The following is a 288,358-nucleotide window of genomic DNA, read 5'->3' on the forward strand; positions in this document are numbered from 1 at the left end:
TCTTAAAAAATATTTACTTGGAAACCTGTTTGCCAAGAAATTGTTTATAATCAAGCAAGAAAGATATTGTAATTTCTTACAGCATATGGCTATGATTATTATTTTTAATATAGGAAATAACCTTTTTAGAGATAATACTGATTATTTCTCACTAAAGTTGGTACATTAAATTTTCTTCGATGTTTCAATAAAGGCATTATTTTCAAAACATGGAAAAGACAATTAAATATGCAATAATTTGAGTTTATTTTGTTTTATTATGCTTAAATAATGCGTGCAGTAATACTATAAAGCTATTCAGGGAATGTTTTAAAAAATAACTATAACTATTTTAGCTACTGGGACAACACAAAGCATAAATGCCTGGGTAAGTATCCGGACCCAATATTACTGCAAACACAGTTTTGTTGTGATAGTTGTTTTAACGTAAATGTACAAATTTACAAATATCTGTAATTTGCAATAAATATTTCTGTTCCATTTATATAAAAAATAGATTGGCCTAGGTCACGAATGCTTGGTTTGAACCGAGATTGTTTCAAATTAAAAATAATATCCTCGAGGAATTGTATCCAGGTGTAAACTACTGGAAAACCTATTGCGCAACTACCTTGCCAAACACCAAGGTCTGATGAGATGTGAGTTACTCCATCGTAGCTTTGTCTAGAGTCTCCTTACACAAGCTAAGGACACGTCATTACTATACAAACATGTAAAGAGAAACGTAAATTTTGTATGTTCCACCTGTAAACATTACTGATTTTTTTTGTAAAAGTAACTGAAATCACCATATTTACTTACAGATATTTGTACGTTTGAACATTTACGTATAAGCAACCGTATAACTTAAAAAAATCACCGTAAATTTGGGTTAGGATTTTGCCCGAATTTACGGTTTGTGTTTTCCCTGTACCACCAGCATTAGTTAAAGTTATTTATGAAGCGTTCTCTCAGTATATTTCCATAATTAACTGGCCACATTAATAAGCATAATAAAATGAATAATAGTCCACCTGTAAAATATTCCATCTACTTTTCAATGATTTAAAAAATTTATATTTATGTGACATAAATCCATATTTAAACCAAGCGCAAATTTTCGTAAGTCTGAAAACAAATATTTTGTACTGTTTATATAATGACATTATTTATACAAATATAAACACAGAAATACGTTATAAAAATTATTATAAATTTTAAATTAATATACAAACTATGTCTTGGGAACGTTTTTCCAAATATATTCTTTAAAAAACAAAAACAAATTGTTGTGCATGAATTGTTTTGTCACAAATACTTATCCTAGAGTGTTAAGAATGATAAACTTTAATCTACAAATAAGACAGCTTAAAAATAACCTATGATTATTAATAAATTAACGAATATATATGTTAATTTTAGGTAATATTATTAATTTATTTTTACCGTTACCCACAAGTTTATTATTTGAGTATTAACCAATCTTAAAAAAAAATTAGTTCTACGGTTAATAAATGTGAGAAAGTCTTTCAGTACTGGCCAGTGATATTTTAACATATAACCTCGCTATTCAGCAAAATCATGTTGGTAATAAACTTACAATACGGAACAAAGACACTAAATTTAAAGCATAAGCAGTTTTTTCGGGGGCTCCGGGCACAGGCTTCAGACTGTGGTGCTGTGGTGCCGACCGCCATATTGGATTGTAACGTCACGGTGGCGATATTGGACTCAACAATTCCTCAAATTTCTCAAAAACGACTCAAAATGACTCAAAAATTACCGTTTTGAGGAAAAATTTCTCGATTTCTTCCTCAAAAATTCAAAAATTAGAATTTCGAAAAACTTCAAAAGTCATTTTGCCTTAGAAAGAACACAATGTTCATATAGAGGCTTAAGCATCCATGTCTACAGCCTCCGATAAGCCTCTGACGTCATCTAGGATTATGACGTCATCGTTACAATTTCCGTTACGACCGCCATCTTGAAATTGTTTATTTATTATCCGATTTTAATGAATTTTTTTTTAAATTTATAAAAAAATTCAATTAATAAAATTTAATTAAAATATTTGAAAAAAACATACTTTTAAGACATGGAGCTTGGAGTCCTCGGTTCGAACCCGGTGAGGGCAAAATAAAATAAAAATGTCGACCGAACCTTCCTCCAACGAAGCCGCTGGCAGACTGACTCACCCCACCACTTATGTCAAAATATTTGAATGTACACGTATTTCATAATAGTTATTGCTACCATTTTCATAACTGTACACAGAAAAAAGATCTTTACTTTTACAAAGAATTCCTTTAGATACCAGTTGCCAAGAAATATGATTATGTTTCATTATGGTTATTATTGTGAGCAGGTAATAATGGAACGCTTTACAAGTAACTTTAACTATTGGAGGCACTGGAACAACACAAAGCATAAAATGCCTGGGTAAGAATCCGAACCCAGTATTACTAGAAACGCTATTTTGCAGAGATAAATTTGTTTCTATGCAAATTTACGAATAAAAAAATTGATTGTCTGTAAAGTCGGTTTACGAACGATAGTTTAACGTGACAACGTCATAACAAAACATTGATGAAATGATTGCATAGTTTTATGAATAAAATTGAATTATTTTTATTTTAATCATACAAGAATAAATACTTGAAATTATACTAGTAATCTGATTTTTAAAATGCAAGAATAATTAACCTTTATTGCCGAAATAGTTCTTGCAATAAGCAATGAGAACCACATTAACTTTTCACTTCACTTTATAAACAGTCGACGAAACAGTTCACGTGTAGATGACTTGTAATTAATTTTAAAAACTGGCGTTTAGCTATAAAGTTTAATATAATTATGAACATGTTTTCATACAAATTAACTAAAATCAAATAGCTATCATCAATTATATGAATCACCATAATTTTTTAGTCAATTGAAACATAACCTATTATGACTGCACTCGCCGACAGCGTAACGGAACACAGCGTAACGTAACAATTATCGTAACGGGACACAGTGTAACAGAACATTGTGCGTAACGGGACACTTTTTCGTGCGTGGAGCAGGCGTTCATCGATTTATTAGACGTTGTCACGTCAAAAATTTATGTTATTTTAACATGAATAAATCTCAACCGTTTACAAAATATATTTGCAGTGTAAGCATTGCGTGGGTCTCTTCCGATCGCGCTGCTGTGTTTTGGCGCTCGGCAGTCGATGCGGAGATTTGGGCGGACATGCCGCGAGAATCAGAGGTCGTCCGCAACTTTATTAATTAAAGTTGCGGGTAAACTCCTCTTCAGCGGCAAACGCCTCCAAGGCAAAGGCCTTCCGCAGTAATTTACGAGCGACATTGATTAACTCGCGCGGGCGTGGGAACGTTCAAAAGATTAAAATGTTTCGTGCGAAAACGGGCGGAGCTTAACGTTTCAGTGACGACACGTCTTCGCGATTAAAATATTTCCATACAATTATTCACCAGGCTCTGTCTCATTCACCGCACAGAAGCCACTGTGGTCATTGAAGTCATGAGCCATCTTATCACAAAAAAAAATTTTTACATGCGTTGTTTACAACAAAGCAATATCACCGAAAGTATCGCTGCAAACCACATTGCTATGGTTATACAAAAGTTACATAGCGGCCTCTGATTTAAGCAAATACAAGATTAACTTTAATTTAAATTGAAATAGTAGTGTATAATAGCAGCTCCGGGGACAGGTGCAGGGAGCGGAGCAAGAGCCGAACCGCCATCTTGGATTATGACGTCACGGCGGCCATCTTGGATGACCTTAACATTGAAATTTTACATTGACCTTGACCTTTAACATTTACCTTGACCCGCAGTGGCCATATTAGATCCGCCATCTTGGATATGCAATCTTAGATCCGCCGTTTCGTTTTCTCGAACTTCCGACATTTTGTTTTCTACAACTTTCTTCCAATTCGAATTATGATGTCACCATTGAAATTTTCGTTACGGGCGCCATCTTGAATTCTAATAACATGTACGCAATCTTGGATTTGATTTAACAGTCTTTTTTTTTAAATTGACATGTCCGCCATATTGTTTTCGTCTGCTGGAGGCCACCATCTTGGATGGAGACACATCCACAATCTTGGTATTTTCTGTTCTGCTGGAGGCTGCCATCTTGGATACCGACGTCTTTGTTTCTGCTGTTTACTCCTAGAGAGCGCCAGCGTCGCTCTGTCTCATCATAGAATGTCGTTCCTTTACCTACCAGAGTTATTATGGCCCTTATCGACATATTAAATTTAATTTTTTATGTAAAATACGTTGAAAGCACCTTGATTCGAACCATAGCAGCTCTTACCTCTAGGTTAAAAAACATACACCTTTAACCGCACGGCCATCGAGACATTTACCAGAATGAGAATATTAAATAAGGTACATAAAAAATAACACACATATTCGGACTTAATTTTTTTTAATTTGGATGAATAATAGCATCGTCTGTTCAAGACAGGACCACCATCTTGTTTTCAGTACGTAAATATTTATGCAAATGGTAATAATGTCTATGTTTTGTGTTACTTTTATTTGTCATGTTTTGTCAGTGCTTTGTCTGTTTGCTATTGAAGATAGATTAAAGAAAATACTTCACCGAGTACTGCCTAACAAAGATAATTGGTATCTGTAGTATTATCTTCTCTGTAGTGCATTGTTCTTAACTGATAATTTTTTCAGAAGTGGCACAACGAGTGGCCAAGAAACTTAGAGATTGGCACTACAATTATTATTTTAAAATTATTATGAAAATAAGAGTAATTAATCAACAACCAAGAGGAACACACAAGTCAACGGAAAGGAGAGGAGGGTACGCAGCAGGGATGATTACAGAGATGCTGTGCGAGATGAAAGTAACATGAATGCCCAGCACGCAAGTTCAGAAGACACATGTAGTTATGCAGAGTCAGCTATGATGACCCAGCTGTGCCTAACCACTAGCACCGAGTGTATTGAAGAGGTTAAAGCGGCAGGAAGCAGAGAGTGTACACGACATGTTAACGCAAGATATGGAGCAAACGCTGCTAGCTTGTGAAGGAATGCAGCAACTGGAGCAGCCGGAGAGGTATCTACAATATAGCACAGCAGTCATCAAGCAAATACATCTTACAACAGCATACAAGTAGCAAATTTGTCGGTAAACTTGAAAAGCTGTTTCAAGTGATGCAAGAAATGAAGAATGATATGAAAAAAGATAGAGAAAAGACAGATAAAAATTGGCAAGAAATTTAAAAAAAAATTGGTTGTCTGTAAAGTCGGTTTACGGACGATAGTTAACGTGACGTCATAACAAAACATTGATGAAATGATTGCATACTTTTGTGAATAAAATTGAATCATTTTTATTGAATAATCACTATTTTGTATGGACACAAAGAAGAAGTGAAATGAAATCTACAATTTAATTGATACATTAACTTTTATTTGCACTCATCAATTCAAATATGTTTATTACTTTAACGAAGAGATTATTTTAACTATAACTTGTGTACATGTTTGCTATTTAACTTCTTCCAATCAGTGTTATTTATTATGTTAAGGATAGGACGATAATAGGAAAAGTAGGAAACGAATAGGAGTGTTTCTAGTTTAATGTGCCTCGAAAAAGTGAAATCGATGGTTGTTCCAATCGAGTGGAAGAGAGATAGATGCGGAGCAAGCGTACAATGAGCGAAACGGGACACATCGCAACGGGACAATGTGCGTTACGGGACACTTTTTCGTGCGTGCAGCCGGCGTTCATCGATTTATTAGACGTTGTCACGTCAAAAAAAAAAAAAATTATCTGAAGCAAGATAGAGAAAATACAGAAAACAACTGCGAGAAATAAGGAATAATCTGTAGCAGGACAGTGAAAATACAAAGAAAAATTGCCAAGGTATGATGGACGAACAAAAATCAAGGGATATAATTTGGAAGAAACTGTCGCTAAAATGATGCAAGCGTCGAGAAGCTAATCTGAAACGATAAATGGAAAATTGACAATGTACATTCTATGTAAACAATCAGCTCGTAAACCGGGTAAAGCATTGATGTCACTATAAGTAGAAGTTCAGGATGTCAAAACCAGACTGGACAATCTAAACTTTAAAACAGCGACACCGTTAGCTGATGTTCGCAAAGAATGCCAAAAATTACGAGAACAAGCCACCACCAGCACCATTTATTTTACAGCACAGACAAAAGAAGTAGCACAAAAGGAACATTGCAATACCAACCAGCTAAACTCAGAATTTACCACGAATACAAACATAGCATGAGCAGTTGCATAAATCTTTACCACAGTTCTAAACCATAATGCGGAAAGTATGATAGAAAAGCACGTTAGAGATGTCTGAAAGCTGCAAGAACGAGCACAACAAAAAGAATCACGGATTGACAGTTTTTTTTTTTTTTAATTCAGATCTTCAACTTAGTGAAAACACATACCTCCAGAAGTTTCAGTACCAATAGTATATAATAGGGCATCTGGAAACAGGCTTCAGGCTGTGGTGGTGGTGTCGGTGTCCGCCATCTTGGATTTGTGACGTCACGGCGGCAAAAATTCCTCAAAATTCCTCAAAAATGCCTCAAAATGACACAAAATTTCCCGTTTTAAGAAAAAATTTCCCGTTTTCGAAAGAAAAATTCCCGTTTCGAGGGGAAATTTTCCCGTTTTATTCCTTAAAAATCCCAGCGGCTGAAAATTCCTAAAACTGGCTTAAGCATCCTTAACTCAAGCCAACGTTAAGCCATTTATAGGATTATGACGTCACCGCTGCAGTTTCCGTTACGCCCGCCATCTTTAAATTTACTATCCGATTTTAATGAAATAGAAAATTTTTTAAAATTTATAAAAAAATTAAATTAATAAAATTTTAATAAAATATATTTAAAAAACATACGTTAACGACACGGAGCTCGGAGTCCTCGGTTCGAACCCGGTGAGGGCGAAAAAAAAATAAAAATGGCGACCGATCCTTCCACCACGGAAGTCACCTACAGACTAACCTACCACCACCAATAACAAGGTCAACTAGTATGATGTCATGTCCGCCATCTTGTCTTCGTCTGCTGGTAGCCATCATCATCTTGTTATCGTCGGCGAGAGTGCGCTGACGCCATGTTAGTTTAATTCTTATCCGCTAGAGTGCAGTAATCATTTATTATTGCTGTGTCACCCGCCATCTTGTCATTTGGCCGCCATCTTGGAATCGTGTAAATATTTAGCTAGAAATTCGGGAAAAATTCCAAAATTCATTAAATAAATCACTCATTAATTTACAGATTGATTCGATCAGTTCCAGTCCTTGGTTCGATTCCCGGCGAGAGTAAACAGTCGATCCTTCCTCCATGAAAGCTACCTAGACTGATCTATCACCACTAATACCAAGGTATATATCGTCAACTGGTATGACATCATGTCCGCCATCTTGTCTTCATCCACTGGAGACCACCATCTTGTTTTCATCTGCTAGTGTGCCGATATCATGTAGTATAATTATCTGGTCACCACACCTTTGACCTTGACCTTGAACTTTGACCTTGACCTTTGACCTTGACCTTGAAATTTGACCTTGACCTTGAAATTTGACCTTGACCTTGAAATTTGACCTTAACCTTGAAATTTTGCCTTGACCTTGAACTTTGACCTTGACCTTGAAATTTGACCTTGACCTTGAAATTTGACTTTGACCTTGAAATTTTACTTTGTCCTTGAAATTTGACTTTGTCCTAGTCGACCATCATGGATCCGACATTTTATGTTCAGTACATGCTACCAGGAGCGACCACCTGCTGGAGTACACCATCTTGTGCGTGTACTCGTATTATAGAGTACATTTCCATCTGGTTAGTTTTATTCTAACCCGCTACATTGCAGTAATCATTTATTACCGAGGTGCCCCCGCCATTCTGAAATTTGGGCATCTTGGAATAGTGTAATTATTTAGCTAGAAATGCGGGAAAAATTCCAATAGTCTCCGAAAAAAAAATCAATTAATTCACAAATTGAATCGATGGATCCCTGTCCACGGTTCGATTCTTGACCAGAGACAGTTGTAACTAATTATTAAATAAATGTTAGGTTCTGTTTTCCATTACCTTTCGCAGAGTTTATTAATCATTCACTCTACGAAAATCAACTCAAGTCATTATACCGGACCAACGAATTAAATCAGTACCGATTAGCCTATTATGAAAGTCTAATTTTTCAATAATCTGAATAACATATAAGCCGTTCATGTACAAAGCCACACATATAGATCAATTGCCTTCAGTCCATGAGACCGAGTCATGTCATTATCAGACGTATAGGCTAGTCATTTCAGGACCACATGACCTTCGTAATCCATCGTGACATTTTTATACATTCTAAAGGACCAAGTAACCTTGTAAAATATTTTAGTAACACCAAGAGGTAATAAACTAGTAAATATTCAATCACTACATTTTGTACTACGCGCAATCAACAAAAAAGGAAGCACCAACAACGAAAAGACAGCACCACCAACGAAAAGACAGCTCATTTGGAAGCACCGACAACGAAAAGGCAGCACCGCCAACGTAAATACATCACATTTGGAAGCACCGACAACGAAAAGACAGCAGTGACAACAAAAAGGCACCACATTTGGAAGCACCAACATCTAAAAGACAACACCGCCATCGAAAAGGCAGCACATTTTGGAAGCACCGACAACGAAAAGGCAGCACCGTCATCGTAAAGGCACGGACCGCAAGACCGGGTCATGTCAATATCAGACATATAGACCATGAACTCAGTACACATAGGAAAAAGGAATGTACATGTAGGAAAACGGAACGTACACGCTGGAAAACGGAATATACACACAGGAAAACGGAATTTACACTCAGGAAAACGGAACGTACACGCAGGAAAAACGGAATGTACGCGCAGGAAAACGGAAGGTACACGCAGGAAAACAGAAGGTACACGCAGGAAAAATGGAACGTACACGCAGGAAAAACGGAACGTACACGCAGGAAAAACGGAACGTACACGCAGGAAAACGGAAGGTACACGCAGGAAAACGGAAGGTACACGCAGGAATACGGAACGTACACGCAGGAAAAACGGAAGGTACATGCAGTAAAACGGAACGTACACGCAGGAAAACGGAAGGTACACGCAGGAAAACGGAAGGTACACGCAGGAAAATGGAAGGTACATGCAGTAAAACGGAACGTACACGCAGGAAAAACGGAATGTACACGCAGGAAAACGGAATTTACACGCAGGAAAACTGAAGGTACACGCAGGAAAATTGGAACTTACACGCAGGAAAAACGGAACGTACACGCAGGAAAACGGAATGTACACGCAGGAAAACGGAATTTACACGCAAGAAAACGGAACGTACACGCAGGAAAATTGGAACGGACACGCAGGAAAAACGGAACGTTCACGCAGGAAAATGGAAGGTACACACAGGAAAACGGAAGGTACACGCAGTAAAACGGAACGTACACGCAGGAAAAAACGGAAGGTACCCGCAGGAAAACGGAACGTACACGCAGGAAAACGGAAGGTACACGCAGGAAAACGGAACGTACACGCAGGAAAATGGAAGGTACACGCAGGAAAACGGAACGTACACGAAGGAAAAGGGAAGGTACACGCAGGAAAATGGAACGTACACGCAGGAAAACGGAAGGTACATGCAGGAAAACGGAAAGTACACGCAGGAAAACGGAAGGTACACGCAGGAAAAACGAACGTACACGCAGGAAAACGGAAGGTACACGCAGGAAAAAAGAACGTACACGCAGGAAAACGGAAGGTACACGCAGGAAAATGGAAGGTACACACAGGAAAACGGAACGTACACACAGGAAAAACGGAAGTTACACGCAGGAAAACGGAACGTACACGCAGGAAAACGGAATTTACAGGCAGGAAAACGGAATGTACACGCAGGAAAACGGAATTTACACGCAGTAAAACGGAACGTACACGCAGGAAAAACGGAACGTACAAGCAGGAAAACGGAACGTACACGCAGGAAAACGGAAGGTACACGCAGGAAAACGGAAGGTTTACGCAGTAAAACAGAACGTACACGCAGGAAAAACGGAAGGTACACGCAGGAAAATCGGAAGGTACACGCAGTTAAACGGAACGTACACGCAGGAAAAACGGAACGTACACGCAGGAAAACGGAACGTACACGCAGGAAAAACGGAAGGTACACGCAGGAAAACGGAACGTACACGCAGGAAAACGGAATTTACACGCAGGAAAACAGAACGTACACGCAGGAAAACGGAACGTACACGCAGGAAAACGGAACGTACACGCAGGAAAACGGAATGTACACGCAGGAAAACGGAACGTACACGCAGGAAAACAGATCGTACACGCAGGAAAACGGAACGTACACGCAGGAAAACGGAATTAACACACAGGAAAACAGAAAGTACACGCAGGAAAACGAAACGTACACGCAGGAAAACGGAACGTACACGCAGGAAAAACGGAACGTACACACAGGAAACGGAACGTACACGCAGGAAACGGAACATACACAGGCTCCAATATTCATTGGCTTCAATATTCATTGGCTCCATCAGTCATTGTCACCAACAGTCTTTTGGTTCCAAAAGTCTTTTGGCTCTAAATATATTTGGCTAGAATTCTTCGAGTCTAAGAGACTATGAGGCCACATGGCTACGAGTCTAAAATGATCTAGATATTTTACGAGTTATACACGGCTTGCGAGGCTAGAGTTACGAAGCTTCTAGTTCACAATTTTACGTGACTGCGAGGATACAGAACTACTAGTATACATGAGTACTTGACTACGAAGCTACTCGTCTACAAGGCTCCAATTGCAGCATCTGTCTTCGTCAGAATGTTCTCTCTTGCTCCAACTGCACCGCCACCATTATGTTATAAGATTACATGAATACTTGCTTACGTAGCTTCAAGTCTACGAGACTCCATTACATCATGTCTACGCGACTACGAGCCATGAGGTTACGAGACTACGTGACTACGAATCTTCAAGTTGACGAGACTGGGAGGCTACAGATCTACGAAACCTCTAGAAAACGAGTTTACGTGTCTGCATGGATACAGGAATACAAGTCTGCATGAGTTCTTGACTACGAAGCTACTCGTCTACAAGGCTACAATTACTACATTTGTCTTCGACGGAATTTTCTCTTTTACTACATCTGCTCCATCACCATTATGTTATAAGATTACAAGGCTACTTGCTTACGTAGCTTCAAGTCTACGAGGCTCCAATGCATCATGACTACGAGACTACGTGCCATGAGGTTACGAGACTATGCGATTGCAAGTCTTCAAGGTTACGTGATCCTGAGGCTATAGGACTACCAAGCTTCCAGAACGTATGGTTACGGGACTGCATGACTAATTGGCGGCGCGGCTACGAAACTTCATGTCTCTAACTGACTACAATAGCACTATTCAGTGGTGAGAGTTAATTTATCTCATGCAAAGGTACTTGCTGCAAGTAGTTCCGCTTTTCAACAATAGATGACGTCACGTGTTGCTTGCAGGTAAATAATATTTATTTCTTATATGCGGGATGCTCACTATCGATCGCATAAGAAGGATGGCTTCGTTAGTCTCCAAGGAGAAGGAAGTTCGTCCTTCCTGCTAGTGCTTCTCAGATTTCTCACGGTCCACCATCTTGGATTGCGACGTTACGGCGACCATCTTTGAGGGGTGTGACCTTGACCTTTGACCGAAACCGCAGGAATGATCGCAAGCACTCGGATTAATCATCAAAATATTGATAAGAATAATCAGGAGCACACGGAGAAAACCATCACAATATTGATAAGAATAATCAGAAGCACACGGAGAAAAACGACACATGTTTTCTTTGATATTATAAAATTACAGGAAAAAAATTTAAAAATAAAAATAAATTAATAAAAAATTTAAAAAAATTAAAAAATACATAAAATTCTGGCTTGTACTAAAACTCTATCTTTGCTCAACAATGATAAGTTTACAAGCTAGCAGAATCAGTTTATGTATTTTTTAATTCTTTTAAATTTTTTATTAATTTATTTTTATTTTTAAATTTTTGTCCTGTAATTTAATGATATCAAAGAAAACATGTGTCGTTTTTCTCCGTGTGCTTCTGATTATTCTTATCAATATTGTGATGGTTTTCTCCGTGTGCTCCTGATTATTCTTATCAATAATTTGATGATTAATCCGAGTGCTTGCGATCATTCCTGCGGTTTCGGTCAAAGGTCAAGGTCACACCCCTCAAAGATGGTCGCCGTAACGTCGCAATCCAAGATGGTGGACCGTGAGAAAACTGAGAAGCACTAGCAGGAAGGACGAACTTCCTTCTCCTTGGAGACTAACGAAGCCATCCTTCTTATGCGATCGATAGTGAGCATCCCGCATATAAGAAATAAATATTATTTACCTGCAAGCAACACGTGACGTCATCTGATGTTGAAAAGCGGAACTACTTGCAGCAAGTACCTTTGCATGAGATAAATTAACTCTCACCACTGAATAGTGCTATTGTAGTCAGTTAGAGACATGAAGTTTCGTAGCCGCGCCGCCAATTAGTCATGCAGTCTCGTAACCATACGTTCTGGAAGCTTGGTAGTCCTATAGCCTCAGGATCACGTAACCTTGAAGACTTGCAATCGCATAGTCTCGTAACCTCATGGCACGTAGTCTCGTAGTCATGATGCATTGGAGCCTCGTAGACTTGAAGCTACGTAAGCAAGTAGCCTTGTAATCTTATAACATAATGGTGATGGAGCAGATGTAGTAAAAGAGAAAATTCCGTCGAAGACAAATGTAGTAATTGTAGCCTTGTAGACGAGTAGCTTCGTAGTCAAGAACTCATGCAGACTTGTATTCCTGTATCCATGCAGACACGTAAACTCGTTTTCTAGAGGCTTCGTAGATCTGTAGCCTCGCAGTCTCGTCAACTTGAAGATTCGTAGTCACGTAGTCTCGTAACCTCATGGCTCGTAGTCGCGTAGACATGATGTAATGGAGTCTCGTAGACTTGAAGCTACGTAGGCAAGTATCCATGTAATCTTATAACATAATGGTGGCGGTGCAGTTGGAGCAAGAGAGAAAATTCTGACGAAGACAGATGCTGCAATTGGAGCCTTGTAGACGAGTAGATTCGTAGTCAAGTACTCATGTAGACTAGTAGTTCTGTATCCTCGCAGTCACGTAAAATTGTGAACTAGAAGCTTCGTAACTCTAGCCTCGCAAGCCGTGTATAACTCGTAAAATATCTAGATCATTTTAGACTCGTAGCCATGTGGCCTCATAGTCTCTTAGACTCGAAGAATTCTAGCCAAATATATTTAGAGCCAAAAGACTTTTGGAACCAAAAGACTGTTGGTGACAATGACTGATGGAGCCAATGAATATTGAAGCCAATGAATATTGGAGCCTGTGTACGTTCCGTTTCCTGCGTGTACGTTCCGTTTCCTGTGTGTACGTTCCGTTTTTCCTGCGTGTACATTCCGTTTTCCTGCGTGTACGTTTCGTTTTCCTACGTGTACTTTCTGTTTTCCTGTGTGTAAATTCCGTTTTCCTGCGTGTACGTTACGTTTTCCTGCGTGTACGATCTGTTTTCCTGCGTGTACGTTCCGTTTTCCTGCGTGTACGTTCCGTTTTCCTGCGTGTACGTTCCGTTTTACTGCGTGTACCTTCCGTTTTCCTGCGTGTACCTTCCGTTTTCCTGCGTGTACGTTCCGTTTTTCCTGCGTGTACGTTCCAATTTTCCTGCGTGTACCTTCCGTTTTCCTGCGTGTAAATTCCGTTTTCCTGCGTGTACATTCCGTTTTTCCTGCGAGTACGTTCCGTTTTACTGCGTGTACCTTCCGTTTTCCTGCGTGTACCTTCCGTTTTCCTGGTGTACCTTCCGTTTTCCTGCGTGTACGTCCCGTTTTTCCTGCGTGTACCTTCCGTTTTACTGCGTGTAAATTCCGTTTTCCTGTGTGTACATTCCGTTTTCCTGCCTGTAAATTCCGTTTTCCTGCGTGTACGTTCCGTTTTCCTGCGTGTACTTTCCGTTTTTCCTGTGTGTACGTTCCGTTTTCCTGCGTGTAACTTCCATTTTCCTGCGTGTACCTTCCGTTTTCCTGCGTGTACGTTCCGTTTTCCTGCGTGTACATTCCGTTTTCCTGCGTGTACGTTCCGTTTTCCTGCGTGTACCTTCCGTTTTTCCTGCGTGTACCTTCCATTTTCCTGCGTGTACCTTCCGTTTTTCCTGCGTGTATGTTCCATTTTACTGCGTGTACCTTCTGTTTTTCTGTGTGTACCTTCCGTTTTCCTGCGTGTACGTTCCGTTTTTCCTGCGTGTACGTTCCAATTTTCCTGCGTGTACGTTCCGTTTTCCTGCGTGTAAATTCCGTTCTCCTGCGTGTACATTCCGTTTTCCTGCGTGTACTTTCCGTTTTTCCTGCGTGTACGTTCCAATTTTCCTGCGTGTACCTTCCGTTTTCCTGCGTGTACATTCCGTTTTTCCTGCGTGTACGTTCCGTTTTACTGCGTGTACCTTCCGTTTTCCTGCGTGTACCTTCCGTTTTCCTGCGTGTACGTTTCGTTTTCCTGCGTGTACCTTCCGTTTTCCTGCGTGTACGTTAAGTTTTCCTGCGTGTACCTTCCGTTTTCCTGCGTGTACGTTCCGTTTTCCTGCGTGTTTCTTCCGTTTTTCCCTGCGTGTACATTCCGTTTTTCCTGCGTGTATGTTCCGTTTTACTGCGTGTACCTTCCGTTTTCCTGCGTGTACCTTCCGTTTTCCTGCGTGTACCTTCCGTTTTCCTGCGTGTACCTTCCGTTTTCCTGCGTGTACGTTCCGTTTTCCAGCGTGTACGTTCCGTTTTTCTACATGTACATTCCTTTTTCCTGTGTGTACTGAGTTCATGGTCTATATGTCTGATATTGACATGACCCGGTCTTGCGGTCCGTGCCTTTACGATGACGGTGCTGCCTTTTCGTTGTTGGTGCTTCCAAAATGTGCTGTATTTACGTTGGCGGTGCTGCCTTTTCGTTGTCGGTGCTTCCAAAATGGGCTGCCTTTTCGATGGCGGTGTTGTCTTTTAGATGTTGGTGCTTTCAAATGTGGTGCCTTTTCGTTGTCACTGCTGTCTTTTCGTTGTCGGTGCTTCCAAATGTGATGTATTTACGTTGGCGGTGCTGCCTTTTCGTTGTCGGTGCTTCCAAATGAGCTGTCTTTTCGTTGGTGGTGCTGTCTTTTCGTTGTTGGTGCTTCCTTTTTTGTTGATTGCGCGTAGTACAAAATGTAGTGATTGAATATTTACTAGTTTATCACCTCTTGGTGTTACTAAAATATTTTACAAGGTAACTTGGTCCTTTAGAATGTATAAAAATGTCACGATGGATTACGAAGGTCATGTGGTCCTGAAATGACTAGCCTATACGTCTGATAATGACATGACTCGGTCTCACGGACTGAAGGCAATTGATCTATATGTGTGGCTTTGTACATGAACGGCTTATATGTTATTCAGATTATTGAAAAATTAGACTTTCATAATAGGCTAATCGGCACTGATTTAATTCGTTGGTCCGGTATAATGACTTGAGTTGATTTTCGTAGAGTGAATGATTAATAAACTCTGCGAAAGGTAATGGAAAACAGAACCTAACATTTATTTAATAATTAGTTACAACTGTCTCTGGTCAAGAATCGAACCATGGACAGGGATCCATCGATTCAATTTGTGAATTAATTGATTTTTTTTTCGGAGACTATTGGAATTTTTCCCGCATTTCTAGCTAAATAATTACACTATTCCAAGATGCCCAAATTTCAGGATGGCGGGGGCACCTCGGTAATAAATGATTACTGCAATGTAGCGGGTTAGAATAAAATTAACCAGATGGAAATGTACTCTATAATACGAGTACACGCACAAGATGGTGTACTCCAGCAGGTGGTCGCTCCTGGTAGCATGTACTGAACATAAAATGTCGGATCCATGATGGTCGACTAGGACAAAGTCAAATTTCAAGGACAAAGTAAAATTTCAAGGTCAAAGTCAAATTTCAAGGTCAAGGTCAAATTTCAAGGTCAAGGTCAAAGTTCAAGGTCAAGGCAAAATTTCAAGGTTAAGGTCAAATTTCAAGGTCAAGGTCAAAGTTCAAGATCAAGGTCAAATTTCAAGGTCAAGGTCAAATTTCAAGGTCAAGGTCAAATTCCAAGGTCAAGGTCAAATTTCAAGGTCAAGGTCAAAGTTCAAGGTCAAGGCAAAATTTCAAGGTTAAGGTCAAATTTCAAGGTCAAGGTCAAATTTCAAGGTCAAGGTCAAATTTCAAGGTCAAGGTCAAAGGTAAAGGTCAAAGTTCAAGGTCAAGGTCAAAGGTGTGGTGACCAGATAATTATACTACATGATATCGGCACACTAGCAGATGAAAACAAGATGGTGGTCTCCAGTGGATGAAGACAAGATGGCGGACATGATGTCATACTAGTTGACGATATATACCTTGGTATTGGTGGTGATAGATCAGTCTAGGTAGCTTTCATGGAGGAAGGATCGACTGTTTACTCTCGCCGGGAATCGAACCAAGGACTGGAACTGATCGAATCAATCTGTAAATTAATGAGTGATTTATTTAATGAATTTTGGAATTTTTCCCGAATTTCTAGCTAAATAATTACACGATTCCAAGATGGCGGCCAAATGACAAGATGGCGGGTGACACACCAATAATAAATGATTACTGCACTCTAGTGGATAAGAATTAAACTAACATGGCGTCAGCGCACTCTCGCCGACGATAAAAAGATGATGATGGCTACCAGCAGACGAAGACAAGATGGCGGACATGACATCATACTAGTTGACCTTGTTATTGGTGGTGGTAGGTTAGTCTGTAGGTGACTTCCGTGGTGGAAGGATCGGTCGCCATTTTTATTTTTTTTTCGCCCTCACCGGGTTCGAACCGAGGACTCCGAGCTCCGTGTCGTTAACGTATGTTTTTTAAATATATTTTATTAAAATTTTATTAATTTAATTTTTTTATAAATTTTAAAAAATTTTCTATTTCATTAAAATCGGATAGTAAATTTAAAGATGGCGGGCGTAACGGAAACTGCAGCGGTGACGTCATAATCCTATAAATGGCTTAACGTTGGCTTGAGTTAAGGATGCTTAAGCCAGTTTTAGGAATTTTCAGCCGCTGGGATTTTTAAGGAATAAAACGGGAAAATTTCCCCTCGAAACGGGAATTTTTCTTTCGAAAACGGGAAATTTTTTCTTAAAACGGGAAATTTTGTGTCATTTTGAGGCTTTTTTGAGGAATTTTGAGGAATTTTTGCCGCCGTGACGTCACAAATCCAAGATGGCGGACACCGACACCACCACCACAGCCTGAAGCCTGTTTCCGGATGCCCTATTATATACTACTAGTACCATTAAGCGTTGTATCAATGTCTACTACTGAAAACATTCCTCATTTGCTCATGCGCTGGATGAAATCAGTTATGCATCACGCAGTAAGACGATGGGCCGAGGAAATGCCCAGTTTTTCCTGTATCTCAATTAACAACCCGAATATATTTTCAAATCATTTAGAAGAGTACGCAACCATGTTTCACTTGATGAACGAAGATAAACTGAGGATATAAGAAGCGCATTACAGGACAACGCATACTATTGGTAGAAGATTCATCAATCCACAACTATTTCCTTCGAACAATTCAAAAATTTGGTTAAAAAACCAATTTAGAGCGTAAAGGTTTAAGGACCCCTTAGAGCGCAGTTACACTCAAAACTTTACGATTCTAAATGACATCCTTCTCTGGAGGCGCATTTAAGCCAATTGTTCGACCATATATACCCAAAAAATGTCTGTAATTTTATAAAAGATTCCTTTGGGAACCATTTGACAAATATAATTTTGTCATAGTCCAAAAAAGTTATATATATAACTTTGTAAAACCCATGGCTGTGGTAATTTTGACATAGACTTATATGATATACTTTTTTCGATGTAGTACTGAGTATTTCTTACAGAAGTTAGCGCATCATTTTATATTTTTATTCAATGGTTTTATTTAAAAATTGTATTTTTAACAGGAAAAGATACTCGAATATTCAGTTATTGGACTTCATTTTGTTTAATTGGCCATTAATTTGTGCATTCAAGGATGTAAAGCTATTTAAGGAACGGGTTACAAATAACTTTAACTATTAGACGTAGTGGGAAAACACAAATAATAAATGCCCGAGTAAGAATCCGAACCCAGTATAACTGCGAACACTTTTTTGAAGTGATACATTTTTTCCTTGTATATGTACAAATTTACAAATATATCTATTTTTACATGGATATTTAGTAGTATAAAACAGTTACTTCTGGGACTGGCTTCTGGCTGAGGTGCCGAGGTGCCAGCCTCCATCTTGGAATGTGACGTAAAGGTGGCCATATTGAATGACCTTGACCTTGACCTTGACCTTAGACCTGAACCTTAAATTGACCGTCAAATATTTTGCCCAAAAAAGTCTCTAAATTTTCCTAAATTTGAATAAAAGTCTCCAAAATTCTTCTAAATTTCCAGCTTTTTTTTGAAAAAAAAAAACCCGCCAAAAAATCACAAAAAAAATGAAAAATAAAAAATTTATCTATTTCGAGGGAAAATTTTCCGCTTTATTCCTCAAAAGTTTAAAAATTCAATATTTTAAAATATTTACAACTTTCGTTTGAAAAAAAATTATACGACCAATCATTACTGCAAAACGTGGAATAAACAGGGGATAAATGACAAAAATAAATGAAATTCCCATAGTAGGCACACTATCAATTCCTTTCAGATTATGTTAAACTTTTGACTGAAACAATTTTTTATCCAACTAACCATTGATTTAAGCGTGGATAAAAATATTTTTACATAATAAAAATAAATTAAAAAATACCTCAGTAAGCTCACCATCAAATCCGTTCAAATGTTTTGTAAATATTATAATTTTTATATAAATATTTTTTTTTCTGAAACGAGTTTGGATAATACAAACAATTACTGCAAGGTTTAGAAAAAACCTAAGTTAAAATAAGAATATAAATAAAACTTTCGTACCATGTAATACATCGAATAAATGTGTTTTTGATTAACTTTTGAAATTATGTTAAAAACTTTTGTCTAAATTAAATTTATTTAACAAACCATTCCTTAAATAGTCGTAATAACAAGAGTGTAAAGAGAACAAAAGTAATTTTTTTTAATAAATACATTATCAAAACCGTTATAACTTTATGTAAAACTCTTAAACTTTATCTAAAACCTTTTTTTCAAAAAAGTTTCCATACAACGAACTATTACCGTAATAATAGGGTTTGTAACTAAAAAAATAATAATAATTTGTTCGGATTTATTTAATTACCGTCTTAAAATTTGAAATCTTGTGTTTGAAGGAAGATTCGGCCTTGTGTATCTCCCCCTGACAACGGATACGATTTCCTAATTTTATTTTAATTTTATTTTTTTCTATTTTCCACTCTCTGGCGACACGTCTTTGAAGAAACTGGCACGAACATTCCTTCCCTGCTAAGCCACGCCTTCGTCAGTCAACGGAGCTCTGAGTCGAGATTAAACAGTGCGAGCACTTTGAATAATTCTCTCGTAAAGGTTTTCTTCCCCTTTTCCCTCCTTTTCGAAAACCAGCTCAGCTCAGCTCCTCTATATATCCACGCACACAAACACACACCTCCTTTTTCCCCTTTCCCTAGACACTCAGCAAGGGCGTCTTCAATTTATTCATTTCGGAATCCTTCCCGGTGTAAGACGTCCCTGCGATGCTTATTAGAATACGCTTCGAATTTCGTCCGCCTCGGAAAACCCTGTGTCGCGTGCGTGCAAGAGGTCAGGCCAGGCTACCCGTGATGAATTCCACTTCCTGCAGAAACTTGCTTTGTTGTGCTGTCTCAATGGGAAATGATTTAATTTGGCGTGAATTTTATTCCTCGCGTACACCAGTCTGTCTTCCCAATCTATAAATAAAAAAAAAACAATAAAATTAAAAATGAGTGTACGGATGCCAAGCACGCTAGAAGTGAAATTTCACTGTAAAACAAACCAATCGAGACAATTAAAACTAAACAATAAACTACACAACAACTAGAGAACAAGAAATTTCACGACTTCGTTTGGCGCCAGGACAAAAATGAAAGACTCATTTTTTTCCTTTACCAACGTTTGATTTTCTGCCAGTTGATTTCTAATTGAGGAAATTTTTTTTCTCATTAGTCGGCACTACCTGATTCGCTCGCATCTTCCCTAGCTAAGCATCGTCGAATCACGGTGTCAGAAGGGCGTATCGAGATAACTACGTAGGGCTCAATCATGAACACAGTGCCAAATGATTAGAGACCTGAAAAATTCGCGGGTTCATTTCGTGTTGTGCTAAAAATTCAACTAATTATACCTTAGTGCTGCTTCTGTCATTGATTCACTGTTAATCTGGAGGACTGAGGACCAATTAGAGACCATGACTCATAGAAGAGTCGAATCACAGGCCACCCAGTCGAGACGACTCACAAGGCAGCAGCCAATGAACAGTTGGCATTTGCCCGAGTGTGTAGAGGATATTGGAGTCTATCCTGGAGGTCATTGAACCAGCGAATTTTTCGGGTCCCTACAAATGATTCCACGGAATTTCCGCAGCTCTACCACTAACGTACCGAATACCGTCATTTCCAGGAGATGTGCAGCTGGGATACAGTCAGGGTGGGTTTTCCAGGCCGTTTCTCCAGGCCGTGTTTCCAGGGGGTTTTCTCCAGGAGGAGGTGCTGTCGGCAGGTCGAGTGTGTTGGTAGCGTAACGAAAAATGCAGCACCATAGCGTCGCTTTAATATCGGCTTACCCCTAAACTGAATTGGAGGGCGCTAAATATTTCTCCCCCCACCTCGCCAACATCGATTTCCCTACTTCTGACCATTATATTTTTTGTTACGCTCTACACAGAAAAAAACTATTTTGTTGTATTACAAAGATTCCTTTGAAAACCAGTTGCCAAGTAATATTTTGTAATATTACAATAAATATACTGTAACTGTTCACAACACACGGTTACAATTATTTTTGTATTTATTAAATATGTTTGTCGAAATAAAATGAAGGTTTTTTTTTACGAAAATTGGCGCATAATTTTGTATTTTACGTGATGTTTCATTCAAGCAATAATTTTTGAACTTAGGTAAAGGTAATTGAATATTAAAATTTTTACTTTTTTTCCTGTATCTTGCCTTTTATGAGCGCAGTTAATACTGAAAAACTATTCAGGTAACGGTTTGCAAATGTCTTCAAATATTGTAGGTACTGGGACAAAACAAAGCATAAATACCCGGGTAAGAATCCGAACCCAGTATAACTGCAAACACTTTTTTGTAGTAATACAATTGTTTTTTTTACATAAATATACATAAAAAAATATCTGCAATTTAACATGAAAATTTCAGTTCTATTTACAAAAACAAATTGCATAACCTTTTCTCACCATTCTGGCTGTAGAGAAATTTCAGCAGGTTCATAATTGGATAACCACTTTTCCTTTTGACGTGATAACGTCTTATAAATTGATGAACGCCGGCTGCACGCACGAAAAAACATGACTCATTGTCACGTTCCACCTGAGCCGAGCGTGCAAGAACCGGCCAACCACCGTGCGAGAAAATCTTCTATAATATCAAACAGGTTAAGGCGGGCTTATTAAAAGCAGCAATTTAAAAATTTTGGTTTATTTGTCCAATTTCGTCATTTCAAATTAACAATTTACTAACATTGATTTTATTTCAGTTTATTTCTATAATTAATTGTCCGTGTTAAAATTTTAAATTTTTATTTAAATTAAATTTTGCAAAAACTGTAAATAATATTTGAAAATTAAAAAGTATGCCATTTTCCATCAATGTTTTCTTATGTTGTTATCACGTAAAATTATCGTCCGTAAACCGACTTTACAGACAACCCCCCCTTTTTTTATCATTGGCTCTTAGTCGTCAAGAGATGTGTCAAGAACACTGTGCTCCAATCACTAGCAAGAAGCAGGCATATATGTGCTTCAAGTCTAATTTGATACGTAGTGACCTGAAAATACCGCGTTATTTTCTGGTACCAAGTTGAACTCCACACTATTGCACACAAACAAATATTTTTTTTTATTGTCTACTGGCTTTTGTCACATTTTAACCTTCTCGTCAGATTGTATAATATTGAGTCATTTGAATTTGATCATGTTGTTATAAGTCTCTTTATCTTGGGTGGCGGGTAAAAACTACCTACGGTCCAATGAGGGCGCAGTTTAAGTGTGTAATGGTATGAAGACCAGTCTCTCTCCCAATAATAGCGCGAATTTCTCCCATCTCTATTTATATCAAAACATTTCACGTAATATTAGTGGCTCTATTTACGACAATGTGGCAGATGGGTTCGATGTTTGTTTATTTAGCTGAAACTTTGGATGAAATTAATACGTACGGAAATAAGAGTGTTAGATAGATGTAATAATTAATGTGGAGTGGATTGCCGTTTAAAGCCTATCTTATAAGGTGTGAGTCAAATTTTGTCAGCATTGGTTTGTTGCCAAAGTAGTTCTCAAGGTACACCTAAGAGTTGGTGGTCCCATATTTTTTATCCCCTGCCCAAAACAGTATCCTTATTTGAGTGAGGTTTTTTTTGAAGTGAAACTTCTTAACAGCCGGCAGGATAATTAAGTTGTCATCAGAGCATAACAAAATAAAAATCCCTGTTGACACAGCCTACAGGCGTAGGTAGATTTAGAAATAACTATTGCTTCTGGGAATGTTTTATACACTCCTGGAAAGTTTTAATAATTTAATGTAGCCTAAATTAAATCCTATATTCGCCAATGTTGAAAAAAGGTCGATTTATTATTGTTAACATATTCCATGCCCGAAAATATTTTGAAAGTTTTTAACTCAGTCCACCCAGCATTGAATGTCTTAACGAATTTCATATAATGGCTATTAAGGTAGAAATGCAATAATTTTTGACCTTCAGACACTACTATTCATCTCTTTGCACTAATACGTATGCGAATGATTTTTTTGGCAAAGTTTAAAGGTAATATTTAGATGGTTAAAAATGAATTGTGATGAATATGATTCTAAGGAGTTTTAATTATTTATTTATTTCAGCCCCTCTTTTAACTGTATTAGTTGTTTCATCACAAATTGTTTCAGCCAAATGTTTTACATAAAGTTTAGGAGTTTTACAAAAAAACTATAACGGATTTGATATAATATCTTTTTAAATATGTAATGAAATTTTTGTTTTTATAATTTTATTTCCAACCCTTGCAGTAATGGTTTGTTACATAAAATTTACTTTAGACAAAAATTTTCAACAAATATTTAAATGTTAAACAAAACTAAGCAATAATTCGATGGATTTTATGTAGAGACCGTAAAAATTCGCGGTTTCGATAGCCTTCAGGATAGACTGCACATTCCCCTGTACACTTGGGCAAATAACGCAAGTTCATTGGCTGCCGACTTGTGAGTCGTCTCGGCTGGTTCGTCTGTGATTCGATCCTTCTTTGGTTGAGGGTTTGTAATTGGTTGAGATGCGTCCAGATGAACAGTAAGCCAATAGCAAAATCATCTAAGAGGTATATGTATTTGAATTATAGCCTATCGCCAAATGAATCCGCGAATTTTTCCGGTCTCTAAGTATATGGTAGGGAAGTTTTACTTATTTTATTATTCCCACCGCAGCGACCCGCCTATCCTTGCAGCATGACAGGGTTAAACCTGAGCCACACGCCACCACGCCATTAGCAAAATATGTTCCACTATAACTCGGATGATGAGTAGAGACCTGAAAAATTCGCGGATTCAGTTCATGTTATGCTAAAATTCAAATAATTATACCTTATTGCTGCTTCTGCCATTGGTCCACTGTTTAATCTAGAGGAATGAGGGCCAATTAGAGACCCTCACTCATAGAAGTGTCGAATCACAGGCCACCCAGTCGAGACGACTCACAAGTCAGTAGCCAATGTACAGGTGGGATTTGCCCGAGTGTGTAGAGTATATTGGAGTATATTCTGGAGATCATTGAACCAGTGAATTATCCGGCCTCTAATGATGAGTAGAGACCTGCAAAATTCGTGGTTTCGATGGCCTTCAGGATAGACTGCACATAGGATAGACTGCACATACCCCTGTACACTCGGGCAAACAACGCAAGTTCATTGGCTGCCGACTGGTAAGTCGTCTCAGCTGGTTTCTTTGTGATTCATTCCTTCTTTTGTTGACGGTTTATAACTAGAGACCCAGAAATTTCGCGGATTCTTCTGGCCTCAGGATAGAATTCAAAGTTATAGCTGTGCTCGACCCATGTTTACTTTCCCATTGGTTGATTTCTTAGCGAGAACAATTTTATCCTTGTTGTTTGGCACTAGCTGATTCGCTTACTTCTCTCCTAGCTGGGCATCATTGGCTCACGGTCGTAGACGGGCGTGTCCAAACAACTGCTGTCCAATCATGAACACAGTGCGTGAGTGTGAAGGTTTGCATTCTAGCTTGCGACTAAACGAATCCGCGAAATTTCCGGGTCTCTATTTATAACTGGTTGAGATTCGTCCAGATGAACAGTAAGCCAATAGCAAAATTATCTAAGAGGTATATATGTTTGAATTCTAGCCTATCACCGAATGAATCCGCGAATTTTGCAGGTCTCTAATGATGAGGTGATATTTGCATACCAACAAAATCAGGCTATAAATATGCTCGATCACATCTAATTTATTCATAACATAAAATTTAATTAGGAACTAATATATTGTAATCAATCCTAGCTTTGATATTTACTAAAAATATTTTCTTGTGGTTTGAGTATTTCAACAGTGAGTAATACATATTGTTTATTTAATCAATAATTGTTAATATCATGAGCAGTATATAGTAAATTAATTCAGTAATAATTGTGTTAATTCATGTTTATTTAGAAAAATGGTCTTCTGTCTCCCTTTTTCTCTCGCTTCCGTTATACCCGTCGTACTTACGTGTCGAGGTTTCAATTGAGTTTGGTTGATTGAGTCGATGTTTCACTCCTTTCACATGTATTGAGTTACATGCGCTCTTTTTTAATTATCACGGTGTTAATTTCAGTGATTCCTATAGGGCAAAATGTGTTAGTGGTGACAGTATCTCACATTACTTTACCAAATAAGTAGGTGTGTGATACATAGAGACCTGTAAAATTCGCGAATTCATTTCGCGATAGGATAGAGTCCAAATACTTTAGACATTATTTTGCTTCAGTGATTGGGCCACAGTTTATCTGAAGGACTCTGGGCCAATGAAAAAATTTTAACAGAAGAATTAGCGAATCACGATCATTCCAGTCAACAGGTGTTACGAGTCGGTAACCAATCAGCAGATGTAATTTGCACGAGTGCATAGAGGATCATGGAGTCTATCCTTTAGGGATATGAAATCGCGAATTTTACAGGTCTCTAGTGATACAGAAAATGTTGTAGCCAAGCAGAACATTAAAAGCTTTATTTGAGTTATTTATTTTTATCGGGATTGCGATAATCACAACTTAATGCGGTTATGCGACGAGCAAACTAAAAATAACCTTATATAAACATACAAAAAGACCCCAATTTTTCCATGCTTTATCTGAAATTCGAAAGCAGACACCCCACACAGAATATGACTCTTAAATGAAATGCCCTTCATAGGTCAGACGTTAAAAGTTTTCATATAGCAAAACATTAATAATGCGCGAACACAACAGGATAAATATAATACAATCTACAATGAATATCAAGACAAGTTTATAGACTCCACAAGAAAAGAAAGCCGCCAGAACACCAAAACGCAAAAATCTAAATTAATTTTTAGTATTTATTAAAACACGAAAGTCTATGGACATTTCCAACCCTAAAACTTGAAGCTGTAAAACATTAAAAAAAAATTTCTTCATCCAGCTTCTTTTCCAAGTTAATGTTATTTTTTACGAAATCTCTTGAAGAATCATAATAATGTTATTTGATAGCGCCATTTTATTTGGCTGTTTGATAGGTAATTGAGCGAAAAATTAATTTCAGTGGTAGATAATAAATCTTAACTTCATACACAACGTCATTATATTAAAAAAATATTAGATATAGACTACTTCAACTTCAAATTAAGAAGAACCGTAATGCGAGAAGTTAAAAATTTGGAACATTTGTGTTTATAAACGAGTACTTGAAAAGATCTTTATTTACCTTTTTTGCGTCTCATGTTTTATGCGTTCTTAGCTTTCTTGTGTAGTTTATACACCCAGCCTAACACCTGATTCTTGTCAAAAATAGTTTAAAAAAAAATACATTTTCGTCGACCAAGAACACTCAAACAAACTACTTAAAACTACGATGTTAAGCTAGCAGGATTAAATGGTCATGCGAATACAGATTTCAGGTAACATTAAAGAAAATTTAATGCTTCCTTTTGCTAGGACTAGGAACCTCGTGGGATTTTATTCTATCTGAGACGAGGTAGTGAATGTTTTTAGGTTGGAATGAGATGTATAAAAACTCCCATTATTTGTCATAATGAAACACGGTCCACATTCTTGGCAAAATTTATTATTTCCTTTAGCTTGCAGTAATAGGCTCCGAAAGTGGTACTGAATATATGTCAGCTATGACCATAAAACCAGTTAAAAAAATTGTGTACCTAACGGCTTTCATTTTTTTTCTTTTCTAAAGAGTAAAGATGGTTTCATTCCTATGAGTTTGCTTTTCCTTAAAAAAAAAAAAAAGTATTTCACTTTTTATTTGTGTGGCAGCGACTTTCCGAAAAGGTTTTTTTTCTTCTTATGATCGTGCGTATAGAATGAGGAAACGTTTGTCAATACGTTTACTGAAAAATGTTTGTAACACGAAAAAAAATAATTTCTTGCAGAGAAATATCTTTTGGAAAAAAAATTTTTTTTTAATTGTTAAATAATTACATAGCGATGGTAGTAACTACAAAACAAATATAAGTAAAATCGAATGCAATCAATTTTTGTCCATAAAATATTCGATTAAACTTTTTTGTTACTCTCTGTTATAATTAACACTACATGACTTTTAAATATGTTCCATTTATTTTATAATTAGTATTTTTTATGTGTAACATCTTTTCTTTTGGTATACGGCATTTAGTGGTAGTAATTTCATGACTGTGTCAGAAGTTAAGGATCGAAAAAATGCAACACCCACGGTGTTGTCATCTGTGGCGGATGGCGCGAAGCAGAGTTCACAAAAACCAAAGGAAACTTTATAGTATTAACTGTCTGATCAATTTTATAAAGTTGGCAGTCTTTTAATAAAATTAAATGTCGAATGTAAGGTCCAGATCCGGAGTTCGGTATTTTATCAAGCATTTTTAACTTTTATCGAAGCCGTTAAAATATATAGTTTAAAATTTTGCTCTGCAAAAAGAATGATTTTAAAGTAGACGTAGTTGCTCCGACAACGAATTTTAGCGGCTGGTGCGGAAATTATTTTTGATTCGCGTCCAGACATGTAGTTGAAATTATATTTTGAGTATAAATTTATCGACTCGACATTAAATTAAAAAAATTCTACATAAAAATTAAGTGCAAATTTTAGCGTTAGAGTTTCGTATTATAATTGTATTTTCAACAAGTGAACAAATAAATTTGCTCGTTACTGAGTTTAAATGTTACATATTTCTGACCAGTACAGAAAATCCTTTTTTTTTATTTTTTTTTTTTTTAATGATTTAAACTGAATATGAATCTGCATAACAATGAGGCAAAATTAAAGAAAACCAATATGAAATACCCATATCTGAAAAAAAAATATTTTAATATTGCCCGCTGGGTTAAAAAAATACTCAATTTAGTGGGCTAATAATAAGATTGGCGTTTGTTAGAATGTATTATTAAACAAAAAAAAATTAATATCTTAGCAAAGCTATTTGGGAGAGAGAATTAAAGAGAGACCTATAAATTAGATAATACAATTTGCATAGTTAGTTATAACCATAAAGTAATTTTTTTCGTTAAGATTATCCTTTCTTAAAAAATTCTTAAAAAACGATTTAAATCCTTTGAATACATAACTAAAATAGCAACCACGAGAATGGGAACATGAGTATGCAGAAAGTTCTGATTATTTAATGAGCATGCGTTAGTGATCAAAGCCAATTAAGAATGACCATAAGATTCCTTGAAAATATCTGTTATCGCTAATTTTTGGGGATTTTAAACGTAAATAAAATAATAGAAGAGAATAGAGATTTTCACTTAAATTATTAATGCAACTTAAAAACTATATCTATGAATATACTGGTAAAATAAATTAATTACCTATAAATCTCAATATTGATGGTTTGGGGGATTCAAAAAGCATAAAGTAAATAAAATTAAAAATGACCAAGTTTGGTAATAGATGTATGTGATGTTTTAAAATTAGAATTTAAAATAAAAATTTGTTATTAATTACAATTTTTTTTTCATTGATACTTTAATTAATCAGTTTATATTTTTATATAATAAATGTAATTATACATTTGAAATTTATGATTGCATTGATCCGTTCTTAAATTAAGAAAAACGATTGATTTTACCGTCATCTCCAATACATGAATCCAAGTATATCATAAAATCACATACAGTCAAAATATTTACAAAATTGCAATGGAATTATAATAAATAACATTCCCGCATAACTGAGTTTTTTTAAATGACTATAATAATGATAAATAAAATAAATTTTGCATGTGTAGTAGCATATAAATCTAAGTTCTCGCAGGATATTTTTTAGATTGTATATTTCAGTTTTTTATGATGCTCTTTTTTTTAGATGATCGGAATTGATTTGATGAAATTTTCATGGACTTTCTGGTGTGAGGCTCTTTATTCATCATGATCAACTAGGTTTTCCTCAAATGCACAATGACTTTGATCCATCGAAAAGGTTTCTAATAGAATTCTAAAAGTCTATAATTTGTTAGTTACTGCATATAACCTGCATACATGTTATTAATAAACATAAATTATATTTGTATTTATATGAAAGTATTTTAAATATATTATATGCATAAAAAACTTAGAGCTATTTAATACTGTGCTTCTAAATATAGTTTTCTTATATTACTATTTTCTCCCCTCTTAGGTGAGTGTTATATTCATGAAAGAATTTTTCGAAGAAATATTTTTGTTTATCTTGAAAAGTATAATCACTTAAATTGGATGCAATATTTCTCACATTTGAAGATTTAAGTAATTATATAAGTATAGGTATATAACTTCATTTCTACCCCCTTTTCACACCTTATTAAAACACTTGAAAGTGATTTTCCATTTCTTTATTTTATTTATCCGTCATAAAGAAATTTGTGAAAAAATACCAGCGTTATTAAGTATGTTAAAATATAATTCTAAATCAAAAATAATCCAATACAAAATAATCCCTTTCGGCATAGCCTACAAGCGAATGTACATTTCGAAGTATCTATTTATTCTGGAAATGTTTTTAAAACTCCTTAAAAACCTAGAACATTTTAAGCACTTAATGTTGCATCCTTTATGTTCAACAACATTCTAAAAACATAAATTAAAATTTTTCTCATATTTCATGCAGCTATAATATTTCGAATGTTTTTAACTGTAAGAATCCAGCATTAAATGTTTAGTGAATTTTATATTATGCCTACTAAAAAAGCTAAGCAATTATTTTTGACCTTCAAACATTATTTTTCATCCTTTGCAATAAAATTTTTCGTATAAAATATATATTTTGGACTAATGTTTAAGGTAATATTAAGAAAATTAAATATAAATTCCGACAAATTTTATACTAAAAAAGTTTTAACTTTTTTAAATTCAACCCCTCTTTTAACGGTAAAAATTAGTTTTTCCAAACGTTTGTTTGTGCCAAAGGTTTTAGATAAAGTTTAGGAGTTTTACATTAAATTATAACGGATTTTATAGTATAAATATTTAAAAATTTCATGAATTTTGTCTTTCCACCTTGTTATTTACACACATTTAAGTAATGGTTATTTACATAAAATTTACTTAAGACAAAATTATCAACAATATATAATAAATTAAACAAAAAAATAATCATTAATTTGATAGACTACATGTTAGGGAAGTTGTATTATTTTAACCCCAGGGTTTTTCAACCCCTTGCGCTAAAGGTTTTTATAATCAAAACTTGTTTCGGACAAATATTAGATAAACATGATAAGATATACAAACAATGTTAACGGATCTGATGGTACACCTACTGTCGGAATTATTAATTTATTTTATTTCCAATCACAAACGTTTTGATAATAATTATTAGGTTTACAAAAAATTAGAACGGATTGGATAGTGTGCCTATTAAGGTTGTTATGAATTTGATTGTCATTCAACCCGTGTTTATTCCAACCCTTGAAGTAATGGGTGGTCGTACAAATAATTATTTCAGACTATTGTTGTAGTATATCATTTAAGGTTTTTACAATAAACCAGCACGGATTAAATATTGTACATGGTGAGAATATTATGATTTTTTTAATCCTACCATTTAATTATTTCACCCCCCCCCCCCTTCAACAATGATTCGTCTTAGCCAAAATTGTTTCAGACAAAAGTTTTAGATATAAATTATAAGATAAAAAATAGTATATAATATTTGGCCCTACTACTGGAGCAGGAGTGTGGTGTCAGTGTACGCTTTCTTGTACTTTGACGTTACGGCGGCCATTTTTGATGACATTTGATGTTGAACTGCAACGTTTGCCAAAAACTACCCAAAATACGCAACATTTTACAGTTTTTAAGGGAAAACTTGCCGTAAAAATCAAAAATATTTGAGCATTCATATTTTCAATTTTCGAACTTATATCCGGTAATAATTTTAATATTAAGAATTCGAAAATCCTCAAAAAACGTTTTTCCTAAAAAAAAAAAATTCCCCAAAGCGACTTAAATTCCCCATCATCTAGCCACCCTGAGTCACCATTAGGATGACTTTACCACCATTTTGAAAGTAAAAGCGTCACCTTTGCACTTTTGGTAACAGCCGCCATATTGAAGTTCCATAATCATCATAAAAACATTTTGTGAAAAATTAAAAACTTATATAAAATATTATTTTTAAAAATTTTAATTAAAAAGTTTAATTATTTAATGTGATTCACCCAACTTGATTTAGGGAAACGTGTGATAGTTTTTTCTGAGTGCTCCTGAGTATTCCTGCCAATATTTTGTTGTTTTCTCCAAGTTTTTCTGATCATTAACGGTGAAGATTCTGCTGATGTTCTCCGAGTGCTTCTGGTTATTTCTGAGCAATCAATATCTGCATAAAAAAATATTTATTTAATTAATGAGAGATGCAATTTTATTCAAATTTTCGTAACAATTTGCTGATTTCCTGTAACTAAATAAGCACTTACAATATTCTAATCAGTTGGAATTGCAACAAACAATATTAATTACTCAAACGAATACTACGTCTTTAAAAAGCTGAGAATTACTATCATGCGAGATTAACTTCCTTCTGCTTAATGTCTAGCGAAACCTTCTTTCTCTTCCGACCGAAAGAGAGCAACTCGCATTCCGCATAACAAAATAAATAATATTTATCGCAACACAACATGTGGTGCCCTCTGTTGGCAGGAATAGGTACTACTTGCAAAAAGGTTTCTTGTATGAGATAAATTAACTCCCACTGACCAAATATTGAATGCATACATAGAAGAGCGAAAATATTGGCGAAAATCTTTCGAACGTTTGTCAACCCTTGTTGGATCATTTACTGTTTGGAATATGGAAGACGATTTTGATGACATATCAAGAGCAGTCAGCGTGGTTTCAATAGCAGGAGTATCATCGTCGCCGTATATGTGTCGGTACTGTGGAATTTCGTTCACTTAAACCAGCAATGCCAGACGTCATATGAAAGGCAATTGTTGAAAGAATCTTTTGCGGAAAATGTTACTACGCTGTTACAACTGTGGCTTTCAGTTCGGACTAAGTGATAAATTAAAAAAAAAAAACACAACAAAACCAGTGGAGGAACTCTTTTTTCATCTACTGAGAACAAGTCAGTGTTAGACCAAATGTGTGTGTAGTTGTAAATCATCACACTTGCGCAGCTGCGTCGTCTGCGTTGAAATGTAATGAGATTCCAGCATCGAAGAAACGGAATGATGCTATCGTACTGCAGGAATAAAATGATGACAAGTTTCCTAAGATGACACATGAAGGATTTGATCTTCCTACAGAATTCTCACATCGATTTTTCTATAACTCACTCTGAAGGAATAAATAATATTTCTTGAAACAATGCAAACAACAACAACTACTACTACTACTAATGTTCATAAAATTAGAATATCATACAGGAATTTGAAGATACAGAGACAGAACATTGTGATGATGCACTGAGGCCAAAATAATGGAAACGATGCGTTAAATTAAATTATTGTTATCAAGCTTATGATAGTCACTGGGACGATGATGATGGGAACATTGAGGCTGGTCTAAAACGAAATATTTCAGAGATCTTAAAAATAATAAAATTGCATGGAAGATTGAAGCAGCGGCAGCAGATGAGATTGATTTCAAGTCATGGGAAGATCCAAACTTATTGTTTGAGACTGTTGGTGGAATCGGTTCTTGGAGGAAACTATTCGTACATTGATTAATTAGCCTCCATAATTAAAGAACTGAAGGAAGCTGGCTACATACAATAATCACTTGTTTTAGTTGCGTGAATAATATTGAAATATAAATCCATTGTATAGATTTTAACATTTATTGTTTTATGTAGTGTAATCTTATTTCTAACTAAGACTGAGTTCTCATAGTATCCTATCGTATGCAATCAGTCATATCCCCCCGATCGTATTGTACCATATCCCAAAGATATTATCCTAATGTATCTTGCGACTGATCGTATCCGTCTGGTAAGATCGTATTTATCTGATGAGATCGTATCCGTGTGACGAGATCATATTCTTTCGAAATTATCGCATTTCTGCGATCCAGAAATTTGGGAAAAAAATTTACTCATAAAATAATGATTGACTCGAACGATCGTATCCCTGCGATAAGATCGTATCCCTGCGATACGATCGTATCCCTCTAATGATATCGTATTCCTGTGATGAGATGGTATCCCTGCGTGAGATAGTTTTTTACCAAGTTGAATTTTTGTACAAATGTGTGTCTTTTCGTTAAATGCGTTTAGGGCGGCTTGCCCATGGGAAATTTAAGCCATTTTAGGGAATTTTCAACTCGTTAACATATTTCAGGATTAAAATGGGAAATTTTCTCTCAAAACGGGAATTTTTCCCAATGAAATGGGGACTGTTTGCAAATTTTGAAGAATTTTTAGTACTTTTGGCAATTTTTTGGCCACTTTTGAAGGTTAATGTCAAAGTCAAGGTCATCAAATATGGCCACCGTGGAAAAATGGTGGCGACAATCCTCCTAAACCTCTCTTTAAATCTTCCCGCCGAGGAACTATCTTATACCACTTATGAATTTTCGCTGCGATAAGTCTTATGTTCGGTTAACCATATGGACAGTTTGAGACGAGATGCAAAAAAACTGTAAAGGGGAAGTCCGTTTGTCTACTGCGGAACTACCTGCAGACATTTCGACTACTCCCTTTAGGTTGGAGACTCGTTTGCGTACAAGCTCGAAAACAGTTGTTCAGCAATGGATTGAGATAATTCTAATTCTAATTATAAGACTGTGCTTGGTGCATTACAGGTAAATGATAACGGATTACACTTGGTGAAATCTGAATTAGGGGGAACGTTGAAAGACTACTTTTGTTTTTTTAAACACATTTTATGAGTCAAAATACATTTGTGCTTTACTTGATGATATCAAGCAGAACTTATCTGCTTACAGACGAAGTAGCAAGGCACAGATCTTAAAAATATTATTGTTGTTGGACTGTGTACATAGCAAATCATATCAATTGGAGGAAAAAGTGAAGAAATGCGCATTCAAGATAGTGAATACTCCCATTCATAATTCTGACGATCTGAAGCAGTCTGTTAAACACAGTTACGAGAAATGCTGTCAGGAAGACAAGACTATGTAGGAAAAGGAGCTGGCTGGTCTCTGTCTTCGGTAAAACGTTTTGAATTCAGAATAAGTCAGGTCAAGCCCATTCAGAACTAAATGTTTATAGGATAGTTGACTTAAGCAAGTTTCCCTGTAGTAGTGTAGAAATTAAGTAATTTTTTCTCTGTAGAAATATAACTTATGGTAAATTAAAGTGAAATTTAATTTATTTAATTGATAGAAAAATTAATTATTTTAACAATGATTTTTTAATTTTTCCTAATTTCTAGGTCACAAATACGAATTTCCAAAATGGCGGGAATTATGTCATCATAGCCTCTCTGTAATCTGGTAGATGTGGAACTTACATTTAGGATTTTGAACAAGATTGAATAAATAACTGTTTTTAACATTAAATTAATATTTTGCTTTGATAAAGGATCTAACCAAGCATTGCCTAATCGAATAATTCATTTTTTTAATGAGTAGATTATTAGATGAATTTAGGTTTTTTGTCAAATTTCTAGCTTAAAAATTAATAATTTTCAAAATGGTGGCCAAGACAGCCAAAAATATGGCGGGTGCCCTGGCTATAAATGATTCTTGCACTCGAGTGGGTAAAAATTAAACTAATATGGTATCAGCGCTCTCTGGCATATGTGTGTACTACATGATACTAGCACTCATGGTATCGAGTACTGAAAACCAAATGCCAGCAGCATCCTCTAGCAGACGACATATGTACTACGTGACGCTAGTGCTCCTGGTACCAAATACTGAAAATAATGATAGATGCTTCCAGCAGATGAAAACTAAATTGCGGCTATTATGCTGTAATCTTAGATGGCAGTCTCCAGCAGACTAAAACAAGATAGCTTTGTGATGTCATAATCCAATATGGCAGCCTCCGGCAGATGGAAACAAAAATGATGGAATTCTAGATGGCGGCCTCCAGCAGACGAAAACAATATAGCGGATGTGACATCATACTAGCTGGCGATATTTTTACCTTGGCGTTAGTGGTGGGAGGTCAGTCTTTTGGTGGTCTCCGTGTAGGAAGGATCCTATGTATTTTTTTTTTCTCGCCGAGTTTGAATTTTAGGACTCCATGATGTAAGGGCGTTTTTTAAATTAAAATCTTATCAAACTTTTATTTAAATACCTTTTTATATTTTACAATTTTTTTACAATTTTTTCCAATAATAATTAAGTATTTTCAAGATGGCGGACTTCAAGTTTTAATTTCAAAATGTGAACTTTTTATTCAAATTTTATTAAGTTTTTATAATTTAAAAAAATTTCCCACATTTTCTGATAATAATTACGGATTATCAAGATGGCGGCCGTAATATAAAGTGCAAAGATGAATCCTTTACATTTAAAATAGTGGTCATGGCATCCTAATTGTCAAGGTCATGAACTCGGCGGCTTATGGTGGCTAGACGATGGGTAATTTAGGCCAATATGGGGATTTTATGTTTTTCTAAGGAAAAAGTAATTTGAGGTTTTTCGAATTCCAAATATTTGAATTTTTGAAATTTTTTTTTTCCTTTTGCAAATTGAATTTTTGTATGTTCAATTTTTATGGCTTTTTTGGTGGAATTTGTTTTCCTAAAAACTGTAAATTTGGAAGAATATTGGCCAATTTTGGGCATTTTGGCAAATTGTGAAGGTCAAGGTGAATGAAAAAGGTCATCCAAGATGGCTGCCATGACGTCACAATCCAAGATGGTGGACACCGATACCACACCGAGACTACAGTAGCAGGACCAACTATCATATTCTACTAACAAACTATCTGAACGAATTTGATCGTGTACCTACCTACAAAGGGAGTTATGATTTTTTAAATTGCACATCTCTTTTTTCAAGTCCTTGCAGCAATAGTTTGTCTAATCAAAAATGGTTTCAGAAAAAAGTTTTGAATAAAAATTATAATATTAACAAACAATTTGAACTGATTTGATATTGTACCTAAAAAGAGAGTTATGATATTTTATTATTCTAACCCTCATTTTTTCAACCCTTTGTCTAATCAAAAATTGTTTCAGACAAATGTTGTAAATAAGAAATTATAAAGTTTACAAACAATATGAACGAATTTGATGGTGTGCCTTTGAATGGACTTACGTTTTTATTTTCTCCAATCATTTTTGTCCACTCCTTGCAGTAATGGTTGGTTGAATAAAAAATTATTTGAGACGGAAGATGTAATTAATAATTTAAGGTTTTACAATAAAACAGAACTGATTTAAGAGTGTACATGATACAGAACATTTGAAATTTTTTCAACTATACACTTTATTTTTCCAACCCTCTTTAACATGTCTAGTTTTATCAAAAATTGTTTCAGAAAAAAGTTTAAGATAAAAATTATAAAATTTACGAACTATTTGAACGGATTGGATAGTGTTTCCACTTAGGGAGTTTTTTATTTTATTTTACCCTTATTTTTATAACCCCTTGCAGCAGTGTTTTATATAATAAAAAATTCTTTCAGACAAAAGTTTTGAATAAAAATTATAAGATTAACAAACAATGTGTACGAATTTGATGTTGTGCCTACGAAGGTAGTTACGATAATTTTTTTGTCCTCCAGCCATTGTTTTTGAAACCCTTAGCAGGTACGGTTGATCGTATCTAAAATTTATTCAGTCAAAAGGTTTTGGTATTACTCCTACGAAATATAATACGTTCAAACGGATGTGATTTTTTTTCCAAATTATGAGAGATAGTGCAATTTTTTTTTTGTTTTTCAATAAAACCGTCGCCATTTCTACGCTTTTGGTCAAAAATTGCTCATTAACGAACTTGACCAATATTTCCACTATTTAATTTTACATATTAGTATTGTGTCCTCAAAAGTGTAATATATATATATATATATATATATATATATACAGGGTGTCCCAAAAATCCCGCATCATAGGAAGAACACTAACTTGTTACAGTAGTGTGAAACAATTCATAAAATGTGCTCCACGTGAGTGCCTGAAAGCTCACAACACAGCTGCAGGCGATATTTTATGTTTCGCAGAATGTTTTGTACCACAATTGGCGTCATAGCACGGCATTCGGAAGCAATTCGCTCACACAAATGGTGTATGTCCCTGATCTTCACACTGTACACTTTGGATTTGAGATATCCCCATACAGCAAAGTCCATTGGGTTTAAATCCGGAGATCGAGGAGCCCATTCCACAGTTCCCCTTTGGCCAATCCACTGTGGAATGTTGTCGTCTAACCAATGACGAACCTGCGCGCCATAATGGGGAGAAGCACCATCCTGCATAAACAATTGTGGTTTAGCACCAATTATGTGCAAATCAGGCATCAATGAATTTCCCAACATGTCCAGGTACTTTTCACTTGTGACAGTTCCCTCAAAAACGTAAGGGCCGACGATTTGGTCATTCCATAAAGCACACCACACCATAATCCGGGCAGCTCCTTGTTGTTTGGCATCGGTATTCCAATGTGAATTTGCGTCGGACCAGTAGCGCACATTTTGGCGGTTCACCTCACCATTCACGTAAAAGTTTGCCTCATCGGAGAACATCACTGTGGACAAGAAGTCTTCGTCCTGCTCCAGTTTTTCCAGAAACCAATTGCACATTTCCACAAGTCGGTCCGGATCATCTTCCGAAATGTGGTGCAACAATTGCAACTTGTAAGGGTGGAAGTTGTGCTTTTTCAGGATTCTCTGAACGGTTGACCGAGGAACACCCAATTCCAAGCTGGTTCGTCGAATGGATTTCTTGGGACTTGCTACAACCCTCACCAAAACAGTTTCCTGCACCTCTCTTGAAGTGCTTGGTCGTCCAGATCTGGTTGCATCAGCCACACTTCCTATTTCCTTGAATTTTTCAAGCAGGCGGCTAACAGTGCTTTGCGACACTGGCTGTCGTTCAGGGTACATCTCATTGAAATGTGTTGCCACGTCTCTCTGGGAGTATCCCTCTTTTCCACAGAGCAGGATAATCGCAACACGCTCTTCCTTAGTCAGCATGGTTCACCTGCAACATGAAAAAAACACTTGCAGTTTAATTGCCTATGATGCGGGACTTTTGGGACATCCTGTATATATATATATATATATATATATATATATATATATATACAAGATAATGCTGGCATGCGTTGCAATGCCTCAATTATTTTTTTAATTTTTTAAACATATACTAAGCATCTCTCTTTATCTCTCTAATTCTCTATCTCTCTATGTATAACTCTATAACTCTCTCTTTCTATTTATATGTCTATCTCTCTATATATCTTTCTACATATATATCTCTATATATCTTTCTACATATATATCTCTATGTATCTTTCTAGCGGACCCGATAGTCATTGTCCTGCCCAAATGTACTTTTTGTGAGATATGGATATGGCGGTAAGTATTTCTACGCTGGACATTTTGTATCTTCTCATTATACATACCCCTCCTCTTGTGCACGCCACTGCCGTTACCAAAAACCTTTCCCATGGTTACGCAGAAGGCAACAACAATGCAAAAGCCCGTTGCCATGGTGGCTAATTATCAACAATGCTTAGTTTTTTTGCTTTTAAAGCGTGTTTTTTTTTTTTTTCTTAACTCAGAATCGAGATAAAATATCCAATTGTGAATCTAAACCATCCTCGAATCCCCATGAACTCACACAAAAAATTTCATAAAAATCGCTCCAGCCGTCTAGGAGGAGTTCAGTGACATACACACGCACACAAGATATATATATATATATATATATATATATATATATATATATATATATATATATATACTAGATAATGCCCGGCATGCGTTGCAATGCCTCAATCAATTTTTTTTTGTAATTTTTTAAACGTATACTAAGCATCTCTCTTTATCTCTCTAATTCTCTATCTCTCTAATTCTCTATCTCTCTATGTATATCTCTATAACTCGCTATATCTTTCTATTTATATCTCTATCTCTCTATATATCTTTCTAGCGGACCCGACAGACATTATCCTGCCCAAAGGTACTTTTTGTGAGATATGGATATGGCGGTAAGTATTTCTACGCTGGACATTTTGTATCTTCTCATTATACATACCCCTCCTCTTGGGCACGCCACTGCCGTTACCAAAAACCTTTCCCATGGTTACGCAGAAGGCAACAACAATGAAAAAGCCCGTTGCCATGGAGGCTAATTATCAACAATGCTTAGTTTTTTTGCTTTTAAAGCGTGTATTTTTAGTTTTTCTTAACTCAGAATCGAGATAAAATATCCAATTGTGAATCTAAACATCCTCGAATCCCCGTGAACTCACACACAAAATTTCATAAAAATCGCGTACAAACAGACAGACAGAAAAAGTACTGTTTTATTATAGTAAGATAGATAGATTATTCTTACATGTTCGCATCCATGCAGTATATGAAAAATCAGCATGCATAGCCCCACACCTATAACTATACGTATCTGCTGCCCACGACTTTTTCCGCATGGAATTTTGTATTATCTTGCACCATTTAGAAATTTAAACATCATAACATAACAGTTGATACAGTTGTAGTAGTTTTCTTATGTTCACAAATGATAATTTTTCTCACCTCTATTTCAGTCTTTGCAATAAAAATATGTTACTACCTAAATTTTGAGTAAATATGTTTCTACTTTCAAATGTAATGACGGGAAGACACTTCATAAAATGTCTTTGTAAACCACATTTACTGTTTTTTCCGTCTCGAGCTAGAATGTAAAGATTGTCTGCATTACTGACCCGCGAGCAAGCTACATACATTTCAGAGAGAGAGAGAGAGAGTGAGATAAAGACACCTAATTTTTTTATGAGAGCATATTTTCATTAAATAAATCATGAAATCATTCAACGATAAAAGCTGTTTATTTAATTAAGCGGACGGGTTCGCTCCAAGGAGAAAATTGACGCGGCGAGACCTCGTGGACATAGAGAAATGACACACACTCACTATTTGTGTGGCTATGAAACATGATTTTTTTCTGCAATTTAAATTGTAATATACAAAAAGGGTATTGAAAATTGAAACAAATATGGCGACACTATAAACTGTCAGGATCTTTATTTTTTTCTTACTCTCTACTTAGTTCCTTACAATAGCAAAACTTAATGGCTTCTAATAATGCGTTGCAATTTTTGCTTTTAAAGCGTGTTTTTTTTAGTTTTTCTTAACTCAGAATCGAGATAAAATATCCAATTGTGAATCTAAAACATCCTCGAATCCCCGTGAACTCACACACAAAATTTCATCAAAATCGGTCCAGCCGTCTAGGAGGAGTTCAGTGACATACACACGCACACAAGAAATATATATATAAAGATATATATATATATATATAAAGATTTATAATTTTTTTTATTTTTTTTTTGGTATTGTTGTCTATGGAACATGAAACGAAAACTATATACAATTTTTTGGAAGTCTCACCGTGGTAACGGCTTCAATGGGTATTATTTCATTGAAATCTACCTAAATAATTAAGTCGACAATAATTTGAGGTGTAGGGAGCATTAAAAGTAAAGCTAGTTAGATTTTCTGGTTTTGCTCAATGATAATGACTGCAATTGGTAATATTTCTTCGAACCGTAGATACCTTAAAAATGAGTTACCTTACTTTTAAAAGAAAACTTATTTTTTTAACTTCAAATCATGAATCTTTGTCTTTTTTTTTATTTGTAACTAGATTAACAGTATATACTTCTTGCAGTTTCAAGCATTCAATTTCTTTTTTTAATTTTGCTTATATTAAAGTTAGGATGATCGCAGATGAAACATGCGTAATATCATTATTCTACTTCTCAGAGAGAAAAAATTTCGAGAATTTCTTTGGGTTACGAGACTTTGGATTCGAACATATCTTTCTTTGACAACTCCGATGTTGCGTTCACTTGAATTATGCATCGTTCTCGGTTCGCAAGGAAAAAATAAAAAAAGGGGGGGGGGGATAACGTTCGGAAACTTTCTGTCGAGACTGTTCGGAATAAGGGAACAAGTTCGAGAAACACGCGCGCCGTGGGAAGGCACTGCGTGATGAGTGATTGTTTCCGGAACTCTTGAAGACATATGCGTCTCTTTTGCCCATTTATACTTCAGGCGGCCCATGTGCGAATTCCAGTCACGAAATGGAACAGGTAGGCCCAGGTGGTTGTCATTAGATAAGGTCTTTAATTCTCCTGTCGTCAACAATTCCTTTTATACTATTTTCAAAGTGTCATTCGCATTCAAAAATTAAATTATACATGAATTTTAGCGAAAGAGAACAATATTTTCCGTACTTAAAACGAAAGATTCATTTAGGAACCAGATTTAAAAAAAAAAGTTTCGTATATCTTACTTGATGTTTCATTCAAGCATAATTTTTCAAACCACGGAATAAATAAAGTCGTATATTGAATAATTTAACTACATTTTGTTTTATTATGCTTAATAATGTGTAGAGTTAATACTGGAAATATTCAGGTACTCGGACAACACAAATCATAAATGATTGGGGAAGAATCCGAACACTATTTTTGTAGTGATACAGTTTTACGTAGAACTACCTGTCGTAGCCGTTACCATGCTGTGACTTCAGGAAAATGTTTATATAGTTTTTCGTTTCATGGTCCATAGACCCCAAAATTAATAGCCAACTCAAAATTTTACATATATATTAATTACATAATAATCATAATTTTGTGGAAACGATAACTGCCGCAATGTTTTTTTTTTCTGCAAATCACTTATAAATTGATACATAATTTCTTGTAGTGGAAAATCTCGGGCAATTTCGTTAATGGGCAATATCCGACCAAAGGGGTAGAAAGGGAAAGGTTTTTTTGAAGAAAAAAAACGATTAATCGTTATAACATCCATTATATAGAAAATATCACATCCGTTTGAACATATTATAACTCGTAGAAAAAAATACCAAAATATTTATTCTGAGTATATTTTCTATTCAACCAACCGTAACTGCAAGGGGTTGAAAAAACAGGGGTTGAAGGACAACAAAATTACCATCTCCCTTCATAGGCCCAACATATAATTCGTACAAACTGTTTAATAATATTATTATTTTTATATTAAAATTTTGTATGAAACTTTTTTTTATTAAATACCCCATTGCTTAAAGAATAAAAAGAGATGGGCAATATTAAAAAACTCTTCAAGTAGTAAAACTATTAAATCCGTTTAACTTGTTTTTAAAGCTAATAATTTTTATTTAAAACAATTTTTGATAAGACTAGCCAATGTTGCAGGGGAAAGAAAAATTAGAGTTTATAATTTGAAAAAAATATATTTCCGTACAATGTACACTATTTATCCGTTCTGCTTTATTTTAAACCTTATATTATTATCTACAACTTTCGTCTAAATAAATGTTATTACGGCCAACCATTACTCCATGGGTTGGCATAAACCATTATTATAGGGAATAAATAGTCGAAGACAAATTAAAAAAATAATAATTAAAGCAATTACACTCACTCACGTGCACTAAACCTTGTTAGAATCGACGGTAGACCATGAAACTCTCTACAACCACAGTAGCGTGTGGAAGGTGGTGAGTGGTTTTGGAGGAATTTGAGAATTTACAAAAAAAATATCTCTTCACTTATATGCATATACAGGTATGATTAAGTCTCTGGGACACAAAGGAAGTAAAATCCCCGCGCTTTTTTTTACAGCAACGGTTGGTGTAATGAGAGGCTTAGAAGTTAACACGCTCTATTCTTAGACTCCAGGGCAATTAGTATAGACCGGAAAAATTCGCGGATTCATTTCGCGATATGCTAGAATGCAAATAATTGTATTTTTATGCAACTTCTGCCATTGGTTCGCTGTTTTAACCTGGAGGACTGTGGGCCAATCATAGACCCTCAGTCAAAGCAGTGTCGAATCACGAGTCTCCTAATTGAGACGCCTGACAAGTCAGCAGCCAATGAACAGGCGACGTTTGCCCGAGTGTGCACAGGATCGTGGAGTCTAGCCTGGAGTTCATTGAACCCGCGAATTTTTCCAGTCCCTAGCAATTAGAGAAATGGACAGCAGACGGAAAATCACGATAAAGAGTTTAGGTTTTTTGAGGTCCGCCAACTGAGTAATTTTTGTAAAAATAAGTCGTTCTTTCAAACACCACTTAAAAATAAATACACTATTTCATGGCTGTCACGCGCGGAAGAAGTGAAACTTTTATTTATTTATTTATTTATTTTCATATCCTTTGACCCCATTTCTGGGGTATGATACATGTCAAGTACATATAGGAAAAAAAATAATAATATATATATACATATAAAGTTTCACAAAAAAAAAAAAAATATATATATATATATATATACAATTTCACAAAAAACAAAAGCACAAAATATATAATTTCACAAAAAACAAAAACATACAATTTCATATAAAAAAAATATAATAATAATATACAATTACATTTTACTTATTAGTTAACATACATTACAAGTGGGATTGAATTTACCCTATAAAATCTTTGCTATTATTTTTTATTTTTATATAGTCTTCTACATCTTTGAAAGAATAAAAAAACTGTTTTTCAGCTATTTTTTTTAACTCTATTGCAAACAATTTTTTATTATTAATATTTTTAACATGCCGAGGTAGACTATTATATAAGCAGATTCCCACATAATTACAGTTTTTGGCATATTGGCTGGTGGAGTGAGATGGTATTCTGAGGTTGAGTGTAGTTCTTGTTTGATACGGGTGTATGTCACTATTTGTTTTGTGTAGATGTATGTTATCTTTCATTAAAATCATTAGCTGGATAAAATATTGACAGTAAAAAGGTATAATTTTGAGATCTTGAAATAGGTGTCTACAGGATGATGATGGTTTCGAAAAGGAAATTAGTCGAATTGCTTTTTTCTGAAGCTTAAATATTCTGTTTCCTTCTGCTGTGTGTCCCCAAAGTTCCATGCCGTAACTCATAATGGAATGAAAATTTGCAAAATATGCAGATCTTACATAGTCTTTAGACAATAACATTCGAATCACCCTAAGACCATAACAAGCACGGGTTAGTCTTTTAACAGTGTTGTGTATATGCGAGTGCCAGTTTAGGTGGGTGTCTATTTCAAAACCTAAAAATTTTGTTGAATTTTTTTCCTCTATTAGTTGACCGTTATAAGTGTAAGAAGTGTGTGTGGGATTGAACACTGTGTTTCTCTTGAAGTGTAGGAAGTTTGTTTTATTCAGATTTAGTTTTAGTCTGTTTTCTTTAAACCAAGATTCCATGTTATCTAGAGTGTTTACGGCTAACGCATTTAATTCGGTGTTATTCGGGGCTGTTATAACAATATTTGTATCATCAGCAAAGAGTATCATCTTTCCATTTATTTTTTGAGAAGGAAGGTCATTTATGTACAGAAGAAAGAGTAGCGGCCCAAGTATACTTCCTTGTGGAACTCCAGTTTTAATTGTATCCCAATATGATGTTACTTCCATAGTATCTTCTTTTAGGTAAACCCTTTGCTTTCGATTTTTTAAGTATGATGAGAGTAGTTTAATGGCAATACCTCTTATACCATAATTTTCCATTTTTCTTATTAAATTTCCATGATGTACAGAATCAAATGCTTTTGATAAATCACAAAAAATGCCAAATACTTCACTACCTTTATCCAGATACTCTAGGATGTGTTTAAGAAGGTGGTAAGTCGCTGTAGTAGTGGATTTTTTTTTTTGGAATCCAAATTGTTCTTCACATAATAAATTATGTTTGTTTAAAAACTGTATAATTCTATTTGAAATAATTTTTTCTATTATTTTTGAAAATGAGGGTAATATGCTTATTGGCCTATAATTTTCTATTTTTGTTTTGTCACCTTTTTTATGTAGGGGGATTACTTTAGTTGTTTTCATGTTGTCTGGAAATATTCCAGATGCTATTACTGTATTTATTAAGTAAAGAAAATGTTGTGCTATAGGGTCAAAACATTTTTTCATTATAAAACTTGATATACCATATATGTCCTGTGTATGCTTGTTTTTTATGCTCTTGAGTACTTTTATGAGTTCCATTTTTGTAACCGGTGCTAAAAATAGTGAACTGGAGGTATGAGGAAGTTCGCACGTTTGCAAAGTAGAAGTTTTATTTAGCTTTGTATCTAATGGTGTCTCATTATTACAGATGTTTATGAAGTAATTATTTATGAAATTCGCAGCTTGGTAGTCATGTACATTTTTTCCTTCTATGTTTAAAGATATTTTGTCTGTTCGTTGTTTTATTATTTTCCCATTTGCATTTCCGATAATTTTCCACATTGTTTTACATTTATTGTTACTAGTTTCTATTTTATGATTGTTGTAGTTTTCTTTGGCACATTTCAATACTTTTTTGTATATAATTTTGTAATTTTTATAAAAAATTTCAAAATCTTTAGTAGTGTTCCCTTTTTTATAAATTCGGTGTAGTTCTTTAATTTTTGCACAAGATATTTTAATACCTTTAGTTATCCAATTTTTATCTTTTTTTAAATTATACGGGTTTTTTAGTGTTTTATGGTTCAAAGGGAAAGCTGCTTCAAAGTTTCTACAATAGATGTTTAAGAAAGAATTAAATATTTTATTTGTGTCATTTGTGAGATATATATCTTCCCAATTTTCCTTCAATAAGAGACTGTTCATTTGAGAAATATTTTCATCACTAAAGAGTCTATAGCTAATGTTTGTTTTACGAATTTCCATTTTAAAATGTAATGTGATAGTTTGTGCCATATGGTCAGACAATCCTAGATTTATATTTTTGGCATCATACATCTCTAGATTTGTCAGCATGTAGTCAATTTGTGATACAGTATTTTCTGTTATTCTAGTTGGGCCATTTATACAATTTTGTATATTAAATGTTTCCATCATATCAATGAACTCATGTTTAATTTTAGAGTTAGTTAAATAGTCAACATTTAAGTCCCCACACAGCAAAACTTTGTCATTAGATGTTTTAAGTGTCAATGTCAAAATTAGTTCGAGCTGCTGTAAGAAGAGTTTTATTTGACCATTTGGTGGCCTATATATTGATACTATTGTAATATGGTATAAATTTGTATTTATTTTTACTGCACTGCATTCAATTTCATTTTCAACACTTAAATTCTTTATGTTTGTGCACTCCTGAAAGTTACTGCTTTTTGAACTATCAACTAGAATACAACTTCCTCCATAGCCATTTTTTCTACAAAAAATTGAGACTGTTTGGTAGCCATCTATAATATTTAATGACTGCTCTTGATCATTTAACCAATGTTCTGTAAGGCAAATTACACTGTAGTGATTTAAGTCAGTATGTAGAACAGTTTCCAAGTCCAATGTTTTATTTCTTACTGACTGGATGTTTACGTGTAATATATTATACAAATTACTGTTTGAGGTAAGTTTTGAATTTTTTGAGTTATTTTCTACTGGGGACTCTGCTCTAAGGCACTGTTTTGTTTGACACACACCATTTGGTTTCAAATTACATCTGGGGTCACTTATGTTTTGTTCTAACTCAAGGTGTTTACTTTTTATACATTGGATATAATTAGGAACAATATTTAATTGACTCAATCTACTACTGATGTTATATTTCAACATGTTTAATGGTTCACAGCTTACGTAGTCTTTTGAACTTAAGTTAGGTTGCACAGCTGGCTGACTTTTTTTAATCTGGGTTTCAAACCAACATTTTTGAGAAGAAACTGAAATAGAACTTGAAAATGATTGAGGTGGCTGAGTTACTTTGGTAAACTCAGCCTCTGTATTTAGTTTCCCTGATATGAATGAAATTTTAATGGGATTGATACTTGCTTAATTATTATGCTTTCAATTATTTTGCAAATTTTTCTGCTTAACAAATCTTTACCAGCACTGTTTAGGTGAAGACCATGCCTTGTGAAAAGTTCTCTCTCAAAGTCACTGATATCTACCATGTGAACATTTTTGAAGTGCCTGCATAGTTGGCCAATTTGAGCATTAGTTTTTTTTACTTCCATGTTTACACAAGACCACTGTGGTAAATCATGCCTAAGAGGAAGACTCACCACGACAACATTTGTTGAGGTTAGTTCAGACAGATTATTTTTTAAATTTCCTATCACTTTGGCTCCCTCATTTTTGTTTACATCATTACTGCCCCCCATGATTATCACAGTATCTTTAGAGTTAAAGTCCTTACAGTTAGATTTGCAGTCTTTTGTTACAGAGTTTATTTTAGCACCAGGTTTTACATTTCCTATGACTGACATGTTTTTCAGGGAGTCGTTCATTGTACATGCTAGTCCGCGTCCATGGCTGTCAGAATACAGTGTTACTTTACCTGATATTTTTTTTCTCCTTTCTGCCTTTGGTTTTGCTGGGGGTTTGAACTCAGCCACACCACATTCCCGCACTTCACTGGTAAAAACATCAAACCTGTTCCTGACCGGGACAACTTCAGGTGGATGCAGTTGTTTTGGAATTCTTCGGATGTTTTTTCTTGCTACGTCGGACCATGTATTTGTGTTTTGAGCACTAGCACTGTCTGTCCGTGGAGCACGCCTACCCGCCAGTTCTTCTGTAAGAATCTTTATTATTTCTTTTAACGACGCAATTCACTGTTTACTTCGCCGCATAGCAAGAATACCACGCGCATGTGCTTGGGATCTACCGACTCACTCTCTTTCTCTCTCCTACTTTCTACCTTTGTGTATCTTTCTTTCTCTCTCCCTCTTGCGTTGGAATATTGGACGCTACTCGTTGCTAACGCTCGCGCTGGCCTGTAACAGGTATACTACGCGCATGCGTTGGAGTGCCACGCATTCACTCTCGCTCTGTCTCTTTCTATTCCCCCTCCCCAGGAGCGTTGGACGTTTAACGCAACAGTGCTTTCTCCATGGTAGAGTTAAACGTTTAACGCAACCTTGTTGGAAGTCGCATTAGAAGTTTCACTTCAAAAATGAATAATACTTGGGTTTATAATGACTTAAAGATGATAAATATCCATATGGGAAATGTCCATACAAATTGTCACAATTATAATGCTAACACCAGATGCAACCTCAGAGTTGATAGTTTAGAGTTGAGGATTACGAATTGCGAAAGTTTTCAAACTTTTGAAAAAGTATGCGAATATATGTAAACATTTAAAAAAAAATTATTGGAAAGTAAACAAAATCATGCGCTGCTCCTTCTATGTGTAATCGGCAGTAAATATTTTTCAATTCAAAAAAATTATTTTTCTAAACCTGGGCTATCGAGCAATATCCTTAACTTACGTTACATACGTTAACTTTGTTACCTCATCACTTACGCTACTTTGTGGTTATGATATTACTCTACCTGAAGTAAAACGTTTCACTTCAAAAACACTTTAAATGATGCAGTATCGTTATTTGTGTTCCATGTAGTTTTTATCAAGTTACTACTGCCGGTTGAAACGAATTTGTTGTGGCTTGAGGCTAGTTTACTGTCGATTGTTTGTTTTTTTTTTTTTTTTTTTTCGTTTACTCCGCCACTATATTTCGGAAAGTTGAATTTGAAAAACGTTTTTATTTGCAACTAGCGGCGCCCCGTGGTTTAACTGATAATTTTATTTAACAAACCGATCAAGTGCAGGTCTGACTCGCACACCAAGGGTTCCGTAACTCCACACTATGCAGACTATGCAACGCTTAGCTCCAATCCGACCAGCACTTGAAATTGTTTTATTATTTGTTTTTGTTTGGATTATAATCACACTAAGATAGAATGTTGCATAAGTATATTACCCTTTTTTACGATAGACTGTTGCATATTATACTCTTTTTTACGATAGAACTTAATGGAAAAAGTGGAAAAAAAATTGTGTTATCAAAACCTCGTTTATTAAAAGACATGTCTCACTCATTGTCAAGAGATGCTAATGTTACTGTATGAGACAGTGGGAATAATGGGAATACGTGATATCAATACCATCTACCATTTGGCCCCAGTGGAGATAATTTTGGCCTAAACAATATGCCTTTTCAGCTCTGTGATGCGTAGAGACATGCAAAATTCGCGGATTCATTTCGCGATAGGCTAGCATAAAAAAAACTGTACCTTCGTACCGCTTCTGCGATTGGCCCACATTTTATCCGGGGAACTGTGAACGGATGGGAAATACTAAACCAAGAAAGTGCCCAATTACGGACAGCCTAGTTGAGACGTCTCACGCGTCAGTAGCCAATGAACAGGTGTCATTTCCGGGAGTATTTAAAGGACCTTGGAGTCTATCCTAGAGGTCAATGAATCTGCGAATTTTGCAGGTCTCTAGACTGATGCGTAACCTAGTGCCATTGCACAACCTTGGTGCATCCAGGTTACGCATCACTGCATCAGTATGGCAGGCACGCCGACCTTCAACTCCAACTTATGGTGATAACTATAATGTGTTTAAAAACTCAACAGGATATGTAGTTGCGTCAACAATAATTATTGTAATCACTGTGTCAATAAATGTGTGGATGGTCTCCTAACCAAGTACTTGATGAATACCATTTTATTTATAAATCCTGTTTAATAAATACTATTTCCTTATATATATACTTATTTATTTAAAAAACTTCCTGGTCAATGTTTTTGCAGAGTTTATTGATAATACTATCCTGCAAAAACTTCCTTTTTTTCATGGATGAAGGTATTTAGTTTGTATAAAAGGGGTTAGAACGAACCTCTACATCAAATGTTAGGCAGTCACGTTTTAATGACGTTCTTAGTGACGTTGATCATCCCACAGGAACAGCCAATATTGTTCGGGATGAAAAGTGGCCTATGTGTTAATACAGTGTGAAGAAGTAACAAACATACACACTCATTCAAAAAGTTTCGCATACCATAGACAAAAAGTGACGGTCGCACCAAACGATAGCGCGTTTAAAATTCAAAGCAATGCCATCTATTGACGAAGTTCAGAACTGAAATGTGATTAGCGCCGTTAGTTCTCTAGCAACCGCGAGCTCCACCAAGCGGACGGGTCTCGCCAAGGAGAAGGATAGGAAGTTGCCAGACCTTACTATATGGCCGTGTGGCGGACATAGAGAAATGACACACACTCACTGTTTGTATGTCTATGATTTATGATTTTGTGTTATAAAAATGAATTAAACCCCTTTTCACTCTAATAGGGATTATTTAAATAGTAATCTGTGGCATATGTCTTAATCCAGGTTATAAGCTAGCTGTATGCCAAATCACATCTAAATCCGTTCAGCGGCTCGGGCGTCAAGGAGTAACATTTATACACACAAACATTCGGGTTTATAATATTAGTAGGATTACGATATAGTTTTATCAGTGTTGCTAATCATTCTTTATCTCTTTTCTTTAGCGTTTAAAAAACAGTCATTTATTCGGGTTTAGCAGCAATCATTCCAGTAGCTATTGATAACACTGCCGGCTGTATAATAAATAATTTAAGACGATAATTTTTTTAGATCACTACAAACTATTTTTTGGCAATGAAATAATTATTATCATGCAAATAGTTTTAAATTTCTTCGTTGAGTTTTTCTCAAACTCAAGCTATATTTTTGTTTGAATTATTTTAGGTTACTGTGTAATCCGTTGAAATACTATTAGTGATGGGCCGGATCCCAATTTTCTTGAATCCCAATCTCTAATCAGAATCCCAGAAAGTACTTATAATATACCTATCGAATCCTAATTTATGTTCATGGGTAAAAAATTAAATGATATACATTAAATACAAAATTAGAACTATGGTGCTGAGACATTCTATCCTTAAAATTGTTGTTTTACAGACAATTTATTTTTATAATCAATACAAATTGTAATTTTATTTGTATGATTACCTATTAAAAGTACATTTTCCTGGGAACGGTAACAGGATAGGAATGGCGAAAATAGTTGACCTAGTAAACTTTCTATAAACTAGGAAATTTTCTATATTTCCTTTATAACTTTTTCATCAAATCTTTTTTTCTATTCTATAGAATATTTCAAATACTAAGGAATTTATGGTATTTGAGAATTTAAGAATTTAATTAGCCCATCCCTAAACACTATCAATTGAAAAATGTTTCCTATTACCTAATCTTTTAACTGCGCAGGAGAGACATTATCGAATTTCATGTCTTGTAACTATTAAAGTGAGTTTACGTAGAACCGTTTACCAGTAACTCTTAAGGAATGACTAACTTGGGAAACGACAAGCACGTAATGTAATCGCTTTTATAAAATATTGGCATTCTAAACAGTGATTGCGTTAGGGCGAACTTCGAAATTTGTCGGAAGTGGCCTGACAGTTAATTCTATTATGCGTCCCAGGAAAGTTCGATAGATTGGTTTCCGATGGCCGATAAATCAATCTGTTTACGAAACAAGTTACACACATGTCAATATTCTTATTCAATTTACTTTGAATTAAAATTCCTTGATGTTTTACAACATAATAAATAAATATTCAATGTGTTATTAACAAAATTTAATGTAAAATAAAAATAATAACATTTTTCTTTGCTGTTGAAACTGTATCAAAATTGAAAAATGTTCAGAATATCTCTAGGCTTAATGTTTCTAGTCTGTGCATTATTGTGATATTAACATTTGTCACATAATATAAACCAGGAAAAATTTACTATTTTGAAAACAATTATGCCAACCAGCATTGCACACCGTTTGGATTTGCATTTTGTTGAAAAGCAACGTAGTGCAACCTTGCACGCAAAAATATGTATGCAAATTCCGAATCTTTATTTGTCAAAAATTGAGGGAATAAAAAATGGACTTTTAACACTTACACACACGTACATTAACAAAAATATATAACCACGTTTTTTTCTCCTAAAGTTTTGTTATCTTGTCCACGGTTGATTATAAATTTCGGATGATTATGTTAAATAAAATATTATATCCACACGTAGAATATACCATCAAAAGTAAATCGAATCAGACTATCACATAACGTTGCAATGTTTTCGAACAATAATTATGGTGTTGAATTTAAAGACTCTCACTAATCGACAACACAACATTCTGTCTTGAAACATTAGAAATTTTTTTATTGACTACTGTTACTATAGGTTAGGAATTTTTTTAATTACAAATTTGTTTATATTTTTAATGAATGACGAATTTAAATTTGAATTTAAGCAAGATATATTGTAATATATTATATATATATATATATATATATATATATATATATAAATTGACCAGAAAATTGTATGCGCTTTAACCATGTTTCTCATTATTTTATTTTTGGAAAGGTTTATATTTATTTTAATTTCTTTTGTTTATTTTTGTATGCAAATACATATATTTGATGTAGCACGATTGCATCACTGTATGTCACTATGGACAGTCAATAATAAATAAAATAAAATTCCTTTAGCTAGATATTTACTAACGAAATACTCGTTATATGGGAAAATGTGAAAAACTTGGTCATTGCATATTTAAAAAAATCATTAAAAAAAGATTTTTATTGAACACTTCATCACCTCGATAGATGAGTACATTTTTGTTTTTTAACAAGCAAGAACTTTGTTCTGAAAATGTTTTTGGCAACGTTCCAGACGATTTAATGGATTATAATAACCTATTCACATTTTTATGGAAAGTTACAATTGGTTTATGCTATCTGTCCTATATTTGCTTAGGAAATCGTCAAATATATATTATTAGAGACCGGAAAAATTCGCGGGTTCAATGACCTCCAGGATAGACTCCAATATCCTTTACACACTCGGGCAAATGCCAACTGTTCATTGGCTGTTGACTTGTGAGTCGTCTCGACTGGGTGGCCTGTGATTCGACACTTCTATGAGTGAGGGTCTCTTATTGGCCCTCAGTCCTCCAGATTAACAGTGAACCAATGGCATAAGCAGCACTAAGGTATAATTATTTGAATTTTAGCATAACACGAAATGAACCCGCGAATTTTTCAGGTCTCTATATATTATATACATTATTCCCGTAATGTTTTATAAATTTTAAAGCTGTAGTGTCTTACCTCACTCGGATAGTTAGAAATTCTTATTATGGCAATATAGGATGTCAATAAGAGAATGTACCAGTTTCAATGGTATATAATAAAATTTTAATCTAGACTATACTATACAACAAATCATTCATCAAATTGAAGGTAAGCCAACCTAGTTTTTCTTACAAATGTTTAATGTGTGCACCTTCGGTTATACGGCGCACATCCAACCTAAGGTATAATATTTTTCCCACACTTTGCTTAGGCCCTAACAAGTCCAGAGTAATGGAAGCAATAGTCTCTTCAATTCTGTGCCTCAACTCTGGAAGATCATTAGGTAGCGGCGGAACGTAGACACGATTTTTTTAAAAAAGCCCAAAAGGAAAAAAAAATGTTTGGATTTATTTCAGGTGAACGTAGAGACCAGAGAAAAGAGCTCTGTCGTCTCGGCTATTACTACCAATCCAACGGTCATGGATTTCGACGTTCAACGTTCACAATCGAAACGCACTTTGAAATGAAATTACATATTCACTCTTAACTAGAGACCTGAAAAATTCGCGGGTTCATTTCGTGTTTTGCTCAAATTCAAATAATTATACCTTAGCGCTGCTTCTGTCATTGGGTCACTGTTAATCTGGAGGACTGAGGGCCAATTAGAGACCCTCACTCATAGAAGTGTCGAATCACAGGCCACCCAGTCGAGACGACTCACAAGTCAGCAGCCAATGAACAGTTGGCATTTGCCCGAGTGTGTAGAGGATATTGGAGTCTATCCTGGAGGTCATTGAACCCGCGAATTTTTCCGGTCTCTACTCTTAACAAACTGCAGACATCAAAACGCTTTTACGTTCTGTAGTCGCCATCTTGCGTAGGTGGCGCTGCAAGCGAGAAAAAAACTATGTATTACTCACGCGTGCACTTGTCTAAAACTATTTGAGTTACTCTTTGATTGTGACCTTGAACTAACACTCTACAACGCTAACTGTTGACTCTATTATTTTTCATAACCGAAACATTATTTTATGGACACATTGCGTTTGAAAGGTTCGCCAAAAAAAAACACAGATATGTATATAAATTTAAGTCAAATGTCCAAACACAGAAACTCCGTCGTATGGCTCGCATATTCTATTTACATTTGCTAGAGACAGGAAAAATTCGCGGTTTCGATGGCCTTCAGGATAGACTGCACATTCCCCTGTACACTATGGCAAATAACGCAAGTTCACTGGCTGCCGACTTGTAAGTCGTCTCGGCTGGTTCGTCTGCGATTCGATCCTTCTTTGGTTGAGGGTTTATAATTGGTTGAGATGCGTCCAAATGAACAGTAAGCCAATATAAAAATCATATAAGAGGTATATTTATTTGAATTCTAGCCTATCGCCTAATGAATCCACGAATTTTTCCGGTCTCTACATATCACTGTTCTTCGCGATGTATTCTTGGCATTTTATCGTTGAACAGACCGAACAGAGAACGGAATTTCACACAAAAGGATGGGGAAACATAGCAGATGTTATAAAGAAGGACACGGTTTATGTAACAAATATGTCAATATTACCTTACAGTCAACTTATAATGTCACTGGTTGAACTGCAGTGTCAAAAACGTTTCATTGAATATGGTTTGATTTGTTTAAATGATTATTAGAGAATGTTTTTTAAGGACAATTATTATTTTTGTCACTTTTAATGAATTTGATATAAAATAATGTGGTGTATTTAAGTAATGATTATAGTTTTAAAAAAAATTCAATATTTTCAACGTAAATTATGTAATGGTATGCATAAATATATAATTTATCCATCCATTTTTATTCATTAACCTCTTATTAATAAACAAATCATGTTTATTAATTAATATATGGTATATACATGTTGATTTTTTTTATTTACTAGCTATGTGTTTATTGAGTTAATATTTTAGTATAGATTTTTTGAAATTACGTGTTTTTGGTTATAGTTGGATTTATTTTAATTATTTTTTATAAAAAAATGTTTTATTCTTCTTTTCTTTGAATTATTAGATGGGGTTAAAAGGTAGACGAAGGGGCTTTAAGTTTTTCAAATAATAATATAAATCAATAAAATAAAATAAAGTATTTAAAAAACACCAGTTTATTTCTTTGCACGCAAAGGGCAATAATGCGTAGAATGTTTGTGCTATTGTATTCCTAAACGTTTGTTGAATGCACAAAATAAGCCTATGCTAGGTAATGTTTCACTTGAATTCGGTTTTTTTTCGAGCTTTCTACAAGGGAAAGACTCAATTAGAAAAAAAAATTAAAAGCATCCAAATTTTAAAAAATAAATTATTGTTAAAATTGTAATGTATAGTTCAGTTATGGATTTCTTCTGCTGCCAAATTAAAAATTTAGTGACCCTAAATTAACTACTTTTGACGTAGGCACATGAAAATATTATTTTCGCGTAATGTTTAATGCAGTATAATTGGACCCAAAAAACAAAATGAAATCTTTAAAGCTGGGCGTAGTTACAAGAAATAATTCAACTTTAAGTGGGTTTTGAAAAGAGATTTATGTTAGATTAAATAATTTGTTTGAGCTTAATGAATTTATATTACCTGGGGGAAAAAATGGATGGGTGTACTTAGGTACGCGCGTGAGAAGTTATACTTTTTTGGCACCATTAAAAAATAGTTTTTAATTGCCTGCAAAAATAGTGCGTGGAGTCCCTCCGCGTGGATGAAGTGAAACTTCGTAATGTGGAAATGAAAATAGGAAGGGGTAGAAATTGATTTTTAGTAAAATAATATTGTATCAAATCAAACTAAAAAAAATAAAGGAAATAAATTTGTAACGATTCATAGATTGTGTATCAGAGAGAGAGAGAGAGAGAGAGAGAGCGAGACACCTATTGAATGTCTATAAAACTAACTTTTTTATGAGAGCAGATTTTCATGAAATAAATCATCACATCATTCAACGATAACAGCTTTTTATTTAATTAAGCGGACGGGTTCGCCCCAAGGAGAAAATTGACGTGGCGAGACCTCGTGGACATAGAGAAATGACACCCACTCACTATTTATGTGTCCATGAAACATGATTTTTTTCCTGCAATTTAAATTGTAATATACAAAAATGGTATTTAAAATTGAAAAAAATATGGCTACACTACAAACTGTCAGGATCTTAATTTTTTTCTTACTCTCTACTTAGTTCCTTACTCTCGCTCTGTCTCTTTCTATTCCCTCTCCACAGGAGCGTTAAACGTTTAACGCAACCTTTGTTGGAAGTCGCATTAGAAGTATAACTTCAATAATCTTTGTTTAACGCTAACGACGGACCCGTAATGACCGTGTAGGCGGTGTTCACAAAGACGCGTGCAGGTTGCACAGCGTTGGGATGATACGTGCTACCTTTGTTCTCAGAAGGGATTAAGGGCAGTGAGAATTTAACAGAATAAGGCCTGGTGATCATTCATCACGAAACTTTCCGGGGGTTGGAATAGGATCTTAAACTTTTAATTCTGCCCGTCACAATACGTCTCACCCATACGTAGAATTTAATTTTTTTGTGTTTTATTACACTAAATTTGTTTCATAACACAAAAATTCATTAATTGAATTATGTAATTGGTTACCGACTGTGGCTTTACTCAAAAAAATTTTTTTTTTACATTTTAACAAAAACAAATATGACAAAATTCTTCCCTCCGTTTCCAAAAAAAAATCAGCCAATTACACTAACATAGCTTCGAATTTTCATATGGTATGTCATTCCCTGACATTTTTAAAGTGATACTTTTGTGACCACGACATTAAATAATTCAAAACTGGGAAAACAGTCTTTTTTTAAATCATCTTTGATTTTCTTTACATCATAGATCTTTTAAATTACATCCGTGCATATATTTTCTTTTTTAATTTATTACTTAAATTTATTCTTGAAGTGAAAATTGTTACACGTAATATTATATTGCACTGCCTACCTGAAGTTTTCGATTAGGCCCAATGATTTATTATTTGTATTTAATATAAATTATGGATTTTTTTTGTGTGTTTAATAAACCTTCATTCGTTTAAATTTTTTCTGTATTATATTTTGGGTATTACGTTCAGAGACATGCCCAACCAACTAAATGGCATACCAAACTAAATTCAAAATATGCTGTGGATATCTAGACTTTCAGCTGTTTACTTGCCAGTTGACGATTACGCTGAACAACCTGAAACTAATTTCGAAAACTATTTAAATTTTCACAGTTTCTCAACTTTTCGCATTGGATTTATTCCTCAAAAAAAATTATTAAAATTTGTCAAGTATTCTAATGTACATATTATTTAAATCTTGCTAAAAATAACCAAATAATAATTTCATTGGTTTTGCTTTTTTGTTTAGCATACTAATTGTTGTTTTATAAATGTTTTGTGACTTACGGACAAAAGGAAATAATGGTTTCTGTTCCTGCTGTATAGACATTTCTTTAATGTGTAACATTTTAGCTGTAAATCCTACTAATATTATAAATATGAAAGTTTGTAAGTATGGATGTTTGTTACTCTTTCACGCAAAAACTACTGAATGGATTTTAATGAAACTTTACAATAATATAGCTTATACATCAGAATAACACATAGGCTACTAATTAATTAATATGAAATTCCATCCTTAAGGGAGTGAAAAAGTGATAATATCATTTTATAACAGTAAAAAATCATAGTTCATAAACATACAAATAGTGAGAGAGTGTCATTTCTCTATGTCTGCCTCACGATCAAACACATAGTAAGGTCTTGCAAATTCATATTTTTCTCCTTGGTGAGACCAGCCCACTTAGTGGAGCTCTCAGCGGCTAGCAAAATAAAGGTGCTAATAACAGTTTGGTTCTCAACTTCGTCAATAGATAGAGTTGCCTTGAATTTTAAACGCACCTTCGTTCGATGGGTCTGTCATGTCTTTAATTTTCGTTTGTTTGTACCGTATGCGTTCCTATACCATTTATCCGATTGCGATTAAATTTTGGTGAGTTGTTATGCGGATGCCCGTGAAGGTTTCTGAGACGGTTTAACTATTTTGCAATAGTTGGAGCACAAATCGTTTCAAAAAATGTGCCTATTTCATATTATATAGCGGCACTTCGTCTGTTTTTGTTGTATAGGTGCGCACGCATCAGACAATTTATTTAAATATAAAAGAGAGACAGATATAGAGTGATATATATATAAAGAGTGAGATTGAGAGAGACAGAGAGAAGTTGCGTTAGAGCGAGGTATAGAGAATGAAATGGGTTAGATAAAGAGATAGCGCTATATAGAGATTTATATATAGAAGAGATAGAGATAGTGGGAGGTATATATTGAATATATGTAGAAATAAAGAGATAAATAGATATAGAGAGATACATATATAGATGTAAATAGAGATAAATATATATTTAGAGATATGGATGGATGATTTCAATATGTGTTACTACTTTAAACATATTACAAAACAAAACTAAATGAGGCATTTAAATGCATGATGAGCATTAGCTAGATAATGGAATAATTTCTGTATTAGTAATCTCTTATTTTTCATCTTTTTACTATAGTGTTTTATAAAGTGTAGATTTCATACAGACCACCAATTTTTCGATATATACTGGTAAATAACTATACACTGGCAGAATAACGTCTATTGGGATCTGAAAGTGATATAAATTATTTTGCACACTTGACATTCAAATTAAGAATACAATTACTAACTACATCTGATTTCGAAAAAGGTCTCCTTCACCCTGTTTTCAGCCCGGGCAACGCCGGGTACTGCAGCTAGTATAAGGCATATATAGTAGGAGTAATTTCGTGAATGGAACGGAAGTTGGATGGAACGGAATTGTGTAGCCACGGTGCTGCCATCTATGGCGGTTTGGCGCAAATCAAAGTTCACAATACAAAAAAAAACTTGTAGTGTTTACTGATCAGTAAATTTTAATAAGCTGGGCAGTATTTTAATAGAATTTCTTGTCGAAAATCATGTCAAAAACCCGGAGCTTAATATTTGTTCAAGTCTTCTTCGGAGCTATTTTATTATATTGTTTAAAATATTGTTCTGCTAATCAAATGATTTAATAGTCAACGTTGTTGCTCCAGATGCATGTTTTTTTTTTTTTTTGGGGGGGGGGGGGGGGGGTTGGAAACCACATGTGATTTTCGTCCAGAAATATAGTGGAACACAATTTTGATATACATTTATTGCGCTCTGTATTATTTTAGTTAATTCTACGGGATAAATTTCGTGTCAGAGTTTCGTATTATAAGTGTATTAGCGATATCAGAACTCATGAATAGAGACCGGAAAAATTCGCGGGTTCAATGACCTCCAGGATAGACTCCAATATCCTCTACACACTCTGGTGAATGCCAACTGTTCATTGGCTGCTGACTTGTGAGTCGTCTCGACTGGGTGGCCTGTGATTCGTCACTTCTATTAGTGAGGGTCTCTAATTGGCCCTCAGTCCTCCAGATTAACAGTGACCCAATGGCAGAAGCAGCACTAAGGTATAATTATTTGAATTTTAGCATAACACGAAATGAACCCGCGAATTTTTCAGGTCTCTACTCATGAATTTACTCGTTACCAAGGTTACGTGTTACACAACTCTCGCGAATACTGAAAGACTCACTCAGTTGTGTTTTATTTTTCTTATCCTCACGAGCATTTTTTTGCACGGATGCTGACAGTGAGTAGTGCTAGAACTTCCGACTGCTCACACATAACAGTTTTTTTTTTCGTGCAGTGACGTCATTTGTCGGATGTCGTGCGAGTTTTATTTCACGAGACTGTCACGGAAATGGACGAGGCAACGGCAGCGACCGGGAGAGTCAAGTCGCTTTGTCCGTCTGAATCTAGGTGTTTTTTTTTTTTGCTCGACTGGGCGGGGTGGCAGAAGTTCCGTCAGTACCTAACGACGACGTCAAAACGCGCGAATAGAGGAACCCATCGTTCACGCTAACGTACGTATGTCATCATTACTCCAACAAGCCGGTACACTACATTTTTTGTCGTGTAAAAGTTCATAGCTCTGGGTAAAATATTCCGAGACCAGCTGAAAGTTAAAACACTGTAGCATCGTCTGTGTTTCGTGATTGGGCGAGTTTCTTTCATGTACTGTGCCGTAAATTAGAGATTTAGGCACGTTTATTTAAAATTTTGTAATCTGAAATATTTTGGAAATATTATTTTTTTTTCTCTCATCTTATTTTCTTTACGGCCAGGCCCTCAGCCTCTGTTCTCAGAGGCGAGCTGATTTTCTTTCCCAGCCTCATGCTAGGCGAGCATTCTGGCTAATATTTCTCCCGCCTCCAGGCACGTCGGAGCCGGTAACGTTATTTCTTCGCGGGTCTCCTTTTGCTAAGAGCAGCTTGTGAAGCAGTGCTGAGCCCTGCTAACTCTGTCACGAATCGGTATAAGGTTCACTAGCAGCAAGACACGACAGGAGGATCCCGTGGGCCTTGTGTCCCACAGACCATGCGTTTTTTGAATCCACCCCCCGCCTGCTCACCCGCCCTCTCTTCTCAGAAGTGGCTAGGAGCGACGACCGCTCGGGTGCGTTAACCGAAGTCAAGGCCATCTCAGGCTTGACAGCCGCAGTTACGATTCTGCACCTTAACGAAACCTAGCGACGGCTGTGGTAACTAATGCCACTTGTGAGGCGTCGGCAGCGCCGACACTACCGCGCTCGCGCGGAGGTAACGACAACCTTTCCCCTCCTTATGTCTCAGGCCGCTAGGTGGCACCACTGGTTACTCCATTACCCCCTAGCTTGACACTCTCGTCGGTCACTAGTCGATTTATTAGTACTTCCTCTCGCCACCAAATATAGCGCCTCAGTCGCGCAGTCACTCCAGTAAGATCTAATTTTTTTATGCCGGACACCTTCGGGTGGACTCGGTAATTTTCGGCTTAGAGCCTAACCCCCCTCCCATTCTCGAGAGACCCCGCGCTTATGATATTCAGGTGATATCCCGCTCTGAACTTACTTCGGTGCGCGCCTCCTGACTGACTGGTACCGTTTGTATCTGCGATCTTCTGCGAATCATCGACATCGTATATTATGTAGTCTTCTCAGACTAAAGGGATAGAGTCCCTAGCTAAAATTATTAACCAGTCAGTAGTTTAGTTGAATGTAGAGAAACTTAGTATTTTTATATAATTTATTTTTTTTAATTAATCATGATGACTTCCGTGGCTACCGCGAATCGTGGTTCGAGTTTGCGGAGACGAGACGCCCTCTCCTGAGCGCCAGGACCAACACCCTGTTTTGGTAAGTCTTGATGTCATCCCCCCCCTTTAATTTCCCTCTATTGGCCTTTTGCGCCATTTAAGTATACTGTCTGGAAACAGGTCTAATTCTTTGGAATTTGGACTTTTGTTTCAGACAGGGTTCCAAGTTTGGGGCAACCAAAATCCTCTGCCAGAACCTCTGGAGTCGGTTCCTGCGCAGAATCCAACATCATTAGGCCTACTACCTTGATCACCGTCTACCTACAGCCCCGGGTGATACCCGCATAATTCTATCTTTTTATTCACGAACCCAAGATTAGTGTACCACAGTTAAGACAGCGGACAGTAAAAAGCAGTTCGAGGAGAAGAAATTTATATTATGTTTTGGAAGGGCTATATGTACAATCGTTAAAGTTACCAATGTTAATTTCATTCTTGTTTTTAAATATTTTAATTTTTGTTATACATTCAGGGCCGGCCCTATCGTAAATAACGTTAAGGAATATCATATAATAAGTGTAATTGTGAGTTATGTAAATAAGATCACTTATCAATGAAAAACAGACTTTACTAAGGAAAATTTAATCTATAAAAAAAAAAAGAACAGTGCTTAATAAAATAAGGAAGTCTATAGACGTAACGGTTGTTTTTATTTATTTAATATATAATAACGATCCTTTTACTCCCAAGTATTCGTAGGGAGTCTCTAAATTTTCTTTGTTTACTCCTAGTGTCGCCTCTGTTGTTGACTTTTATGGTTATTAATAGAGGGCCCCAGTTATCAAAGCCTCCAAATCTTTTAACCTTATTATTCAATTATTCTTTAAGACACTTGGGGTATTACAAAATGGTAGCAGAGCATGGTTACGTCTATAGGCATACCTAATTTGAAAGGTCATACCTAAAATTAAAATTAAAAAAAAAAAGAAAATTGAATAAAATTTTTTTTTATATTTTTTTGTCACTTAGAATCTTTTTGTAGTAAGTAATTTGTGAACTGTCCGCTGATACACGTAGTAGCTAAATTGACCCTTGAATCTTAAAATTATCATAAGTTTTGTGTGTTTACATTTGAGCGCGCACTGTGAGCAGCTGGCTGGCTGCCCGCCCATGCAACTCGGGCCGCGCGCGTGGCTTATCAACAGAGATGTGTCCGCTGGACAAGATACTCCCTCCCCCCCCACACCCCTAGTTAAAGGCGCTGCGCGCCAAGGTCAGTCCTGCGGGCTGACGTGACGTTCCTTGTAGGTACCCTGTTGTGCAAGCTAACCTGACAGCTTGTTACACCCGAGTACATTGTTCATTTCCCGACGCGCGTAATAATAATAATAATAATAATAAATTATGAAGGCACATACTTCCCACGCAATAAAGCAATTGTTTTAATCATAAGCTAGATTTAAGTGTATACCTAAGTTTAGAGTTTAAGCGATAATTTTAAGAGGGTATTGTTTTGTTTTGTGTCATACTATGAATCCGGACAGGATGATTACTCCGGAGCTATTACTAGTAGATGAACTAAGTTACGAGTTGCAGTTGCGTAATTTACCAACTACTGGAAATGCGCAAGAGCTGCGAAAAAGGCTTCGAGCCGCAGTACGTGATAAGTTACCTACCTCAGTACATAATCTAAATTTAGAAATACTCGAGGAATTCAACATAGCTTGCTCCAAATTTTACGACATAGCTGCTTTCGTAAGTTATTCAGATGTGGAAGAGAATTTGCCCAATGTAAAGCGACACATTATGCGATTAGAGCATGTCACCAGACGACTGGAAAATCTTGTGGTACTTTCCGCAGATGTGCTCAATGGTGTTTATCGAACAGAGCTAGATCGTTGTCTGCAACAGACAAACGCCTTCCAAATTAAATTGAAAGCTAGGGCAGCCCAATTAGAAACTCAACAGGACCTCCGGGCCAACAATGCCCAGGCAGAAAACCTAGGAATGGAAACACTAGGAAATGTAGAGAGTGAAAGTCTGGAATTTCCTCAGGAAATAAGGCAACCCGACACACAAGTATCTTTGTGTCAAACAAGGCAGGTTCCGCCCATTTCATCAACATCTCAATCATTCTTCGCAGTTTCAACCCCTCCCATCCCAGCAGCCACCACTCAAATTCCCTCAGGCGTGCATGTTTCTACAGCTCCCATCACCAGTGTCACATTTTCCGGTAACTTGCCTGCAAATCCGCATCCTTCAACACAGCAAAATTTATTTTTCCCATTCACCACAAACCAATCATATTTTAATCCATATTCACAGTTTCATTCTTTATTGATATCCGGGCAAGGAACTCCAATCCCTACCATCCCCACCGCGCAAATTGCACATACTTCACCCCCACCTCCGCCATCAACGCAGAATCAACCAGAAACAACATTACCAGTTACGCCAAGGGCGGCTGAGTATAGCTGTTATGGGAAAATTGCCCATCCAGTCGAGAGATTACTTGTTGGTTTTCCAGAAACAAGTGGTCTTGACCCAGATAAATTAATCGAATTCATAAGGCACTTACTTAAAATCAGACAGAAAGGGGGCATTCCTGACAAACAGTTGTTGGAGATAGTTTTTCCCTACACCCAACCACCACTGAGTGAAAGAACGAGTCAAGCAATAGAAAATAGTTACTCTTTTGACAAATACCACGAAGAAATTTTGAATTTTTTTATACCTGGCAGACTTTTGACAAATTACCGTTTGGAATGGTACAACAGGCTACAGCGAAGTAATGAAGCATTGCCGCACTATGTAGCATCAATCAGAGAAGCCGCGGCGGTTCTCAGATTGGGCGTATCAGAGAGCGAAATAGTTAGTTGCATAGTAGACGGACTAAATCAGGCAGAGCGCTCACGCGCTGTTTTCCAGGCTAGGCCACGGAGTTTTGTAGAACTAGATCAACTCTGTATACAGGCCATGAGTTACGAATATGCAGACACTCAGAAACAGGTCAGCGAAGTCCGTGGATAAGCATGATTCTCAGGCAGAAACTGCAAAAAGTTTTCCATACACGAAACAACAAAATAGCCACCCACAACAGAAAACAAACTACTACAGAAATAATAAGTATAATTCAAACAAGAACATACAACAACAAACACCTTTCTGTAATTATTGCAAGCAAACAGGACATTACATTGAGCAATGTAACCACAAAAATTTCAAACCAAATTTCAACAAGGCAAAAAACGCGTAAGGCGGTGGCCAGGCAAATTTCTATCTGGTCCACCTAAAACTTCATCCGAGAGGAATTTTTCAGTGCATAATGTGCATACTAACGAATCACAACAACAAAACAAAAATCAACAAAGACATAACACAGGAAAACAAAAACACAAGAAAAATAAACGAAAGAAATACACAGAAAAAGACAGAAAACACAAACAGAAGATTATAACACAGCAAATTAATCATAAAGAAAATTCTGAGAAATTCACAAGAATTTGCAAAACATGTGTTAGCCTGACTAACAAGGGAAAACGTAAGTGTCACAACATTTTCGGTCACGTCCGAACTGTATTACCATACACTAAAGCAATGTTTGGCAAAAATCAAATTATTGGTCTGATTGATACAGGAGCTACTCGTAGTTTTATTTCAGGCGATTTGTTTAGGGAATTACAGAAGAACAAGCAGGTTCTGAAAACATAAGTCACGGATGTGCGCTGTTTTACTGCAGCGGACGAACCAATTAGTATATCCAAAGTGGCTATAGTGAAAATCAGGATAGAATTATTCACTTGGAATTTCCCTTTTCTTGTGGCAGAAAACTTAGCGACGCAGCTTATTCTAGGCTCCGACTTCATCGCAAAAACAGGTATTTTGATTGATCTACAAGCAGGAAGTTTTGTATTTAAATTTAATAAAAATCTTGTCATATCATTCGTGGAACCTGAAAATAAAAGGTCAGGACAAGTTACTAATATTTCTACCAACACTGACGAGAGAAATTCTTTGTCCCTGGATCATCTCGAGCCCAGTAAACAAGTTGCTATTCGAGATTTGTGTAATGAATTTTCAGATGTGCTAACTAAGAAATTACGTCGAACTAACCTAATTGAATATCAAATTGAATTGACTGATACCACGCCAGTCAAAAGTCACCCTTATCAACTTTTAGGTCCTAAAATGGAAATTATGAGAAAACACGTACAGAAAATGTTAGATAATAAGGTAATAGAACCTTCTAATTCTCCTTTCAGTTCACCTGCATTTCTAGTACCCAAGGGCACGGAACAACGTTTCGTCACTGATTATCGAAAACTGAACAAACAGATTAAAATACCGCAAACACCCCTCCCAGATTTGAACTCGGCCTTTCATTGGTTTAGTAAGGCCAGGTATTTCAGTGTGTTCGATCTCAATTCGGCGTACCATCAGATCCCACTCACGCAAGACTCAAAACCTATTACCGCATTTTGCGTACCTTGGAATCTTTACCAGTTTAATGTGGTACCTTTTGGCTTGGCCACAGGTGCTCAAGTACTCACACGACTTCTTGAACAAGTAGTAGGGGATTTTAAATTTAAATTTGTTTACAATTATTTAGATGATCTTGTAATTTATTCAGAAAGTTTTGAGGAACACATCCAGCATCTGACTCTTGTCCTTGAAAGACTGCGCAAGGCAGGCCTCACTGTAAATACAAAAAAGGTAAAATTTGCTGCTTCCGAAATATCTTTTCTTGGACATTTGGTATCACACAAAGGTGTTACAATTGATCCAGAACGAACACAGGCGATCAGGGAATTCAAACCACCTAAAGACACAAAGGGCATAGCTCGTTTTATTGGCATGACTAATTTTTATGCCAAATACATACCAAATTTCGCCGAGCATGCGGCACCTTTGAATGCATTACGTAAGAAAAATACACAATATATTTGGGGTCCTGAACAAGACAAGGCATTTAATTTCTTGAAAGAAGCTATAGCGAATCCACCTGTTCTGCGCATGGCAGATTTTAGTAAACCCTTTATTTTACAAACAGACGCCTCAAGTGTTGCTATAGGGGCGGTATTGTCTCAGGAAATAGATGGCGCCAGGCAACCCATTGCCTTCGCCTCACGTACATTATTTTTTCAGGAAAGGAAAGCATCTTCAGTGTATGAATTGGAATGTTTAGCAGTAGTTTTTGGTATTGATAAATTCCGACAGTTTCTGGAACATAGGGAATTTCTATTGGAAACTGATAATCAGGCGCTCGCTTGGCTGTTAGCTCACCCTAAACAATTATGAAAACTTAGAATGTGGATCACCAAAATTTCTTCTCTCAAATTTAATATTCAACATATTCGCGGTACTCAAAACAATGTGGCTGACACACTTTCTCGAATGTTCGAGAACCCCTCCGAAACAATATCTCAGGAGGAACCTCAGATTTCGTGTCAGGCACTCCTAACCGATTTCCCCTTAGCTTTTCAGGACATACAAACACATCAACAAGCCGACCCATATTTGGCAAAAATAATTGAACAAGTTAAAGCGGGTACAGCTCCGAAATTTTATAAGTTAGCTAAAGGTCTCCTACAAAAACGTACACAACAGTCAAGGCACTTTAAAATTGTTCTTCCACAAAATCTGCGTGATATGATTTTCACATATTACCATAGTTCACCTCTCGGTGCCCATTTAGGTATTTATAAAACCATTCAAGGTATCCGACGCCATTTTATTTGGGAAGGAATGCACCGGGACATTACACAGCGAGTTAAGTTATGTAAGCTATGTGCACTAAGTAAACCTGCACAAAATACACAGTACGGTTTTCTTGCCTCAGAAGTAGCCGAAAGACCTATGCAAAAACTTTTTATTGATTTTGTAGGGCCATTTCCTCGATCCAAATCCGGACACTCTATGCTTCTTGTGGCCATAGATGCCTTTTCGAAATTTGTTTGGCTTATTCCACTCCGTAAGGCTACAGCTGACACCAGTGTGCGTGCATTACAAAATCACATTTTTAAAACTTCAGGATTACCGAACATAATTGTATCCGACAACGGAACACAGTTTACATCCAGAACTTTCATGAACATGTGTTTCTCGCATGGTATACAGCATGTGACAACATCGCCATACTACCCTAAACCCTCGCACGCGGAGAGATTTAATAGAAATCTTCGTTCGGCGCTCATAGCGTTCCACGCGAATGCGCAGGAAAAATGGGACAGTAATTTGGTGTGGTTACAGATGGCATTTAATTATGCCCGACATGAAGGACACAAATCCACCCCATTTGAGATTATGTTTACTTATAAGCCCAACACACCCCTTTCCAATCTTTGGTCTCTCGAAGACCTACTGCCGGATGATCCCAAGGACATCGCGGAGATTTGGAGAAAGGCGCGTAGGAATTTAAATTTGGCTCACCAAACAAGTCAGAGAAGGTACAATAAGTACCGCTCCCCTAACCCATACAGGGTAGGTGACACGGTAATGTGCAAAGCACATCCGCAGAGTAAGGCCATCGATAAGCGATCGGCCAGGTTATCGTATCGCTGGACTGGACCATTACAGATCCAACGGTTTCTAACCCCAGTGACTGTGAGTCTAGCAGACCCCAGTTACGGAGAGTATGTGACACGAGCGCACATCTCCCACCTTAAGAAAGCGCATCCGAATTTAAAATAGGAGCGATTACTTTCTCTAAGCCTTGGCATGCCAGATATAAATATATATATTTAAGACTCAATAAGGAGTTTAACTGAAGAATACAAAACCTAGGTAGTAACATTAAGTAACAATAAAAATCCATGGTACTAGTTTGTAAGAAAACTTAATATAAGGTGTTAGTTTAAGTGGCCACTTAAGTTAATAATTTTATTTAAGATAATGAATTTAATCATGTTAGTCGTTAAGAATGTGCACATTAGTTCATAAGAGTGTTTAATATTTTTTTTTGTGTTTTAGCATGTAAGTAGTAGGATACAGGCGAACCTGGTAACTCGTCCTACTGAAGTTTTTGGTTTCTTGTTTTTGCTTTCCCCTAAGCTCCGCTTTAACGCGGGGGAGTATGTGCCGTAAATTAGAGATTTAGGCACGTTTATTTAAAATTTTGTAATCTGAAATATTTTGGAAATATTATTTTTTTTTCTCTCATCTTATTTTCTTTACGGCCAGGCCCTCAGCCTCTGTTCTCAGAGGCGAGCTGATTTTCTTTCCCAGCCTCATGCTAGGCGAGCATTCTGGCTAATATTTCTCCCGCCTCCAGGCACGTCGGAGCCGGTAACGTTATTTCTTCGCGGGTCACCTTTTGCTAAGAGCAGCTTGTGAAGCAGTGCTGAGCCCTGCTAACTCTGTCACGAATCGGTATAAGGTTCACTAGCAGCAAGACACGACAGGAGGATCCCGTGGGCCTTGTGTCCCACAGACCATGCGTTTTTTGAATCCACCCCCCGCCTGCTCACCCACCCTCTCTTCTCAGAAGTGGCTAGGAGCGACGACCGCTCGGGTGCGTTAACCGAAGTCAAGGCCATCTCAGGCTTGACAGCCGCAGTTACGATTCTGCACCTTAACGACACCTAGCGACGGCTGTGGTAACTAATGCCACTTGTGAGGCGTCGGCAGCGCCGACACTACCGCGCTCGCGCGGAGGTAACGACAACCTTTCCCCTCCTTATGTCTCAGGCCGCTAGGTGGCACCACTGGTTACTCCATTACCCCCTAGCTTGACACTCTCGTCGGTCACTAGTCGATTTATTAGTACTTCCTCTCGCCACCAAAAGATAGCGCCTCAGTCGCGCAGTCACTCCAGTAAGATCTAATTTTTTTATGCCGGACACCTTCGGGTGGACTCGGTAATTTTCGGCTCAGAGCCTAACCCCCCTCCCATTCTCGAGAGACCCCGCGCTTATGATATTCAGGTGATATCCCGCTCTGAACTTACTTCGGTGCGCGCCTCCTGACTGACTGGTACCGTTTGTATCTGCGATCTTCTGCGAATCATCGACATCGTATATTATGTAGTCTTCTCAGACTAAAGGGATGGAGTCCCTAGCTAAAATTATTAACCAGTCAGTAGTTTAGTTAAATGTAGAGAAACTTAGTATTTTTATATAATTTTTTTTTTTTAATTAATCATGATGACTTCCGTGGCTACCGCGAATCGTGGTTCGAGTTTGCGGAGACGAGACGCCCTCTCCTGAGCGCCAGGACCAACACCCTGTTTTGGTAAGTCTTGACGTCATCCCCCCCCCCCCCCTTTAATTTCCCTCTATTGGCCTTTTGCGCCATTTAAGTATACTGTCTGGAAACAGGTCTAATTCTTTGGAATTTGGACTTTTGTTTCAGACAGGGTTCCAAGTTTGGGGCAACCAAAATCCTCTGCCAGAACCTCTGGAGTCGGTTCCTGCGCAGAATCCAACATCATTAGGCCTACTACCTTGATCACCGTCTACCTACAGCCCCGGGTGATACCCGCATAATTCTATCTTTTTATTCACGAACCCAAGATTAGTGTACCCCAGTTAAGACAGCAGACAGTAAAAAGCAGTTCGAGGAGAAGAAATTTATATTATGTTTTGGAAGGACTATATGTACAATCGTTAAAGTTACCAATGTTAATTTCATTCTTGTTTTTAAATATTTTAATTTTTGTTATACATTCAGGGCCGGCCCTATCGTAAATAACGTTAAGGAATATCATATAATAAGTGTAATTGTGAGTTATGTAAATAAGATCACTTATCAATGAAAAACAGACTTTACTAAGGAAAATTTAATCTATAAAAAAAAAAGAACAGTGCTTAATAAAATAAGGAAGTCTATAGACGTAACGGTTGTTTTTATTTATTTAATATATAATAACGATCCTTTTACTCCCAAGTATTCGTAGGGAGTCTCTAAATTTTCTTTGTTTACTCCTAGTGTCGCCTCTGTTGTTGACTTTTATGGTTATTAATAGAGGGCCCCAGTTATCAAAGCTTCCAAATCTTTTAACCTTATTATTCAATTATTCTTTAAGACACTTGGGGTATTACAGTACATGACGATTGCTAAAACACCAATCACAGTAATTCAGTGCGGAAGCAAAAAGCGTCCTGAGTGGCTCGGTCAAATAAGGCAACGACTTCTCTCGCAGACGGCCGCCAATCACACGGAATAGACCGCTGGTTAGGGTATACTTCGTTGCAGTCTAATAGGTGGTCAGATTTTTTCGCGATACATTCCTGCCCTTAGGTATACGGCATTTGGTAGGATTATTTACAGAATGATTTCAGTCGTTTAGGTAAAAACTTTTAGCATATACATAGTGTTACAAAATGTGTTTTTAAATGTTTCAGGTTATTATTTTAGTATTGGCTTAAAAATATAATTTCTAACGTGTGCAAAAACGGTATACTTAATTTTTTTTACGTGATAGGCAGTATTTTAATAAAATTCCTTGTTGAAAATCAGGTTGAAGCCAGGATTTTTTTCAAAAACTTTTAAAGTAATTTAAAATTTACGGTGGTTTATTGATGCTTATTGCTATCTGCGTTTCATGGTGTCAAGTAAAGATTACGATTTTGGCAGCGAATTCTATCGGTGGATGCAGAAATTAAATGTGAACATAATTTTGCGTTTCACGTCTAGGCACAAATAATAAGTGGAACCGGAAACTCGAAACAATTCTAGGTTTAACTGGACATTTTCTTCTTACTACCAAACTCACCATGCCACTGAACTTATATTAAAAACACTTAAAAACTAATTTTATAAACTACATAAAATCCACAATTACTTAAAGTATTGCATGGTATTAATAAAAGTTATAAATAAATATACACAATGTTCATTTTACAATGAAAAATAAGTCCTCCTACCTGCTCCTACATTGAAATAATAGATTCTATGATATTTTCTAAACAGTTTTAAATATAGCCATTAAAATTTAATTTATAAATTTGGGAATAACTTTCAAATCTTGATTGAATTTGAAGCTAATACAATTGGTAGTTTCTATGTTAAATAATTCCGTACATACAGCGAATCTTTAACGTTACGTTAGATTTAGTTGTGCCAAATTTGATGAAAGGATGTAATGATTTTCCAATCACACACTTAACGTTTTATTTTATTTATTTTTATTCATAACGTTAATCAACCTTAGTGAACTCTGGTGGTGGAGTCGAGAAAATAATGTAAATGGAAATATATTGTTTGGGATTTTACAAACGAAAGGAAAAGGAAACTTGTGTAAATGAAACTAACGTGGCACTTAACGTCTCCACACAACCAGAGTTCATTGTTTCACACAAAAGCATGGCATAACACTGCAGCGTGAATCAGAATTAATTAAGAGGATTATTATTCTTTTTTCTCTCTTTACACTCCAGCAGCACAAACGAGCTAATTAGGTAACAGCCTCGTCTGTTGTAGGATTTGTCGGCAGAGTCGGTAGGTCTTAGGGTGTAATGCACTCTCTCCTGAACCCTCGACTACCGCAAGGATGTTGCATAATCTATTAGATTTAAAGGAGAGTAAACTTACTTTAAATTGTATTTCCTGTATGCCTTTGAATAATTAATATACTTTATATTTAATACTTTTTAAGTTCTGTTATCATTTAAGAAAATTAAATTTCACTTATTATATTTTAATTTAACAATTTTTGTCAACTGTCAACCAAGCAGGTTATTTAAAAACTTTATAAATTATTTTTAATAAACATGTTGTTCACAACTACTTTAAATGCGTATACCAACCCTTGGAAGCATTTTAATACATTTACTATTAATCGTAAGATATATGCCAACAAATTTTTTTTTGCTATTAACCTACAGCTGAAGATTGTAATTTTAAATCTCTGTAACACCGTATAACGTGTTCAACTAAAATTACTGTAAATGGGATAAAATTGAAAAGCTATTTTGTGTATACCCTTTTGTATATAAAAGTGCATTGAAATGAACGTGTTAATTTACCGCAACTCACTATTCATTTTTACCAAAATGTTAAATAAATTTACATAAAAATTAATTTCATTCTTTCCTAATATATTTAAATAAATGGTCTGATAAACAATTTTATTTTATCATCAGTAGTACTACTGGTTCTCGTTTCAGGATTTTGACTGTCGGTTGCCATCTTCAATCATGACGTAATGAGCACCATCTTTTAATCAAGTGCCTCACTCCCGAATGTTGCACTTTTCGTTACGGTAACTTTGTGACCTAGTGAACTGTCGGAATATCGAACAGAAGACCTGCAAATTGCTTGTCTTACGTGTACGCCTCTCTAACAGCTTAAAAATATTACCAGTTTTGAAGAAATAGTTCCTTTAATCACAGAGTGTCTGTATACTTGTTTATTGTTTCAGTATACATATGAATATAGATAGATATTGTAAATTTACTTTAAGGAATGTTGTACGAATCAAAAATTAAATAATCGTCAATGTTAAATAAACTACACTTTGGAGTTTAAAAGATGTCAAATATTTAACTTTCACTGTATTTGAATATTTTTATATACAGGAAAACGTGTAATATACCACATTATATTAATTTTAATTAAGTAAATTTTTTTAACTGCAGCTTGTGTTCAGTTGGGTGTCCTTGAAATTATTATTTTTTGTTTTGTAAACTTACATATACTGTACTTTATTTTTAAAATAAATAACAAAAAATTTACAGTACCAAACCTTTCATATAGAGTTTTTTAAAATAGTTTTAAGTCAATTTCTCTATTATAATGTAATAAATATTTAAAAAATGTAATCACAGCTTGAAACTTTCATTTTTGCCGTTAGGAAAAAATATAATTATTCCAAAAAAGTGTATTCCACCGAATCGGGATTTAAAATGATATTAATATTGAAGTTAAACTATTGGCTAGAGTAAAAATAGTCATTAAAAAAACCAAAGTTTATTAACAGTTTATTCCACAAATTAAGATAGGTTAGTACAACTCTACGGACACAACAAATGTTTTGAACTGCTAATATGAACGAAGACAAAGAAGGTATAAAATAAAGTGCAAAAGAAATATTAGGCCAGTGACTAAATTGCCTTAGGAATTTAAGACTTTAATTTTGCTTCTCTGCGTTCCGTTGGTATCCGAGCGCAGATTATAAAACAACTGAAAAAATTAAAGCGAAATACTAAAACACACGGAGGTTAAACGCTGTTCAGAAGAATGCGCTTATTTTAATATACTTGTGAAATAATAAGACGATGCCCTACTTGGGAAGCCACAAAATAAAAAATTTCTCACCAAAAGAATATTTTTATTTAAACTGTACGTTAATGTACACTAAAATAATTCGTACGGGGAAGACATAATTATCATTTTATGGTTAACCAAATTCAACGTGCCTGTCATCACAAAAAAAAAAACATTTGGAAGGGAAAATAGACTATATTCTTAACAAACATCAATTTCAGGAAACCGAATGATAAATCTCAAACACCAATATCAATGAACTGTTCTCGATCACAGACCAAAACGTGCGGGCGATTCTATTGGCTGCACGTAGGAAGGAAACATTAACATTACTATGCGGTATATCGCCCATCTTGCGTACTTAAACGTAGTTACAATACTTTTTTTTTGCAAAAATAATATTTACATATTTTCTTTTAATATTTTCATGTTGTGTAAAATAAAGTGACTGACTAACTTCCATTTCCCCAACAAAACACTATCAATAACTTTATTTAAAAATTACACTCTACGCGCATTGTAATAAAATATATTGTAATACGTTACGCAATAATAATAAAACTACCAGTTATACGTGTTCGTGAAGGTCACAGGTGTTTTTATAATATCTAGGGTGCAAAACAAAATGAAAATTTACAAAATAAAACGTTATGTTAAAAAATGATAGTAAGGGCCATGCATATTTCGTGAAAAGATTCCGAGACTAGCTGAAAGGTAAAAAACTGTAGAATCGTCTGTGTTTCGTGATTGGGTGAGTTTCTGTGACGATTATTAAAACACCAATCACAGTAATTCATTGCGGAAGCAAACGCTTCCTGAGTGGCCCGGCCATGCAAGGCAACTACTTCTCTCGCAGACGGCCGCCAATCACAAGGAAGAAACCGCAGGTAAGGGTATACCTTGTTGCTGTCTAATATGCGTTCAGCTTTATTCGCGAAAAATGCCTGTTCCTAGTCATAGTGTGTGTTTTCATTAAATGGTCGGAGTTTCTTCCGGACTCACGTCTACCTATTGTCTATTGACTCACCTGTCGCTGACATTCTGTGTGGAAACGAATGCGTTCCGAGTGACCCTACAAAAAATGGCAGTCTTCTCTTGCCTCAGGTTTCCTCGTTGTAGTCAAGATACATTTACTTTGCATGTAAGACCCACGCTATTTGAATAAGAGAGGGCAGAGAATGGATTTTATTACTCAAGTCATTCACTGTAGAGTTTTTTTTTTGTAAATGGAACAAAAAAATCTATGTAAAATCACGAAATTTGTACATTTGTCCATTTACACGAAAACAACTTCAGTACCTGTTAATTTTAAGTTTTTCTGTTACATGTTCCCTGACTAGATTTTCAGTGTTAACTGCGAATATTAATAACCATATTAATAATTTAAATCCCTATTATTGAATATTAGATTATTATTTTCATGGTTTAAAAAATTATGCTTAAATGAAACAATATGTAAAGTATAAAATTACGCATTTTCCATGAAATGCTCAAATTAAGACAAATAAATAAAATGGATGTGTCTATGTGTGATTTTAAAATTATTACAAAATATATAATTTTTCTGTTAGAAATTTAGATAACCAATTAATAATTAACGTGAAAAAAAAATGTGTGCTTTACAAAAGGAATTTTTTAAAACTACTGATGCTATTTATTAAAATTTATTTTAAATAATACAATTAGGATTATTTGGTGTTTATTATATTGCGATGCATCAAAAGGTTACAATTATATAAGGATTAATTTGTAGCCAAAATTTGATATTCCTAAGGCTTGGTTTCACACTGCAAGTTAGTGTTTTCCTTTTATCGTATTTACTTTTAGTGAAACGTTATTTCTGAAAATTAAACACTATACCTCCGTTATCTTTGATGCTCTGTCACTAATACTTTCATCAGTTATTCTTGAAGTGTAATATAATGGGTTTAAATGTTGCGAAAGTGGTAATAATTACTGAAACGTGCGTGATCTTTTATACCCATAAAATAAAATAAATTGATGGTATGTTGAAAATATGTGTCTCAAAACAACACATGCAAGTGAGGTAACTTAATCCACGTTTTTAAGGGAGACTATCTGGTAGAATACCTTTACGAGTACTTGATCGCCGTTAAAATAGGTAGTACCTAATGACGAGATAGTTAATAAGTTTAATTCGTTTTTGAAATCGAGCTTTAAATATCACAATTACTCAACATACATCATATAAACTTAAATCCACAGTAAAATTTGTGATATAGCTAGGTTGAGGGTAACTGGATACCAAAAAATATGTCAATAAGAAAATGTTCATATGCCACTGATTACAATAATACCCACAAAATGTCAATTTCAGTGTTTAAAAAAATGAAGATATTCCGTTAATTTGTGTTTTATATAAAACTAGTTAAGCTGTATGGTTGATTTTAATTAAATAAGGTATACCTAATTTTTATGTACTTTCTTCTGAATTTAAAAATAAAATTGCAACATACTAGAAAGCTTTAATGTTACTTAAATTTCAGCGACCTATAAATGAATGTCCTACAATTGTCAATATTTTCTTTCTCTAAGTTATACTTGGCCACTCTAATAAATTTGCAGGGACCGCTAGAATGTATATGTGTATATGTGTATGTGTGTATATGTGTATGTGTGTATATGTGTGTGTATATGTGTATGTGCGTATATGTGTGTCTGCGTGTGTGTGTAAGAGATCCAATTGTTTGTTTCTTATAGAAATCTAGAGTTTTACTACGATCTCGATTAAATTTTGCCCACTTGACGCCTTCAAAACAAGAGGAAGGTCACTATCTACGTTTCCGAACCCATTACAGCAGTTTTTATATCCCTCTTGATGGTAAATTTTCGCTATTGCATTAGTGATAATTTTTTTTCGTCCCCAGGGCAACGGTTTTTTTAAGCGGGAAACCTAAGATTCATATATTTCAATTACAAAGCCGCGTTCGTGCATATTCGGTTTTATTCTCTTCAGTTTTTTCTCTGCATGAGGATTTGAGTTTAAATTCCATCTATAGGGTATTTGGTTTGAAGTTTTGTGCTGATTGGTTAAAATTTTGGCAATCCTGAATGAAATATTTTTCTGAAAACTAAAAAAATAAAAATTTCAAAATACTGGTAGTTTACCATTTTAAGTTTTGGCTTATACCTATATTGCAATTTTGTAGAGTGGTCGGTTACGTTGACTACATTAAAAACACATTTTAATATTATAAATGGTAAAGTAGGTAAGATTAGCTATATTTAAAAAAATATTGTAAATAATTTTAATGGTTTTCAGGAACTATCATTTTAAGGATTATCTAACTTAACATAACCAATTTCCCTTATCATCTTTAAGTTTTTCTGATGTACCAAATCTTACCAATCGTTAAAAGATTTCTTAGTGTTTTTACTATAGCTAATCTTAACTAATCAACCGTCACACTATTTAAAAGTACTTTTAATGTAGCTTAAACATTCTCTAATTTACCCGACATTAAGTCTATGAAATACGATTTCGACTTCTTTTACGCGCGTTTTTTTATCATAAATTATGAGTAGAGACTTGAAAAATTTGCGGGTTCATTTCGTGTGATGTTAAAATTCAAATAATTATACCTTAGTGCTGCTTCTGTTATTGGTTCACTATTAATCTAGAGGACTGAGGGCCAATTACAGACTCTCACTCATAGAAGTGCCGAATCGCAGGCCACCCAGACGAGACGACTCACAAGTCAGCAGCCAATTAGCAGTTGGCATTCGCCAGAGTGTGTAGATGATATTGGAGTCTATCCTGGAGGTCATTGAACCCGCGATTTTTTCCGGTCTCTAATTATGAGCTGACGAAGTTGCACGAGCCATAGGTGAACTTCGTAGCACTTCGTAGCACTTTGGAGCACTTCGGAGCACTTCGGAACTGTTCGGGTCTCGTAGTGGACAGGTGTGGATTTCAAGCTTCCTATTTCATGAAGCCTTCTTCGTCTCCTTTGGCTATGGCTGTGGCGTTGTTGCCCTATGATTTCAAGCGAGTGCCGTTTCTCATCAGATTTGCATTCATTGTATCAAACAAGACACATAGGTAGGGGCAGGCATTTTTTGCGAATAAAGCTGAACGCCTACTAGACTGCAACAAGGTATACGCGCACCAGCGGTTTCTTCCTTATTATTGGCGGCCATCTGCGAGAGATGTAGTTGCCTTGATTGTCTGAGCCACTCAGGACGCATTTGCTTTCCCACTGAATTACAGTGATTGGTGTTTTAACAATCGTCATGTATAGAGACCCGGAAAATTCACGGGTTCAATGACCTCCAGGATAGACTCCAATATCCTCTAAACACTCGGAAAAATGTCAACTGCTCATTGGCTACTGACTTGTGAGTCGTCTCGTCTGGGTGGCCTGTGATTCGGCACTTCTATGAGTGAGAGTCTGTAATTGGCCCTCAATCCTCCAGATTAACAGTGAACCAATGACAGAAGCAGCACTAAGGTATAATTATTCGAATTTTAGCATAACACGAAATGAACCCGCTAATCTTTCAGGTCTGTACTAAAAGCTAGGGCCATGTGATTTTCGCGAAAAGATTTTCCGACCAGCTGTGTGCTAAAACTCTATAGCATTTTCTTTGTCTCGTGGTTGGCTGGGTTTATACTGTCGGCGCACCAATCACAGCCACCCAGTGCGGAAGCAAATTCGTCCTGAATGGCCCGGCCAGACAGGGCGATGGCTTCTCTCGCAGACGGTCACCAATCACAAGGGAACAATGGCATACCTTGTTGTAGTCTAACGAGCGAGCAGATTATTTCGCGAAAAACGCATGCCCCTACTAATAGCTAGGGACACCTGTATTTCGCGAATGCATTTCGTGTCTAGGTACATCGCAAAACAACGTAGTTTTTTTCTTGTAGTTATTGGCTGTGGTCGGCGAGAGGTGTTTTCCCGCACTTGACGGGGCCAATGGGAATGTGGATACCGTACTGCTGCACGCACACGATTCGCCATCACTCTAAGAAAAAGCTACAGTGTTTTGTGACATACCTTGACACGAAATGTATTCGCGAAATACAGGTGTCCCTACTAATAGCTAGAGACCGGAAAAATTCGCGATTTAAATGACCTGTAGGATATACTGCATGATCCTCTATGCACGCGGGAAAATTACATTTTCTCATTGGCTACTTACTCGTGACACCTGTTAACTGGGATGCTAGTGATTCGATACTTCTTTTGTTAAAGTTTTTTCATTGGCCGAGTATCATTCAGATAAACTGTGGCCCAATCACTGATGCAGCAAAAGGGCAAACGTTTTTGGATTCTAGACTATCACGAAATGAATCCGCGAATTTTTCCGGTCTCTACTAATAGCACAGATATTGTGCATTGGAGAGAGGGCACTCACGTTGAAATGCACTCTGCAACGTGAGGATGAGACGCGCTACAGTGCTGAATGCGAGTGTGTTTCACACGTGTGTGTCGTGTTGTCTGTTGCAGCCGCCGTGGGGGGCGCCCGCTCCTTGCAGAGGTTCGACAAGCAGCCGCAGTACACGGAGGTCAACCCCAACGAGGACGCCTTCATGGCGTGCAAGGTCCTCAACAAGAAAGGAACCTGCTACTGGCAGAAGGACAACAAGGTCAGTGCGGTCTCGGACACTACAACTCGAGTGGTGTCCTGCTGAGGACTCTGACTGGGTAGGACTCGTACTTGGTGGTGGTGCTCCGATCGCTTGGAGCAGACTCCAAGGGTTCCCTAGCCCGATGCGGAGTCGACGTGGTGAGCGATGACACAGCTCTGAACAGCTAGGAGAGGTTTGGATAGGACCTCCACGGGACCACGGGTTCACTGGGTATTTTGAGGGGTCCCAGTGTGATGAAGATCGTGGAAGGAGCCAGCAGTGCTGATAACGTCAAAGGGCTAAGGACACAGCCAACTGTCTGGTTAGCTGAGTGAGGTGGGGGGTGAAGGTGGTGACTATGCTGGGATGAGTAGCCTCAGCCTCTGGTCATAGCCGAAGCTCTAACACTTTCCTGATAAAAAAGGGGGAGTGATCCCTGGTTCCCATTCTACCCTACAAGGGCGCACACATGGGAGATGAAAGTTTCCGGCCATAGACTGGAATAAAGCTGAGGAGTTCTCAACGAAGAATTCCACTCAAATAAACGGAAAGTTCTTCGAAATTTTGCATAACTGAATCTTCGTAGACAACTACGTCGTACTTCGACTTCCGATTTTTTTTTTTTAAGGTAAACACACCCTTAGAAGTAATAAGGGTGTTTTTGCAGGAGTTTTAACAGGTTTTTGAATGTATTGCTAGTACCTACACCAATATAATTTTCATGGATTCATGAGCAAAACTAATGAACTTACTACCCGTAACTTTACTCAGATAACGGTAAATAAACGGATATCTCTGGATAATTTGTGCCCACGTTCTTCGTAAATTTTAGGTGAAGATTTTTAACAATTAAGCTTCTGCCTGCAAGTCTTATACGAGCAGTAATAAAAAAATACGGCGACTGAAGCCACATCATTTTGAAGTAATGAACCCAATTGCCCGATACGTTGAAATATCATCGGAAACAATTTACGAGGAACAGCTTATGGAGCATAGAAATGGACAAAAGACGTTGTTTAGCAAAGGACTGCTCAAACACGTATTACCACGCGCGTCGCTATAGTTTAGTGTCTCACTCTTAGATTGCAGAACAGAGCCAATGGCGCCCACTGTTTCCAGACTGATGCTACCCGACTTACTATACTTAAATATATAATTTTGTATGTAACCGTTAATTATTAATAGACATGCAAAATTCGCGGATTCATTTCGCGATAGGCTAGCATCAAAACAACTATACCTTCGTACCGCTTCTGCGATTGGCCCACATTTTATCCGGGGAACTGTGAGCCAATGGGAAACACTAAACCAAGATGGTTCCGAATTACGGACAGCCTAGTTGAGACGTCTCACGCGTCAGTAGACAATGAACCGGTGTCATTTCCGCGAGTATTCAAAGGACTGTGGAGTCTATCCCAGAGGTCAATGAATCCGCGAATTTTGCAGGTCTCTAATTATAAATCATATTTTAATAAATTATATTTAAAATTTCACTACTTGTACGTTTTTATTCTTGTGTCTTGTGACAGTTGTAGTCACTCTGATTAAAAGATAATATTTCAATGTTAAACATGGTGTTTATTTCACATGAGAAACTATTTGTGCCAGTAAGTCTCTATAAACAACTAGGCATTTCACTAAATAACGTGTTGTGCTTAAATAGAACACACTTTTTAATATAAGATGGTATAAAAATTTTGTTGTCAATAACGGTTCAAACCAAGATGGTTTAATTCAGATACGTCTTCTTTAGAGCAAAAAAAAAAAAGGAATTTTATCGGATGATGCTTTTATTAGATACAAAAACATGAGTTTCCAAAGTGCTCATTCCAAATTTGCCTTAATAATACAGTAGACATGTTCCTGAAAGAAACTCATCAAATCACGGAACACAAGACGATGCTACACTGTTTTAACTTTCAGCTGTTCTTGAAATCGTTTCGTGAAAAAAACATGGCACTAGTTATAATTGTATTCGTTTATTCTATTACTTTTCAGATTACTCTGTCAATATTGGAAAAAGTTTCCATAAATACTTTACGTAGGCCTATAGGTACACGATCTACGCTTTAATAAATTTGTCATTAAACCTTATAAAAATATATTAACAACACCCATCATGACCCTTCATACATGATGCTCAAGCACGGTAAGTTGAAATACCAGCATCACCTGCTGGGAAATTTCGATGCTATTCGCGGCCATTTTCCAATTTTGCCTCGCCCGCAATATTAAGCCTGAAGATTGAACATCACTGTCGATCAAAACGTTTGGAGATTATTTTACTTCAACTACACATGGCCAATAAATAAATTCGTTTTATTTTTGGATAAACAACAACTTCTTTTCGGGCTATTTACCCTGTAGTTAGTTTACTGGCATCAAAACTTTATTTGCTAAACACAATTAAAATTATTCATCTTTATAAATAATATTTACCTTATTTTTCATAATTATTAACTCAAATAAAAAAGTCTATAACTGTATTTTTTATTATACTCTCTTTCTAGACGTGGGATGTTTCTTTACTAGGCTAACACTATATCCATAAACACTAAATTCGTAACGATATGACGATTCAACAAGTTTACGGAAATGTAAAGATGTTATGGCGTTATCCGAACGTTAGTTTAAATCACCAGGAACTTTTTCTATGCCATTAGTAGAGACCTGCGAAATTCGCGGATTCATTGACCTCTAGAATAGACTCCACAGTCCTTTAAATACTCGCGGAAATGACACCTGTTCATTGGCTACTGACGCGTGAGACGTCTCAACTAGGCTGTCCGTAATTCGGCACTTTCTTGGTTTAGTGTTTCCCATTGGCTCACAGTTCCCCGGATAAAATGTGGGCCAATCGCAGAAGCGGTACGAAGGTATAGTTGTTTTGATGCTAGCCTATCGCGAAACGAATCCGCGAATATTGCATGTCTCTAGCCATTAGTAATCAAGATGGTTGTTAAACGAGTATACTAACCTCTTCTTGTGCTCATGTTTTGAGAATTGAACACCATTTGTGACATTTATGTCTAAAACTTTATCATTAAACTTACTAGTAAAACATTGACTAGCCAGTACATGTGTGACATTACTTTTGACTTTAAGTTAAATATTCGTGTGCTTCAATATTTGGAAAAAAAAAATATATCGATGCTTGGTAGAACTTCTTTTGGGATCATATAATTGTTTTAAGAAAGATGTTTTTTTTAAATTGAAATTTATTTTTTTAAGATATCCAATTAATTAAACTCGAACAGTGACTTAACAGACAACGCATAGCTAAACTGGCGAGTCTAGAAGCATGGAATTTTGCATTGAAGTTTCTTTTATAACGAAAGTGATCACTTAGAGACCCGGAAAATTCGCGGGTTCATTTCGTGTTATGCTAAAATTCAAATAATTACACATTAATGCTGCTTCTGTCATTGGTTCACTGTTAATCTGGAGGACTGAGGGCCAATTAGAGACCATGACTCATAGAAGTGTCGAATCACAGGCCACCCAGTCGAGACGACTCACAAGGCAGCAGCCAATGAACAGTTGGCATTTGCCCGAGTGTGTAGAGGATATTGGAGTCTATCCTGGAGGTTATTGAACCCGCGAATTTTCCGGGTCTCTAGTGATCACTAAGAAAGCATTTATGATAATTCATCCACAATGAGAAGGGACCGGAAAAATTCGAGAATTCAATGACCTATAGGATAGACTCCAATATCCTCTATGCACTCGGACAAATTACATATGCTCATTGGCTACTGACTCATGACAACTATTAACTGGAATGGCTTTTGATTCGATACTTCTTTCGTTCATGATTATTCGTTGGCTCTGATTCCTTCAGACAACCTGTGGTCCAATCACTGAAACAGCAAAAGTTTAAACACAATTGGATTCGAGCCTATCGCGAAATGAAACCGCGAATTTTTCCGGTCTCTAACAATGGGTAGAGACCTGCAAAATTCGCGGTTTCGATGGCCTTCAGGATAGACTGCACATACCCCTGTACACTCGGGAAAATAACGCAAGTTCATTGGCTTCCGACTTGTAAGTCGTCTCAGCTGGTTTGTCTGTGATTCGATCCTTCTTTGGTTAAGGGTTTATAACTGGTTGAGATTCGTCCAGATGAACAGTAAGCCAATAGAAAAATTATCTAAACGGTATATGTGTTTGAATTCAAGCCTATCACCGAATGAATCCGCGAATTTTTCAGGTCTCTACCAATGGGGTTTAAATATGGGGATGAAAGTTTGTATGGAAGTTTGTAATTTTTAAAGTTAGAAATATGGAGCTTGGTGTTTCGGCAATTCATAAAAGTCAGTTGTATAAGCGTTTTTGGTAATTCATCGAAGATGAGGATCAAATTCTTTCCCATCGGGCACACGGCTACTCTAGAGAATAAAATATTTATACAAATTCAGATGAAATCCGAGTATGTGGAAATGGAACGAAATAAATCTTATCTGTGTTATGCTCTCTAAGATAAAGAATTATGCCATAGGCAGACCATTTGTAATGTTTTAGTATTTCATGAAAACAATCCCAGATATAAAAAATTCCGCACAATGGAAATTGCTTTTGCTGCGAATACGTTGCAGAAATGAAAATAGAGGATGTTGTGAAGGAATTCGCATGTGAAATGGCTACATGCAAGACTCTTGCAAGACATACATTTGCCTTTCAAGTTTTCTACTCTCCACCCGCTATTAAAAAAAAATTTAATTTTCCACGCTGTCGCACGTTTTTATGGAGCGCCCTAAGATATTAAATATTCATTACGCACCCTGAAATGAAACAATACACACAGAGAGAAATTCTTTAAGCCTTCCTTGATCTTCCTGGGGATAAATTTATGCTGGAGAGGTTTACTGTTTTAGAAGAATGCGTGAACATAAATGTACTTTTTCATTCAGTTGAAGTCGTTGACATTCATGCGTATACCTAGATTTTAACCAGTTATCTATGTAACATAGGAAGCTAGATTAAACACAAACACATCATTTTTATTCTAAAGAATGAATAGTTTTTACTATTTTTCAGGTTAGTTGTTAATAATTTAAAAAAGAACACTTAATTAGGTATTTAAAAACATTTATTTTATGAACAAAATTCATATTAGAATCATTAATTTTATAACTTTAAACGTGTTTTGCTTCTTTGAGATAAACAATGCTATATTTATTCGTTTTATGTGAGATATAAAAGAAGACAAACTCATCTAAAAAAACAATATAAATGTTGTATAACATTAAGTAGCTTAGAGTGGAAATCTAGTGACATTAACTCATTAAACATACAAATAATCCTGCAATAAACTCTACACTCGTATTACATAAATGTATTTGTTTTATTACACTTTATGACAACTATTTTTGAACTCTTATCAAAATGAAATTCTTTAGGAAAGCAAATATCGTAACTAAAAATTAAATAAACCTTTCAAAAAATATATAAATATTAATTTGACTATTTAATTTTTCTTTACCTAAGATTTTTAAGCTAGTTGTTAATAATAGTTCATTTTTTCTTTCCACTGTTTCATCTATAGAGACAGGAAATATTCGCGCATTCGATGACCTCCAACATAGACTCCAATATCCTCTACACACTCGGGCAAATGCCAACTGTTCTGACTTGTAAGTCGTCTCGACTGGGTGGCCTGTGATTCGACATTTATATTGAGTGAGGGTCTCAAATTGACCCTAAGTACTCCAGATTAACAGTGAACCAATGGCAGAAGCAGCACTAAGGTATAATTATTTGAATTTTAGCATAACACAATATGAATCCGCGAATTTTTCAGGTCTCTATTCATTTATTTTTTCCTAATTTTTCATTTATAATACTCTGAATACTTTTGAACATACGAATCATATAATTTGTAGCTTTATCGACATCAGTAATACTATATATTAATTTTTTTTAATTTTTCACTAATAATTATCTAAAAGTTTTTTTTTTCTATTTTTTTAAATTCTGAAGCTCAGCATATTTCCCACTGCTTGAGAATGTATTAGTCAATATATGCATCGGACAATGGCCACATGTTTGCTGAACTGCCAATTTTCTTAAAATATACAATTTATTTAAGTCAAGTGATACTATGGAAACACTCAGATAACGAATTGTTATCGACTATGAATGCTTTAGTATTGAAGCAGTTTATGGGATAATCAGTGGAAATCATACAAAAAATGCGCTAAATTGTGAATTTTGTAGTTAATTTTTTAAAAGATATTTTAGTTATTTACTGATTCATCACTGTACCTATTAGCTTAAATATTTTTTATTTAAATTGCAATAACATATTAGTGATTTGGAAAATATACTTTTAAAATGTAGAGTTTTAAATCATGAATCATAAGACAGCACATTATTACGAAAGGAAACGTATAGTTTTAAAAAATTTTGTAATTTTAAAAAAATTGAAAACATTTTAATAACGGTTTAACTAAATTTGTCTGACTTGAAAATTACATGGCTGTAAAATTCATAAATTTATTGCCGAATCTAAATTAGCAAGTAATTCTGTTTTCTTGTAGAAAAAGCTCTACTCACATTTAAAAAAATTAAAGTTTTAAATAAACAATTTCACTTAAACCTAGTCATGTAATGTTTATAGTTTTATTCAGAAACAGAAAAATGAGAGCTATAAAAACTTAGTATTTCGCTCAAAACCTTTGAAGACCTCCGGTGAATTAATTGTTGGTGGACTTCCACGAAATCTTATGGTTCTAACTCACTCGACGAGTTAGATTGGTTGTTTTTATTACTAATTCCAAATCTTTATGAAGAAATTTATCGAAATTGAAACTATATAAAACAATTTTATGTATTACCTAAATGTATATAAACAGAAAATTAACTCCCAGTAGTTGAATATGAAGCAGTCAGACATACCAAAACATTTTACTTGGGATTGCATGCATACATATTTAAAAATATAGAAATATTGTGTAGAATATGTATGCTGGTAAAACATTATCAGGCCTAATAAAACCAACTGTAATTATTGTGTACAGTAACATGTAACGGAATCGTGCTAAATAAAATATTATGTCTTGCGAATATAATAGCCTTACACAGCTCAAATGGACAAGACATAAACTGAGTTTACAACCACCACTTAGCGTATACGTACGTCCTTACGTACAAATACTAATTGTCAATACTGCCATTCATAATCACACTAGTGGAAAAGTAGCATACTTGAAGTTCAACTTTATCGTATGAATGTTAACACTCTAAATATGAAACTGTTGAAACTTCTGTGAACTGGCAGAATTTTACTCGACAATTGTTGTATTTAATTAATATTGAAATGAATGGAGAAATTCTAAACATATGTTTATCAGTTAATTACCACACGTTTCCATTAGTTAGATCAGGTTCATATTAAAATTGTATGTATTAGGAGCACCTGAAGTAAAATTTTTGTCTTCATCTTATTGAGTACGTAAATGCAGAGTAACGTTTCGGATAAACTTTTGACTAATTTACCAATTTCTCACAATGAAACACAAACAGATATCTCGAAAATATGAATTCTCACTAAAAATATTGTTAGACATTAATTTTATATGGTATAACATGTTTTATTCCTTTATTTTAACGTACATGTTTGTAGGCTTGATAATTATAGTCGAATATATATGACATAAACATCTTCCAAACTAATTTTTTTAAATTTTTTATAAGTCTTGAGTAGTACCTACTATTATTCCTTTATATGAATAATTTTCTGTTTTGTTTCGTGTTTTCCACTAAAAGAGAGATTTGTCTGCCTGTAGCTCGTGTAGCGCGAATACGGTGAGGCCTGGGGTGGTCAAATTTGACACTTAGCTCATCCAAAGTTGGGACCTCAAGCCAATTATTTTATTTTATTTTTTCAAAAATTATGTTATTTTGTTTTAAAAAAAATTGTCTGCGATTTTGACATTTATTCCGATGATCCTTGGCAATTGCTGTCGCATGGTTAATGTTGTCATTGCATTATTCAGTTTCAGAACATAACCCAGTCTTTCTGTAATTATTATAGCCATTGAATTGACGCAGTATTAATTACATAAATTTGGTTTTGAAGGCCCTTAAAAAATTGTTCAATCCAAGCTGGCGTCTTTCGTTTACATTTCACCGTGTTATCTAAAATTTAAATATATTTTTTTTCATACCTTCGATTTCAAATTTCTCTTTAGATAATATTAATTTATGTTGTGGCAGTGATGTACCTACGAGGAGCATTGTAATATTGTTCTGTTTGTAGCGAAACATGGGTTCATCTACTAATATTGTATACGTCTTTTATATACAGAATAACATGATTTCATAAATACGCAAAAAAAAATCCTTTGTACTTACTCTATTCAAATTGCCGAATCAAAAATGTCCTAATACGATGCAGTCTAGATTAGAATTCTAATTAGAATACTAATTTAATCCCATAATAGAAGGCCAAAATTGGTTGACTGCCTGTTTCTAGTGGAAACCCATGACAAATTTAGAAGTAAAAACAACTCCCCGCTGGTAAGGAACATATGACTGTGGAAAAATATGTCTAAAAGTCAGCTTGTAGGTTTTCAGCAAAAATAAAGTTCAAATTGGAATCAGATTGAATCGGCAAATATTTATGATTGTTTCAGTTTGACAGGGTGGTATTCCAAGACAAAAAAATAAAGGTATAAGTGTTTTATATACTACACCTGTTCCCGAACCGTATACATAGAGAGCTGAAAAATTCGCAGGTTCATTTCGTGTTATGCTAAAATTCAAATAATTATACCTTAGTGCTGCTTCTGTCATTGGTCACTGTTAATCTGGAGGACTGAGGGGCCAAATAAAGACACCCTCACTCATAGAAGTGTCGAATCACAGGCCACCCAGTCGAACCGACTCACAAGTCAGCAGCCAATGAACAGTTGGCATTTGCCCAAGTGTGTAGAGGATATTGGAGTCTATCTTGAAGGTCATTGAACCCGCGAATTTTTCCGGTCTCTACGTATACCTAGTGCACGATAATTAGAGACCGGAAAAATTCGCGGGTTCATTGACCTCCAGGATAGAATCCACAATCCTTTGCACACTCGGGCAAATGCTAACTGTACATTGGCTGCTGACTTGTGAGTCGTCTCGACTGGGTGGCCTGTGATCCGACACTTCTATGAGTGAGGATCTCTAATTGGCCCTAAGTCCTCCAGATTAACAGTGAACCAATGACAGAAGCAGCACTAAGGTATAATTATTTGAATTTTAGCATAACATGAAATTAATTGGCGAATTTTTCAGGTCTCTAGCGATAGGACACGGCTATTCACTTATTTTTGAGGGAAAGGATTTTGGTGTCCTGTCCGTTGCCTATCTGTTATCCAAATTGCGCGCATGCGCATAGCTCACTTTTTCGTTGATTTCGTCCAGAAAGCGGACCTGCTTCTGATGCCATTATCACATACATAGTCATTTTTGTGATTATCAGGGGAAGTAGCCTACCAATCGTGTTCTATGCGCCAAATGAAACTTTATAATAGTGAAACTATCTTGGAAAACATTTTATTCACGTTAACGGGAATAACAAGAAATAGTTTCATCATAAAAAAAATTGGTTGTCTATAAAGTCGGTTTACGGACGATAGTTTAACGTGACAGAGTCATAACAAAACATTGATGAAATGATTGCATACATTTAGGAATAAAATTGAATCTTTTTTATTGAACTATCACAATTTTGTATGAATACATAGAATTAGTGAAATGAAATCTACAATTTAATTGATATATTTACTTTTATTTGCACTCATTAATTCAAATATGTTTATTACTTTAAAGAACAGATTATTGTAACTATAACTTTTATACATGTTTGCTATTTAACTTCTTTCAATCTGTGTTATTCTGTTAAAGATAGGACGATGATAGGAAAAGTAGGAAACGAATGGGAGTGTTTCAAGTTTAATGTGCCTCGAAAAAGTCACATCGATGTTTGTTCCAATCGAGTGTAAGAGAGACAGATGCGGCGCAAGCGTACAATGAGCGTAACGTGACAATGTGCGTAACGGTAGAATGAGTCATCATTTTTCGTGCTTGCAGCATAGAAGTGTCGAATCACAGTCCACCCAGTCGAGACGACTCACAAGTCAGCAGCCAATGAACAGGTGGCATTTGCCCGAGTGTGTAGAGGATATTGTAGTCTATATTGGAGGTCATTGAACCCGCGAATTTTTCCGGTCTCTACGTATACCTAGTGCACGATATGTAGAGACCGGAAAAATTCGCGGGTTCAATGACCTCCAGGATAGACTCTACTACATTCTACACACTCGGGCAAATGCCACCTGTTCATTGGCTGCTGACTTGTGAGTCGTCTCGACTGGGTGGACTGTGATTCGACACTTCTATGAGTGAGGGTCTCTAATTGGCTCTCAGTCCTCCAGATTAACAGTGAACCAATGGCAGAAGCAGCACTAAGGTTTAATTATTGAATTTTAGCATAACACGAAATGAACCCGCGAATTTTTCAGGTCTCTATACATTGGAAATGCTAGGTAGATTATTTTTATTGTTAAAATGATTTTTAATTGGCCTTAATTTCGTACGGATATAAAAGAATTGGGGCTTATAATGCTGGCGACATCAAGTTCATTATAGAAAATGAGGTGTGAAGTAATGTGGACGAAGAGGTGACGGAAGTTGTCGGCTATCGACAAGGTCTACTACAGGTACCACATTAAAAAAAAAAAAAATGCTTTTGCCCTTCGAACCCGTATCGCCTTAATGTGTGGTGAGGTATCTGAGACAAAAATAAATAAATGTATTTTATGGGCCAATTTACCTTTTTTTTCCAAGTTCCTAACTCTGTGAATTCCAGCTTATGCATCGCACAAATCAGTCACGCATTTTAGATATTGATGAGCTAACCTTATAATTCTATTCTAAAAATAGACGTTAACATTTGCAAGGCAAAGTGAGAGGTGAAATTGTGAGTTGATAAAGTTAGTGAATGGCTGAAAAGGGTCACGGAGGGAACAAATGTTTTTGGTAGATTGAATTATAACATAGTAATCTGTTATCTGCATGTCGTCTACTTTCTACAGTAACTGCTACATAGGTTTAAAGTTTTTAAGAAAATCTTGTTTATTTTTATTTGTTTGTTACCAAACTCCTGTCAGTTACACGTTTCTTTACTTAGATAACTTAATTGAACCATGATATCGTTCAATAACTCTCACATTTCCAGAATACTGTCATAAAATAATTTATTTTGCTATCTCCTGAACAGGAGCACGGGGCACCAGTTACATCACTGTAAGAACCTGCCGTAAATTCAGTGACTTTTTAAAGAATAAGGCATCTGAAATGAACTTATAAGTATAAATATTATATATATGGATCTTCGTACAAACTATTTGGATTTCGATGTCTAAGTTATTTGGTAGACAGTGAAAATATGCATGTGGATGAAAGAAGAGTATTTTGTTGCAGTTTTCTTTATACTACAAGATATTTATTATGATTTGTGCGTGTTTAATGGAAGAAAATTTAATACCATAAATTTTACGAAAAACCCTAAGTAATTGGTAATGAGTGTTATTCTAAGATTAACGATGAAAACTGTTAATTGTTTTGACGTGCAAGTGTATACTTTACAAGTGTAATATGTATAAGTGTGAACGCGGACGTTTTAACGTTCAAGTGCAAATGTGAAAGTATGAAAAAGGACGTGTTCACATGCTGGTGTGCACATGCAAGCATAATTGTGAACCTGTGAACACGAAAGTGTGATCATTTAGGTGCGAGTTTGTATGAACGTGGATGTGTGAACGTGCAAGTTGTAACGTGTGAACATGCAATGATTAGCATGCACCTGTGAGTGTGCAAGTATGAACATGCAAGTGTGAACATTCAAGTATTAACATTCAACTGTTAAAACGCAAGTGTAAACCTGAAAGCATGAACAGATAGGATAAGCGTGAACACTTAAGTGTAAACATGCAAGCATGGAAATAAAGGCTAAATGTAAACATGCAACTTTGATCGCGCAAGTGTGAACATGTGAGTGTGAACATGCAAGCATTAAAATAAAGGCTAATTGAGAACACGCAAGTGTAAACAGGCAAGGGTGAACATGTGAGTGTGAATACTCAAGGGCGAACATGCAATTATGAAAATGTAGGCTGAGTTTTTAAAACATGCAACTGTGAATGTGCGAGTGTGAACACACAAGGATGAACATGTAGGCTATGTGTTGACCACGCAACTGTGAACGCGCGAGTGTGAACACGCAGGGGTGAAAATGCAAGTGTGAACATGTAGGCTAAGTGTTGGCCACGCAACTGTGAACATGCGAGTGTGAATGTGAGAGTGTGAACACGCAAGGGTGAACATGCAAGTGTGAACATGAAGGCTAAGTGTTGAAATGCAAGTGTGAACATGTGAGTGTGACATGCGAGTGTGAACAGGCAAGTGTGAACATGTGAGTTTAAAATGCAAGTGTGAATCCGAAAGTGTGAACAAACAAGCAGGCTAAGTGTGAACATGAGAGTGTGAACATGCAAGTGTGAACATGTAGACTAAGTGTGAACATGCAGGCTAAGTGTGAACATGTAGGCTAAGAGTGAACATGTAGGCTAAAAGCGAACATGTAGGCTATGTGTGAACATGCAGGCTAAGTGTGAACATGTAGGCTAAGTGCTGACCAGGAGTGTTGACGTGCCTGCGTGATCCCCCGACCAGCCGGTGGGCATGTACCCGAAGAAGTACGAGTGGTCGAGCGACGAGGCGAGCGGCGACTGCAGCCTGTGGGTGCGCACCGCGGCCATCGAGTTCGACGACGGCGAGTGGGAGTGCCAGGTGACGGCGTCCGACTTCATGGCGCAGGACGCGCTCACGTCCAGCCCTGCCCGGCTCGTCGTCAGAGGTACACTCCCTTCTCTCTCTCTCTCTCTCTCACGTCCGACATCTCGTCAGAGGTACACCCGCGTCTCGCTCACGTCCGACATCTCGTCAGAGGTACATTCACGTCTCTCTCACGTCCGACACCTCGTCAGAGGTACATTCACGTCTCTCTCACGTCCGACATCTCGTCAGAGGTACATTCACGTCTCTCTCACGTCCGACATCTCGTCAGAGGTACATTCACGTCTCTCTCACGTCCGACATCTCGTCAGAGGTACATTCACGTCTCTCTCACGTCCGACACCTCGTCAGAGGTACATTCACGTCTCTCTCACGTCCGACATCTCGTCAGAGGTACATTCACGTCTCTCTCTCGTCCGACATCTCGTCAGAGGTACATTCACGTCTCTCTCTCGTCCGACATCTCGTCAGAGGTACATTCACGTCTCTCTCACGTCCGATATCTAGAGACCTGAAGAATTCGCGGGTTAATTTCGTGTTATGCTAAAATTCAAATAATTATACCTTAGTGCTGCTTCTGTCATTGGTTCACTGTTAATCTAAAGGACTGAGGGCCAATTAGAGACCCTCACTCATTAAAGTGTCGAATCACAGGCCACCCAGTCGAGACGACTCACAAGTCAGCAGCCAATGAACAGTTGGCATTTGTTTGAGTGTGTAGAGGATATTGGAGTCTATCCTGGAGGTCATTGAACCCGCGAATTTTTCCGGTCTCTACCGATATCTCGTCAGAGGTACATTCACGCCTCTCTCACGTCCGACATCTCGTCAGAGGTACATTCACGTCTCTCTCACGTCCGATATCTAGCGACCTGAAGAATTCGCGGGTTCATTTCGTGTTATGCTAAAATTCAAATAATTATACCTTAGTGCTGCTTCTGTCATTGGTTCACTGTTAATCTGGAGGACTGAGGGCCAATTAGAGACCCTCACTCATTAAAGTGTCGAATCACAGGCCACCCAGTCGAGACGACTCACAAGTCAGCAGCCAATGAACAGTTGGCATTTGCCCGAGTGTGTAGAGGATATTGGAGTCTATCCTGGAGGTCATTGAACCCGCGAATTTTTCCGGGCTCTACCGATATCTCGTCAGAGGTACATTCACGCCTCTCTCACGTCCGACATCTCGTCAGAGGTACATTCACGTCTCTCTCACGTCCGATATCTCGTCAGAGGTACATTAACGTCTCTCTCACGTCCGATATCTCGTCAGAGGTACATTCACGTCTCTCTCACGTCCGACATCTCGTCAGAGGTACATTCACGTCTCTCTCACGTCCGACATCTCGTCAGAGGTACATTCACGTCTCTCTCACGTACGATATCTCGTCAGAGGTACATTCACGCCTCTCTCACGTCCGACATCTCGTCAGAGGTACACCCGCGTCTCGCTCACGTCCGACATCTCGTTAGAGGTACATTCACGCCTCTCTCACGTCCGACATATCGTCAGAGGTACATTCACGTATCTCTCACGTCCGACATCTCTTCAGAGGTACATTCACGTCTCTATCACGTCCGACATCTCGTCAGAGGTACATTCACGTCTCTATCACGTCCGAAATCTCGTCAGAGGTACATTCACGTCTCTCTCAAATCCAACATCTTGGCTCTCGGCAGGGGAGCACTCTGTGTAGCCACGGTGCTGCCATCTGTTGCGTATGGCGTGAACCGAGTTCACTAACACAAAGAGAAATTTTACAATACAGAGGGGGACAGTATTTACAAATGTCTGTAGTTTTGCTGGGATATTTCTGCCCCTTTCTAAAATAAAAATAAAAAAACAATTAAAGTGTAACTTTTAATATATCTGTTAATTTTACACTGAATAGGAAACACATGCGTGGAATAATATGCAATTATTTTAATGAGTGTTTATTTCATCCTCCTGCATTATTCTTGTGTTCCAAAAACCGTGATTTGTTTATAATGAATGAAGTCGAGTAACCAGCAATAATTCCATTTAAATTTTCAACACTAATTATCACGACACCACTGTGAGGCGGGTGGACTAATCGCGCGGCGCACTGGCTCCCGCGTCAAGAATTATCGCAAGAATATGAATAATGAGGCACAATACTCCGCACAATTAGTCCACCCGCCTTACAGCGGTTTCGTGAGGGAGCGGGAGATCAAAGCACTTGTCCTGTATCTCTTCGAAACATGCATAGATAAGCTTGTGTTACGATATGACAAATGCTTCGATAGTTTTGGCTTTTATGTATGTTAAAATAAGTAAGACCCTACTGTACTTTTGGTAGTAGAATTACTATTTTACGTAAATTTAATTTTTTTATATAGCCTTTCGGAGGTTGAAAAAAAATCAGCCCTCGTACATTGAGATAGAACGGAAAATAAAGCGAGCATGAACTTCGGGGAACTTCAGGTGTGGCTCTCTCGTCTGTGAAATGATGGCTTCCCTTTCGAAATACTGAACCAGTCTTTTTTTAACTCAACTGCATAGAAGTTCGTCTCCTACCACGCCGCTACTTACCCACTCTGGAGACACACTCAGTTCAGTAGCAAAGACTTTACTGAGAAACAAATATGCAAACATAAAAAAAAAAATGGAGCGAGTGTTTCAATCTTCTCAACAGTGATGTGTAAACATCTAATCTTGGCAACAAGCAAATTCACGTTTTCACATGTTATTAATAGAGACCTACAAAATTCGCGGATTCATTCGGTGAAACGCTAGCATTCAAACACATATACCTCTCAGATGATATTGCTATTGGCTTACTGTTCATCTAGACGCATCTCAACCAATTATAAACCCTCATCCAAAGAAGGATCGAATCACAGATGAACCAGCCGAGACGACTCACAAGTCGGCAGCCAATGAACTTGCGTTATTTGCCCGAGTGTACAGGGGAATGTGCAGTCTATCCTGAAGGCCATCGAAACCGCAAATTTTTCCGGTCTCTAGCTATAAAGTGTTTACACATTTTAGAAGTTAAATTTCTATATCATTACTGTACAACTAAAAACACCTATTATAACACTATGTTTATGTTTATGAATTTGTTTTTGCCTGAATGACTGAAAGAAGTCTGTATATAATTACCACACACAAATCTTAAACGTTTTGAGATAATTCAAATTTATTATATTATAATAATATTATTAAAATAACAATAATGTTTTGCACTGTCGATATTTCATCTTGAGATTAGCAAACACGCACTCTACCCACTGTTATCTACCGAGAACAATAACATACTGTAAGGAGAATATTTATTTTAATCATTGTAATTCCAGTTTTTTTATGTATTTCAAAACTTGAGATTATTTTTTAATATGTCTATTTTAATAAACAAAATATATTCCCGGTTTGTTTCAGTATCGTAAAGTCTCAATTTGGCGCACCAGTACGTTTGGTATGGACCCTAATGTTTACGAAAGTGACTTACTGTTTTTTTATGTTGCTACACGTACGTTCGCCATCTTTGCGTCACATTTCCGTTCGTCGACTTCCGTTCCATTTTCACGAAATCACTCACACCGGATTGATGTGTACAGAGGAGCTAAGGTGTTTACACATCATATATATCTTGTTTGTATATTAGAAGGAGACCAGATGATTAAGGAAAACACCTCAAGATGTGGTTGCGTGTGTTTTAGCTTCCTGTGGCTGGGAAGGGCGTGTTACAACGAGCGGGGGGTGGTGAGGATTTGGGGGGGGGGGGGGGGAGCCGCTTGACGCGAAGACTTAAGCCCGCGCGCTGTTGTCCTCAGCCGTGGCCACAAATTGCGTTTTGCCGACGACCCCTCGGGGGATGGAGTTTACCCTAGCGCACCGGGGTCACGCCCCTCAGAGGGGCTTGGGGAGGTTTGGTCGCTTTTCACCTCGCCCGCTGCCCCCCAATGATGCTCGGGTAACACCCCCGGGGGAAGACATAGTCTCTCTCTCTCTCTCTCTCTCTCTCTCTCTCTCTCTCTCTCCACAGCGCGGACCCCCTAATTGCCAGGGCGTCAACCCCTCGGAGGAGAAAGAGGTTCGGGGAGAAGTCCCAAAGCGAACGCCCAGGCACGGTGTAGAAGCAGAGCACCCTAGGTGCCCGCCTCGTCAGGGGTGTTACGTGGGGAAGCCTAAGATGCACATAAAGTTCTGCCATTCCCGATTACTAGAGACCGGAAAAATTCGCGGGTTCAATGACCTCCAGGTTAGACTCCAATATCCTCTACACACTCGGGAAAATGCCAACTGTTCATTGGCTGCTGACTTGTGAGTCGTCTCGACTGGGTGGCCTGTGATTCGACACTTCTATGAGTGAGGGTCTCTAATTGTCCCTCAGTCCTCCAGATTAACAGTAAACCAATGACAGAAGCAGCACTAAAGTATAATTATTTGAATTTTAGCATAACACGAAATGAACCCGCCAATTTTACAGGTCTCTACCGATTACTAGAGACCGGAAAAATTCGCTGATTCATTTCGCGATATGCTAGAATGCAAATAATTGTATTTTTATGCAACTTCTGCCATTGGTTCACTGTTAACCTGGAGGACTGTGGGGCAATTATAAACCCTCCGTCAATGCAGTGTCGAATCACGAGTCTCACAATTGAGACTCCTCACAAGTCCGCAGCCAATGAACAGGCGACGTTTGCCCGAGTGTGCACAGGATCGTGGAGTCTAGCCTGGAGGTCATTGAACCCGCGAATTTTTTCCAGTCCCTACCGATTACACCCGAACAATTCACTTTCGGCCAACCTCGGGTTAATTTACATATATTTATATTTCTCTGTTTATTTTAATGTAGCTGTACTAACCTAACTAACCATCCATAGTGTTTTAAAGTATTTTATTGTAGCTAACGTAACCGACCACATTTAAAATTTGATTTTATTTTTCCTGCGCAAAAATAAAACAAATCCCGAAGTTGGCCGAAGGTGAATTGTTCGGGTGTAATCGGGAATGGCAGAACTTTATGTGCATCTTGGGTCTCCCGGTGTACGTGTGTCAGTGAGGTGGGATGATAAGCGCGACGCTCGCTTGTGCTTCTAGCGCGGTGTCTCCTCTGGACTGGCGCGCAGTCTTCTCCCAGTGCACTGAGCGGTGACCGTGACATTATATGGCCGAGATGTGAAGATAAAGGTGTAATGCAAGTCACTTAAGTGCTTTCAAGAATCAGTACCGGTTGTTTTACGCCTAAAATTACTCTGAAAACACGCGTTTTATCATTTTTTTAACTCTTCTAAAAATACAGTTTAAAAACTAAATCAGAAATCAAAATTACTTTTCGGCCCTCGGGGAAATCTTAAATGCTTTTCGTAAGCAGAACCCCACTCGAATATCTTGAGTAGTTTTGAAATAACGTTGTTTTACCTGTAGCTCTGCACGCCGTGTGTGGTGCCCGGGTAGGTGGGGCCCTTAAGATTCCTGCTTTTTTTTAAACACCAAGCCTAGCTTTGAGATACAGTTCTGAATTTTAAATCCTTCTACATGCAGTTCAGTGAACTTTGACAATATCGCCTGTCGTACTTCGCAAAGAAGACAACGTTGCTACGCACGAAAATGACACAAAAAGTGGTTAAAAAGCAAGTTATTTTTATCTTAAAGCATTAAATAATTCTTTTAAAAAAATCAGAAACGCAAAATTACGTATCTTTTTTTTTTTTAGCACATCTACATAAATATAAGTTTTCAAATCTTATAGCACACCATGAAGTTTCCATTTGGGTGCAATATTTAGAGACGGAGCGCACATAAAATTAAAATTAAGCTATTATAGTTTTCTTTCTCCACCTCACTCAAGCGCCAAGCATTCTCAGGTAACATCTTTATTCCGCGTGAGCCCCGTAATTGCAAAGGTCTCACCCCATGACTAGAGACCTGCAAAATTCGCGGTTTCTATGGCCTTCAGGATAGATTGCACATACCCCTGTACACTCGGGAAAATAACGCAAGTTCATTGGCTGCCGACTTGTAAGTCGTCTGAAATGGTTTGTCTGTGATTCGATCCTTCTTTGGTTGAGGGTTTATAACTGGTTGAGATTCGTCCAGATGAACAGTAAGCCAATAGCAAAATTATCTAAGAGGTATATGTGTTTGAATTCTAGCCTATCAACGAATGAATCCGCGAATTTTGCAGGTCTCTACCCATGACTTGATTTAAGCTTTTGGACATACGCCATTGCTAAGCACACGTATGTAGGTAGAAGAAAACTACAAAAACACAAAATACCAAAAAAACAAATTAAGCAAAAAAAACTGCTGTTGTCAACAGGAAATGAACACCACATAATATTCCATAACAGGAATATGGTCAACAAACAAAGTAAAACAAAGAAAAATGGACTAAGAGAACAAAAAGAACCACAAGAATATTATGTGGTGTTTATATCCTGTTGACAACAGCAATTTTTTTGCTTAATTTGTGTTTTTGTCTTTTGGGTATTTTTTTAGTTTTATATTACATACATACATGTGCTTAGCAAAGGCGTATGTCCAAAAGCTTGCATCAAGTCATGCACCCCCATTGCAAAAATCTTTCAAAAATAATGTCTCACCCCATGTCCAATATAGGAGAGTTGGGGGTGTCCCTAAGTAACCCGAAGACAAGTTAGGGAAGCGAAGCACCCTGAGTGTCGCTTTAAGGGGGATTAGGCCCCGCCACTTGGGTTTTTCCATATTGTTTGCTAAAATCCTAATTGTTAACAATTTATCCAAAATTTTTGTCATGTCAAGGTATAAATAATATCTCCGAGATCTTCTATACTTTGTTGACACCCCATATTTTCTAACAAGCTGTAGTCTGTAAGCACCGCGAATAAATCACTTATTAATTCACTGGGTGACTACATCTTAATAGCTTTCCAAACTTGCTGCGCACTTAATAAGCATGATTCAATGAAATACATTTAAAATATTGAATATTCGTTTATCTTTTACATCGTTTAAAAAACTTAGGCTTTGAATGAAAAAAATATTTATAAATTTTGTGCCATTTTTCATAACAGATATTTATAATCATCTTAAAAAAGGTTTTTCAAATATACAAAAATAACAAGAGCTTTATGTTGTACAAAGTTAAAATATCTTTCTTGCAGTATTAGAAACTATTTTTTGTCAACTGGCTTCCAAAGTAATATTTGTTAGTGTACAGATATATTTTTATTTTGTATGCGACTGGTATCAAAACACATAATAAAGAAACTTACTACAATTTTTAAATTTTTTTTCTCTATTTTAACGTCCCAAGTATATTTGTTGTGTCACTTGATACGACTATGTCGCGCTTTTAACACGAGCTTTAATGATTTAAAATAATGAAGAAAAAAAGCATAGACAGAATCATAAAATTATAGCAACTTAGCTACATAAGGTTACAGAGAGAATATTATATAAGGATTATTTTAACCCTTAGTTGACTAAAATAATGCATTTCCTGCCCATTAAAGTCCAACATACCTCGTACACAGAAGCGGCAGGATTTGTGTTTACAAGTAGTCAGTATTTGATGTCGGTTTGCATACGTGATCAAGTCTTTCATACAAACTTGACTTATACGTTTCACGTTTTTAATACCTTTAATATATGTGCATTTACGACTTGCCTTAAGGAATACATCAAAAAATAAACTTTGTTTATAAAGTTCAAAAATTATTTTATAAAAACCAACATATAAAATTATCTTTTTTATTTTTGCAAGCAAAATCAATACTTAAATGACTGTGTAAATGTTGGTGTTCTAAATGTCCAATATTTCCTGAAATTTTAGTGTGATGGTAAATTTTCTATTAAAATTCCAATATCAGAAAAATTTAATCAATTTAAATAATTTTAACGCCTGACCCCTCCTTAACAATATCCTGGCATCAGCCCTGCGCCAAGAGTTTTGTTTTCAACTTAAGGCGCTATGACATGTTGCATCTCGCATAATGACGAGAATATAAAAAAAAGTTATATAATTTAAAGATTTTAACATAATTCGATGAGGTTAGTTTAGTCGGCTATATATGTTTATTGCGGAGACTTGAGTGTATTGAAATTGTGAAAATAGATCATTGTTTAAAACAAATTGAAAATTATTTCAAATAAAACAAGGACTTGAAACAAAAAAAAAAATATTAAAACAATTTGGTTATAAAATTATTAAAATCACATAAGAAAATCCTTTATGATAAAAAGATTTTATTTAACAAGTCAAAAATAAAGAAAGTTTAAAATAATTAAAGTTAGCTAGAATTTGAAAAATATATTTTATTCTTAAGATTTGATTACTATAGAAACATTTATTATGTAATTGTAATAACTTTAGAGCCAAATAGGTCTCTCATATTACTTTTTTTTTTATCTAATCCTTTATTTTATGAAATACTATGCACTTTTTATGTACATTCAAGGTTTCCGTAATGAAAATATCTAGCCAAAAAATTCAACCACATCAAGAAGTCACTGATTTCGTATTATCGTCATTCACGCTCGGTGCGGCCTTTCCTATCCCCCCCGGAAGTGTGGACGGTAATCCTTCTTTTCACAGACGAGAGAGCCAAACGCCCGATCGTGCATCTTCGGTTTTTTTTTTTTTTTTTGGTTCATTGTAACTCATGATAACTAATGGTAATGGTCAATTAGGTTAGGTTAGCTACATTATAAATACTTTAAAACATTTTGGACGGTTGATTTGGTTAGGATAGCGACATTTAAAGATACTGTGATATCATGTAAACAGTTTCCTAGCGCTGGATAGCTACGTATTAAATGTTATGTGCTAAGCAACCATAAAATGATTTTACAGTATTTTTTAATGTAGCTATACTTACCTAATTTAACCAACCATCCACAATGTTTTAAAGTATTTATAATGTAGCTAACCTATCATATGCTTATTTTGACTCAAATAAACCAGATACCGTTTTATCATAATTTGCTGAATAATTCTTTAAATTAATTCTTCCTAATTTTAAGAATGAGATCTTATAACTAAAACCCGCGCATTTCCCCCCCCCCCCTCAAATAAATATACCTGTTGTGGTACGGAACAAAAAAAGGGAGAATGAAATTCGGGGAACTTCGGGTGTGGCTCTCTCGTCTGTGAAAAGATGGCTTCCCGGTAGTGCGGATGAATGCTTGCCGCTCGCCATAGAGTCGGGCAGTTATGTAGACGCGTGTGTGCCTGCTCTCCAGTGGCGCCGCAGCGGCCGCGCATAGAGTACAACGCCAGCCAGATCCTGCCCGACCACAACGTGACGGCGCGCGTGGGCGACCGGTCCAAGGTGAAGTGCGTCAGTCGCTATGGCAACCCTCCGGCCAGGCTCAAGTGGTTCCTCGGTGAGTCGCCCAGGTGTCGCTGAAGCATAATCGAGGAGCTTACGTGCAAAACTCGACACGTCCATCACCAGTATAAAAAAATTGGTTGTCTGTAAAGTCGGTTTACGGACGATAGTTTAACGTGACAACGTCATAACAAAACATTGATGAAATGAATGCATACGTTTATGAATAAAAATGAATCATTTTTATTGAATTATCACTATTTTGTATGGATACAAAAAAGGAGTGAAATGAAATCTACAATTTAATTGTTAAATTTACTTTTATTTGCACCCATTAATTCAAATATGTTTATTACTTTAACGAACAGATTATTTTAACTATAACTTTCATACATGTTTGCTATTTAACTTCTTCCAATCTGTGTTATTCTGTTAAGGATAGGACGATGATAGGAAAAATAGGAAACGAATGGGAGTGATTCAATTTTAATGTGCCTCGAAAAAGTCACATCAATGTTGTTCCAATCGAGTGGAAGAGAGATAGATGCGGTGCAAGCGTACAATGAGCGTGACGGGACAAAGCATGACGGGACAATATGAGTAACGGGACAATGAATCATCCTTTTTCGTGCGTGCAGCCGGCGTTCATCGATTTATTAGACGTCACGTCAAAAATGTATGTTTCACATGTTGTGAAACCCTTTTTGCACAAAACCCCATACTTCATATTTGTAAATGACTTGGACATGTTGGGTTTTTTATCGACGTGAGATGGTAGTGTTCTTCGCCTCAGAAAAAAGGGACCTCAAAACATGTGAAACATACATTTTTACTTGTGATGAACATGTCGAGTTTTGCACGAAAGCTCCTAAATTAGGGGCATGCAGATTTCGCGAAAGATTTAGAGACTGATTGAAAGTTCAAACACTGTACCATCGTCTGTGTTTCGCGATTGGGTGAGTTTCTCCCAGGTAAATATCGATTGTTAAAAAACCAATCACTGTGATTCATTGCGGAAGTAAACGCGTCCTGAGTGGCTCGGTCAAATAAGTCAACGACTTCTCTCGCAGACGGCCGCCAATCACAAGGAAGAATAACCGCTCGTGCGGGTATACCTCGTTGTAGTCTAACAAGTGTTCAGATCTTTTCGCGAAAAATGCCTGCCCCTAATTCATAATAAATAGAGACCTGCAAAATTTGCAGTTTCGATGGCCTTAAGGATTGACTCCACAATCCTTTGCACACTCGGGAAAATGCCACCTGTATATTGGCTGCTGACTTCTGAGTCGTCTCGACTGGGTGGCCTGTGATTCGACACTTCTATGAGTGAGGGTCTCTAATTGGCCCTCATTACTCTAGATTAAACAGTGAACGAATGGCAGAAGCAGCACTAAGGTATAATTATTTGAATTTCAGGCTGTCATGTAATGGATCCGCGAATTTTTCCGCTCTCTAATAACAAAGCATGTCCATGAAAGAACGTCCCAGTTATAAAATTTTAACAGTATCAACTGCAAGCGTTATAGTGTGTTGCTTCAAGATCACAATTAAAGAGTAACTAAAACAGTTTTAAACAAGCGCATGCGCGAATAATACTTTATTGTTCTCACGCTTTCAGCACCACCTACGCAAGATGGCGTACTACAGAGCTTAGAAGCGTTTTGTGTTCTGCTGTTTGCTAAGAGTGAACTTGTAATTTCAGTTAAACTATCTTCTAGTAGGGACTGGAAAAATTCGCGGGTTAAGTGACCTCCAGGCTAGACTCCACGATCCTGTGCACACTCGGGCAAACGTCGCCTGTTCATTGGCTGCTGACTTGTGAGGCGTCTCAATTGGGAGACTCGTGATTCGATACTGCTTTGACTGAGGGGTCTATAATTGGACCTCAGTCCTCCAGGTTATAAGCGAACCAATGGCAGAAGTTGCATAAAAATACAATTATTTGTATTCTAGCATATCGCGAAATGAATCCGGGAATTTTTCCGGTCTCTACCTATTCCAAGTCAAACCAAAACAGTTAGCACGGAAGCCTTATTGGTTATTGCGAGCTGTATCGAAATGTTTGAAATTCGGAAGATGGCGAGGCCTTATGCCCCTTGAGGGCACGCGAGGGCATGAGATGGTGAAGCGTGTGCTATTGGGGGGCTCGGCAGGCGACGAGGACCTGACGCCCGGCACCAACCAGACCAACAGCTCGGAGCTGGACAGCCGCCGCACCTGGGTGGCCGTGTCCGTGCTGGCACTCAGCTTCTCCAAGGAGCACCACGGGAGGACCCTGCGCTGTGTGGCGCTGCACGAGTCCTACGCCACCAAGTCGCAGGCCATCAGCGTGCGGCTCGACGTGCGATGTGAGTCCGCCAGAGGTTTCAAAACAAGGATGCCATCTTGGTGTCAATCCAAGGACACCATCTTTGTTTCAAACCAAGGACGCCATCTTGGTTTCAAACCAAGGACGCCATATTGGCTTCAACCCAAAGACACTATCTTGGTTTCATACCAAGAATGCCCTTTTTGTTTCAATCCAAGGACGCCATCTTGGTTTCAACCCAAGAATGCCCTGTTTGTTTCGAAACAAGGATGCCATATTGGTTTCAATCCAAGAACGCCATATTGGCTTCAACCCAAGGACACCATCTCAGTTTCAACCCAAGAATGCCCTCTTGATTTCAAAACAAGGATGCCATCTTGGTTTCAATCCAAGAATGCCATTTTGGTTTCAATCCAAAAACTCAATTTTGGCTTCAACCTAATTACGCCATCTTGGTTTTAACTCAGAGAAGCCAACTTTATTTTGAACCAATCATTCCACCTTACTTTCAAACCCAGGACGCCATCTTGCTTTCAACCGAAGGAGGCCAACTTGGTTACATTCCAAAGACGCCATCTTGGTTTCAACGCAAATATTCCATCTTAATTTAAACCCTAGGAGGCCATATAGCTTTCAAACCAATAATGTCATTCTTATTTAAAGAGAGTTATCAGCAATATCCATTAATTTTCACTATTTGGCTTCTTTACAGCAGCTATAGCTTTACTCAATCTCTGAAGTTAACTGTGACTCTCTGCTTCGAATAGTTTCCTCTGCAAAGACACATGATTTAAGGGTTTAATTAATTTTTGGGATTAACTGCACATGTACTAAAACTGTCTCCATGGTCTTTTAAAGTGTGTTAGTGCACGATTATTTCCCTCAAATATATTATTCTAAAGGAATGAAAATGATAATAGACATATGGTTAACCACATGACTCAGGGCCTACATGGATGGAATGGGGCTGACATAGGAACTGGCTCTCCTACTCAAGGCACAGGTGTGTGAGTTGTGAGATGAGATGAGACGGGGTATGGAGAAGTGATGTGATGGATTGGTGAGAGAAAGTGGAGATCTCCGAGAAAACTCACATGCCAAGGCAGAGGCACCGACCTCCATGTTTCCCGTTCGCAAAAATTTACGGTTAGACCCCACATATAATCGAACACGGAATGGTAACTCATAAATCTAATTACACCTTAAAAGGCCACCTTTAACACATTCAAATGACGGTTGCCTCAAAAGTGGCTCTCTTAACCGTTTGTCTCTGTCCGGGTGTATCTGTTTCAATATTATTCCCTGCACTCTCACTTGTCCACTGCATTGCACTACTGTCCTAGACCATTCGACACTCGTACTAAAGCTCTCTCTATTCTCTCAATATAACACCTCCCCTCCTCCCCCCATAAACAGACATCATAAAATGTACCCTTATTTTTCCTTTTCATCCTTACCAACTAAAATAAACTCAAAATCCAACTCAACCATGGTGGTAAAGCATGCTTGCCGGTTCCATTTCACTGAGTGGTGTGGATACGGGTAAAGGTGGGGTTGCCTTCTCGTAGAGTGGAGTATGTTTTGTTACTGTACTACATGTGGTAGAGTAACCATGGTGGTAGAGCTTGTTTGCCGGTGTCATTGTATTGAGTGGTAGTGGATGGGGGTGACTGTGGGGTTTCCTTCATGCAGAGTGGAGTATGTTTTACTACTGACACTGTACTAAATGTGCTTGTATGTCGATGCCATTGCAATGAGTGTTGCAGATGGGGGTGACTGTGAGGTTTTCTTCATGCAGAGTGGAGTATGTCTTGCTAATGCCACCATACTGGATGTGCTAGAATGTCGATGCCATTGCAATCAGTGTTGCTGATTGGGGTGACTGTTGTGTTTTCTTCATGTTGATTGGAGTATGTTATACTATTGTCACATTACTGGATGTACTAGTATTTCGATGCTATTCCACTGAGTTGTGGATGGGGGTGACTGTGGATGCAGAATGGGCATGTTTTGCTTCTGCTACTGTACTGTATGTGCTAGCATTACTGTAGTGGTGGAGCATGTTTGCCGGTGCCATTATACTGAGTGTTGTGGATGGGGGTGGAGTATGGTATGCTACTGCCACTGTAGTGGATGTGCTAGTACTCAGAGGTGGTGATGGGGGTGATTGTGGAGGTGTCTTCTTGTAGAGTGGAGTATGGTATGCTACTGCCACTGTACTGGATGTGCTAGTACTCAGAGGTGGTGATGGGGGTGATTGTGGAGGTGTCTTCTAGTAGAGTGGAGTATGGTATGCTACTGCCACTGTACTGGATGTGCTAGTGCTCAGAGGTAGTGTTGGGGGTGATTGTGGAAGAGTGGAGTATGGTCTGCCCCTGCCACTGTGCTGGACGTGGTAGTACTCGGAGGTAGTGGTGGGGGTGATTGTGGAAGAGTGGAGTATGGTATTCCCCTGCCACAGTGCTGGACGTGCTAGTACTCAGAAATAGTGGTGTGGGTGATTGTGGAAGAGTGGAGTATGGCAAGTATCTGCCACTGTAATGGATGTGCTAGTACTCGGAGGTAGTGGTGTGGGTGATTGTGGAAGAGTGGACTATGGCAAGTATCTGCCCCTGTGCTGGACGTGCTAGTTCTCAGAGGTAGTGGTGGAGTGATTGTGGAAGAGTGGAGTATGGCAAGTATCTGCCACTGTACTGGATGTGCTAGTTCTCAGAGGTAGTGGTGGAGTGATTGTGGAAGAGTGGAGTATGGCATGTCCCTGCCACTGTGCTGGACGTGCTAGTTCTCAGAGGTAGTGGTGGAGTGATTGTGGAAGAGTGGAGTATGGCATGTCCCCGCCACTGTGCTGGACGTGCTAGTGCTCAGAGGTAGTGGTGGGGGTGATTGTGGAAGAGTGGAGTATGGCAAGTATCTGCCACTGTAATGGATGTGCTAGTACTCGGAGGTAGTGGTGTGGGTGATTGTGGAAGAGTGGACTATGGCAAGTATCTGCCCCTGTGCTGGACGTGGTAGTACTCGGAGGTAGTGGTGGGGGTGATTGTGGAAGAGTGGAGTATGGCAAGTATCTGCCACTGTAATGGATGTGCTAGTACTCGGAGGTAGTGGTGTGGGTGATTGTGGAAGAGTGGACTATGGCAAGTATCTGCCCCTGTGCTGGACGTGCTAGTTCTCAGAGGTAGTGGTGGAGTGATTGTGGAAGAGTGGAGTATGGCAAGTATCTGCCACTGTACTGGATGTGCTAGTTCTCAGAGGTAGTGGTGGAGTGATTGTGGAAGAGTGGAGTATGGCAAGTATCTGCCCCTGTGCTGGACGTGCTAGTTCTCAGAGGTAGTGGTGGAGTGATTGTGGAAGAGTGGAGTATGGCATGTCCCTGCCACTGTGCTGGACGTGCTAGTGCTCAGAGGTAGTGGTGGGGGTGATTGTGGAAGAGTGGAGTATGGCAAGTATCTGCCCCTGTGCTGGACGTGCTAGTTCTCAGAGGTAGTGGTGGAGTGATTGTGGAAGAGTGGAGTATGGTATTCCCCTGCCACAGTGCTGGACGTGCTAGTGCTCAGAGGTAGTGGTGGGGGTGATTGTGGAAGAGTGGAGTATGGCAAGTATCTGCCACTGTAATGGATGTGCTAGTACTCGGAGGTAGTGGTGTGGGTGATTGTGGAAGAGTGGACTATGGCAAGTATCTGCCCCTGTGCTGGACGTGCTAGTTCTCAGAGGTAGTGGTGGAGTGAATGTGGAAGAGTGGAGTATGGCAAGTATCTGCCACTGTAATGGATGTGCTAGTACTCGGAGGTAGTGGTGTGGGTGATTGTGGAAGAGTGGACTATGGCAAGTATCTGCCCCTGTGCTGGACGTGCTAGTTCTCAGAGGTAGTGGTGGAGTGATTGTGGAAGAGTGGAGTATGGCAAGTATCTGCCACTGTACTGGATGTGCTAGTTCTCAGAGGTAGTGGTGGAGTGATTGTGGAAGAGTGGAGTATGGCATGTCCCTGCCACTGTGCTGGACGTGCTAGTTCTCAGAGGTAGTGGTGGAGTGACTGTGGAAGAGTGGAGTATGGCATGTCCCTGCCACTGTGCTGGACGTTCTATTGCTCAGAGGTAGTGGTGGGGGTGATTGTGGAAGAGTGGAGTATGGCAAAGTATCTGCCACTGTAATGGATGTGCTAGTACTCGGAGGTAGTGGTGTGGGTGATTGTGGAAGAGTGGACTATGGCAAGTATCTGCCCCTGTGCTGGACGTGCTAGTTCTCAGAGGTAGTGGTGGAGTGATTGTGGAAGAGTGGAGTATGGCAAGTATCTGCCACTGTACTGGATGTGCTAGTTCTCAGAGGTAGTGGTGGAGTGATTGTGGAAGAGTGGAGTATGGCAAGTATCTGCCCCTGTGCTGGACGTGCTAGTTCTCAGAGGTAGTGGTGGAGTGATTGTGGAAGAGTGGAGTATGGCATGTCCCTGCCACTGTGCTGGACGTGCTAGTGCTCAGAGGTAGTGGTGTGGGTGATTGTGGAAGAGTGGAGTATGGCAAGTATCTGCCCCTGTGCTGGACGTGCTAGTTCTCAGAGGTAGTGGTGGAGTGATTGTGGAAGAGTGGAGTATGGTATTCCCCTGCCACAGTGCTGGACGTGCTAGTGCTCAGAGGTAGTGGTGGGGGTGATTGTGGAAGAGTGGAGTATGGCAAGTATCTGCCACTGTAATGGATGTGCTAGTACTCGGAGGTAGTGGTGTGGGTGATTGTGGAAGAGTGGACTATGGCAAGTATCTGCCCCTGTGCTGGACGTGCTAGTTCTCAGAGGTAGTGGTGGAGTGATTGTGGAAGAGTGGAGTATGGCAAGTATCTGCCACTGTACTGGATGTGCTAGTACTCAGAGGTAGTGGTGTGGGTGATTGTGGAAGGGTGGACTATGGCAAGTATCTGCCCCTGTGCTGGATGTGCTAGTGCTCAGAGGTAGAGTTGGGGGTGATTGTGGAAGAGTGGAGTATGGTCTGCCCCTGCCACTGTGCTGGACGTGGTAGTACTCGGAGGTAGTGGTGGGGGTGATTGTGGAAGAGTGGAGTATGGTATTCCCCTGCCACAGTGCTGGACGTGCTAGTACTCAGAGGTAGTGGTGTGGGTGATTGTGGAAGAGTGGAGTATGGCAAGTATCTGCCACTGTAATGGATGTGCTAGTACTCGGAGGTAGTGGTGTGGGTGATTGTGGAAGAGTGGACTATGGCAAGTATCTGCCCCTGTGCTGGACGTGCTAGTTCTCAGAGGTAGTGGTGGAGTGATTGTGGAAGAGTGGAGTATGGCAAGTATCTGCCACTGTACTGGATGTGCTAGTTCTCAGAGGTAGTGGTGGAGTGATTGTGGAAGAGTGGAGTATGGCAAGTATCTGCCCCTGTGCTGGACGTGCTAGTTCTCAGAGGTAGTGGTGGAGTGATTGTGGAAGAGTGGAGTATGGCATGTCCCTGCCACTGTGCTGGACGTGCTAGTGCTCAGAGGTAGTGGTGGGGGTGATTGTGGAAGAGTGGAGTATGGCAAGTATCTGCCCCTGTGCTGGACGTGCTAGTTCTCAGAGGTAGTGGTGGAGTGATTGTGGAAGAGTGGAGTATGGTATTCCCCTGCCACAGTGCTGGACGTGCTAGTGCTCAGAGGTAGTGGTGGGGGTGATTGTGGAAGAGTGGAGTATGGCAAGTATCTGCCACTGTAATGGATGTGCTAGTACTCGGAGGTAGTGGTGTGGGTGATTGTGGAAGAGTGGACTATGGCAAGTATCTGCCCCTGTGCTGGACGTGCTAGTTCTCAGAGGTAGTGGTGGAGTGATTGTGGAAGAGTGGAGTATGGCAAGTATCTGCCACTGTACTGGATGTGCTAGTACTCAGAGGTAGTGGTGTGGGTGATTGTGGAAGGGTGGACTATGGCAAGTATCTGCCCCTGTGCTGGACGTGCTAGTGCTCAGAGGTAGTGGTGGGGGTGATTGTGGAAGAGTGGAGTATGGCAAGTATCTGCCCCTGTGCTGGACGTGCTAGTGCTCAGAGGTAGTGGTGGAGTGATTGTGGAAGAGTGGAGTATGGCAAGTATCTGCCACTGTACTGGATGTGCTAGTACTCGGAGGTAGTGGTGTGGGTGATTGTGGAAGGGTGGACTATGGCAAGTATCTGCCCCTGTGCTGGACGTGCTAGTGCTCAGAGGTAGTGGTGGGGGTGATTGTGGAAGAGTGGAGTATGGCCAGTATTTGCCACTGTACTGGATGTGCTAGTACTCAGAGGTAGTGGTGGGGGTGATTGTGGAAGAGTGGACTATGGCAAGTATCTGCCACTGTAATGGATGTGCTAGTACTCGGAGGTAGTGGTGTGGGTGATTGTGGAAGAGTGGACTATGGCAAGTATCTGCCCCTGTGCTGGACGTGCTAGTTCTCAGAGGTAGTGGTGGAGTGATTGTGGAAGAGTGGAGTATGGCAAGTATCTGCCACTGTACTGGATGTGCTAGTACTCGGAGGTAGTGGTGTGGGTGATTGTGGAAGAGTGGACTATGGCAAGTATCTGCCCCTGTGCTGGACGTGCTAGTGCTCAGAGGTAGTGGTGGGGGTGATTGTGGAAGAGTGGAGTATGGCATGTCCCTGCCACTGTGCTGGACGTGCTAGTACTCAGAGGTAGTGATAAGGGTTATTGTGGAAGAGTGGAGTATGGCATGTCCCTGCCACTGTGCTGGACGTGCTAGTACTCGGAGGTAGTGGTGTGGGTGATTGTGGAAGAGTGGAGTGTGGCATGCCTCTGCCACTGTGCCGGAGCCGCGGGGAGTGAAGGTGGGACCCCGGGGTTGCGCAGACGCCCCGGAGACGCGGCTGCAGGGGGCGCCGCTGGCGGACGTGGAGGAGGGCGTGGACGCCGTGACGCTGCGCTGCGCCGCGGACGCCAACCCGCCGGCCACGGTGCTGTGGCGCCGCGCGGGCCGCAGCGACGTGGTCAGCGTGCAGGACGCGCTGCAGCTGCGGCCGGCGTCGCGCCGCGACTCGGGCACCTACACGTGCGTCGCGCGCAACTCCGTCGGCTCCAGCGACCCGCTGTCCGTGCACCTAGACGTCAAGTGTGAGTCCCCCTCCCCTTCTTCCTCCTTCCCCCTTCTTCATACTTCTCAGACGATGATTCAAGGGAAAATAATTATTGTTACCGAAAATGAAAAAAAAAATAAACCTAGATATAGGGGATAACTCAAATTAAACTGGGGAAGAAAAAAATTTTTAAAGGAGTCATGAGGACTGACGACAGAAGTGAAAGCCTGTTTTCGAAATTTTTACGAAAAAAAAAAATATATATTATCACACAAAATATTTGTTTTATTACCTTAGTAAAATAACTCCCTAAATAACTATAAAATACGCATTACAAAGTAATTTTAGGTATTAAAAAAAATTGGTGGTCTGTAAAGTCGGTTTACGGACGATAGTTTAACGTGACAACGTCGTAACACAAAACATTGATGAAATGATTGCAAACTTTTATGAATCAAATTGAATCTTTTTATTTTATTTTTTAATAATAAAAGAATAAATACTTGAAATTATACTAGTAATCAGATTTTTTAAAATGGAAGAATAATTAATTAATCTTTATTGCCGAATTTGTTGTTGTAATAAGCAAATGAAAACCACATTAACATTTCATTTCACTTTATAAACAGTCGACGAAACAGTTCACGTGTAGATTACTTGTAATTAATTTTAAAAAAACTGGCATTTAGCTTTAAAGTTTAAATTTAATTATGAACAAGTTTTCATATCAATTAACTCTAATCAAATATCTATCATCAATTATATTAATCACCATAATTTTTTTGTCAATTGTAACATAACCTATTATTACTGCACTCGCCGACAGCGTAACGGGACACAGCATAACGAAACAATGAGCGATACGGGACACAGCGTAACGGAACAATGAGCATAACGGGACAATGTGCGTAACGGGACACTTTTTCGTATGTGCAGCCGGCGTTCATTGATTTATTAGACGTCACGTCAATAAAATGCTTCAATTTTATTCACAAAAGTATGCTATCATTTCATCAATGTTTTGTTATGACGTCACGCTAAACTATCGTCCGTAGACCGACTTTACAGACAACCACTTTTTTTAAAATAATTATTTATTCTATTAGATCCGTTTCATTGTATAGTTTTAAAATTTCGTTATGCAAATGGAATTATTCGGTAGTCGACGTAGCTGCTCCAGCAGCGAATTCTAGCGGCGGGTGGGGTAACTATGTGTAGGGACCGGAAAAATTCGCGGGTTCAATGACCTCTAGGATTAACTTTATAGTTCTACGTACACTCGGTCAAATTTCACCCTCTCATTGGCTGCTGTCTTATGAAGGTCTCACAATGTAGCGGCCTGTGATTCTTCACATCTTCGGTTGAGTGTTTCTCACTGGCCCAGAGTCATCCAGGTGAGTTGTGAGCTAATAGCAGAGGCAGCACTGAGGTATAACTATATGAATTTTAGGCTGTAGTGAAATGAATTCGCGACTTTTTCCGGTCTCTAACTATGTGTGATTCGCGTCCAGAAAATTAGTTTAAAACACAGTATGCGGACATTTAACATGCTCGGTATTATTCTTAAATTTCGTGTCTGAGTTTCATATTAAAAGTGTATTTGCAACATGAAAACAAACTAATTTTCTTATATGTTACATAAGTCTGGGGAGAACTGAAAGCCTCGTTCAAAGTTTTTTTAAAAATGTAATTATATATAACCTATAACTGGAAAATCCATTCCGGTTTTGCAACACAAAAGCCTTTTTTTTTTTTGTGGATCACAATTTGTAGCACTTATTATTATTCGTACGTTAAGTCTCGTCTTCACAAGTTTCGTGTCTTTTTTTTTTAATTTTCGTATCATTTCAATAGTTTAAAGGCATCTACTTCTGGAAGTCAAATTGAGTCGACAGGTAGGATAGTGAGCATTCATAGGCTTGAGGTGGCCTCATTAAGTTTTATAAGCAAATCTCGACATCATAGAAATAGCAAAAGAAATATCACAAGTTAACTTATATGTTCTACAGCATGTAGATAAATAAATTTAACTCTATATAGTGACAGGTGTTTGAATGATTCTTGCGATGTGGGAATTTGATTTAGAGTGCTTTTTTTAATAACGCCATTGTTAGCTTATACTGTATGTCATAGATAAAATTCGAAAACGGAGAAAAATTTTTTAATACATAAACGCACAGAAAGTCAACCAAACTCTTAGAAAGCCAAATGTGTTCGACTGTGCTGTGGTCTTTGTACCGTACATATCATGTGTTTAGTATCATATGTTTGTCTCTGCGTTGTCCAAGGTTGTCGTTTGTATGTATTTACTGTTGTGTTTGAAACTGTCTCATCGTAGTCAGCACACTGTGTTTTTTATGCTGTGTTATTTATCTTACTCCTTCCACGAAATTCCCTGCTGTTTTTGAAGTTTCTCTTTAGCATATGGTGCACTGTAATATTTATTTTGTAAATGTAACAGAAATATTTATCTAAAATTAAATGTACATTCGTACATTTATATGAAATTAACTGTATCATTATCAAATAGTTTTCGGAGTTATACCCCATCATTTAGGCTTTGTGTAGTACCAGTATCCCACTAGTAAAAGTTATTTAAAATAAACAGCGCACATAAATAAGCATAATGAAACATTTTAAGTCAAATTATTTAATATTAATTATCTTTTCCGTGGTTAAAAGAAATCATATTAGAAAAACACAATTAAAATATAAAATATTTTAGTAAGAAAATACTCAGAATTATTATCTAAAAAAATATATATATTTAATGTATTGAACAAAGTTGCAATAATTTTTTTTGTAATATAATAAACGTTTTCTTGGCAAATGGTTTCCAAAGTAATCGTTGTTACAAGTACGTAATTATTTGTGTGTGTTCAACCACCAATGGCGTAAGACAAAATAAATATTTCAGACAGATTCCAGTGACACGTCACCGCAAAGTTATTTCGCGAACGGTCCTCGCGTTCACAGATTTGCCAACTTTCACTGCCTGTCAGCTCGAATTACCCTCCTCTATTCTGGGCGCGTTTCCCACCGCATCTCACTGCGACTTCTGATCTCTGCTGGCGGTAATGTGAACCCGTTTGAAGTTAGTCCGACCAAACCCACCGTGGGTGAGAAAATGATTCATGAGATCCGGAAATACGTCGGGCGTGAGGTTAATGCGTCGGCTGTGTTTTAGTGGACCGCGCGTCAATTTTGCAATGAGAAAATCTACGGTTTCGCTGTCTGGAATAATTTCCAGCGTTTGGTAGAGTTTCCCATTGTCTTTGTCTTGAGGTGGAGACCTACACCTGCACACTTGATCGTGATCTATTTTAACTAATTTAATACTTTTTTTGGAGATGCTCCATGGTTAGTTTACACTGTGTTCCACAGAAAGAGAACCCAAGTACCGACAAAGAGATGAATACACCAACACACAGGAAACAAGTCAGAATTATCCCATGTCAAAATTTTAATGCAATGGACAGCAAGAAGAAGTCAGTGGAAGGAATTGTTCACAAATGTTAAACAGCATAGACGAACACAGTAAGTATACTGACAACGAAAAAAAAATGGTTTTCTGTAAAGTCAGTTTACGGACGATAGTTTAACATCACAACGTCATAACAAAACATTGATGAAATGATTGTATACTTTTATGAATAAAATTGAATTATTTTTATTGAATTATCACTATTTTGTATTGATACAAAGGAGTGAAATGAAATCTACAATTTAATTGATAAATTTACTTTTATATGCACTCATTAATTTAAATATGTTTATTACTTTAACGAACAGATTATTTTAACTATAACTTTTATACATGTTTTCTGTTTACCTTCTTCCAATCTGTGTTATTCTGTTAAGGATAGGACGATGATAGGAAAAGTAGGAAACGAAAGGGTGTGTTTCAAGGATGATGTGAAGGAAAATGGCTTACCCAACACCAATATGCAGTCTAAAATAATATATTTGCGCTACGGACTCTGCAGCAATGCTAGGAGGAACGGGTTAGCAAAGAGCAATGAAAATGTTACATTGAAATGCATGAAAACAGAATTACGCCACGGACTCGGTCGCAATGCTAGGAGGTTCCGGTTAGCAAAGAGCAATATTAAATGAGCGTAACGGGACACTTTTTCGTGCGTTCATCCGGCGTTCATCGATTTATTAGACGTTGTCACGTCAAAAATTATACGTTATATTTTGTGAATGAGTTTCGTATTTTAAGTTTTATATGCGACATGAGAACACTTGAATTCGTTCGTTGCCAAGGTTAGATGTTACACATCTGTGGCGAGTATTGAAAGACTCACTCACTTTTTTTTTAATTTTATGTTTTTGATTCTTGTTTGATCTTTTATCCTGCGCTTTTGCACCATCGTTTTGTCATTTTATGTTGGCCCGCGTTTGGCAGCGGCCGAGAGATTCGCACGCCACTGAAATCGACGCGACCGCTTGTTATTGGGTTTCGGAGAGAGAGAGAGAGAGAGAGAGAGAGAGAGAGAGAGAGAGAGAGAGCGAGAGTGAAAGAGATGAAAAAAATGAGGATTTCGGGTGATCGGTTGCATTTCAGCAGAGTGATATTGCGTGGTTTTGATTCGAGGAGTGTCGCGATTCAAAAACGGAAACTGCTTCGCACACAGGATTTACGACAGAACTTGTGGAAACGAGAATCGATTTTGGCGGCACGCGGCTACAAACCTCTGGGGCGGTCAGCGGTCGAGTTTGTGTATCGGTTTTGTCCGAGGTCAGTTAGTGCGGGAAGCGTCCCGATTTCAATCACTTCCGGCCGGTCCCAATATTGCCGAGGTCCATACAAAGGCTGGACATGATGAATTTTCAACAGTTTAATCATTCAGTTTTTAATAATTTAGGCATCATTTTTTTTTAAATTTTAATCGATGTATATTTCTCGAATAAATGTGAGTTTCTATTTCATTAAAAAACATTTTGACGTGGCAACGTCTAATAAATCGATGAACGCCGGCTGCACTCACGAAAAAGTGTCCCGTTACGCACATTGTTCCGTTGCGCTGTTTCCCGTTACGCACATTGTTCCGTTACGCTGTGTCCCGTTACGCACATTGTTCAGTTACGCTGTGTCCCGTTACGCTCAATGTACGCTTACGCCACATCTATCTCTCTTCCACTCGACTGTTTATAAAGTGAAGTGAAAAGTTAATGTGGTTTTCATTGCTTATTACAACAACAATTTCGGCAATAAAGGTTAATTATTCTTGCATTTTAAAAATCTGATTACTAATATAATTTCAAGTATTTATTCTTTTATTATTAACATAAAAATGATTCAATTTTATTCATAAAGTATGCAATCAATCCATCAATGTTTTGTTATGACGTTGTCACGTTAAACTATCGTCCGTAAACCGACTTTACAGACAACCAATTTTTTTATAAAAATTTAATTAATGACGCCATCACTGTCACCGAGGAAAACAATAAGCAGTATGTTTTTTTTAATGTAGTAAATAAACAACTGGTTAAGAAAGTAGAACACCATGCAAAACAAAAATGGTTTGAAAATAACTCTCAAGTATAATCCGTTACGTTCAAGTGTTATTTTCACATGGTATCGTGTATAGTTCTTGAGTACAACATACGATGTATTTAATGTCATTCCTTTAAACAATTTATTACTTAAATGAAACAATGTTTAGAGTGGCAAAATAAACTTAAAAATTAATTTTAATTGTTTGGCAAAAGCGCTGCTATAAACTGTTTCACATTTTAAAGATATTTGTCATTGAACTTGAAGTTGTCTGAAACTTCTTTAAGGGATAAAAGCAAATAACAAACTTTTTAAAACGTACGTGACATAGTAATGTGCAACCAAGGTAGGAAACACAATTAGCAGTTGCTAATCAACAAATAACCTGGTGCAGCACTAAGAGGTAATTAACATTATACCACTAATAAACTAATTTAATAGCAGATTACTACCAAATTTCTATAAGAAAATTGGTCTGTTGATGTTTCGCAACTTTTATTACGCATTACTTTAAAGGTAATAACTATAGACCGGAAAAATTCGCGAGTTCAATGAACTCCAGGATAGACTCCAATATCCTCTACACACTCTGGCGAATGCCAACTGTTCATTGGCTGCTAACTTGTGAACCGTCTCGACTGGGTGGCCTGTGATTCGACAATTCAATGAGTGATGGTCTCTAATTGGTCCTCAGTCCTCCAGATTAACAGTGAACCAACGGCAGAAGCAAGACTAAGGTATAATTATTTGGATTTTAGCATAACCCAAAATGAACGTGCGAATTTTTCAGTTCTCTAGTAATAACTTATACCATTCCACAAGAATATAATCATTGTTTCTGCCCAGCCATCATTATTCATAAAAAATCTAAAACATAAATTTGCGGACGGCTTTGGAACATCCCCTTACAAACTATAACTAGAGACCGGAAAAATTCGCGGTTTCATTTCGCGATAGGCTAGAATCCAAATGTATTTAACCTTTTGCTGCTTCAGTGATTGGACCACAGGTTGTCTGAAGGAATCAGAGCCAATGAATAATCCTCAACGAAAGAAGTATCGAATCAAAAGCATTCTAGTTAGTAGTTGTCACGAGTCAATAGCCAATGAGCAGATGTAATTTGCCCGAGTGCATAGAGGATCTTGGAGTCTATCCTGTAGGTCATTGAATTCGTGAATTTTTCCGGTCTCTACCTATAACAAAAAAAAAATTAGGTGAAATCAGAGACGAGAGATGGATGTTTATGTTAATAAAATACTATACATTAAATTAAACTTTGATTTTTTAATTGACTATCACATTTTATATGTTTGGTCAATCATAGTTTATTTATATAAAAAGCTTTTAGTTTAAGTGTTACGAGCAGGTAACATACAAGTGTCGTCCCACAATGAATTATTGTATTGTTTGCACTTTTTAGCTGTTTCCACTTGCAAAATATTTACAGGATGAGTCTGAATTTTACTGTCAGAAACGTCAGCTGCAGGTTCGTCACGACACAATAAGTTGAAAACATACACACGAATACGGTCGAAAGTGATTTCCAAGGCTGGTATACATATTTGAAGTTGAGGCTGAATAACATTTTTATTGTATTGAGAGTATTTAAGAGATATGTTTGATTGAACGAAGTTCTACAACCACCGAGAATTTTGTCACTGTAGAAAAATTATTTAATTGAAATAAATTAACGTAGAAACAACCCAAAAATACGAGGAACATAAAAGTGTTACCTCCAATTAGTTCAAGGAAATAATTTTTCTCTCAACAACAAATTTCGCCGTAGTTAAATATAATAATTATGTTATTTTATAATGTAATTCAGACCCTCAGTGTTCTATCTTAAATACTACCTCTATAATTTTTATATAGCCTATACACGTATAAGTAGTATAGAAAAGGGACCCCTGGGACATGGGTCCGGGTCGAGGAGCGAGGAGCTGACCGAGCTCTGACGTCACGCCCATCTCGGATGTCTCGGCGGCCATCTTGGATGAGCGTAACGAAACACAGCGTAACGTGACACAGCGTAACGGGACAAGTAGATCACAGCAGCCATTTTACATCCGCCATCTTGGATCCGCCATCTTGGATGACATAATTTTGTTTTCTCGAACATTCCGGCATTGTGTTATCTGCCATTTTGAATTATGATGTCAACGTTGCAAATTTTGTTACGGTCACCAACTTTAAAATCCTTATTTATTATCCCATTTTAATGAATATTTTTTAAAAATTATAAAAAAAAATTAAATAATAAAATTTTAATAAAAAGAGTTAAAAAACAAACTTTTACGGCACGGAGCTCGGAACTTCGGTGCGAACCCGACGAGTGCAAAAAAATAAAAATGGCGACCGATCCTTCCCCCATGGTGGCTGCTGGCAGACTGACCCCACCACTTGTTTCATAGCATATATAAGGTAGTTTGACGTCATGTCCACCATCTTGAAATTTGGACACCATCTTGAAAATCTTAATTTATTATCCGATTTTAATGAAAAAAATTCCAAAATTCATCAAAAAATTAACTTATTTGAATTCTGTTTGATTAGATCGATGTACGTCCTTGGTTCGATTCCCGGCGAGAGTAAACGGTCGAACATCCTCCATGAAAGCTACCTAGACTGACCTACCACCTAGAATAACAAGGTATATATCGTCAACTGGTATGACGTCATGTCCGCCACCTTGTCATCATCCGCTGGAGACCACCATCTTGTTTACGTCAGGTAGAGTGTGCTGATACCATGTTAGTATAATTTTCTGTTCACCATACCTTTGTACTCAACTGTTGGCATTGAAATTTGACCTTGACCTTGAAATTTGACCTTGACATTGAAATTTGACCTTGACCTTGAAATTTGACCTTGACCTTGAAATTTGACCTTGACCTTGAAATTTAACCCTGACCTTTTGATTTGACTTTGTCCTTGTGACCATCATGGATCCAACATTTTAAGTTTAGTACATGCTACCAGGAGCTACCACCTGCTGGAGTACACCATTTTGTGTGTGTACTCGTATTATAGAGTACATTTCCATCTGAATAATTTAATTCCAACCCGCTACAGTGCAGTAAACATTTATTACCGAGGTGCCCCCGCCATCTTGAAATTTGGACGCCATCTTGAAATCGTGTAATTTTTAGCTAGAAATTCGGGAAAAATCCAAAATTCATCAAAAAAATCACTCATTAATTTACATATTGAATCGCTGGATTCCTGCCCTCGATTCGATACTTGAACAGTGACAAGTGTAACTAAATATTAAATAAATTCAATATTCTGTTTTTCCATTACCTTTCGCGGACTTTATAAATCATTCTCTCTTCAAAAATAAAACACAAGTCAACGTACGACAATGTTCGACGAATTAAATACGTTGTCGATAAGCTTAACATGAAAGTCTAGTTTTTCGATAATCTGAAGAACCTCTAAACCATTCAAGTACAAAGCCATACATATAGACCAAGAGTCTTCGGACCGAGAGACCGGGTCATAATCAATGTCAGACGTATAGACCAGTTATTTCCGAACCTCACGACCTTCCTCATCGTCAGCTAATTATATTCAATTGAACAAACGGATCATGTTTTTTATGCTTATAAGAGGACCAAGAATCCAACAAAAAAAAAGGCAGCACATTTGGAAGCACCGACAACTAAAAGGCAGCACCATCATCGAAAAGACAACACATTTGTCATTGGCTCCAATATTCGTTGTCTCCAATATTCATTGGCTCCAATATTCATTGGCTCCAATATTCATTGGCTCCAATATTCATTGGCTCCAATATTCATTGGCTCCAATATTCATTGGCTCCAATATTCATTGGCTACAATATGCATTGGTTCCATCAGTCTATTGATCCCATCAGTCTAGTGACTCCATCAGTCATTGGCTCCTACAGTAATAGACTCCAACTGTCTTATGTCTCATCAACTCCAAATATATTCGGCTAGAATTCTACGAATCTAAGAGACTATGAGGCCACAAGGCTACGAGTCTTAAAAAATCTAGCTGGTTACGAGTTATTCATGGCTACGAGACTGTATAGCTAAAAGACCGCGTGGCTACTAAACTACATGTGTTTGAAGCTACAAGAATAAAAGTCTACTCGGCTCCAAAAGCTCCATCAGCTCCAACACGCAATGTACGTCCACTAAACGTAATTATCACACAGTACACACAGGAAACGAAATGAAGAAATAGTACACACAGGAAAAAAACGGAATGAACACACAGTACACACAGGAAACGGAACGTACACACAGTACACTTAGGAAACGGAATGAACACACAGTACACACAGGAAACGGAACGTACACACAGTACACACAGGAAACGGAATATACACACAGTACACACAGGAAACGGAATGTACACACAGTACACACAGAAATCGGAACGCACACAAAGGAAACGGAATGTACACACAGTATACACAGAAATCGGAACGTACACACAGGAAACGGAACGTACACACAGTACACACACAGGAAACGGAACGAACACACAGGAAACGAAATGATCACACATACAGTAGCGGAAACACACAGGCTTAGTTGGAAAATCAGAATACAAGAAATAAAACATACTTTTTTTTAATATAAATAATTCATTTATTTTTCAATAGTACACACATGACAGTTAAACAAATGATTATTGTATGTAGTCAGCTTTCCGCAGTTCTTTAAGTATGGTCGATACTTCCTCGATATGTGAGTAGTTTCCTCTACGAACAGATGCCACCAACAGTCTTAGCCAGTCAACCAATATGTTTGGATCTTTCCATGATGTGTAACCAATCTCTTCTACCACCATCTGTCTTGCATGTTTATAATAAATATTATGATCTCTGGTGTCTCCCGTTTTAACACCAACCTCAGGGTAACTTTCATCATCGAGCCAGCTATCACCACAAGCTTGATCAGATTTATTTATTATAACACGACGTTTCCATCGTTTCGGTCTCAGTACACCATCACAGTCTGCGATCTTGCCTGCTTTAGATGCTTCAGCACAGTCTTCGATCACGTTACCAGTTTCAGAGTCACTGTAGCAATCACCGTAGAAGGCATCGTCTTCATCGTCTTCATGCTTCCTTTTTAGGAGTCCATCATTTTTACAAAGTATGGAGGATCTACTGAATATAGGCTTGAATGTATTCTCACTTTTCACGATGTTGATACTTCCATTAGTTTCAGTCTTTCCGAAGCCATCATCATCCTTCAATTTATGTTCTTCGTCACGATCGGGTGAGCTAATACCATCACGCTCAGGACAAGGAAAATTATTGTCGTAATGCAGATCACTCTTCTTTAGTATAGTGGATCCATCGATGTCTTCTATGCCGTAAGTAGTCTTGGCTTTACATGTTCTACCATGTCTTTTTAAGCTGTCAATTCGTGTTAACAACCTGCTACAACGATTACAGCTTAACATGTTGCGTAGTGGGTTTTTAGCACAAGCATTCCTTCTCATTACAAAATCCTTGCCACAGTATCTACAGCTGCAGATAACAAACCATGATCCATGGTAGCTTCTCTGACTAATTTGAGATACAAACTGTCAGTTTTCTCCAATTGGAACCATTTTTAATAGAATTTTTTAAATATTTCATCAGCGAGAGTTAAGTTATCTAATGCAAAGCAAATTGATGCAAGTAGTTCTGGCTGTCATCAACAGATATCACCACGTGTTGCTTGCAGGTAAATAATATCCATTTCATTAATGCGGGATGCGGAATGCTCACTATCGATCGCAAAGGAAGGTTGGCTTCGCTAGACTCCAAGGAGAAGGAAGTTCGTCCTTCCTTTTAGTGCTTCTTAGATTTCTCAGAGATTATTATTATTCGACTGAGTAATGATATTTTTTTTAAAATTTCCACCTGATAAAAATATTACAAGTGTTGATTAAGTAGCAGAAGTTCACTAATTAAATGCAACCTTGAATAAAAATGACATGCCTTCATTAAGTAAAAAAATCCTTCATGCAGAGATCAATTTCTCATCAGTAACCAGAAGCACTTGGAGAAAACCTTCAAAATATTGACAAGAATAATCAGGAGCACACGAAAAAAACCACTATAATATTGACAAGAATGATCAGGAGCACCCGGAAAAAACTACCATAATATTGATAAGAATAATTGGGAGCACACAGAGAAAAATCACCACAAGTTTTCTATGATATCATAAAATTACAAAAAAAAAAAAAATTATAAAAAACTTAAAATAAAAACAAAAAAAATTACAAACATTCTGCTAGCTTGTGAACTTCTCTTTGATGTGCAAAGTTAGAGTTCTAGTACAAGCCAGAATGTTTGTATTTTTTTCGTTTTTATTTTAAAAATTTTTATTTATTTTTTTTTTTTTTTTGTAATTTTATGATATCAAAGAATACTTGTGGTGATTTTTCTCTGTGTGCTCCCAATTATTCTTATCAATATAATGGTGGATTTCTCCGTGTGCTCCTGATTATTCTTGTCAATATTATGGTAGTTTTCTCCGGGTGCTCCTGATTATTCTTGTCAATATTATGGTGGTTTTTTTCGTGTGCTCCTGATTATTCTTGTCAATATTTTGAAGGTTTTCTCCAAGTGCTTCCGATTATTCTTGTCAATATTATGGTGATTTTTTTCGTGTGCTCCTGATTATTCTTGTCAATATTTTGAAGGTTTTCTCCAAGTGCTTCCGATTATTCTTGACAATGTTATGGCGGTTTTCTCCGTGTGTTCCTGATTATTCTTGACAATATTTTGATGGTTTTCTCTGGGTGCTTATGATTATTCCTGACTAGACATCTGATGGTTTTCTCCGAGTGCTTCTGGTTACTGATGAGAAATTGATCTCTGCATGAAGGATTTTTTTTACTTAATGAGGCATGTCATTTTTATTCAAGGTTGCATTTAATTAGTGAACTTCTGCTACTTAATCAACACTTGTAATATTTTCATCAGGTGGAAATTTAAAAAAAAAGTATCATTACTCAGTCGAATAATAATAATCTCTGAGAAATCTAAGAAGCACTAACAGGAAGGACGAACTTCCTTCTCCTTGGAGTCTAGTGAAGCCAACCTTCCTTTGCGATCGATAGTGAGCATTCCGCATCCCGCATTAATGAAATGGATATTAATTACCTGCAAGCAACACGTGGCGACATCTGTTGATGACAGCCAGAACTACTTGCATCAATTTGCTTTGCATTAGATGAGTTAACTCTCGCTGATGAAATATTTAAAAAATTCTATTAAAAATGGTTCCAATTGGAGAAAACTGACAGTTTGTATCTCAAATTAGTCATAAAAGCTTCCATGGATCATGGTTTGTTATCTGCAGCTGTAGATACTGTGGCAAGGATTTTGTCATTAGAAGGAATGCTTGTGCTAAAAACCCACTACGCAACATGTTAAGCTGTAATCGTTGTAGCAGGTAGTTAACACGAATTGACAGCTTAAAAAGACATGGTAGAACATGTAAAGCCAAGACTACTTACGGCATAGAGGACATCGATGGATCCACTATACTAAAGAAGAGTGATCTGCATTACGACAATAATTTTCCTTGTCCTGAGCGTGATGGTATTAGCTCACCCGATCGTGACGAAGAACATAAATTGAAGGATGATGATGGCTTCGGAAAGACTGAAACTAATTGAAGTATCAACACCGTGAAAAGTGAGAATAAATTCAAGCCTATATTCAGTAGATCCTCCATACTTTGTAAAAATGATGGACTCCTTAAAAGGAAGCATGAAGACGATGAAGACACTTCGACATCAACGATATCGAGTTCTTATGGAAATCTGAGTGAAGACGATGCCTTCTACGGTGATTGCTACAGTGACTATGAAACTGATAACGTGATCGAAGACTGTGCTGAAGCATCTAAAGCAGGCAAGATCGAAGACTGTGATGGTGTACTGAGACCGAAACGATGGAAACGTCGTGTTATAATAAATAAATCTGATCAAGCTTGTGGTGATAGCTTGCTCGATGATGAAAGTAACCCTGAGGTTGGTGTTAAAACGGGAGACACCAGAGATCATAATATTTATTATAAACATGCAAGGAAGATGGTGGTAGAAGAGATTGGTTACACATCATGGAAAGATCCAAACATATTGGTTGACTGGCTAAGACTGTTGGTGGCATCTGTTCGTAGAGGAAACTACTCACATATCGAGGAAGTATCGTTCATACTTAAAGAACTGCGGAAAGCTGGCTACATACAATAATCATTTGTTTAACTGTCATGTGTGTACTATTGAAAAATAAATGAATTATTTATATTAAAAAAAAGTATGTTTTATTTCTTGTATTCTGATTTTCCAACTAAGCCTGTGTGTTTCCGCTACTGTATGTGTGATCATTTCGTTTCCTGTGTGTTCGTTCCGTTTCCTGTGTGTGTACTGTGTGTACGTTCCGTTTCCTGTGTGTACGTTCCGTTTCCTGTGTGTACGGTCCGATTTCTGTGTATACTGTGTGTATATTCCGTTTCCTGTGTGTGCGTTCCGATTTCTGTGTGTACTGTGTGTACATTCCGTTTCCTGTGTGTACTGTGTGTATATTCCGTTTCCTGTGTGTACTGTGTGTACGTTCCGTTTCCTGTGTGTACTGTGTGTTCATTCCGTTTCCTAAGTGTACTGTGTGTACGTTCCGTTTCCTGTGTGTACTGTGTGTTCATTCCGTTTTTTTCCTGTGTGTACTATTTCTTCATTTCGTTTCCTGTGTGTACTGTGTGTTCATTCCGTTTTTTTCGTGTGTACTTTTTCTTCATTTCTTTTTCTGTGTGTACTGTGTGATAATTACGTTTAGTGCACGTACATTGCGTGTTGGAGCTGATGGAGCTTTTGGAGCCGACTAGACTTTTATTCTTGTAGCTTCAAACTCATGTAGTTTAGTAGCCACGCGGTCTTTAAGCTATACAGTCTCGTAGCCATGAATAACTCGTAACCAGCTAGATTTTTTAAGACTCGTAGCCTTGTGGCCTCATAGTCTCTTAGATTCGTAGAATTCTAGCCGAATATATTTGGAGTTGATGAGACAAAAGACATTTGGAGTCTATGACTGTAGGAGCCAATGACTGATGGAGTCACTAGACTGATGGGATCAATAGACTGATGGAACCAATGCATATTTTTGCCAATGAATATTGGAGCCAATGAATATTGGAGACAACGAATATTGGAGCCAATGACAAATGTGTTGTCTTTTCGATGATGGTGCTGCCTTTTAGTTGTCGGTGCTTCCAAATGTGCTGCCTTTTTTTTGTTGGATTCTTGGTCCTCTTATAAGCATAAAAAACATGATCCGTTTGTTCAATTGAATATAATTAGCTGACGATGAGGAAGGTCGTGAGGTTCGGAAATAACTGGTCTATACGTCTGACATTGATTATGACCCGGTCTCTCGGTCCGAAGACTCTTGGTCTATATGTATGGCTTTGTACTTGAATGGTTTAGAGGTTCTTCAGATTATCGAAAAACTAGACTTTCATGTTAAGCTTATCGACAACGTATTTAATTCGTCGAACATTGTCGTACGTTGACTTGTGTTTTATTTTTGAAGAGAGAATGATTTATAAAGTCCGCGAAAGGTAATGGAAAAACAGAATATTGAATTTATTTAATATTTAGTTACACTTGTCACTGTTCAAGTATCGAATCGAGGGCAGGAATCCAGCGATTCAATATGTAAATTAATGAGTGATTTTTTTGATGAATTTTGGATTTTTCCCGAATTTCTAGCTAAAAATTACACGATTTCAAGATGGCGTCCAAATTTCAAGATGGCGGGGGCACCTCGGTAATAAATGTTTACTGCACTGTAGCGGGTTGGAATTAAATTATTCAGATGGAAATGTACTCTATAATACGAGTACACACACAAAATGGTGTACTCCAGCAGGTGGTAGCTCCTGGTAGCATGTACTAAACTTAAAATGTTGGATCCATGATGGTCACAAGGACAAAGTCAAATCAAAAGGTCAGGGTTAAATTTCAAGGTCAAGGTCAAATTTTAGGACAAGGTAAAATTTCAAGGTCAAGGTCAAATTTCAATGTCAAGGTCAAATTTCAAGGTCAAGGTCAAATTTCAATGCCAACAGTTGAGGACAAAGGTATGGTGAACAGAAAATTATACTAACATGGTGTCAGCACACTCTACCTGACGTAAACAAGATGGTGGTCTCCAGCGGATGATGACAAGGTGGCGGACATGACGTCATACCAGTTGACGATATATACCTTGTTATTCTAGGTGGTAGGTCAGTCTAGGTAGCTTTCATGGAGGATGTTCGACCGTTTACTCTCGCCGGGAATCGAACCAAGGACGTACATCGATCTAATCAAACAGGATTCAAATAAGTTAATTTTTTGATGAATTTTGGAATTTTTTTCATTAAAATCGGATAATAAATTAAGATTTTCAAGATGGTGTCCAAATTTCAAGATGGTGGACATGACGTCAAACTACCTGATATATGCTATGAAACAAGTGGTGGGGTCAGTCTGCCAGCAGCCACCATGGGGGAAGGATCGGTCGCCATTTTTATTTTTTTTGCACTCGTCGGGTTCGCACCGAAGTTCCGAGCTCCGTGCCGTAAAAGTTTGTTTTTTAACTCTTTTTATTAAAATTTTATTATTTAATTTTTTTTATAATTTTTAAAAAATTTTCATTAAAATGGGATAATAAATAAGGATGTTAAAGTTGGCGACCGTAACAAAATTTGCAACATTGACATCATAATTCAAAATGGCAGATAACACAATGCCGGAATGTTCGAGAAAACAAAATGATGTCATCCAAGATGGCGGATCCAAGATGGCGGATCCAAAATGGCTGCCGTGATCTACTTGTCCCGTTACGCTGTGTCAAGTTACGCTGTGTTCCGTTACGCTCATCCAAGATGGCCGCCGAGACATCCGAGATGGGCGTGACGTCAGAGCTCGGTCAGCTACTCGCTTCTCGACCCGGACCCATGTCCCAGGACTCCAGGGGTCCCTTTTCTATACTACTCGTATAATTCTTCTGCCCGTGTGTATGTGACTGAACTCCTCCTAAACGACTGGATCGATTTTGATGAAATTTTGTGAGTGTGATTAAGTTGGTTAGAGAATGGTTTATATTCACAATTTGATCCAAAATAACATGTTGTTTTAGTTATTTTATTTATTTATGTGTTGTTGTTGATCTTTGGATGGTTTAAGTTCACAACTGGATTCGGTAGGCAGCGCTGCGATCACGTTTTAGAATTTTTTTTTTTAATTTTTGGCATATTATTCAGACCCAATAGTTGGTGCTGCGATCGGATTCTAGGAATCTTTTTTATTTGGTTGCATTTTCACATATCAGTTACTTGCTTTGTAGCTAGGTGTTGTTATTACATTAAAATTAAAATATAATTTCGCGCTTATTGAGAATATTATATTATTATTTATTGAAATAACGTTTCAAAGTGTAATTAAAAATAAACATTGTGGAAATTTGTGAGGTGCAGCATTACAGTGAGTATTTTACATGAATGTTCGTGAATTTTAATTATGTATAGACGTGCATTCAATACCAATCAATTTAACCTATAAACTTAAATTGTCAGTTCTCATTTGATTGTTATTTTGGAAGTGTAATTAAAATATATATACCTACATTGTGCAAAATTTGTAAGGTGCAGTATTGAAGTGAGTATTTTACACGATATTTTACGACTTTTAATGATGTATACACGTGCATTCAATAACAATCAACTTAACCCACAATTTTAAATTGCCAGTTCTCATTTTATTCTAAGCCACTTATGACGTAATGAACACCTCTTTGAAAATAAAAATAAAGTTTGTAAAATAAATTATAATATTTATAAAATATATAAATAAATTACTTATAATAATTATAGTTTAAAGTACCTATATATAAAAAATGAAGTTTTATATTTTTAATTTATAGTTTATTTAAAAAACAATAATTTTCTAATTTAAAACGTTTGAACAGAACAACGTTTATCGGGTCTGGTAGTTTAATATAAAATGGATATTCAGCCCTGACTTCAAAGTCGTATACAAGCTTAGGGAAGCACTTGATACCCGTAAGTCGGGCCGATGTTTTCAACTTATTTCGTGCTGATGAACCTGCAGACGAGGTTTTTCAGTCAAATTGAGACAAATCCTATAAATAAAGTACTTAATATAAACTGTCATTAGGTAAATAAATCTGTAGTTCAAATAAAAAATCGTGTACCTACTTTTGTAATACAAAAAATTGTGCAGAAATAATAATGTTGATATAGACAGAATCAAACATTGTAAGTAGTACACCAAACCACACTTTTTTTTCCAGTCACTATGAACTGAAAGAATGCAAAGAAAGTACATAGACCATAAAACATTCTGCGTTGGTGCAAACTCAGGTGTTTATAAAGAATAAGTCATAATGCGACAAAAATATAGGAAAAAAAATTAGAAAACATACACAAACGGCTTGTGGCATCAAGTGCTTGCCAAGCCTGAAGTGGAAGTTGTACAGCATTTTTATTGAGAATAATAGAGAGAGTATTTAATATGGAAAGCTTAGCGTCTGGACAATGTTTAGCTGAACAAATTTCTACAACCACCGCAAAATATGTCGCTGTCGTGAAACTACCCTATTGAATTTATCGGGGCTTACATCATGATTTTCCATTCAAATTTTCTGACGTGAAAACGTATGTTTGCTCGTTGCAGTGTGACAGAATTCCGTCAGATTTTAATCGCTGATAACTACGAGACAAATATTGCTTCAACAATTTTTCAGTTGGATGGATAATGTCAGGAATTGTTTTTCGAGCAGAATTTGTTTCTCCCATGACGTCATAGTACCATTGTTGGCGCATGCACGTGATTGTTACGAATATATTTTTGACGTGATGTCTAATAAATCGATGAACGCCGGCTGCACGCGCAAAAAAGTGTCCCGTAACGTACATTGTCCCGTTACGCGGTGTCCCGTTTCACTCATTGTACGCTTGCGCCGCATCTATCTCTCTTCCACTCGATTGGAACAACCATCGTTTTGACTTTTTCGAGGCACATTAAACTTGAAACACTCCCATTCGTTTCCTACTTTTCCTATCATCGTCCTATCCTTAACAGAATAACACAGATTGGAAGAAGTTAAATAGCAAACATGTATAAAAGTTAATAGTTAAAATAATCTCTTCGTTAAAGTAATAAACCTATTTGAATTAATGAGTGCAAATAAAAGTAAATTTGTCAATTAAATTGTAGATTTCATTTCACTCCTTCTTTGTATCCATACAAAATAGTGATAATTCAATAAAAACGATTCTATTTTATTCATAAAAGTAAATCATTTCATAATTTTTTTTTGTTATGACGTTGTCACGTTAAACTATCGTCCGTAAACCGACTTTACAGACAACCAATTTTTTTCTGGTAGAACGGGTATGTACATAATTTACATTTGAGACCACACAGTTATTGCACTCATAATCAAGGGCAAGTGTTTTTTTTTGGTTAAGTTACACAATTTTTGCAGCGTGGAAATGAGTGTAGCGAGGACACTGACTTAGTGCTGTCGTGGAGAGATTGCGGAGAACTCCAAAGTACGACAATAAAAACATTCACGGGAATTTAAGTGAAAATCAGTATTACATTAAAAAAAATACTAAATGAAATGAAGACGTCGTCTCATATGACTCGTAAATATGCTCGGATTCAAAGAAAACGCAAGTTAAAGGAAAGCTCGCGTGAAAAGTAATCCAAAAAGTCTAACAAAAGAGCCAGTGTTAAGCGAATGCGAGAGTTACGGAAATGTCGAAAGGGTTATGAAGAAAAAAAATTGGTTGGCTGTAAAGTCGGTTTACGGACGATAGTTTAACGTGACAACGTCAAAACAAAACATTGATGAAATGATTGCATACTTTTATGAATAAAAATGAATCATTTTTTTGGATTATCACTATTTTGTATGGATACAAAGGAGGAGTGAAATTAAATCTACTATTTGATTGATAAATTTACTTTTATTTGCACTCATTAATACAAATATGTTTATTACTTTAACGAAGAGATTATTTTAACTATAAATGTTATACATGTTTGCTATTTAAATTCTTTCAATCTGTATTATTCTGTTAAGGATAGGACCATGATAGGAAAAGTAGGAAACGAATGGGAGTGTTTGAAGTTTAATGTGCCTCGAAAAAGTCAAATCGATGGTTGTTCCAATCGAGTGGAAGAGAGAGATGCGGCGCAAGCGTACGATGAGCGTAACGGGACACCGCGCAACGGGACAATGTACGTTACGGGATTCTTTTTCGTGCTTGCAGCGGGCGTTCATCGATTTATTAGACATTGTCACGTCCAAAAAAGGCGCAAAGCGATTAGCGTACTCAGCTAGCGCGTCGGGTGTGCATCGGCCTGAGACAGTCCAAATGTTTTCGGGAACTGAAGTAGCTTGGTTTCTGGGCTGTAGCCGTGTCCTAGGTGGATAATTTACCGACGTTTCGGGCGACATTGCAGTCGCCATCATCAGGGAGCAGTTACCTAATGTACTGTACTTAGTAGGTAACTGCTCCCTGATTATGGCGTCTGCATTGTCGACCGAAATGTCGGTGAATTATCCGCCAAGGACACGGCTACAACCCAGAAGCCAAGCTACTTCAGACAATGGCCGTGAAAGCCTGCGCACATTCTTAGCTTTCGAGAACTGTTGAAGGGCGTTTACCTTCAAGCTGCTCAACTCGGTCGAGATGACTCAGGAGGCCACTCGGTTTATTCGGCATGGTGCCTGTGCCTGTTCCTGCCTTTTGCCCCTACATCACTCGGACACACCTACATCGATGTGACTCACTGCACACTTGAAGTATATGCAGTGGGAGGTGTACGCGTGTTAATATTAGCTACCACAGACCCTTGCTACACGCGATAATCTTGTGATTTATCTATTATTAGGGACAGGAAAAATTCACGGATTCAATGGCCTCTAGGACGAACTTTATAGTTCGGCGTACACTCGGTCAAATGTCACCCTCTCATTGGCTGCTGTATTGCGAAGGTGTCCCAATGTAGCGGCCTGTGAATCGATACAGCTTCGGTTTAGTGTTTCTCATTGGCCCAGAGTAATCCGGGTGAGTTGTGAGCCAATACCAGAGGCAGCACTGAGGTGTAACTATTTGAATTTTAGGCTGTCGTGAAATGAATCCGCGAATTTTTCCGGTCTCTATATGTTATGTATCCAATATACTACTCTGTTTTACTGGTGCATTAAAGATATCGGCGATTAAGTTAACATATTAAAACGAAACAATTATTATGATTTTATCCTAATGATTCATGAAAAATCTACGGTTCAAACTCAATCTCTCTCAGTCTTTTTTTCTTCATAATTTACTGTAATATTTACTTGGAGTAGTACCAACGTCCTGCTCATATTCAATCTGGAATAATATGCATGGCAGAAATTATGGAAATGATAACCGGCAAATATTATAGCCGATTAGATATCACTTTAACTTACGACTCTACTTCGTTTAGTGAATCACGCAAAGATGCCAGAGGTTGTCGACTTCATAAAACTACACACTATTTCCTTTTGTTCATGTTTTTTGTGGCCAGTTGGAAAATCGGTATAATAAATGTGTAGTTTTTGGCAAACGCCTTGTTAAATAGTGAACTGTATTGAGACAACTTGGTTATTTGCCACTGATAAACTGCAGGCTCCCAACATTGTTCTGGACTGGGACAACGCAAAGACAATCGTTTAAATGGGAAAAATTTGTGAAAATTGGGAAAACATCCTGTATGTAGGGACTGGAAAAATTCTCGTGTTCAATAACTTTCATGAAGGACTTCACGAACCTCTGTCTACTCGGACAAAAGTCACTTTTCATTGGCAGCTGACTTGTGAGGCGTCTCTACTGTGTAACTTGTGGTTCGATACGTCTTTGATTGGGGTTTTCTTATTGGTTTAGAGTCTTCCAGATTTACGCTAAACCAAAATAAGAAGCAGCGTTAAAGTATAATTATTTAAATTTTAACATATTACAAATTAAATCGGCGAATTTTTCTGGTCCCTACTGCTATGGTTGAACGATGTTTTGGGAATACAATTTTGAATCGAACGAAATGAATAATAATGCTTTCAGGGGATTTAGATTATTTCTGGTTCAGAGTAGCAGACAGGAAGTTTTAGGTCAGACAACATTATTTCAAACACAGCGGTTTTCTGTGAATAATAATGGCAAAGCTTTCAATGGCAGGTAGTTGGAGTGGATGAATCGAATTCGAGAACAAAGTATCATTATTCACCGTCATGTAACTTCTGAATACAATGTGAAAAAAAATCGTTAGTGAAAATTCGTTTTTGGCGTGTTTTATTGCGGAATTTTTGTCGTTAAATAAATGATTGTAAAGGATAAACGTTTCACGCAGAAATAATTATTAAATTATTAAGGAGGGTTATAAAATGTTATAACATGTCGAGGGGAATTTTTTCTGTAAGGAAAATAACGTAAACTTTTAAATTCTGGGTGTAGTGCCTTCAAACTCCATAAAGTTAAGTGAGGATATGGTGGTAAAATCTTAAAGTGTAAAACGGCAAATCTTCTTTATTTTGTTTCGGAAACAATTTGTGTTTCTTTTTAAATATGCAATAATAATCTACAAGTTACAAAGACGACGTAAGTAATTTTGATTAAATATTTCAGTGTATGGAAGCTTAAACATGATATTGTCATGGATTAAATTTTAAGGTTAGTTTATCAATTATTGAAACATAAATCAAGAACAAATTGTTTTAAAAAAAATTTGCGCGGAAACTTTTTTAAATATGACTTGTTACTTATGTAGTATACTAGAAATAATATTATGCTTTATTTAACAAATCATTTAAACAGGAAAAAAGGAAAAAAATATATAAATGCTAAATTAAAAATTATATTGAAAATAATTCTTCGTTTCAATACTTTCAAAAGAATTAAAAATATTAACACTTCATAAATTATTTAAATTTTGTACTAAATATTTTGACATATTTAGGTATGTCGGTATGTACATAGCAGGGATTTGTGTGTCCACACGACCATGTACAACTATGTAGTTCAATTACTCAATTTTCTTTTTAGAACCACTTAAAGTTATATCTTAAATTGTTAAAAAAAATTAGTAACAATTTTAAAAATTTCTATTTTTACATGATATCTGTAGAGCTATTATTTAGTTTTTTAATGGCACGAGTTTCAGAATTAACAAGCATAGTGAACGTAGATAAAATTTACTTTTGGTTTCTGTAACAAGTCATTAGTCCCAGGGCAAAATCTGTTATTTTTTATCACCTTTCGGTGAACGTTTTCTTAATTACCTCGTTTTTATGAACAATTTAAAAGAATTCGCTCATGGTTTTAATTCCTGTTAAAAATAGGTTCATGTTTCGCATTTAATTCCGGAACTTGAGAGAGCATCATCATGTTATAGGCATGTACATACAGCACTAGCAGTTTCTTTATGACGATGGTGGTCTGTTGTTTTTTTATTTAATTTAAACTGATTGTATGTTGTCAGCAAAGAAACGTGACAGTATTTAACATGCTGGTAAGAAGTGAGGAAGTGGTGACGCAGAGCATTTGCCACTTTAATAATTTAAGTCAAAATTATAAAATAAAATAAAAACTCCCATTCCATTTCCCCATCCAAAAAATAATATTTTTTTTTTGCTATAATAAAGACAAAACTATCAATAATACTAATCATTTTGAGCATTTTTTTAAACAATAATCAATTCATTATGACATTCTTACGATACTTCCTAAAGAGTTTTTCTCGCTAATAAACGAACTTCTTTAAGAGCCTTTATAGAGCTACTTTTTTTTTCTAGTCGATTGCTAATGAGTGAGACTTCAACTCTATACTTTCAAAGAGCTTATTATAAAGTTATTTTTACTTTCATAATGGCATTTGTTATTAATAGGCGTGTTTTCATGTGTTACCTATACATAAAACGGACCTTATTTCTTTCGTGGATAGTGTTTAACACTGACTCTTCAGCTCTTTTAGTTAACATGGGTTGTTAACACTGATAACAGTTTTCACCCACAATTTCGAAGAACTTTGGTTAAAATTGATCAAACGATCTTCGTAAATTTACCGTTATTTTCGTAAGTTTACGGAAGCCGAATTCAGTTACTTTGAACATGAACCAAAAATATTATTATTATTATGTTATCAAACCTTTAAAAACTCAAAATAATTCTTTGGTTTTTTCCGCTTCAGGGATTATCTAGTAAACTTTTGTCGACGCAAAAAAGTTTTATTTTGGTAGAAGAGATTCAAAGAATTCCACTTAAAAAAGTAACGTATATATATTTTTTTTAATCGCAGACGATATCCCTCCATTTTGGCCACGTCACTATTTCTCTCTTTTTATTACATTTTCATACAATTCCGAATTTTTTTTGTCATGCTTCCTGTCTGCAAACTTTTGGCCTTGCATTCTATTTGGCATACCTACTTTATTAGCATCCGACTTAATTTTATACCAACAAATTTTCTGTCTCTCTTTAACTTCATTATCACATTTAATACAAAATGGTTACCGATTACTATGTGGAAAATAAATAAATTTTCACTTATTTAATATTTATAAGATTTAATCAAATTAATTTTTACTCTAACTCGTTTACAGTGTATCAGAGAACTTGGGAGTTGATCACGGCGCTGTTTCTACGAAGATAACGTTATCTCACATTACGAAGAACTGTACGTTTATTTGAAGAGTTATTCTTTTAAAACCCCTAAACTTTCTGTAATTTGCAACAGTGTACATAAAGCTTCTCCGCCTTTACCTCAAGTGCCCTGACTTCATTTCGTTGACTTTACGGTGGCGGCGAACTGAGTCCCGACGCCAAATCGTAAACATTCTCTCTCGGGCAAGGCTGTTATCTCCGCTTTGCATAGTTACAGATCTTAAATTTCGGGTCTGAAGACTGCAGGCTGCGTAAAATTACTAATCTCGTCTTTGTCTTGCCGTAAGGTAAGAAAATTCTTCACCTTATTGACAATAACCACGGAAATCAAATACCTTGTCCGAATTCAGGTACACAGACAGCCATGTAGCCTACTTGTAATTCCGCATACTTCATTTACCTTTATAGTGAAATATATTAATTCAGACGAATAAAATTTTTGACCTCTATAAACGCTATAAACTAGCTAAAGGTTTTTTTTAATTAATTATTTTTCTGTAGGATTTTTTAATGCCGTCTAAAATTTGAAGCTAAAATTAATTTTTACAGTCAATTACACACACATGCTTTAACGCAGATCATTTCATTGCACTACTTTATAACCTGTAATTAAATTAATTTTTTTTATATATTTTTTTATTTTTTTTAGTTACTAAAGTGTCCACTCTTTATAACCTACAATAATGTATTTTTTTGTCTTTTTCACACGTGAGTACGCGATAATTACAGCGATTCCTTTACCTGCATACGTCACTTACAGTTCGGAGAGGCTTTGTGATGATGATGATGATGAGTTCCGCGAGCACAGGTGACGTCACGGTGATGACAACCGTGACGTCACTTTGCTTGCAGAGGCAGAATGATTCTGCGGTGGTTTGCCATTGCCTTCTCCCGCATGAGTGGGAGAAAGGGACATCCTGAATTGTAAAACTCCCCAGTTCGGCCGGGACTCGAATACGGGTCACTTGGCCCACCAACCAGACCCGGTTAGCCTTTAGACCAAGTGTGCTGACTCATGAGTACATACAAGTAAATACTTGAGATGAGTTCGGACTCGGCCTAATGTACATCCTGAAACATTTTGGTAATGCTCCTCCTATAGAGGCCAGAAGTCTTGCAAGTTGTCATCGTGATGGGTAAGTGCCTGATGAATAAGAGAGACGTTAGAAATAGTAGGGAATGTAAAGATAGTAATGCAAGTAGGAACTGTAGGGTGAGTAGGGAACAGAAATGCATATCAGTGGGGAGCAGTCTGCCTTTTCGTATGCCCGTTTAAAACATTTTGAAATTAGCGAGTAAAGAAATGAGAGCTGAAAGCAAGCTTAGGAAAAAAAAATTAAATGATTTTCAGTATGAAATAGTGCACAATCAAAAATGATGTAAAGTACCTTATTAATGATAATGAAATTAACAGGTTCATACTAGAACATGATAGGTTTCTTTCATAAAAATCATAACCACACATTGTTGGAATTATTTTTAGGAAAAAAAATTAATTTGATTAAAGGTTATAAATATTAAATACGTTAAAATTTATTTATTTTCCACATAGTGATCAGTAACCATTTTGTATTAAATGTGATATTGAAGTTAAAGAGAGACAGAACATTTGTTGGTATAAAACTAAGTCGGATGCTAATAAAGTATGCCAAATAGAATGCAAGGCCAAAAGTTTGCAGACAGGAAGCATTACAAAAAAATCAAAATTGTTTGAAAATGTAATAAAAAAGAGAGAAATAGTGACGTGGCCAAAATGGAGGGATATCGTCTGCAATAAAAAAAAAAGACGTAACTTTTTTAAGTGGAATTGTTTGAATCTCTTTTACCAAAATAACACTTTTTTGCGTCGACAAAAGTTTACGAGATAATCCCTGAAGCGTCACTATGATGGCAGATGTTTTTGGAACAGTTGATGTTTAGGCTAAACAAGCCTGGACTACATATGGTGGCAACGCCGACCTTTGAATAAAATTTCGTTCAAGGGAATTCAACTGTTTAATTAAATGCACCGATAAAGTATTCATTTGTGTAGCAAGCTTTCACCATGTAATGAAAATCTAGCAATTTATATTACTTCATGGAAACATATTTGTAATGGCTGAAGTAAAACACTAAGTACTGATCACAAAAGTGCTTAAATAACTTAATTACAATATCAATTACGCTCGCGAAAGCAACTGGTACTATTGAGCTGGAACTTACATCGTGTAAAATTACCTTCATTCTTAACAGTGTATCACCCTTTTTTGTAATGCGAAGCAACGCTATGCTCAAATTGGCTGATTTATTATGACAAATATAAATAATTGTAATATATTTTAAAGAGAAAATTGATAGAATAGTTATTTCCTTGTTTTTTTGTTCCGTATTTCATGTCACTAAAACCTCATGAAATATTGAAATATAAAATATATAAGCAACAACTATGATTTTAAATATTAAAATAAAGTTCTTGTGTTCCGCTCTAGTAAAAAAACTGTAAATTACATAATTGTTGTGATAGCTTATATTCTTAATTACAGTTAAACACGGAACACGTTTAAAAATAATTTATTTTGAAATATTTCAATGGAAATTATTTAGTGCAATATAATTTTGACAATAATTTAACCAGGTTATATTCGAGGTATGTACTTTTTGAAATAACAAGAAATTTTAATTTACAATTTTTTATTTTAAATTAGGTTAAAGTTAATGAAAAGGAACATGAAAAGAAACACGCCATCGAAAATTTCAATATTTTTTAGGCTATTCAATTTTCCTGTTGTCTAACCACACAAATTATTGTTAGATACAATAAAGTTTATGTTTAAATGAAAGGCCTAAAGTTAAACGTTACGGCTGCTACTGATAGCTACCCCTGTGAAATAACTATCGCTTAGCATTAAACTGTTATAAAACAATATAATTTTTTTCTGTAAACGGAACAGAAATATTCATATAAATTAATGATATTTGTACAATTTTACAATATATAAAAACAACTGTATCAATACAAGATACTGTTACCTGTCACACTGGGTTTGGATTCTTACCCGGCCATTTATGCTTTGTGTTGTCCCAGTAGCTCCAATAGTTAAAGTTATTTGTAATTCGTTCCCTGAATAGCTTGCCAGAATTAACTTCACACGTTAATAAGCATAATAGACTGAATGAAGACTATTTATTGAATATTCGATTACCTTTTCCATTGTGAAAAACATGCGTGAAAGAAATGTCAATTAAATTATAAAATTGTGCGCTAATTTTTATAAGAAATACTCAGTATTATTTGGAAAAACGTATTTCATAAACGTAAAAATAATCATAGCCATGTGTATGGGGCAGGCATTTTTCGCGAATAAAGCTGAACGCCTATTAGACTGCAACAAGGTATACGCGCACCAGCGGTTTCTTCTTTATGATTGGCGGCCGTCTGCGAGAGAAGTAGTTGCCTTGTTTGGCTGTGCCACTCAGGACGCATCTGCTTCCGCAATGAATAACTGTGATTGGTGTTTTAACAATCGTCATGCACCTGGGAAGAAACTCACCCAATCACGAAACACAGACGATGCTACAGTGTTTTAACTTTCAGCTGGTGTCGGAATCTTTTCGCGAAATATGCATGGCCGTAGCCATTTGTTGTACAAAATTAAAATATCTTTCTAGTAGTATTTCAAACTATTTCTTGGGAACTCTTTTCCAAAGGAAATGGAATTTTTTTATGTATAGTGTCAACCCTATGCCATGTTTTTCTTTTAATATCTAAATACATGTTTGTTGCTTCAAAGAAGTCTTTATTACAATGTTAAAATGTTGTAGCATAAAATATGTTAAAGCCAATGTGGCTTATTTATGTTCCTGTCTCACCCTTTAAGGATTAGTCTTACAAGCCATTTTGATTTTAATTTTTTTTTGTTAGTTTTATTTCAGGGCTATCTATAAATTTTTTAATCCATACCCCCCTTGAAATTTTTGTTCTGCAACAAATATTGACAACTGATATTAACTTAGTGTAATATCATTAGTATAAAAAGTAGCGCAAGTTATGATAATTACGATGACCTGCGCGCATTTTTATATCCATGACTCTATATAACGTGAATATCTGTAAAATTTATTATGGCAGAACAACAAATGCAAGGTAGCAATCAAGTTATAAATTTAGAAATAACCCTAAAATAAAGGTGCGTGTAACTGAGTACATGTCATAGAAGTAAAACTTCTTTGACCATTTAAAACCTTGACTTTTAAGTATATCATAATGAGTAAAACAGCAGAGAGAGCGAAAGAGAGATAGAGAGAGAAATACAATATTCTAATAGTAACTACGAGCGGAGTATTTTGGTTTTCATTTCGTTTCAAAACATTTAAGAATCCTAACCTTTTTTTATATTTATTTGAAATTTGATTATAATAAATTTTAAATTAATAACAGTCAATCACCAAAATTATAACTTACTCCAAAATAAATGCAGAGGATATAAATAATTATTTATCAATCAATAATAATTAACTAAAAATAAATATTGAAATAAGTTTTGAAATACTAATATCATAACTAAAATATGCCCGTGTTACTGTTTCCTCAAACAATTCTGTTATTTGTAACACGCCAAATCTCTGAAGGATAATTGAAATTCATAACAGGTAGCGCTACCTATGCGAAAATACTCAGACTGTCTAAACAGCGCTCTCTACGCTACTGGCTTAGAAAAAAAATAATACGAGTGAACTGTTAGCGAATATATATTATTCTATACATTTACAAATGACTGTATAGGATACCTATATATATATTTTATCAAACAAGCGAATGAGCACACTCGCTGTCTTAATCTTTCGTTCATCTATCTCACTCGGTTCGTAGTATATAATAGTTAGAGACCTGAAACATTTGCGGGTTAATTTCGTGATATGCTAAAATTCAAATAATTAAGTATAACTTAGTGCTGCTTCTGTCATTGGTTCACTGTTAATCTGGAGGACTGAGGGCCAATTAGAGAACCTAACTCATAGAAGTGTCGAATCACAGGCCACCCAGTCGAGACGACTCACAACTCAGCAGCCAATGAACAGTTGGCATTTGCCCGAGTGTGTTGAGGATATTGGAATTAATCCTTGAGGTCATTGAACCCGCGAATTTTTCGGGTCTCTAATAATAGTATGTCCAGCGGCAGAGTTTGTCGGTGGTGAAGGCCGCCATCTTGGATTGGGGCGTCACGGCGGCCAAATTGGATGTCTTTGATTATCTTGGATCTGCCATCTTGGATTATGCCATTTTGAATTTCACACCTGCTATTTGGTTTTCCGCAATTTCGTTTTCTAGTAAATTGCACCATTTTGAATTATGACATCGTTGCAAATTTCGTTATGATCACCATCTTCAAAATCTAAAATTATCATCCATATTCAATGGGAACAAATTTAGAATTGATAAAAAAATATAAATAATAAAATTTTAACAATATTTTAATTAAAAATGCACTTACATAATGGAGCTCGGAGTCCTTGGTTCAAACCCAGTGAGGGCAAAATAAAAATGAGGACAGATCCTTTCTTCACAGAAGCCACCGAAAGACTGGGCTCCCGCCACTAATGCCAAGGTATATATCGCATGCTAGTATAACGTCACGTCCGCCATCTTATTTTCGTTTTCTGGAGACCGCTATCTTGTTTTTCGTCTACTGGACCATGCAATCTTGTTTTTGTATGCTAGTGTGTGCTACCACGAAGTTAGTTTAATTTTTACCTGCTAAAGTGCAGTAATAATAATTTATGACTGTGGTGCCCGCCATCTTGACGTTGAAGCACCACCTGGGGAATTCGTAATTATTTAACTAAAATTTCGGGAAAAATTACAAAATTCATCAAAAATACCTGAAATCAATGTACTGAGTGATTCTATTGATTCATGACATTGGTTCGATACTTGATTGATGCAAAAAATATCATCGACCAGCAAATGGACGTCTCGGATTCTCGAATTCGCGACATGATCGAAGTATCGAATGCAGAAAGACATGGCGATTTGAGGACTTTCCAAAGTAGTCTGAATGCATTACTTAGGTACTAACTTGACAGAAAAATCAGATATTACCAACCAAAAGAAAGAATTTTCTGCGGACGAGTAAAAAAAAGTATGAAAGGAAGAATTACAATATGTTTTTAGCCAGTACAATGTTGAACTTGTCCATTTACCTTAATCGTGCTACATCGTCTGTTCGTGAAAAATATCTACTTTTAGAAGACCCAGACTTGCAAGTGAAATGGACAATAAAGCGGTATTTAAACAACTTACTATTTGTCTCGATGAATTCAAATTAATGTAGAGCCACCCATGATGTTGAAGACAGAAAAAGATGACGAGATGTCAATTCTCAAGAGGGCTTTATAATCACAGAGTCTATCCAAAATAAAAAATTACGGAAACGAGGACACCAAGTAAATGCAAAGGTCCCACAATATCTGATATATTTTAAAGAGTCGGAATAATGATACGACCTACAGTGTACAGAAAACATAATAAGTTATTCATCGTTGCTAAAGAAATAAACTTTATACCATAAATATTGTGCGCTTAGAAGAGTACAAAACACACAGGACTCCATGTCTGTACGAATTGCTCTTTCGCAGGGAACCTAAAGGCTATTCCTACGAGGATTTTCAAGAGTACAAAAAACTACTAGAGCTAACCAATGCATTTTTTCACGAAAAAAAATCCAGAAAGTGGCATACCGGTATATATTTAGACGAAGATCATGAAAAAATCGACTTTCTTGCTAATCACTTCAGTGAACTAGCAGAACATGGTGAATTTTTAATGTTGCTATAAAGTGGTCAGAACTTTAACAATGTGAATTGGGACGACCCAAAAGAATTGATCGAAAGGATAAGACTCCTACATCTTTCGCTTAGTGCTGAAAACCATTCACATATAAACGAAATAGTCTCTATACTGTTAGAACTGAGGGAAGTTGACTGCATACAATGAATCTAACCTAAATTTCTCGTGAACTTAATGCTCCTACAAGATGTAAATACCTTCGGTGCAAAGTCGTAGTCCATGGACTTTTCACAGCTAACGGGAAATTATAAGTGCCAGGTGGCATTGTGTGAATCTCCAATCAGAAAGGTGTCTTCGAGTAAGAGTTCACTGCGAATTGGAGTCACGAACTTTTCCTTCTGACCCCCGTTCGCGAGTCGGAGCCTTGGACCTACTACCTCGAAGATTTGGACTACAAGCCTATTCATGGCGGCTTCTATGCCGAAGAGATTCAGCCTACGATGTATCCTGATACATAATTGGTGGAAAAGATTCTCAAACGATGAAATGGACGATCCTACATTAAGTGATGGTTCCTCCCATCTCGCTTTAATTCGTGGGTATCAAAATGCAGAAACAAAGAAATACTAGTAATTGGCTTGTTTTTTGTAGTAGTGTAATAATTTTTTATTTGTAATTTTCATGTATTAGTATTATTTATTGAATATGTAAGTACTATGGTATTTTTAATTAAATTATTATTTTTTTCTTTGACCAAAGATCGAAACAGTATCATAAATCCATTGATTATATCAGTTAATTTATAAATGATTTCTTGATGTTTTTTAGATTTTATTAAAATTTATAGCTTAATAATTAGAGAATTAGCTGAAAGTTAAAACACTGTAGCATCGTCTGTGTTTCGTGATTTGGCGAGTTTCTTTCAGGTGCTTGACGAGTTTTAAAACACCAATCACAGTAATTCATTGCGGAAGCAAATGCGTCCTGAGTGGCTCAGCCAAACAAGGCAACTACTTCTCTCGCAGACGGCCGCCAATCACAAGGAAGAAACCACTGGTGTGCGTATACCTTGTTGCAGTCTAATAGGCGTTCAGCTTAATTCGCAAAAAAAAATGCCTGCCCCTACTCATCACGTCCAACGAAGTTGCAATTAAAAAGGAAAGGCGATAATGCGATTTAAAGGGGGAAAAAAAGGGGGTGATACTGAGCATGAACCACTTGGGGGTGTTGTTATGAGCACAGAGAGAAAAAAAACTGCCAATGCCTTGCTCGTCCAAATCGAAACTGATATACGAAATTACGTATCGAGCAGTTGGAGCGCGACGGGAGTTTTCGGTCGAGGTTCTTCTTTGTCCCGCCTGGTGGCAGCACGCTCCTCTTGCAAGTCAAGCCGGCGGAAGAACTCCCGTCTCCCGGGAGTGATGAGGAACTCTTTTCCCTTTTTCTTTTTCTGGGCCGGTGAGTCGGGGAAGTCTGCGACAATCGGCCTTTGCTCCAGAGAGCCCGCATTGTCGCCCGAATTCGGGAACGGAAAAAAAAGCCCAACGAAAGAGTTGTGACGGAAAAAGGGGTAGAGAATTCTGACGTAGACCTCACAGATAGAGACCGGAAAAAATCGCGGATTTAATAGCCTTCAGGATAGACTGCACATTCCCCTGTACACTCGGGCAAATAACGCAAGTTCATTGGCTGCCAACTTGTGAGTCTTCTCAGCTGGTTCGTCTGTGATTCGATCCTTCTTTGGTTGAGGGTTTATAATTGGTTGAGATGCGTCCAGATGAACAGTATGCCAATAGCAAAATCATCTAAGAGGTATATGTATTTGAATTCTAGCCTATCGCCGAATGAATCAGCGAACTTTTCCGGTCTCTACTCATAGATGTTCAAGAAGGCGCTGCCTCAAAATTCCTCCCCCCCCCCCCCCCCCGCCCATTTTTTTCAATTACACTATTACACAAATTCTCTGTCAATTTGTTCCAAAATCTGTGCATCCAAATGGTTAAACCCGATCCGACAAAAAAAAAAAAGAAATCGCTAGTCACTTGCAGAAGACTTTCGGTGCGATGTATAGACAAGTAGGCATACATATTTGATTTCCTCGAATTTTTATTTTCCGCGCCGTTTTATGACAGCTAGTTGCCAAAAAAAGAAGATGCTCAAAGCTCGTGAGTCATAAAAACATCCGCGAATACAATAGTTTATAAATAATATTCTAGCGGACTTGCGCTTTCGATGTCACTTTATGTCGACATAAAAATTTACGGACCTCCTAACGGAGAATTTACCTTTTTCCTAGAACTTTGTTGAGTTGTAAACATGGCAAACTTACACTGTAGGTATATTTATCATAAGTTTTGAATGCATTTTCAAGATATAAATAATTCGTTTGATCACCCCGTGTTCAAATAAAGTCAATTGAGCTTCTATTAATTTACTAACACGTCCGTCAAACTATGAAAATCCCTTTATATTTTTAACCAGTTTTAATTTTAAGGTAAAAATTTAAATGGAGTAATTCAGCTGAGGAATGAAACTGAGATGCAGCATAAATATACAATAATGATGGTGGAGTGGAATTACCTCGAGAAAACCCAAATTATACTCAGCCAAATGTGTTGAAAAAACCAGAAGTTATTTCAATGACTAATAGGCTTAATTGCTTCAAATGCCATTAATTTATTCATGTTGTTTAATACCGCTTATTCTTTTTCTTTGAAAAGAGAGTGGTTGAACCAACAAATATTTTTACATAAGTTCATTTTTATATAATTTAAAAAATAAAATGTTACACTTGGATCGGTCGTTTATTTAATTATTTCATAAAGTATGATAAGTTGTTAATATTACATAATTGTATTAGGTAATTTCATAAAGACATTAATTTTTGAATTTTTTGTAACTAAAATAATTGGAAATATTTTAAATTATTTAATATAAGCCTTAAGGTAGGTGCAAGTGTTTAATATTTCCTATCCATTTCGAAAGTTCTTATACCATTCGAACTCTTTAAATTTTATTTTAATTGGCTCATGCAAGTGACATTAACTTATCGTTTTATGACTTCATGTTTTATAACGAGTCACAAACCAAATTTGTAATAATTATTTAAAATATAAATTATGTTGAAAACATTAAAATCTTATTTATCTGAAACCATGTAGATACCTAAGTGAGTGGGTTTATACAGTTGAATAAGGTAAGGTTAAAAAAATAACCAAAGAAACCGTAAATATATATAGACTAAAGCTACTTTTTTTTTGTTTGGTATCTTGAAAGTTACTCGCTGGAAAATATCGTAAACAATGTCATTTGTAATGAGTAGGGACCTGAAAAATTCGCGGGTTCATTTCGTGTTATGATAAAATTCAAATTATTATACCTTAGTGCTGCTTCTGTCATTGGTTCACTGTTAATCTGGAGGACTGGGGGCCAATTAGAGACCCTTACCCATAGAAGTGTCGAATCACAGGCCACCTAGTCGAGACGACTCACAAGTCAGCAGCCAATCAACAGTTGGCATTTTACCGAGTGTGTAAAGAATATTGGAGTCTATACTGGAGGTCATTGAACACGCGAATTTTTCCGGTCTCTAGTAATGAGTAGGGGCAGGCATTTTTCGCGAATAAAACTGAACGCCTATTAGTCTGGGACACGGTATACCCTCATCAGCGGTTTATTACTTGTGATTGGCAGCCGTCTGCAAGAGAAGTCGTTGCCTTGTTTGACCGAGCCACTCAGGACGCGTTTGCTTCCGCACTGAATTACTGTGGATTGGTGTTGTGACAATTGACATTCATGTGAAAGAAAGTCTCCCAATCATGAAACACAGACAATGCTATAGTGTTTTAATTTTTAGCTAGTCGAGGAATCGTATTATTTCCATAGGGATTAAGAGGTGGGCGGTATTCTTCATTTTAACTCCAAGTATAAACATGGCAAAGCTTGCACTAACTTGCTTGATTAAGGAACTAATATCTTAAAGTGATTTGCTTTTTCTTTCGTGTTTATGAACATATAAATTTTAATCAATCCATAACATAACTACTTTTATTGTTATTGAAAGACTTTTTGAACCAAGATGTTATAATTCAATGTATTTTTAAGAATTTCAAAGGAAATTTTTATATCAGTTTTAGTATGTACTAAGATCATGAAATAATGTGTGTATTTTTTATTTTTAGTATACTCGGGTTTATATGGTTTTGAGAAAACCTAATTTGTATTTATTAATGAATCACATACTAAAATATAAGTGTTTAAAAACGTAGGGTACACATGAGCGGTCAATCGAAAACTCTGTACTATATGATTTGATTAAATTTAATTATATGCTATGACTAGAGACATGCAAAATTCGCGGATTCATTTCGCGATAGGCTAGCATCAAAACAACTATACCTTCGTACCGATTCTGCGATTGGCCCACATTTTATCCGGGGAACTGTGGGCCAATGGGAAACACTAAACAAAGAAAGTGCCGAATTACGGACAGCCTAGTTGAGACGTTCACGCGTCAGTAGCCAATGAACAGATGTCATTTCCGCGAGTATTTAAAGGACTGTGGAGTCTATCCTAGAGGTCAATGAATCCGCGAATTTTGCAGGTCTCTAGCTATGACATGACCATCAATAGGGACTGGAAAAATTTGTGGGTTCAATGACCTCCAGGCTAGACTCCACGATCCTGTGCACACTCGTGCAAACGTCGCCTGTTCATTGGCTGCTGACTCGTGAGGCGTCTCAATTGGGAGACTCGTGATTCGATACTGCTTTGACTGAGGGTCTATAATTGAACCACAGTCCTCCAGGTTAACAGCGAACCAATGGAAGAAGTTGCATAAAAATACAATTATTTGCATTCTAGTATTTCGCGAAATGAATCCGCGAATTTTTCCGGTCTCTAACCATCACAAATATTTGTCTTTAAATTCATAAAAACCATTAAATAATAACTTGTTTAGTAGAAAATCTTTTGTAAAGAATTAATTATTTTTATATAAGGATCATTTTTAAACTCATTTGAAAACCCCCGAAACATAAGAAGCAGAATGATTTAGAATACTACGCTCTTAAGTTCTGACCACCACGGCTAAACAAGTCTACTTTCAGAGCCGTAGCCAGGACTTTGTGAAGGAAGGTGTACAATATAGCCATTATGATTTCTTTATTATTGATTTTTAAAAGAAAATAGATTATTAAGTTACCTAAAATTCTCGGGAAAAAGTAGACTTTTATAACTTCAACATTTACACACATGTCTGATTTGTAGGTACCGGAAAAATTCGCGGGTTCAATGACCTCCAGGATGAACTCCATAGTTCCACGTACACTCGATCAAATGTCACCCACTCATTGGCTGCTGTATTGTGAGACGTCCCAACGTAGCAGCCTGTGATTCGATAAAGCTTTGGTTGGGCGTTTTTCATTGGCTCAGAGTCATTCAGGTGAGTTGTGAGCCAATACCAGAGGCAGCACTGAGGTATAACTATTTGTATTTTAGCCTATCGCGAAATGAATTCACGAATTTTTCCGGTCTCTACAGATTTGTATGAAAGACATTCCGACACTAAGAGAAACTACTTGGAAATACAACTCCTGCCCCTTCTATGTGAGAGGCGTGGCCCACTATGGATAACAGTAATACCTAGGGGCAGGCAATTTTTGCGAATAAATATGAACGCCCATTAGACTGCAAGAAGGTATACCTTGTGATTGGCGGCCATCTGCGAGAGAAGCAGTTACCTTGTTTGGCTTGGTCACTCAGGACGCAATTTCTTTCGCAACGAATTACTGTGATTGGTGTTTTGACAATCGTCATGTACCTGAAAGAAATTCACCCAATCACGAAACACCGACGATGCTACAGTGTTTTAACTTTCAGCTAGTCTCAGAATATTTTCGCGAAATATGCATGACCCTAGAATACCTCTGTTACCTTAATAAACTAACTTGTTACTTTCTCTTTTGTGTCTTCGTTTTTTTTTATTCTTTTAGACCCTGGAAAGGGATAGGTCCCCACCCCGTGGCTGTGTGCCTGCTACCTAATGCCCCAATGCGTGAAACTTTATCAAACGAAGAAACAACAACAGAAGACGTAGCTTGGCTTCTGGTTTGTAGCCGTGTACTTGCCAAAAAATTGACCGAAGTTTCTGTCTACATTACAGTCGCCATCATCAGGGAGCAGTTACCTACTGAGGTATTCTCTATTAATAGAGAAGATGGCTAAAAGTTAAGCAAAATATGGAACCCACTCCTTATAAATCCTCAAAACATATCTCTACATCCAACATCAAACAGATCACCGCTGATTGGCAGAACAGCCCAGCCAACCAGAAGAAAGGAAGGCTCTGGTTGGCCCACAGCTGCAGCCAATCAGGAAGCACCTTCCCCTCGGGCGAGAGTATATAAAGGCAGGATAACTTTCTCCCGTATTTAACCTGCCTGAAATTAATGCATGAAATTTGGCATCCCGCATGAAAGTTCCCAGGGTTTTCCCTGTGTCTATGCAGGTTTTACCTGGGCCCAACTTATCTAGTAGTTAAGTCTATATTTAAGAGTGAGAGGAGTTAGTCAAGGTGCCAATCGCTACCATGGCTGGCCAATCCCCTCCAAGCACACAATGCATGCGACCCTCTTCATGCATGGCTAATCCCAGCATGACTAGGCGTATAGGCTTCGGCCTGAGACGCACTTAGTCTTCCTCACTATCCCGGAACCCTCCCCAACACACTTAGTTTTAATTTAGGTTAGGAAAAAAAGTACCTACATCAGGTAACTACTCCCTGATGATGGCAACTGCAATGTCGACCGAACGTCGGTGAATTATTCGCCAAGGACGCGGCAACAACCCAGAAGCCAAGCTATGTACTTCAAACAATGGCCGTGGAAGCCTGCGAACATTATTAACAGCAGAAGACGTCTGATGCGGGGTCCGCCGAGAGGGTTCCTAGACTATCGCTAGGGATAGGAAAAATTCGCGGGTTAATTTCGCGACAGGCTAAAACACAAATATACACCTCAGTGCTGCCTCTACTATTGGCTCACAACTCACCTGGATAACTCTGGGCAAATTAGAAACGTCCGACCAAAGCTTTATCGAATCACAGGCTGCTACGTTGGGACGTCTCACAAGACGGCAGCCAATGGGTGGGTGGCATTTGACCGAGTGTACGTAGAACTATGGAGTTCATCCTGCAGGTCATTGAACCCGCGAATTTTTCCTATCCCTAACTATCGCTAGGGACTGGAAAAATTCGCGGGTTCAATGACCTCCAGGCTAGACTCCACGATCCTGTGCACACTCGGGCAAACGTCACCTGTTCATTGGCTGCTGACTCGTGAGGCGTCTCAACTGGGAGACTCGTGATTCGATACTGCTTTGACTGAGGGTCTGTAATTGGCCCACAGTCCTCCAGGTTAACAGCGAACCAATGGCAGAAATTGCACAAAAATACAATTATTTGCATTTTAGCATATCGCGAAATGAATCCGCGATTTTTTTTCCGGTCTGTAACTATCGCGCCATTCACTCGGACGGAGTATATCCGGAGTAGTTCCTCGCAAGCGACTGACTCGCGGCCGCCTACAGAACTGTCTAGTTCAGCACCCCGGCTCCAGAGCGCAGCTCGTTCGCTCAGAGAACGGCGCGATCAGCGCCCGGGGAACGACAGCCGCAGACAGACATACACCGTCAAAGTCAACATGTGAAGTCTCGCGCAGTAGTCTCAGCCAACGTTAGTCTAATTTTAACCTTGGATAAAAAAATTTATGTACTATTAGTAGGGACACCTGTATTTCGCGAATACATTTCGTGTCAAGGTATGTCACAAAACACTGTAGCTTTTTCTTAGCGTAATGGCGAATCGTGTGCGTGCAGCAGTACGGTATCCACATTCCGATTGGCCCCGTCAAGTGCGGGAAAACACCTCTCGCCGACCTCAGCCAATAACTACAAGAAAAAAAATACGGTGTTTTGCGATGTACCTAGACACGAAATGTATTCGCGAAATACAGGTGTCCCTAACTATTAGTAGAGACCTGAATAATTCTCGGGTTCATTTCGTGTTGTGCTAAAATTCAATTAATTATACCTTAGTGCTGCTTCTGCCATTGGTTCACTGTTAATCTGGATGACTGAAAGCCAATTAGAGACCCTCACTCAAATAGAAGTGTCGAATCACAGGCCACCCAGTCGAGACGACTCACAAGTCAATGAACAGTTGGCATTTTCCCGAGTGTGTAGAGGATATTGGAGTCTATATTGGAGGTCATCTAACCCGCAAATTTTTCCGGTCTCTAACTATTAGTAGGGCCATGCATATTTCAGTAAAAGAATCCGATACCAGCTGAAAGTTAAAACACTGTAGCATCGTCTGTGTTTCGTGATTGGGCCAGTTTCTTTCAGGTGCACGTCGATTTTTAAAACACCAATCACAGTAATTCATCGCGGAAGCAAACGTTTGCTGAGTGGCTGAGCTAAACGAGGCAACTACTTCTCTCGCAGACGGCCCGCCAATGACAAGGAAGAAACCGCTGGTGCGGACGTACCTTGTTGCAGTCTAATAGGCGTTCAGCTTTATTCGCGAAAAATGCCTGCCCCGAACTATTACACGCGATTCTTTTAGAAACCAATGGCCAAGAAATAGTTCGTATTACTACAACAAAGATTTTGTAAATTTGTAAAACAATTGCGTAAGTGAAATAAGTTTTTTCTATATAATACTGGACATATCATACCAAAAAAATTGCATAATTTAATATTTTAAATGATGGTTATTCAAGCATAAAAGTTTTTTCCCATGGGCATGATAATCGAATATTCAATCATTAGAGATTATTTTGTTTAACGAGCTTATTTATATGCGTTTTTATTACTGAAAAGCTATTGAGAAAACGGTTTACAAATAACTTTAACTATTAAAAGGTATTGGGACAGCACAAAGCATAAATGCCCGGGTAATAATTTGAAAACAGTAATACTGGGAATTATTTTTCTAGTGCTACAGATGTTTTCGTTTAAATGTAAAAAATTACAAATGTCTTTGGGTTGGATGAATATTTCTGTATTATTGACAAAAATTACTTTAAGTGTATTTGCATGATGAGAACACATTAACTTGCACATTACCGAGGTAAGGTTTTCACACATCCCTGGTGAGTTCGGAAAGACTCGGTCACATTTATTTCCATATAATTTTGCAATAATCTTTTTTACAGTGTAGAGTTCTCCTTTTCGGTCTTTGTTCTCTTCTTCGTCCCGGTGATTACATTGACGTGACGCGACATAATCACCTCCGCTATCGCCAGGGCGGTCTCTGTGGGACTGTGTTGGACAAATGCCCGCTCTTTATCGTACATTTCTTTAAGTGCCTTCGTGGAGAAATGCTAAGATTCACTTGACGCAAGTCATCCCCCCCCCCAACCAAGATTATTACTTTTCTTTAAAAGTTGGCTGGGTTAAGTCATTTACGTAAATAATACGTAAAATCGTTGATATATAAAAAAAATTGGTTGTCTGTAAAGTTGGTTTACGGACGATAATTTAACGTGACGTCATAACAAAACATTGATGGAATTATTGCATACTTTATGAATAAAATTGAATCATTGTTATTTTAATAATAAAAGAATAAATAATTGAAATTTTACTAGTAATCAGATTTTTTAAATGCAAGAATAATTAACATTTATTGCCGAAATTGTTGTTGTAATAAGCAATGAAAACCACATTAACTTTTCACTTCACTTTATAAACAGTCGAGTGGAAGAAAGATAGATGCGGCGCAAGCGTACAAGTAGCGTAACGGGACACCGCGTAACGGAACAATGTGCGTAACGGGACACTTTTTCGTGCGTTCATCGATTTATTAGACATTGTCACGTCAAAAAATATTCTGGTAAAAACTCATGCTTTTCTTTTTAACACGCTTTTATTAGCTTCATCCGTATGTATGTTAGTATGTAACGGAAACTTTGAACATGATTTTGACCCCTTCAAAACGTCGGATTAACTCGAAATTTGGCATATATACTTATCAAGGACCGATGACAATTCAATATTTTAAACAGTTAGACCCGTTATCCTTACTAGGATAATAAGGATTAGCGATTTTTTGTTTTCCTAAACTGGCAGTGTTTTTGCGCCAAGACCAAGAACGGAAACTACCAGGCGCACCGATCACCTATTTCACGGGTAGGTTACAGACTATGAATAAGATTAAATTTTCGGAGAGGGAACCTGAGAACCGGCTATCTCATCCAAGGGGGGCAGTAGGCGCCAAAATTGCTCATTTATCGGATAAGTTACCGACTTAGAATAAACATCAATGACTTCCCGATTTGATTGAAGATCATTGATTTTCATAGTAGGATATTGAAAATATTGTGTATTATACTTCTTAAACACGCTATATCGAATATATATTTTAAAAGCAGCCAATATCTAGTCAAACTCACTTTAATAGTTAATTGATGTAATAAAAAAATCCAACTAAAAATTAAAAATTAATAATAGTTTTAAAAAACTAAAAAACACGCCTTTATTGAAAATCCAACTAAAAAAATAGAAAATAAATTTTAATAAATTTTAATTAAGAATAGTGTAAATTTTTAATAAATATATATTAATAATAGTGTAAAAAAAATTATTTTATTGTAAAAAAAAGCGTGGGGTGCTTTTTAAGATATTATCAAAATGATAATCCGTCTGCTCATGTATGTCCACAAAATATTTATAACTATTGACAACATGCACCCCACGCTTTTTTTTACCATAAAATAATTTTTTTCTTATTTACACTTTTCTTGATTTATATTTTAATAAAATATTTTATACTATTCTTAATTCAAATTTATTAAAATTGATTTATCCGGAGCGACGTTTTTCACTTCTATGTGATCGTAAGTAAAACAAAAGTTTGGATAAGTTAGGTAGGCGAAATTTGAAAATATTTGCGAATCGTTGAAATACGTGTGACCGGTTGCTAAGTTGCGTTCTGTATTGTTTTAGTTATTCCGACCGTGAAGTTGCACGAGCGAACAATGAACTACCGATACGTCCCGAACTGATCGGGGGTAAGTGAATAATCTTAGGTTTACATCCTGTTATGGATGAGGGGGGGAGGGGGAAGTCATAGCTACTTTTTTTGGGGTGGAGGGGGGAGGGGGAGCGCATTCCACTGCTAACTGAAAGACGGATCATGACTGATGAAGGTGGAAGTGCAACAATGAACCAGGCATCAGGACAAGAGGACAAGCAAGAGACTCGAGACAAGGAGGTTGAAATCGTTACCGTCTAATCGTGGTTAACGCGACTTTCGGAATAGCGACACTTTGGCACAATAACTGCTCCATTCCAAAAGAAAAAAGGACGTGTGTACTTTTTTACGCACGTTATACGTTATATTTACTTCCTTGGCGTAACAAAAAATAACTTTAATTTTGCATGCAAATAATAAATATAAATCAAATAATAAAAGGAATGTGATGATATTATAAATTCAGTTGGTAAAGTATAAATTAAATCAAATTAAAAATATAAATAAATGTTCAGTAGTAAATATTAAAATAACACATATGTAAAAATACTAAATTTGTTATTTACTTTAGTAAAATAATCAACATAAATTAAAATAATAAAGAAAATCAATCAATTTGCTGAATCTTTATACTTTGAATTAATTTTATGGTTTTTAAATAATAATACAATTTATAATGCAAATAAATTAAAATACCGAAACATAATCTCACTTATAATAATATACTTAAAACATTTATAACCACAATTTATATTACTAGTTTTCACAATAATAAATGTTTTTATTGATATCGACCAATATAAGTATCAATCACTGAAGTATAAGATTTAAAAAAAATGGGTGCGTGTACTTATGTACGCTCGTGAGAAGTTATACTTCTTTGGCATCATTAAAAAATAGTTTTTAAATGCATGCAAATAATTAATTACAATAAAATAATAAAAGGGCTGGAAAAAGATAGTCAATACAGTAAATAAAGTTCAGTTTAAATTTGAAAAATTAAATAAATAAAATTTAGAGAATAATAATTATATATGACAAAATTTGTACAAAATATTATAAGATTCTTAATTTTAAATGTTAATTATTGAATATTTTATATTTAAAAAGAAAATAAAAAAAATTTAATGATATATTCAAAAATATAATTTAAGTCTATTTATAAAAAAAATTGTGATAAAAATTAAACTTAAACATCAAATTAATATATTAATATTTAATATTTATTATTGAAATGAAAAATAATAAATATTTATAAAATAAAAAAAATTAAAGAAAACTTTTTGATAAAAATGAAAAGTGAATATTAAATTAAGATGATAAGTAAACTTAAATTAAATATTTCAATGTATTATTAAATTTATTTATTTTCTTTTAAAATATGAAATAATGAATAATAAATATAAAAATTAAGAATCTTATAATATTTAGTATAAATTATGTCATATATATTTATTATTCTCTAAATTTTATTTATTTAATTTTACAAATTTAAACTGAACAAAATTTACTGTGTTGACTATCTTTTTCCAGCCCTTCTTTTATTTTACTGTAATTAATTATTTACATGCAAATAAAAATTATTTTTTAATGATGCCAAAGAAGTATTACTTCTCACACGCGTACATAAGTACACGCACCCATTTTTTAAATATTAATATTTTCTTAATTTAATATTCACTTTTCATTTTTATCATAAAGTTTTCATTAAATTTGTTCATTTATTTTTATAAATATTTATTATTTTTTAATTAAATAACAAATATTAAAAATTAATATTTTAATTTGATGTTCGATTTTAATTTTTATCACAATTTTTTATTAAATATTTTATTAATTTTTTTTTATTTTGTAAATATTAAATAATCAATAATAAATATTTAACATTATAAATTTAATAATATTTTGTATTTATTATATTAAATAATAATATGTTAATTTATATCAATAAATAATACATACGGATAGTTAACCTCAATTATATTGGAGCACTTGAAAAAGTATATAATCACATTTTTTTATTAATATTTACGAATAGGAATAGTAAATAATATTAATCAAAATACCTATTCAATTTAAATCACTACTGAATATAATTAATTAGCACATATATAATGCGCACTTGTATAAACTAAAACACGTGTTGTGAATGTAGAAACTAGAAACATGTGGATAAATATTATAAATATGAAAACAGTGATGAGAGGCGACGAGCGTGCCAACATGCGCGACTAATAGAGGTTCTATTTTTATTTTTTTGGTAGCTTTTTTTCGATACTTAATGAGCGGTTTAGCGGGCAGCTTCAACCGGTTAATTTTGTGTTACAGTGATGCGCGCACATCTTAAAGTTTCACTCTCATAATTTTTTTCATAACGAACCTAAAGAAGGATAACTTCAAAAATCTCTCTCTTTTTTAAGTGATACTTCTTTACAGTCGGTGCGGTATGTCTAAGCTATTATGTCATCATGGTTAAACTAAAATTGTTATACCCATGCGGTAACGAAAAGTGAAACAATAATTAAAATATAACTTTTGAAGTTATACTTCTAATGCGACTTCCAACAAGGTTGCGTAAAAACGTTTAACGCTCCTGGGGAGGGGGAATAGAAAGAGAGAGAGAGAGAGCGAGAGTGAATGCTATTGTAAGGAACTAAGTAGAGAGTAAGAAAAAATAAAGATCCTGACAGTGTCACCATAATATTATTTGTTACAATTTTCTATACCCTTTTTGTATATTACAATTTAAATTGCAGAAAAAGTCATGTTTCATAGACACATAAATAGTGAGTGTGTCATTTCTCTATCAGCACGAGGTCACGCCGCGTCTATTTTCTCCTTGGGGCGAACCCGTCCGCTTAATTAAATACCTAAACAGCTTTTATCGTTGAATAATTTCATGATTTATTTCATGAAAATCTGCTCTCATAAAAAAGTTAGTTTTATAGACATTCAATAGGTAGAGACCTGAAAAATTCGCGGGTTCATTTCGTGTTAAGCTAAAATTAAAATAATTATACTTTAGTGCTGCTTCTGTCATTGGTTCACTGTTAATCTGAAGGACCGAGGGCCAATTAGAGACCATCACTCATAGAAGTGTCGAATCACAGGCCACCCAGTCGAGACGACTCACAAGTCAGCAGCTAATGAACAGTTCGTATTTGCCCGAGTGTGTAAATTATATTGGAGTCTATCCTGGAGGTCATTGAACTCGCGAATTTTTCCGGTCTCTATCAATAGGTCTCTCTCTCTCTGAAAATCAATCTATGAATCGTTTAAATTTATTTCCTTAATTTTTTTAGTTTGATTTGATACAATATGATTTCACTAAAACTCTATTTCTACCCATTTCTATTTTCATTTCAACATTACGAAGTTTCATTTCTTCCGCGCGGAGGGACTCCACGCAATATTTTTGCATGCAATTAAAAACTATTTTTTAATAATGCCAAAGAATATAACTACTCACGCGCGTACCTAAGTAGACGCACCCATTTTTTAAATGTAACTATCAAATTACTAGCTCAAGAACACAGGTATATCAGCAGCAGTGTTCGTTGGCATGTTTATATTATAGCGGAGATTGCATACTTGCGCACTCGCCTACTTCCACACACTCCTATACACTCGCTCTTACACTTGCATACTTGCACTCATGTAGGCTACACGCGTTTCCAAAATCTGTGTACCCTAAAAATATTCTTCACCTCTATTTGTGAAGACTCACTTCTAACTGAATCTTTTTTTGTGTGTGTGTCCATGGGTAGACGTGAAACCGAAACATACCACCTTCACTCTCAGTCTGATTCAGTGATTTAAATTAGTTGAACGATATTTATTAATAGGGGCAGGTACTTTTCACGAAAAGATCTGAACACGTATTATACTGCAACAAGGTATACTCGCACCTGTGGTTTCTTACTTGTGATTGGCAGCCGTCTGTGAGAGAAGTCGTTGCCTTGTTTGACCGAGCCACTCAGGACGCGTTTGCTTCCGCACTGAATTTCTGTGATTGGTGTTGTAACAATAGATATTGACCTGAAAGAAACTCACCCAATCACGAAACACAGATGGTGCTACAGTGTTTTAACTTCCATCGAGTGTCGAAATCTTGTCGTGAAATCTGCATGCCCATAGTTATTAATAATCATGCTGATGTGTTTTTGCTGAATGAAATATTTATTGACTACTATGAATCGTGTGCTTAAAGAAAGGAAGTCGCTGGAAAAAAATAAGTGAAAAGCACTTAAATGAACTTAAAAAGTCCAATGATTAATTAAAGTACATTTTATATTTAAAAAAGTTTCAGTCCAATTTTACTGATTCAAGGAAGTTAAATCAGATTCTTCTAAGATTTTACTCATGCGTCCATCTACATTCTCAAACAACTTGCATTTACGTGGCTCACATGGTTGCGTATAAACTACACAAGAAACATCTAACAAAAGAAAAGAATTATTATATTATAAAATCACTTAAGTTGCGATATATCACCAAAAATACTACTTGAAACTATAATACAGGTTCCTTTTTATAATTAGCCTTAAATCCCAATAAATTGTAATATTCTTAACCATTTGGTTTAAGAGCGTTATTTTCAATTACCATGCTATAGTGTAGAAAATGGAAACGTGATGCATCTGATGAAAAGAAAATCGTGGCTTTCCATACACATTACTAGAGACCGGAAAAATTCGCGGGTTCAATGACCTCCAGGATGGACTCCAATATCCTCTACACACTCGGGCAAATGCCAACTGTTCATTGGCTGCTTACTTGTGAGGCCTGTGATTTGACACTTCTATGAGTGAAGGTGTTCTAATTGGCCCTCAGTCGTCCAGATTAACAGAGACTAATGACAGAAGCAGCACTAAGATATAATTATTTGAATTTTAGCATAACACGAAATAAACCCGCGAATTTTTCAGGTCGCTACACATTACGCCTGCACATTTTAAATTTTTTGGAACACTTCACTTCAAATGCTGGAACGTAAGCCGAAACTCAAAGAAGTTGAAACTCACTTGAAGATTGCATGCGCATTTTTGGGTCTTGCGATGTTTTAAAAATATTTTTTATGTTATGCCTTCTTTTTGCGCGTTATGAGAAAATTATGAGTGAATTTTCTATACGATGCGTGAGCTCCACGCAACAAAATTTTCACAGGATGAAAACAAAATTACATTCTTATAAAAATGACATATGTGGTTTTAAAACTTATACTTTAGTAATTTATATTGAATTCTGGTCCATATCTTTAAAACATTTATTTATTGTAAATTTAAGTGATAGATATTGTGTCTAAAGAACTTATTTAAGTGTATTTATATAAGTGAGAGTATGTTCCTGTAGGCTTTTAATATTTTATTTGCATTATAAATTTTTACTATATATTAATTTCCAAAAATAACTAAAACTAATAAATTCGAATAAATAATTGGCATGTTTATGGATTTTTATTACTAATTAAATTTAATCTCGATTTTTTTTTTTAAATGAATTATATATTATGAAGTCTACACGTGTTTATGTTTATATCGAATACGCAGTATTGTTTTAAATTTTTAAAATTTACTTTATACTTTACCAACCGTATTTATAATATCACTCCAGAACTTTTATTACTTTATTTCTATTAATTTTTTGCATGCAAGTATATGTGTTGCATTAAAGATAGTTTTTTTACTACCCCAATGTTCGTACGTAAGTACACGCAACCATAAAATGTTTTTTTTTTTGACGTGACATCGTCTAATAAATCGATGAACGCCGGCTGCACGCAAGAAAAAGTGTCCCGTTTCGCACATTGTTTCGTTACGCTGTGTCCCGTTACGCTCATTTTACGCTTGCGCCGCATCTATCTCTCTTCCACTCGACTGTTTATAAAGTGAAGTGAAAAATTAATGTGGTTTTCATTGCTTATTACAACAATTTCGGCAATAAAGGTTAATTATTCTTGCATGTTAAAAATCTGATTACTAGTATAGTTTCAAGTAGGCTATTTATTATTTTATTAATAAAATAAAAATGATTCCATTTTATTCATTAAAGTATGCAATAATTTCATCGATGTTTTGATATGACGTTTTCACGTTAAACTTTCGTCCGTAAACCGACTTTACAGACAACCAATTTTTTTTTATTGTTCTCTTGCGTTCTTGCGTTTCTTGCGTGGTTTGTTGAACCGGCCTAACGGCGGGAACTTTTCGTGGATGTGCGCAACTATTTTCTATCTTGGCGGTCTGTTATTTGCATCGCACGTGTCGGGAATGCTCTGCGCCTCGTCGTTAGGACGGCTGGAGTAGAACCCCTGCGGAATACATGAATATAAAAAAGGATGCTGCAGTTAAAAAAAAATGCTGTTCGGGGAGTTAGATTAATCGGTAAAACCCGCACACGTTCAGACATGTGTTGAGTATATTTTTCCCAATTTTTTAAAGCCGGAAACATGGTTATGCATGGATGGTGACAGAAAAAAATTCGCGGGGTTCGGTGACCCCCAGGATAGACTCCACGATCCTGTGCGTACTCGGGCAAACGTCACCTGTTCGTAGGCTGCTGATTTGTTGAGGCACCTCAAAAGAGTGACTTGTGATTGGTTGGGGCATGCAGATTTCGCAAAGAGATTTAGAGACTAGATTAAAGTTAAAACTCTATAGAATCGTCTGTGTTTCGTGATTGGGTTGAGTTTCTCCTAGGTTAATATCGATTGTTAAAACACCAATCACTGTGATTCATTGCGGAAGTAATCGCGTCCTTATTGGCTCGGTCAAATAAGTCAACGACTTCTCTCGCAGACGGCCGCCAATCACAAGGAAGAAAAACCGCTCGTGCGGGTATACCTCGTTGCAGTCTAACAAGTGTTCAGATATTTTCGCGATAAATGCCTGCCCCTAGTGTTTGGATATTTCTTTAATCGAGTGTCTTTTTTTGGCCCACGGTAATTCAGATCAACAGCGAACCAATAGCAGAAGTAGCACAATGGGCTAATTATTTGAATTTTGTTACATGCCACGAAATGAACCCGCAATTTTTTTTTTCCGGTCTCTGTGTATAAAATGATATGAACGTGGAAGTTTTCTACGTCTTCCGTGTGCTACGGCGTCTTTATTTCGCAGACATTAAAAAAAAAATTACAGTCATTACCATTAATTTCTGAAGTGAATCTTCTTTGAACGCGATGGGAGTAAAATTTAAAAAACCGAATTTTAATGCAACGTTTTTGTGAAAAACTGTGGTGAAACGTTTCTGACACAAAAAGGACAGAGTATAGACACTTGGCAAAATTAATATAAAGACAGCACTATGCTAGATATGTTTCTGTGCTCCATTTCGTTCTCCTCTTTGTGCGATGATTAGGGACTGGAAAAATTCACGGTTTCAATGACCTCCAGGCTAGACTCCACGATCCTGTGCATACATGGGCAAACGTCGCCTGTTCATTGGCTGCTGACTTGTGAGGCGTCTCAATTGGGAGACTTGTGATTCGATACTGCTTTGACTGAGGGTCTATAATTCGCCCACAGTCCTCCAGCTTAACAGCGAACCAATGGCAAAAGTTTTATAAAACTATAATTATTTACATTCTACCATATCGCGAAATGAATCCGCGAATTTTTTCGGTCTCTAGCGATGATTCGTCCCCCACCAAAAAACAACAACAACAAAAAAAACAGAACCTAGAGAGATGGATGAACGAAAGAATAAGACAGAAAGTGTGTGCACGTGCTTGTTTCAGAAAATAGATATAGGTATCCTATGCAGTCAGCTGTGAATGCATTGAAATTTATATTTTCTACCAGCGCGCACGCGTTCCTCTTTGTTCAACCAGCAGCATAGAGAGCTCTGTTGAGACAGTTACTACATTTCCCACATAGATAGCGCTACATTTTATGAATTTTATTTGGCGTGTGCCAAATTGCAAAATTGTTTGAAGAAACAGTAACACACCAAGTTTTTCTTTATAGTGTATTTAACAGTGAGTAACATTCATTTAAAAAAATTTGCTTCTTTCTCTTTCTCCTTTATGCTGTTTCGCCCCTTAAGATATATTTACGAGTCGAAGTATGAATATGCCAATTCAAAATTCTATCACATGTACGAAGTTACACGCACTCTTTTTGTTTTAAAAATTTTCACTTCCGTTTTGCTATTGTTACCACTGTGATTTTTTCGCGGCTTCTTTTCAATTCAGGTAGGATTCAACTTGCCTATGTATATTAAAAGCCAAATCATAATACTGGTTTGTGAATCTTTGGCGGGTTACAGTTCTTTTCCTTGTTTAAACTATAGAGTCCGGAAAAATGGTCAGTTTAACTACACTTCATTCACGCTAGAATCCAAACATATGTATTTTCATAATGTTTCTTCATATCTAGCTCACAGCTTATCTGAAGGTCTTTGAGCCAATGTAAAACCTCAACCAAAGAATTATCAAATCGCGAGCATCCCAATTGAGAGGTCTCACGAATCAGTAGCCAATGATCAGATGGCATCCGCCCGAGCACGTTTATGATCGTGGAGTCTTTCCTAGAGGTCATAAAAACCACCCATTTATCCAATCCCTAGAGACCGGATAAATTCGCGAATTCAGTTCGCGATTTGCTAAAATACAAATAGTTATACCTGAGTGCTGCCTCTGCTATTGGTTCAGAACTCACCTGGATGACTCTGGGCCAATGAGAAACACCCAACCAAAGCTTTATCGAATCACAGGCTGCTACGTTGGGACGTCTCACAAGACAGCAGCCAATGAGTGGGTGACATTTGACCGAGTGTACGTAGAACTATGGAGTTCATCCTACAGGTCATTGAACCGGCGAATTTTAATCCCTATTTATAACCGCGATAAAAGTCATCTGTTCATTGGCTGCTGACTTGTGAAGTGTCTGAACTATGTAAATTGTAATTTGACATGTCTTTGATTGAGGATCTCTAGTTGGCCCTGGGCAATCCAGATTAATTGTGAACCATTAGCGGAAGCAGCAAAATGTTCTAGTTAGTAGGCGAATTTTAACATACCATGAAATGTATCCACGAATTTTTACGTTCTCTATTTTGTACATGTTGAAGGTCGTCAAAACTGTGATAAGGCCGTGTAGTCCAATCATCAACAGGAGGGAGATTATACATGTGCTTCAAGTCTAATTTTCTATGAAATATACTTATTCCCTAAATAGTCTAAGCTTTGATACTGTTCTCTCAAATTATTTAAATGTTGTGTCCTAAACACAAATTATGGCACTGTCTAACAATCCGGGTTAATTAATCCATTTGTTTTCTCGACGTTACTGTTTATTAAAGTTTTTCCGCCAATAAAAGTGATGAATATCTTGAATTTTTGTTAGTGGTGTACTTTTTATACCTGATATTTATTAAATAAATTGTTAGCTTTAAAATATATTGATCTGATGATATTTTAAACATAAAATACATTTTCTCAGATTTCGCTGCAAACCAGTTGATGCGATTCATTCTATATAGTCTAATCTCAAAAAAATATATTTATTCAATTAAATCTCAAATTTTGAAGATATACATATCCCAGATTGGCATAACATAAAGTCTGTACTCTTTACATGTCTGAAGTATTGTCAATCAATGTGCTATGAGTTGTATTTTAAAAAAAGACTTCTCAAAATTTGTGAGTCACTACAAACTACTGTAAAAAGAGCACTGCATTAAACACATTTAATAAATGAAAGGCAAGGTGAAAAAAAAATTAAATGAATTTTAGGTATTGGCTGCAGGCAACCATTACCTCGCAGAAATTAACATTGAATATAATTACCATAAGTTAAACACGACTGTAGAAGGCTTGTAAGAAGAGATCAGCGTCGATGAAAATAAATAAATAGAGCAGTATAGCTGATCGCTCTTCGCTACCGTTACTTCAATCTTGAATTTCTTAAGTTACAATTTGTATGAATTAATGCAAACGGTTTGTTTCCCCTATACAAACCCAGCCAGAATAATGACAGTGGGTGCTGACCGGGTCGTGAAGTTGATGCTCAATGATGTACTCAAATATTTGTAAATGGAGTGTTCCCCCAACACACACACCACACATCCTCTGTATGGTGCCATATATGCTGGGAATAACAACTCTAATTGATGTTTGTAAATGTATTTACATATTATTATCATGGTGCCAGACAATGTTGTAATGGATCCATTCTTTCATGTATTCGAATGGTTGTAAATTGTATGTTCCCTTACCAGACCCACCGCGAATCCTGAGTGTGTGGCCGGACCGGCTGGTGATGGAACCGCTCTTAGATGTATCCAATGGTTTGTAAATGTTATGTCCCTAACCAGACCCACCGCGAATCCAGAGTGTGAAGCCGGACATGCTGGTGATGTAACCGCTCTTATATGTTTCCAATTTGTTTGTAAATGTTATGTCCCTCACCAGACCCACCGCGAATCCAGAGTGTGAGACCGGACCAGCTGGTGATGGAACCACTCTTAGATGTATCCAATGGTTTGTAAATGTTGTGTCCCTCACCAGACCCACCGCGAATCCTGAGTTTGTGGCCGTTCTGGCTGGTGATGGAACCGCTCTTAGATGTTGTTCCACTCATCTCTCTACACTTGCGTAACGTAAATGTCTCTTTGGAAAAAAAACTTTGGGAGACTGGTGGATCTTTTAGTTTCAAATACATAAATTACAAATGCAATTTCGTCTATATCAGTGCACCTACTTATTTTACTTTTGTAATTACTGGAAAAAGATCCAACAAAACATTGTAACAATAAACCTGATACAGAAATTAGTTCCTTGACATACATTATTTGACTAATGCATTATTTGTTAGACATTAATATGGTGGCGAATACACAAATTGTGTATTAATATTGGTTCGTAGGGTCGACCATTTGTAAAAAATATTACGAGATGACTTCCACCATAGTAAAAAATAAGAATAAACAATTAACAATAAGAATGAACAATCCCATGATGCTAATGATTGGCGTGTCGTGTAATTAAAGTTCTCTAATTATCGCATTTTGGCATGCTGTAGGTCTACCGGAGGATTTGGAAATATGATGTTTGGAAGTAGGTGCCCGAAGATGATGTTTCACGCTGTAGTTGGACTACCAGGGTGCCATAGCAGTCCTGGGTCCGAGGAAGAGAAAAAGCCTGCGGTCGCCATGCTTGCTCCGGCTCTTAAACCCTGTCTGTGAACAAGCCAAGTCCCACATGATTAGACCTGGTTCAGAAAGTCATTAAACGAGCAAAGATGCTCGCAAAAACGATGATGGTCAAGGAAGAGAATTGTTGCCGAAACTCACCTAAACAACTTGTGCCCGCCGGGAGGTGAGCGAAGACCGTCCCGAACAAGCGCGGTTGACGCGGACGCACTCATCATTGATAGAAATTAGAATTTAGCAAAATATTACTATTTATACATGGAACTCAGACTGACTAATTACAGTCTAAACAACTTAGGGAAAACATTCCTTTACGAGATGCTACATTCTCGTATGAAGGCAGAAGTGAAGTCTAGCTGTGGGCTGGCCGAGAATGCGAAGTAGTCAGTCTGATAGCGCAGCGCGAAATCTCTGTGCGGCGGGAGCGACTCTTAATTAAAACAGGCGCTTGCTTTCGAAAAAAGGGGGGACTTCGGCTTCCAGACCGAAAGGTTACGAAGATTTCCGAGTGGGGGGAAAAGAAACACCTGCCTCGATATCTCGACGTTGTCGTTAGCTGCCCGAGCGGAGCACAATCTCTTGGGTGGTGGCCGAAATAGAAAATAAATCTACTTGTGCATATCTCGCACGAAAGCTACTTCGAAAGCATGGGGCTTATGGAGGAGACTAGTGGGGCGCTCTGATGGCTTGTAGAAGAATTACAGGGCACTGCTTGTGGCATGAGTCGCCAGGGGGCAGGCTAAGTTGGCCCAAGACTCACAGCAGTTGCTATCTCCACCGCTAGAGATCGGAGGTGGTACTTTTGAAGACCTATGGCTAGCCTTGACTTAGGCAGGGGTTAGTGAGCGGTCAGTGCTCTGGACAGTATTCCCAGGAAAGACTGGAGAGTGAGGGAGTTGGAAATTGCAACGACGGTGGAACCCAGCTCTACAGAGCCCGGAGACATGACGGGACGTTGGGGAAACTGTCTCGTGATCATGCCATGGAGTTCTCATGTCAGGAGGTCTCTAACAACCGAGCTGCTTTGATAGCTTGCAGGGAATAGCAGTTCTTGTCACGGCTACAGGGGGAATTACAGGCGACGGGCGTGCATCAAAGCGAGGATAAGACGAGTCCACATGATGACTCACAAAGACTCGGCAAAACTCAGATCTGGCGCTGGGAACGGATTGGGGAGACTAGCATGACAAAGATTAGGTGGGAGTGTAGCAGAGAGCGGAAAAAGGTTAAGTTTTAGTTGTAAAATTGCTAGTAAAATTAAGGTTCAAAATTAAAATTTTAAAACTAAGCCAAAAAAATGCAAATTGGCGCGGCACAATGTATCCAATTGTTTGTAAATGTTGTGTCCCTCACCAGACCCACCGCGAATCCAGAGTGTGGGGCCGGACCGGCTGGTGATGGAACCGCTCTTAGATGTATCCAATGGTTTGTAAATGTTGTGTCCCTCACCAGACCCACCGCGAATCCTGAGTGTGGGGCCGGACCGGCTGGTGATGGAACCGCTCTTAGATGTATCCAATGGTTTGTAAATGTTGTGTCCCTCACCAGACCCACCGCGAATCCTGAGTGTGGGGCCGGACCGGCTGGTGATGGAACCGCTCTTAGATGTATCCAATGGTTTGTAAATGTTGTGTCCCTCACCAGACCCACCGCGAATCCTGAGTGTGAGGCCTGCCCAACTGGTGATTGAACCGCTCTTAGATGTATCCAATGGTTTGTAAATTTTGTGTCCCTCACCATACCCACCGCGAATCCTGAGTGTGGGGCTGGATGGGCTGGTGATGGAACCGCTCTTAGATGCATCCAATGGTTTGTAAATGTTGTGTCCCTCACCAGACCCACCGCGAATCCTGAGTGTGGGGCCGGACCGGCTGGTGACGGCGCCGCTCTTCTCCCAGGCCTCGCTCGCCTGCTCCGCGGAGGGCAACCCCAAGCCCACGTACCAGTGGCTGCAGAAGACCACGTCGCCCGACGCAGCGGTGCTGCTGCGCGGCTCAGGCCCGGAGCTGCTCGTGTCCAACGTCACGTACGACTACCAGGGCGAGTATGTGTGCAAGGCGACCAACGTGATCGGCGGCCGGGAGCGCGTCGTGCAGAGCGAGACCATCGCCGTTCAGGTCGTTGGTGAGTTGTCGAGACACTCTACACCAGCGGTTCCCAACCCCCTTCAGCTGGTGACCCACCTTTCCTTGTAGGAACACCTCCATGGTCTATCGGTCTGTGGTGGAGTTAAAACCTTATTTGTAGGGACACCTGTATTTCGCGATTTCATTTCATGTCCAGGTATTTCACAAAACACTGTAGCTTTTTCTAAGAGTAATTGCAAATTGTGAGGGTGCAGCAGTTCGGTGACCACATTCTCATTGGCCCCGTCAAGAGCGGGGCGACACCTCTCACCTACCTCAGCCAATAACCACAGGAGAAAAGCTACAGTATTTTGTGAAATACCTTGACACTAAATGTATTCGCGAAATACAGGTGTCCCTACTTATTTGTATCGTATGCCTTCCTTATGTATGTATAATTTACCGTTAAATATTGCAAAATATAAATATATATATGCTTCTTTTAAGATACCGATTTATGATTGATAAACAATTTGTGTTCTGATTTGAATATTGGTGACAAAATGTAAGAAGCACTCTGTAGCATGTAGCAAACCAGTTATTTATTTAACAATAGATAAGTGTTTGCACACAATTCTATTTTGTTTTGAGTTTTCGTATCTTTTCTTATGGTTTATTCGATGGTTTCTGATAGTTTTAGGATCGAGTCGTCCACTAGTGAGTCGCGACCCACCGTTTGGGAACCGCTTCTCTATACCTTTTAGGCTCTGTGGCTAGAGCTCCCAGCTTAGGAGACAAGGGTCTTGGGTTTCATTCCAAGGAATGTTGATCTGGCTGTGTTATGTCTATCTTAAAATGTAACTCTCACTGAACTAAGAAAAAAAAAGTGAAGTCTATGGGTTGTCTCAGGATAGCTAGAGCTTCCGAGATTTTGCGTCGGAAAACCTGGCTTTTAATTTTATTATTTTTTTTTTATTTTTTTAAAAATGAATTGGAAGGGGCAAATAACTTTGTACAATGTTTTTTCGATTAATATCAAGATAAATATTCCCCTAATCATTCTGTGAAACCCGAATGCTTAAGTTTAAATGTTTATATATAAAGAGCACAATGAAGTAAAAAATGATTTTTTTACGTTTACATAAATACACAGTGAGATAATACATTTGAAAATATTAGTGACAGAGTTTGCAATGCGATTGAAGAAGGCTCCCAGATGGTGAAAAGTCAGCCTGTTATATGTCGATGCTAGGATTCTGACAAAAAATCGATGGGCGATTTAGATGGCACTCAAGGTAAAACCTAGTTCCGGTTTTGGCTTTAAGGTCTGGTAAATTATTTTGTATTATATTAAATTGAAAATCAAGAGTAATTTTGCCTTTGAAAGGGCCAATGCACAAAAAAATTGTATGCATATAGATATGATGAACATTTATGTTTGGTGTTTGTAGAATAATGTGCCAATGGTGTTAGGCTACTGGATGTTAAGAAACGAATGAATGGTTGTTCTTTTTATTACAGCTACTGATATGATGTTGTGTACGGCCTTCTGCTTTGGTTTGTGCTAGTGTAAATGTACCCAGGGTACTGGTTACACCGGAAAGTGATTGGACATTGCTATTATCGGTGATGTAGTTGATTTGTGATAGGTTATGTGTGCGAAAATTTTGAGGCGTGTCCGGGTTCATTTCATAGTCCGTTAGTGGTGCCACACCGCGCCCACCGATAGTTCCGGTACACCTCGCGTAGTACCTCAATAGTGGTACCCAGAAAAAAAAAGATAGCCACTCAGCCAGTGTTCCAGATCTGTTCAACTGGTGATGAGTGCTGGTTAGATGTTTGGCGAGTGCTGGTTCAGATGGTCGGAGAGTTATCCTCCCGAGTGCTGGTTCAGATGGTCGGAGAGTTGTTCTCCTGAGTGCTGGTTCAGATGGTTGGAGAGTGTCCTCCTGAGTGCTGGTTGAGATGGTCGGAGAGTTGTTCTCCTGAGTGCTGGTTCAGATGGTCGGAGAGTTATCCTCCCGAGTGCTGGTTCAGATGGTCGGAGAGTTGTCCTCCTGAGTGCTGGTTCAGATGGTCGGAGAGTTATCCTCCCGAGTGCTGGTTCAGATGGTCGGAGAGTTTTTCTCCTGAGTGCTGGTTCAGATGGTTGGAGAGTTGTCCTCCTGAGTGCTGGTTGAGATGGTCGGAGAGTTGTTCTCCTGAGTGCTGGTACAGATGGTCGGAGAGTTATCCTCCCGAGTGCTGGTTCAGATGGTCGGAGAGTTATCCTCCCGAGTGCTGGTTCAGATGGTTGGAGAGTTGTCCTCCTGAGTGCTGGTTCAGATGGTCGGAGAGTTATCCTCCCGAGTGCTGGTTCAGATGGTCGGAGAGTTGTTCTCCTGAGTGCTGGTTCAGATGGTTGGAGAGTTGTCCTCCTGAGTGTTGGTTCAGATGGTCGGAGAGTTGTTCTCCTGAGTGCTGGTTCAGATGGTTGGAGAGTTGTCCTCCTGAGTGCTGGTTCAGATGGTCGGAGAGTTGTTCTCCTGAGTGCTGGTTCAGATGGTTGGAGAGTTGTCCTCCCGAGTGCTGGTTCAGATGGTCGGAGAGTTGTTCTCCTGAGTGCTGGTTCAGATGGTTGGAGAGTTGTCCTCCCGAGTGCTGGTTCAGATGGTCGGAGAGTTTTTCTCCTGAGTGCTGGTTCAGATGGTCGGAGAGTTTTTCTCCTGAGTGCTGGTTCAGATGGTTGGAGAGTTGTCCTCCTGAGTGCTGGTTGAGATGGTCGGAGAGTTGTTCTCCTGAGTGCTGGTTCAGATGGTCGGAGAGTTATCATCCCGAGTGCTGGTTCAGATGGTCGGAGAGTTGTCCTCCTGAGTGCTGGTTCAGATGGTCGGAGAGTTATCCTCCCGAGTGCTGGTTCAGATGGTCGGAGAGTTTTTCTCCTGAGTGCTGGTTCAGATGGTTGGAGAGTTGTCCTCCTGAGTGCTGGTTGAGAGGTCGGAGAGTTGTTCTCCTGAGTGCTGGTTCAGATGGTTGGAGAGTTGTCCTCCCGAGTGCTGGTTCAGATGGTCGGAGAGTTTTTCTCCTGAGTGCTGGTTCAGATGGTTGGAGAGTTGTCCTCCTGAGTGCTGGTTCAGATTGTCGGAGAGTTGTTCTCCTGAGTGCTGGTTCAGATGGTTGGAGAGTTGTCCTCCTGAGTGCTGGTTCAGATGGTCGGAGAGTTGTCCTCCTGAGTGCTGGTTCAGATGGTCGGAGAGTTGTTCTCCTGAGTGCTGGTTCAGATGGTTGGAGAGTTGTCCTCCCGAGTGCTGGTTCAGATGGTCGGAGAGTTTTTCTCCTGAGTGCTGGTTCAGATGGTTGGAGAGTTGTCCTCCTGAGTGCTGGTTCAGATTGTCGGAGAGTTGTCCTCCTGAGTGCTGGTTCAGATGGTCGGAGAGTTGTTCTCCTGAGTGCTGGTTCAGATGGTTGGAGAGTTGTCCTCCCGAGTGCTGGTTCAGATGGTCGGAGAGTTTTTCTCCTGAGTGCTGGTTCAGATGGTTGGAGAGTTTTTCTCCTGAGTGCTGGTTCAGATTGTCGGAGAGTTGTTCTCCTGAGTGCTGGTTCAGATGGTTGGAGAGTTGTCCTCCTGAGTGCTGGTTCAGATGGTCGGAGAGTTGTTCTCCTGAGTGCTGGTTCAGATGGTTGGAGAGTTGTCCTCCCGAGTGCTGGTTCAGATGGTCGGAGAGTTGTTCTCCTGAGTGCTGGTTCAGATGGTTGGAGAGTTGTCCTCCCGAGTGCTGGTTAAGATGGTCGGAGAGTTTTTCTCCTGAGTGCTGGTTCAGATGGTCGGAGAGTTTTTCTCCTGAGTGCTGGTTCAGATGTTTGGAGAGTTGTCCTCCTGAGTGCTGGTTGAGATGGTCGGAGAGTTGTTCTCCTGAGTGCTGGTTCAGATGGTCGGAGAGTTATCCTCCCGAGTGCTGGTTCAGATGGTCGGAAAGTTATCATCCCGAGTGCTGGTTCAGATGGTCGGAGAGTTGTCCTCCTGAGTGCTGGTTCAGATGGTCGGAGAGTTATCCTCCCGAGTGCTGGTTCAGATGGTCGGAGAGTTGTCCTCCTGAGTGCTGGTTCAGATGGTTGGAGAGTTGCCCTCCTGAGTGCTGGTTGAGAGGTCGGAGAGTTGTTCTCTTGAGTGCTGGTTCAGATGGTCGGAGAGTTGTCCTCCTGAGTGCTGGTTCAGATGGTCGGAGAGTTGTTCTCCTGAGTGCTGGTTCAGATGGTCGGAGAGTTGTCCTCCTGAGTGCTGGTTCAGATGGTCGGAGAGTTGTTCTCCTGAGTGCTGGTTCAGATGGTCGGAGAGTTGTCCTCCTGAGTGCTGGTTCAGATGGTCGGAGAGTTGTTCTCCTGAGTGCTGGTTCAGATGGTTGGAGAGTTGTCCTCCCGAGTGCTGGTTCAGATGGTCGGAGAGTTGTCCTCCTGAGTGCTGGTTCAGATGGTCGGAGAGTTGTTCTCCTGAGTGCTGGTTCAGATGGTCGGAGAGTTGTCCTCCTGAGTGCTGGTTCAGATGGTCGGAGAGTTGTTCTCCTGAGTGCTGGTTCAGATGGTCGGAGAGTTGTCCTCCTGAGTGCTGGTTCAGATGGTCGGAGAGTTGTTCTCCTGAGTGCTGGTTCAGATGGTTGGAGAGTTGTCCTCCCGAGTGCTGGTTCAGATGGTCGGAGAGTTTTTCTCCTGAGTGCTGGTTCAGATGGTTGGAGAGTTGTCCTCCTGAGTGCTGGTTCAGATTGTCGGAGAGTTGTCCTCCTGAGTGCTGGTTCAGATGGTTGGAGAGTTGTCCTCCTGAGTGCTGGTTGAGATGGTCGGAGAGTTGTTCTCCTGAGTGCTGGTTCAGATGGTCGGAGAGTTATCATCCCGAGTGCTGGTTCAGATGGTCGGAGAGTTGTCCTCCTGAGTGCTGGTTCAGATGGTCGGAGAGTTATCCTCCCGAGTGCTGGTTCAGATGGTCGGAGAGTTTTTCTCCTGAGTGCTGGTTCAGATGGTTGGAGAGTTGTCCTCCTGAGTGCTGGTTGAGAGGTCGGAGAGTTGTTCTCCTGAGTGCTGGTTCAGATGGTTGGAGAGTTGTCCTCCCGAGTGCTGGTTCAGATGGTCGGAGAGTTTTTCTCCTGAGTGCTGGTTCAGATGGTTGGAGAGTTGTCCTCCTGAGTGCTGGTTCAGATTGTCGGAGAGTTGTTCTCCTGAGTGCTGGTTCAGATGGTTGGAGAGTTGTCCTCCTGAGTGCTGGTTCAGATGGTCGGAGAGTTGTCCTCCTGAGTGCTGGTTCAGATGGTCGGAGAGTTGTTCTCCTGAGTGCTGGTTCAGATGGTTGGAGAGTTGTCCTCCCGAGTGCTGGTTCAGATGGTCGGAGAGTTTTTCTCCTGAGTGCTGGTTCAGATGGTTGGAGAGTTGTCCTCCTGAGTGCTGGTTCAGATTGTCGGAGAGTTGTCCTCCTGAGTGCTGGTTCAGATGGTCGGAGAGTTGTTCTCCTGAGTGCTGGTTCAGATGGTTGGAGAGTTGTCCTCCCGAGTGCTGGTTCAGATGGTCGGAGAGTTTTTCTCCTGAGTGCTGGTTCAGATGGTTGGAGAGTTTTTCTCCTGAGTGCTGGTTCAGATTGTCGGAGAGTTGTTCTCCTGAGTGCTGGTTCAGATGGTTGGAGAGTTGTCCTCCTGAGTGCTGGTTCAGATGGTCGGAGAGTTGTTCTCCTGAGTGCTGGTTCAGATGGTTGGAGAGTTGTCCTCCCGAGTGCTGGTTCAGATGGTCGGAGAGTTGTTCTCCTGAGTGCTGGTTCAGATGGTTGGAGAGTTGTCCTCCCGAGTGCTGGTTAAGATGGTCGGAGAGTTTTTCTCCTGAGTGCTGGTTCAGATGGTCGGAGAGTTTTTCTCCTGAGTGCTGGTTCAGATGTTTGGAGAGTTGTCCTCCTGAGTGCTGGTTGAGATGGTCGGAGAGTTGTTCTCCTGAGTGCTGGTTCAGATGGTCGGAGAGTTATCCTCCCGAGTGCTGGTTCAGATGGTCGGAAAGTTATCATCCCGAGTGCTGGTTCAGATGGTCGGAGAGTTGTCCTCCTGAGTGCTGGTTCAGATGGTCGGAGAGTTATCCTCCCGAGTGCTGGTTCAGATGGTCGGAGAGTTGTCCTCCTGAGTGCTGGTTCAGATGGTTGGAGAGTTGCCCTCCTGAGTGCTGGTTGAGAGGTCGGAGAGTTGTTCTCTTGAGTGCTGGTTCAGATGGTCGGAGAGTTGTCCTCCTGAGTGCTGGTTCAGATGGTCGGAGAGTTGTTCTCCTGAGTGCTGGTTCAGATGGTCGGAGAGTTGTCCTCCTGAGTGCTGGTTCAGATGGTCGGAGAGTTGTTCTCCTGAGTGCTGGTTCAGATGGTCGGAGAGTTGTTCTCCTGAGTGCTGGTTCAGATGGTTGGAGAGTTGTCCTCCTGAGTGCTGGTTCAGATGGTCGGAGAGTTGTTCTCCTGAGTGCTGGTTCAGATGGTTGGAGAGTTGTCCTCCTGAGTGCTGGTTCACATGGTCGGAGAGTTGTTCTCCTGAGTGCTGGTTCAGATGGTTGGAGAGTTGTCCTCCCGAGTGCTGGTTCAGATGGTCGGAGAGTTGTTCTCCTGAGTGCTAGTTCAGATGGTCGGAGAGTTGTCCTCCCGAGTGCTGGTTCAGATGGTCGGAGAGTTTTTCTCCTGAGTGCTGGTTCAGATGGTTGGAGAGTTGTCCTCCTGAGTGCTGGTTCAGATTGTCGGAGAGTTGTTCTCCTGAGTGCTGGTTCAGATGGTTGGAGAGTTGTCCTCCTGAGTGCTGGTTCAGATGGTCGGAGAGTTGTTCTCCTGAGTGCTGGTTCAGATGGTTGGAGAGTTGTCCTCCCGAGTGCTGGTTCAGATGGTCGGAGAGTTGTTCTCCTGAGTGCTGGTTCAGATGGTCGGAGAGTTTTTCTCCTGAGTGCTGGTTCAGATGGTCGGAGAGTTGTTCTCCTGAGTGCTGGTTCAGATGGTCGGAGAGTTGTTCTCCTGAGTGCTGGTTCAGATGGTTGGAGAGTTGCCCTCCTGAGTGCTGGTTGAGAGGTCGGAGAGTTGTCCTCTTGAGTGCTCGTTCAGATGGTCGGAGAGTTTTTCTCCTGAGTGCTGGTTCAGATGGTCGGAGAGTTTTTCTCCTGAGTGCTGGTTCAGATGGTTGGAGAGTTGTCCTTCTGAGTGCTGGTTGAGATGGTCGAAGAGTTGTTCTCCTGAGTGCTGGTTCAGATGGTCGGAGAGTTATCCTCCTGAGTGGTGGTTCAGATGGTCGGAGAGTTGTTCTCCTGAGTGCTGGTTCAGATGGTTGGAGAGTTGTCCTCCCGAGTGCTGGTTAAGATGGTCGGAGAGTTTTTCTCCTGAGTGCTGGTTCAGATGGTCGGAGAGTTGTTCTCCTGAGTGCTGGTTCAGATGGTTGGAGAGTTGCCCTCCTGAGTGCTGGTTGAGAGGTCGGAGAGTTGTCCTCTTGAGTGCTGGTTCAGATGGTCGGAGAGTTTTTCTCCTGAGTGCTGGTTCAGATGGTCGGAGAGTATTCTCCTGAGTGCTGGTTCAGATGGTTGGAGAGTTGTCCTTCTGAGTGCTGGTTGAGATGGTCGAAGAGTTGTTCTCCTGAGTGCTGGTTCAGATGGTCGGAGAGTTATCCTCCTGAGTGCTGGTTCAGATGGTCGGAGAGTTGTTCTCCTGAGTGCTGGTTCAGATGGTTGGAGAGTTGTTCTCCTGAGTGCTGGTTCAGATGGTTGGAGAGTTGTTCTCCTGAGTGCTGGTTCAGATGGTCGGAGAGTTGTTCTCCTGAGTGCTGGTTCAGATGGTTGGAGAGTTGTCCTCCCGAGTGCTGGTTCAGATGGTCGGAGAGTTGTTCTCCTGAGTGCTGGTTCAGATGGTTGGAGAGTTGTCCTCCCGAGTGCTGGTTGAGATGGTCGAAGAGTTGTTCTCCTGAGTGCTGGTTCAGATGGTTGGAGAGTTGTCCTCCCGATTGCTGTTTCAGATGGTCGGAGAGTTGTTCTCCTGAGTGCTGGTTCAGATGGTTGGAGAGTTGTCCTCCCGAGTGCTGGTAAGATGGTCGGAGAGTTTTTCTCCTGAGTGCTGGTTCAGATGGTCGGAGAGTTGTTCTCCTGAGTGCTGGTTCAGATGGTTGGAGAGTTGTCCTCCTGAGTGCTGGTTCAGATGGTCGGAGAGTTATCCTCCCAAGTGCTGGTTCAGATGGTCGGAGAGTTTTTCTCCTGAGTGCTGGTTCAGATGGTTGGAGAGTTGCCCTCCTGAGTGCTGGTTGAGAGGTCGGAGAGTTGTCCTCTTGAGTGCTGGTTCAGATGGTCGGAGAGTTTTTCTCCTGAGTGCTGGTTCAGATGGTCGGAGAGTTTTTCTCCTGAGTGCTGGTTCAGATGGTCGGAGAGTTATCATCCCGAGTGCTGGTTCAGATGGTCGGAGAGTTGTCCTCCTGAGTGCTGGTTCAGATGGTCGGAGAGTTATCCTCCCGAGTGCTGGTTCAGATGGTCGGAGAGTTATCCTCCCGAGTGCTGGTTCAGATGGTCGGAAAGTTGTCCTCCTGAGTGCTGGTTCAGATGGTCGGAGAGTTATCCTTCCGAGTGTTGGTTCAGATGGTCGGAGAATTGTTCTCCTGAGTGCTGGTTAAGATGGTCGGAAAGTTGTCCTCCTGAGTGCTGGTTCAGATGGTCGGAGAGTTATCCTTCCGAGTGTTGGTTCAGATGGTCGGAGAATTGTTCTCCTGAGTGCTGGTTGAGATGGTCGGAGAGTTGTTCTCCTGAGTGCTGGTTGAGATGGTCGGAGGGTTGTTCTCCTGAGTGCTGGTCCAGATGGTCGGAGGATTGTTCTCCTGAGTGCTGGTTCAGATGGTTGGAGAGTTGTCCTCCTGAGTGCTGTTTCAGATGGTTGGAGAGTTGTTCTCCTGAGTGTTAGTTGAGATGGTCGGATGGAGAGTCGTGCTGCTCAGCCTGGTGACGCGTGCTCGCAGGCGCGCCGCTGGTGCTGCGCCAGGCGGCGCCGGGCGAGGTGGTGGTGGCGCGCGGCCAGGACGCGCTGCTGAGCCTGGTGGTGTGCGCGGACCCGCGGCCGCGCCTCGCGGCCTGGGAGTGGGGCAGCCTCAGGCTGGAGGCCGGCGCGGACCTGGGCCGCTACCGCGCCGACCAGCTGGCCCAGGACTCGCGCGAGGACTGCTACGAGGCCAGGCTGCACGTGGCGGGCGCCGACCCGGCCGACGCGCGCAGCTACTACCTCGCCGTGCAGAACGACAAGGGCGAGGACCGCCACGCCGTGCAGCTCGCCGTCACAGGTCACTACTACAACAACAACATTCGCGGGTTCATTTCGCGATAGGCTAAAATACAAATAGTTGAAGACTGCCATGCTAAACCTTGTAAGTGCCAAACCGGGCGAAATGTGTATTCATGTAAAAATAGGTTGTAAGTGCCATGCTTTTTCATGTGTTAAAATATGGTGATGATTGTGGTGCTCCAAGTGGCAAAATATGTTATGTGAATCTCAAAACGTTGTAAGTGCCATAGTGCGAGTGCATCACATTTTTCCTTCTCTTGAACATTTTAGTCGATGGCACTTACAACGTTTTGGCATGGCAGTCTTCAGTTATACCTAGGGTCATGCAGATTTCGCAAAAAGATTCCGAGACTAGATGAAAGTTAAAACACTGTATCATCGTCTGTGTTTCGTGATTGTGTGAGTTTCTTCCCAGGTGCATGACGATTGTTAAAACACAAATCACAGTAATTCATTGCGGAAGTAAATGCGTCCTGAGTGGCTCGGTCATACAAGGCAACTACTTCTCTCGCCAGACGGCCGCCAATCACAAGGAAGAAACCGCTGGTGCGCGCATACCTTGTTGCAGACTAATAGGCGTTCAGCTTTATTCGTGAAAAATGCCTGCCCCTAGTCACTGTAAATCTGGAGGACTGAGGGCCAATTAGAGACCCACACTCAATAGAAGTGTCGAATCACAGGCCACCCAGTCGAGACGACTCGCAAGTCAGCAGCCAATGTACAGGTGGCATTGGCCCGAGTGTGTAGAGGATATTGGAGTCTATCCTGGAGGTCATTGAACCCGCGAATTTTTCCGGTCTCTAACAATTAAGAGTTCTTGAGCCGAAAGGCTAATGATTACTATACTAGGCGGTGGTTCCATATGTGTTGCGGCTGCTCGCAATGCCCTTGTGAGCCATGACCAGAGGATTTCATTGGTCACAGCGTTTCTTTGTTTCCGGTGGTCAACAATGGGTATGAAATTTGGTGTAGGAACTCGAATCGTCTGCAGACTACTTATAATAATAACAATTTAATTCCCCCTTTTTTAACACTTTGTAAACAATATTCACGTAACTAACCAGGAAATTTAGCACTCACGAAAGCAAGCTTGTATGTGAGTGCATCTAGTCACTTCAATTTTACATGCGGTGTTTCGACAAATGTAAACATTTGTAAATGTATAAATTTCTGAGAAATAAAATACATAAAATATAACCTAAGAAACGTTACATTGGTTTCATAAAGATGAAAGCTATAAAGAGCATCTCACTCCCAATCTGTAGAGGCAGGCATTTTTCGCGGAAAAAAAATCTGAACGGTTGTTAGACTGCAAGAAGGTATACCTGCAACAGCGTATTTCTTCTTTTGTAATTGTTGGCCGTCTGCGAGAGAAATAATTCTATTATTTGACCGAGCCACTTAGGAAGCGTTTACTTCCGCACTGAATTAATGTCATTGGTGTACGTGTAATTCAAAGAAATTCTCCCAATCACGAAACACATACGATACTACAGTGTTTAAGCTTTTTTTTTTCGCGAAATATGCATGCCCCTACCAATTTGCTACTAAACTGTACTATTCATAGTCCAGCACCAATCGAGCCGCCCAAAATTCCGATTTTTTTTATTCCAGTGAATTCCAGCCATCAGGTTACATAACTCTACTGTTGTGGTCTTATGTTCGCTTATGGGTTATTTGGTTTCTCTCCGTTTTCGTTTCAATGAAAATTGTTTCATGTTTTCTAGTGGGCAGTGCTTTATTTTTATTTATTCATTGCCTTATTTTAAGTGGCGAATTTAAGGCGTACCGCTTTGTCTTACACTAAACCACATACATCTTTACTAACTAAGTACATGCACAGTAAACCTGATAAATGTTATAGCCTACACATACCAAAAAACGTCAAAAATACATTTAAATAAAAACTGACGTAAAATATCAGCACAAATATGAAAATAACCAAAAATTAGCATATAAGAAAACACATGAGCTATCTGAAGTATAAAATATAGGGCCATGCATATTTCGCGAAAAGATTCCAAGACCAGCTGAAAGCCAAAACACTGTAACATCGTCTGTGTTTCGTGATTAGATGAGTTTCTTTCAGGTGCGTGACGATTGTTAAAACACCAATCACAGTAATTCATTGCGGAAGCAGATGCGTCCTGAGTGGCCCAGCCAAACAAGGCAACTACTTCTCTCGCAGACGGACGCCAATCACAAGGAAGAAACCAACGGTGCGCGTATACCTTGTTGCAGTCTAGTAGGCGTTCAGCTTTATTCGCGATAAATGCCAGCCCCTAGGCATATATTATACCTTGGTGTGGCCATAGCATTGAATTTTCTGGATTATAGGCAATTTACTGTAGTATTAAATAAGTGATTTTCCTGTAAATTCCTTTGGATAGCTCTCTTGAATTTTTTGATGTTCACAAAATTTCTGATCAGATAGTACTTTACGAAAAAAATTTTTGGATCTGTGAAGGGTCACTCAGGCAATATATATTTTACCACTAATTAGATACTATTTTATATAAACTGTTACACAGTTTAAGGGGAAAAACATTAAATACTGGAGAGCTGTGTCTAAATAAATTTACAAAAATGCCATAAAATATTAGTAATATTCTTTAAATAAAATAACCAAAATTGCGTACGAAACCAAGCCTTAAAAGGCGATTGAGCCCTAACACAATATTTATTTCTAAAAATTCAACCACCTCACTCCGTATCAGAGGTTTCGCCGCCATTTCATACAATTCAAGTAATATTTTTATTTTAACGACCATTCACTTTTAACCTGAATACACTGTTATCGAATGTTAACAAATTTTGTATCTTATAACACATGTAGATCAGTTTTATTTTCGGTTTTAGTTTTAGTCAGTAGATATTTTCGTTGAGCTTATTTTCGATTAAATAATATTGGGTCTTTGGTGACTAATATTTTGTAAACTTAATTTGCAATTATTTATTAAACTATATTTTTATGTATTGTTAAAATTAATTATTTTTATGTGAAGTTTTTAACTTCAACACTTATTTAAAGATGCTGATAGAGCGCTAGGTAGCCAATTCTAAATTTAATACATGGAAAACATAAATATATAAACCTAAAGTTTGTGTATTTTAAATACAATGTCTTGATTTAAGTTTTTTTATTGAGAGTATGCGATTAGTGTTGCGCACAGCCGTTTACTCTCCAAACAATTTAAAACAACTTATATTTTGAGATCAAAAAAATCCTGTACTAAAGAAGGTAACTTTTACATCAAGAAAGCAGTCGTCTATTTAAGTGACTTTGCAAGCTTTCTTTTAATTGACTGTAAATATATATGCTAAAACAAATACCTACTGTTTGAAACAAAATAAGTTTTCCTAAATGAGCCTTAGTTTCAATGGCATACAAGAAAGTTCATCTTATGTTATCTGGGAAAACATTTACCAAGTATTTTAAAGAAATTTATTATTGTTAACTAAAAATTGTTATAGTTTACACGACCATATCATTTATGACATCTTTTCTAAGTAAACTGCCCATTTTATCAATAAAGTAAATAGCAAAATTTAAGAGCTAGTATTTTCCATTTAAATAATAATAATGCAGTTTTATTTACTGAAAAAATTACAAAAGTATGTTTTTAAAAGAAGCTCTTCAAATCAATTAAAAAATATAATGTAGGACAAAATATGACTGAAAAATAAAACGGCATCTGTAATGTGAGAATCCATTGACAAACATCGCTCAGCAAAACAATGAAATTAAATCATATGTATATCTGTATCAACGCCAGGAAATTGTAAATGGGCTAAAAAAAAAAAAATACACACACATCCCAATAAAGTACACGGTTATTGCGAATAATTATTTGACCGCATGGCAACACATGCGAGAAGTCGCTGAATGTCAAATAGACTCGTGGATGACTAATTAATAGACAAATATGCATCTGATTACCATCCAGAAACGTAAATAAGTAATTTATCAATTCATTTCGGGATTAATAACTTATTGTTTACAATTCACGCAAAAATTCCGGCAATGTCAATAGAATATATTGCGGCAAAAAATTAGTTAATTAATTGTTAATTAGCTGTCATCGCAACTTCGATCTCGTTGGGATGAAAAAGTGAACTCATATTTAGTTGGAAAAGTGCTCGCAGGCTTCTACGTAAAATAAAAAATATTATGCCAATTTTATAATGAATTATTATTATTGCTTAAGGCTCTGTATCACGCCATGTTGAATTTCTTCCTTTTTATCATTACTTTTATTAAATCAGAAATAATAAAATTGTAACTCAATACCTCTTTTGCATTTGTTATTCTGCCACAAATATTTTTAGCAGATAATCACTTAGTGTAACATCATGGATGTCAATAGGTGCGCACTTTTTTTACATTAAGTAAACATCTGGGGGAGATTTATATCGCCGAGGTTTCACGAACGATGGATTTTCTAAAAGTAAATTATAATTTAAAATATTAATAACCATTAATTATAAGTTTAATATTGATGTTTTATTATTAATTTTAGAGGGCCATAGTAATTAATTTGGTAAGGTTAGTAATTTTGTGTGCAAAGTTGGTACTTGCTATTGCTTCTAGATTCTTTGAGGAGTCTTCTAGAATTGTTTTTAATGTAGCATTTTAGTTATAGTTTTAGTAGCTAATATTTAATCAATTTATTTAATTATTTAATCAATATTTATTTGATTCTAAAAGTACGTGAAGGTATTTTGGACCTTAAGTTTTACGTGCGGTGGTTTAATAAACTTGCGAAATGTGACATCTGCCCACGCAGTTAGCGCAGGCCCCTGAAGGGTTAAGTGGGGTAAGAAGTAGAAGTTGAGCAGCTGTTGAGTGCGTGGAGGGAAGAGAGTGTGTGAGAACGTCCTATGTCGTGTCTCATGTCTTACGTGGCAGAGAGGATCGACTTTGGATTTACGTGTTTTTTTAATGAAAAATGTCGGTGGAACGTGTACTGGGGATCAAGGCCCCCCCCCCCCCCACAAGGGTGGGGCTGGGTGGACCCCTGGGTCCAGGGCCAAACTCGGTTTATTTTTAAATATTTAACTATTATAAATTAGCAATTTAGCAATTGAGAATGAACTGGCCACGAATCTTGACTTTTCCGATGTAATTGATGATTTTTTGACCGAAGAAAGCTCGAATAACTGTTTTTAAGTTAAGAAGTCTTATTTTGTAGCCAGTGTCTATGATTTACATAGATCGTAATTTTATTTTTCTGTAACCATTTTCATTTTTTATCTCAGCGAGTGAAATAAATAAACATACTCGCTGAGGTTATTTTAAAGTAAAATAATTTTTTATGAATAAAGCTTATTTAAGACTTATAAAATAGTAACCATTATAATTATACCCTGTATTTTCAGGTTAAATAACATTTCAAAAAGAGTTTAGGTAAGAAATAACCGTGCCATTATAATGTAGCGCGTGACTGTAAAATTGTGGAGGGGGAAGGAGGCGCGTCTCCTATCCTTGGTCCAGAGCCCGTAATCGAATGTGTGAGCCATGCTGGTGATACATCCATGATGTTACGCGAAGTGAATACATGTGTCAGAACCACAAATGCAAGTGAGTTATTGAGTTCAAATTTTAAAAATAACTTTTAAATAAAACTAATAAGGGACTGGAAAAATTCGCGGGTTCAATGACCTCCAGGCTAGACTCCACGATCCTGTGCACACTCGGGCAAACGTCACCTGTTCATTGGCTGCTGACTCGTGAGGCGTCTCCATTGGGAGACTCGTGATTCGACACTGCTTTGACTGGGGGTCTATAATTGGCCCACAGTCCTCCAGGTTAACAGGGAACCAATGGCAGAAGTTGCATAAAAATACAATTATTTTCATTCTAGCATATCGAGAAATGAATCTGCGAATTTTTCCGGTCTCTACTAATAATGAAAAAAGAGCGCATGCAACTCCATACATGTGAAATAAATGAAACTTCTTTGGAAATTCAAGCCTCAACTCGTAAGTATATCGTAAGAGGTAAAAAGGCAGAGAAAGAAAATGAGAGAAAAATTATAATTTTCTTAATAAACAGGAATTAACAAAATTATTACTAACTTCAAAATAACAGCTGAAGATATCAATAATTAATGATCAATCAATAACGATTAATTTACAATAAATATTTGTTGAAATAATCACACCATAAAATGTTATGTTAAGAATTTCAGAAACACAACTAGGTATAGGGCCTAGGTTGAAAACCATTCTAACTAAAATTTATACACGTTCTAAAAATTAAATCAACTTCAATAAATTTTATTCTCAACAACCTGTACAATATAGCTTAGTATATTACCCAGGAAAACCAATAATAAAATTTAATTACGAGATTGTTTTTTTAAAATTTTTTTTCAATTATTTAAGATTCCATTTTTTATTAGAAATTTGATTAAAATAGAAAACAAATTTTAAAAAACCAGTACTAACAAAATTATAACTCACTTCAAAATAACAGCTCAGGATAACAAAAACTATTGATCAATCAATATTGATTCAATAAAAATAAATGTTACTTTTAAAATTATCACACTATAAAGAAAATTTGTTTAGTAAGTATCAAAGCTATAATCGATTATAGTAAAATGTTTTTTAATTTAATTTTACATTGTATATAGTTAAGGTGTTATCGAGCATTTTAAAAGGGTGATTTTGTACTTCTGCAAATATCACCTTATCGTTAGTTGATAGTACAAAAGATTTTGCCAATAAACTACAAAGACCTATAGCAATGTATTCACAGGTATTGATAATGTTCTGCCGTCGAATGAATGAACAATGAGTAAAATGTCCGCCGCTCCACGACGCGAAAATTAATGGCATGGTCCTTTATCACAGTAATTATTGACATTATAACCATATTGCCACGAAGTGAAAGTAAAAACCATTAATAGTCCACGCAGGGGACATGTTAAAACTTTTTTAAAACTAGAATATTTTTGTTAAACTTAACATATTTACGCACTCGTGGGCTAATAATTATAATAAGATGTAGGTATCATATAGGTACTTAAACAATAATTCTTAACAATTAATTACCCTGTCAAACTGAAGCGTGGAAAGCATTACTTACAAGCTAAAAATATTTAGTTACACAGCGAAAACGAAATCCATATAACACTTATTAATAGAGACCTGAAAAATTCGCGAATTCATTTCATGTTATGCAAAAATTCAAATAATTAGGCTATACCTTAGTGCTGCTTTTGCCATTGGTTCACTATTTAATCTAGATGAATAAGGGCCAATTAGAGACCCTCACTCATAGAAGTGTCGAATCACAGGCCACCCAGTCGAGACGACTCACAAGTCAGCAGCCAATGTACAGGTGGTATTTTCCCGAGTGTGTAGAGGATATTGGAGTCTATCCTGGAGGTCATTGAACCCGCGAATTTTTCCGGTCTCTACTTATTAACAATACTGATTTACACTATTAATAGTTATAATAAGTACCATAAAGAACACTTTTTTCAAGCGAATATGACCCGTGGCGTGGTGCACAACAATAAGCTCAGACACCGTTGTGTTTCCCTCTGTCCAAATACTCCCTTAGGTCGGGGTGGCGTCAGGCGCAGGCGGGTCCCTACCGCCGCGACCCGCCTATCCCTGCAGCATGGTGGGGTTCAACCTGAGCCGCACGCCGCCACGTGGAGCCCGCTCAAGGGAACTGTTCTCTGCACCGTCCGCAACCTATTAGCGTCAGATCGTTTCACAACAATGCACGGATTCCACCCCTCCAAACAAATAATGGACTTGCCTTTCTTCCCCAGGACAAGGCGCATGCTTTCGCAAGCACCTTAGAAACAGCATTCCAGCCCAATTTGCAGCCTTGTGACAGGCCATTCACTGCGCAAATTTACCGCGAACTCCGCGCTAAACTGCACCAGCCCACTATCTCTGAGCCTCTCCCCACCCAGGCCCAAGAAATTAAGCGCGCTATCAAGAATATGAAGCCGCGAAAAGCCCCTGGGAACGACGGCATACAAGCAGTTGTTCTCAAACAGCTCCCAGACGAAGCCTTAGAATATCTGGCTGAATGCATTAATGCAATGCTCAGACTGAATATTTTTCCCTCCCAGTGGAAGGAAGCTAAAATAATAGTCTTCCACAAGCCGGGCAAGGACAAAACACTGCCCCAGAACTACAGGCCAATAAGCCTCTTAAGTACTGTGTCTAAAGTTGCAGAGCACATAATTTTACACAGACTCAACGTACACATATACGAACAAAACTTGCTGCCAAATGAGCAATTTGGCTTTCGCAGTGCTCATTCGACTACCCATCAACTGGTCCGTCTCACCGAAGAGATAACCAGTGCATTTAACGTCCAAGACTACGTAGTTGCTACGTTTCTCGATGTAGAAAAGGCCTTTGATAGAGTTTTTCATGCAGGGCTCATACATAAAATGTATGAAGCAAACTTCCCGGATTGCTACACTAAACTCATAGCATCCTATCTAGCAGGCAGAACCTTTAGAGTGTCAACTGAAGGGGCAACGTCTGATATAAAATTAATTAAAGCCGGAGTACCACAGGGCAGCATCCTAGGCCCTGTACTATTTAATATATATGTGCGAGACATGCCTCGCCCCGCACATAGACTAGTCAAGCTAGGCTGCTATGCAGACGACACTGTACTGTATATCAGGTCTCATAACCTACAGCTAGCCACTACCAGGCTCCAGACTGCGCTCACTGAAAGTGAACAGTGGTGTACAGCCTGGCGCATAACAGTAAACACGACCAAGTCTGAGGCGATTGTGTTTACACGCAAAAACCTCCCGCCAGCCGACAACAGGCCGCAACTACGCCTATTTGATGAGCCAATCCCTCACAAGGACGTAGTTAAATACCTAGGTGTCCACATGGATAGGAAATTACTGTGGGGACACCACATAGACATCAAACGAACTCAAGCTCAGGCTAGAATGAGCGCACTATATCCTGTAATGAGCAGGTGATGTGGCAGCACAGTTAAAAATGGCTTACTGCTCTACAAAGCTCTCATACGCCCGATAATCACGTATGCATCCCCAGTCTGGGCTACCGCGGCATACTGCCACCTAATAAAACTGCAGCGAGTTCAGAATAGATGCATTCGAATCGCTGCAGACGCCCCGATGTACTGTCCAGTAGAGAACTTGCACAGTGAAACAAACACAGAAACTTTGCAAGACTTTTACGTCCGCACATTACCACAAAATTTTTACGATAAATGCGAAAATAGCTTAAATCCTCATATTTCCTCCCTTGGTTACTATGATCCGAATAATACACAGAAATATAAGCTGCCAAAATCAATCCTGGCGCACCGCCCGCCTTAGACGCGGGCGAGGCGCCCCCTGATTGGCCGCGCCTGACAGCCAATCGGCGCGCGACCCCCTCCAAACAAAACTAGTTGCCGGCGCTCGGAACAGCGCAATTTTTTTTTTTTTATGACAACTGCCCCTCCACGCAGAAGTCAGTCCCACACAACCTGTGAAGGAGTGGGTCCTCAAAATGGGGGTGATTTGACTGGAGGAATTTACGCGTGCCAGGAACAAGCCTATTGTGGCCGCATCCAAATGCATCCCTTATCTAAGGGAACCACCAGAAGTTCATCGTAGGGGATGCGACTATCTTTGCATTGCTTCAGATTCTTCACAAGGGATGCCGATGAATCTTTACATGCGTCCATTAAACTTGAGATTTTTGGGATGCGAAAAATCCGTACTTCCATTTGCTTCGAAATATTGTTTTATTTTTTTTAAGATAATATGGCTAAAGTGTTTTATAGTTAAACTTTTTAAAATAAATAGGTTAATTCATAACTCAAATGGAGACAAAGAATAACGCAAATAAGAGCATAAAAAGTATCACATTTTGGTGAAAAATCTTTAGGGATATTTAATTTTATTATAATTCCCTTTTAACATATTGTGATTTATAACCATCTTTTTTACATCCATCTGTAACAAATTGTAGGATATACGCTGCATTAAATTTTTTATTGTATTTACAATTGGTTTTTATTTTACATTATGTTTTGCTGAATATTCGTAGACATTACGACTCAAAATGGCTATGTGCACATTAGTACGATAAACTTTCAACATGTGTTGGTAGCAGTACAAATATCCGGATACCATCCATCCATTAGAAAAGTGTCGTTTACATATGAAGGTGAATTTGCTAATGGATGTAGGGATGTGTGTGCTATGGACGCATTGATAAGACACTATCATAAAAAACAACATAAATCAAGGCATTGTATTTAAAATACACGGAGTTTGAAATTTATCTTAATACATTTGAGAGGTTTTTTATATGTTAAATTAAGAACTGGCCACCTAGCACTGTATCAGCGTCTTTCATAAAGTGTTGAATTTAAAATACCCTCACAATTTCTGATACAAAACTTAAAAAAAGGAGGGCAAACACCACAGTAATAAATATAAATTACGATTTAAATCATACAAAAATATTTTATTGTTAAATAATTAATTGTTTATTAAGTTTACAAAACAGTTTCTAAAAAATGATATTATTTTCATCAATAAGCTGTTCGAAAAAATTTAAACAGAAAATGAATCTGATCTAAATGCGTTGGAAGTCTGAAGCATTAATTAACTTTTGAGAATAACGCATTAAGAGGCCTGCCTTTTCAGCGGTGTTATCAGAGTTAGTGAGGCGGGATGATAAGCGCGACGATCACTGGAAATTCCAGCGCGGTATCGCCTCTAAGCGCAAAGCTATGAACTGGCGCGGAGTCTTCTCGTTGTGCGCAGGAAAACTGCGATATTTTAGCGCGATGACTGTAACTTTACATAGCGGAGAAACGAAGATAAAGATTTAATCCAAGTCCCTTTAAGTGCTTTCAAAAATCTGTACCGGCTTTTAAGTGCCAAAAAAAATACTCTGAAAACACGCCTTTTAGACATTTAACTTAGACCATTAATGCGGAAACCAAACTACGTATCGGCCCTCAGTGAATACTTATATAATTTTTGTAAACAGATTCCAATGGGTAGAGACCTAAAAAATTCGCGGATTGATTCGGCAATAGGCTAGAATTCAAACACATATACCTGTTAGATAATTTTGCTATTGGCTTACTGTTCATCTGGACGAATCTCAACCAGTTATAAACCCTCAACCAAAGAAGGATCGAATCACAGACAAACCAGCTGAGACGACTTACAAGTCGGCAGCCAATGAACTTGCGTTATTTTCCCGAGTGTACAGGGGTATGTGCAGTCTATCCTGAAGGCCATCGAAACCGCGAATTTTGCAGGTCTCTACCAATGGGATATCTTGAGAAGTTTTCACACCGCGTTGTTTTTCCTGAGCTCTGTACAATTTAAGGTTAAAAAAGAATGGTCGTATTCGGGTGCAGGGGGTACCAAAACGTATTCATAGCTGTAATATTTTGATAAATGTCCACCAGAATTAGGATCCAAAAAAAAATGCTGGTCTAGGAGCAATGGGTTTTCTGGCACTTATACCGCTTTTGACTCAAACGTTCCGACACGGATGGCGTGTGAGAGATTCCACACGGAATGTTAGCAAAGGTAAAAAAAATCATTATTGTGTGGACACAGACGGAATGGATTTTAACTAACATGGACAAGGCTACATTCTGGCTGGATATGTTATCCTCGGTAATTGGCCCACAGAATGGTTTATAACCATTCATAAGGCAGAAAGGAACATCTAGGGGCAAAAAACTCTCCAAGGTCATGTATCATGCCGATAGATGCCTGGAAACTAAAAAAAATATCAAAGTAGTGCTCCTGGAATACGGGCAGCCTTCTTTTCACAGACGAGAGTGCCAAAAGCCGAAGTTCCCCAAAGTTCATGTTTTTTTTCCGTATATTTAATGTAGCTATCCTAACCAAATCAACCGTACACAATGTTTTTAAGTGTTTATAATGTATCTAACCTAACCTAATTGACCATTAGTATCATTTTATCAACACCACCAAATTTATTTACAATGAACAGAAAAAAAAACCGAAGATGCACGATCGGGCGTTTCTCTCTCTCGTCTGTGAAAAGTAGGTTGCCCCTGGATTACCCTCATGGGTTCCACTCTAGACAGGGGGGAGGTGGTGAGACTAGGCTGGGCTTTGCTCGGAATAACATGTACCGCCTTTGGCCGTGGGTCGTCGCATGTATGTACGTGGGGAAGCCTGAGATGCACATAAAGTTCTGCCATTCCCGATTAAACCCGAACCATTCACCTTCGGCCAACCTCGGGTTTATTCATACATATAAATTTATATTTCTCTGTTTATTTGAATGTAGCTATACTAACCTAACTAACCGTCCATTGTGTTTTAAAGTGTTCTAATGTAGCTAACCTAACCGACCACTTTTAATATTAGAATTATTTTTATCCGGCGCAAAAAATATAGCAAATCCCGAAGTTGGCCGAAGGTGAATTATTCGGGCGTGTTCGGGCAGTAACCAAACTTTATGTGTTTGGGACCGGAAAAATTCGCGAATTCATGGATCTACAGGATAGACTTCATGATCCTCTATGCACTCTGACAAATTATATCTGCTATTGGTTACTGACTCGAGAAACCTACTAACTAGAATGCTTTTGATTCGATACTTCTTTCGTTGAGGACTATTCATTGGAGCTGAGTCCTTAAGACAACAGGTGATACAATCACCGAAGAATCAGAAAGTTAAACACATTTGGATTCTAGCCTACCGCGAAATGAAACCGCGAATTTTTCCAGTATCTATTTATGTGCATCTTAGGTCTCCAATGTACGTGTGTGTGTGTGTGTGTGTGTCGCAGACCCAGTGTCGACGGCCACCATGCTGGGGCTGGCATCCGGGAGTCTGCTGGTGCTGCTGGCTGTAGTCTGCCTCGTCGTCTACTCCGTCAGGAGAGAGAAGTGCTGCTTCGCGCGTGAGTTGCCTTCCCTCAACCTGCCGCCCAGGGGCGATCACTTGCCCGGCCAATCACTTCCATGCGGCCCGGCACCGATCATTACAAATGTCCATAAGTAGAGACCGGAAAAATTCGCGGTTTCGATGGCCTTCAGGATAGACTGCACATACCCATGTACACTCGGGCAAATAACGCAAGTTCATTGGCTGCCGACTTGTGAGTCGTCTCAGCTGGTTTGTCTGTGATTCGATTCTTCTTTGCTTGAGGGTTTATAATTGGATGAGATTCGCCCAGATGAGCAGTAAGCCAATAGCAAAATTAACTAAGAGGTATATGTGTTTGAATTAAAGCCTATCACCGAATGAATCCGCGAATTTTGCAGGTCTCTAATCATAAGTAGAGACCGGAAAAAAACGCGGATTCATTTTGCGATATGCTGAAACGCAAATAATTGTATTTTTATGCAACTTCTGTCATTGGTTCACTGTTAATCTGGATGACTGTGGGCCAATTATAGACCCTCAGTCAAAGCAGTGTCGAATCACGAGTCTCCCAGTTGAGAAACCTCACAAGTCAGCACGCGAGGTTTGCCCGAGTGTGCACAGGATCGTGGAGTCTATCCTGGAGGTCATTGAACACGCGAATTTTTCCAGTTCCTATTTATAAGTTATGATTATATTACTAGCTTATACCCGGCATGTGTCGATATGGTTCGTTCAGATTTGTTTTCTAATTTTTTTTGAAGGAGACATGAATATAAAAAGCATTTCTTTGTCTATCTTTATATATATATTTCTTGTGTGCGTGTGTATGTCACTGAACTCCTCCTAGACGGCTGGACCGATTTTGATGAAATTTTGTGTGTGAGTTCACGGGGATTCGAGGATGGTTTAGATTCACAATTGGATATTTTATCTCGATTCTGAGTTAAGAAAAACTAAAAAGAAAAAAACACGCTTTAAAAGCAAAAATTGCAACGCATTATTAGAAGCCATTAATTTTGATATTGTAAGGAACTAAGTAGAGAGTAAGAAAAAAATAAAAATCCTGAAAGTTTATAGCGTCGCCATATTTGTTTCAATTTTCAATACCCTTTTTGTATATTACAATTTAAATTTCAGAAAAAAAATCATGTTTCATAGCCACACAAATAGTGAGGATGGTTTAGATTCACAATTGGATATTTTATCTCGATTCTGAGTTTATAAAAACTAAAAAAACACGCTTTAAAAGCAAAAAATTGCAACGCATTATTAGAAGCCATTAAGTTTTGCTGTTGTAAGGAACTAAGTAGAGAGTAAGAAAAAAATAAAGATCCTGACAGTTTATAGCGTTGCCATATTTGTTTCAATTTTCAATACCCTTTTTGTATATTACAATTTAAATTTCAGAAAAAAAATCATGTTTCATAGCCACACAAATAGTGAGGATGGTTAAGATTCACAATTAGATATTTTATCTCGATTCTGAGTTAATAAAAACTAAAAAAACACGCTTTAAAAGCAAAAAATTGCAACGCATTATTAGAAGCCATTAAGTTTTGCTGTTGTAAGGAACTAAGTAGAGAGTAAGAAAAAAATAAAGATCCTGACAGTTTATAGTGTCGCCATATTTGTTTCAATTTTCAATACCATTTTTGTATATTACAATTTAAATTGCAGAAAAAAATCATGTTTCATAGCCACACAAATAGTGAGTGTGTGTCATTTCTCTATGTCCACGAGGTCTCGCCGCGTCAATTTTCTCCTTGGGGCGAACCCGTCCGCTTAATTAAATAAACAGCTTTTATCGTTGAATGATTTCATGATTTATTTAATGAAAATATTTTCTCATAAAAAAATTAGTTAGATAGACATTCAATAGGTGTCTTTCTCTCACTCTCTCTCTCTCTCTGAAATGTATGTAGCTTGCTCGCGGGTCAGTAATGCAGACAATCTTTACATTCTAGCTCGAGACGGAAAAAACAGTAAATGTGGTTTACAAAGACATTTTATGAAGTGTCTTCCCGTCATTACATTTGAAAGTAGAAACATATTTACTCAAAATTTAGGTAGTAACATATTTTTATTGCAAAGACTGAGATAGAGGTGAGAAAAATTATCATTTGTGAACATAAGAAAACTACTACAACTGTATCAACTGTTATGTTATAGTGTTTAAATTTCTAAATGGTGCAAGATAATACAAAATTCCATGCGGAAAAAGTCGTGGGCAGCAGATACGTATAGTTATAGGTGTGAGGCTATGCATGCTGATTTTTCATATACTGCATGGATGCGAACATGTAAGAATAATCTATCTATCTTACTATAATAAAACAGTACTTTTTCTGTCTGTCTGTTTGTACGCGATTTTGATCAAATTTTGTGTGTGAGTTCACGGGGATTCGAGGATGGTTTAGATTCACAATTGGATATTTTATCTCGATTCTGAGTTATGAAAAACTAAAAATACACGCTTTAAAAGCAAAAAAACTAAGCATTGTTGATAATTAGCCTCCATGGCAACGGGCTTTTGCATTGTTGTTGCCTTCTGCGTAACCATGGGAAAGGTTTTTGGTAACGGCAGTGGCGTGCCCAAGAGGAGGGGTATGTATAATGAGAAGATACAAAATGTCCAGCGTAGAAATACTTACCGCCATATCCATATCTCACAAAAAGTACATTTGGGCAGGACAATGTCTGTCGGGTCCGCTAGAAAGATATATAGAGAGATAGAGATATAAATAGAAAGAGAGAGTTATAGAGATATACATAGAGAGATAGAGAATTAGAGAGATAACGAGAGATGCTTAGTATACGTTTAAAAAATTACAAAAAAAATTGATTGAGGCATTGCAACGCATGCCGGGCATTATCTAGTAACTCTATATATGTCCCTATAGAAATCTCACTTAATCTCTCTATTTGTTGCTACATATATAACAATCTATCTTACTATCTACATCTATCTACATCTGTATCTCAGTAGATATATACACATCTGCATCTCTCTATACCTCACTCTATGTCTCTATGTCTATATATTCCTATATATAAGTTTATCTTAGAAAACAGAAGACGGCCGCAAACACACATTCATTAATATATATTTTTTAACCAATCTATTTTTATCTATATTTTGACCTGTCACATGTGGGATTTAAGGTACATAAAAACACGAGCGTATTAGAGTGCAACGTTGTGTCAAAATTTGAAAGAAATTATTGAAGAACTTTCTAAGATTTAAGATTTTCAATGAACGAATATTTACAGTTGAAATAATATAGATATATTTTAAATTTTTTATCATTATAATTAGTTAAAACTTTATTTTAATTAATTTTTATTTTATGATCAAAACATATTTAATAAAAACTAACTTACAAGCAACCTTACTTCATTATACATACGGGAACATTATCTCACTTATATAAATACGCTTAAGAAAATGTATAAACTAACTTTATGTCAATAATATTCAAAATAAATAAACGTTTTTGTTATATGATACACAGACGAGTAGGATTTATAAGCGAAATATAATTTTTATTTTAAAGTAGCCTTTTTTTTTCTCCTGTGAAATTTCGTTGCATGTTGCGCGCACAATTTAAAAATACCCTAACATTGTTTTTTCGTAACGCTCCTAGAAAGTTGTAACTTCAAAACAAATGTAATAATGTCCATAGCCGGGCCCTGTAGGCCCTGTAGGTCCTGTCATTCCTGTAGGCCCTGTAGGCTCTGTGGCTGTCCTTGTTTAGCCTGAAGGTTATTGAACCCGCGAAGTTTAATGAGACCATATAACGGCTGTGTTTCGTGCGCCAAGAACGGACGTGCGTCTGAAAGAAGACATAATACAATCACGAGGACAGTGATTATGCTGCAGTGTTTAAAAATACACCTAGCATTGGCGTGTTTCCTGGGGAAAGCAGTCTCGCATTTTAATAAGAGGGATACTGCCTTATAGCTTTGTTTTGTCTACAAATCTGACCACCTTGCACCGAAATACGAAAATTCTGTGAAAATTATTTAAAATTCATTTGTGAAAAAACTTATAAAAAAATTAAAAAATAGCTATATTGAACTCCCTAACTCACAAAATCATAGCTGTGGCTATCCGTATATTATTAATATAATTATATGGTTTTAAATATTACCGAAGGGAGGTTCCGAACTATCTTTCAAGTACAAAAAAATGTTTTTTGAAGTGGAATATTTTTAAAGTTCAATAAATTTACAGAATTTTAGACTCCCTCAGTTGATTTGTCAACTGCAGTGGAGAAATTGTATTTCAATAGTACGTGAATATGAAAGTTACGGTTTAGACTCTAGTCGACATCATACTTGATGGCTATTAATATATATATATACACAATTTCATTAAATATAATAACAATGTTTCAATACTACTTATGATAGCTTAAGATTATTACTTCATTGAGCAAACTAACATTTTTTTTAAATTTAATTATTTTAATATTTAAAAAATGTGTGACTGCGACGGTTAAAGTTTTATTGCACCTTAAAAGTTATTTTACCACAAAAAAAATGGTGTTCACAAATGTTTGTAGCATTACAATTTTTTTTTATTTAGGCTACTGTGTAGTGAACAAGATATATCTGGTTGGGTTGGGGATTTATCACAAGTATAAAATTTACAAGCAGAAAATTTATTTCCTTGTTTCAGTACTGAGTGCTGTGTTATCCCTACTAACACTTAGATACCTGGAAAGACAAATACGAATCACTCCAGAAGCGTTTCGTTTAGTTTATGTAAGTTTATAGTTTTATAAAAATCGTGGTCACCCATCAAAGAACCAACCACCGCTCGAAGTTGCTTATTTTTTATGATAGTACAAACCTTCACGCGCTCGGCCACCATGACACCATGAAGTACCATAGTCGTATAAAAGTATAAGTATATAGAATAAGAATAACTTGGAACTGATCAACCACTGACAATAATAGCTATGATGTGTAATATCTTATCTCTCGGTATACGGTATTTGGTAGGAGTAATTTCGTGAATGGAACTGAAGTCGCATGGAACGGAAATGTGTAACAACCACTGGGCTGCCATCTGTGACGGATACCGCGAACCAAAGTTCACAAAATAAAAAGGATAAATTTGTACTATTAACAGTTTACTTAATTATTAAATATAAGGGCAATAATTTAAAATAAATTCTTTGTCGAAAATCAGTCCAAAACCGGGATTTAGTATTTCTTGGAGTTTTCTTATTTTTAATTTTTTCGTAACCATTTTATTATATAGTTTAAAATTAATTTCTGCTATTAAAATAAATTTAATACTTGAAGTAGCTGCTTTGGTAGTGAATTAAAGCGGTGGAAGCGGGAAAATACGTGAGATCCGCGTCAAGAAATTTATTTGAAAACACAATTTGCGTATTTATATTTATCACACTCAAAATTGTTTTAAAGTATTCAGCATTAAATTTTGTGTCCGAGTTTTATTTTATATGCGCATTTGCAACATGATTAGGTACACATAAATTTGCGCATTACCATGTTACACATCTCTGGAAAATATTGAAAATTTGTTCTGAATTTTTTTTGTAGCAACTTAATAACTTTCGGGCTACTAAAAATTTCTGCGCTAGATACAAACCCACATAAAGTTTAAGAACATTAGTACTTCTAAGATGATAGGTAATATTTTTGTTAAAATCTTTGAAAATAAACTATTAATTTATTTTAATAACTTTAAAATTGTTAACTAATATATTAAATAATAAGTTTATTAATTTTTTCTTAATATGAGTAATTTTTTTCAACCAAAAAAGTTCATTATCTTTACAGCTTTTTTTTTAATTATTTGAGTTTATATTAATTTTTTTATTTGGTAACTCTGTATCTAGTAAAATAAGCCTTTTGCAAAAAATTCTGTTTTTTTAATCATAATTGGTAAAGAAAGTTACGTAGACGAATAGCAGTTCGGAGTTTTAGAAAATTTCCTTATCAGAGCAATTAATTCGTAGTTGTAAAAAAATATTTTTGCTGTTAAGGAGCAATTTCTACCACAACTTTAAAATACCAATATTTATACACTAAATATCTTAACTTCTGTGGGATATTTAAAGAAAACTATGTTAATGTGGTTTTACAAAAAAAAAATCATGGTTTGTAAACTAATTCTAACTATTGACACCACAATTCATTTTTCCAAGGTTTTGTTGGAATACCTAATAGTTTATTTAATTTACGTGTAGCATAATTTAATTTTCTATTTTTAAAAATTTAACTTTGTAATCCTCCCGTCAACAAAATGGGTTGTTAGTTCCCACATATTTATGTATGTTTACATATTTTAAATTTATGTTCTTTAACTGTTTTCTTTGTTTGTTTTTTATAGGAACGGGTGACTTCAGGCCGTCAGATCTAGAGAGGTAAAGTTTTGGTTTTGTATGTTCGGTGTCCCTGTCCCATAATTATAGTATGCCATAGTTGATTATGAAGCTAATTTTATTACTCTGGTTTCATTTGATCTCGGCTGTACCTAAAGAGACGAAAAAAAATTCTGCTGAAACCTCACATACACACAATAATGCCTTTTGTTTGTTTAAAAATTTCATAGCACAAACTTTTAAATCGGCATGACAGTTTGTACAACCGTAAAACACATGAAAACTTCAAGTAACCAGACATATTTGGTGCATGTTTTTTTTTTTTTTGAGTAGTTGCATGTTGGCGTATGGATGTAAATAATTTTACCATGAAAAGTAATCAAAACCATTAGAATTTATTTTAATATTTTTTATGTACATATAACACAAAAATATTTTTTTCTAAATTTAGCAGTTATTTCACTGGCTTAAAAAAAGTATCCAGTATTTAAGGCATATTTTAATGTCGTTTCAGGATGTACACTGAACTTTGATTTGATTTAATTATCTTAGAAAATTTGTAAATAATATGCTAGTTTTTTTAACGTTTAGTTTGATAATTTATAAAAACTTTTTATTTTGACATTTAAGTCACAGCATGCACTACAGGAAATTGAAAACTTTTATTTAATATGGTTTTCCCAGTTATTTGGTTTTTTTTATTACTCATGTTTTATATGCTACAAAAGTGAAGTTAACTAGTGAAGCAGACAATACATATAACGATTTACCTTAAAATTTAAATAATAACTAAATAAACACTTCAATAAATTTCACCAACGCGGTAAGGTGTAGGACAGAGTAAAACAAACATGTCTAATGGAAAATTATCATAATTAATTTGATTACATTTATTAAATATTTTAATGGCTTAAGACAATAATACATACGATTATGTTATAAATAATTTAATTTTTACTTCACTGAATATAAAATAACTGAATTGCTTATGTTAACAAAACGATAATACTGTCGCGCTGAGTTTAAAAATTAAGTAATAAATACAATAAATTTAAAAAAAATCAATCGAAAGCTATAATGAGTTTTCATTAACATCATTGGGGGGAAAACTGTTAACTCAGAGGACATACTCTATTAGGCTAACAAGAGGTTTATTCTTACAATACCACTTATCTTGATAAAAAAGTTTTTATTCTAGGATTGAAACTTCCGTCATCCCATACGGGATGTCTGGTGAGAGATGAATTAAAGTAGATTTTAAAAATAACTTAACACTAATTTAAAAAGTACGCATTTAGTTTTTAAACTAAAAATGACTTGCAATTCGTTTTAAACTAAATATTAGCAAAATCAGTCTTAAGAAACAAGAAGTCTTTACAGATCATGATTAAAATTTCAATTAAAATCCACAACTATCTCTCAGTTATGACTCACGTAATAACTACTAAATGACCATACAAGAGAGAAAGCTTCACCAAACTCTTTCCTATTCTTTCTGAAGCGTTAAGTTAAAAACATCTTGAACAAGAATTTATTATTACAGCTGTGAAAAGATGGTTCTGTACCCACATTTTTAAACAAGCTGCACATCTTCATCACTTTAATAATTAAAATAGGGGCCTCTCGTGCACATGAAAACCCGAACGAACTTTACATTTTGAAACTTGGACTCTACCAACTCGCTACCACGTAGGGCATCATCCCGATCAGTAAGCCTATCCTGATTACGATCTAAGCTTCTCGTTACCAATGATGTGAGGCATAGCTTCCGCCAGAGTGAGCCTCAACTGAACATTACGATCTAAGCTACTTGTAACCACTGATGTAAGGCATAGCTTCCGCTAGAGTGAGCTTCAAATGAAAATTACGATCTAGGCAACTTGTTACCACTGATGTGAGGCATAGCTTCCGCCAGAGTGAGCCTCAACTGAACATTACGATATAAGCTACTTGTTACCACTGATGTGAGGCATATCTTCCACCAGAGTGAGCCTCAACTGAACATTACGATCTAGGCTAAATGTTACCACTGATGTGAGGCATAGCTTCCGCCAGAGAGCGCCTCAACTGAAAATTACTATCTAGACTACTTGTTACCACTGATGTGAGGCATAGCTTCCACCAGATGAGCCTCAACTGATAACATTACGATCTAGGCTACTTGTTACCACTGGCGAGAGGCATAGCTTCCGCCAGAGTGAGCCTCAACTGACAACATTACTATCTAGGATACTTGTTACCACTGATGCGAGGCATAGCTTCCACCAGAGTAAGCCTCAACTGAAAATTACGAGCTAGGCTACTTGTTGCCACTGATGCGAGGCATAGCTTCCACCAGAGTAAGCCTCAACTGAACAATACGAGCTAGGCTACTCTTTACCACTGATGTGAGGCATAGCTTCCACCAGAGTGAGCCTCAACTGATCATTACGACCTAGGCTACTCGTTACTACTGATGTAAGGCATAGCTTCCACCAGAGTGAGCCTCAACTGATCATTACGAGCTAGGCTACTCGTTACCACTGATGTGAGGCATAGCTTCCACCAGAGTGAGCCTCAACTGATTATTACGAGCTAGGCTACTCGTTACCACTGATGTGAGGCATAGCTTCCACCAGAGTGTGCCTCAACTGATCATTACGAGCTAGGCTACTTGTTACCACTGATGTGAGGCATAGCTTCCACCAGAGTGAGCCTCAACTGATCATTACGAGCTAGGCTACTTGTTACCACTGATGTGATGCATAGCTTCCACCAGAGTGTGCCTCAACTGATCATTACGAGCTAGGCTACTTGTTACCACTGATGTGAGGCATAGCTTCCACCAGAGTGAGCCTCAACTGATCATTACGAGCTAGGCTACTTGTTACCACTGATGTGAGGCAAAGCTTCCACCAGAGTGAGCCTCAACTGATCATTACGAGCTAGGCTACTTGTTACCACTGATGTGTGGCATAGCTTCCACCAGAGTGAGCCTCATCTGATCATTACGAGCTAGGCTACTTTTTACCACTGATGTGAGGCATAGCTTCCACCAGAGTGAGCCTCAACTGATTATTACGAGCTAGGCTACTTGATACCACTGTTGTGAGGCAAAGCTTCCACCAGAGTGAGCCTCAACTGATCATTACGAGTTAGGCTACTTGTTACCACTGATGTGAGGCTTAGCTTCCACCAGAGTGAACCTTAACTGATCATTATGAGCTAGGCTACTTGTTACCTCTGATGTGAGGCATAATTTTCACCAGAGTGAGCCTCAACTGAACATTACGATCTAGGCTACTTGTTACCACTGATGTGAGGCATAGCTTCCGCCAGAGTGAGCCTCAATTGATCATAACGATCTAGGCTACTTGTTACTACTGATGTGAGACATAGCTTCCGCCAGAGTGAGCCTCAACTGAACATTACGATCTAGGCTACTCGTTACCACTGGCGAGGCGCATAGCTTCCGCCAGAGTGTGCCTCAACTGAACATTATGACCTAGGCTACTCTTTACCACTGATGTGAGGCATAGCTTCCGCCAGAGTGAGCCTCAACTGATCATAACGATCTAGGCTACTTGTTACTACTGATGTGAGACATAGCTTCCGCCAGAGTGAGCCTCAACTGAACATTACGATCTAGGCTACTCGTTACCACTGGCGAAAGGCGTAACCTCCGCTGGAGTGAGCCTCGGCCTCTTTCTAACCTGCGCTTAAATCTCCGTGCACCGCCGCTCCTGCCCGGACATTACATGTTTATTGAAACCAAATTCACAAGCAACCAACCAGGACAGCTGAGCTGGCTACCCCCTCCACCCGGATGCGCGCCCCAGTAACCGCGACCCGTGGATGCGCCAGCGCGCGGCCGAACAAACAAACTACAAGAGCATGTGCGATCTGCAAGCCAGCCCCGTGCCCCAATCACTGGATCACGCCACTTGCGCCGACGAGTGAACACAACGGCCAGCCCAGAGTCCCATCAGTAAAGTCCCCAAATTTGATTTAAAAAACCCTGCAAAATTTGTGAACAGCGACAATATAAATTGTCGTAAAAAAAAATCTTGATTTTCTCTTTAAAGGAACTAGTTGTAAGTATATCGTAAAAAAAATATGGGATTATATTATTTTTAATAGCTTTAAAATTAAATTCACGTGAATGGAACGTTTAAAAGAAAAAAGAGAAGGGTAGAAAACTAAATTGTATATTATAATAAGTTATATGCCTACTCCAAAGAAATAACAAATTATTTTTGCATAGTCAAATCGTACAATTCATGACATGATGTATTTTATTTTCTTTTCGGCAGCTTCGAGTACAACACCTACTGGGTATCAATTAAAACTTCCTAATTAGGACGTCAATTATCTAAAGAGAGCTACGCTGTCTCCTGTGGTGTTACGAAATGCGAAGGGGCGGGAATCACTCAATTAAAACGAGCACTTACTATTTATTCCCAGGAGTAAATTTCAAGTTTCGAGACTTCATCATGAAATATTGGTTCTTTAAAGGGACACAAACTAAGGCAAGATCCTCCAAACAGGTAAAGCAAACGCCAAACTGTATTGCAATAATAAAAAATTAAAACTATAATTTTTATAGAATTTTTATGAGTTTTTATTTGCTTTGCTTTTGTGTGCCAGCCAACAGCTAAAGGTAATTAACAGAATGCCACAAAAATAAAATACTTAAACATACAGTAACATGTAAAACACAAAGTTACACTAAAGAAATTTAAAAAAAATTACAATTAAATATACATACCATGACAAAAAATATGTGACAACACAACACACAGACACAACATAAATGTGACAAACGTTCATAGCCTTTTTTTTAAAATATTTTACTGCTTCCTCAAAACATTACAAGAATAGAAATACAACTTCAATTTTAACGCCATTCACAGAAAAAACAACTATTAATGAGTAAAAAATTAAGCAGCAGAGAATTATTTAATACAATTAAGAAACATTCTTGTAAAACGGTTTAGTCGTTTTAATTCTTTTTTTGCCTTAATTGTTATCTAATATTTTATCTAAAATGTAGTAGACTTCGAAAACGACTTACTGCAATCCAGCTATTCTTTTGTAAGTATAATTTTTAAAACTTCGTATTCAAAATCCAACATAATAATAAACGTAGGTATAATTGTTCTATGTAAATTTAGGTGATTGGAAGTGTTAAAAGTAGAGAACGGAAAAATTCGCGGGTTCAATGACCTCCAGGATAGACTCCAATATCCTCTACACACTCGGGCAAATGCCAACTGTTATTGGCTGCTGACTTGTGAGTCGTCTCGACTGGGTGGCCTGTGATTCGTCACTTCTATCAGTGAGTGTCTCTAATTGGCCCTTAGTCCTCCATATTAAGAGTGAACCAATGACAGAAGCAGCACTAAGGTATAATTATTTGAATTTTAGCATAACACGAAATGAACCCGCGAATTTTTCAGGTCTCTAGTTAAAAGAAATTTTCAACTCAATAAGAGACTTTAAAATCTAAACATTTCGTCCACATAAATTATGTAAATAAAATGCATTGCTCAAAGACATCAAAATATGTTTTATATACCTATATTTTGTTTGTTTTAACCAGCAATTACTTTAAAAAATTTGCTTTTAAAAATTTATTTCAGATCACATAAACCATTTTATCGCAATTTTATTATGATAAACTGAGCGTAATCCAACATGATCACGCTTGACATAATTTTAACCTAACGAATAGCTGCAGTTTTTTTTAGTTTGTTGTATCTTCTAGTAAGACTTGTTTTGTTGAGCAATTAAGGATAAATTCATCATTAGTAGGGCCACGCATATTTCACGAAAAGATCCCGAGACTAGCTGAAAGTTAAAACACTGTAGCATCGTCTGTGTTTCATGATTGGGCGAGTTTCTTTCAGGTACATGACGATTGTTAAAACACCAATCACAGTTATTCATTGCGGAAGCAAATGCGTCCTGAGTTGCTCAGCCAAACAAGACAACTACTTCTCTCGCAGACGGCCGCCAATCACGAGGAAGAAACCGCTGGTGAGCGAATACCTTGTTGCAGTCTAAAGGGCGTTCAGCTTTATTCACGAAAAATGCCTGCCCCTAATCATTAGTTTATAACATTGCTTATAAATGCATCACAATTTATCTATTACTTGGAGAATTCATGCATTGAATTTTTTAAAGAATATAAAAATTTTAAATTGAAATATTAAAAATTACCACAAATAATCGATAATAAATGAATTTGACTTTATTTTTAAAACCTTTTTATTGGAATTTCAGGAACATAAATTAGAATCTATGTGCACTAAAATAAGCAACGTTGCAGGTACATCAATAATGTACATATATTTCTTTTTTTAATAGAGGCCCATAAATATATATATATATAACTTAAAACAAAAAGTTACTCTTACTTTTAAAAAACAAAGTTGAAACATAAAATATTATTTTTGTCACTACAAAATCTTGGGCACGGTATAATTAGGGACCGGAAAAATTCTCGGATTCAATTACCTCTAGGAAAGCCTCCATTATCCTCTGCATTTCTCAAGTAAATGTGTTCATTGGGTACTAAATTGTGAGGCGTCTCCACTGGGTAGCTTGTGATTCGACACTTCATTGGTTGATAGTCTCTCATTGGTCCAGAGAGCTCCAGTTAAACTGCGAGACAATAGCAGAACCAGCATAATTGTACACATTTTTAAATTTCAGTCTATCACGAAATGTATCCGCGAATTTTTCCGGTCTCTAGGTATAATATATAGAGACCTGAAAAATTCGCGGGTTCATTTCGTGTTATGCTAAAATTCAAATAATTATTATACCTTAGTGCTGCTTCTGTCATTCGTTCACTCTTAATATGGAGGACTGAGGGCCAATTAGAGACCCTCACTAATAGAAGTGACGAATCACAGACCACCCAGTCGAGACGACTCACAAATCAGCAGCCAATAACAGTTGGCGTTTGCCCGAGTGTGTAGAGGATATTGGAGACTATCCTGGAGGTCATTGAACCCGCGAATTTTTCCGGTCTCTAATAATATATCATATATTATATCAATAGTCTTCAATACAAGGCTTCCCAGCCACATGCGTTTTTTCGCGCGTTTTCCATGAGTACCTACGAGGCTGAATACCTATTACGACAGACTTTTGTGACTGCTCAATATCCATCGGATGCATTCTGTAACTGATGAAAGAAATCCAACCGAAGTTCGTTTCATTCATTAAAAAGCAAAATACTTAAAAAAAAGTAAACAAAATTTTTCTTGTAAAATGATTTTTCGATCCCAAACAACTATTGTAATGATAGTGAAAATATTACCAATTTATTATGATGTATATTTTATTCAATTTTAAAATATGTGCGATATATTTTAAAGTTTATTTGTTTTTAAATTAAAAATAAATAATATCAAAACATACAATATTAACACGTGAGTAATTGGATTTATGACACTTTTTTCATCTCTCAGAAAAACGAAAAGTAATGCCCCGTGGGGAAAATAATCATCGCCATGACTATGATTATGATATATTAATGATACATTGCATTCCGCAAAACTTTTTTTTTTCATAGAGACTCCTCTTTTTAGCAGGAATAAAATTATATGAGTCCAAAAGAGTTTCTTCTTTTTTTTTTTTTGGCATTCTTGATTAGTAAACGTTTTCCATGTAAAAAGGGACAAGCTGAAATTTTCATAGGAGTCAAACTAATGTTCCTGATTATACTTTTACTTACTGTATGAAAACTTTCAGTCACAAACTTTAACTAAAATAAATAATAATAAAACTCGTAAAAAAGTATATCAAATGAATAATTTATAATGTAAAAGCTTATTTGAAATGTAATTTTTCTGTTTGAGGCCAATTTTGTGATCAATAATTTTAAATCGTGTCTTATATATACTGATAAAAACCAGCTACATACCTAAGAGTATATTATGCCTTTATTTTTTAGAATAACTTTTCCTTATAATCATTATATTGTTTCAGAAATGTATCTGGGTCATATACGAATGAGTTCTACATTTTTTTTGTCGGTAACTCCATTAATGAATGTTTAGATAATACACTTTAAGCATTACATACATCACTGTGACTTACAACATTGCTCTGCTTACTTCAGCAGGTGGTAGATTTCCGGGGAAATGTCTCTTCCCCTTTCAATGTCTGTCACGAGCAAATTCATGTGTTCTCATTTTGCAAAACACCTATAACTTGGACTCTAATTTTGACGTTGAATAATTAAAATAATATAGAGCGTGATAACTAGAGACAGGAAAAATTCGCGATAGGCTAGAATCCAAATGTGTTTAATCTTTTGCTGCTTCAGTGATTGGACCACAGGTTATCTGAAGGAATCAGAGCCAATGAATAATCCTCAACGAAAGAAGTATCGAATAAAAACAATTCTAGTTAGTAGTTGTCACGAGTCAGTAGCCAATGAGCAGATGTAATTTGTCCGAGTGCATAGAGGATCTTGGGGTCTATCCTGTAGGTCATTGAATTCGTGAATTTTTCCGGTACCTAGTGATAACTACCTATCTCTGACACGTATCACGCGTAGTTTACGCATCCGCCGCCAGAATTAGCTACCGGAGCAGTTACGTCAACTATTTAAATAATTTGGTTACCAGACAGTAATTTTAAACTATATAATAAACGTCTCCAATAATAGTGAAAAAAATTGATACAATAATAAACCCCGGCTTTGGAGATAAAGTTGACAATATGTACTAAAATACTGCCCAACTTGATAAAATTAATCAAACCTTTAATAGTATAAAGTTTCTTTTTGTCTTTGTGAACTTTATTTCTCGCCATTGGTTGTTTTTGTTAATTTACTTCTGTCACAATTACGAAATAACGCCCGCCAAACGCCGTATATCAAGGGCTAAAATGTTTTAAATAAAAAAAAAAAAATGTGGTGTGACTGTGTCATGAACACGGCTGTGTGTTGTACGTGAATACGTTTACGTAACAGATAATATTTCCTATACAAAACATAAAATACGGTATTTTTTTTTTATTTTAACACCATATAAAGAGTGTCCGTGAAAGACCGCAGGTTTTTTTTTTTTTGGATCAGATAGAGAATAAATTTTTGAGACAGGAAGTAGTCACGAGTATCACTAAAGGAACAGGAAACCCTAACAAGGCAGGAAGTAACGGATGCGAGTGTGTCAGAAAATTAGGTGCCCAATAGAATTCGTAAATACAACAATTTATTAACAGGAATATCCTCACAAATGAATATCTCATCTCATTATCGAACTGACATTTATCGTTATGAAGCTGTACCCCTTGCGTGATGGGGCTGAACACTCTTTACGGGTCAACTATAACAAAACACAAAACATAACAATGTAATAAAAATATCAATGCAGCACCCTTAGTAATCAAGTTTGCGCCAGCCTCGGCTCAACCTACTGGCTACTGCGTATACACTGTCAATCACAACGGTGGTTGGCCATAAATTTACTGGGTGACATTTATAAAAAGAAATAATCAATTAAACAAATTCTCAATGAAATATTTGCAGCCCAAGTACATATAGAATTTACCTAAAAGTGATATAAAATATATTTATACGTTCAATAACCAGTACTGCCTGTGGTTAAAAATAATTACTACCATAATAAATACAAAATAAAATTGACTGGTATGGTATCTGTAGATGTTGGCTAATGTTTCTATTATGTCGACAAAAATGTCTCGTTGTCAGCCAAATCACTTGTATTCCACGGAGTTATTTTTATGCACCTCGTGCCGTGTGTTAATACTGAAAACAGCTGCGGCAAATTGTCTTGTGAGCGCGGTGTTACGTTTGCGAGTGTTCGTTATGTACGGTGTTGGCAGCCGACGTCAGTATTTGCATTCATGTATAGTGTTCTGTTCATGTTTTCTGAAGCCCCACTCGCACGCCCTCACGGAAGTTGCCTTTCGCTCGCCAACTATGACTCCTTATTAGAGACTTTAATTCAGTTTCTAACTGCTCTGAGACTTTTAGGCTTGCAAAGCTACACTATCTTCTTTAACTTGTCTCTATCAACGTTCATGACATGAAATATTCTCACCAAAACGAAGTCCGTCGGGGTGTCTAGGCGGCGGTGACTCCACGAAGTTTTACAGCGTAGGGCGGCGAGCGGTGTCCGGGCAGCGCGGCGGCCTAGCTCGGTGAAGTCCCAGTTGATCTGCCCCTGTTGACTCGAAGCATTGCCCTTTTATACGCGCAGAACTCCTTACCAGGCTAGAACAGAATGATCTCGTACGTTTGGGGGATTAATGGCCGACTTCCTTTTCCGGCGAATCGGCGCGCAACGATGACGCCCGACCGCTTCCGAAGAAGCCCGACCACCAGCCGCAGCGTTCAAACCTCCCCCCCCCCCCTCCCAAAAACTCTTGTGTTGCGCGGGCGGCATCCACAGACATGTTAGGGGCAATGACGATTCTGGGTGTGTACGAAGGCACACATGTTACAAAGTCTTTGCCGATTTTTGATCTCACCCATAGGTAATTATTAGGGACCGGAAAAATTTCGCGGGTTCAATGACCTCTAGGACGAACTTTATAGTTCTACGTACACTCGGTCAAATGTCACCCTCTCATTGCCTGCTGTCTTGTGGAGGTGTCCCAACGTAGCGGCCTGTGATTCGATACAGCTTCGGTTGAGTGTTTCTCGCTGGCCCAGAGTCGTCCCGGTGAGTTGTGAGCAATTAGCAGAGGCAGCACTGAGGTATAAATATTTGAATTTCAGGCTGTCGTGAAATTAATCCGAGAATTTTTCCGGACTATAGTAATTGGTAATTAATAGGGCCATGCATAATTCGCAAAAACATTCCGAGACTAGCTGCAAGTTAAGACACTAGCATCGTATGTGTTTCGTGATCGGGCGAGTTTCTTTCAGGTATATGACGATTGTTAAAACAACAATCACAGTAATTCATTGCGGAAGCAAATGCGTCCTGAGTGGCTCAGCCAAACAAGGCAACTACTTCTCTCGCAGACGGCCGCCAATCACAAGGAAGAAACCGCTGGTGCGCGTATACCTTGTTGCAGTCTAATAGGCGTTCAGCTTTATTCGCGAAAAATGCCTGCCCCTGGTAATTAAATAAAATAGTTAACCAATGATGAGCGCGGCTAAGAGAAATAAGAAGAGTGGGGGAACTGTGCTTACCGGGGAGAGAGACAGAGAGAGACAGAGAGAGACAGAGAGAGAGAGAGAGAGAGAGAGGCGCTAGGTACTACTGCTTACTGTCTCTCACGGCGCGCCAAGAGTATAAGGGGGCAAACAGCAGTAAGCGAACATGTGTGTGTGTGCGCGCCAGTGTGTGTGCGCTCATCATTAGATCACTATTTTAATTAATTACTAATTACCAATAGGTCAGATCAAAAATCGGCAAAGACTTCCTTTCTCAAATATTTATTCTTTAACTGATCCAAAAAAAAGTGCGGTCTTTCACGGACAGCCTGTATATTTACTGCAACTATTTTACACTGATGTTTTATATATGCACTCAATAGATGTTGATGAGAGATGACGATTGAAACTCAAATGAACGTCGTAGCCTGACCGAGTCACTAGTTGTTCTAAATGGAAATCTCTAAACACAGCGAAATGACCTCAAAATGGCGGCGCTTCCCCCTCCACCACGCGCGATGCGTCACAGTCATTACTTGGCGTAATTAATTCTTTGATCCTTTAGCTATCCAGTGGTGTATTTAAATTTTGGATGGAGATGATAGATATGTAGCTGCAACACCAAAATATATCCCCCGATTTTGTTATCATTCTTTTTGTAATTGCGTCCCACTATGGAAGCAATTTTAAAGTCGTATTCGCACCAAAATACGAGATCTTCATATTTTACTTTTAAGAGTGTAGGGATTTTAAATTCACAGCCATTAGAAGAGACCGGAAAAATTCGCGGGTTCAATTACCTTCAGGATAGACTCCAATATCCTCTACACACTTGGGCATATGCCAACTGTTCATTGGCGGCTGACTTGTGAGTCGCCTCGACTGGGTGGCCTGTGATTCGACACTTATATGAGTGAGGATCTCTAATTGGCCCTCAGTCCTCCAGATTAACAGTGACCAATTACAGAAGCAGCACTAATGTATAATTATTTGAATTTAAGCATAACACGAGATGAACCCGCGAATTTTTCAGGTCTCTAGTCATTAGGCGATGTTTTCGGAGTCGGTAGTGGGATACGCGTGTCTGAATTAGCCCGTGTGCGGGACCGCCAGTGCGTGGCGCAGGTTGCATGAATCACGTGGCAGGGAGATAAGGACCGCGCGGTTGCCACATCGTGCGGAGGTGGGCGCGGTGGCAAAAACCACGAGGACACCCTTCAGGAATGGCGGGAGGAAAAAACAAAGATGAAAGGGGTGTTGGGCTGGGGGGGGGGGGGTAAGGTGCCCGAGTAAATTGGGTTCGACCTGTAGGGAAAACCCCCCTCCGGTACGGGCAAAAACCGTGCGGTCGATTTTCGGTGCGGACGATCTGCGTTTAGCTTCAACTCTTCGACGCCTGTGTTCCCTCCCCTCTAGTAACCACCTTGAAATAGAGACTGTCAAAGTGGTGACAAGTGGTCCGGCGCTTATTTTCTCGTGAACGACGGGTATCACTGAATATTATCTAAAATTCTTTATCCAGTTTTGACGTGACAACGTCTAATAATTCAATGTACGCCGGCTGCACGCACGAAAAAGTGTCCAGTTACGCACATTGTTACGTTACGCTGTGTCCCGTTACGCACATTGTTCCGTTACGCTGTGTCCCGTTACGCTCATTGTACGCTTTCGCCGCATCTATCTCTCATCCACTCGACTGTTTACAAAGTGAAGTGAAAAGTTAATGTGGTTTTCATTGCTTATTACAACAACAATTTCGGCAATAAAGGTTAATTGTACTTGCATTTTAAAAATCCGATTACTAGTATAATTTAAAGTATTTATTCTTTTATTATTAAAATAAAAATGATTCAATTTTATTTATAAAGTATGCAATAATTTCATCAATGTTTTGTTATGACGTCACGTTAAACTATCGTCCGTAAACCGACTTTACAGACAACCAATTTTTAAAGTGAAAACTTCTATTGGAAGGTTTGGATATGGAGTAAATTCATGTAAGTCGTCATCGACAAGGTCACGTGACGTGTTACGATAACACTATATCTGTTCAAAATTGTGTTTTTGATCAATTTTTATTTTAAGCCTTAAGTATACGATTACTGTGCAGTAAAAAGTGAGTATAAAATATACTCACTTATATAGATATATATCTCATATAGATATATAGTTTGAATAACGAAGATAACGGAGTCTTTGTAGCAATATAACCTAAAAATTAAGAACATCATTATTTTTTTAATACCTACAATTACTATGCAACGCGTATTTAATAGTAATTTAGGAGTTACTTTACTAACATGATAAAACAAATTTGTTGTGTGATAATATTTTTTCGTAAAAATTGCGAAAAAGTCTCTGATTTTTATCAAAAAATATTTTCTTATGATACATAATTATATTTTACAAAGTTAGTATTTATTTCAAAATATATTTGTATATTCTTAAATATAGTATTAATATTAATAATATTTACTTCTATTATTGTTAATTCTATCATTTGAAGTTTAGGAAAAAATGTGTACATTATAATGTTATTCTTTCAAAATATATATTTTTAATATTTTTTTAGATCCTCGATTATGTGTGGAAAACGTTAAATATGTCTTCAGCCGACAGAAATAGAAAATTGAAAATAACAACTGTTTGTTTATAGTTTAAATTTTCACTTCTGTCGGCAGTCCTCATGACTGCTTTGAATTTTTTTTTAAAACATTATATTTTGGAACTATACTTTAGGGACGGAAATTACGTTAAATCGAATAAATTTATCAACGGTGGCTTAATTTTCGAAAAAAATAAAGTATACTCTAAAATTATTAAACGAGCTATTATTGTATAAATGTTCTGGCTTCCTAAAAAAAACATATTTAGCGATTTCGTTTTAATATACTCATTAACGGCTTTAAAGGACAATAAATAAATATATCTGGGTTGCAACTCTAGGAAATATAGTTTTTCTATGCATTTTAAATATTAAAAAACACGCAACACTTAACAATTTAGAAACCACACTATTGAGCATCGATATTATGGAAGTTTTAATTTAATTATCGCCTTAGTATTTTTTTATTGTATTACTGCAAAAACAAAATTCCCGAACAAATTTTGGTCATGATTTACGTTATACACAACAAAACATTTATAAATATGGTTGTTGATAAATAGTAAACATATCTTTAATAATTATTTTATTTGTCTTTACAAGCTTGTAAATCTGATATAAATGTGTATGGAACATACCTAAATGTTTATAAATAATTGGTAATGAATTAAATATTATAAGTATAAAATGGAGAAGTCTGACACAGGGAGCAGAAAGCGGGTCATTGATCGACCGCCAACTTAGATTGTAACATCTTAGAGTCCATTTTAGGTAACGTTAACCGTAATATTGGACTTTGGTCTTGAAAATAGCCGCCATTTTAAATAACGTAGAACCCTGCAGCATTGTGCGTTTCTGCCATTTGTTTTCCAGAATTTTCCTCCATATTGGATTCGGGCCAATAAAATTAATACATCGCGTTTGCCATACTGTAAATTTGTAAATATTATGAAACATTATCGAAAAAATTTTACAATTAATTAAAAAATTGCAATTTAATTTTAACAATTAAATAAAATTTATCATATTCGCAAACTACAACTGTAGCATTATTTGAGAGACTAGATCCTCAAATTTCTTCCAACTCAAAAGCTAAATTATGGGAAATGTATAATGTTTAAAGAGTAATTAGTGTGTAGGCAAAAATATATCTACAGTTAAATAACTTTACGTATAAAGTAATTTCTAAATGTTGTTTTTCTATGCTGTTATTTCTAGGTACCTTGTCGCCAACATCATTAAAGCCCTAGCCTCGGGAAAATCTACAAAGTTCAGAGGTTTGATCACTTAATGAACAATGTGATTATTTTGAAACATTTTAAAATTAAATTTTGTGTAGTGTGTTAGCTGCTTCTCCGATAACAGTAGGCATCGTTGTCACAAAGCATGAGCATTTGTGGCAGAGAATCAACTGCGTATTGATAGAGACCAGAAAAATTCGCGGATTCATTTCGTGATAGGCTGAAATTTAAACATGTGTACAATTATGCTGGTTCTGCTATTGGCTCGCAGTTTATCTGGAGCTATCTGGACCAATGAGAGACTATCGACCAATGAAGCGTCGAATCACAAGCTACCCAGTGGAGACGCCTCACAATTTAGTACCCAATGAACACGCGTGTTTACTTGAGAAATGCAGAGGATAATGGAGGCTATCCTAGAGGTCATTGAATCCGCGAATTTTTCCGGTCCCTACGTATTGACTTAGCGATGAGAATGATAGCTACGTAGTGCATTAAGTCCCCCCCCCCCCCCCGAACCCTATCCAGCCACACACACGGTGAGCAGAGCTTCGGAAGAAATCACGTGTTTGAAAAACTGTTCGAAATTTCAGAGAAGAGTCTGTTTACGAAAATTATATGGCAGTACGCTGAGAGTAGATAAATAGTTCATATCCCGTATTTGGTTTTTAAACTGTTCTTTCAGAAGAGTTGTAAATGGCTAAAAAGTGCTTTTTCAAAATCATATTCAGGGAATGGAAAAACCTGGTATGAATTCTTGTGAGCACTGAAAACACTAGGATTACAACTTTATATTTGTTTCTCCGCCATATAATGTTAAGGTTACTACACAAATATCATATTTGCTTAAGCATGACGATAAGACTGCGCGCCAGACCACAGCCTTGCGCGTAGAGGCGATACCGCGCTAGAAGCACCAGGGAGCGTCGCACTTATCATCCCGCCTCACAAAGACAAGTACCTACACACCCTTACTTAAGGCATAGAAGACCGACATACAAAAGGAAAAATTCTATCACTTCTTCCGCTTACGGAAATTGGTGTTAGACAACGACAAAAACTTGGATGGGCATATAGACGTCATATTCTTATGCCTTATAACATACCTACTTCAAAATTATTACTACTTAGGTTCATTTTTGAGACTTAAATATTTGGCATTACCTTTGTTTACAACAATAATTTTTTTAGTGGCCAAAATACTGTTGGCTTTTTAAGTGCACCGTTATGGGCATGAATTAAGATCCAGATAATCCTTCATCCACAAAAGTTATTTCACAAGCCCTAGGTGAGAATCAAACACACGAACATAACTTTAAAGGTAAGCAATATTAACAAGGATAAACCACCAAGTCGAGTGGTTGTTTATAAAAAAATTCCCAAATTTGATTCTTGGTAAAGATAATTTTACACTTCAAACATTCTTTGATCATACTTTAAAAGTAGCCTAGTCAGGAGCGTATGGTGAGGCAGGATGATAGGTGCGAAGCTCGCTAGTGCTTCCAGCGCGGTGTGGCCTCTATGCGCAAGGTTGTCAACTGGCGTGCAGTCTTCTCGTCGTGCATAGGGCAAGTATAAGATATGAACGGTAGCCATTGCATTATATGGTTGAGAGATGAAGATAAAGGTATAAAGAAATTCCTTTGAGTGCTTTTAAGAATCTGTACCGGGTGTGTCATGCCTAAAACATATTCTGAAAACACTCGTTTAAGCCGTATTCTCTTTTTTAAAAAAAAAAAAATGCAGTTTTAAAACGGAAAACTTCATACAGAATTACTCATCCGCCATTTTTAAATGCTTTTCCTAAAGACACACTAATCGGAAAAGAGAGAATTTTTAAAATCATATAAGTTTTTATTCTGGAGTTCAGCACACCTAATGGTCGCCCAGATAACCGGGCACTTATGAAGTCTTCAACAATTTAATAAAGCAACACGTATTTACGGACAGACGGATATCTTGGAATTAAATTCTGAAAATTGTGCAATAAAATTCGAAAATTACATTACCGTAATCTTCACATGAAAAGCAAACACGTGTTTACTTAAATAAATAAAAACTATATTCGAATTTACTTGAGGATATTTGAGAAAATATTGGCACAGGGAATTCGCAACGCCGTCATTTTTTGGGACGGAACATCCTCTTACGGAATGCAAACGAAGTTATCCCGCTTTTATCTGAAACGCCCTCTCGTGCTTTGATTTCCCAGAAGAATCTCCCGACCGTGGCTCCAGGCGCACAGAGAGAGCAGTTCTCGCATGAAAACCATGAGCGTGGAACCTAAACGGTCTTGTTTGGCGCAAACGTCGAGGCAACAGAGTTGGTAGTTGCATTTATCTTCCTTTCTGAGCTTCCTTTGGTCTCAGAGTAAATTAAATTTCAATCAGAATAAGAAAAAAAATAAGTAGCATACAAACAATTTTTTAAAACTCTTTAAACTTATAAAAGTACATGACAGTAAATGATTTAACATTAGAATTGCGATAACTAGCATGCGTGTGTAGAAGTGAAGACCATATCACCCCATTCAGAATGAATTGAATGTAAACCAACAAATACTCACAAAACAATTTCACGGAGATCTATAAAGTTTTAGCTCCCATATGTTGTAGTGGTTTAACTTCAAAAACAATAACGTAAAATACTTTTCAAATACAAACTATTTCATTCCAAGGCTGCATAGATTTACTGATTATGTGATTTCTCTGATATGTAAGCTTATGGATGCTAATTTTCTTTTATTCTAGTTTCAAACTATAAATATATTTAATAAATATACATCTTTATATTAAATAACAAAAGATTGCTTTTTTAATACATTTATCATTAAAAATAACTAATTTATCTGTTGTATTTTTATTTACTGTACATATATATGGTAAGATTACTAAATGTAAACACAATATAGTTTTTGTGTTTAATTTAACAGAAATATGTTTCTTTCTGAAAATGTTACAATTTTCTACGGAAAAATATTACAGCTTAATTATTTATTCCCGATTATTGAAAAAGTAATTGGTTTGAATTACATATGGTTATTGTCACAAACTTAAAATACAATTGACATTTTATTCTTTTGGATAAATTATTTCGGTGAAATAATTAAATTTTATCAATTTAGTGTACGAATCTATTTAAGTCAATTTTTTTTAGGAAGGTTAGGGAATTATTCAATATGTGTAATATATCTTGGCTCAAAATATTTACCTCTAATGAACACCCAAAGTTATGAAATAATTACGTAAGAGTAATGGAATATTTATAAATCATTCTTTGAGTGCCAATAGTTTCTATTGGGACATTTTTGTGTTTATCTTTTCGTTTGTGTAGTAAACATATAAAATATAAAATGTGTAGTATTTTTGGTAAATACTGGTAAAAAAAAGTTTTTTTTTATAAGAGAAATCCCGAATAAAGTTTTTCGAACTAATTTGACTCCGTTTAGTTACCCATAAGTAAATGTATTACCCATTAATAAGATCAAATATAAAAACTTTTACAGTCTATTCTTATGAAGCCTATTCATTGTTTAAACTGTAAATTGGTAAAATATTTATGGAAATTTGTCATAATGAACACTTGTCTATCGTAGAAAATCATTAAATTTATTATTTAATAAAATATCTTATTATGTCTTATACACATAAAGCATACCATTTGTCTGGTGAATGACAGGCAAACTATGGCAATAAAATAATATAAAACAACTAATCTGGTTATAAAATGTAACAAACAACACGATAATTCATAATTACTGACAAGAAAACAGCTTTGAACCATACAACAATACAGCAGAGAATTTCTTATTGGTTTGAATATTAAATTTATAACTAGTGAGTTAGTCTCAGCTTTGTTTTATTCATCGTTTACATCTCTCAGCAACTGTTGTCAGTTATTCATTCCTTAATGTTTAGTTTGTTTTATTTTTCGTATTTTTCTGTTTTCTAATATTAATCGTTCTTCAAAATTTCATGTTTGTGTGTTTATTTTTTAACAAAAGGTAACTTTGGACTTTTTGCAGCTTTTTTGTACATTTTTCATATATATTTTAGACTGTATTAGTTTACTGTTCCGGACGAATGCCCTGCAATGGTAAATATCAATTTATTTCTCACAGAATAAACCTTCCTAATGACAACTTGCTTTCAAACATCAAGTTAAAACTGGTATTAGACCCACTGGTATGTACATCAGGAAGTATATTTTTCATCTACCGCCAGAAATTTTATAATTGAGCTTGAAAACACTTTTCTCTAAAGCTGGTGGTGTTTTCAAGATAGTTCAGTCCAAAGCAGCATGTCTGACGTTTTCCTACTGGCATTCAAGAAAGACATGTAAATGCGTAAAGAAACACCGCCTACTGCGATGAAGTTTGCATTTGAATACAAGATGGTCATGTTCGTGAACTATTGAAACCTAGAAAATAGTTTTTTTTACACTTTGTTTGTTAGCCATTGTTAAACCAGGAACATGTTTTGTTTTATATTAACTTCATTGTAATACATAATACGGTAGTTCAGCTAAAAAGTACATTTCTGCCTTGTTATAATTATCTAATTGGCAGTGTAGCAAATTAAATTGATTGAACGGTATAGTGATAAAATTCAAAGTCCTGATTTGTTGACAACTGTGAGCATATGTCTCATGTGAATGCATTTAGGACAAACTTACCGTCAGATTGATATCTGCCATGTCGATCGAATCAAACTCTCCTCCTCTGACGCAGCTAGAAATCCAGAAGTCAAGATTCCGGAGAAAATAGTCGCGAAAGAATGCGTGCCTTATTAGTTTATTGAATTAACAGTTCGTTTCAGACTTGTCAGTAGCAGACAAACTTATTGGTTATAGTAGTTCAGTAATAAGTACAAACTTAAAAATTGGTGACTGTATTTGTATCTCACCAGCGCAGCTATTTGATTTGTGTGATTAAAATGAGGTATCTGCAAATCCGCAGATCACAAGTGAAGCTTGTATTCAGTGTAACGAACATAAAGATTTTAGAGATTGGTACAAACATGGGCAAAAGATAAATAGAGCAATTGGCCATCTGTATGCTCTAAAATATATTCAACTGTGAATAACATTATATTTGACTATAAACTCATATTATCTCATGGTACACAATTTAAATAATGAATATAAACTGCGATGAAAAACTGTGTCACATTAATTCAAGTCTACTAGGAGTAATAACTATAATAAGCCAAGGTAACCAGACCACTTGCGCAAAGAAGCAGCACCAAAGTGCTCTTTTGAACTTAATGAAGTCAACTGAATAAAAATTATGGACAATAGTTAAAATCAGTTATTAATATTAAATAACCTAATTATCCTCCAATTTTCTAACAGAACAATTTGTAAGATGATCATTTATCTGAAAAGAAAAATTCTTCTGTTCAAACAGGATTTGTTTAGTCCTTGCTTTACAATAAAATCTTGTACTGTAAAGGTCACATCAATAGGCTAAGACTATCATTGAGAATTTTTTACTATCAAATATTACTATTAGTTTTATAGCATCTGAATAATTAATTGAAATGGTTTGTCGATAATCTAATAATTCTGTGTAAACTCTAAGAAAGGCATGTCAGCTTAGCTTGAAAACCGAACATTTCCTGGTTTTTTAGCTGCAACGTTTGAATAAAATACATTTTATGGTCTCTTTGGAATCGAGGACGTTGGAGACAGATTAGAGAGGAAACGATTTAATCGAGCCGCGATGGAATAGGTGAGGTGAAACCTTCCCGGCAATGTCCTCTTGTCTTGGCGGGGGAATTGACCCCGGACCGGGAAAAACTGTTGCAGTGAGAAGAGCGAGCTGGACGGGAGGAAGACGCCGAGGCTGGAACCGCCGTCGCTAGGAGGTCCCGGTGGGGCCATACCGGCCGAGGCGGTCTACACCACCTCCCCCACGCGGCGGCCGCAGTCGTTCGCCAACAACTCCCCCGAGGCCATGAAGGTGAGGCTCGCCGCCATGGTGCTGCAGCCTCCCACCAGAGTGTAGCACCGTCGCCTCCCGCCGCCGGCCTCTGTCAGCCATCTGGACTCTCCCGCCGTCACCCGTGTCTCCCTCGAGGGGGCTAAAAGTCACCCCAGGAGTGTCCGCCTGCACGTCGCTCGTGTGATAGCCCCATCGCCGTAGTCAAACGTCGATCCGGTCAGCAGCACCACCTCTTCCTGCTATGCGCACCTCTTGGTCTTCTGGACTCTCCCGACATCTTCCAGGGCCAAGACTTCGATTGTACTCGTGGTACTCAGTGAATATCAGAATTATCCATTTGCACTTCCCAAAAGTTTTGCAGATTCTTGCTGCACGACACTATACGCTTCTCACCTCATGGTCGTTCGGGCTTTCCTGGTGTCTCCTTTATCACATGATAAATCCCATTAAGACTCGTTCAGAGAATCATTCGCTTGACATCTGCCCACCAGAATATTGCTTCATCAACTCCTGTCCTGTTGCACCTCTTGGTTTTCAGGTTCATCCAAAATTGCCATGCGATCAATTCAGGGGGAAGTCATTCCAAAATTCCTGCATTGCATACTCGCACAATATTAGCTTTATGGCTCAAACGGTTTTGGAATTACTGACATAATTGATGCACAACTTTTTTCTTGGCACTTGCATGATACTTGATTTTGAAACCTCTCAGTAATATGGACTTTCCCAATACTTTTCACTGCAGCATCAAATCCCATTCAAGGGTAGACTACTGGTTTATTCAACGCAATATCCAAATCAACACCATCCAACTTCTCACCCAATGTCTTTTGCATATTTTTTATCAAAATGTAGCACCATCATACTGTTCATACACAAAGCTAATCCTTGTAACTTTTGGCCCCCTGAAATACCCTTAAAACGATCCAAAATTCAGTTAAAGCCACCACTCCTGTTCTCTGACTTCACAACAACTCTCTTTAGTGTACATTAGCTATTCAATATAAAATAAATCCTCAAGTTGTTACCTGTTTTGAACTTTTAATGCAAAGTGTCCATTTTTGAATAATTTTTTTTTGTCTTTTGCTATGACATTTTCTGTCCACCCAGTATTGGAACATTTAAGACGTATTTTGTTTTTGTTAGAAAAAAAATTGGCTGCAAAAAAATTGGCTAAAAAACATATGTTCTTAATGGACATCATTTTATATCAATACATCCATAACAAAATTTTACTTCTCCTCTTTTCCTCTATTCTCGAGATGGTGGCCGTTCATTTATATGTTGAACATACTTAAGTTTGGCTGTGATCGCTTCTCACGAGCCATACACTCCCCACTCCGTGCACACACAGACACAATCATGTGCTTCGTCCGCGCCGAGGAGGAACCAGTGTGACGCGGGAGTCTTCCAGTTCCTGTGTGCCGGTGCCTCCTGCCCGAAAGGTGCCCAGAGTTCCTGATCTGTTCGCAGTGGCGCGTCGGACTAGACAGCGCCCGCACGCCGACCTCGTACAATGTGTACACCGACCTGCAGTCGGGGAACAGCGGGTCTGCCGCGAAAATGAACAATTGCCCGCGGCAGAACTTCCGCGCGAAGCCTCCGGACTCGTCCAGCTTCCAGCCCCCGCGAAAGACGAGAGAGTATTTCCTGGCCGGCCACTTCCAGCCGAACAGTTTCGAACGGGCAGAGATATGATCTCGTCCAGAAAGGATGTTCAAGTGGGATAATTAAAAAAAACTGTGGGTGTTGGTTCAATTCGTGTCCCATTTGCGTATTTATGTGGAAAATGAATGTGTACATGTGACCTAAGTTTACTTCGCCCAGTCCAAACTGAGTACGTGTAAAATACTGTGATGCTTAGTAAAAAAAAAAGACTTCAATGACTTCTTAACGGTCACTTCAATTTAGATGTAATGTTTAATTTATTTATGCTAAAAATATTTTTTAAAAATAATGAAAGTGTGCATTCAAGTGTTTTTATGATTGTTTTTAACATTATAATGAGTACGATAGCTTCGTTATTTAATTCTTCTGAAAGTTCTGGTAAAACCATGTACCTGCCAAATGTTTTTGAGATGTTTTCCGCAGCGCATTGACAGCTGTAAATAAAAAGTTACCAAGAAACTACACAAAAATACCACTTAGTCAACATACTATCTTGTAATACAAATGTTGAGCATGTACATTTAAATTTATTAATTGTTAAAAATGTTCAAGCTGGCAAGCAAGATATAATTTTTATTGATATGAGGTACGTTTGAATCTGTAGAATTTATCTGTAAATAAATGTTTTCTATGCCATGTAATAAAATGAGATTATTGAAACTTAAGTACTTGTTTTGGTATTCCCTACTATACCCAATATTTGAACAGTTTCTATTATGCTTCTTTATTTTGAGTAAAAAAACATTTAAATGCGATGATTATAACATACTCAATTAAATATATACAGATAAGTAATTGTAACCTGGGAGGCTATTTATTATTCGGGAGGGGAAGATAGGCCATGCTAGAATAAACAGATAGGTCTACTGTTGCACACTATTTATTTGCACCATCGAGTGCGCTGACAAATTTTCATGTGTCTGCAGTGCACAACAGCCTGCTCGTGCTAAGAGGCCGACTGGAATTGTCTCTTCTTTCCTCCTCGCCAGCCTGCTAGCCAGAATGGAGGTGGGGTGATAATCTCCTTGGCATCCAGGCTAACGGGACTCCTGGAGGATGCGCTGCATTCTGTCCAGGGGTGTACACACACCGACGGGACAGCACCTGCTGATAGCCGCATAGTGGGCATAGCGCAGTAGATGTGTTCGCGATGTACTGCCACAGTACCCCCGTGCCAGTGACTTGCGCACAAGTTATGAGAAACCACCTTGGAGGTGGTTAGAGAAGCAGACTTGGCATCCGGATCGAAGTGTTGTAGATTGGGGAGGCAAAATGCCAACATCCAGATGATTCGTCGGAGCAGCCATCAGAGCAGCAGGACATGGTATGTCGTTGTCTTCTGAAACGATGTCGCGGATGGTGTATGAAGGTTTGAGGCAATCTATGGAAACAGTAACCTGCCTACCATGCATTTGGATAGTTGCAGTTTTTCCTGAGCGACTAACAACAGTGAAAGGCCCCTCATAAGGAGGTTGCAAGCACCATTTTTGGCCATCGCAGCGAACAAAGATCTCAGTGGATGTAGCAAGATCCTTGAAAACGAATGTTCTCGGCTTATCGTGTCTTGTGCCACCAACTGGTCGGAGTTCACGAAAGTGCTGCCGAAGCTCTTGGATAAGGCCCAGTGCCTCCAGTTGTCCTGCATCAGGATGGGCGACAAGAAACTCGTCGGACAGTCATAGTTGTTGGCCATATACCAAATCTGCTGCAGAAGCACGGATATCCTCGCGCCATGCTGCTCTGATGCCTAAGAATATGGTGGGTAAGATGTCCACCCAGTGCTCTGACATATGGCAACATATGGCAGCCTTGTGCTGTCTGTGCATTCGCTCCACCATGCTACTGGAGGCAGGATGAAATGCAGTGGTCCGAAAGCGAGTCATTCCCATCAGGTTACTGAGGTCCCTCAAAAGACAGGACTCGATCTGGCACCCTTAGTCGGTAGTGATTTGTAGTGGAGCTCCGAAGCATACAACCCAGTTGGCATAAAATGCTCGAGCTATGGGTTTAGCCTCAATGTTCTCCACTGGAACTACCTCTAGCCAGCTAGTGAAGCGGTCTATGATGGTCACACAATAATAGTAGCCTTGTGAGACAGGCAAGAGTCCCACAATGTCGATGCAGACATGGTCAAAGCGGGAGGATGGTGGGATAAAGGAACAAACAGGGGAAGAAACATGGCAAGAAATTTTGGAGTACTGGCTTAATAGACAGGCACGAGCCCAACTTCGACAGTCAGATTTGACAGAGGGCCATACAAATCTTTGAATGACCAACTGTACAGATGCATTAATGCCTGGGTGAGCCAGCTGGTGTACCAAGTTGAATGCATCCTGGCGAAATGGGGCTGTGATGAAGGGTGGTGCTGTTGGTGTTGAGACATCGCAGTAGATCTCCATTGGGGAATCTGGCAAGCATATCTTCTGCAGCTGCAGGCCAGAATCTAGTTGCAGAAATCTTTGTAGTTCTTCATCCTCAGCCTGTGAGGCCGCAAGGGCTGGGCAATCGAGGGTTGCAGCGACTGCATCCACTCTTGACAGGGCATCTGCATTGATATTATGGGACCCCGTGATATGTCTGTGGTGAACTGGCTAATAAATTCAAGATGTCGGGATCTCTGAGGTGAGCACTTGTCGGGGTTTTGCTGGAAGGCATAAAAGAGAGGCTTGTGGTCGGTAAGAACAGATAAATGTCTGCCCTCGACCATACAGCGAAATTGATGGATTCCTAAATAAATGGCTAGTCGCTCCAGATTATAGACAATATTTTTTTGCTGGGCGGGGTTGAATTTCTTGGAGAAGAATGCTAATGGCTGCCAGGATCATTGGAAAAACTGTTGGGGGACTGCTCCTATTGCAATATCTGAAGCATCTGCCATTATTGCAAAGGGTGTGGATGAACTTGGAAGGCGAGCAGGATGGCTTCAGCAGGGCTAGTTTTGCACTGCTCAAAGGCACTGTCGCTGTCAGGTGTCCATGTTAACAGGGCTTTGCCTTTCACATTACCCAATAGAAGTTAGTGAAGGGGAGCCTGCAACTCGGCAGCCTTGGGAATGAAGCACCAGTAGAAGTTTAGCATTCCCCTAAACTGGCATAGATGATTCGCCGTAACTGTTTTTTTTTTGTATTGAAGTATAGCATCAACCTTCTCTGGGATGGGTGTGGTCCCATCTGCTGAAATGTTATGTCCTAAGAATGTAACTTGTGGTTTGCCAAATATACACTTCGATGGGTTAATAAGCAGCCCATACTGAGCAAGGTGTCGGAAGAGTTCTTCGAGGTGCTGTCTATGTTCTACCTCATTGATGGAAGCTACCAAGATATCATCAAGGTAAGACATACAAAAGTCAAGTCCTCTGAGAACTTCGTCTGTGAACCTCTGAAAAGTCTGAGCAGCATTACGAAGGCCGAAAGACATGAATGGGAATCCATAAAGTCCAAAGGGAGTTGTAATGGCAGTTTTTGGAATATCAGCTGGCGTAACTGGGATTTGGCTGTAAGCCCTGACAAGGTCAATGTTTGAGAAGATTGTTTTTCCACAAAGAGTTTGAGAGAAGTCTTGTCTGTGGGGAATTGGATATGTTCTGAATTGTGCATGCATTGAGCAACCGATAGTCTCCACATGGCCTTCATTCCTCCCCTTTTTTTTGGGTACCATGTGCAGAGGTGAAGACCAGGAGCTGTCAGAAGGGCGAGCAGTGCCAAGTTTGAGCATTGATTCAAACTCCCTCTTTGCAATCGTGAGTTTCCCTGGTGCCAAACGACGTGGTTTGCTAAACACAGGCTGCCCAGCCTGTAGTGCGGATATGGTGTACTGCATAATGTTGGACAAGATGTGGGGTACCAGATTGCGGGTAAGACATGCATACTTTTAGAGGAGCTCGAGGTAGTGAGATGATTGAGGAAGAGTCCTGACACTACTGATTTCACTTGTACCCTTGTGGCAGACAGAGGCAAGATATTTGGTACTGTCTACTAGGTATTGATTCCAAATGTCTACCAATAGGCCATAATGGTGGAGGAAATCAGCACCGATGATTGGTTTGGTAACATCGGCCACTACAAGATGCAAGACAAAATCACTCCTGAGTCCTAAGTTTAAGGTTAGAGTAAGGAAGCCGTAAGTCTAAATATTTGAGCCAATTGCTGCGAAAACGACATAATTGGACTTGGTCCGCCTTCCAGGCAGTTGGGCGCAAGGAAACACACAAATGTCAGCACCTGGGTCAACCAAAAACTGTAACTTTGTGCCCTTGTCTGAGATGAAGAGGCGGCTGCCAAAAGTCGGGGTTGGATCTTTGGCCACCATCAGCGAGTTCCCTGCATGTTTCCCGAGCTGTATTCACAGGGCTGAACGCACTTTCGCGCTCCATCGCCAAAGCAACGATGGTGCCAGTAGATCCCCTGCAAACTCCTGCTGCAGGAGCATTGCTGAAATGATGTAGATGAGGAGCAGTCGCGGCGACTGTCGTGCTGGCCAAGACGAGTAGGGGATGCTACAGCTGCGATCCTGTCGCAAAGTTGTGGCCATCTCTCCTATTTTGGGAGTAATGAGGATTGAAATTTTCTCGAACATGGATTCCAATGAGGCTGCTTCTGCCACCTGTGGTCTCGGATTTGTATCCGCGATGGCGTCTGCAAGCTCAGCTAATGAGTCTAACGAAGAATTTGTCTGTGTCGCCAAGATAGCTTGCATTGGTGGTAGTAAACGACCCATCTACAAGGACTTGGGAAGGTCATCTGGAACGACGGTTCCTGCCAAACTGTGGAGGTGCTGTAGAAACTGTTAAGGCCTTCGGTCACCGAATTCCTCGTGTTCCAACAGTTGTTTCGTCTTCCGTTCCTGTGAAGCACTTAATCTATTTATAAGTTCTGATTTTAGTCGGCCATACTGGTCTTTATTCGGGGGATGGGCTAGTATATCGTGCACTTCGGTCACATATTTACAGTCCAAATTACCTGCCACATAGTTGAACTTGGTTTCGTCGGATTTGACACCTGCTAGGGAAAACTGGTTTTCCACTTGAACGAACCACATTCCCGGGTCCGGAGCGCAGAAGGGGGAATACGGACTGCAACATGCTCGATGGAGACGGTTGATGATGGGGGTTCAGCCATAACTGCGGAAGTGTTATAGAGTGAAAATGACACACTAAAAAACGAGGAGCGGTGATGTGCTGGAGCACGATGCAACTGCCTGGACTGTGTCGCCGAACATCAACATAACCCCAACTTGCGTGTCGCAACGAGTCGCGCAAGTCCTAAGTATGTGCTGGAAGTGTCGCAGAACTCGTTTATTTCCTCTACTTCCGTGGCCAATGTTGCAATCTCGCAGTGCGAATGACATGCGTCGCGGGTGATGTGCGATGCGGTCGACGTGCGACATGGGATATGGATGACGTGCGACGCAGGACACGGATGACGTGCAACACGGACGACTTGCGGCGCGGGTGATTTGCGACGCGGATGACGTGCGTCGCGGATGACGTTCGTCGCAGCTGTGGTGCGACGCGGATGACGTAAGGTGAGAGCGATTTTCCTTGCGGGCGACGTGCGATGCGCGTAACGTGTGGTGCGACAGGTTGCTTATATTACGCAAAACATGAATATCGCGTGACACTTATTTCGGAACGCATACTACCCTTGCCCCTATCACGTCGGGGTCACCACTGTAGCCTGGAGGCTACAGATTATTCGGGAGGGGCAGGTAGGCCATGCTAGAATAAACAGATGGATCTACTGTTGCACACGGTTTATATGCGCCAGTTGAGCGCGCTGACAAATTTACATGTGTCTACAGTGCACAACAGCCTACTCGTGCTAAGAGGCAGACTGGAACCGTTTCTTCTTTCCTGCTCGCCAGCCTGCTAGCCTGCATGGAGGAGGGGTGATAATCCCCTTGGCATCCGGGCTAACGGGACTCCTGGAGGGTGCGCTCCATTCTGGCCCAGGGGTGTACAAAAACCGACGAGACAGCACCTGCTGATAGCCGCGTGATGGGCGTAGCGCGGTATATGTGTTCGCGATGTACCGCCACAGTAAACTACAATTAGAATAACTTTAAACATGAACTCAAACCAAATTTTCTGCAAACAAATTGTTTCCCAAATGATTTTGCTTAGTGATTTTAATACACTTACTAGCACCACAAAGAAAACCATACAAATAACTCCTCAAATTCAATGCTTCTATAAAAAAAAAGATGAAATAAAAACATACCATAAGCAATTGATAATTTAAAACTGTTGTGGAATAATTACCATTAAATGTGGTCCTCTATTTGACATACAAACCTTCTCACAAGTTCTAACTATTAATTATATATGCATTCAAAATTTTAATTATATTCATAGATATATTTTGGAGGAAAAAAATACTTTCGAATTAAAAGAGTTTTTCATTATCTCTTTCGTAGAATGGGAGATCGAAAACTAGCTTTTTGTTAAGGGCTACCAAATATTTCAATGGATTCGGTCATGCGTAACTTACTCCCGAAGATCGCTTTATTTAATAATGACATTTATAATACATATTCAAACCATTTGTATAGTAAAGGAAATTTGGTTTACACAGTATATATATATATATATATATATATATATATATATATATTGTTGAATTCGATGGGATTTTACTTTATGTACCTACTGGAAAAATTCTGGCATTGGATATGTTTGTTTGGTTATCTTGTTTCACATATACTTTCTCTGTAAAACCCACTATCTTTATGTATAATACACCTTATTTATTCTATATATATTATAAATATATAGTTTGAGAAAACATATTTACTTCGTTTGCTCATTTAGTTACGATACTATTGGAAGTGTCTACTGTGTGTCATATTCGCAAAATGTTATTTTGCTAATCTCAAATGTTTCATTTTTAACTATATTTTTGAGGAAACCTGCATCCTACACTTCGTTTTCGCTATATACTGAATCAGCGCACCATTTTTTTCTAATGTCCTGTTTATTTTATAGTTTATTTTCAAATAATGTATTTAATTTCTAATTTTGATAGAATCGGTGATGTGTTGCTACTATAAGATTTTATTGTTAATCTCCCGTTGCTTTATTCCAGTGAATAAGAAATAACGTTCATCAGGAAAACACAAGTAAGTTTTTAAAAAGCTACCCCAATGGGGAAAAAAACAGACCTATGGGCTTTCACTTATTTCATTTTCCTGCCGTACGATGTGTTTTTGTCTCCATCCATGGGAAGGTCTGTTTTAATTTTTATAACAATTATAATATTTTACTGTCAAGCACACAAAGTACAATCAAAAATATGACTTAGTAAATTTGACCAGCCTGAAATAAGTAAAAAGCAGTGAAGGTTTTGTCTCTGCTTGGCATCAGAGTGCAGTCAATCAGGAGGAGGGAGGAAATGTTTTCTGTTTGACTGCACACATTCAGGCTTTTCGGCATGTTATGACTGGAAAGGGAGAACCGGAATGGATGTCATTACTGACCGGATACTCTTATGTCATCAAATATAAGCACTGAAAAATATTCACTGACTTAATGGTAACATTTCCCGAATTCATAAATGAATTAATACTCTAAATATCATGAAAACGTATCCACAGTATAAGGCACACTATTCCGAATGGATATTTTTTGTGGTTTTATTTTATTTTTTATTTACCTGTCACGTCCGAAGCGGAAATATTTGAAAGAAACGAAGCTTTTAATTTCTTTGACAGGGTCACCGTGGATGTTAAGTTTTAGTGATGTCACGTGACTTCCAAATAATTAAATCGCATAAAATTCGCATATGATTCAAAGTGATGTTTTACTGCTTTTAAATTGCCAGAAAACATAAAGGACGAATAAAATGTTTGATTCATTGCAGCTCAACTTTCAAGGAACATTTGCAATGACAATAATTTATTTTAATTTTTTCTTCATGCTGCCTAATGGGAAGAGACGTCCTGATATAATTTTGCCGAATTATTGGTGCACCATGAATGCAATTCAAAGATAAGTGAAATGTAATGTTGTGAAGTCCTTTGCAACTTCCACCTGTGGACGGCACTGCAGCCTTCATGAAGCCAGAAATGACATAATACACACTGAAACCATTCGTCGCATTTTTTTTTGTTATAATCTACTCCGCAACCAACACATTCATTTTTATTCCACTCTTCTGTTTGACCATCATCACTTTCATCATTTAGTAACGGAGAGTTGTCTTTACTTTCCGATGAATGTGGCAGACTTGAAATTTATTTTTAATTCTTCTTCCTTTCTTCGTAGAAAAATTAATTTTCCTCTTCTTCTTTTAGCCTGTTTTTTCTCTCATTCTGTTTTCGTTCTTTTTTTTACATTTTTTCTTTCTGTTATTTTGTTCCATTCCTTTTCTGGTTTTTCTATTTGCATATTTTTTCTTTACAAATGTTAGGTTTTCAGAATAATTGAGAATTTTTGCTAGATATGCTGGTTAATCCCTTCGTCGTACTGATTTAGCTTTCGTTATCGAGGGCACTGCAGAAATATAACACAGCATTTCACTAGGTGTTAACTGTATCGCGCAATTTTTTGCGGCATCTTTTCAGGTGTAGTAACTTAACGTAATTTTAAGTAAGCTTTCCCACAATCGGAAATCTCGAGGGACAGTGAAATGTTCTCTGTTAAGGTGCATGGAATAGAGGTTTGAGAAGTTCCAGGGAAAGGCGAGATTTTCTCTGCCAAAGATGCTGGATGAGAAATTTGAGATGTTCCTTTGGAAAGACGAAATATTCTCTCCCAAATTTACTAGAAAACATGTTTTAGAATTGATGGTAATTTGTCCAGTCGTAGGCATATGGACATTTTTAGCTTCTGGCTGGGTCCCATCTGAAGTTAGGTTCTGTCCAATAGTGTTTGTAAGAACAGCATATTCTGGGATGACATTATGGTTTAAAGGTAACATTCCAGTAACTTTGAATGCAGAAATGCCATTTGCAACTGATGCTGACTTGTTCCAGGCTGCACTCAGGAATTTACCAAACTGTAGCCTTTATTGAAAGGTGGTTTGTCATGAAGTTGTAGCATGCCTTAAAGTAGTAGGAAATCAGAGACTTGATTAATACCCGGTATAGTTGTTGGAGTCAATGAGATGTGCGGCTTTGGAGACTCAATAAAACTATTCCGTTGCTTTATGCCAATTCAAGCATTTCAGTGTTCCTAGTTTTTTATCTATAGCCCTCCACTATGATTAGAACATTTCTTTTGGGTTTTCTTGGAGTTAAGTTGATTCGAAGCCAGTCAAAAAATAGTTTTGTAATTTATATAATTTACTGATTTTTGTGACATTTTAACCACATATCCTGGAGGCATACCATTTGTGTACTCGTCTTCAAAATTCTTGCCCTCGGAAATACAATATGGAGGAAGAAATGAACCTTCTCCAACCATACATGGTAGAACTGATATTGTTTCATCCTTTTCACCCAATATGATCAAAGATACACTCCGAGAACCTTTTTCTGCAAAAAATTCTCCAGGATTATTTTAAAATGCCAGAACTGTTTCGTCTATATTTAATATATTCCCAGGCTTTTGATTTCCAGATATAAACCCTTTGAAGCAAATTAAATATTTCCTTCACAGAAACTTTATTCATTCCCAAAGCACGGGCTACTGACACAACTTCAGGATTTCTGACAGTGAGATCTGAACACCGCGATAGAAAAGATTTTAGCTAGTCGTATCCTGACATTTGTTTTTCTTTGGCACATTTGTGGCTAAGATTCAAGCATTCTTCTAAGTGAAAGGCCATCGATCGAACACTCTTTCTTGTTGGTGTAAATCCATTGTTTTGAATGTTTTATGGTGCTCAGCCATTTTTCTTTCATTACATTTACCTAATATAGATGAGGGACAAAGACTTCTCTTCGTTACATTATTGGATCTCAGTTTTCGTGTTTCAGCGTGGTTTTGGGTATACCGAAATTTATGGCAACCTCATTTATACCCAACAGATTTATACCAACAGCATCAGCTGCAATGCGTATACTTTCCTCGGGCCCCAGTCCTCGACTGGAAACACCTTTACGCTGGTAAAATGTTTCCATTTTCCTGAGGGGGGGGGGGGAGGATCCCTGTAAATGAACTGCTATTGTGTAGTGATAGAAAAAGTAAAAAAAAAGTATCTAGTAGTAGTATCTAATAGCCGGTCCGAGCGCAGGCGCTCGCAGGAGGTGCCACAGGTGCCGACCGCCATATTGGATTGTAACATCACGGCGGCCATCTTGGATGGTTGTGACCTTGACCTTTGACCTTGACCTTGAATTTGACATTCAAAATTTACCAAAATTTACCAAACTTTGCCCAAAATTCCTCAAAACTAACAACAAATCATCGAATTTTCCATTTTTTTTAAAAAAAATCCCGCCAAAAGTTCTCAAAAAATTCCACAATTCAAAAACTAGGATTTCGAATATCCTCAAAAGTCTTTTCGTCTTAGAAACCACGAAAATTCCTAAAAGAGGTTTAAACATCCATGTCTACAGCCTCCGATAAGCCTCTGATGTCATATAGGATTATGACCGCCATCTTGGATTATGACGTAACCATTGCAATTATCGTTACGTCCGCCATCTTGAAAATCTTTATTTATTATCCGATTTTAATGAAAATTTTTTTATATTTATAACAAAAAATTTTTCATAAAATTTTAATAAAAATATTTAAAAAAAACATAAATTTACGGCACGGAGCTCGGAGTCCTCGGTTTGAACCCCGTGAGGGCAGAAAAAATAAAAATGGCGGCCAATCCTTCCCTCACTGTGGCTGCTGGTAAACTCACCAACGCCACTTGTTTCATAGCATATATATCATCAGGTAGTTTAGACGTCATGTTTGCCATCTTGATATTTAGAAGCCATCTTGGAAATCCGTAATTTTTATGTTAGAAATTCGGGAAAAATTCCAAAATTCATCATAAAATTTACTTATTAGAATACTGATTGATTAGATCCATTTCCGTCCCTGGTTCGAAACCGTTTAGAGCAAGAAAACATCAGTCCTTCCTCCACAGAAGCCGCCTACAGACTGACCTACCACCACCAATACCAAGGTATATATCGTCAGCTGGTATGACGTCATGTCCGTCATCTTATATTCGTCCACTGGAGACCGTCAACTTGTTTTCGTCTGCTAGAGTGTGCTTGCATCATGTTAGTTTAATTTTCTGTTCACCATTCCTTTAACCTCGACTGTTGGCATTGAACTTTGACCTTGCCCTTGAAATTTGACCTTTACCTTGAAATTTGATCTTGACTTTGATCTTTGACTTTGACCTTGTCGACCATCATGGATCCGACATTTTATATTCAGTACATGCTACCAGGAGCTACCGCCTGCTAGTGGTCATTGCCACCATATTGTTTTCGTCTGCTGGAAGCCACCATCTTGTGTGTGTACTCGTCTTACCTTCATGCTAGTTTTATTATAACCTGCTACAGTGCAGTAATCATATATTGTTAATGTATATTGTTTACAAATTTATTTAATGAATTTTGAACTTTTTCCTGAAAATCTATGTTAATTATTAAAATTTCCAATATGGTGGTCTTGATGGCTTATAGGATGATGGTAGTAGAGAATTAAAGTCTCTGTAAGAATTTTGAACATGGTTTATTGAAATTATTATTTTTTACATAAAATTAAACATTATTGCATTGATCGAGTATCGAACCAAGGATAGAAACTGATCGAATCAATTTGTAAATTAATAATTAATTTTTTCGGTGAATTTTGGAATTTTTCCCGCATTTATAGCTAAATAATTACATGATTTCAAGATGTTCGCCCAAATTTCAAGATGGCGAGCACCTCAGTAACAATAAATGAATACTGCACTGTAGCGGGTTAGAATAAAACTAGCATGATGGTAAGACGAGTACACACACAAGATGGTGGCTTCCAGCAGACGAAAACAATATGGTGGCAATGACCACTAGCAGGCGGTAGCTCCTGGTAGCATGTACTGAACATAAAATGTCAGATCCATGATGGTCGACAAGGTTAAAGACAAAGAATAAGTCAAGGTCAAGTTGCAAGGTCAAGGTCAAAGTTCAATGCCAACAGTCGAGGTTAAAGGTATGGTGAACAGAAAATTATACTAATATGATGCCAGCACACTCTAGCAGACGAAAAAAAGTTGATGGTCTCCAGTGGATGAATACAAGATGACGGACATGACGTCATACCAGCTGACGATATATACCTTGGTATTGGTGGTGGTAGGTCAGTCTGTAGGCGGTTTCTGTGGAGGAAGGATCTGATGTTTTTTTGCTCTAAACGGTTTCGAACCAAGGACGGAAATCGATCTAATCAATCAGTATTCTAATAAGTAAACTTTATGATGAATTTTGGAATTTTTCCCGAATTTCTAACATAAAAATTACGGATTTCCAAGATGGCTTCTAAATATCAAGATGGCGAACATGATGTCTAAACTACCTGATGATATTAATGCTATGAAACAAGTGGCGTTGGTCAGTTTACCAGCAGCCACAGTGAGGGAAGGATTGGCCGCCATTTTTATTTTTTCTGCCCTCACTGGGTTCAAACCGAGGACTCCGAGCTCCGTGCCGTAAATTTATGTTTTTTTAATATTTTTTATTAAAATTTAATGAATAAAGTTTTGTTATAAATTTTAAAATTTTTATCATTAAAATCGGTTACTAAATAAAGATTTTCAAGATGGCGGACGTAACGATAATTTCAACGGTTACGTCATAATCCAAGATGGCGGTCATAATCCTAGATGACATCAGAGGCTTATCGGAGGCTGTAGACATGGATGTTTAAGCCTCTTTTAGGAATTTTCGTGGTTTCTACGACAAAAAGACTTTTGAGGATTTTCGAAATCCTAGTTTTTGAATTGTGGAATTTTTTGAGAATTTTTGGCGCGATTTTTTTAAAAAAAAAATATGGAAAATGTGACGATTTTTGGTTAATTTTGAGGAATTTTGGGCAAATGTTGGTCAATTTTGGCAAATTTTGAATTTAAAATTCAAGTTCAAGGTCAAAGGTCAAGGTCACAACCATCCAAGATGGCCGCCGTGATGTCACAATCCAAGATAGCGGTCGGCCCCTCTGGCACCTCCGGCGAGCGCCTGCGCTCGGTCCGGCTATTAGATACTACTACTAGTCTCACGGTTTTAAGAACTCTTAGCAAAAAAAAAAATTACATTATTACATTAGGGTTTATTGGTATATAAATTCCGTAGCAATGTGTAAAGCATCTTCAACAATATTAAGGAAAACAAACCACACAGCCCTAAGCATGATAAGTACCTCTATCTGTCAGCACCAATACATTTCTGACAAAAGGATTAAGTAACTTTATTTACTGTTATTATAATTAAAGGATTAAATGTTTTAGGGAGAATAAAAAGGGTTATTCTATAATAAGAGATCAGTTAAAAACGGAAATATTTCTTTTTTCATATGATTTTGTTTGTGTAGGCAAAAGTTACATAAATATAAAATAACCTTCTACCACAAGAAACCATAAAACTAATTATAAACATTTTATCCACCATTATTTTACCTAAATTTTATCTATTTACCCTACACATATACAAGTATACTATGTACACCACTATAAAAAGGTCAAACTATCCCTAAATGAGTGTAGCCCATATGTCCCAAAATTATGGAAGGGCTGAACCACTCAAGAACTACAATTTTGTCCACGTAAGCTAAAGTGATGCAGTAAATTAAAATATACCCTTAACAATGTGAATATAATAAAATCCTGCATTAAAATAGTCAATACATTAAATGAACTGAATGCATCAAAAACCTTTTTCACATACCTCATTACGATGGACTCGTTTTCCATTTAAACTTTATAACATAACATTCCAAAAATGAAATGACAACAATTACGCATCCATCATCTTCAAGCAACCTGGATACAGGTGCACTAGTAGTATAGGATAGCCGGTCCTGCGTCCGGCTTCTGGCTGTGGATTGATGATTGTCGGTCCGCCATCTTGGATTGTGACGTCACGGCGGCCATTTTTGACTCAAAATTCCTCAAAATTCCTCAAAATTGACTCAAAATGACTCAAAATTTCCCGTTTTCGAGGGAAAATTTCCCGTTTTCGAGGGAAAAATTCCCGTTTCGAGGGAAAATTAGGATTTCGAAAAACCACAAAAGTCGTTTTGCATTAAAAACCACGAAATTCCTAAAACTGGCTTAAGCATCCTTAACTCAAGCCAGCGTTAAGCCATTTATAGGATTATGACGTCACCGTTGCTATTTTCGTTACGCCCGCCATCTTGAAAATCCGAAATTTTTATGTTAGAAAATCGGGAAAAAATTTAAAAATCATTAAAAAAATTATTTGATCGAATTAAAAAAAATATTAAAAACCACTGTTGCAGTTATCGTTACGGTCGCCATCTTGGATTATATAAATGTTACATATTTCGTTACACCCGCCATCTTGGTTGAGTAACATGTCATTCTTACACTTTACGTTACGACCACCATATTGGATCCTATTAATGTTGCAATTATCGATATGGTCGCCATCTTGAAATTTAGTCACCATCTTGAAATTTAGACGCCATCTTGGAAATCCCTAATTTTTATGTTAGAAAATCGGGAAAATTCCAAAATTCATCAAAAAAAATTAACTTTTTAGAATTCTGATTGATTATATCGATTCCCGTCCTTGTTTAGAAACCGATGAGGGCAAAAAAAATACCACATCAGATCCTTCCTCCACAGAAGCCACCTACAGACTGACCTACCACCACCAATAACAGGGTATTTACCATCAGCTGGTATGACGTCATGTCCGCCATCTTGTCTTTGTCCGCTGGAGGCCGCCATCTTGTTTTCGTCTGCTAGAGTGTGCTGACGACATGTTAGTATAATGTTCTGTTCACCATAACTTTGACTTTGACCTTGAACTTTGACCTTGACCTTGAAATTTGGCCTTGACCTTGAAATTTGGCCTTGACCTTGAACAAAAATACATAAACAGATTCTGCTAGCTTGTGAACTTCTCATTGTTGAGCAAAGATATAGTTCTAGTACAAGCCAGAATTTTATGTATTTTTGTATTTTATTTTGTCATTTAAATTTTTTTATTATTTTTTTTATGTTATTTATTAAATATTTTTTTCTGTATTTTTATGATATCAAAGAAAACTTGTGGTGGTTTTCTCCGTGTGCTTCCGATTATTCTTGTCAATATTATGGTGGTTTTCTCCGTGTGCTTCTGATTATTATTGTTAATATTATGGTGGTTTTCTCCGTGTGCTCCTGATTATTCTTGACAATATTATGGTGGTATTCTCCGTGAGCTTTCGATTATTCTTGACAATATTATGGTGGTTTACTCCGTGTGCTTCTGATTATACCTAACTAGACATCTGATGGATTTCTCCGAGTGCTTCTGATTAATCTTGATATTATATTGATGGCTTTCTCCAAGTGTTTCTGATTATTCCTGGCTAGACATCTGATGGTTTTCACCGAGTGCTCCTGATTATTTGTGAGAGATCTATCTCTGCATGAAGAATTTTTTACTTACTGAGTCATGTCATTTTTATTCAGAGTTACATTTAATCAGTGAAATTCTGTCAATAAATCGGAACATAAAATATTTTTATCAGGTGGATTTAAAAAAAATAACTTTACTCAGACAAATAATAAGCTTTGAGACAGCTGAGAAGCATTAACATGAAAGATAAACTTCCTTCTCCTTGATGTCTAGCGAAGCCATCCTTCTTTTGCGAACGTTAGTGAGCATCCCGCATACCACATAAAAGAACTAGATAAATTATGACTCAACACAACACGTAGCAACATCTCATGCTAATAATCGAAACCACATGAAACAATTTCTTTTGTATGAGGTAACTTAATTCTTGCTGTTGAAATATTTAGAAAATTCTATTTAAGTAATGTATCTAATTTAATTCACTCAGTTTGCATCTGACAATAGTCTCAGTACCTAATATGAATCCTGATTCGGTGACTGTTGCTGTATTGAAAGGACACAGGTGTAAGTTTTGCAGCAAAGAATTTATCTTGAGAAAGAATGGAAGACAACACGAGAAGAATGTCTGTGTTAAAAATCCACTACGTAATATGATAAGTTGTGTTAGATGTAGCAAGTCGTTTACGCGGAGAGAGAGCTTAAAAAGACATGACAGAACTTGTAACGTCAAGCCTGCGTACAAGCTCGAGGACAACGATGGCTCTACTAGGCTAAGGAAGAGTGATTTGCATTACGACAATAATTTTCCTTGTCTTGGGAGAGATTATGTTCGCGGCTCTTCCGATCTCGACAAAAAACTTAAATTGAAGGATGAAGATGATTTATGGAAGAATGAAGACAATGGAAGAATCCTTAACGTGAAAAGTGAGAATACATTCCAGCCAAATTCAAGTAGATCTTTCCTACTCTGTAAAAATGATGGACTCCTAAAAAGGAAGCATGAAGACGATGAAGACACTTCGACATCATCGGCATCGAATTCTTACGGTAATCTGGGTGAAGATGATGCCTTCTACGGTGATTGCTACAGCGACTCTGAGGCTGTTGACAAAGGTATAGACTGTGATGAAGCAACTAAAGCAGGCAAGATCGAAGACTGTGGTGGTGACCTGAGACTGAAACGATGGAAACATCGTGATATATTAAATAAATCGGATCAAGCTTGTGATGATCATTGTCTCGATAATGAAAGTTACCCAGAGGATGGTGTTAAAACGGAAGACAGCAGAGAAAATAATATTTATAATAATCAAACAAGTAAGATGGTGGTAGAAGAGACAGATTACACTTCATGGAACGATCCAAACATATTGGTTGACCGGCTAAGACTTCTACATGACTCGCTTTGTGCAGGAAACTATTCGTGCATCAAAGAAATATCATTCATACTCAAAGAACTGAGGAAAGCTGGATACATACAATAATGGCTTGTTTTACTTGTATTTGTATAATGTAAAGAAATAAATAATTGCAATTATAAAAATTTAATGTTTTTTTTTTCTTGTATTCAGATTTCTAACTAAGATTAAGTTCTCGTAACTTGTGCTTCCAAATGTGCTTCCTTTTCGTTGATGGTGCAGCCTTTTCGATGATGGTGCTTCCTTTTCGTTGACGGTGCTTCCAAATGTGCTGCCTGTTCGTTGGCGGTGCTGACTTTTCGTTGTCGGTGCTACCAAATGTGCTGGCTTTTCATTGATGGTGCTGTCTTTTCGATGACGGTGCTTCCAAAATGTGCTACCTTTTCGTTGACGGTGCTTCCAAATGAGCTGCCTTTTCGATGACGGTGCTGCCTTTTCGTTGTCGGTGCTTCCAAATGTGCTGCCTGTTCGTTGTCGGTGCTTCCAAATGTGGTACCTTTTTCGATGCCGGTGCTGCCTTTTCGTTGTCGGTGCTTCCAAATGTGCTGCCTTTTCGTAGGCGGTGCTACCTTTTCGTTGTCGGTGCTTCCAAATGTGCTTCCTTTTCGATGCCGGTGCTGCCTTGTCGTTGTCGGTGCTTCCAAATGTGCTTCCTTTTCGATGCCGGTGCTGCCTTTTCGTTGTGGGTGCTTCCAAATGTGCTTCCTTTTCGTTGCCGGTGCTGCCTTTTCGTTGTCCGTGCTTCCAAATGTGCTTCCTTTTCGATGCCGGTGCTGCCTTTTCGTTGTCGGTGCTTCCAAATGTGCTTCCTTTTCGATGCCGGTGCTGCCTTTTCGTTGTCGGTGCTTCCAAATGTGCTTCCTTTTCGATGCCGGTGCTGCCTTTTCGTTGTCGGTGCTTCCAAATGTGCTTCCTTTTCGATGCCGGTGCTGCCTTTTCGTTGTCGGTGCTTCCAAATGTGCTTCCTTTTCGTTGGCGGTGCTGCCTTTTAGTTGATGGTGCTTCCTTTTCGTTGTCGGTGCTTCCAAATGTGCTGGCTTTTCATTGATGGTGCTGCCTTTTCGATGATGGTGCTTCCTTTTTTTTGATTGTGCGTAGTACAAAATGTAGTGATTGAATATTTACTAGTTTAAAAACCTCTTGGTGTTACTAAAATATTTTTCAAGGTCACTTGGTACTTTAGTAAGTATAATTAAGCAAAACACAGCAAGCCTTTACAATAGAGTCTACACTACTTATATCACTCTCTATGATTTTTAACATTAATCTCTATTTGCTTGCGAGTATTCCAAATCAACATTCTACGAATTTCCTAGCCCTAGACAAGCGATTGTTGTAACATTCTTCCTTGTAACTTAGGTTGGATCCACTGTAGGGTTTCATGACAAATGGAAGCAGTGGATACCCTTCATCGGCAAAAAATACTTGGGGTGCCTTTACATCAGTCCCTGGAAGTTCATTGTCGGTTATAAGTTTTTAAAAATCCGAGGCTTGGAAAGTGCCACCATCACTTTGCTTGCCGTACCCACCAACATCAATAACAACAAACAAATAGTTAGCATCTCACAACACCATGAAGAACTATGGAAAAATATTTTCTGTAGTTGAAGAACATGGATCCGGACTTTGCAGGGCACTTAACTCGAATGTGTTTTACATCTATGCAACCAATAACATTTGGTGCGTTCCATATTTGTTGAAAGTCAGTGGCCATACGTTCACCGTCATGTGCACACAGTTTAGCTTATCCCACAGCACATCTGCTGTTTGACGGACGATGTTTCCTATGGTTGTTTCCCCCATTCGAAATGTAAAGGCGAGAGCCCAAAATGTAGATCCAGTAGCAAGATATCTCCAAATAAAGAATCAAATATCATGTAACTTATGTAAAATATGTTTGTCAATAGACAATGGCTCACTATGATTTGAAAAAAAAAGCACTAAAAATCAATAATGAAGAGAGATAATATTGTTTGAAAATATGTTTAAAACAATCAGAAAGTTATGATACTTATATTTTTAATAGTAAAGATATGGTATCTGGTTATTTGGGGATTTTCCCATAATTTTTAGTTAAGTGTCAAGTGTAGGTATAAATTAATCTACACAAAGAGACACTGTCATGGAATTACTGATATAACTGCTTATCAAAAACTGTATCTGTATCAACTGCACTGCTTTGATAGTGTTCCCACAACTATTTTACTCGTGTTATACAGGCATGTTTTTTTAAAATATATTTTCAGATGTAATACTGGGGAGGAAATGGAAATATCTACGAGACCAGTTTGCTGTTGAATGTGGGAAAATTTCGAGTATGACCACAGGAATGGGAGCTGACGAAGCAAATTTCCATTCTCAATGGCCATTTTTTAACTCACTTCTTTTCCTCAAAGATATTGTTGCGCCAAGAAATTACACACGAAACCACTCTGCAAAAATGGTTTAAAACTAAGAGCCATTGGCCTGTGAATGTTGGTGCATTTTCCTCAACAGGGCCTCAAGGGGAAGAAAACAGGTTCACTGCTTCTCAACGCCAGGACAGTGAAATTAAAACAGAGTCACTTGAAACTAATCGAAATGAGTTCATTGATGATGAAGAGGGTGGAGAAAAGAAACTAAACCTGGAACCTGTGGCCAACTGCAGCGCGTATACACCAACATCCACAAAACCCTCCAAGAAACGTGGTAGAAGTGAAGAATTCAACTCCAGCCTTCTAACAATCGAGGAAAAGAAGCTGGAATACTTACTCAAGAAAGGTGATCAAAGAAAGTCTTTAGAAGATGATGCGGACTTATATTTCTGTAAAAGTTTGATTCCGCGTGTAAAAATAATCCTGGATGAGAGGAAAATGGCCTTCAGAAGTCGCATTCATAGCATAGTGGATGCATTTGCGTATCCATATTCCAGAGTACATGAACTGATGGTGACACTGTCTCGAAACACCTCTTCTTCTTCCTCTGCTCTTAACACTGCTGCCACAAGCGAAGATGTGATGACAGATCCATTTGCAACTGCATTTATAAATATCTGACTTCGTTTATAAACAATAACAATTGGTGGCAAAATTCAGACGTTAATTTTATTTTTTATATTTTATATTTCATAATTCCGTCATAATTTTTCTAGTGTGTTCTTTGTGCATATTCTTGTATCCATTTCAGTCTACCTAAATAATGTAAATGTATAGTAGAAAAGACAGATGGTAAAATGGTTGTTTTTAATAGTACTTAAACACTAAATAAATAAATTGAAAACAAAATCCAAGCATAAACTTTAAAGTACCTAATTATCAATTTTATGGTGATCAAACGTTTTCTGTATTACTTACCTTAATGTAATGACTAAACTTTCTTCTGGGAGAATTGCTCGTGTGTGTCAGTTGCACCAGTTATTCATTAAACGGTGTTCGATTTTCGCCAAAATATAATCGAAAGGTTTCACTCGTCATACGAGTGTATTAAAAGAACTGTCGAGGTTCGTTCCTCAGTTCACCGAACAGATGATGGCATTCGCCATACCTATACCTTCCTCGAATTATCTCGTGGATTCCCGTACGCTTTATTAGTATTCTATTTCTATAGGCATTATCGAGAAGAACGGACTCTTCATCAGACGAGCTAGGCGACATGTTTCTCACTAGACATCCAACAACAAACTGAATCGCGCTGGTTGAGCAAGCGCGCGATCTATGTGCGGCACACCTTAAGCTTGATGTACATAGCTCTCCCGATCGCGACAAAGAACTTAAACTGAAGAATGCTGACGGTTTAAGGAAGACTGAAACTAATGATATGTTCATAGTGAATAGTTAGAATACATTCAAGCCCATATCAAGTAGATCCTTCATACTTTGGAATTTTATACGATAAAGAAGCTTCTACGCTTCTTCGAGTTCTTACAGTAATTCAGGTGAAGACGCTACTTCTATGAAGATGACGACTGTGACCATGAAGCTGGTGAAGCGATCCAATCTGTACTGAAGCACATGAAGCAGACTAAATCGAGGATTTTGATAAAGCCCTGACACCAAAACAATGGAAACGTCGTAATATAATAAACTATTCTGATAAAGCCTACGATGATCATGGTATGATATAGTTATTAAATACATTTATATTAATCATGTAAATAACATGACTTTGGAAGAGATTAATTATGTATCATAGTAGAAATCGTATTATATTGGTAGCCTTTATACTCAAAGAAATAAAGGAAGCTGGCTACATACTAGAATTACGTTTTACCTGCATGTGTGTACTGTGTGTCCATTCCGTGTACTGTGTGTACTGTGTGACCATTGCGTGTCCAATGTGTGATCTCTGTTTCCGGTGGATATGTACTGTGTGTGTACTGTGTGTCCATTGTGTGTACCTTGTGTCCTTGTGTACTTGTACCTTGTGTTTGTACTGTGTTTCCTGTGTGTACTGTGTTTCCAGCGTGTGTCCATTTCGTGTTCGTACAAATGTGCTTCCTTTTTTCCAGGGATTGTTTTCTCAAAAATATCCAGAAACACTCACAGAATATCAGCCAGAAATAACCAGGTGCACAAGGAGAAAACCAACAGAAGTCTCACCAGGAATGACCAGGAAAATAAAATTTATTATTTATAAATAATTTAAAATTGCCTCAATTAGAGGCAGCACAATCGGCACACCATAAACAGATATCTCACACCTCCGGAGGACTGGGCCCCACGTGAGTGCAAATTAAAGTCATCGCGCCGAACTGAATCAGCACGTGTAGGGGTACGGCACGAGAAGACTCATGTCAAAGTTCATGTCGGGCAAATATCGCCGAATGTCAAAAGTAGTATATAATAGGGCATACTGCGGCAGGATTCAGGTTGTGGAGCGTGGAGCCGGTCAATGACCGACCAAACTGACGTCACGGCGGCCATCTTGGACGAGCGTAACGTGACAATGTGCGTAACGTGACACTTTTTGTGCGTGCAGCCGGCGTAACGGGACACAATGTAACGGGACATAACATAACGGGACAAGTAGATCACGGCGGCCATTTTGGATCCGCCATCTTGGATGACGTCATTTTGTTTTCTCGAACATTCCAGCATTTGGTTTTCCGCCATTTTGGATTATGACGTCACCGTTGCATTTTCCGTTACGTCAGCCATCTTTAACTTTTTTATTTACTATCCGATTTTAATGATAAAAATTTTAAAATTTATAAAAAAATTCAAATAATAAAATTTTAATAAATTATTTATAAAAATTATACATTAACGACATGGAGCTCGGAGTCCTCGGTTCGAACCCGACGAGGTCAAAAAATTAAAAATGGCGACCGATCCTTCCCCCTGTGGTGGGTGCTGGCAGACTGGCCCCCACCACTTTTTACCATGTACATATAACATCGTCATCTAGTATGACATCATGACCGCCATCTTGTCTTCAAAGTTGGAAGCCATCATCATTGTATCGGCGGCTAGAGTGCGCTGACGCCATGTTAGTTTAGTTCTTATCCGCTAGAGTGCAGTAATCATTTATTATTAGTGAGGTTCCCGCCATCTTGAAATTTGGCCGCCATCATGAAAATCCGTAATTATTTAGCTAGAAATTCGGGAAAAGTTCTTAAATTCATTAAATATATTTGTAATCTATATACTGATTAATTGGATCGACTAAGGTCCTTGGTTCGATCACTGGCCGATAAAAAAAAACTTTAATATTTTAAAAAGGAACCACTAAAGTGTCAGGTTTGAGAAAATAAAAAACACCGCAAGTTCTTTTAAAAAAACTTTATTACATAAATTCTACACTACTACAAGTACAAAAAACATACACAGACAAATTACTAAAGTTTTGTGGATTTCTCGTCGTCTCCATCTGCCACCCACGAATTAAAGCGAGGTGGAAAGCCCCACCACTTGACGTAGGACAGTCCATTTCTTCGTTTTATAATCTTCTCCACCAAGTACATATCGGGATACAACGTAGGCTGAATCTCTTCGGCATAGAAGCCGCCATGGATAGTTTTGTGGTCCAAATCTTCGAGGTAGTAGGTCCTAGGTTCTGATTCACGAACATGTGTCACACGGAAAAGTTCGGGACTCCAGTTTGCAGTGAAACCTTTCTCGAAGATACCTTTCTGCTTGGAGATTCGCACAATGTCACCGACGTTAGCTTTACGCTTTCGTGGATCTTTCTTCTTCGTGTTGGAAAACACTGTTCGAAGCAGGCGATTTTCCCTTACGTCCTTTGGCTTCATTTTCGTGGTAGAATGCATCGTGGAATTATACTCGTTTATTAGTTTCGGCAAGATGTCAAGCCACTTGTAATTTCCGTTAGCCGTGAACTGCCGCCACATCTTGGAACGCAAAGTTCTGTTAAACCTTTCGACAATGGAGGCTTTGACGTTACTAAATGTAGAGTAGTGTTTGATGCCATACTTCTTCATCAAAGCCTTGAAGGTTGCATTGTATAATTCTTTCCCGAGGTCCGTTTGCAGGTGCGACGGTACACGACCATCACGCAAAATATTGTTCATGGCCTTGGCTACTTCAGTTGCAGTCTTTGATTTGACAGGTCTAGCCCAAGCGAACTTGCTATAAACATCGATGACTGTCAACATGTACTTGAAACCTTTATTCAATCGGGAATACGGTATCATCTCAACAAGGTCCGCCTGGAATAAATCATCAATTCCACGAACTATGACTTTGCGACGAAGGTATTTTCGTCTAGCAGGAGCATGAAGTTCGTGAGTGATTCCGGTTCGACTCATTGTATGTAGCCGGCTTCCCTCAGTTCTTCAAGTATGGAGACTATTTCGTTGATGTGCGAATAGTTTCCTACGCTAAGCGAAGCATGTAGAATTCTAAGGCGATCAACTAATTCATTAGGATCGTCCCAATATACATAGTCAAATATCTGACCACTTTCTAGCTTTTTTAAACCTTCGCCATGTATTGTTAGTTCACTGAAGAGATTAGCGAGAATGTCGATTTTTTCATGATCTACGTCTTTATATACACCACTATCTGGATCGTTATCGCGAAAATGTGCATTGGTTAGCTCTAGCAGTTTTTTGTACTCTTGTAAGTCTTTGTGAGAATATCCTTTAGGCTCCCTGCGAAACAGCAATTCGTACAGACCCGGAGTCCCGCGCGTTTTGAACTCTTCTACGCGAACGATATTTCCTGGTAGAAAGTCTATTTCTTTAGCACCGAGGAACCACTTATTATGTTTTCTGTACACTCCGTAGGTCGTGTCATTATTCCGACTCGTAAACGATATCAGGTATGGTCGGACCATTGCATTCACTTGATGTCCCTTTTTCGGTATTTTTTTCTTGTGCATGGTCTCTGTACTTGTTAAGTCTTCTTCTTCTCGATCTGGTTCATACTTTCTCTTCTTTACAGTTGGCATTTCATCTTCAACTTCTGTCTTCACAATGATAGCTGGTTCTTCCATGTTTTTAAGTTCGTCGAGGCGACTAGTGATTGGTTTAAATATCTCCTCATTTTCCATCTCACGTGCAAGTCTGGTTCGTCTAGCAAGTAAATATTTTTCACGAACAGACTGTATAGCTCGATGAAGGTCACTGGCCAGGTCCGACATTGTACTGGCTGAAAACGTATTGCAAGACCTCCTTATATACTTTTTTATTCGTTCGCAGAAACTTCTTTCTTGTGTGTGGCAAAATCTGAATTAGTTGTCAAGTCCGATAGTGATGCTTTCAGACTGCTTTGAAAAGTCCTCAAATCGTCACGTCTTTGTGCATTCGATACTTCGATCATGTCGCGAATGCGAGAATCCGAGGCTTCCACACGCTGGTCGATGGCAACGAGATACTCTATTATTTCGTTTTCCACACTTTCTACTTTTTCAGACAGTAGCGAAATGTATTTGCGGATATCAGAGTCGGGGCATACAGTATTTCTGCTGCTACGACCGAATTTCGAAATGCTATGACTCATGTTTGACGATAAACTGATCGAAACCTCGTCTGTACCTGCCCTTATATAGATGCCAGTCCTTTACGATGACTATGAATCCGTGCTCGTCTTTCCAACACAAGGAACACATGTCTTTGAATTCCTGAAACGACATGTCGGTGTTTACGTGGTCGTCGTAGGCGTGACGTTAATTAAGTTCGTCCATGCGAAAAAGCACTATAACATTCGCATTATCTCGTAGGAGATGTTTGGGTATTCTACTGTACGTCTGACACAGGTATACGCAGTCTACCTTGGCGTGCCTGCCCATGGAAAAGTACTCTTGTATAATGCCCTGCTTCTCGCACATTACATCGTCGAACACAAACACGGAATTAGGCTTTGCTTCGTCGGTAGACACCACATCGGTATTATCGCTAAACGGAAAATACTCCAGTCCTTCCACCGAGCGTAGAACAGTGGCCAAGCGCTGGTACTTTGGCTGTTGCAACGACTTGGAATACAAGTAAACGTTCTCGAACCGAAGACCGTTTGGTTCCTCCAGTAAACTCAGTAGAACGCACGTCTTGCCACAGTTTGACGGTCCCGCCATTATGCATCGTACAGCAGAAGGCAACAGTAAGCCATGTCGTGATTCGCGACCGCTAGTTTCATCGTCTTGCGTAATGCGCACGGGCAAACAAACATCTTGCTTGACGACCTGCATTGTACTAAATAAATTGTATAAAATCAAACACATTTATACTTTCTGGTCAGATGCGCGTAATGACTCGAACAGGTAAGAACAAAAAACACAGCGGTGCAGGACTCGTGAACTCGCTGATAAACAATCTGCCATTCGAGCTACACATTCCCGGCTACAGATTTTGCGGCCCCGGCACCAAACTAGCGAAAAGGTTAGCTCGCGGTGACGTGGGCATTAATTCTCTCGACGAAAAGTGCAAGCAGCACGATATTGCGTATTCCCTCAGCAAGGATCTGGAATCCAGGCACCGGGCCGACGAGATATTGGCACAGGAAGCTGAAGATATAAGTAAATCGTCGCACGCGGGTCTAGGAGAAAAAATCGCGGCCTGGGGCGTATCTAAAATCATGAAGGCAAAGACCAAATTAGGACTGGGCGCTCGTCGAGCCAGCTCCATCAAGTCAAAGACTAACTCACGCAAGACCAAACGCAAGACTGGTGCAGGCGTGCAAAAAGCCAAGCAAAAATTACAGACTCTCGACAAGAAGATTATAGGAGGATTTCTTCCTTTGCTTTTGCCTGCATTGGGTGCTCTCGGCGGTCTCATCGGTGCAACGAGCGGTATAGTGCGGGCAGTCAACACTTCGAAGAATGAGCGAAAGCAGTTGGAGGAAGCACGTAGACATAATGCAAGCATGGAAGCCATTGCCATCGGTAAAAAAAACGGTGCAGGACTGTACTTACGTCCTCACAAATCAGGCCGAGGCATGAAAAAGAAACGAGTAAAGAGAAAATCCTAAGTTCCCTACCGAAACGACCGCTCACCAACGTAGATTTAATAAAGTACGCACGCAAACTGAAAATACCAAATTTCCTTGGCGTGTTTATGCGAGACACTTTAACCAGCAAGCCAAACACGTGAGTGTGCCATAATTAATTTTGACACGTCGGCAGGTCGCGGCACGCACTGGGTAGCGTACATAAAGTCTGGAAAAATGGCCGAGTACTACGATAGTTTTGGAAATTTACGGCCTCCGCCAGAACTGCGACAGTACCTGGGCCGGACCACTACATTGTTCTACAATTACGAAACGGAACAGAAGCCTAATCAAACAAACTGCGGACACTTGTGTCTTCGCTTTTTAACTAAAAAAAAAAATTAGCTGACATATAAAAATAGCTACTTAAAGGATGTGCAGTGATGATAATTTATTAGTCATGTCGATAACACTTACATTGACAGGTCACGCATCTGAGCTGCGGGCGGTTCATTTCCCGCCTCTGGATTTAGACGGAGAATGGTGTATCGGACTCGTAGATTTTCAAACGTATAATGCCATACCGAACATTGACGAAGAAAATTGCAAGATCTGCTTCCTGAAAAGCGATGTGTCCGCTCATGAAATACAGTTACCTGTTGGCTCTTACGAAATTGATGACATTGCAAATTACATTAGGGATATGTTACCACAGGATGTAGACTTTCAACTGCGTGGAAATCCAAACACTCAAAAAAGTATTCTAACATGCAGTGTAAATGTCGACTTTACGAAACCTGGCACCATAGGTACGATGCTCGGATTCGAATCAAAGGTGTATGATACAGGAAGAACGTACGAATCTAAGCGCGCAGTAAACATTTTGCCTGTGAATGTAATACGCATCAACTGTAATTTGGCAAGTGGAACATACCTCAACGGACGACTAAACAACATGCTGCACGATTTTTCGCCGTTGGTCCCGCCAGGATATAAATTGGTAGAAGTACCGCAAAGTATCATTTACGTTCCAGTAGTCGTGAAGTGCGCACACGAAGTCGTCGTCCGAATCGTTGACCAGCGAGGACGATTGGTGAATTTTCAAGACGAAGAAATTACATTACGTCTGCACTTGAAGCGATGGGCATAAAGTTCGTAACACCGAACAGATATAAAAGAAATCGTATTGTCGTGAATAAGAACAGTTCTCTACCAGACATCGGTGCATTAACACCTGACAGCATAAAGTATCTTCTCAGTATTGGACAAGTGCCGAGTAAATATGGAAGACGAAATCCTCAACGTGGAAGATCCAGTCATTTTTGATGACAGCATTACGAAAATGGAATTGCACGAGTACCAGCCTTTCCTGCTCGGACCGTACGCACTACCATCGGAAGTACGCATTGCTGTACAGCACCAAGATATTTGTACTTTACCTTCGCAGTCATTTCTACGTATAAGAGGCACGCTTACAAAAGCGGATGGTACGCACCCGACAACGACATCAATATCCTGCAATGGTATTCTTCACCTAATCGAGCGCATTACTTATGTACTCAATGGTGTCGAGGTAGACCAGACGAGAGATGTAGGCATAACATCTGCTATGAAAAATTACCTTTCGCTCACGCCAAATGAACTGTCTGCTGCAAAGATGGCCGGTTGGGCTCTCGAGGATGAATATAAGCTTCCGGTTTATGCCGAAGGGAAGTTCGAAGTTTGTGTTCCTCTGTCCATGCTTCTCGGATTCGCTGAGGACTACAAGCATATAATCATTAATTCGAAACAAGAGCTCGTACTGCTTCTAGCCAACACGCACATTAATGCAATTGTCGCCGCTGCAGAAAACCCTCAAGATGTCTCGCTAACACTACAGTCTATCGAGTGGATGCTGCCCCACATCCAAGTGAGCACCGTTGAACGAGTCAAGATGTTGAAGAACATAGAAAATGGCAAGAACTTCGATGTACCATTCCGATCCTGGAGCCTGGAAACTTATCCTGGCTTACCTCATAGTCAGCGTATCAATTGGATAGTAAAGTACAGCTTCGCTACGGAAAAACCAAGATACATCATCGTCGGGCTTCAGACCGGAAGACAGCTCAATGCAGGAGTAAGTCGCTCCGTATTCGATAACTGTCAAATACGTAATGTAAAAATATTTTTAAACAGCGAAAGTTATCCGTACGTTGACATGAACATGGACTTTGAAAGTGGAAGATTTCTTCTCGCATATCAAATGTATGCCAAGTTTCAGCAAGCTTACTATGGGCGGAGACAGTCACCGATACTGAGTCCTGACAGTTTCAAGAACAAGGCTCCGTTAATGGTGTTTGACGTTTCCAAACAGGATGATCGTATAAATTCAAACATCATCGACTGTAGGATCGAGATAACGACTAGCGGAAATATTCCGCCAAACACCTATGCTTTTTGTCTGATACTTCACGATCGGCTTGCTTCGTACAATTGTCGAGACAAACTTGTGAAAATTCTGACTTAAATACTGTTTCGTTTGCGATAATAATTCAGTTACGATCGAGCATTGCTAGCGACAAGATGTACTGCAACCTACAAGGTTTCCAGAGCCAAAATGGATTCGTGCTCAAGGAAATTGCCGTCACCTCCGGAGACAAGACTTGAACCCGCAGCTTCCGACCCCCGTATCCGTGGAAACTACTAGACGAAAAAAGTAAACGTTCGAACGAATGGCTATGTAAATATTATCACGGACTAGAGTGGGACGAAGGAAAAATTCCGTAGCACCAAGTGAAAAACACACTTCAAGATTTACTAGTTCAAAACGAAACAATATACGTTGCCGGACCTGAACAGAAGAAATGGCTACGAGATCTATGTGACGACGGAGCAGCTGAAATTGTAGATATACAGACCGACTACGGCTGTCCTTCCCTGCGCAAGCTTAGTGCAATATACAACGTGCACCCACGTGACAAGTTTGAACGTGTCTGTGCCTGTACAAACTCGCAGTTAATGCAGAAATGGCACACTCAATGTTAGTAGGAGCCTGTATATATAAATGGCGTACATACGTACGTGCCTTCAGTTGACGTTCTACCCGCAAGAAGATGTTTACGTTTCATCCTGCTAACGTGTACGTGAGCGCAAGACCTAGCTTCAGCAGTGTCGAGTACAGCTACTGGGATTCCGGGTATCTACGAACATATACAGAAACCTGTGATGGAGGCGCTCAGCATTGGCGGTTTGCGCACTTTCCTGTGTCCTACGAACCGACTCAGCAGCTGGTAGAATGTTGCGAACCTGGAAACTGTGCAGTCTATCACATGAGACCACACACAATCCTTCCTGCTAGCATCGCTGAGGTAGTCGCCTCGTCTGCATGTGCAACACCAAACATGCACGTGTTGCAACCTGTTGCGCCCTGTGATGCTTCTACGCAGACGTCCAAACGGTGTGCGTCTCGTCGTCGAAGTTCAGGCAGTGTATCTGTCCCAACTAGCACTGAGCCAAAGCCCAGGCGTAGACGTGGTCACAGACGTCATCGACCATGTCTCGCTCGAGATGACGACATCGCAGAAGATGACCAGCTGGAAACCTGTGTTCCTGATCCCGTGACCTGCGAACCAGTTGGAACCGGAGTCAACGAACCAGTTGGAACCGGAGTAGACGAGTCAGTTCGTGCGGCATTAAAGACTTTGCTTGTGAAAATGCTTGATTCCTTAACCTAATGTGTATTTGTGTATGTTTTATCAATGAATGTGTAAAACTTGAACTTGTGTGTGTTTTTATTTCTATAATTTTTAGGTACATAATAAAAAAATAATTTTAAATACAGACATTATTTTGACTCATGTGCATACCAGTAGACCGCGGGTATATAAGCGAGGTTCAGACGACTGGACCCGCAGTTCGCCTCTGGCCGCGGTGCAGTACGGACGTGTTCTCTCCATTAAGTTTCGTGAGATTTAGTTATGTCGACCGGAATAGAATGTTTACCGACAGCAGCGGGGACCTCGATGGCAGCAACGATGATGGAGACGGAGATCCCGATACCGACTGCAGAGGAGACCACGGCAGCGGAGAGCTCAATGGCTGAGGTGTCGACAGCTGTGAAGATCCCGATACCTGCTGCGGAGGAGACATCGATACGTGCTGTTCCACCATCAGCTGACGTTTCACCATCCGCATTCCAGACATCAATTAATGAAGAGCATGCATCGCATCAATGCAAATATTGTGGTGCATCAATAACCTGCAGTTGGTCTCTGACAATCTCTCGAGAGAAATATAAGTGCGACAAATGCGATAAGGTTTTTTCGCATTGTAACAGTCTGGACAGTCACAAGATCATGTGCATAGGAAACGAATCAAGTGATAGTATGCTTCCATACCATCAGACATCATCATTTATTGCCTTACCTGAGGCGATAGTCAACAAAAGAGCAGTTGTGAATTGCCAAAACTTGAAGGACCAGTTTTGTTTTAAATGGAGTATTTTGGCAAGATTTGTCGAGGGAAGTCATCAAAACCGTGTTGATAAGAGGTATTATGCTTTGGATAATAAGTACAACTTCGCTGGACTGTGCTATCCGCCACCATTAAATCAGATAAAAGTTTTTGAGAAAAATAACCCTGAAGTATCAGTTAATGTGTATGCGCTAAATGAGGATAATAAGGTGTGTCCGATTCGGGTAACCAAACAAGAAAGAAAAAATCATTTCGATTTGTTGCTTGTGACAAATGAAAGCGGTGCTGCACACTACTGCTACATCGAAAACTTCTCCCGACTTGTGAGACCCCAGGTTACAAAACATCAACATAAGATTTATATGTGTAAGATGTGCTTTAAGTATTTCGCTAATCGACCTCGAAAATCAGGACTCACAGCTATACAGTGTCTTGAACAGCACAAGATTAAATGCGGAAATAAATCTTAGCCAAAACTTTAGTAATTTGTCTGTGTATGTTTTTTGTACTTGTAGTAGTGTAGAATTTATGTAATAAAGTTTTTTTAAAAGAACTTGCGGTGTTTTTTATTTTCTCAAACCTGACACTTTAGTGGTTCCTTTTTAAAATATTAAAGTTTTTTTTATCGGCCAGTGATCGAACCAAGGACCTTTGTCGATCCAATTAATCAGTATATAGATTACAAATTTATTTAATGAATTTTGGAACTTTTCCCGAATTTCTAGCTAAATAATTACGGATTTTCATGATGGCGGCCAAATTTCAAGATGGCGGGAACCTCACTAATAATAAATGATTACTGCACTCTAGCGGATAAGAACTAAACTAACATGGCGTCAGCGCACTCTAGCCGCCGATACAATGATGATGGCTTCCAACTTTGAAGACAAGATGGCGGTCATGATGTCATACTAGATGACGATGTTATATGTACATGGTAAAAAGTGGTGGGGGCCAGTCTGCCAGCACCCACCACAGGGGGAAGGATCGGTCACCATTTTTAATTTTTTGACCTCGTCGGGTTCGAACCGAGGACTCCGAGCTCCGTGTCGTTAATGTATATTTTTTATAAATAATTTATTAAAATTTTATTATTTGAATTTTTTTATAAATTTTAAAATTTTTATCATTAAAATCGGATAATAAATAAAAAAGTTAAAGATGGCTGACGTAACGGAAAATGCAACGGTGACGTCATAATCCAAAATGGCGGAAAACCAAATGCTGGAATGTTCGAGAAAACAAAATGACGTCATCCAAGATGGCGGATCCAAAATGGCCGCCGTGATATACTTGTCCCGTTACGTTATGTCCCGTTACGCGGTGTCCCGTTATGCTGTGTCCCGTTACGTTATGTCCCGTTACGCTGCGTCCCGTTACGCTGCGTCCCGTTACGCTGTGTCCCGTTACGCCGGCTGCACGCACGAAAAAGTGTCACGTTACGCACATTGTCACGTTACGCTCGTCCAAGATGGCCGCCGTGACGTCAGTTTGGTCGGTCATTGACCGGCTCCACGCTCCACAACCTGAATCCTGCCGCAGTATGCCCTATTATATACTACTGTCAAAGTGCCTGAGGCTCTCGGGAATAATTATCGCACGTATCCCAGCCAAGTTTCCCACTCTTATTTAAAAAATTGGTTGTCTCTAAAGTCGGTTTACGGACAATAGTTTAACGTGACAACGTCATAACAAAACATTTATGAAATGATTGCATACTTTTATGAATAAAATTGAATAGTTTAATTGAATTATCACTATCTTGTATGGATACAAAGATGGAGCGAAATGAAATCTACAATTTAATTGATAAATTTACTTTTATTTGCACTCATTAATTCAAATAAGTTTATTACTTTAACGAAGAGATTATTTTAACTATAACGTTTATACATGTTTGCTATTTAACTTCTTCCAATCTGTGTTATTCTATTAAGTATAGGACGATGATAGGAAAAGTAGGAAACGAGTGGGAATGTTTCAAGTTTAATGTGCCTCGAAAAAGTCAAATCGATGGTTATTCCAATCGAGTGGAAGACAGATAGATGCGGCGCATGCGTACAATGAGCGTAACGGGACACAACGTAACGGGACACAACGTAACGGGACAATGTGCGTAACGGGACACTATTTCGTGCGTGCAGCCGGCTTTCATCGATTTATTAGACGTTGTCACGTCAAAATGGGTGCGTATACTTATGTAGTTATACTTACGTGGTGTAATATAAACCTAACTTTAAGTTTGCATTCAAATAATTAAACGAAATTAACTAATAACATATGGAGTAATTATATAAATATGGTTGGTAAATTATAAATTAAATTTCATTTATAAAATCAATACTTATTATTCAATTATAAATAAAATTATGTGTTAGAAAATTAATTATTTACTTTAGTTAAATTTTCCAGAATAATTTTAATAGGTAATGTAAATCAATATATGTTGAATTTTGATACTAATTTATTAATTTTAGTAGTATATTAAATGATAATGTAATAATATACAATGAAAATAAATAATACCAACGGCGAAATAAGCAATACCCTACTACTTAACCTTCCACAGACTCTCCCTGCTAAAGACAATGGAAGCTTACACGCAACCTGACATCGTTATACATACGGGAACATAACCTCACTTACACAAATAAACTTGATCAATTTTATAAACAAAATTTATATCACTAATATTCACAATAAACAAAAGACTTCAATAATATGAAACAGTGTGTGTAATAACGAAAGTATAAGATTTAAACGCACATATATATATATTTTTTCATGTGAAGCCTTTTTCATTCAGTGAAAAATTCGTTGAGTGAGGCGCCCACGTCGAAAAATTTACTCTCGTCATTTTTTCATAACGCGACTCAAGAAGTATAGCATTAAAAATCATGGTGTCTTCCCGCCAGCAGTCCAAACTCTATCGACTTCGTATCTTGGCGAACTATTTGACAACTCATTCAACACTCGACGCACTTCAATCCGCTACAAAGCGTCAGCTTTAAAAATAGACACACTTAATATGGTTAATTTTGTGTGGCATGCAGGCAGCGTTATACTTTTTTTTTACGGACCCACCAGAATTCTTGCAGAATGCAAACTCCAAACGAAAAATTCTTGTGATCTGGCGATAACCATTAAGTATTACATTTACATGCAGAAGAATGCAGTCACAATCTACTCTGCAGAATGTAGTCAGGTCGACAAGGTATAAGCTATCATAGACGAAAAATGGCTCTCATAGGTACGAAATTACCTTTTGGAAGGTGTATATTTACCTATTATAAACTTACTACAGGTCATCACTCATGCAATGTAAATTTTTAACTAAATATTTTTTAGTAGAATAGGAAAGTATTTTCTGGCCCTGGCACCCAGCTGAGGATTGATGACTGTCATAGTTCCTCCGAGCGCAGAGATTCGGTGTCGGTGTCCGCCATCTTGGATTGTGACAACTCGGCGGCCGTATTGAAGGACCTTGACCTTGACATTTGACTTTAACCCCGGTGGCCATCTAGGATCCGCCATCTTAGTTCTTATTTTGTTTTCTAGAACTTTCCGCCATTTGAATTCCACCGTTTTGTTTTCTAGAAATTTCCGCAATTTTGAATTATGATGCAACTGTTGAAATAATCGTTACGACCGCCATATTGCAAATCTGTAATTTTTATGCTAGTAAATTGGAAAAAAAATTAAAATTCATAAAAAAAAGTTGGTCATCTGTAAAGACGGTTTACGGACGATATTTTGACGTGACAACGTCATAACAAAACATTGACGAAATGAATGCATACTTGTATGAATTAAATTGAATCATTTTTATTGAATTATCACTATTTTGTATGGATACAAAAAATAATTAAAGGAAATATACAATTTAATTGATAAATTTACTTTTATTTGCACTCATTATTTCAAATATCTTGTTTATTACTTTAACGAAGAGATTATTTGAAATATAACTTTTATACATGTTTGCTATTTAATTTCTTCCAATTTGTGTTATTCTGTTAAGGATAGGACGATGATAGAAAAAGTAGGAAACGAATGGGAGTGTTTCAAATTTAATGTGCCTCGAAAAAGTCAAATCGATTGTTGTTCCAATCGAGTGGAAGAGAGATAGATGCGGCGCAAGCATACAATGAACGTAACGGGACATGTGCTAAACGGGACAATGAGTCATTCTTTTTCGTGCGTGCAGACGGCGTTCATCGATTTATTAGACTTTGTCACGTCAAAAATTTAAGTAATAAAATTTTAATAAAATATAATGTAAAAAACACCATTGCATCTATCATTACATTGCCAACTTCAATTTTATAAATGTTGCAATTTTAATTACGCCCGCCATCATGAATGTGTATGATGTCAAGGTTGCAAATTTAGTTACGGTCGCTATATTGGATTCCAGAACGTATTATTTTCGTTATTACCGCTATCATGGAATTCCATATTTTTATTTTAGAAAATCTAGAAAGATTTAAAAATTTATGAAAAACTATTATTACTTTACTATTATTTATCTTGATTTATGCCGTCAATGCCACCATCTTGAAAATACAGTATTAATTTCAGATGGTAATGAGAATAATTTTACAATTTATAAAAAATATTTAATTAATCAAATTTAAATAAAAGACTATTTTAAAAACACACTAACATCACGGAGTTCTCGGTTAGAACCCGGTGGGGGCTAAACTGGAAATGACAACAGATCCTTTCTCCACAGAAGCTACCTACAGACTGACATCCCACCACTAATGACAAGGTGTGTGTGTGTGTATATATATATATATATATTTATTATTTATGTGCGTGTGTATGTCACTGAACTCATCCTAGACGGCTGGACCGATTTTGATGAAATTTTTTGTGTGAGTTCACGGGGATTCGAGGATGGTTTGGATTCACAATTGGATATTTTATCTCGATTCTGAGTTAAGAAAAATCTAAAAAATGTAATGTGTGTCATAGATATACAAACTGTTAGTGTCATTCCTGTATGTCTGCCGAGCAATAGCTTTCAAGCCATTACGTTACTTTTGCTATTGTAAGGAACTAAGTAGAGAGTAAGAAAAAAAAATGCTTTTGGCAGTTTGTAGTGTCACCATATTTGTTTCAATTTTCAATACCGTTTTTGTATATTACAATTTAAATTGCAGAAAAAAATCATGTTTCATAGACACATAAATAGTGAGTGTGTCAATGCTCTATGTTCACGGGGTCTCGCCGCGTTATTTTCTCCTTGGGGCGAACCCGTCCGCTTAATTAAATAAACAGGTATCATCGTTGAATGATTTCATGATATATTTCATGAAAATCTGCTCTCATAAAAAAATTGGTTGTCTGTAAAGTCCGTTTACGGACGATAGTTTAACGTGACAGCGTCATAACAAAACATTGATGAAATTATTGATCCAAAAGAAAAGGAAATATCATATTCGGCCTGTGACTGAGCCGTAATAGGTTTTTGCAACCAAACCATTTAGGCATTAAAACCCTTTATAGGGCAAAATGTTGGCAACAAACATTTAATGTTTATATTCAGGAAACAGCTTCATTGTTCCCTAGATCCTCAGACAGATGCTACAGTCATCCAAGCTACTGTGGCTTTGTATGCTATCTGTTGGTAGCCAGAGGAACTTGGAGGAGCTCGATAAATCATTCTACCACAAACAGTTTAGCCGGTAGAGATGGTGGTAAATATATATACCAGTAACCTATAAAGGAAAAATATTATATTCTTTGAGGAAGAATTTTCTTTTAATTATTCAATCTTTTGCATGATAAAATCTACCTCTGCATACTTTTATGAATAAAATTGAATCATTTTTATTGAATTATCACTATTTTGTATTGATACAAAGGAGTGAAATGAAATGTGCAATTGAATTAATAAATTAACTTTTATTTGCATTCATTAATTCAAATATATTTATTACTTTTGAAATGTTGCGTGAGCCATATTTATTATTACAATTATAAAAAACATTCTCAGCCGCCGGGTTTCGAACCGACAACCTTTAGATTTACAGTTAGATACGCTAACCACACGCCCACGAGGCCATATAAGAGGAAATCAAATTTTGTATATAAATACATATATTTATAAAAACTTTGTTCATGGTAGGGGTATAATATTAACACGATTTTATAACAAATGCGCATCCCAAATACACCAAACTTTTTATAATGTGTTACAATATTTTTTAAAACATTGTGCAAAAGATACCGGGTGTAATTTGAATTATTATGTGTAACTGTAAAACACCATTGTTGGTTCAAAACGTATTTGAATTTTCAACATTACTTTTAAATAACCGTACCGATTGTGCTGAAAATCGGTGGACGATCGTTAAATTACATAATACTAATAATTCAAACGACGAAAATATGATTGAAAAGTCAAATCGATGGTTGTTCCAATCGAGTGGAAGAGAGATGCTACGCATTCGTAGGCCCTACAATGAGAATGAAGAGAGATGCCACGCATGCGTACAATGAACAAACAGAACACATCCGTAGTGGGACATCCGTAGTGGGACACTTTTTCGAGCGTGCAGCCGGCGTTCATCGATTTATTAGACGTTGTCACGTCAAAAAGTTAGATTTATAGACATTCAATAGGTCTCTCTCTCTCTCTCTCTCTCTCTCTCTGAAGATTAATCTATGAATCGTTAAAAATTTATTTCCTTTATTTTTTTAGTTTGATTTTATACAGTATGATTTCACTAAAAATCAATTTCTACCCCTTCCTATTTTCATTTCCACATTACGAAGTTTCACTTCTTCCACGCGGAGGGACTCCACGCAATATTTTTGCATGCAATTAAAAACTATTTTTTAATGATGCCAAAGAAGTATAACTTCTCATGCGCGTACCTAAGTACACGCACACATTTTTTTAATTTAATTTCTTCTATATATATTTTTTCTCCCTACCTAGGACACTCATAATTCTTTTAAATTGCACGTGTATGTTTTCAATGTCATTCGAGTTATACAATTTTTTTTTTGTCAAATTGGTCATTATACTTTGTTTCATTTTGGAAACATACGTATTTTAGGTATTATGACAAATAAAAAAAATTAGTTTCACTAACATTCTTAGGTTTTTATTGTGTTGATAGTTTCAAGTTTAATATTATGTAGCTACATAAATTCTTAAACTTAATAATTTCTTCGAAATTTATTCATAGGTTGGTAGGGCCTACTAATATTTTCTATTTGTCAATATTGTTATTTTTTTTACAGTACCTACTTATTTGCAAGGAGTTTGGTTTAGTGTTTATAATTTATCTGCTGAGCGTCAAGAGTCTTAGGGCTCCTGAGACCGAAGACCAGAAATATTTATCAATTATGTGATATATTGTTGAAAATTTTGAATTTTACTATTTCAGGAAAGTTGATTTTTTTTATTAATTATAATAGTTACGTGTAATTGCCATTTTCCTTTATTTCATATTAAACATTATGTTTGGTTGAGTGTGAGATAATTTTATTTATGTATGTTTTAATTTCATTTAATTTCTTATATATATTCTTACCTACCTACTTCTATTAAATTTCAGGCGGATGTTAACATTGTCATTCCAGTTGCATAATTTTTTTGTCAAATTAGTTGTTATTTATACTTTTTGTTTCATTTTGGACTATGTTTTTTTATACTTAATTCAAAGAATTGTGGTGTGTACAGGGAGTGATGTCTCTATTATTTCTATACTCCTTAGGATAAGCGGAATATTGCCACCACAGTTTTACATATAAAGAAATCCTACAAATGTTTTAAACATTATGACAAATAAATATAGTTTCACAAACATCCTTAGTTTTTTTTTTGGTGTGTATAGTTTGAAGTTTAATATTATGTATGTACGTAAATTCTTAAACATAGAGTTATTTATTAATTTATTTAGATAATTATTAATAGGTAGGTAATAAGCTTTCTATTTGTCAATATTGTTATTATGGTAGATAGGAGTACAGTAAATGCCTACATTCTTATATTCCTTTATATCTCTTTCGATTTGGAGTGTTTCCGAGCCATTCGGGGTATTCATCATCACCCCCATCCCCCCCTCCAGGTGGTTAAAGCCCCAAAATTTCGAAAGTTTAAAAAATTTAAAAAATCTATCTCTTTCGATTTTAAGTGTTTTCGAGCCATTCAGGGTCCTCGAACCCCCCGCCTCCCTCTGGGAACAAAGCCCCAAAATTTCGACAATTTCAGGAATTTCAAATATCTATTCTTTCGAGATGGAGTGTTCCAAACCATTTGAGGTCCTGAACATCCACTTTCCGCAAAAGATAAAGCCCCAAAATTTCGAAATATAAGTATCTATATAAATTGGATGTTGGCATGTATCTCGTTGATAAACTCTTATACCGTTTGACCGATCGCCATGAAAGTTGGCACATCGAAGTGTTTTTATCATGGAGAAGGTTTTTATGCTAACAATTTTTTTTGTAACTCGCCGCTAGATGACGCTGTAGCGCATCAACTTCTACACCTTTCAACCGATCGCCATGGGTAAACAGAAAACCATAGGTCACAGATACACAAACAGTAATTATGTGTCATTTCTTAATGTCCACCACACTGGACATATCGCTATCCATTTTGCAGTAACTCGCGGACAATATATCACCCAGTGTTCAGCCCGGGCAAAGCCGGGTACTGCAGCTAGTATATATATATATATATATATATATATATATATATATATATATATATATATATCACCTGCTAGTATGACATCATTTCAGTTATCTTTTTTTCATTTGCTGGAGGCCACCATCTTGTTTTCGACTGCTAAAGTGCACTGCCGCCATGTTAGTTGACTGTTTACCCACAAGAGTGCAGTAATCATTTCTTATTATTATTACTGTGGCACCCGCCATCCTAAAAATTGGATGACATCTTGTAAATTATAAATAATTTCCATAGAAATTCGGGAAAATAATTGAAAGCCCGCTGCGCAAAGTGGACGCAAGCTGTCTGGAGCCACCTGGAGCGGTCGGGTGGGCCGAGCACACGGCCGGCCCACGGCAGGTGTGCCAGTCGATCAACCTTCGGCCCTGTCGCGCCCTCGAGACGACGAGACTGAAGGTCACTGCCGAGGTAAACTGTCGGGGAAACGAGCATGGACCGGGCGCAAAAACAGGTCGTCGCAGTCAGAGAATCTGCAAAAGCTTTTTCTTCCAAAATTTGCTAACTATACCCTGGTAAGCATTGGTGAAAAAAAAATTTTCCTGCACTATTTGACTCTGAAGCAACACGATCACTGATTAGCGAATCACTCATTAAAGAATTTTCGTAATAAATTTCCCCTGTTATCAAATAATATAGATGGAGAAGTGATGCGTTCCACCTTCAATGTTATCCTGTACATGAAACTAGCCCATTTCTCGTGGAAGTGGGTTTTTTTGCTGTCGTCCCGCGTGTATCGCATAAACTTTTTTTTTAGGTCTCGACTTCTTATGGAGTACGTGCTGTGTCTTAGATGTTGTACAACATGAGCTCAGGTTTGGTTTTTCCCCCCCGAGTTGAAAGTGCCACGATGTAAGAACGTGACTGTCCTTTTTTTTATGGGCTGTGATGACGTCGAGTGGCTGACGGAGTAAAAATAAGGCCTTACCTATCCATGTGCGGTCTTTTTCAGACGTCATTTCGAAATGACTAGTTAAATTCGCCTTTATCAGAAAGATAACAACACTCCAGTTCAAGCGATATTTAATAAAAAGTTCCCCACCGAAATTACAGGTCATGCGAGACAAAATTGATAAGCTATTGAAAGCTAGAGTGATAACCCATTCGGAATAAGACTTGAGTACGTCTACATTTGTCGTGCCTAAGAATAACTCATCTGAAATTCGTTTGGTCCATAGTAGTATAAACAGGCGGCTCCGAGGAGAGGCTAAAGGCTGAGAAGCCGAGGGGCCGACCGCCATTTTGAATTGTGATGTCACGTTGGCCATAATGGATGACATTGATCTTGATCTTAGAACTTAACCAAGGCCTTGCCCTTTAAAAGTTTGCCAAAAAGTACCCAAAATCTGCTTTATATTCGCTAAAATCCGCCAAAATGTTCAGTTTTCAGAAAAAAATTCCTCTGAAAAATTTTAAAAAGTTATCTATTTTTTTTAAAACAAATCATTTTTCGAGGAAAATATCACTTTTGATTTATTCAAAAATGCCAACAGCTTGAAAAGTCTGGAATGAGGCTTAAGAATCCAAATCTCCAAGCATCCCTAATCCTACAAAGTCAACACCTTGACAATTAGGATGCCATGAACGCAATTACGAATTATGATGTCACCGTTGCAAGTTTAGTTATGGATGCCATATTGAAAATCCATAATTTATGTTAAAATAATTTCAAAAGAATTAAAATTTATAAAAATATACATTTAATCAAATTTACAAAAAATTTTAAATAAAAAAACACAAATCATTGAGTCCTTTGTTCAAACCTGGTGAGTACAGAATAAATAAATGATAACAGATTCTTCCTACACGGACTGCTGATTGAGCAATTGGTGGGAGATCGACCTTCAGCCATCTGATAACCAGATGAGACATATTGTTTATGAAATGTTATTGATTTATAAACACGCCTATGATAGCTTGACAATCGATAAGTGTTCATGGTAATTTTTAATAAAATTAATTATAATCATTTTTTTTTCATAACCTTCACTCTCTTGATAACCGAACAAATTCAGTTTCAACAGATAGTTTTTAACTTAGAGAATATGCCTTGATAGGCTTGCCTACTTATTTCTATTCGTGGCTACCTAGCAAGCAGCTATGAAAAGGTAAGTCAGTATCGGTAAATACACCGATATGTTAACCAATAGAAATCGATATCAGAGGAAAGATGATTTAGTTACGAAAATAATTGTGTAGGCATGCCTGCAAAAAAAAAATCAATCCTACATATTTAATAAGTCATGGAATAGCGCTTCGCCACTTTCGTTAAACTAAGACTAGGTTTATTATTATTCTCGCGATTGCCGTGGAACGCCATGTGAATTTTAATTTCCTTGTCAACTCACATTGCTTTATATGCATGCCATGCAGTTAATTTATATAACAACTAAGATTACCTATACGTTGTAAATACGTGCATATAAAAATGATAACGATGTCATATTGCCTGCGAGTGCTGCAACCAGCACAGCTCTCAGGAACCAATGGTTGCCTGTTTGCCTATCGGCACTAAATCGCACAGCTGAATTTTTCCTTTATCACCTTCGTAAATTATTTACTTTTTACTTTACAACGTTTAAGTCAAGCACTTATCTGTTCATATCGTCTTTGTTTTAAATTAGTTCTAAAGGTTTTAATATGTTATATATTGGTTTGGTTAACTTGATGTGGGCACCTCATCATCGAACATGTTTAAATAAACTTCTTATTATGTTACGTAAAATACGGGTCATGCATTTTTCAAAGTTTTTTTTTTAGCACATGCAACCTGTTTTCGCTCGTATAATACTGAGTCAGCTGTGTATTTCAGAGGTGACCATAATTAAACTTTAAAAAAAAAATTGGGTGTCTGTAAAGTCGGATTACGGACGATAGTTTAACGCGACGTCATAACAAAACATTGATGAAATGATTGATCCAGAAGAAAAAAAATATCATATTCGGCCTGAGACTGAGCCGTAATATGTTTTTGCAACCAAACCATTTAGGCATTAAAAATATTAAGCAATGCTAACCACACGGCCTCGAGGCCATACTTGAAAAATATTAGTTTCAGATGTTATATACATATTTATAAAAATTTTGTTCACGGTAGGGGAATAATATTATTTCGTTTTTATAACACGATTTTATAATAAATACGCATCCCAAATACACCAAACTTATTTATAATGTGGTACAATATTTTTGAAAACATTGTGCAAAAGATCCCGGGTGTGATTTGAATTATTATGTGTAACTGTAAAACACCATTGTTGGTTCAAAACGTATTTGAATATTCAACATTACTTTTAAATAACTGTACCGATTGTGCTGGAAATCGGTGGACGATCGTTAAATTACATAATATTAATAATTCGAACGACTAAACTATGATTGAAAAGTCAAATCGATGGTTGTTCCAATCGAGTGGAAAAGAGATGCCACGCATGCGTACAATTAGCATGAAGAAAGATGCCACGCATGCGTACAATGAGCATGAAGAGAGATGCCACGCATGCGTACAATGGGCATGAAGAGAGATGCCACGCATGCGTACAATGAGAAAACAGGACACTTCCTTAGTGGGACATTCGTAGTGGGACAATGTGCGTTACGGGACACTTTATCGTGCGTGCAGCTGGCGTTCATCGATTTATTAGACGTTGTCACGTCAAAACCCTTTCATGGAATGTTATGGCCATGATTTGAATTTTTAAAATGGAGCAATTTAATATGTGCGAGAAGAGAAAGTAGAGCGTCCGAAGTCCGTGTAACAGAACAGGACACAACATAGCAGCTGCGCGCGACATGTCCGTTGCATGCTCTTTTACATGCGATTGACAGAGACAATGTTCATTTATTGTCGAAAATCATTTTGGAGCGGCTGACAATAAACTTTGTTTCAATTATAGTTATTATATTACTATAAAATACATATACTTATAGGTATATAATAATAATAAAACATAAATAATAAAATAAATAAATTCATACTTAAAAATCTTTTTTTTTAAATCTTAAAGTGTAGTTATCAAATGTTTGTATAATAAAGAAAAATAAATATATAAAAATAATATTTAAGATATTTATGATATAAGAAGCGTTTATTGCAAAGCAAACGGAACACATAGAAAAATAATATTATAAAATTCATAATTATTATTCAAAATCTGAATCTTGGACTGAAAGAAGAGAGAGTAGTGGCAGACGGCGTGGCCGAGGTTGATTAGAGTAAAAATCACGTGGCAGACACGTGTACTGATAACATGGTCGCCAATGGAAGTGTGAGCTGTTATCACCGCACTGAAAGCCGCGCTCTCAGGACGTTATTTCCAGAACAACGATGAGGTGGAGTGGGTTTGTGCGACAATTCCTTACATCGTAGGACACCGAGTTTTAACATAGCGGTTTCTTCAAACTGATTGCACGCTACGACAAATGTCTCAATGTTGGTGTCGACTGTGTCGAAAAATATTGCAAGGTGCCATGGTGCATTTTTTTGGCAGTACATTTTCCGTGCGAAAAAAAATTTATGAAAGTTATTTTTGGAAGGACCCTCGCAAAATTTTTTATGCTTATAGATGTGGAAACTAATATGGCGTCTGTCAATTCCTACGCCTGATGTAAATCGCGACACTCTAATACCACTCAGTACCTAATGGTTGTTGAAACCAATATGGCGTCTGTCAGTTCCTATGCCTGATGTAAATTGCTTCTCATTAATCCCCCGCAGTACCAAATGAAATTACAGAGTAGGTATCACCGAAATTGTTAGAATGCTAATTAAATTTTTTTCTTAGAAAACTTCAATTTAAAAATCAACGAAAGCCATCGAAGGATGCTGCATTTAACTTCAGTTCACTATTTTAATGAAATAATTGCATGGTCACCGGTTAAAGTCCATAAGTTGGCTGCAGCATCATGAAAATACGTCATGCAAGATGGTTGCCTTGCGCTAAAGGCAACTAGGCACTTAGACTTGTTCTACGACGACACGGAAGCGGATACGGATCACGTAAATGGAGATGGATCTCATGGTACAGAGAATTTACAATGGCACGCATGAATACAGAACCCTGTACGAATTAGCCACGGAAAGTCCTTTCCTTTCGTTTATTTATCTTCGTGTGATCAATTAAAGCCATGTATTTGCAGTGATAGCTATGTTTGTTTAAACAAGTTTCAAATGCAAGAATATATAGTGATATACCATTTCACGTGCTTGTATTAAATATTTGTTCCCAGAAATTAATTTTATAACCATGAAGTTTAATCTCATTGTTTGCCACGTTGTTAAAAATAATTACCTTAAATTTACGAAGAAAACTGGTTAAAAATTCTTTAGGGATTTTAGTAAATTTATGGCTATTTTCATAAATTTATGTACATTGAGTTCACTTAATTATAACATGATCCAAAAAAAGCTCTAAGTAAATTGACGAAATATTCAAAAACTGGTTAAGTCTACAAAAGAAAAATATTCTTTCGTCCAAGTGTGTGCTCAATTTTGTTTCCAACGAAACACATGATGTGATTTAGTTTCTAAAAAAAATAAAGTTATTTTAAATAACAAAGATCGCTTCATCTATTTCACCTAAATTCTTCTTTAAAATGTCCGTACTTTTACTGCAATATCTAACACTGCATTTGTTAAATATCCGTGCTTTAAGGAATCTGCAGTTTGACAGTGAAACGTAAATATCATAAATGCCCGTGCCATTGTAAAATGTATTCAGGTGTCATACTAATAGCTTTTTCGAGTAAATAAAAAAAGTTCCTGCTACTAGGTAGACAGACAACTTTATAATGGCTTTTTTAGTTTAATCACCTCATGGGAATTATACTGTATTAAGTATTTCGTCGAATCTGTATTATTTTATAACGATGGATGGGGGTGAGTAAAGTATGAAGCATTGACGATATGAATAGAAGGGTGAAAACAGGAGTACCTGGAGAAAACCCGCGCATAAGCGGAACATCCACCATGTTCCATGTTCTGGCTTTGACTACACAACACAGAAACAATTTATGGACTTTAACAAAAGATTCTTTTGGAAATCAGTTAACAAGAAATAGTTTGCAATACTGCAAGAATGATACTGTGTCTTTGTACGACACATGGATATGGTTTATTTTGTTTATCTGAAATTAGTTTTTTCAAGATAATAATAAGTATTTCCTATGAAAATTGATGCATAATTTTATGTTTTAATTCTTGTTTTATTCGAGCATAATTTTTAAACATGGAAAATATAATTAAATTTACGATAAATTTACTTCTATAATTTATTATGCTTTTTAAAGTGAGCAGTTAATGCTAAAACGCTATCCAGGAAACGTTTACAAATATATTTAAATATTTCAGGTACTGGGACAACATAATTGTTCAGATAAGAATCCGAACCCAGTATTACTGGCAACACTATTTTGTAGTGGGAAAATTATTTCAGTGTAAATGTACAAATTTACAATCACCTGTAATTTTACATGGATATTTCTGTTCCATTCACAATAAACATTCACAGTGTTGATATTTAACGAGTTTTTGACCACTTGACCATCGTGGATCCTCTTTTTCCTTCATATATGGCATGCCATAAGTCCCTGGAGGTTTGGAATTGAGAATGTGAATCAAATATTAAATATGACAGAATGATCTAAGCATTTAGGAGGCTGTTCAACACGTTAGTTAGCAGTCTGTGTAATGTTATATGTTTAAAAATTCACAGTTCTCAAATCAGTTCCAGCAGTTTGTGCATCATTCCAGCAATGCTGATCTGTCAATGATGTTTGGAAAGCAACTTGACGTTTTTTTTCATAAACAAACATCATATGATAATTGGGAAATCCAAATTATTGGTAGTACATTTGAGAAATGTAAAGTAAAAAAAAAATGCGTGTTCTTTGAATTATACTTGCAATGAGGAATATGAATATAAATATGGTATGTACATTTACCATTGCTGGTTTACATGTTAGTTATAGAGTAACCTTGCAAAAAAATAACGAAATCCTTCCAAAATCAGCCAAAGTCAAAAGTTTAAAGTTTAAAATCGCACATTTAGTGTGAAAGAATTAGCCAGAAAAAAAATTACACAGAGACGAACACATTTGGCTGATAGCACGGAGACAATTCCAACAAAAACATCGCTGTGCGTCTGTGATGTGTTGTCGTTGTGTTGTCAAGATTATGTGTTCAGTAAAATTGTTGGAAGTCGTCTGTTTCTCGCTATGTTGTCCAATTTTGCTTTATTTATTTTTTGTCTTGATTTAACCGTTCCATTATTTTTTTTAAAGTTGGGAATCAGTAAGTGAATCAATAACAGTTTGCTATTTGAATTTGACTGGTTTTTTTTTCCATCTCTGTTTGGAATGGAAGAGACGTGAGAATCGATTTCGAATGGGCAACTGTCGCCACAATGCAGAGAGGAACGACGAAAGCGACCCTAGCAAACCAGTTCCCTAGAGACCTGTAAAATTCGCGTTTTCAAATCCCTAAAGGTTAGACTCCATGATCCTCTATTCACTCGTGCAAATTACATCTGCTGATTGGTTACCGACTCGTAACACCTGTTGACTGTTGACTGGAATGATCGTGATTCGCTAATTAATTCCTCTGTTAAAGATTTTTTCATTGGCCCAGAGTCCTTCAGATAAACTGTGGCCCAATCACTGAAGAAAAATAATGTCAAAAGTATTTGGACTCTATCCTATCGCGAAATGAATCCGCGAATTGTACAGGTCTCTACTTATCGCACGCTCCTCCTAGAAACTCCACGCGCCGTAGCGTGAGCGACTGCGGGGTCGGCTTGAACTTGACGAACGGTCAGAAACACGCTCAGGTCCTGAACGACCCGCCCGCTAGGGTAAGACAATGGGCGAGAGCCAGGACAATGCGACCATCCCCCTTGCCTTACAGTCCCGTTTATCGGCCCGACGTCGCCTCTCGTGATAATTAAACAATATGGAAGGACCGGGGCCTCCATTATTGTCTGGAGTAGCTCAGACTGTTTCAATACTGCTCGGCGATAACATTTGCGGCGGCCCTCCCGGGTCGACAATGGAGGTGTTTCAAGTTTTAACAAGTTCGACATGCACGGGGTGTTCCAACACAGGGGCCAGGCGTATTGACATTTGGACAGTCCCTCCAGGGCCGGCGAACTAGGCAACCGCCTAGGGTGCCAAGTAGCTGGGGGCGGCGCAGCACGACACATAACAGCTCATATAACATGTTTAACGATTATTGAAACTAGATGAAAATGTATTTTTGTAACAGTTTGGAATGTTTATACTTATTGATATAAGTAATTATTTAAAGTCCACGGTGACCTGTTTATGATTTGTAATAATTAAAAAAGTAAAAAAAAAAAAAACACAAGCCTGCTTAGATTTGATTGTTGACAAAATCTTAGGCTTACGTGATGTATTTTGAGGCAAAGAAAAAATTTTTTGGCGGTGTCCGTTTGGGAGGGGGGGGGGGGGGGGGGCATTAAGGTTTATCGCCGAGGGCTCCAATTTACCTTGCACCGGCCCTCAGTCCCTCACAAAACTGAAAAACCTCGTGAAACTCGTGCTAATCGCAGTTCTACTGTAAATTTTTACTTTCATTTACGTACTATTAAATGAATATACAGGTTGAGTATGAACGTCATCGACGAAAATTCGTGTGCTGAAAGTGTATCATGACAAATTAAAGTTGACAACATCCGTACAACGTTTGATCTAAAGTGCTTCCCAAGTATGTTGTTATGTATCTTTTTGAAGCTGGGTTTGAACAACACGCTTATTGTGAAGAACAGAAAAATGTATTGAAGATGGTACAACGTGCGTCTGGATTGTATTTTTGTGAACGGCGTTCTACTGCCACCACCACCACTTTTGGACAGTCCCTTACAACACCGAGAATCGCGTGAAACTTGTCTTTCCAGTCTTTGTATTTGCCATTATATTGACATGGTTTTGAGGTAATTAAATGAGAATATTGTCGAATACAAGAAGACATCGTTGGTTTATATTTCTTCAGGTTAGATATCTTCTATTGATATTAGTTTCAAAGGTTTATTTTCAAATTTCAATTTGTTTTTGAGGTGACAACGTCTAATAAATCGATGAACGCCGGCTGCACGTACGAAAAAGCGTCCCGTTTCGCTGTGTCCCGTTACGCTCATTTTATATTGCTCTTTTCTAACCTGAACCTCCTAGCATTGCGACCGAGTCCGTGGTGTAATTCTGTTTTCATGCATTTGAATGAAACATTTTCATTGATCATTGCTAACCCGTTCTTCCTAGCATTTCTGCAGAGTCCGTGGCGCAAATATATTATTTTTTACTGCATTTTGGTGTTGGGTAAGCCATTTTCCTTCACATCATCCTAGAAATACTCCCATTCGTTTCCTACTTTTCCTATCATCGTCTTATCCTTAACAGAATAACACAGATTGGAAGAAGTTAAATAGAAAACATGTATAAAAGTTATAGTTAAAATAATCTGTTCGTTAAGGTAATAAACATATTTAAATTAATGAGTGCAAAAAAAGTAAATTTATCAATTAAATTGTAGATTTCATTTCACTCCTTCTTTGTATCCAAACACAATAGTGATAATTCAATAAAAATGATTCAATTTTATTCATAAAATTATGCAATAATTTCATAAATGTTTTGTTATGACGTTGTGACGTTAAACTATCGTCCGTAAACCAACTTTACAGACAACCAATTATTTTTTCTGGTGCGGCAGTTTCATACCAAGAAGGAATGGTATTGGCGTTGTAATGATAAACGGCACGTATAATGAGCAGTACGGGATTGCTGCGCCTGTAGACTTCCAAAGTGAAGAACTGGTTCAACAGCTAGTTACGGGTGCCTCTCATTTCAAATCAAGATTTTATATTTACAGTAATTACAGATAAACTTGTAGACTTTTTCAAATGTTTAACTTTCACGAAATGTAAAACATATACGGCGCATACTTTTTGCATTATTAGCTGCCAAAGATACATGTGTAACATTTTTGGGTTGTACAAATAAGGAGAATTTAATTTATTGCAGAACTGAAACTTTTTTGGTAAACTGCAATTCCACTGGCTACTTCAAGAAATGGTTTGAATTTCTTTCAGAAAATATTAATTAATTTTACCTGGAATTTTAAAATTCTCAAATTTGTTTCGATTTTGACAGCCACGAAACATGAAATGCGTTTTTGTGATAGAAATGCAAACTGTATATTATGAAGTAGCCAGTGGCATTGCAGTTAAACCTAAAAAGTTTCAGTTCTGCATTATATTGAATTATTCTTATTTGTACAACCCGAAAAAGTTAAAAATGTAACTTTGGCAGCTAATCATGAAAAACGTATGCACTGTATATATTTTTAATTTCGTGAAAGTTAAACAATTGTAAAAGTCTAAAATTTCATCAGTGATTAATATAAATACAAAATCATGACCCGAAATGGGAGGCACCCCCTTAATAGAGATCATAGATGGATTATTTCTGTGCGTAAACCTAAATGTCAGTTTTCAAATTTAGTAAGACATTTTTTAAATGCAATTTAATGTCACATTATATGTTTTGTTTCCTTTTCGTTCCATAGAGAAGGGAATAATAAAATTAATCAAAAGTTATTTTTTCCCCGATCTCTTGGCTTAGTGATAAGAGCTTCTGGTTGATTTGAATACCTGGACAGAGTGTTGAGTTATCCCTCTCGCCCTGTTTAGTCCTGTCCTGTGGAAGGCAAGAACACTTAAAAAATTGGTGTCTGTAAAGTCGGTTTACGGACGATAGTTTAACGTGACAACGTCATAACAAAACATTGATGAAATGATTGATCCAGAAGAAAAGGAAAAATAATATATTCGGCCTGAGACTGAGCCGTAATAGGTTTCTGCAACCAAACCATTTAGGCATTAAAAATATTATATTCTTTAAGGAAGAATTTTTTTTAATTTTTCTATCTTTTGTATGATAAAATCTACCTCTGCATACTTTTATGAATAAAATTTAATCATTTTTTTTAATATCACTATTTTATATCGATACTAAGGAGTGAAATGAAATGTACAATTTAATTAATAAATTTACTTTTATTTGCATTCATCAATTCAAATATATATTTTTTTACTTTTGAAGTGTCGGGCGAGTCGTATTTATTTTTACAAGTAGAAAAAAAATTCACATCGGCCTGGATTCGAACTGTCATCCTGTTGATAGTTAGTCAACGATGCTAACCGCACAGCTTTTTTTTTTTTTGTTAAAAAGATTGATGCCACACTAGCAAGTTTTTTGAGTTACAAGTGTGCCAACAATCTCCCCCCCCCCCCCCCCTTAATGTTGTAGTTTTAAGTCACCCCGAGTCATTGTGCAATAGTAGTGTTGGTTGAAGGTTGTTATTAAGACAATACAAATTACACCCATGTCTTACCCGGGATTCGAACCCGGAGCCCCCGCACCGTAGCCCGGTGGGCCGTCGACTGCGCTACGGAGGCCGACTTCACAGCCACGAGGCCATATCGGAAACTTTTGTTTCAGATGTTATTAATAATAATATTCCACGCACGATATTTGTTTGAATTTCTTTTAACAAGCATATTCTCTGTTGGACTCGAAATATTTACACGCTCGTGGGCTCATAAGTATAATACGGTGTGTGATTTAGTTGATCAAATAATAACTCATGACAAATAATTGCCAATGTCAAACTAAGTAATAAAAAAAATACGTACTTGTAAGAACGCCATTTCCTTGCGAATATACTCCCGTGGTGCGTAGCACAAAAATAACCTCGAACCCCGTGTGTGGCGACATGCGCAGGCATGATCCAACCGGCGCGACCCGCCTATCCCTGCAGCATGGCGGGGTGAAACCTGAGCAATACGCCACCACATGCCGGCCTAGTTCTCTGTACCGTCCGCAACATACCAGAGAGATGCCACGCATGCGTAAACAGGACAGGTCGGTGGTCGTCTCTCGGGGCGTGCGCATCTCTCTCGCGGGCTGTTGGCTGGGAGTTCCCTGCGACCTATTGGGTAACCGAAGGCTGGCAGTGCGTGTGGGTTTTGTGTGCGTGCTGGGGGCGGCCTAGCAGCGCCAACTGCTACCGACCGCGTCCCGCGGGTGGCGGATACGGGAGCCCAGCTCGAGAGTTGCAATCTCGCTGGGGTGGCTGTGAATAACCAATAGCAGTCCGCGGACCAATGGCCGGCCTGTGGAGTCGTTATTACGGCTGTCGGTGTGAAAGGTAGCCTGAATGCAGCTCGGCGCGTGGCAGGGAGCAGCTTCGTCGGCGAAGGCACCGCAGGGGAGCTCGATGTGCCATAGTAGCGAAGTGTAGACGAACTGCGGGCTGGAACTTGCGGAGCTGTGAACTGCTGCGCGCGCAACGGAATTGAAATGCATCGGAACTCTGAAGGAAGACATCAGGGACCTTCAGCTGGGGCTGCTGTAGGTGTGGCAGCAGTAGCCTCGAGCGGCGCGACCTTCAACCGTCTCGGGGATTTTGGGTGGCGAGGTTGGTTCCCTCCCCCCACCCTGGCTTGAAAAGTACTGCTGTTGACCTGAAGAAGGAAGATGAAGATGGCGCAACGTCAGGCTGCCTTTCGCTCCGAGAGCCATCAGCTCGAGCCGGTTTACTGGCTCGTCTGCCCACTTCTGTTTTAACTGTGGCTGCCTGGGCAGCTGTGGCTGGGCTGACGCGTGAAGTCGCCCGCCCCTGGGGGCGCATGCGCCCCTGGTTAATAATAACCCGGGAGCTCCCAACTTAAATTCGGGCCGCAAGGCCCAAGCACCCAACTCCAGCATGGTTGATTTTTCAGCCCCTCCAACTCTTCTTACCTGGACCCTTCTTCCCTCTTGTCCAGTAGTTACCTGCTTGCTTAATACATGTTAATTGATCCCCGCATGAACCGGCCCAGGGTTTTCCCTGTGTCTATGCAGGTTTTACCTGGGTCACACTTAGCTAGCTTTTAAGCTAAGCGACCAATGGGGCGTCAGTCATGGCGCCAATCGAAGCCATGGCTGGCCAGTAAACCCCAATAAGCACATGATGCACGCGCCCTTGTCCTGCATGGTTAAAAACCCACATGGTATAGTGTATAGGCTTCGGCCTGAGACACACTTAGGTCCTCCCCTAACCTGGACCCTCCCCTACACACTTAGAATTAACTTAGGCTAGGAAAAAAAAAACAAAAAAAACAACAGGACACATCCGTAGTGGGACATCCGTAGTGGAACATCCGTAGCGGAACAATTTTTCGTGTGTGCAGCCAGCGTTCATCGATTTATTAGACATTGTCACATCAAAAATGATATCTTTAAAGTTACAGATTTAAGCATAAACTTCCAAGCCAAAATAGCTACAAAACTTGTAACTCTTCTGAATAAGTGTATACGTGTGACCCTTAAAAAACACTATATATATATATATATATATATATATATATATTCGTGCACATAGGTCCTTATTTCACATAATTCTACCGAGCATAATAATAACTTCACATTTACTATCACACCAAACAAAAACGTCTTGAGATTTAGCGATAAAGTTGATTGCATTTAGGTATAAATATTCGAACGCAATAACAATCTACTCTATAAAAGATAGTCAGCTCGACAAGATACAAGCTTACATCATCGAACAATGGTGCTGTTAGGTATGAAAGGGATACTCGGAAAGAATATATTATTCTAAAATATCATTCATAGAGCTCAATGTCGTAACTATGTGAAGGCTTACTAGATGTTTGTTATTTCAATTGATGATATGTAGACAAATTTGAGTTTTTTTAATTATGCTTAAAACCATAATATATCTTTAAAATATTTGAAATGATTTATGTTTATATGATTAAAATCCTTTATTTGTTGTGATTATTGACGAAAATTTCAATCTTGCTTAACGTTTTACAGATTAATTTTAATATGCTATGCCATCTCCGGTGCCATAACTTATTTATTGTAACTTGGGAACTGGAAAACTTCACACATTCTGTGAACTGTAGGTTGTACTGAAAAAATTATTGGCCCAATCAGATGATGTCGTTTGGTGAATGACCTTCGCATCTTTGAAACTGCAATTAAATTCTGACTAGTTTACACACGGTTCATATTTTAAAATTCAAACAAATTAAGATGTATTTTTTCATAATTTATTTATTCTGTGTATCACCACTTATACAAATATTAGTAACACGAAGTGATATTAGTAAAATAAACGGAAATACGGACCATATTTTATAAGAACCGTTTACAAAATATTGTTTTTATTGAAATAAGTTATCGAACAGCAGTGACCTATTAGGTTGCAATTAAGCTTGTACTAGACGATGTTTAATTTCTCTCATATCTTCTGTAATGCCCATGGGTTGAAAGGGAAAACGAAATTGTGTATATCATTAGAGAAGAATGAATTCATTTCTTCACAAACACTATACCGAATATGCCAAGAGAAAAAAACAACTATTAAAGTTTTCAACCTAAGCCGCTCCATATATGAGTAGAAATAAAAATATTGTTCTAATTTAACCAAACATTCGAAATAAATCAACATTTCAGCAGTTTATTTTCAAATTATCTAACCTGAGAAAAAGAGTTGTTTTTTTTATTTTATCATCTTTACTTCACTTGCAAAAAATGCAACTGCATTATCTTAATATAATATGTAAAAAATATTCTGTGCAATTTTCGAGCTAATGAATTTTAAATTTCCTGCTGGTTGTTTTGAAAAATCTAGTAATTTTAAATAAAAAGGACATAGGGAATTGGGATTTGATTAAATATAGGTTTTTCAATCATGTAACCATCAAATTACATGAATATATCGTCTTTATCGAGATCATTCTCAGCAATATTGGTACTTATTAACATCAGAAGTTAAAAATTCTACATTTTTTTTTAATTTTAATTTATCAGTTACATATTATACATTTTGGGAAATTTTAGAACCTTTTTTATTTTTTAACATATAGTTTAACATAATAGTGACGCCCATAATTTTTGAATTCTTAGTGAAATAAAACTATCTTACTTTTCCATTCAGCTCTTATAAATAATTAGTTTATCCATGAATAATTAATGAAAATTTATAACGCGTGATAAAAAAGACAGTTTATATTTTTTTGTTTACTATTATTGAATTCATATGATTTATTTTGACTATAATAAACAAATAAAATACTAAACCAGTAGACTGTTATTATGGCAGTTATTAGAACAATTAGATAAATATGCCCAAAGAATAATTTGTATACTACAATATTTATTTATATGAAAAATGTAAACTTTTTCTCTCAATTAACGGGAATTTAAACATTTTAAGTAAGACTTATTACTAATTTAGATCCGCACTCTTCGTCACTGCGCTGGAGAAGCACAATTATTGAAATTTCAATGAGATAATGTAATGAGTACAATAATGCCACATTCCTAACGTATTTTGAAAGTTTGTATAACTCCTCACTATGACTGTTTTCCGGCCCGAAGGCCTGCTCGCCCGCCACCTCCCCTCCTATGTCTGCGCTCATTTAGGGCGGAATAGGAGTCTTCCTACAGATCTTACTAATCCAGAGCCCAAAATCTGAATTAGACTTGGAAGACCGGTGCCCTCCACTCTGTCCGACTTGCAGACCGCCGACTGCCTACGCAAGTCAGTGGACAGAGTTTCAGAGGAAGTTAGCCTTCGGTTTCCGCCTACCGACAGCAACAGTCCCAACCAGTACGTAATAAAGACCGGAAAAAAAATCGCGGATTCATTTCGCGGTATGCTAAAATTAAAATAATTGTATTTTTGTGCAACTTCTGCCATTGGTTCGCTGTTAACCTGGAGGACTGTGGGCCAATTATAGAACCTCAGTCAAAGCAGTGTCGAATCACGAGTCTCCCAATTGAGACGCCTCACGAGCCAGCAGCCAATGAACAGGTGACGTTTGCCCGAGTATGCACAGGATCGTGGAGTCTAGCCTGGAAGTTAATAAACCGGCGATTTTTTCCAGTCCATAGTACGTACTAACTTCGGAAACTGGTGACTACCAAGGTCTACCACCAGACAGGCTTAAACCAACTGACTTTGTCAGCAAACCGAGCCAATCCGGGTAGGAAACCAGAACCGAGCCCCCGAGATGAATGGCACTACACACCCCCTCCTAGTTCACCATTTGAAGCGGAGGACAAGTATGGTTCTTCAACCAGGGCGATCGGTACAGACACTCCAGAAGCCAGGCATGATTCCCAAAGGCAGTCAAAATGGAGCACGATTGGACAGAGCTGTAGCTCCCAAGACCGAGGCACTACACACCCTTTCCTGGTACACCTCACTACGATTATTTAAGTTTACAATATGTTATCGAGATTAGTTCTGCTGGTATAAACTTTCATTTGGCACACCAATCGAGTCACGTTGCATGCCCGCCATGTTGACGACCTCGGCTCGGATTTAGCGATGACGGGTTTCGCCCGTCTGTGGGCCTCGTTGTGGTGTTCTCAAGTGCTAGCAAAAAGCTACAGGCGGGAGTTCGACCACACCTCGTCGCTCACGACAACGTATCGTCAATTCCCGAGCTCCTGTGCACGAGGCTACAATCATTGGACAAATGAATGAGCTGGTCAAATGGAACCATCCGATGACATCAATGGACATAGCCTCGCAACCGGGGACCTTGAGCTTCATTGTGGTGTTCTCAAATGCCAGCAACAAGCCACAGGCGGGAGATCGACCACACCTCGTCGCTCACGACAACGTATCGTCAATTCCCGAGCTCCTGTGCACGAGGCTAAAATCATTGGACAAATTAATGAGATGGTCAAATTGAACCATCCGATGACACTATCTTCAATTAGCATAGCCTCGCAACCGGGGAGCTAGTGAAATGACACTCTGGTTGTAAATAGTGCCCGTGGCTAGAGAACACCACGACAGCCACTCAGGCGTTAAACCCGACAACACTTACGCATACTGCCTGCTCGCTGTGTGCCGTTTACAATCACACCCTTGGTTAGCGGTGAACTTAATTCTCAACAATCGTTGATCACAAGACAGGAATGGGCAGATAAGAGATACACGAAGAGCTTATACGGGATGGGAACGTAAGGAGATAGTGAAATGGTACCATTGGGGGAAGGCTATCTTCAACTGCGACAGTGGCGCTCGCATACTCCGGGTCGTGTGGTGTCGATAAGTGAAGCACTCCTGCTCAGTTTTGCACAGATGATCCGTGTTGACCGAAATTCCCGCCTAACGTTCTGCGGATATCTCGCCACCATCGCTGCTGCGTGTTCTTGGTCTCACGACAGGTGCTAAGGGCCAACCTTCCTTGCGTAGATGGAAGCATATCGGCTTTTTGTGTGAGGGACTTCTGAATTGAGTCCTGGGTACGACTTAATTGGACGTTTGCAATGTCTCAGTTTGGTAAAAATAAGTATAAGTATGGCCTAAAACATGTATAATTATGGCCAAAAACATGTCTAAGTATGGTCAATAACATCTAAGTATGGTCAAAAACATAAAAGTATGGTCAAATATATATAATAATGGCCTAAAACATGTAGATTTATGGTTTAAAATATGTTCTCTGTATTTTCAATATCATCTATAAAAATAGTCAAAAACATGTATAATTATGGTCCAAATGTGTCTTATTAGTGTCTCAAGCATGTCTACGTAGAGCTAAAAAAATCTAAGTATTTTCAAAAACTTGTCTAAATACGGTCAACAACATATCTAAGTATAGACAAAACATGTTTAAACATGTTTTGAAACAATATCTAGGGACAAAAATATCTAAGTATGGTCAAACACATTTTTCAGTATGGTCAATAATCTATTCAAATATATCACTTAAAATCAATAAAAAAATATGGGAATAGAGTTGGTCAGCTAGTTAATATTGAAAATTACTACCGACGAAAAAATATAAAAAAGAAGTATTTGGCTATGCAAGGCGACAGGCAATATTTTTTTGTTTTTTAAAAATGGTAATTAATGTTATGTGACGAATTGACGATACAGAAAACTAATTAAAAAATACACAAAAGGTTTTAGAAGTTCACTTTCATCTAGGATATAACGAGGGCTTCAGCGAGTGTGCTCATAAGATTAGGGTGTAAAACATATTATTGGTTTTATTTCTTTAATCTTGGTGCTTACTTGCAAAATTATTTGGTTTATGTAACAGTCAAAAGCAAAAACTTCCCGGACAAAATATACTTATTTTAATTTTAGTCGTGAACTACCTTAGTAGTTTAAGTCTTATGTTCCAAGCATTAATAAGTCGTCTTTGAAAGCTAAAAATTAATAATATTATGATGTTATTGTTTATTTTTCAGCTTCTTTTTTGGTTCTTGTAAGCCTTTCCTTCACCGCGCAATCACATGTGGCAGTTAATGAAGAACTGCGTACTGTGGCTGACGCTAGTAACAGTTTCACCATGAAGTTTGCTCAAGTAAGTATAAGTATACTAAAGATAAAAAAAAATTCGGCTAAAATACGATTTAAAGTTTTCAATTTTTCGCTAAATAAAAATATATTTACGAAATATTGTACATTAGTTTTACATTTGACTTAATGAGATCATTAGATGTATTACGAAACGACAGAAAGATAGTTTTTTTTTTGTTTTTTTGGTAAAAAAAACATATTTATTAATTTACAAATGGTGTAGTAAAATGATATGTTTCACAAAAAAGGCAATATTTAAATGGTTTTTTTCAAAAAATTCTATCAATAATTCTTGGATTTAAATATAGATATACTGGTTATTTTAAGTTTTTGGAAACCATTACATAAAGAAGTATTTAACTCATGAATAATGGTAAAAATATTATCCATTATATTAACACTAATTTAATTAACAACTTATTTAAGAAACAAATAAATATAGAAATATAATATATCCTCATATAAATATAAAAATACATTATAGAAACAAAATAATTTATGATACTACTATTATCATTTATGCTGCTATATTTTTCAGTATTTTTAACAAGAAAGATAATGAAAAATACAATCGTACCAATAAAGCACTAGACCTAAACTAGTACATATAGCTATAGTTATTAGTCGCCAGCATACTAAGCATTCGTTCACAGGAGCTATTTCACCACTGGTTGAGGTGTACAACAACGAGAAACAGTATCTTGTATCAGTACCTACTGTAACGGTCGTAGTCATTTCCCAAAATTATTTAATTATTAAACCAATAATGTAAGTGATGGTAAATTCTTTGTAGCAGTAAGTCATCAATTAATTCAGGCGTGGGTTAAATTAGGTACATAAGACAATTTCAAAGTTAAATTTTGCAAATAAATAATTTAATTTTTTATTGGTTTGAAAAATTTTGAAACCAATACCTATGTTTTCGGACGGTTCCTCCAACTACTGCCAATCCCGACTTCTTATTCCCGAAGTTACTAATGGTTAAGTAAACAAACATGCCGTCTGTCCAGTTCCTACGCCAGGTGAAAATTGCGACTTTTTAATCCCCCGCAATACCTAATGATTGTTGAAAACAATATGGTGTCGGTCGATTCCTAAGCCTGGTGTGAATCGCATTTCCTTAATTCCCCGCAGTACCTAATAATTTTTTTAACATTTCTTACACCTGATTTAAATCGTTACCCTCTAATCCCACAGTACAATTCATTGTTGAAACCAATATGGCGTCGGACGGTTCCTATGCCTAGCTTAAATCATGACCCTCTAATCCCCCGCAGTATCTATTGATTGTTGAAACCAATATGGCGTCGGACGGTTCCTACGCCTAGCTTAAATCGTGAACCTCTAATTCCCCGCAGAACCTAATGATTGTTGAAACCAATATGGCGTCGGACAGTTCCTACGCCTAGTTTAAATCGTGTCTCTCTAATCGCCCGCAGTACCTGAAGAAGACGTCGCCCAGCAGCAACGCGGTGTTCTCGCCCGTGTCGGCCTACTCGGTGCTGGCGGGACTGACCGAGGGCGCCGACGGAAACACCCGAGCCCAGCTGCTGTCCGCGCTCGGCCTGCCTGACGACGACAGTGTGATCCGGGGCGGCTACCGGGGCATCGCCACCGCCTACGAGGCCTCCGTGAGTCGTGTCACGACTTAGAAACACACACCTTAGAAACCCTTAATTACAATCTCATTAATCACAAGCACATGCGTAATACACCCAAATTAAAAACACTAAACTTAAAAAGACCCATATAATAAACCACAAAACTTAGAAACACAATCTAATAAACACTCACCTTAGAAACAGACAACTTGGAAACACCTATCAAAAAAAGCACAAAATTAAAAATACAATCTCATAAACATGCAACTTAAAAAATTACAACAAAGAAACACGTATAATAAACACATAACTCAGTAATACAATTTAACAAACACGAAAGTTGAAAAAACTCTACTTAGAAACATCAATTTAATAAAGAAGCAACTTAGAAACACACATCTACTAAACACAGAACTTGTAAATGCAATGTAATAAACATGCAACTTAAAACCGATAACTTAGAAACACCCATATAATAAACACAAAACTTAGAAACACATAGGTAAAATACACAACTTGGAAACACAAAAATTAGAAGCACAGTCTTTGAATAACACAACTTAGCCTGGTGTCACATTATGCGTTTCTGCCGCTGACGGTTAAAATTTCTGCAGCCTTTTTTATTTTTGCCGAATATTCTTGCAAATACATTTCTTAAAAGCATAGTGCAAGTCTCTTATCCATGTTATAAATACATTTATCACAATCGAACATCTATACAATTGATCTAGAAGAAATCACAAATTAGATCATGGCAACCGCTCTAGTTCAACAATACCTATAGTGTGACACCAACCATAGAAACACATTACTACGAAACAGTCACCTTATAAACACAAAACCTAGAAACTCATAACTTAAATAAGCCTTATTCTAAAATAACTGTTTAAATAATATATCACATTTTTTTCATTGTGCAAAGTCTAATTTTCTTAATTAAAACGTATGCTGCATAAAAATGGGCTGGAAGATTTTTCTGATAAATATTTCTGATTTTATTTGAATTGTTATTAATACTGATATAAGTTAGGATTGCATAAAAAATATAATAGTTCAATATGGAAATTAAAATAGTGTATTATGAAAATTTGATTTCACAGAAATTGATAATTTGGTATGGGGTAGGGATTAATACAGATTTGTGGTTATAAAAATTTTAATAAGAAATTGCTTAAGCTTGAAAACTACTGACACTTTTTTTTCACAACCACCTTTAACTAGCCTACCTTCTGATCTCGGGATTTGACGTTTAGTTCTGGGACATGTTTTATAGTAGCCATTGTTTAAATTATTATTATTATTTTGCATTAGTATTTGAATGGCATCAGAAGGTAACCAACCGATGGTCAGAGGGGAGTATTATGTTTTCAAAGCTTTAGCATTGGCTTTGTATTAAGGGGGTGCCTCACATTTCAGGTCAAGATTATATATTTACAGTAATTACAGATAAACTTGTAGACTTTTTCAATAGTTTAACTTTCATGAAATGAAAAAAATATATATATATATAACGAGCAGTACGAGAGTGCTGCGCCTGTAGACTTCCATAGTGAAGAACTGGTTCAAAGGCTAGTTACTTAAGGGGTGCCTCCCATTTCAGGTCAAGATTTTATATTTACAGTAATTACAGATAAACTTGTAAACTTTTTCAATTGTTTAACTTTCACGAAATGGAAAAAAATACAGCGCATACTTTTTGCATTATTAGCTGCCAAAGATACATTTTTAACGTTTATGGGTTGTACAAATATGGAGAAATTAATTTATTGCAGAACTGAAACTATTTAGGTTTAACTGAAATGCCACTAGCTTCTTCAAGAAATGGTTTGAATTTTTTTCAGAAAATATTAATTAATTTTACCTGGCATTTCAAAATTCTCAAATTTGTTACGATTTTGACAGCTAAGAAACATGAAATGAGTTTTTGTGATAGAAATGAAAACCATATCATGAAGTAGCCAGTGTCATTGCAATTAGAACTAAAAAGTTTCAGTTCTACAATAAATTAAATTCTCCATATTTGTACAATCCAAAAAAAAACGTTTCAAATTTAAATTTGGCAGCTAATTATGCAAAACGTATGCGCTGTTTATATTTTTAGTTTCGTGAAATTTAAACAAATAAAAAAGTCTAAAAGTTGATCAGTGATTAATATAAATATAAAATCATGACCTGAAATGGGAGTCACCCTATTAAGAGACCAATTTCAAACTGCGAAAGTCTTGAAGTTTTTGAGTTATTCTTATGTTTTATTACTTATTGTTTATTTACTATGTGTCCTTGGTGTATAAATTGTGTTTATTTTCTCATTTTTTGTTTTTACTAAAATATTCAATGAATCACTATCACCATTAATTTGGTTTCACGATTTGTATGGCGTTAGGAATTTTAAGTATATGGCTTACTATAATGTTTTAAAGTCACTTTCTACCTCATCTTCACACTGCCACAACACTTAAAAACTTAGTTGTAAAGGTGCTTGACTACGCCTAATGATAATAAATAAAAAGCAAGCGTTTTAGAAGTTACCTTTTCATAATCGTTACTTTCATCAATGAAAGTCCTTTAAAACTTTTCCAAAATGCAAAAACTATTGTTTATGTCCAGCAAAAATTTTAAAGACTTCAGCTGGAGAAAAAGGAGTTCACTCGGTATTAATTAGTAATGCATGCATGGCAATCCTATGACTATTTATCATCTTTCGATGAAATTTATTTGAAAAGATAAGTTTTCTTTATAAATATTTATTGTGAAAGAAGCTGGGTTGTTGTTTTTTTTTTGTCTCTTCCATTTGTCTAATGGCTTTTTGACTGCGATGGTTCTTGTATTCATTATATCCATAAAGGTTTGTCCTAGTTTCCTGGATTCAGTTTTGTTGCCCTATCTGTTGTATTTCTTCTACTTGAGTTAGGCAATGTAACAAAATTTAAAAAAAAATCGTTTATAAGTAATCCTACACCATTGAAATACCCAATAGTTTATTTACGTTTCTAAGTTGAGCCACGTCGTATTGCTAGAGGTTACCGAGGTTTCGTTATGCATTTCTGCAGGCATATTCAGGGACGAGAACCAACTGTGAGATGAAAGGTGGTAGGCATCTATACGAAATGGCCATGAAGTTTCTTTAGAAGCCTCTCAAGATTGGATACCTAAGAAAGACTACAAGCCAGCACATATAGAACCCTAACCTCTTATCAGCTCTCGGTTGATTCTCAACTCTGAGGATGCCTGCTGTAATGCGGAGCGAAACGTTGTTCCACACTTCTACCTCTGCGATGCGGTTGAACCTTGAAAGTTAAGATGGTTTATTAGAAAATAGATTGAAATTTTATAAAATGATTCAAATATTTTTTTTCGTATAAATTAATTTATACTGTAACATAATATATGTATCATATATTTCTAAATAGCATGGCAATTTAAACAAATTTGGCCCTCTTTTTATTCGAGGACACAAAATGTACTAAATATTTTATTAATTGTACTTTGTTACACACTCGACACTGAAAAATATTATATAACTTATTTTAAACTTTAAACACTAGTTTTCTCCTTCAGTTCATTTTGACAAGAAAACAAAAACATTCTAAAGATAATTTTGAGAAATATCAAAGCTGACCTATATTTTATTTAATTTTTCAGACTCAAGCCTCTTGCAGTGTAGTGTAAATAAATTGAATTAATGCATATTTCACCCATGAAAGCAAGTATTTTATTTTTACCATTAACCAACAAGAAAAATAAATGAAGTAGCTTGGCTTCTGAGTTGTAACCGTGTCCTTGGAAAAATAATTCACCGACATTTCGGTCGACATTGCAGTCACCATCATCAGGGACCAGTTACCTACTGAAACGTCGGTGAATCATTTGCCAAGGACACGGTTACAACCCAGAAGCCAAGCTTCAGACAATGGCCGTGAAAGCCTGCGAACATTATTAAGAGAAATAATTAATTACTGAAGTTAGAATATGTTTAAATATGCATGAGATGAGATGTAATTGTTAGAGACCGGAAAAATTCGCGAGTTCAATGACCTCCAGAGTAGACTCAACAATCCTCTACACACTCGGGCAAATGCCAACTGTACATCGGCTGCTGACTTGTGAGTCGCCTCGACTGGGTGGCCTGTGATTCGACACTTCTATGAGTGAAGGACTCTAATTGGCCTTCATGCCTCTAGATTAACAGTGAACCAATGGCAGAAGCAGCACTAAGGTATAATTATTTAAATTTTAGCATAACATGAAATGAAATCGCGAATTTTTCAGGTCTCTAGTAATTGTTGATAGGGGAATTGCCCTAATGTTCGTTAAAAAAAATAGTTGCCAAAATTTTGATCTCATTCCAGAAAAACGGCAAAGTGATCTTGAACATGGCAGACGCTTTCTTTCTATCGAAGTATTTCGAACCGAAGGCGAGTTTCATGACCACGATGCGAAGCGACTTCAAGTGCGACGTGAAGAAGCTGGACTTTACGTCAGGTGACTCGGCGGTCAGCGAGATCAACAACTGGGTGTCCACGGAAACCGACGGCCGCATAAGCCAACTGTACGAACCAGGTACTGTATGAGCGTTCGGCAAATTTAAACGCCAAGATTCTCAGTTCATACCAGGAGAAGGGGAAAAAAAGGGGCAAGAGAAACACAGTAGGGGAAGCAAACCGCTTCTGGAGCACAAAAAGTATATCGTCGGCTTACTTCTAAAACCTCGAAAGTCCAGATGTTCCCAGTTTTATATTCCGGATGTGTTTGGTAAATATTTTTTTTTTTAATTTTTTCATAGTGCATATGCTGATAAAACCTCGTAAGTCAACTCTACTTAGTATTTTTCTTTTCGCAAATTATAAAACCTCGTATCTTTGTCAGTCGAAACCGTGCTCCAAAAGCTCATAAGTTCTCCTGTCTATTTGATTGAAATTGAGTTACGAGGTTTTAGAAGTAAGCCGACGATATGCAAATCAGGTTCATTAATCATTTTACCTAATTCGCATATCTTTTGTGTGGTCCAAAAACAGCTTGCTCCTCCGACTAACCTCGCATGCAGTTTCCTAAATCATCCACAGATAGCGCAAGCTGTCCTGTTGTAGGTCAAAAGATAGAATGAGAACAGAATAAAAAAAATAAGCCTGTCATGGGGACTGTCAACAGAAGTGAAAACTTAAATCTTTGTTTTTAAATGTGTAATATCACATCATTTCTACGTCAAATGTATGTAATAAAATTATTTTGGAATTATATCAGTACGATGTCAGCATGATATGATTTATCTTTACATAATTTTTTTAGTCAAAAAAAGATGTCAGTGGTATGTAAAAATTACGTAAAATTTCATTACCTAGCTATGACTTACCGGTGATGTCAGACCTAGGTCATGTATTCACGTGGTCAAATTAACTTCACTTACTGCTACTACAGCATGTCGGTGACGCGAACTCACAAGATTTTACTCATCCAAAAAAGTGTCCAACACGCACATGATACAGTCGAGTATATACAATGTATTAGTGTATATATGCGTATACATGTACACAGGCCGCTGCGCGTCGCCAGTCTGGCGCAACACGTCACTAGCATGTGGTGACGCGAACCCATCAGTTTTGCCCCTACCGAAAATCGCTCAACGTGCCTAAAGAAGTTTTCACTTCAAAAATAATAAAACTATCTGATATATAACACCATAAATTTGTTGCCACCTTCACGTATGTATGGATCTATTAATAAACACACCAATAATAAATATATATTTATAATCCCTAATTTTAGCATTTAAATTTTAGTAATTTTATCTTTATTTGCATATCACCTGACTTAATGGCCATTTTCGTGTCTGATGTTTCGCTGCGACAAGATTACCTGGCTTAGCCTGATTAATTTTTATGTGTTTAATGTCTAGTGGTTTTAAAATTATTTTCTACTTAATTAATATGAAATGAAATTTGTACTTCATTAGAGTGTTTTGCTACGAATTAATTCCGCATATGTAGCCTATTAGGCATGCAAAAAACAGTAACATAGCTTTGTTTTAGTTCTAAATGTTGGAATTATTATGTTTCCAAAATATTTTATTTGCATTGATTTTAAAGTTAATATCTTCATATATAAAATAACTAATAAGTTTTTTTTCTTCCCTGCAAAGATTTCATGTTATTACATTTGTATCTGAGTGTCTGGGAAACTGTGGTACATGGCCTTAAAAGACCAATCATAAATTATTGTAGATAAATTGGAAATAGAACGAAACTACTTTGTATTTTCTTCTTCTAAGTTTGCACTGCAACACTGTTGAGAAGTTTGAAATTAAATTTATGAAAACATCTGGTTAAAAAAATTATCTTAATATCATCGTAATTATATGGAAACTATGATAACTTGCTTTGAAATGAACTTACAAGATTCATTTTAATATGTCAACGGAACACTTATAGAAAATCTTCTGATGTTCACAGCACACACACAGTTATTCCTTCCAAGGGCCTGTTTATCCTTTTTAGAGCATAACAAATAAATTGAAAGTTAAAAAATGATTTCAAGTCCTTTAACGTTTGCCATTTTACGAATTGATATTTTGAATTCGCATCATGAGAGTGAAGTTTACAATTTTTTTTTCTAAACTATGCCTTCAGCATCTACAGCGTGAGAACTGATAAATCATAGATGCATGTGTCTCTTACTCATGTATATCCAGCCCGTGACTTTTCCCTGTCATCAAGTCGCTGGAAGCTTCATTTTAACGGCCAATTAATGGGAAAATGCTGTAAAAGAGAAGCCAATAGTTGGTTGCAAAGAACAAATCTATAATAAATTTTGGTGTTATATGCAGGACATGTGGGGAAGACAGATGTCAGTAAATATAGGTCTTAAAATAAACTACCTTGGCTTTCAATGCTGAGCAATTTTGAAGTGGTACACTAATGTTTCACTCCGCATTACATCAAGGATTTGGAGGGTTAAAAATTAAAAATAGAGATCGTACAGGTAAGACTCTGCTTACACCACCAGGGATATATTACCGGCAATCATTCAAAGGAGGCTTCTTCATCCGTTGGGCTCGAGTATCAGCCACTCAGATGAGAGGTTTCCTGTCACTGGCTTCTGTATCGACCAATTATGTTTGGTTTCTTTTCATTGGCTGTGTAAGTCATTTGGAGTTCGACCCTGAGGGGTTTCGCTCCTTGTACTTTTAGCTAGTGTTCATTTTATGCATTTTCATAATTGGTTGTCATGTTTTGGACAGCCTGTAGCCATTTCCTCTTTTATTATTTTAAGGTGTATTGCTATAACTTCTACAAATTTTCATGTTCGTGCAATTCTCTTCGTTTGCTATTGTTGATTTCTACACTACGTTTAATGATAGAAGAATATTCTGCTATGGCTTATCTGTGGTTCACTTGTTTGTAGTTCTGTGTGTTATTTGATTCTGTGGTTACATTTTTTTCTGCCTGTCATATATAAACAAGGCCAAACTATATTTTAAAAAAATCGCAGATATGTAATTCCATAGAACAAATAAACAATCTATCTCACTAAAATGGTAATTGTTCTAGTTAAAACCCGTAGCCCTTCCCGACTAAAGTTCATTGACATTGACAGTTTTGACATGTGTTTTGGATATGCCATGTATAATATCTGGACTAAGCCCATGTCACACATCTAGAAATTGCAGTAATTTTTCTGACATTTAAACAAAGATTTACACCTCTTATACAATAATTTTTTCTTCGTTGTTAAAGATAACTGACTTTACGAAGCAACTATGCCAGATTCCGACTTTGAAGTTCAGATTTCATTGTAACCAGGGTAAACATTTTTATTCAAGGAAGATCAATGTGTTTGGCTGTTGACAGAAAAAATTTTATTAGGAGATTGTCAGCATACTAATATAATTTTTGTGCATTAATGTTAAAAGACTGCACGAACTTGTGAGTTAACATGTGTGTGTGTTACTGATATTAATGTATTGACATTTACTTTCTACCTTCTTTCTTGTTCTTGTACTGGCAATATGTTATTTTTTATCTTTGAATTAATTACATGAGGTGCAAACCTCGACTATAATTAGAGTAATATATAAATAAAAATTTGTTGGAATTTAAAAGTTACATGTATGTTTTTAACATTTTAGAATAGCTTAAGATTGTTTTCCACCGTATTAACTAAATTATCATAATCTCTTCCTAATGCTTAACTGTTTATTTTGCTTTACTAATTCAATGGTAGCTAATTTACAAATTTTGTCAAGGGTAAGTGAATGTGCATCACCACAACATCGCCACCTACAAACACATAAATTTATAATTAAATATTTTTGAAAACAATTGGTTTCAAACCAGAGCTAATAATACTTGTGATGACACTGCTCATGCTAACATTCCAAATATGCAATATTTATATTTATTTATTTATTTTCATATCAGGTGAACTGAGAGAGAGCACGCTGCTCGTATTGGCGAACGCTGTTTACTTCAAAGGCGCGTGGAAATATTCGTTCGAAACCGGTGCCACATCGCAGCGGACATTCCACCTAAACAGCAATGACTCCATTGCCGTGGACACGATGTCGGTGGAGTCACAGTTCCTCGTTTACTCGGACGACAGCGTGCAAGCCAACGTGTTGGAGTTGCCCTACACGGTGAGCGTACCAAAAAAGGCCTTCCTCTGAATCCACCAAGAAAAACAGGTGAAGCTTTGGAGTAACGCTGTTGTGCTGAAATTTCCCTTCTCGGTGAGCATACCAAAAAGGAATTCCTCTGAATCCACCAAGCAAAACAGGTGAAGCTTTAGAGTAACGCTGTTGTGCTGAAATTTCCCTTCTCGGTGAGCATACCAAAAAGGAATTCCTCTGAATCCACCAAGCAAAACATGTGAAGCTTAGAGTTATGCTGTTTTGCTGAAATTTCCCTACTCGGTGAGCATACCAAAAAGAAATTCCTCTGAATCCACCAAGCAAAACATTTGAAGCTTTAGAGTTATGCTGTTGTGCTGAAATTTCCCTTCTCGGTGAGCATACCAAAAAGGAATTCCTCTGAATCCACCAAGCAAAACTGGCGAAGCTTTAGAGTTACGTTGTTGTGCTTAACTTTCCCTACAAGGTGACCCAGACGAAAAGGCCGTTATCTATGTTCACCAAGAAAAACGCTTGAAGCTACGGAGTTACATTGATGTCCCGGAGATTTTATACTTGGTGAGTCATCTAAAAAAAAAAGGCCCTAATGTATGTCGACAAAGCAAAAACTTGAAGTTACAGAGTAATTATTTTGTGCTGGCATTTCCTTACTCTGTGAGGTATCCAAAACTATATTTCTCTCAAAGTCCACTAAGAAAAAAAATGTTAATATTCGGAGCTATGCTATTGTGCTGGTGTTCTCTACTAGGTGAGACATCCAACATGGCATTCGTCTATGTCCGCCTAGTCAAACATTTGAAGTTTGAGAGCTTTTGTGCTAAAGTTTTCCTATTCGATGAACCATCCAAAAAGGCCTTCATTTAAGTCGGCCTAGCAAAACATGTGAAGTTTCGGAGTTATGCAGTTGTTACTCCGAAATCAAGCCATGTGGTTTTTATAAATCAAAAACATTTAATTCGCCTAATTGTTTAACTTAGTTTTTAGGCTATTTACTATTTTCTTTTATGAGCTGGCTAGAAGGTTTGGTAGATGTCGATTGTAATTTCCCACTCACAAAACCGCAAAAGCGACTCTAGTTATTTATTCTAACTTAGGTAGGTAGGAAGTTAATACGAGCCACATCAAGGTTTCATAAACTTTTCTGCATGACCATCTTCTTGCTCCATTATTATCCTGATTGCTTAATGCATGCCATACTGCATCCCGCCTGACTAAGCCCATGGCTTCGCCTGCGTATATGCAGGTTTTACCTGGGCCCACCTGGCTAGAGTAAGACTGTATGTAAGATGGGAGATTTGGTCGCGGTGACGAGTTCCACCATGTCTGGCCAATTCCCGAACAAAGCACCTGGTACATTCCACCCTTTCCCTGCATGGTTAATCCCCAGCAAGTTAAAGTGCATAGGCTTAGGACTGAGATACATACAGGTCCCTGAATAACCGGGACTTCTCTATAAAAAATAACAATTAAGCTGTAAGTTATGTTAGTATAACTAGTGATTTTCATATTATAGAATGTTAAAATGCATGACATTTTATGCTGCAATAATTACATAGTTCATTGATTGATGTGACTGCGTATAATTCCTATTAATGAACAAAATTACCATTTATGTTGTTATGTGTCTATTTATAGAATAACAAACAGATAATTTCCCTACTTAGCTGCAAATTCTTTTGATAACAACATTTGAAGATCGATTATATTTTGTATCAATTCAATAGTTAAACTACATAAAAACCGATGTAATATCACTCTTTTGTAACGATTCATTTTCATGTATCTTTAAAATTACTTTTATTTCGTCTATTCATCGGTGCAGTCCACATTAGTTAGTTTGCAAACAGATACTGTTATCGCATAGCTGAATGCAAAATCGTATGACATCGCGGCTTCATCGAGTCCACAGTACTTCATCTCGTGCAAACTCCAAACTCCATGTTTAAAACAACAAATGAAGTACAGTTGAACTTCACTCATCCAATGAATGAGCAAAGTTTACATTTATTTATCTGCCAAGAAATATGACATTTTGTTTTTAACGTTGTTGGGTTATAATAACATATCAAGAATGTTATAATGTCAGTCACCAAAACTTTTCAACGTATGTGGCCACAACTCAGAAGTCTAGAAGTAGTTTCACAAAGTTTCGATCATGACAGTGCATGCACCGGAAGGATGAACTTTTGACAATTCTTTTCCAGGGTGAAGAAATGAAAATGATGATTATACTGCCATACCAAATAGATGGCCTTGAACAAACAATTCAAAACCTGAAAAATATTCCGAAGCAAGGACGCTACGATTATGCTTCAGATTACATAATTTACGTCCCAAAATTTGAAATCACTTCTTCAAGTATGGACATTGGGGAAATTCTAAAATCTGTAAGTATTCATTATCATGAGTATTATCTGCCAGTGGGCATATTTTCTTATGATCTATCCTCTTAGTAATCTGTTTTACTGTTTTACCAAGGTCACATATTGGATTTATTTTTATTTAACCTAAGACAGTTTTTGCCAAAGTCTCTCTAAATAAGCTTTTCATTTTGCATTATTAGACCCATTTTTTTGCCTGATGTATGTTACTTCTTTCTGATACTAGTCAACATCATGTAGGCGCATAACTATTCATAACTTACAGTTTTATCAGACTAGTAATGTTGTGGTAACCTAATGTTAGTCCTTTTTTATTATTAATTTCACGGTTCGTATCACACACACACAAAAAGTACTTCTGTAATCTTATGTTTTTTTGAAATATATATTTAATTAAATCAACAATTAGCGAAAAACTTAACATTCAAGAATGTTTTTGCTCATAATTTTGTTATAACATAACTATCGTTAACTTTTCATTAGACACGATACCAAAAAATTAGCGTTTCTTTGACAGTTTTTCAAACCTTAAAGACTAATGTATAATTCAATTTTGGCATGAGCTGAGAGCATTATACAGTATGGTATACAGTTATAAATTAAGTGTTCGTTTATGGCTTTTAAAAAAATATTTTATGTTTATCATTCTTCTGTACCATTATAAAACTGTAATTTTCTGTTTGTTTTTTTTGTTTCAAGTATCGGGTAAAAACTACTGCACCCGAAATTTTTTGGACCTTGAAAATGTATTTTGTGCTGCATTTTGAAAAATATATAAAAAATATTTAATATGAATTAATTTAAAAATTAATATTACATTTTAAAAACTAAAAACTACGCTATTTGTATTAAATAAAAAGGTTAAAAATAAATTAATTTAAGGATTTTGATCAACAGCGACAGAATGGATTAAAACTCTGGATAAAGATATTTATTTGCTAAGCTCATAATAAGAATAAAGTAATAAACAAAACAATGAATTTTAACGAAATAAAAGCGTGGGGTGCATAATGACATAATGACTCTCTTCTTAGTAATAGCCATTAGTGTTAGAGAATTAAATACAACTGATATCAAGCGTGCATATCTCTTTTTTTTTAATTTTCATAATTATCATCCAAATGAATAGTCAATAATGATGTTT

General features: G+C 37.5%; 2 protein-coding genes across 2 annotated transcripts in view; both read left to right on the forward strand.

The window, feature by feature from the left end:
- The first annotated feature begins 77,338 nt into the window (after positions 1-77,338).
- On the forward strand, positions 77,339-217,455 carry LOC134540921 (hemicentin-2). The gene is made up of 11 exons (XM_063383995.1): positions 77,339-77,424; positions 78,786-78,975; positions 91,678-91,861; positions 100,997-101,140; positions 103,239-103,433; positions 110,190-110,450; positions 165,451-165,738; positions 174,635-174,958; positions 187,760-187,879; positions 194,213-194,246; positions 214,987-217,455. The coding sequence occupies exons 1-11, from the start codon at positions 77,339-77,341 to the stop codon at positions 215,183-215,185; spliced, it is 2,025 nt and encodes a 674-aa protein (XP_063240065.1). The 3' UTR covers positions 215,186-217,455.
- A 52,312-nt stretch (positions 217,456-269,767) lies between these two features.
- The window catches only part of LOC134540572 (antichymotrypsin-2-like), a 23,965-nt gene continuing 5,374 nt past the window's right edge, over positions 269,768-288,358 (forward strand). Inside the window, exons 1-6 of the mRNA XM_063383390.1 lie at positions 269,768-269,831; positions 274,498-274,613; positions 276,049-276,240; positions 280,560-280,770; positions 284,625-284,839; positions 287,038-287,220. Of these exons, the coding sequence (XP_063239460.1) occupies positions 269,819-269,831; positions 274,498-274,613; positions 276,049-276,240; positions 280,560-280,770; positions 284,625-284,839; positions 287,038-287,220 (930 nt within the window). The 5' untranslated portion in view covers positions 269,768-269,818. The remainder of the gene's footprint in view (positions 269,832-274,497; positions 274,614-276,048; positions 276,241-280,559; positions 280,771-284,624; positions 284,840-287,037; positions 287,221-288,358) is intronic.

The sequence above is a fragment of the Bacillus rossius genome, chromosome 17 (assembly GCF_032445375.1).
Source record: "Bacillus rossius redtenbacheri isolate Brsri chromosome 17, Brsri_v3, whole genome shotgun sequence".
In the NCBI taxonomy this organism is placed as follows: domain Eukaryota; kingdom Metazoa; phylum Arthropoda; class Insecta; order Phasmatodea; family Bacillidae; genus Bacillus; species Bacillus rossius.

Coding starts and splice junctions, on each gene's coding strand:
- LOC134540921 (XM_063383995.1), top strand. CDS start 77,339: ATGGCTGTGGCGTTGTTGCCCTATGATTTCAAGCGAGTGCCGTTTCTC. Junction 78,976..91,677: donor ACTGGCAGAAGGACAACAAG/GTCAGTGCGGTC, acceptor TCCCCCGACCAG/CCGGTGGGCATGTACCCGAA. Junction 187,880..194,212: donor AGAGAAGTGCTGCTTCGCGC/GTGAGTTGCCTT, acceptor TGTTTTTTATAG/GAACGGGTGACTTCAGGCCG.